Source organism: Neofelis nebulosa, chromosome 13 (genome assembly GCF_028018385.1).
Source record: "Neofelis nebulosa isolate mNeoNeb1 chromosome 13, mNeoNeb1.pri, whole genome shotgun sequence".
NCBI classification, from domain to species: Eukaryota; Metazoa; Chordata; class Mammalia; order Carnivora; family Felidae; genus Neofelis; species Neofelis nebulosa.
The window spans coordinates 72879586-73167943 of NC_080794.1; the positions used below are offsets into that span (position 1 = coordinate 72879586).

At 40.6% G+C, this 288358-nt stretch overlaps 4 protein-coding genes and 1 long non-coding RNA gene across 14 annotated transcripts; 4 read left to right on the top strand and 1 right to left on the bottom strand.

Moving 5' to 3' along the window:
- The first annotated feature begins 21762 nt into the window (after positions 1-21762).
- On the top strand, positions 21763-49837 carry PDCD4 (programmed cell death 4). 3 transcript variants are annotated; one of them, XM_058697755.1, is made up of 12 exons: positions 21763-21917; positions 27545-27651; positions 30940-31242; positions 33821-33915; positions 36311-36424; positions 39333-39554; positions 41492-41589; positions 42400-42514; positions 45590-45697; positions 45962-46072; positions 46654-46793; positions 49092-49837. In XM_058697755.1, the coding sequence occupies exons 2-12, from the start codon at positions 27609-27611 to the stop codon at positions 49150-49152; spliced, it is 1410 nt and encodes a 469-aa protein (XP_058553738.1). In that variant the 5' UTR covers positions 21763-21917; positions 27545-27608; the 3' UTR covers positions 49153-49837. The 3 variants fall into 3 exon arrangements, with proteins under 3 accessions (XP_058553738.1, XP_058553740.1, XP_058553739.1); XM_058697757.1 differs by lacking the exon at positions 30940-31242; XM_058697756.1 differs by lacking the exons at positions 41492-41589; positions 42400-42514.
- A 1147-nt stretch (positions 49838-50984) lies between these two features.
- On the bottom strand, positions 50985-62610 carry BBIP1 (BBSome interacting protein 1). 5 transcript variants are annotated; one of them, XM_058697760.1, is made up of 4 exons: positions 61357-61666; positions 59987-60029; positions 52368-52445; positions 50985-51677 (listed from the first exon to the last, which is right to left on the bottom strand). In XM_058697760.1, exons 3-4 carry the CDS (start codon positions 52411-52413, stop codon positions 51511-51513), a joined length of 213 nt encoding a protein of 70 aa, XP_058553743.1. In that variant the 5' UTR covers positions 52414-52445; positions 59987-60029; positions 61357-61666; the 3' UTR covers positions 50985-51510. The 5 variants fall into 5 exon arrangements, with proteins under 5 accessions (XP_058553743.1, XP_058553745.1, XP_058553742.1 ...); XM_058697762.1 differs by lacking the exons at positions 59987-60029; positions 61357-61666 and adding an exon at positions 62027-62268; XM_058697759.1 differs by lacking the exon at positions 59987-60029 and having other exon boundaries at positions 61357-61662.
- Positions 61120-169764, top strand: SHOC2 (SHOC2 leucine rich repeat scaffold protein). 3 transcript variants are annotated; one of them, XM_058697754.1, is made up of 10 exons: positions 61946-61962; positions 73585-73677; positions 110511-111455; positions 139786-139923; positions 152471-152601; positions 157381-157569; positions 161412-161534; positions 164814-164951; positions 165278-165395; positions 167670-169764. In XM_058697754.1, exons 3-10 carry the CDS (start codon positions 110753-110755, stop codon positions 167876-167878), a joined length of 1749 nt encoding a protein of 582 aa, XP_058553737.1. In that variant the 5' UTR covers positions 61946-61962; positions 73585-73677; positions 110511-110752; the 3' UTR covers positions 167879-169764. The 3 variants fall into 3 exon arrangements, with proteins under 3 accessions (XP_058553735.1, XP_058553736.1, XP_058553737.1); XM_058697752.1 differs by lacking the exons at positions 61946-61962; positions 73585-73677 and adding an exon at positions 61120-61254; XM_058697753.1 differs by lacking the exon at positions 73585-73677 and having other exon boundaries at positions 61861-61962.
- A 31878-nt stretch (positions 169765-201642) lies between these two features.
- ADRA2A (adrenoceptor alpha 2A) lies at positions 201643-205410 on the top strand. The gene has a single exon (XM_058697763.1). The coding sequence runs from the start codon at positions 202620-202622 to the stop codon at positions 204015-204017; it is 1398 nt and encodes a 465-aa protein (XP_058553746.1). The 5' UTR covers positions 201643-202619; the 3' UTR covers positions 204018-205410.
- Positions 205411-210243: 4833 nt separating this feature from the next.
- Positions 210244-234471, top strand: LOC131493370 (uncharacterized). 2 transcript variants are annotated; one of them, XR_009252599.1, is made up of 5 exons: positions 210244-210432; positions 213199-213311; positions 213700-213828; positions 228019-228108; positions 233265-234471. It is a non-coding gene; the product is annotated as an uncharacterized LOC131493370 (long non-coding RNA). The 2 variants fall into 2 exon arrangements; XR_009252598.1 differs by lacking the exon at positions 233265-234471 and adding an exon at positions 229169-229290.
- The last annotated feature ends 53887 nt before the right edge of the window (positions 234472-288358 follow it).

Consider the following 288358-nt stretch of genomic DNA (forward strand, 5'->3'; position numbering starts at 1 on the left):
TCATGTGGCAAGAGGCTGCCTGAAAAGGAAGGCAAGCAGAACTGAGAAACAGAGTCAGAGTCCAGATATATAAATATTTGGACCAAATTCCTGGGTGGCATGCCTGCAACACTGAAGAAGACGTTCCAATTATGAAAGGCAATGACTTGTTTGCTTTGCATTAGCTGCAATGAGTTGGAGTTATGTCACATGCAACCAAGGATACTGACCAATAGCCCCATTTGTCCGATGGGCTGGTCCAAGGCTCCCTGTCCTTGACTTCTGCCTATACTGGACGCCCCTGGACTCTGTACTTTTTGTTGTTTTTAATTGATAAATGTTTAATTTTTAAAAACCTGTCAACTAGTCTCCTGTAATTCAACTAATCTCATATGTAGGTATATACATTTTATTGTAATGTGGGATTCTTATAATGTGGATTGGGACCTCTAAAGCCCCAGAGACCCTTAAAATGTCCCTCCTCCCCATTACTTTCTTGATCTGTCACCACTGACTTTATAATGGGCCTATATACAATATCATCTGTAATGGGACCCTCCACCCTGTATACCTTGCCACCTGCCATCATCCCAGTACAAACATTCACGTGCACATGAATCACCTTAGGGATCTTACAAAATGCAATAGGCCTGAGATTGTTCATTTTTAACAGGTTCCCAGGTGCTCCCCTCTACTTCTGGTCCATGCTTAGAGTGCTGTGTGTCAGTAAACTCATTATTCTCAGGTTTGACGCCTTCAGTTTGTACTCTTCCTTGAGTCCCAAAGGCCCAGAACATGCAGTGAGTTGTGCTTTTATTAATCCAGGAGCTTTAATTGGGCAAGCTTTGAAACTGACAAGTGGCATGAGCCACTTGGCCAATGACAACCTGGTTAACAGCCTACCATCCCTATTTTTAAAGTCAAAATAATTGTATGCACCCAACATAAAAAGTCAAATAGTGCTAAAAGGTTTATTTTAAAAAGGGGCACTTCCGGGCTGCCTGGGTGGCTCAGTCAGTTAAGCGTCTAACTTTGGCTCAGGTCATGATCTCACAGTTTGTGTGTTCGAGCCCCGCATCGGGCTCTGCACTGATAGCTCAGACCTTGGACCCTGCTTCGGGTTCTGAGTCTTCCTCTCTCTGTCCCTTCCCCTCTCTCACTCTGTCTCTCTCTCTAAAATAAATAAACATCAAAAAAATAAATAAATAAAAATAAATAAAAAATACAAAACGGCACTTTCTTGTGCCTCCCCACCTCCCACCGGCTCCCAACCACTCTCCGTTGTTTCAGCTGTTCCTTCAGATATTTCACTCCATGTTTCTAAATAATATGCATACATTCATTCTTGATAAGTGAATTTTAAACACTATCTATTGACTTCCTTGGATGATTCAATAATTTTAGCTTGCTTACACTCTTCTGGACCTCCCTTCCTCCCATTCCAAATGGATATTTGTGTTTTTATTGTAGTTAAGTAGATATGAATCACTCGTGAGCCAAGTAGCAAACTGTGATCACATTCCCTTTCTTATATATATATTTTGTTAATCATTACCTCTTTCCGTTGTTGTTAGTTTCCTTCAAACTCATGGATAGGTCTTCTCATTCTATAACTAAGATTTTCCACAGGGTCAGATAATCTCTTGATTCCTTGGGTTTTTTTGTTTTTTGCTTTTTGTGTTTTGCTTTTTTGCCTGGAGCTTCCCCCCAAGACTCTTTATCCACTTCTGTCCCTTCATCCAGTTCAATTGGAACCACTTGCCCTCTGGACTTCCCTTACCTGTTGTCCCTGCCATCATCCTAGATGCCCTTTGGATCTCTCCTATCTTGTATCTCCTGTTTTCTGGAGCTCATACCTTTCTCTTTGTTTATTTGCTTTTGTTTTCAGCAGAACATACATTCAAATAGCTCCTAGAAAGCCTGAGAGGTAATAATTCTGGAATTTTGTGATTCTTGAAATACTTCTAACATTGGTTGGGAGTCTGGCCTAGTAGAAATTTCTGGGTTGAAAATCATTTTCTTTTTTTTTTTTAATTTTTTTTTAACATGTATTCATTTTTGAGAGTGAGAGAGACAGAGCACAAGTGGAGGAGGGGCAGAGAGAGAGGGAGACACAGAATCAGAAGCAGGCTCCAGGCTCCTAGGTGTCAGCTCAGAGCCCAACGCGGGGCTCAAACTCATGGACTGCAAGATCATGACCTGAGCGAAAGTCGGACGCTTAACCGACTGAGCCAGCCAGGCACCCCGAAAATCATTTTCATATGGAATATCGAAAGCACGACTGCATTGTCTTCTCACTTCCAATGCTGCTTTTGCAAACTCCATGCTATTCTTATAACAGATCCTTTGTGTGTGATCTGATTTTTTTTTTTTTTTTTTTACCCTCCCTGGAAGCTTTTAGTGTCTTCTTTCTATCCTTAGAGTTTTACATGTAACTGTGCTGTACCTTGGTGTGGGCCTTTAAAAAACTTTTTTTTTTTTTTTTTTTTTTAGATTTATTCTACTGGTTTCTTTCTTCCTGGAGACCTATGAATGTTGTACTTTGACCTCTCCGCCACCTACCCTAAGGCTATCTCTGCAACTGGGTCAGTTTTCCCAGCTGCTGAGCACTAGCCTCTCTGGTCTGTTCTGAGGGAGGGAGCTGAGCAGCAGGGAGTTGAATGACAGCCCTGTGAACCCTGTGCTGTCCATGCTGTGCCCTGTAGTTACAGAGATCAGGTCCATCAGTCAGAAAACTCCAGGGCACCTTCGATAAATAGTTTGTGTGAGTGGTCCTGCTAAAGCCATTCAGCGCACAACCTACACACCTCTACCGGGTGATCCTGAGAGCCATGCTCCCCAAACTGTGTTCCATGGGATTCTGGTGCCACAGGATGCTCCTCACAAAAAGGACGTCGTAGTTAAACCAGCCTGTGAAGGCTGCCTTCTCTACATGCCTCGCTTGGAGATTCTCAGTGGAAATCTGCATGCTAACGGTTCTAAAGTCTTAGAATAAAGTAACATGATTGACTTCATTTAATCTCTTCTTTCCCCAACTACTTTACCATTTGAATCATGTTAATTCAAGAAAAGTTAGTAATATGTCACAGAATACTGAACTTTAGCAAATGTCATTGCTAAACTCCATGAGAGCAGAAACTGTCAGTTTATTTTCTGCAGTGGGCCCGGGGCCTAATACAGTGCCCAGGACATAACAGGCCCCTGAAAATGATCTGTTGAGTAAACTAACGAGTCAGTGAATGATCGATGCTTTCACAAGTCCCTGATCTCCTTCGTTCTCTCTATATTTACAAAAAGTGAGGTCCCCTTAGTGCATTACTTATGCCATTTTGCTAACATTGAATTCTGTGCTGTGGTCAGTTGTCTTTTCCAAATGATAGGTTTTTCAGGATGCAGTGAGATTTTAGATATTGAAATTTGTTCCCTCTGTGCACAGGGCTGGACTAGCACAACTGTTTCCCATTAACACAGGCGCTCTGAGGCCTCCCTCCGCTCCGTGGTTTGGGCTGGAGAAGAAACACAGGCAAGCCCTTCCCAGCGGTTTTCATGTGGTTGGCAAAGAGCTAACACCACAGCCTTGGGAAAGGAAGGGCTTACAGCTCTTCTGACTCTACTCTCTGATCCTGGGCGTTTGGGCAATAACGAAGCTCGTGATCCCCTTCTCGGGAGCTGTCAGGCTCAGCCTGCATGTCCTCCTTTGGAAAAGAAAGGGCACCAAGAAAGGGAGTGAAAATGTCTGGGAAATGTCAAGATTTTGAAAGTGTAGGATTTAGGGAGCTGAGGTGAGAGAGTGAGGATATCCTAATTTCTTTAAAAAAAAATTTTTTTTTAATGTCTATTTATTGTTGAGAGAGAAAGAGAGAGAGAGACAGAATGTGAGTGGGGAGGGGCAGAGAGAGGGAGAGACAGAGACAGAGACAGAATCTGAAGCAGGCTCCAGGCTCCGAGTTGTCAGCACAGAGCCCAATGTGGGGTTCGAGCTCACAAACCACGAGATCATGATCCAGGTGCCCCAAGAGTATCCTACTTTCTATTATCTTCAAGTGCAGGAATTAGCAAACTACATCCTGAAACCAAACCCAGCCCACTCCCTGTTTTTATACTGTCCATGGGCTGAGCTTCATTGAAAAAAAAAAATTAAAAGAATAATATTTTATGCAAATTATATGAAATTCAACTTTCATTTTCAAAGAATATATACATATCTCATTACCTATCAGCATTAACAGATGAATGTTTGCAATAGATTTTGATGATAGAAGACATTGACTTTGGAAAAAGATTTTTTTTACGCTTTTTTATTTAAACAATCTCTGTACCAAACGTGGGGCTCAAACTCACGACCCCAAGATCAAGAGCCACACGCTCTACCAACTGAGCCATCCAGGTGCCCCAGAAAACACTGACTTTGAAACCCAATTAGGTGAAATGTTATTCCTCAAAAACAAAATTTATTCTTCTCATTAAGAGACCTGTATTATAAAAAATATATATACTCTATTATGATTATTGTGTTTAAATGTTATTACTAAAAATCTCATTAGAAATGTGTTATCTTTGGCTTTTTAAGTACCTATACAATAGCCTCAATTTTGTCTCTTGTCTGCAAAGCCTAAACTATTTACTGTCTGACCCTTTACAGAAAAAGTTTGCTGATCTTGCTCAAGTGGATTATCTACTGCGTTGGAATGACTTAAGCTGCCATATGTGGCTGGGGAGAAGGGAGTTTAAATGGATTCATCTAGTAGTCATTCAGTCAACAAGTTCTAATGTGAGCCTCCTATGTGCTGGGCCCTGAATATACGATTGGTGGACAAAGCTGCCATGGTCCCTGCCCTCAGGGAGCTTATAGTCCAGACTCAGAGCACTGGAAATTCACCAGCCTGCGTGTGCATGTCTGTAAGGATATGCTAAGTCAGTGACCCCTGACAGCTTTAACGTCTCAACTTGTCAGTAGGTCACCTTGGCCAGGGCACAGCTGCCCAGAAGTGCTCTGTTGAGAAGTTCTGGAAGGGTGTATAAGGAAGGCAGGATCAGGTGAACACCACGAGACTAGTGAGGGAGAAGCCAAGTCCGGGAAAGTCAACCAGGATAGGGTTGCCCTGTCATATTGGTTCAGGCAAGAGGCCAGAGAGCCAAAAGCAGAGATGGCTTCAGAGCTACTCATAGACTTAATCCTGCCTGCCTAGGTCCCAAAGAGCCTGAAGAACCCTGCAAGCTATTCTTGCAGAGAAGCCTGGCAAAGAACATGGAAAGAACATGGGCTTTGGGGCCACGTGAACCTCATCTGGAGTCCTGGTTCTGCCACTCAGTAGCAACTCTGTCATCTGAACTTGGCAAGTCACAACTTCTATGTACCAAAGTAACCTTACATGTAAAGTGAATGTAGTAATTGATCTATTTAAAAATATGTAAAGAGGAAAGTAAAAGTCCTCATCTTCACCAGTCAAATCCCCCTCCTCAGACATGCATTATTAATATTTTGGTTCAAACACTTCCAGACTTTTCCCTAGGTTTATACTGCACAGATATATATGTATACACATGCATCTATTTACAAGCCAAATATTCCTGTACATACTGGTCTATAACTTGATTTATTTCTGTTCAACAATCAATCATAGGGGTGCCTGGGTGGCTCAGTCGGTTAAGCAATTGATTCTTGATCCCAGCTCAGGTCATGATCTCATGGTTTGTGGGATTGAGCCCTGTGAGGGGCCCTGAGCTGACAGAGCAGAGCCTGCTTGGGATTCTCCCTCTCCCTCTCTCTACCCCTCCCCAGCTTGCACATGCACACGTGTGGGCTCTCTCTCAAAATAAAACATCTATTATATACATCACTTTAGGTCCATACATATAAAATATGACTCTTTATACCAACTCCATAGTGCTCCTTCATATAGCTAGGTGGCAATTAACACAACCTACTGATGGAAATTTGGTCAGTTCTACTGATGTTTTTCTGTTATCAAACGTGCTGCAACTGACGGGGATACTTATGAATCTATGTTATTGCTTCTGTAGGAGAGAGTCTTGAAAGTAGAATTGCTGGGTCAAAAAGTACACATGTGGAAAGTACACACATTAGATTCTAACAAATCACCTACTTCCCAGAGGTGTGCCCTTTGCACTTGGACTTGCAGTCGATAATATCACGTGCTTACACATATCCTTATAAGCACCGGGTTCCATTAATTTTTTAGTCTTTGTATTTCCTTGACAACAGTAAAGTTGAACATCTTCTTATGTTTATTGGCCATCTGCCTTTCTTCTGTGAATTCTTTGTTTATATTCCTTGCCTATTTTTCTATTTGGATGTTTGAGCTGTTCTTCCCGGTAGGCATTTTTTTGTACATTAAGTGTCTGTTGGCAGAAAGAAAGGACATTGTGTTTTGCAGCTCAGTTAAATGTCTTGAATATCTTACCCAGGTCTACTATTTGGCTTTAAACTTTATGCTGTTTTTCATCATGTAGGAGTTTTAAATGTTTCAGTATTCAAACGTGTATTTTTTTTTTTTTCTGGTTTCTGGGTTTCCTGTCTTGCTTAAGAAGTCATCCTACCCTGATGTTACATAATTGGTCTCCTTTGTTATCTTATCATCTTTTTAAGGCTTCATTTATTTATATTCATATTGTTAATATTTTAGGAATTTCTATTTGGAGTAGATGAGGAATGTATGTTGATGATGTGTCTCTGAGGTTTTTCTTCTCTCATCACTTTGAATGCATTCAGGGACCCATAATTTTTTTGAGCCAAAAAGGCCTGTGTGCTGTGTGTTCCTATAAATGTACTCATTCCGAAGAACAATTCCACAACTTGTTAATACAAATGTTAATACTGGTTATTTCTGTGTGATGGGATTAAAGATGCTTTTAATTGTTCTGTCTTGTCATATGTATTTTCTTGTTGTTTGTTTTTTTTTTTACAATTTTTTTTTTTTTTTTTTGGTAAGTAGGCTCCACACCCAATGTGGGGCTTGAACTTAAGACCCTGAGATGGAGAGTCACATGCTTTACCAACCGAGCCAGCCAGGTGCCCCTCATTTCCTCTATACCTAGCATAGAGCCGGATCAGAGGTAAAAGTGTGGGGCTTAATTGGTTAAATTTCTCCACCGGCCCCCAGTATTCATGTGGACCTAAAGACAACAGCTTGGCTCATTGAAAAGGACATTTTCCCTAGTCAGAAATTTTATTCCCTGCCCCCCCCCCTTTCTCCCACAGCGGGTATGCCACACATGTTGAGAACGTGAATAAAGGCAAAACAAATTTGCATTCCAGGCTAACTCACGAATAAACATGTTTGTTAGTACCGTTGCTAAATAGTCAGTGTTCGAGAATGATTTGAGACCAAGGGGTTTACTCCCCACTATCCCAATTGTTAATTTGGATAGGGTTTCATACCTTTTCGGGAGCTTCTCCATTCCTAAGCTACTGACACATGTAAATGTGTTTGCCATAGTACTAAATGGCTTGTGTGGTTTTTAAAGATCTAGTTTCTGCCCTATGGTATTTCTTTTCCCTTCCTTGCTCTCTTGGTTGCCTTCAGTGTTTTTGTCAGTCATCAGTATGTCTATCTCTAACAGACCAACCCCTGCTAATCAATTGTTTGTCATCTGTGGTATGCCAGGAAGCCAGAAAACCAAGCCATATTCTCATTATACGTAAACTAAAGAAACCCAGGCTCCAGGAGAAGATCTTCGAGGGCTTTTCTCCACGTAAAGAACATGAGATAGACTGACAGAGTAATTTCTTTTGATTACCCAGAACTGTTTGGGGATTTTTCTTCCTGGTTGGCACATTGCTAAAAGCATTGGTTGCACTTTACAGATTAGGAAACGGATGCCAATGAGACAAGGTGACTCAGTCAAGGTCACATGGTAGCTGAGTGGCAGAAGAAGTCCTAAAACCTGAGGGAGCTTCCTCACCTCCATGGCCCTGTCAGGTTCAGACTTGTACTTTTTTTTTTTTTTTTATAAAGCAAAAAAAATTTTTTAAGTTTGTTTTCAGAGAGTAGAGAGAGAGAGACAGAGCACATGAGTGGGGGAAGGGCAAAGAGAGCAAGGGAGAGAGAGAATCCCAAGCAGGCTCTGCACTGCTTGTGCAGAGCCCAGTGTGGGGCTTGAACCCACAAACCGTGAGATCATGACCTGAGCTGAGGTCAAGGGCCAGCCACATAATCAACTGAGCCACCCAGGGGTCCCTTGTACATGCTTTCTTCGATGAGCCAAGTGGCAGGAGCCTGGTTGGGGCAGACCTCACCATTGCCTCTTCTGTGTTTCTTGCCAGAAGTGTGGGCCCACTGCAGACCTCTGTTTCTCTGGGAGATTTAACCAAACCCACTACCCACCTGGACCCCTTTTGCTAATATGGAGCCTGGTAAATTGCTGTGTTTACATCCAGAGGGCTAGTTTATTGCTGCTCGGCACCGGAGAGGATTGTTCAATCTTATCTTCTCTGGATAGTGATGTACTGAGGGCTGCTCAGTTCTGACCTAGATTGCAAATTAGCCGCAAAACACCTAGTCCTGAGTACACATGCACACACGCACACCCATACACACACTTCTCAGGGAAATTAAGCCAACTGCAACTCACTGACACATCCTTTCCTCAACAGGCCGACTCCTTCCCAGAAGGCTGTGAGCTGGGCCAAGGCAAACTGGCAGAGCAGCAAGGTCCCGGGGCGCTGTGTTTATTGAGCCAGGACCATTTCCCGGAGCTGGATGCTTGCCTCCTGTCCCATATGCCTCAATCTCCTATCTTTCGTGCAAGGAGAAGGCTGGCTGAGAGGACCCAGAGGAGAGAGAGAGTGGGCATCGGGCTGAGGTACAAAGAATAAAGGTCAGCTTTCAAACCACTACATGTTTCAAACCCTGAGTTCAGAGAACAAAGACCCTGTAAAATGGTGGAACTGGAGTCTTTCTCTGTTAGAAATTCCACAGTGGTTGCTTTGGTTGGTGGAGGTCTAATGAACTGCTCCAGCCCCCATGGCTCTGAATCTGCCCACTGCCCTCGTCAGAAGCCTTTGATGGCTCCCAACAGTCTGGCCCCATAATGTCCAAACTATCATTCAAGACCTTTTATGGATTGGCCACGGTTTTACCGCCCTCTCAGCCCAGAATCACCCTCTTTCTGCTCTCAGCCTTTGCAGTCTTATCTGTACCCCTCCTAATACACTTATCACTTCCCACTGCACACTATACTTATTTTTATGGGTCTTATCATCCCTACTGGTCTAGTCTATGAGCTCCTTAAGGGCAGGGTCTATGCTTATCTTTGTACCCGGAGTCCTTAAAACAGTACAGGATGTCATGGGGTGTTCAATAAAATTTGTTGAATTAAACCAGGAACTCTCCTACAGGGCTGAGTTCACTCTGAGAGAAACAGGACATCCAGTGTCTCATCCACTGTCCCAGGAGCAGGAAGGACACCTCCAACCCGGCTTGCATAGAGAGCATTTGAGATAGAAACCTCAAGGGCCTGTGGCCCAGCCCTTGCATTTCAGAGATAGGGAGACTCAGACCCAAGCACTGGCTTAAGAACAGTGGATGTTTTCATTTCATTTACAGCTGAGAGAGCTGAAGGATCTCCCAGCGGAAGCTGCTTTCCTAAAGCCAGACAGGTAGAAGTCATCAGACATACTGATGACTGATTTCCTAAAGCCAGACAGGTAGAGCTGGGATTTAAACCTGGGAATGCCTGACTCCACAGCCATTTTCTGTTGTGAAGGCCCCTCTCCCCCCAGCCCCGGAAAATTCGGTTTTCCTGCTGTTTCCCAGAAAAGGGCTCTGGCTAGCCAAGGCCAGGGAGGGTTCGGACACTGAGGCAGGCAGCATTTGGCTCCAGTCCAGCCTGAGCTCCGTGGCTGGAGAAGCTATTTATGAATTCTGCCCGTCCCAGGTCTGGCAGCGCAGCTACCTCAGCTGGGTCTTTTCACAGAAGACCCGTCAGGCAGGTAGCAGAACATCACACAGAGCCTTTGTCTACAGGACACAGTGTTTTCCCCTGAGAAGTTTGCGTTGGCCCCGCTGGTGGGGGCAAGGGACGTAGAGGCCTCCAGCCTTCTGCCCGCAGGGCACTGCTCCAAGGGGGCAAAGCTTGTGGCTCCCGAAAGTGAAAAGGTCAGAGGGAAGGAAAGGGAACTTGAGAGGAACCCAAGTAGAAACTCAGGAGAGGAACAGTCCGGGTGGTACTCAGGACAGTGGATTAGGAACTGCACAAGAGTAAATCGGGTTTTACATTGCCAGGCCGCAGAGGGCAGGGGAAACAGTTCAGGCTAATAGGTCACTGGGGGCCAAATCCTGCCCCTTGCTGCTTGTGAGGTCTCAGGCAATTTTTTGATCTTTCCAAGCCTCAACTTCCTTATCTGTCGTGTGAGGGAATTATAAAAATATCTTGCTGGGTGTGGTGAGGACCAGACACCTGGGAGGGTGCCAGGCACAGTAGTCACTCAACAAATGGTGGGGTCTTTATGAAATTTTGTAAACATTCCCTCAGTTTCCAGATTTAGGAGCTAATAAAGGACGGGGCTGCAGAGAACACCCGGGTAATGGTGTCAGATGACTGTTGACTGAGAAAAGGAAACGAAATCACCATGAATAGACCCACATTTAGAGGAACTCTGTCCCAGAAACAGTTGGGGGGAAGACGATCTGCTTCTAATCAGGGAGCAGCCAAAGGAAGAACTGTGGAATTTAGAGTCGTTGACCCATAAATGTTTTAAAGTCGGCATGTGTATGTGTGCGTGGGGTGTATGTGTATGTGTGATATTTGTATGTATTGTGTGGTCTGTACATGTGTGTGGTACACTGTGTGCAGTGTGTGTGTGTGTGTGTGTGTGTGATATGTGTATATGTGTGTGATGTATATATATGTTGTATGGTGTGTGTGTGTGTGTGGTAAGTGGATGTGTTGTATGATAACGTGGATGTGCTGTGTGGTGTGTGTGTGGGGGGGTGTATGTGTGTGGTTTATTGTGGGCGGTGTGTGTATCATCTCTCACAGTAAGATTTCGTCCTCTTTCTGGAGGCCTTGTAGTTCACCTTCACGAATGCTGAATAGCAAAGGAAGGAAAGAAACTTATTACATAAACGCTTGGTCCCTTAGCCTACGCTTTTTGTTTAACTTTCCCAAAGGCTCCCAGGCCAGGAACATGAGGCTCAGAAGGGCCACTTGTCTAAGCTCAAACCATCTGGTTTGTGGCAGAGGCCAACCCTGGAGCCCATCTGCCTGAGAATAATGGTAGGTTCTGTTGACCTGACTCCTGAAAGAAGCACCCCTCAAATGCAAATGGAGCCAGGGTTTTGTTCTTGGGTCTGATCTTCAGGCAGCTTTCTTGTGGCATGTCACCTAAATACCTGAGCTCTGCTCTGGCTCCAAGGCCCGCCACTTCCTGCGCCGCACTTCACCACCTTGGGTTTATTTTTGTCGGCTCTTCCTCTGAGCCGATCCTCACCCCGGTGAAGCAGGCTCAGTGAGAACAGAAACAGCTTGGGGTGCTGGGTCTGGCCCCTGGGCTGGGGCAGAAACAGCAATCCTGCCTCAGCCCGTCAGGCCAGAGGGTTCCTGAGACAGCTGGAGTGTTATTCTGCACGTTCTGCCTGGAATCCAGCGTGGCTGGGTCCCTGGAGAGTTCCAGCTTTCTGCCATTCCCGGAGGCCCCTACAAACTGCCACGGTTTCCCTCCTCAGCATGGCCTCAGCAAAGTCAGGCTTCAGCTGCAGGCACTGACAAAGTCAGCCTTCAGCTGCAGGCACTGAAGGCTGCTTGTTGTAGTTTATTGTCCTGAGCAAGTCCCTGCAGACCCAGCGAATGACAGGCAGGCATCTGCTGGGCTAAACCAGGAAGTGAGACTCCCACTGATAGCTTCAGACATGCTCTTGTACAGAAAACCAAAATGGTACTAGTTTCTTTGTTCCTTCACCAAAGAATCTATTGTCAAGCACCTACTAAGTGTCTGATGCAGAGGTGGGTTTTTTGTCCTTCTGGAACCTACAGTCCAGTGGGGAGCCATTGTGAAAAGAAAGAGCTGAGCCTGGGAGAGGGCCATAAGACCAGAGGAGCGTATCCTGGGAGTGGTATCTTGTGGCCCCCCTTGGATACTAGGGCGCACACACTGTCCGGTGGTGTCTGGGGAAAGCCCTTCCATGGAACAAGTTCCAACTCATCTCTGGCTTTGTTGCCTGCAGCTCTGGGCCACTGCTTTTTATGACATCTTCCCTGTGTTATGCCTGCAAAATTTTTATAGAGCTTCCTGTACCTGGGATGCAGAAAGCACATGTAGCCTTAATACTTCCCCAGGGATTGTGCAAGAGCTCAAGACCTTCACAGGTAGTACTTAATGTGCTCCCTGGCCTCTAGTATTCCCTGGGAAAGCTTGCTGTCAGGGCGGTTACTGACTCCAACACCTTTGAAAGTGAGCTAGAGCCAGCACTTTTTTTCTCTGAGATAGGGGATTCTCCCAGAGGGTAATAATGCCTGTGGGAATGACTTTGGTCCTTTGAAAAGAGGCATTTGCTCTTAAGGTCACGTGGTCATGCTTAGTAAAATCTTACTGCCTTCAAAGAGGCTGTGTAATTTGCAAAAAAAAACCCAGCCCCATTGCCAGTATTGAGGCACGGGTGAAGACGTGAAGGTTATATTGGAAAATTCTCAAGGAGAGGGTGTTGCGCAAAGTATAGGCTTTAATACATACCTGAAGAGGAAGAGAAGGAAGAACTTTTCCACCAGCAGGAAGCCCCAAGAGCATCCAATAGAAGCTGTGCAATTATGTAAACTTCTTTTTTATTTTTTAATTTTTTTTTTTTACATTTATTTATTTTTGAGACAGAGAGAGACAGGGCATGGACAGGGGAGGGTCAGAGAGAGAGAGGGAGACACAGAATCTGAAACAGGCTCCAGGCTCTGAGCTGTCAGCACAGAGCCCAACGCGGGGCTTGAACTCACAAACCATGAGATCATGACCTGAGCCGAAGCCAGACGCTCAACTGACTGATCCACCCAGGCGCCCCCTTAATTTCCTTTTTTTGACACTGCAAATTCTGTAAAAGAAATCATATCCATATAATTTGTTGCAAAATGTGAATTATTGACACTGAACTAACTGTGTACTGTTTGGACAGGGTCCCTTAAATTTTCTGACATTTTTTTTGTATGGGTGTGTTTTTTTTAAGTTCTTATGAGAAAGGGAAGGGAGGGTAAATGAACCACTGGGTGTCTGGGTATAATTTGAAGGTTCCTCCATCTAGATTAGCAATCTCCTCTTGATTATTCTCTGTTATATATAGTGGTGCTGTGAGAAGGGGGAAAGTATTTTTCAATATATTGGAGTTCTGCATTGCTTTTTTGGTAATTAATAATCAAGGCTACAAAATTTTTTTCTAAATAGAAAAGAGAAATTTTATAAGAAGACGGTATTAACCTAATCATCATGTAAGCACTCTGGATGAAGGAGTCTATAAAATTTTGTTTTATGATAACTTCTTCTCTTAGATTCTTCATTCATGAAGGGGGGAAGGGAGTAGGGAGGTGAGGGCAGAAAGAAGGGTTTCTCTTAAAAGACATTAGTTGTGTTTTATAAATAGTGTAACTTGCTTAAATTCCTTATGTGACATTAACATTTGTTAGCTAGTGTTTGTATTGAATAGGGTCTATGACTGACACAACTTTGCAGTGTTGGTTCCATCCTGTTCTAGTGCCTAGACATTTACCTTATCTCTTCAAAGGAGTCTTTTCTTTAAAAAATTGAGGTACGGTTGATGCGTAATGTTACCTTAGTTTCAGGGGTACAACATAATGATCTAACAGTTCTATATGCTATGCTGTGCTCATCATAGTGTAGCTACTGTCTGTCACCATATACCGCTATTACGATACCATTGACTATATTCCCTGTGCTATACCTCTCATCCCTGTGACTTATTCATTCCATAACTGGAAGCTTGTATGTCCCACTTCCAAAGGATTCTCAAGAGACGATGGCTTACTGGCATAGCAGGTACTGTCTAGTCTCCTGGATAAAAATATGCAAAATCATAGAAAAGCACTATATGCAGGATCTTAGGCCATCAGCCAGCCCAGAGATCATAGTGGTTAGATCACAGCCCAGAAAGAATCTGGGAGGCCTTTTGTGTTCTACACTTTCAGAGCAGTCAGAAGACCTATGGTCACACAGCCACACAATCCAGTAATAGAACAAGGATTGAAATTCAGGCCTCTTGCCTTCTAGCTTAGGTCCCATTCTACTATATAAGTACTTTCTTATATTATGTAAAAAGAGTGCCATGGTCAAGTAAGTTCAGTAAACATTGGGCTAAAGAGAATTAAATAGACTAATTTATGATAGGATTTCTCAGAGCCTTTAAAACACCATTTTTTATGGGGCGCCTGGGTGGCGCAGTCGGTTAAGCGTCCGACTTCAGCCAGGTCACGATCTCGCGGTCCGTGAGTTCGAGCCCCGCGTCAGGCTCTGGGCTGATGGCTCGGAGCCTGGAGCCTGTTTCCGATTCTGTGTCTCCCTCTCTCTCTGCCCCTCCCCCGTTCATGCTCTGTCTCTCTCTGTCCCAAAAATAAATAAAAAACGTTGAAAAAAAAATTTAAAAAAAACAAACAAAAAAAACAAACACCATTTTTTATAGCGATCCTCCAAGAGGGGAGATGATAAGTAGTTTTCCCCAGTTAAGTTTATCCTAGAACCCTTCTGTGATAGAACATCTGCAGAGCATATTTTTTTTCAACGTTTTTTTTTTTTTTTTTTTTTTTTTTTAATTTATTTTTGGGACAGAGAGAGACAGAGCATGAACGGGGGAGGGGCAGAGAGACAGGGAGACACAGAGTCGGAAACAGGCTCCAGGCTCCGAGCCATCAGCCCAGAGCCTGACGCGGGGCTCGAACTCACGGACCGCGAGATCGTGACCTGGCCGAAGTCGGACGCTTAACCGACTGTGCCACCCAGGCGCCCCTGCAGAGCATATTTTGAGAGACACTATGTACTGCTTTGTCTCTTAGATAAGTTTGAGGTTTTTTAAAAGATACATTCATGGTTATTGGAGCTATGACTTTCGGAAATGTTAGGAGGTTCAGTTTATAACTCTGGCCCATAGAGGTCAACATAATGGAAGGTAGCTACCATGTCTGACTAGAATGACTACTGGGATGTCCCAAGATGACATTCCGTCTCTTTTTAGGACTATTGCTATCCTAAAAACCAATTTTGTTTCCTTTTGCTTCCCTGTTGTGGTTGCTTTGAAGGTGCTTTGATTCTGTACCTGGTTTGACATATAGAGGAAAGTTGGTACTTCTTGGTGGAATACCACTCTGTATATGGGCCCAAACATAATAATATACTGTATTCCAGAAGTTCTTGATCTTCTCTGGGACATGACTGTTTCAGGGGTCTCTTAAAAAAAGTTATAGACCCCCTGGGCTGAAAATGCATATTCATAATAAAATTTTAGGGTGGACTTCTTATACCCTTTGAAGCTCATCAGTAAATCACTGACCTAGATTCATTGCTCTCAAAAAGAACTTTATAAAACAAAATGCACACACACATACACAACACAAGAAATGGTAGTGGTAAGACTTTAGGTTGCCCCCTCAGGAGTAATTTTTTTTCTTTCTTTTGAATTCTTGGTTCTTGATGCCTTGATATCTACTATTTCCTGTTTCGATGCTGACTTTGTCAGTCGTGCCATAGGGCTGCCAATCATGTTGCTTTAAATGCAGGGTTTGGGGATTTCCTGGAACTGCTTTAAAATGTCAGTCCTTGTTTTTCTTTCTGGAAACTGCCCTTTTTGGAAAGAGACAGAGAGAGACAGAGAGAGGGAGGAAAGCGAAGACTGAGGGCAAGACATATGCAGAGAAGAACCATACAGAATAAAGGAAGGCAGCTGCGTATTGTAGGAAGAGGTACTACGACTGGCTATAACTTGCCTGGAGACAGACCTCTTCCCCTCTCTAGGCTTCAGTTTTTACATTACTATGCAAACAAGTGGACCCAGCGAGGCCATCTCCCGGGATTTTCTTCTGCTTCTGACCTTCCATGAAGCTAACTTCATTTTTAATATAAACATCTAATAATACAAAACAATATCTCCCTTGGCTTGCTCCTCACCTCTTCTTATTTTCCACTACTTTTATTTTGTTTTGCCCAAGATAGAGGTTTGATTGCTTCCTTTCCTTAACTTCCTTTTCTATGTGTGTCTCCATCTACCCAGTACTGACCTCTTGGGCCACCCTCCACTCCTTTCCCTGCAGATCAGGTTCTCTTAATCACAATCCATGATCATTCATTCCTTTTGTGTGTGTGTGGGTTTGTTTTTTTTTTTTTTTCCAGTACAAAGAATCTCTCATTTCCACACCAGGCCCCCTGGGCTCTACTGCCTCTTAGGAGTTGAGCAGAAACTATTGCAGCACAGATAGGATGGGGGCATATAGGCATCTTCTGTGAGCTCAGTGCTCACTGGAGAGAAGAGGATGAACTCTGAGAAGTGTGCAGCCTAGGATCCTGTGTTCCAGAAGAATGCAAATAAAGCCCCTGGCGACACAATTCAGAAGCGCTTCTCTTCTCTGACTCAACATAATTAATTCGATGGAGGGTGTGGCAGTTGTAGGAAGTACTGGAAAAGCATCTGCTTGCATGGTCTTGTGATTGCAAAATTCTGAGGAGCTGAAGTTTTTATAGGCTTAAAACTCAGGCCAGGTATGGGAGATGTGTTGAAAATATATGGGCTTTTTGGGAAAAGATGATCTATTGGAGTTCCTGAATCTGAATTTAGTTTGTTTCTACACCCTAAGATGGCAGGAGTGATTTGGTGGTGGAAACAAAGATAAATGTACCAAGAAAACCTCTCGAAACTTGAAATGGGGAAGTAAAACCATATCAGCTTTTCTTGGTACTATTTAAAAATATTGCATCTACTTCTTTGTGGCATGCTGCCCATTAGTCTATGTTTTTTAGTCTAGGAAAGATATTCTTAAAAAATGCCCCCATCAACAGCTTCTAAATATCATTCTAAGCCTCCCTACCACCACTCCCCCTCCTCCCTCACTTCCAGGACCTTAAATGAACTCCACAGATAGCAGGAGGCTCTGGGGACCAAAATTGGCTCAGATATTTAACTTTTATTCAAGAGACTCAAAGTTGAGTGGCAGAAAGAATCTAGTCAAGGCCTGGGTACCAGAAGGTCTGGACTCCCCTGTCAATGTTGCCCAGCCCATGCAAGGGACACTGAGACCTCATTGGTACTCTGGCTCTACTACTGACTAGCTGTGTGGCTTTGGGCAACTCACTAAACTTCTCTGGGTCTCTGTTTCTGTTTGCAAAATGAAAGGTTTGGACTAGGGATCCCCCACATTTCCTTTATCATGAAAGTCCTATGATTACCAGTTACCGGCTCAAGCCCCATTTTCCTCATATTTAAAGCCAGGAGAGTAATATCTGCTTGTCCACGTCACAGGGAGGGGGCAAAAATATATGTGAAAGTGCTCACAGAGCCCTAAAACACAACACAGATGTTGGTTATCATCATTATCAGAATTCTTTATGCAACTCTCCCCTCAGAGTGTGTTCCATGTCTTTTATCATTTCTGCTAAAGAGCAGTTCAGTGCCTTATAGGAATTCTTAAAATTCAGTCCTTGGTTTGACGAACTAGGAGGCAGAAGTCAGCTCAGGTAGATGTTGTGGCAAATGGCAGCGGTATCTGAAAATTCTTCTTCAGGAAGTGGGCTAAGGCTTCCCTCAGTCCCCAGAGAGAGACTGACTCTTTTTGATCTTATTCAAGGGCAGGAACAGTGCTTACTGACAAACTTGTGTCCTCAAATGGGGCTTTGCCCAAAGAATGAAAAGGCCTTGGAAGTTCCAAGGACAATAATAGTAATTTGAGGTGCTTATCTTTTGCCTAACATCTATGTATTTCCAAGTCATTTACTCACAATAACTCATTAGTGCTTCCAACAAGACTTGAGCCTTCAGTCTTGCCTTTGTGAAGGTAGGAGGTGAGGTTATCTGAGCTTTGCATTTAGAGAGAGCCCCTGGGGCGAGAGTGACAGTTCCTCTATCCACACCTGGCGATGAATTCTTCCCTGTCACCAGTGGCAAACCCTCACACCCCTGGTCCGCCACTACCAGCACTGCAATGGTGCCATCTCAGTGCCTTGCCCAGTGTCATGGTGTCAAAACTGGAATGACTCCTTAAAGACTCCCTGCAGGGGCCAACTCCTTTTACAGTGCAAGACTGAGGCGTTCAATCCACCCAGAGAGAGGAAGTGAAACACCCGAGGCAGCACAGCTAGCTAGAGATAGTCAATAACCCATCTTAAGAGGCAACACCTAGAAACTGTCCTCCACCCTAACCCCCATACACCTTAACAAATTAAACATTCTTTGTGTCCCTCCAGGTATCAATAGTGCTTAAACCTGGGGGTATGGGGAAGAAGAGAGACACGGTGTACCTCTCTGATCACACAGCACTGGTTCTGTTGCCACCTCTGAATGGCTTTCTCATTCCAGGCAACAGTGGTGGCCCCTCCTCGCCTAAACTGGAATGGGTCATTTTTTTTTTTTTAATTTTTAAAAAAATGTTTATTTTTGAAAGAGAGGGAGAGGCAGACAGAGGGAGACACAGAATCTGAAGCAGGCTCCAGGCTCTGAGCTGTCAGTACAGATCCCGATGTGGGGCTCAAACTCGTGAACTGTGAGATCATGATCTGAGCCGAAGTTGGACGCCCAACTGACTGAGCCCCCCAGGTGGCCCTGGAATGGGTCATTCTTAAAGGAAATAGAAGTTGAACTCCCGTGATTCTGGAGAGAATGAGTTAAGATGAAGGGTTTTCCCCTTTTCTCTCGTCCAACAGCTAAATTAACACAAGCCCACAAGCACAGGGCTTTAGGAAACAGAAAGTCAGGTTGTGAGCAATTATAATGTGAAATGAAAGTGTATACACTGTGGCCCAGAAGCCTGGGCAGCTCTATGCTTCAGACACTACTTACCCTACGGTAGAATGTAATGCCTTTTGCCAAGAACACAGCTGGGTCAGCTCTGTGCTTTTCACAGAACAGTCACACAATAAATATTTGTGGATTGATTTGATGGACAAAAATTCCTAGCACTTGGATACTTTTCCATTTTTCAGGTTATTCTTCTTTAACGTTTAGCAAAGGTGCACGTGGCCAGTGTTTAATACATCTGGAAGGAATGTTGATGATAGTGGCTGTCGTCTATATTTCCCAAACTGGTTTCTAAGTAACACTGATTAAATTAATTAGTGGGAGAAAAATTAAATAAGTTGGAGAAGTGCTACTTGGCTTCTTACTCTGGGCTCTCAAGATTCTCAAGGCTCATTAGCTCATTAAAAATACTGAGAAGAGTTGGGCTCCCCCCAAAACCAGCTTTAACTTCGTTAAAACAATTTCTTTCTGGGTTGATATGATTATAGAATAGTCCCTCCCACATATTTCTCATGATATCCATTAAAGTTCCACAAAATTCATGTTCTTTCGAAAATACCTTGCTAACCACTAACTGAACTCGATTTCTGAATTTTACTGGTGAAAAAAGAGGTCCTGAGAGGGGTTGAAGTTCTTATAGGTAGTTAGTAGGGGAACTAGGACTAGAATCCCATTTCTTATTGCTTGGTCCAAACTAGAATCCCATTTCTTATTGCTAGGGCCATTCTCTAGGGTGGGTGCTGGGATGCCAAACATCATATCTAGGGATGATGGGTAAAAAGGATGTGAACATTTTACTGCACAATGCATTCTTTTGGGGTAATTTGCTAAAAAGATATAGGTTGTTTCAGATGCTTTTAAAAGTGGGTGATCACATCCTACTCTTTTGTTATCTCATTGATCTTGGGGTGCTTGTTCACTGTGGCCTGGGTATGCGATAGGTGTTTAATAAATATATTAAATGAATCAGTAAATTAAAGAACCCAGCAGAAGCCCAAGGAGGTTGGTGGCAGGGAGGAAGAAGAGTCACGAGCTGAAAAGGAGTGAGAAAAGGAAAGATGTGGAGAAAGAGGGGGATGGGTGAAGCAAAGGAGCCAGCAGTTACTGCTCAGTGGAGGACGGATGAACCCTGGCAGAGAAGAGAAACGAGACAGCTGCAGGTGATGGAGAACATGAAACAAAACAAAACTGAGTGACCGGGAAGCTTTGTTTTTAAAAAGTAAAAGTGACTCATAAGGCTAATTCAGATGCTGGACAAGCCAAGACGCTCTTGTCCAGGAACGTGGGGATGAGCACAAAATGCTGAGAACCTTTGTGAACTCAGATCGAGGAATTTTTATTGCACCAGTACAGTAAACATGCAAGACATCTTCTTAAGACCTACAATGGTAACACATGAGCAAGATGTGAACTTGCCTTCAACAAAGTGACAGTTTAATGGGGGAGAAGAGCTAGGACAGGGACGCAGGTAGCACAATGCCAGGCCGAATGTTTCAATGTCCCCAGAGGTACAACAAGTCATTAGTGTGAGGAATCAGGAGACAGGAAACTCATATCAAGTCATGAGGCTGAAGAAGGCCTGTGTGGGAGAGCCAAGAGGGATGGATAGGATTGTACCAGGTAGAGGTGGGGGATAAGAGAGGTGCTTCGAGGTGATACCATAAAGAAGCCTCAGGAGGTGGGGAAGCATATGGAACCGCGAGAGGTCAAAGTACTTTCCAGCCAAAGGGGCGTGTGGCCTGTGAAGGTGTGGAGACATGGCCAGAATGTCTTAAAGCCACACTCTGGGGCCCTAAATGCCTGGTTGAGGTAGTGATGCTCCAGGTGGGCCACGGAAAGCTAAGGAAGGTTTTGTTGTTGTTGCCGTTGTTCAGAGAAGTTAATACTATTAGAGATGATTCCCAGGCAGGGTGACTGGCAGATAGAGGTAAGTCAGGTGAAGGAGCTTGCTGGGGGGGTGGGGGGTGGGGGGGTGGAGGGGGCAGTTTGTGCTGCTGAAAGGCCGCATAGACCATTCATTGAGGTGTTGCACATTAGACAATCGTAAAATCTGGCCAGAGATAATGGCTGAGTTCTTTCCTGAGAGCACAAAGACAGCAGAAGGTTCTGGTCATTACCTCCGGGGAGAGGGAAGGAGGAAGAATGAAAGCACGAGATAAGCCAAAGAGAATGCAGCCAAGGAGGAAAGACTCAGAGACCAGCTGCCTGGGGTGCAAGTTTCAAGAAAGAAGTTATAGCGAAGTTTGAGAACCCCAGCCTTGCAGCGGGAATGCGGGAGTTTGAATCCCAGAGGCCTGACTAGTCATGATTCGCACAGGGACTTCAAAGAGGTTTTGAGTCTGTTTGTTTCCTCATCTGTGACATGGGAATGATTTCTATCTTCAAGGGATGAGAGCTTTCACGGAGATAAAATTCTTACTGTGCACACTGGGAGCCAAGGAGTGTACAGGACCAGCGGGAGAAGCATCTGTAGAGATTAAGGGTATTCAACCGAGGAGCCTCTGCAAATGGAGGCAGGGCCCTCAGGAAGCCCAACATTCAGGCGAGATTGCTGACTACCCTGTAAGAGGAAAGGGTGAGCGGGTCAAGGCAGCCTCAGCCTAGTCCTCACCCCAGAGCACTGCCTTTTCGCCTACGCTTCCATCTGGCGGCGCCTCCCAACCTCCCGCCTCCAGCTTCCCGCCCGGCTCCCACTGTCCCAGGAGTCAGGTGCGCATGCGCCCTCCGGAGCCCCAGCCCGGCTTTCCACGTTTCACTTCCCTCCCTTTTCCTCTTCTGCTCCCGCTCCACCGCCGCGATTGGCCAGCGGACCTCCTCGCTTTGACCAATAAACGCCGCTCTCTCGCCCCCGTGTTACTGGGTAGAACAAAACAAAAACAAACAGAGCGAGAGGGGGCAGAGACGCTCCGAGGCGGCGGCAGAGGCTGAGCAGCGGGGTTTGGGCCGGCGGACAGAGGACCTGGGCAAGCGGCGGCAGCGGCCCGAGGGGTCAGTACCAGCGGGGCGGCTCGCACTCCCGGGACGACTGCGTCCTCTCCCTCAGCTCCGTGTCCTCTTGAGGCAGCCGCACGTTGGGAGGGGGAGGGGGCGTGAGGCCGCGGCCGAGTCCCGGCCGGGTGGGCGAGGGTCCGGCCTCCTCTTCGGAGCCCCGCAAGTAGGGCCGCGGCCGCCCCAACGCCCGGGCGGCGGAGGGCGGGCCCCTGTTCCCTCCTTCTGGGCCCGGGCCCGGAGCGCGGTGGCGCGGGCCCGCCCCCTCCTGCATCCCCTCCCGCGTAGCGGGGTGCGCGGGGCGCTCGCCAGCGAGGGACTACTCCTCATCCTCGAGAAGGCCGAGTTTTCATTTTTATTTTGAGGGGAGGGCGTTGGGAGACGTCTTTCTGGCTTGACTGAAATCCTGTGAGGAAGGTTCGCGCCTTCCCCAACCCCCCCCCCCCCCCGGCGTCCCTTGGGGGGCCCCCCTGAAGACGCGGTCCCCCGCTCGGCGATCACCGACCCTGGCCCTCGGCCCGCAACCCGGAGCCCAGGCCCGTCCCGCTGCGGTCCAGCAGCCCCTGGGGCCTGCCTGGACTAGGGCCCGCGGGGTCCCGGCCTGCACCCGCGGCGGAGAGGAGGGCCAGCCGCTGCGGGAGGGGCCGCTGGGAGGCGGACACGTGCCCGCCTCCCCGGCCCTGCGCGGACTTGGGGCAAAGGGGCGCTTTTTTAGTTCAAGTGAAAATCTCCCAGGGAAAACAAAGACAGGAAGGGAGCCCTCTTTCTGTGAAGCGCAGGCCGAGTCTGCTGCATTTGTCAGTTCGGTTCTGCAATGTACACGAGAAGGGGTCCCCCGCCCCCCCACTCCGCTGGAGCTTCAAAAACTAACTGCAGAAGTCAGTATCTCCTGTTCGTATGCCCTTGTGAGAACTGGTTATGGAACCAGCAACTGTGCAGGATCTACAATGAGTAAAATGATCAAAAATGCGGCTTCGTGTGGAAGACAAAAAAAAAAAAAAAAAAAAAAGAGTCACCGCCTGTTTTGTATTTTTTCTGCTAAGTTTTACGATTTGGGCATTCTTACTAATGTGAGGCTTTTTAGAAACCTTCATATACTCTTCTAAAAAGGGAGCACTGCAGATGTGTTCTGAGTTTAATTATTCGTATTTGTGCCATTAACCTTCCTTCATTATAGGTTTCTTAAATTCCTTACAATCTCAGCAGGGATCTTTGAATTATATTTTATTTTATTTTTATTTTTTTTTCTGTTGTAGTAATGAGAAAGGGAAAATAGTTTCTGGGAGTGCGAAAATACAGGACACTTTGATATTTTCTGCAGTGCTTGCTTTTGCATCATTGTGGTTGAATACTTTTAGCTGATTTTAAGTTGCTAATTAGCTGTGATTGTGGCCCTGGAATGAATACAAATAATTTTCTGGTTAGCATATGGCCTAAACTTGACTCCAGAAAATGTCAGAGTGGTTTGTGGGGTGTATTTCAGGGAACAGATTTTGGGCCAGGGGGGGAGGTGAGGCTCTGTCTTTTAGGGAATGTCTTGGCAATTGAATACTTCTGAGTATATTTTTCTGTAAAACTATTGAAGAAATGAAAATTGTTTAATGCTAGCCTTGGTTTTGCTCAACTTATATGTAGAGTTTTGTTTTTTTATTCAAAATTAGTTTTATTGTTTAGTATGAAGGATGTGGCTTTTGGAGTTTTTGCTTTATATTTTTGTTAACTTTGGGGCAAAAATCTTAAGGATTGTTAAGTAAACTGGAAAAAAGCTCCACGAATTGAAGAGAGGAAAAACATGCAATGTATTTTTATCCTTCTCTAAATTCTTAAAATGTCTGTGTTGCTATCAAGTGTGACTGAGTTCTTGATTGCGTTACCATTGCCTAAAGACACAGACAACATTTTTTTTTGGGTTAGGATTACTTAATAAAAACAAATATGGTAAGTTATAGATGATAGTCATTACCTAATAATTTTCTTTGACTAACTGAATGTCTTCTGTGTAATAGTTTAAATAAATATTATTTTTAGTGTTTGGAAAGTAGTGTTTAAAGTAGTATCTTTAAATACTGTGTTTTAATAAGCTTCTGTCTGTTAGCCCCAAAGACTTTAATAAGTCTGTGTTTTAATAAGCTTCTGTCTGTTAGCCCTAAAAAAGAATCTTCTTGTGATATATTAAAATCTTATATTGAACTTGTGCAAGCAGTACTGGATTGAAAAGGTCTGGTTTCTAATTCTGGTTCTTCCATTGAGCAGCTGTCTCTCTCTGGACAGATTAACTACCTTCTCTGAATTTGGTTGTGTGCAAAATGGAAACCTCAAAGTTCTGAGAAGTACATGAAATGATGCATGTGAAATTCTCTGTGAATTATAAAAGGCTTTATAAATATTAGTTATAATAATTTCCTTTAGTAGCAAGGTTCTGCAGAAAGTGTCCTGTCAATGATCATACTTGCATCAAGTATGAAAAAGACTTCCTAATGTAATCCTATTAAAAAGCTCGTACACACATCATAGGACATTTTCACTTTTCTGTGTCATGTAACCCATATACTGAAGTGAGATATGACAAATTTTAAGACACGTAGAACAGTATATGTTTAGGTTTACAAACTATTTTTGTTCATATATTTATATGTATCTCTATATACATATCTTTAAGGTTCATTTTCCCCCTTAAATCCAGAGTTGTTGGAAATTATGATATTAGAAAGATCATTATGTAGAATCTGTTTATTCTGAATAGAATTAGAGAGCGATCACCCCATTTTCTTCTGAAGCAATATAGCATCTTAGTAGCCTAAGGATTATGCCATATTCAGAAGTTTACCATTTTAGCATTAAGGTGTGTTTATTCTTGTTTTACAAAATAATACCCTTTTCTGGAGCAAAGGGGCTACAAACTTTTGAGATGTTAAAACGATATATTGAGGAATTTAAAAGTCAGTTGAGGGGTGCCTCACTGGCTCAGTTCAGTGCAGCATGCAACTCTTGATCTTGGAATCCTGAGTTTGAGCCCCATGTTGGGGGAAAAGTTCACTTAAAAAAAAGTTGAGTCCCAGGAGGCATCATATATTATTATCTTAAAATGAGATCTTATAGTAGGTTATTTGAGAAAGACTTTCCTTTAATTAGTTTATTAGTCTTTTTCATTAATTTGTGCATATCTTAAAGCACACTGCTCGTGAAATGATTATAAATGACTGGAAGGGCTTATATCTAACTTACATGATTTGAACAGATCAATGCTTAAGTACTATAAACCACTATTTGAAAAATAGTTACAGAGAGATTCTAAAATCATATTTGGTTATACCTTCTGGTAATAGTTTTCATGAAATATATTTTGCTAGTCTTTCATGTAACATTAGATTTATATCACTAAGTTAAAGGTAACTGGTTTCAACACCTTACAGCATTAATAATTTTTAAGTCATTTTGAAGCTAAGGTCTAAAATACTGAGTTGCTACTACCATTGTACTTACTCCTTTTTTAAATAGTCAAGTTTTTTAAAAAATTATTTTATTTATTCTTGAGAGATAGTGAGAGAATGTGTGTGAGCAGGGGAAGGGCAGAGAAAGGGAAAGAGAGAACCCCAAGCAGGCTCCACACCGTCAGTGTGGAACCCGACATGGGGCTTAGACTCACAAACTGTGGGATCATGACCTGAGCTGAAATCAAGAGCCTGATGCTTAAAAAAAAAAAAAAAAAGAGCCTGAGCTTAAGCTGCTTAACTGACTGAGCCACCCAGGCGCCCCTAGGCACATTTTTTTTTTTTTTTTTTTAAGGAGAATAGGAGGGGTGCACCTGGCTGGCTCAGTAGGGCATGTGACTCTCTCTTTTTTTTTTTTTTTAATTTTTTTTTAAATATTTTTATTTATTTTTGAGACAGAGCATGAGCAAGGGAGGGGCAGAGAGAGAGGGAGACACAGAATCTGAAGCAGGCTCCAGGCTCTGAGCTGTCAGCACAGAGCCCCACGCGGGGCTTGAACCCATGGACTGTGAGATCATGACTTGAGCCGAAGTCGGATGCCCAACCAACTGAGCCACAGGCACCCCTAGAGGATGTGACTCTTGATCTCAGGGTTGTAAGTTTGAGCCCCAGTGGGTCTGTAGAAATTTCTTTAAAATCTTTAAAAATTTTTAAAAATAAGAATGGGGTTTTCAGATTATGAAAATACTCTTTTTTCTTTAAAAAATTTTTTAAAGGTTTATTCATTTTTCAGAGACAGAGACAGTGGGGGGGGGGCAGAGAGAGAGGGAGACACAGAATCTGCAGCAGGCTCCAGGTTCAGAGCTGTCAGCACAGAGCCCAATGTAAGGCTCGAACTCATGGATGGTGAGATCATGACCGGAGCTGAAGTCAGACGCTTAACCAACTGAGCCACCTAGGTGCCCTGATTATGAAAATACTCTTATTATAATTATAGAAAACACCATTAAAAATTTCTCCCAAAGTCTTATAATGCTAATTATAGACACCTGGGTGATGAAATGTCAGCTGTATCTGCCTTCAGATGTGTTGTGGTGTGATAACAGAATCCTGTGATATGCTTGATTAACCAAAACTGTTGCTTGCGTTTTGTAGTAGTTCTCAATTCATTGGTAGTGAACTATACAATATTATGTACATCAGATTAATTATGAGGACTGGTAGTCCTGAAAAATTTGGAGTATGTATATGCTGCTTTAACTTGAAATAACCATGTATAGCAAATACATCTTCAAGTTAGAGGGGTGCTTTGGCACATTCAGAAGCATGGAGGGTTATTTTGGACACAGATACACTTGTCAGGAAGATTGAAACCAAATGTTAATTGTGGTAAACTGTTTTTCAAAGTAAAGAGAGCTCTTTTTTTAAAAATGAAATTAGCGGAGGGGCGCCTGGGTGGCTCGGTTGGTTAATAGTCCGACTTCGGCTCAGGTCATGATCTCACGGTCTGTGAGTTCAAGCCCCGCGTCGGGCTTTGTGCTGACAGCTCAGAGCCTGGAGCCTGTTTCAGATTCTGTGTCTCCCTCTCTCTCTGCCCCTCCCCTGTTCACGCTCTGTCTCTCTCTGTCTCAAAAATAAATAAACGTTAAAAAAAAATGAAATTAGGGGAGCCTGGGTGGCTTAGTTTGGCTCAGGTCATGATCTCATGGTTTGTGAGTTCGAGCCCCACATCAGGCTCTTTGCTGTCAATGTGACGTCTGCTTTGGATCCCCTGTTCCCCTGTCTCTCTTCCTCTCCCCTGCTCACTCACACACACATACACGCTCTCTCTCTCTCTCTCATAAATAAATGTTAAAAAAAAAATTATGTGCTGGGTCCCCTGGGTGGCTCAGTTGGTTAAGTGTCCAGTCTCGGCTCAGGTCATGATGTGGTGGTTCGTGAGTTCAAGCCCTGTGTTGGGCTCTGTGCTGACAGGTACAGCCTGAAGCCTGCTTCAGATTCTGTGTCTCCCTCTCTGCTCTTCCCTGACTAGTGCTATGTCTTTCTCTGTCTCTCAAAGATAAATTAAAACATCTAAAAAATTAAAAAAAAAATTATGTGCTGGTTTTATTTTTTTTTACAATGTGATTAAGTAAATTGAATTTACCTTAATTCTATCAGTTTGGAAGATGTTGAAGGTTTTTTTTTCTTTTTAAGGAAATAGATCCCAAGGGAAGACTTCCATTAGTAATTCAATCAGTGCAAGTGACATTAAGGAACAATGGATGTAGAAAATGAGCAGATACTGAATGTAAACCCCACAGGTAAGTAAGAATATTTTGAACCTTGACTATATTGTGAGCAAGTTTGAGGTCATACCAAATTTTTTGAAAACATAATACTAAAACCATCTTTACTTTAAAAGCCATCTTATTATGCTACAAGTAAGTTGTATTGTTTTAAAAAATCAAGTTTGTGATTCTTATTTTTGTAGAAATTCTTCACATGTTCTTTTCTGCCCATCTTTTCACATTCCATACATTCTAACTTTCCACTGTTTATAATAAACTATGTGCTACAGAATGGAGAAGAATAGTGAACTTCCTCATTAATATTTTCAAATGAACTAGTTAGTGGTTTCTGCAATATAAACTGTTATTGATTTCTTTCCTAGTAATTTTTTTATTATAAATTACCTATGGTATTTTCCTTATTTTCCATAAAAATGGTTTTGTAGAATATTTGTCCAAATGCTGAGTAACTTCAGACAACTTAAAATATACTTATAGCTTTCAGACTAATCTTTGTAGAGTTAAGTAGGATTTTGAAATATTCTGAATGGTGAGATTTTTCATCTTTTGAATTTTGGTTTTTTTAAAGTCAGATCAATAGTGGTTATGGAACCCTAAACCTAGGTAAGTATGAATAGTGAAATATAAATGAGTAATTGATAGAAACATGAATTAAAAATTATAAGGTCTAATATATAAAATATACCTAGATATGTTCTGCTGCAGTCATACAAACATATTTGAAAGGATATTAAAATAGTTGAAAAGAAATCCAGTTGTAGGAAATGATGTTTAAATTGAATACTTAGGACTCCAAGGGACAGTTTAAAGCAGTTTATTATAATTTGAGGTCCTTTATCTTCTGGATGAGTTTGGTGGTTTGCCTTAATTGTAGAATAATGAAAGCAATATGTTACAGGTAAATGTTTAATGTTTTCTTCAATTACCTACTCTTACTTGAAATTCCATTTAACTTGTCTGATCTCTGGTCTTTTTTTTCTCCTTCCTCTTCTGCTTTTCTCTCTTATAATCACTCCTTTGTCCTGTGTCTTTAGCTGTCACTACTCTGCTGTACTCTAGCTCTGTATTTTCTACAGTTATAATCATCTGATATTTAAGCGTGGATTTGAATACTGGCCATAATCCTTTTTAGATATGTGACTTTTCTATGAAACATCTTCCATCTGTAAATTGAGGATAAACAGCTTTGTTATAGAGCTTTGTGAAGATGATAGATCACGTATGTAGAGTGCCTACCATAGAACCTGGTATCTAGTGGTAACAACGGTGACGATAATGACAAAAGAAGTTGCACTACTGCTGTGACTATGACTGTTGCTAGTAGTTGTAGTATAGTAGTTCAGTTATGATGATGGTTATGATGATGTCTCACACTCACCCTCTAACACTGACTTCCCATCTGAAAACTTTTAAGACTTCATTTCATGCTTCTTTATTCTGTTTAAAAGTCCTTTATTTTTCTTTAAGTGTCACTTTATTTAACCCAAAGTTACTACCCTTGCTCTTTTCAGTTAGTGAATGAATTATTGCAACATTTTCTTAGCTGGTCTCTCACTTTATACTTTCTCTTTTTCCTTATATATTCTGTATTCCTCTGCTAAACCAATCTCTCCATCACTGCATATGATATCAGTCTAAGCTCTGACCATTTGAATGTGGTAGTGGTCAGCAGTTATTCTGGTGACATAAGCAGGGGCAAGATTATGTAGGATGTTAAGTTACAAGATAATGAGTTTAAACTTTATTTTGAACTAGTGGGAAAACCTTCAAAGGGTTTTCAGTGGGGGCATGTTTTGCAGAATCCATTTCCATGCAGTTTGGAGAATGGTTGGAAAGCACAGAGACTAATGATGGACTCTATTTAATGTTGTTGTTTGTTTTTTATTATCACAGTGTTCTTAACTTTCATACTTTTTTGTTAAGAATTATAAAGATTTTTTTTAATTAAAAAATTTGTTTTTAAGAATTATAAAGATTTTAACACATCTATGTTTTTTATAGGTTGACTTAAGAAATTTTCAGCTTCAACATATTAAGACATGTTAAAGTCTATACACATGGACTTGACACAGCCTGATACATTTAGGAATGTTTAAAACCACTTGAGAGATTCAGCTCTGACTTGACTTAGCCATAACAAACAAAACTCTGCCCCAAGGGTACCTAATTCAGTAGCTTTCTGAGTTTTTTAGAGCAAAGCCAGGTATCTCCATGGACATTTGAGTTGTTAGTATGAAGGATACTCAGGTGCTGAGGGTACAAAGAAGTACAGGTAAAGGCATGGTTCCTCTTTTGAGGCTTGTGACTTATTTGGAAAAGCAAGACTCCTGCATAAATAGAAATAACAAAGTGGTTTCTGTAATGTGGTGAATGAATAGAGTGTGGGCATTAGTGTTATTGTGGCTAGAATTGTAAGGAAAGTTATGTGAAGGAAATAAAACTTGAGTATATCCTAAAAGATTTTGATAAGTGAAAACAGCAATGAGGATGACATTCTAAGTAGGACCATTGGGAACTCCAGATATGTTGCTGTCTTTCAGGGGATAATGTACAAATCTTACATAGGCTGGAAGATTTTCAGAAGATGGTAAGTAATACAAGTCAGGTTTGGAGAGGTGAATTAAAGCTTTAAAAGCAAGCATTATCTTTCAGAGCAATGAAGCCTCAATGGTTTAGCTCAGTAGTATTATGTGATCATTTATTTGCCAAGTATCTTTCAGGTTCTTTGGATTAGAATATTTCCTAAGTATCTGTAATTAATCAGGAGGTGTTTGGCAAGGTATTTAAACACTCTCAGTCTTAGTTTCCTTATCTGTAGTAATGATCCAGTATGTAATAAATAGTTCTCAAACTTGTGGGTAAATGACAGAACGCCCAGCACAGTGCCTGATAAATAATAGGCATTCTCTAAATATTAGTTTATCTCTCCTCTCAAGATTCTTAGTCTTTTCTTACTATCTCCAATTGCTTAACTCCCTTAGCTCACAGAAGTCTAAAGGATTTATTTGTGGTTGTATATTAACATAAAATTTTATTTCTAAACACATGAGATAACATTAAACTTTGCTCATTAAAATTCACTGTCTTAGTTTATTTTCTATGATAATGTGAAAAGTAATCCTGTTTAGTTGTCATTTATTAGATTGAATCATGTGAAATTTCCAATATGTGACTTGTTACTGACCTAAAAAATGTAATTTCATGTGATTCAACTTAAGGTAACTTATGACTATAACTGGTATGACAGTGAATGGTTAAAGTACTTACTTAGAATTTTCTTTCTTCATTTTCCTCTTTAAGATCCTGATAATTTAAGTGACTCTCTCTTTTCTGGTGATGAAGAAAATGCTGGGAATGAGGAAATAAAAAATGAGATAAATGGAAATTGGATTTCGGCATCCTCCATTAATGAAGCTAGAATTAATGCCAAGGCAAAAAGGCGCCTGAGGAAAAACTCATCCCGGGACTCTGGCAGAGGCGATTCAGTCAGTGATAATGGAAGTGAAGCCCTTAGAAGTGGAGTAACTGTACCAACCAGTCCAAAGGGAAGGTTGCTAGATAGGCGATCCAGATCTGGGAAAGGAAGGGGACTGCCAAAGAAAGGTTGGTGTGTTCCATTTCCACAGAAGCAAACAAAACAATATTACCTGGTTCTTATACTATGGTTTCCTTGTTCTAGGAATATGAGAAATTTAAACAATGATGGTGTAAGAGGTTATGATTTGTGTATGTTTTTACAAAGTAATAATCTGAGGACCATCCCACTTGTTTTTAAGTTGAGCCTTTTTTCTTGAGATTCAGTTTCTTGAGCAGAACTTTCTTTTCAACAAAATATACATGGATGTTTTGTACAGTTATGAATTGTGCATGTATTCTCTAACTTTGCTTAAAAGTAGGGTCAGAAATTCATCATACCTGGGGTACCTGGCTGGCTCAGTCAGTGGAGTATGTGACACTTGATCTCAGGGTCATGAGTTTGAGCCCAATATTGGGGGCAGAGATTACCTAACTTTTAAAAGTTAAAAAAAAAAAAAAGATTCATTATACCAATTATCTAATGAATATAATTATGTCCTTTGTTAAGAATACATGATAGATATAAACTGGATTGCTAATATCTGGATCAGAATTTTAAAAAAATTTTTAAAATGTTTATTTTTGAGAGTGAGAGAGACTATATGAGTGGGGGAGCAGCAGAGAGAGAGGGAAACACAGAATCCAAAGCAGGCTCCAGGCTCTGAGCTGTCACCACAGAGCATGATGTGGGGCTTGAACTCCTGAACTGTGAGGCCATGACCTGAGCTGAAGTTGGAGGCTTAACTGAGCCACCCAGGTGCCCCCAGAATTTTTTTTTTTTTTTAAGTTTATTTTGAAAGCACTTGTGCAAGCAGGGGAGGGGGGGGGTGTGGAATCCCAATGCAGGGGCTCCAGCTCGTGAACCAAGAATGGTGAGATCATGATCTGAACCGAGACCAAGAGTCAGTCACCTAACTTTAACTGAGCTACCTAGGCGCCCCTCTGGATCAGAATTTGAATAATTTTATAGATCTGGTTCTGAGTTCTCTTTGACTGATTGGTTGGTTGGTTGATTAAAAGATTTTATTTTGTAAGTAGTCTCTCACCCAACATAGGGCTCGAACTTACAGCTTGAGATCAAGAGTTAAGATGTTCTACCCACTGAGCCAGCCAGGCACCACTCAAGTTGTGTTTTGCTCTCTTTTGGAAACTGAAGTGGATTGGTCTGTTTCACTGCTATTTCCAGGGCCTGGAGTAATTGCATATATTTAAATATTTGTTGATAAGGGGTCTGTTAGTTTTGGTCTATGGTAGGATTTTGATGTAATTTGGAGATTTCACTAGTTTCTGAATGGTGGGAACTTCAATTTGTAGCCTAGGAATCTTGTAAAATCTTTTTGTGATCTGTCAAAAACTGTTATTCTTGTTGAATGGCTCTACAGCCATTGGTTGGATAAAAATGAATCCTAGTAACCAGATTCTGTTTTGTTCTAGTGGCAGGGATTATACTCTTGGTATAAAAATACAACCTAAAAATAATTGGTGATACTGAAAAATTCTTTAAAAATAATGCAATATGTTGAGACTTACAAAAACATTTCAGTTTATGTAGAAAAACCACTTTGAAAGTTGGAATTGTTAAACTTCAACTGGTCAGTTTGCATATAGAAGTACAGAGAAATAAAGATAAGTGCAGTTAATGCTTAAATAGCTTAGTCATTTGTAACATATTGCCAGTTGTCAAGTATAGTTTAACGTGTACATTTATATTTAAAGAGTATTTGAGGGGTGCCTGAGTGGCTTAGTCTGTTAAGCCTCTGACTCTTGATTTCAGCTCAGGTCATGATCTCATTGTTTGTGGGATTGAGCACTTCAGGCTCTGCGCTGGCACCACTGAGCCTGCTTGGGATTCTTTCTCTCTGCTCCTCCCCTGTGCACGCAGTCTGTCTGTCTCTCTCTCTCAAGATAATTAATTAAAAGAAAATAAACGGGCACTTGGGTGGCTCAGTTGGTTTAGTGTCCGACTTCGGCGCAGTTCATGATCTCACAGTTCGTGGGGTTGAGCCCTGCTTTGGGCTTTGCGCTGACAGTGTGGAGCCTGCTTCAGATTCTCTGTCTCCCTCTCTGCCACTCCCCCCCTGCCCCCCAAATAAATAAACCTTAAAAAAAAGGTTGACTTTGAAACACTTAACAGTGGAAACTGCTTTTTGTTAAATAATTTTTCCCTTGTTAAGTTTCCTATGCCACATCTTACTGGCTCAACATATTGTTTTGGCCTTATGAAATGTCCAATAAAATTTAGAGCTCAGCTACATACAGTATCATGGCCCCTTGGGGTCCCTGATACAGCTATTTTTCTGTTCTTTTTTGGTTTCATTTTTGCTTTTAAAGCATCTGCCTTTTTAGTTTTAACTTTATAAGCTATTTCAACTTGATGTTTTGGAAATAGGTTATAAAATATATAATATCTAATCATTACTGAAAAAGTGATCTGAGTAAAAAATTTAAAGTATAACTCAACTGGAAAAAAATTAGCATAGAAATTAAAATTCAGTTTTTAACTGTTACTTAATATCTGAATATCTAGAATTATTTCAGATTTCAACTAAACTTTATGAACTATGAACTTTGTGTTCTTTTCTTTCTCAATTCTAAACTTTTTCAGGTGGAGCAGGAGGCAAAGGTGTCTGGGGTACACCTGGACAGGTATATGATGTGGAGGAGGTGGATGTGAAAGATCCTAACTATGATGATGACCAGGTATCAGTGTTTTACTTTCTTTTTAAAATCCATGTTTAAAATGCTTATAAATTTTTCACCTTCATGTTTGTAGTTTACTCATACATTTGTCAGGTCATACGTTCCATATCTATACTCTGTGCCTGTCAATCATATATATATGATTTGTAGCATGTGTGTATATATGTGTGTGTGTATATATAATGTGTGTGTATACATATGTGTAACACATACGTGTGTATACACACACATTAGTATCTATATGTAAATCATACATATACTCAGTACTCTCAGACTGTTAGGTAAATTTTGGATTAGGAAATCAAATTAATTGATAGTGATAAATTTTCCCTTCATTTCTAAAGTGAGTCAAAAGTAGGTCTTTACAGATTCACTTAGGATTATCAAGCTGGTTATTTTTCAGTAAATTCTGTTGAGTTAATATAATTTCTATAGTAATGAAAATCGAGAAAAATAGATACTATTTTGAATATCGTAAAAGAGTTAATAGGTATTAGGTTCCTTTTAAATATTACTGTTTAGGATGATAACCTTATGGTAAATTTTATTTTGGGAACATAAATGTCTTCAATATGAGAATGTAAGTTTTGTTTTTCTTCCTTATGCTGTGCCTTTTATTCCCATGACTTACTCATTCCATAACTGGAAGCATGTATTTCCCACTCCCCTTCATCAATCTTGCCCCTCCTCTCTAGCAACTGTCAGTTTGTGTTTGCAGGTCTGATTTATTTTGTTTGTTTATTTATTTACTTTTTTAGATTCCACATATGAGTGAAATCATATGATATTTGTCTTTCTCAGTCTTATTTCACTTAGGTCCATTGATGAGAATGTAAGTTTTTAATAGATCTTATAATGAACATATACATTTATTTTATTTTTATTTTTTTAAAAACTTAATTTCTAAGTAATCTCTACACCCACCATGGGGCTTAAACATACAGCCCCCAAAATCAAGAGTTGCACACTCCATCGACTGAGCCAGCCAAGAGCTCCTATATATTTATATTTTTAATGGAAAATGTGTAGCTTACAAAAGTAGAATAGTATAATGAAACTGCTTGTACTCCTCTCCCAGCTTTACTGACTTCAATAATTAATAATTCATAGGCAGTCTTATTTTATACTGTACCTCTGTTTACTCTTCCTCTTATATCCCTCCTGCATGCACCACTCCCACCCCCCCATGCTCTGGATTATTTTGAAACAAATCCCAGACGTTATGATATCTTTTCTAAAGAACTGTCTTTGCATGGTGATAAAAATTTTAGATAGGAAATTATCAGGGCATATGATAGATTGTTTTTATTGCATATTATTTGTATATACTTGTTTGTTTTAGCTAATTGTTGGACATGGAAATATTTTTTTTTTAAGTTTATTTATTTATTTTGAGAGAGAGAGGGAGAGTGACAGAGCTGTCAAGGCAGAGCCTGCAGTGGGGCTTGAACTCACGAACCGCGAGATAAATAACGACTGAGCTGAAATCAAGTCAGATGCTTAACCAACTGAGCCACCCAGGTGCCCCTATATATCCTAATCTTAACATACAGTCTTTCAAGTGAGACTAAAACTAGTCACAAGTTGCACATAAACATTTCTGGCCTTTTTCCAGAGGAGAAGGGAGATAGAAAATTAATAGACATGAATTTCCTTGTTTTTTGAAATTTCTGTTGAATAATGCTTTTTCTTAGAGATTTTTTAGTCACTACAGCATTGATTCTTGTTACAAAGACTTTTATTATAATATTAATCATGAAATCTTTGGTTCCTTCATTTTTTTTTTTTTAAGTGAAGTTTTAATGAAAACAGTAGGTATGATAGGAAGTCATCTTAAGCTTCTTGGTCACTGAAGGACTGGTATTATGAGAGGTAAAAAAAAAAATTAACAAGATATGAGGGGTTGGGAGCAAGTCATATTTGCTGTCGTTAGTAGTTCTAAACTGTTAGTTTTATTCATAGATTTGTAAAAAAAAAAAAAAAAATGACATGGATTCTATTTTAGTATCAGTGTTCAAAGCATGTAGCACATCTTTTTCTTGTCCTGAATGAGGATGGAATATAAAATTCGTTGGGATATACAGTTAGAACATAAAAGTATTTATTTATAGTGTATATGTGAACAGAGGAAGGGCAGAGGGAGAGGGGGAGGGAGAGAGAGAGAAAGAGAGAGAGGGAGAGAGAGGGAGAGTCATAGGCAGGCTCCGTGCCCAGCACAGAGCCCGTTTTGTGGCTTGATCTCACCACCATGAGGTCATGACCTGCGCCGAAATCAAGTTGGACACTTACCTGACTGAGCCACCCAGGGGCCCTGGAATATAAAATTATAAACCAAATTTCATTTTATTTAGCATTTTATTCATTAATTTGTAATTTTTTCTCCTTCCCTTCCTAGGAAAACTGTGTTTATGAAACTGTAGTTTTGCCTTTGGATGAAACAGCATTTGAGAAGACTTTAACACCAATCATACAGGAATATTTTGAGCATGGAGATACTAATGAAGTTGCGGTAGGTTTAAAATTGCATGTATAATTTACTTAACATAGAAAAAACATTATTAAAAGCAAAACATCATATCCGAAATTATCCTTGATCACTGAATAAGTTTTAATAAGCATTTTCTTTTACGTAAATGAATTTCTAAGAAATGAAGTAAAATATCCTTAACTTAGTTCTTTCCTACTTGTGATGAAGGCTATATGCCATTCCCTACCTGAAAAACGGCACAACAATATTTTAACAATTTTTGTAATTATATATTTTTGTAATTGATAGTGTATAAAATATGATATAATTTCAGGCATCTATGAACCTTCTCAAACCTCTTCAGGAATCTCAGTTAAAAATGCCTGATTTAGGGGTTCCTGGGTGGCTCAGTCGGTTGGGCATCCAACTTTGGCTCAGGTCATGATCTCGCGGTCCGTGAGTTCAAGCCCCGCATCGGGCTCTGGGCTGACAGCTCAGAGCCTGGAGCCTGTTTTGGATTCTGTGTCTCCCTCTCTCTCTGACCCTCCCCTGCTCATGCTCTGTCTCTGTCTCAAAAATAAATGTTAAAAAAAAAATTTTTTTTTTTTAATGCCTGATGTCGTTCTATTTTTTTTTGCCATTCATTTCAACGCTCAGGATTAAGATAAAATTTATCTTTGTACTCTGTCCAAAAGAAAGAGAACACAAAGATCTGAAAAAGAATGTATACAGAAACTAAGAGAACAAATGCTTTTTTGAAATGTAATTTGCGTGGGAACATTTCCTGTGTTATGAATTGTTCATAAAATAAATCTAAAAGGGTAAAATAAAATTACCTAACTAGGATTACTGACTTAAAGTACTAAAATTGCAGGTCTTTAGGGGATCCTGGGTGGCTCAGTTGGCTGAGCAACCAACTCTTGGTTTCAGCTCAGATCATGATCTTAAGGGTTTGTGGGTTCAAGCGCTGTGTCTGGCTTTGCGCTGCTGGTGCGGACCTGCTTGGGATTCTCTGTCTCCGCCTCTCCCCCATTCATCATGCGTGTTCTCTCTCTCTCTCTCTCTTTTTCTCTCAAAAATAAGTAAACTTTAAAATTGTAACTCCTTAAAAGGCTTTTTAATTTATACTCTTTTACTTCAGACTGAGCTTTCTTGGTTTGTCTAATACCATGAGGTCTGATATCCTTATATTTGTAGAATTTGAATATAAAACCAATATTTGTTCAGTGCATACCATGTGGAGGAATTTGTAATAGGTGATTCCTGCTCTTTTGAAGCGCAGTCAGGTGAGGAAAGAGATATATAAATAGATATTAAAATATCATGTGAAGCCTTGTATTGCAGAGAAAGAGTTTAAATCCTGTAAGGACAGGGACTATTGGAATCCTATGTACCTAGCCTGGGGACTAGTGGTCTACTCTGTATTTATTAACTGAGTAGTATTATGAACAGAATATTATGGAAGCATAAAATGAAGTGTGTTAGAGATGATTCTGAACTATGTAAGGATAATTAGAAGTTTGCCAGGGTAAGACGGTTGAAGAGACTTTTCCAGAAAGAAGTATCATGTTTAAAGGCAGTGAGTGAGTTGTTCAAGCATAGTCCAGGAAGTTGAAATCGAGTGGAAGAGACTGCTCACAAGGACACCAGTTAGGTGGCTGTGAAAATAGTTCTGGCACTCTTTTAGTAGTATAACATGACTTAAACACTCTGAGAAAACTGTAAAAGGAAGGCACTTTAAATAACTGAGTTAGAATTTAGCCTCTAGGGTCATACTGCCTATATCCCACTTTCAACTTGGCCACTCCAGCTATATGTCCTCAGCAGATACTTAATTTTTCATTGCTTTGGGTATGATGGATATGATGATGACATCTCCCTGAAAAGGTTGTTTTGAGTCTTAAATAAGATAATAGAAACTAAAATGCCTGTTACAATGCTTGACACATTATATACAGTAGTATTAGCAGCTGCTATTATTATTTTTAATAGGAAATTTTAACTGAATCCCAGCATTTGAAGCAATAATTCCACTTAAAAACGATGGTTTAAGAACTTTTATGGATACCTGACTGGCTCAGTCGGAAGAGCATGTGACTCTTAATCACCAGGTCATGAGTCTGAGCTCCACATTGGGTCTAGAGATTACGTAAATAAACAAACTTTAAAAAAAAAGAGGGGGGGCACCTGGATGGCTCAGTGGTTGAGTGTCTGAGTTTGGCTCAGGTCATGATCTCGTGGTTTATGAGTTGGAGCTCCATATCGGGCTCGCTGCTGTCAGCCCAGAGCCCGCTTCAGATCCTCTGTCCCCCTCTCTCTGCCCTCCCCTGCTTTCATGTGCCAAATGCTTTCTCTCAAAAATAAACATTAAAAAAAAAAAAGATCTCCTTTAAACTTAATGTGAACAGTATAAACTTTAGTGCAAAGAGAAAACTTTGAAAAGTAGAGTATAAACAGCTTATGATAATGTAAAATGAATCTCTCCACAAATATTCATAAAAGAATATTCCTAGAAATTAGGGGTGCCTGGCTTGCTCAGTTGGAAGGGTATGCGACTCTTGATCTTGGGTTCGCGAGTTTGAGTTCCACATTGGGTGTAGAGATTACTTAAATAAAAAGAAATTTAAAAAAATTATAAGGACAGGGTTAGTTAATTCCTAACACAAACTTAGCAATATATAGTTTCATACTGTTTTAGGTGTGATTCACATTCTTGAGTTTAGTGATGTTTAGATAGTTAAAGCTTGACAAAGTGGATCAATATCTAATTTATATGCACAGAAAGATGAATTTATCCTTTCCTACAAAATTGACTGCTTTTCTGATTATTTCCAAAGGGGAAGAGGTAAGGATCTATGGATAAAATCTTGATTTTTCAAAATTAAAATCATATTGAACTAAAGGTAGTGACATACTTTTTAATTTTTTTTTTTTTTTTTTTTTTGAATAGGAAATGCTAAGAGATTTAAATCTTGGTGAAATGAAAAGTGGAGTACCAGTGTTGGCAGTTTCCTTGGCATTGGAGGGAAAGGCTAGTCATAGAGAAATGACATCTAAGCTTCTTTCTGACCTGTGTGGGACAGTAATGAGCACAAATGATGTAGAAAAATCATTTGACAAATTATTGAAAGATCTACCTGAATTGGCATTGGATACTCCTAGAGCACCACAGGTTTGTATGATTCTTTTTATTCGTTCTCTCCTTCCCCCTTCCCCACTACACTTCCAATTATAGAAATAATACATGCTTCTAAGAAACTTTAGTAGATAAAATGGGACAAAATGACCCATATTTTTTACCATACAAAAATAGCCCTCTGACATTTTAGCATATTTTTGTCTAGCTGTTTCTTTTTCAAATATAGTTTTCATCATACTGTAATTTTATATCCTGCTTTTCCACCCATGCTCTGTATAGTTTGTAGGTCTTTTGTTTTTTGTTTTGTTTTTTTGCTGCTTGTATATTCTCTATTATATGTGGTTAAGCTGTTGTATGATCTAGGATTTAAAAAATATGTAGATTGTTATAATTGAAGATTGAATTGGCTTGACTGATGTTTATTATAAAAATAATCATAAATAAGTCTGTTCCCCTTTGTAGCTTTGTGGGAAAATTATTAGAAAATTTATGATTTATGTTTCTGTTTAGATTCTGATCTCAAAGCCTTATGTATTTATTAGATTCAATACATGCTGATAGTATAATGTGACTTTCTGATTTGAAATTAAAAATGTGTGAAATTGTTTCTGTTTACTTGACCAGAGTTTTAAGTCAAGGTAGGAGCACTTGGGGCACCTGGGTGGCTCAGTCCGTTAAGCATCTGAATCTTGATACTGGCTGAAGTCATGATCTCATGGTTTGTGGGATTGAGCCTGCATCAGGCTCTGCACTGACAGCTTGGAGACGGCTTGGGATTCTCTATCTCCTTCTTCTCTGTCCTCCCCACTCCCCTCCCCCCCCCAATAAATAAATAGACATTAAAAATTTTTAAAAAGGCAGGAGCACTTAAACATTAATTTAGGAATATATATATAAGCTAATTCCTAAATGCTGTTTCTTTTCTATGCCAGACAGTAGTCTGGTAAGGTATTGAGCTATGATTCAAACGTGGACTTTTTTTTTCTTTTTATACCAGGAAACTGGTATAAAACTACTCATATGTTAAAAAAATGATTACGTAAGTTCATATTATAGAATTTCTGAAAAATAAAGTCAAAATGAAGAAAAGCCAGCAGAAATAACCAGTGTTAACTGTTAAACATTTTGGTGTTAAATCTCTTTTACTTTCTGTGGATGTTTATCAGTGTATGGTTTTTGTATATCCTTGCATTTTTGTTTTAATAAGAAATGGAATTATACTGTATGTGCTGTTTTGTAAACTTGATTTTTCTTACACTATAAAAAGTAGTAAATGTATTTCCTAATGACCCCATAATGACCCCCATTGTATGTATCATGTAACCACACCTTTACTGTTGGACACTGAAGTTGTTTCCAGTTTTTATAAGAAATAATGTTATGCATAGGGTCGTCTGGCAAGCTTAGTCGGTGGAGCATGTGACACTTGGTCTGGGGGTCATGGGTTTGAGCCCCACACTGGGTATGGAGCCTACTTTAAAAACAAAACAAAACAAAATAACGCTATGAATATACTTTCAGACAGAAATTTCTACACAGTGTTTTCTCCATACAATAAATTCCTTTAATCAGACAGTTTTTGAGAAAACCTAGTCCCATTTTTTTTTTTTTTTTTTAATTTCCAGAAGAGAGTTTTCTCTTAAATTTAGGTCACTGGCTTAACAAGCGTTTTTGATTATGTACTGTGTTTCAGGCAGTGTGCAAGGTGTTGGGGGATTCAGTAGTGAGCAAAACTGATATGTGTCCTTCCCACCCCCCATGGGTAGTTACCTTGGAGGTTAAGATGTGGGAATGTATGTCAAACATAACTAGCAGGTGCTAGATAGATGTTTGAGTTTCCAACATGTCTTAGTTATTGATTCTGTGGTCCAGCCAGTCTTTATCATTTATGTATTAGAAATTGTGTCCTATAGAGTTTCATTTTAGATTTTTTTATACAGCTTTTTTTTTTTTTTTTTTTTTTTTTGTAGTTGGTTGGCCAGTTTATTGCTAGAGCTGTTGGAGATGGAATTTTATGTAATACCTATATTGATAGTTACAAAGGAACTGTAGACTGTGTACAGGCTAGGTAAGTAAATTAATTTTCCTACTTAGAATTTCAAAATTGGGGAAAATTCTACAGCATTTTATTGAAATGATATTTGAATTAATCAGACATTGTGGACATCTATTTGTGATTTATGTATATTCTCCACTGTTAAAAAAATTGAGAGATTGTTGACATGATGTAATAGGAAGAGGACAGTACTGTAATGTAGAAGTTTGGGATTTTAACGAAGCCATTAGCTACCTTTATGTCAAGCTGCTCTTCTCTGGGCCTCAGTTTCCTTACTTATAAAAATGAAGGGTTTGACTGAGAATGTTTCTTTAAGCTCCGTTCAGGTTTTCACATTCTGTAATTATTTAATATTCTAAGAAGATGGACAGTATTAACAAAGGAGCCCCATTTTCAATTTTATTTTATATTTATCTGCTACAGAAATATTAGGAAATAATGTTTTCACTCTTGTTCTTTGTTATAATTAATTTTAAGCTAAATGTGATATTTGGGAATCATGCCGTATGGTTTTTTGTAACTTCCTGGAAACTTAAATTTAGTCAGTGCCATGTCTTAGATTTGCTCAGGTGTAGATGTTAACTTAAATTTCTAAGACTACTTCAGGTCAGAATGGAATGGTTGCCCTGGTGGGAAGGTGCAGAACTATGTAAAAGTTAAGTTTTATGTGACATGTTTCCACTCAGTGTAGATCAATTATTTTGTAATAAGGTTAGATTTTGAATTTCAGATTGATTTTAGGTTACGTGAAAGCTTTTAGGTCAACCTGAAGCATTTCTAAGTTGTCAAAATTATTATTATTGTTGTTATTATTTCTGGTAGAGCTGCTCTGGACAAGGCTACTGTGCTTCTGAGTATGTCTAAAGGTGGAAAGCGCAAAGACAGTGTGTGGGGCTCTGGAGGTGGGCAGCAGTCTGTTAACCACCTTGTTAAAGAGGTAACTACTGGGTATTGTCTTTAACTTAATATACATGTATTCCTCAGGGGAAGTAAACTATGCCCTCTAGCTGGTATTTTTGTGGATAAAAATTAAGTTCTGTCTTAAAGCTATAAATGGAAAATTGGATAATCTTTGTGTATTTGGCTTTATTCCCTGGTGCTATAAATTATACAACAATTATATAATTATTATTAAATTTTTATGGCTTCCCTGACTAAAAAAAAAGACTGTGTTAAATTAAAAGGGCTCTCATAAGAATGCTGTATTTGAACCTGAGAGGAATGCCTGAAGTATTTTCTTGTAGTAGTAGTTAAAATTTTTCAAATACTGTCAACATAAGACTTTCTATTTTGTAGTTATTCAATAAATACATTTAAAAAAATTTTATAGAGAAAGAGTATGAGACAGGGAGGAGGGCAGTGGGGCAGGGGGAGAGAAAGAATCTGAAGCAGACTCTCTGCTCATCATAGAGCCCAATGCAGGGCTCGATCCATGACGCTAGGATCACAGTCTGAGCCGAAATCAAGAGTCAGATGCTCATCCTACTGAGCCACCCAGGCACCCTAGTAACTACGTTTTTATATGAGCAATTCGAAACTGGATACCCTTAGATCATAAGTTAGGAATTATGAACACTAGAGTAGATCAGAGTGGTCGATTTTTGTAAGGAAGTTCACTACTTGTGTGCATGCTTTAAAGTAATTGATTTATTTCATTAAAATGCCAGATTTATTCTCTATGGATTTTTTTTTTCTGGCAGTAATGTTCTATAACAAGAAACCAGAAAAAGTACTTAATATTACTTGCAGATTATTAAGAAAATTAGAAGTCTTACAGTCCATGTACTTCTGACTTTTGAGTATAATCTTTTCATGTGACTATAGTTTTGATACTTAACAAATCTTTTAATGATATGTGTACCTAGTTTGAGTGTTAAGGAGCTTAAACTATAGATTTTTGACCAGTTTGCTTTTATATATCTTAGGATAGATAATGTCATGATTATAGTATCTGTTTTCAAAACAAATTTCATGTGGTTAGGAAGATTGAGGTATAAAAACAGTCAAGATAATGGCATTTTGGCAAGAAAATGATATAAAATGCATCTAGATGGGAAAGGAAGAAGTAAAACTATCTCTATTCCCAGATGACATGATCTGTATACAGGAAATCTTAATGAATCCACAAAAAACAAAAAAACCCCAAACTGTCAACTAATAAATGAATCCAGCAAGATTATAGGATATAAGATTAATATACAGTATTCAATTCTACCTACTTCTGTACACTAGCAACGAATGATATGAAATTAGGAAAACAATTGCATTTACAATAGAATAAAAAATATCAAAATACTTAGACTAAATTTAGCAAAAGAAGTGCAACTCTTATACACCAAAACTGCAAAACATTGTTGAAATAAATTAATACTTAAAATAGATATCCAGATATCCTATGTTTATGGATTGGAAGACTTAATATTGTTAAGATGATAACACTTAGGGTGCTTGCCTGGCTCAGTTGGAGGAGCTGCAACTCTTGATCTCAGGGTCGTGAGTTTGAGCCCAAGTTAGGTGTAGAGATTAGTAAAAAAATAATAAACTTAAAAAAAATGATGGTAATATTCCCCCAAAATTATTATTTTGAGAAAGTGCCAAACTGTTTTATGTGAATTATCTCAACGAAAAAATAGTCAAGATAGAAATGGAAATAAAACTACCAATATGAGTTTGAGGTTGACATTATTTGGGTATTCATTTATTTTTACATGGAAGGATGAGTTGGACAAAGAGGACTTTTAGAAATGTATATGTATGTATTTATAATTTATTATTCTCAAAAAATGCATGGAGCCTGATGGGAAACATTGAAATACTTCAAGTTCTATAACAAAGTTAAAAAACTGTAAGTGATATAATTTAAATAATAAATTTATTAATTTACAATTATAAAGTAAAAACACTTTATTCAAATGCCATGCTTTAAATATGTACTTTTCTTTTTTAATGTTTATTTTATTTCTCAGAGACAGAGCACGAGGAGGGGGAGGGGTAGAGTGAGAGGGAGACAGAGAATCTGAAGCAGTCTCCGGGCTCTGAGCTGTCAGCACAGAGCCCGATGCAGGGTTTGAACCCACGAACTGTGAGATCATGACCTGAGCAGAAGTCAGTCGTTTAACTGACTGAGCCACCCAGGCGCCCCTAAGTATTTACTTTTCTAAAGCATGATAATAGATATTATTCAGTATGTATCAGTATCATCGGTATGTATTCTATTGATCAAATTTTACCCTTTATTAAATATATTGCAGAAGTTGGAAGTCAAAGATTCTTAAATGAGATTATTTAATTAAGTGAGCCAACATTCATTGAGTGTCCACTAGGTGCAAAGGTGATTTTAACAGGCCATGTATAGGGAAGAACATTCTTGTTTGAAGTTCTTGTGCTGGAAAACTTTCCTCCTTTTCTCTGGAGCCATAGATGTTACTGTATTTGAATAAGAAAGTCAAGACTTGCCTCTTTAGTTACAACTAGAAACTGAATTCCAGATGAACATCTTAGATAATAGGTTTCAAATCTATTTGAAGAGAAAAGAGAAGCTGTATGGATATTTTTGCCCTGTCTAGTAAAGCTCTATTATCATCATTTTTTGGCTTCCAGTGACTATTAAGGTCATCCTGATGGAAGTGAAAGTGTGTGACACTGTAAAAATATATTTTGAGACTTTCAGCCAGTGCCCTCTAGTGGTCTTTAAAATCCCTTGTTTTACAGTGAGCATTGAAGTATTATGGTCACAACTGAGATTAAGTCTAGTCATAGATCTCAGTGATTATTAAGGCACACTGAAGCGCTGCATTTTCTTTATAATTATCAGCCATGTAAAAATTGGGGATTTACTTTTTAATTATGAAAAAAATTTTGTTATGATAGTGTTGTGTCAAGTCTGTATGTTCTTACACAGCTGTTGGTGACCTGCTATTTGAGAGTAAGTAAATCCTATAGGCAGAAAGCACAGTTTAAAAAAAAAAAAAAATTAGGAATTCTAATACATCTAAATTTTTAAATTTAATAGATTGATATGCTGCTGAAAGAGTATTTACTCTCTGGAGATATATCTGAAGCTGAACATTGCCTTAAGGAACTGGAAGTACCTCATTTTCACCATGAGCTTGTATATGAAGTAAGATTACTTTGACATTCCAAAGAGAGTTATTATTAAGTATTCCTTTTTGCACCACAGTGACTTAATGGTTCTTTAATAGTGTACATCTATTTTTATTCTTTTAAAAAATTTCAATGTTAAGGGAGAAAGTTGTTTTTAAATTTTTATAATGATTATAATTACATATAACACAAAAGGGATCTGATACATTTTAGGAGCAGTTTCTTATATAAATTTAAATGACCAAAAATTCATTCATTTATTCATTCATTCAATTTTTAGGCTATTGTAATGGTTTTAGAGTCAACTGGAGAAAGTGCATTTAAGATGATTTTGAATTTATTAAAATCTCTTTGGAAATCTTCTACCATTACTCTAGACCAAATGAAAAGAGTAAGTATAACATTATTTTGAACAATTTTTAGGCTTCTACCTTAAATGTATAATAATTGAATACATATTATGAATTGTCAATGAAATATTCTTTTAGGTATGTTAAATAGTATTGTGCTTGTAAAGTAACACTTCATTGAGTTTTTTTCCCTGTCTTTTTTAAAGATGTGATTGTTCTTCCTCAAGAGTTCTATTTTTAAGATATGATAGTTTTTATTTTGTATCTAGAGACAAACATGAACATGATCTTCTAACAAATATTCTTTAAAGTATTTAATTTATTCCTATTTAAGATATTGGTGAGGTGCTTACTTGCCTTATATTTTAAAAAGTGTACTAAATGTATACAGATGAAGAAATGTGTCCAGTGTCTGATGTCCACCTGAACTCTTTTAAGAGAAAAATTTTAAAGAAAACATTCTATGACAAATATTGTCTATACTTTTCAAAGATCAGATCTGACTTCAGTCTAATTTTATGAATGTTTGGTCTTTAAATGTCGTTTGATGACAGTGATGGGTCATATGGCATTATGTACTTTATATGGGCTAACAATTCTGTATATAATTTCATTGTTTTAGGGTTATGAGAGAATTTACAATGAAATTCCAGACATTAATTTGGATGTCCCACATTCATACTCTGTGCTTGAACAATTTGTAGAAGAATGTTTTCAGGCTGGAATAATTTCCAAACAACTCAGAGATCTTTGTCCTTCAAGGTACTTTATTACTTTTTTCCACATAAAATATTGGCTGAGGTGCTTGGAAAGGCTAAGCTGATTTTCTGTCATTCCAGAAAAATTCTGGAATTCTGTTAGAAAAGTAATATCTCCCCTGAAGGCACTCAAGAGTGAAAATCATGAGTTTTGAGTTAATAGAAAAACTAGGGCAAAGCTTATTTTGCCCCCTTGTAAAATTTATACAGGGCTACTTCATGAAGCCCCTTTTCACTGGAAGGAAACTAATTTTGTGTAGTAGTTCTGTGTACCAGGCTCTGTTCTAAGTAGTTGAAATATTTCGGAGTAGATATTATCACCAATGAAATGAGAAAATTAAGGTTTAAGGAGATGTAATAGAAGTTTTCTAAGTTCACACACAGTAGAGGCTAAGGATGAATCCAGACCTTTTCTGGCTTCCAAGATATAGGCTATTCCTTACTCCATGTAGCTTCCTTTTATTCCTTCATAGAATGGAGAATTGAGGCTAATTGGATCTTATCTCATTAGAAAGTATATGTGTGTGATTCTTTGGAGATACTGTATTTGTGCTACTAGGATCTAACTCTTTAGGAGTTGATGAATTTTTTTGTGGTTAAAATAAAGCTTATAATATAAGTTTATAATAAATAGGTATAAATGTTAGTAATAGCTAAACTTGTGTATATCTGTTTTGTTTTTTTTTAATGTTTATTTCTGAGACAGAGAGCAGGGGAGGAGTAGAGAGGGAGACGGAGAATTCCAGGCAGGTTCTATGTAGTCAGCACACAGCCTGACACGGGGCATGACCTCACAAACCATGAGATCCTGACCTGAGGCTACCTGGGTGGCCTGTGTGTGTCTGTTTTATGTAAATTTTAACTTTTTGTAATTTTTAAACTGAAAAAATTGCAAGGCTTTGTCTATTTTAAGTGCATTGTGAGAATTAAATCTCAGAAAAATAGTTCTTGGTAGTGTCTGTTGCTCTAGAAAGTTTAGAAGCTTTTGAGAGAAGAGGAGGAAGATACTGTTTAATGGCTTTGATAAAAATGTTTGCAAATATGCATCTCCAAAATCTCTCTCTGTGCTTGGTGATGGCATCATTTATGTGCCAAGTTGTATACATCAGTAAATACTGCCAATGTTGGCAAGGGTTCTTGCTACTTACTGCTTTGTTCTGTATCTCAGTCTCCTTATATTTACAGTCTGAAGCCCTGGCCTTTTAAGTTTTTCATCCTCTGTTCAGAAGTCTAAATGGTCATTTTTATTGTGGCTTTACCCTCAAGGATCAGTTGAGGGAGATACCTAAATTTTCACTGTATGCTATAGAACCTTGACTTTTTATCCTCTATCCATTAGCCTATTTGGGTGAAGTGCACACTTGTGTGTGGTCTTGAATGCTTGTGCATGTTGGTCTAGGGTCAGAAAATGAGGACTAATCCTGGACAACTCTGTTTTCCACTTACTGCTTTAGGCTGCTGGTCAAATATTCCTCCTGGGCTGTACATAGCTGCTATGTTTGGCTACATACAGCATAAGTGTGCTTACATTATAAAGCAAGACCTCTTGATTTTGAAATAGCAGGAATCCCGGGGCACCTGGGTGGCTCAGTCAGTGAAGCGTCTAACTCTTGAGTTTTGCTCAGGTCATGATCACACCGTTTGTGAGATTGAGCCCCATGTTGGGCTGTGTGCTGATAGCATGAATCCCATGCTTGGGATTCTCTTTCTCTCTCAAAATAAATAAATAAACATTAAAAAAAAAAAAAAAGAAATAGCAGGAATCCTAAAATGGGGCATAGACAGGAATTAATTGGATTCTGATTTTTCCATGTTCAGGTTACGGCTTTTCTAGATTTGAGAAAAAGTTAAAACAAAATTTTTAACGTGGATATTTTCATAGGTTCTGTAGCTTTAATTTGCATAATTCCAAATCATGTTGGTATCTCTTTGTCTCATTGTTTAGCTTTCAAATAATACTCAGAGAAGTAAATATTGAAGTTCCAAATAGCATGTTTGCCTTATATTTTAACTTTTCTTTTACATGACTCCATTTGACAATGAACTTATTCAATAATTAAGCTCTTATTTAACTAAAAACTGCTTGGATTAACATTAACGGTTCATTTGATTTGCTACCTCCTAGGATACATAGCAAGAAAAGAGTCTTTTTTCAAAAGGATTAGAGGCATGCTCACTTTTTTTTTAAACAGAACCCTTCAAAACCTAATGACTAACCAAAAGAACCCAAGATTTTTGTTTGTTTGTTTGTTTATAGATAGAATTGATCTCCATTTTCATGTTTGTGTTCTTTTCATTACAGGGGCAGAAAACGTTTTGTAAGTGAAGGAGATGGAGGTCGCCTTAAACCAGAGAGCTACTGAATATAAGAACTCTTACAGTCTTAGATGTTCTAAAAAATATAAATATATCTGAATTGTAAGAGTTGTTAGCACAGGTTTTTTGTTTTGTTTTGTTTTTGAAGCACTTGTTTTGGGTACAAGGCATTTCTGAAATTTTATAAACTTACAATTTAAGGGGAATTTTTAAAGGAAGTGTTTTCTTTTTTCTTTCTTTCGTATTTTTGGTTTTTTGAGGGTGTAAAGGAGGGACAGAAGAGTAACCACTTCTTAAGTGGAATATTCTCATAAGCTACCTTTTGTAAGTGCCATGTTTATGACCTAATCATTCCAAGTTTTGCATTGATGTCTGACTGCCACTCCTTTCTTTCAAGGACAGTGTTTTTGTAGTAAAATCACTGGTTTATACAAAGCTTTATTTAGGGGGTGAAGTTAAGCTGCTAAAACCCCATGTTGGCTGCTGCTGTTGGAATACTGTGCTTTGGGAGTAAAAAAAAAAAAAAAAAAAGTTATTTCTTTGTCTTAAAGAATTTTAAGAAAATGAGTTAGTCATAAGACTTATTCATTTTTCCAGGGAACATACTGATTGGTCTCAAAGACTAGACAGTTAAATAAATGGTGGCTGGAACATCTATTTTTCTACAAAACTGGAAAAATGAACCTGGTTCTAAAAGAATGTATGACAAAATAAAACATGTGAAGCAGTGTTGATTCTTCATTGGGAGTACATTTATTTTAGGTCTTTTTAAAAACTTTTATTTTACACAGCAAATTTTAAATCCTCTAAGGGAGCATATTTGAACCTAGTGAATTTAAACTTTGTCCTTTGCAAACTTTTAAATGAATAGTACTTGGGGCACCTGGGTGGCTCAGTCTGTTAAGCATCCAACTTTGGCTCAGGTCATGATCTTATGGTTTGTGGGTTTGAGCCCCACATCAGGCTCTGTGCTGATAGTTCAGAGCCTGGAGCCTGCTTCAGATTCTGTGTCTCCCTCTCTCTCTGCTCCTCCCCTGCTCACGCTCTCTCTCAAAAAATAAACATTAAAAAAAATTTTAAATCAAAAGTACAATCGTAAATAAATTCTTTTAATATTATATGTGGGAAATGCACGCATACTTATTTTCTGATCTTCTCTAAAGCTCAATGAAATTTCTAAAATTTCATCATTCTTAAATTCTGTTACCAGCTAATGTTTGTGTTATAAAAAATTCTTCAGTGACTCAAAAAGTTTTACATTTATCCAGTGTTTGAGAAAATAATAGCTACCAATAAATAGCAGTTATCTAAAGAACGATTACATTTCTAACCTCTTGTAGAGCCTAATTACTCGGCAAGGCCTCATGGTCCATGGTAATTTAAATGGTCTATTATTGATTGTAGCAACCAGCCAAGAATTATATTCAGAATTTACAAAGGTATTAGGAATATGCCCATTGCAGGTTTAGAATTAAACCTTTTAGAATTAAAACTCCAAATTTAATGTTGATATTTATCCCATGGGTTCTTTCAAGTCTGTAGTTTTAATTGTGTGTTTGATACCTGGATGATAAAGGTAGCCAGGTAATTCTTAGTCCTTAAAGTCAGTATAATTAAAAACTCGGGACTGGGGCACCTAGGTGGCTCACTGTTAAGTGTCTGACTCGATTTCTGCTCAGGTCACTATTCACGTGGTTCATGAGTTTGAGCCCTGCCTCAGGCTGCATGCTGACAGTGCGGTGTAGTGCAGAGCCTGCTTGGGATTCTCTCTCTCTCTCTCTCTCTCTCTCTCTCTCTCTGCTCCTCCCCTTTCGCACATTCTCTCTTAAATAAACTTCAAAACGTTTTATGAAAACAAAAAGCTCAGGGGACTACTGGATAAGTGAGGGTTTCAAATTTATTTAGTTTTGTCATTACTGGTAGAATCAGTTGGTTAGGCAAAATAGCCTTAAACATGAAACACAAAATTTGTAAAAGAGTTTTAAAGTTAGGTAATGTAAAAGCCCCAAAACGCTTTGTACAAGATTAGAATGTATCGTCAAATTCAGTTTTTAATAAACGTGTAAAGATTTTGTGAACATAAGAGTTGCATTTAGTCACTTGTGCCTAAGAATTTTACCCGTAAGACTGATAGGAATGGTGAACAATAATTTACAGTTCTAAAAACTTGGGTAAAAAAAAAAAAAAACCCATAAAATTTGGGTTCAAAGTTTTTTTAATTGCTTATGTTCAATACAAACCAGTGTCTAAATTCACAATACAAGTTTTATTAGTCTTGGGTATTTTTATATTATTTATAAGCACTATCAGTTTTAACACACTGTTCTCAGCATACAGGTGCAAATTATTTTCTAGCTATTGTTAATACTAAGGTAGGGTATTCTGTAGAAGTGCTAAGTTATCATTCAGTGAGTTATTTGCTGTTGTTCCTTTTCTGCCATTTCTTGTTGGCGAATCGTATCCTGGGCTGCTTGCTGCATTTTCTCCAATTTTTCCAGAGTCAGAGATTTTAAGGGTAAAAGTTTGGGTTTACACAGCACCATTGTGGTTATATCTTCCACAGACAGCTGCCCTAAGTTTAAAAAGAAACAATTTGAGTGAGATGACCCAGTTGATTGGTAGTTTGGATTTGCAGCTAGAATGAAAGTCTAAAGACTTAATCCACTATCAATGAAAATCTTGTTTTCACAGTTACTTCAAATATATCAACATTTAATACTAGGGAGTTCACAAGGACGCCTTTTTGAACTTGGTACCTAAAATTCCAAGCTACCTATGAGACACACGACTCATTTTGTGTCAAATGTTTAATGTGCAAAAAGATTCAGGAGAAATACATAGTGCATAAAAATACTTAATATTCATGTTAATACCATTCTTTTACTATATTAACTACTGAATGTTAAACTGTCAGCTTTTCTTAATGATTGCTTGACTTAGGTTTCTTTTTCCCCATTTCCAGACCATATTTAACATTATGGTGAGTTACAGTACTAGTTTTTTCATTGAAAATTTCATATTGTAATTTGCAAATTTGAGTGTAACAGGATTCCTAGGTTGAACAATGCTTCATTTGTTATTCTTTTACTGGGGGTGGGGGGGGAAGCAGTGGATGAGTTCTTTATACTTGTAAAAGAGTGGATGGTGAATGTGGCATACAAGACACAAAATAGTTACAGATGTTTAGCTACTTAGCCTATGTGCCTACTACTTTTTAGGTACCTGTAATATTCTGTGACCTAAGTATTTGTAATTTAGATACCTTGTTTTGGAAGAACTTCCCGGAACATTGACTTCACTTCCGCCATATCTGATTGTGTGGATACAGCTAAGTTTTTTCCTTCAATGAGAAATCAATTGTTAACATTCAAGAATGAATTTCCAAAGCATATTGCTTGAGGTATTTCCATTATACTTTAAGAAGTAAAATCACAATTCCTACAGAAAATGAACTACCCTACCCTTGCATAATTTTCCTATTAATTTCCTAGGAGTCTTTTCATTGAAACAAGGTTGAGAGAGTTAATGTAAGGATCTGGAGTGTGTCGATGTTCTTTAATCAGTGGAGGTGTTAATTTGGAAGGCTACATGTTCTACGTTTTTTTCCCTTATAGTGAAAAATTGGTAGGGCTTCATTTATTTGGCATAATTACCTAATAGAGGCCAGCTGAGGAAAACCAAAAGCATTTTTGTGCAGCCATTTGGTTCACTGATAGCATCTCCCTGAAGGTGGATGGGGTAAAAAAATGTTACCATTTGGGAAGTGGGGTAAGGCAGGTAGTTAGGAAAAAGAGGAGGTAGTAGGTAAATATTTCCTAACGTTCCCACTTCTCAACAGCTAACAGCTGGCTTCTACTTTAATCCCTTTGCTATCATGACAAAAAGCATCCTAAGGAACAGTTATTGACTATACCGGTCCTGTTTGTAAGGAGGCAACACAAACGGGTGAAACTGGCTCTTGAAGAACAGAAGTGAGGTATGCTTTCAGTTTACTACTTTCCTTTAATACAGAGATACTACATGCTAAAGTGCCAGCAAATACCTTTATCTTGAGTATTTTGTTAAGAACATACCAGCATATATGCCATCTCTGGCTGATGGCATTTGCTTCCAGTGTTACATTCCAGATTACTGCTATGCTGTATATTCAAGGTGTTCTGGATTGTAATTTGTAGCATGATCCTTTTACAAACACAGATGCTTCTCTAGACAGACCCACCCATTTTGCGATATTTCACCATACTGATGCAACCTTACCATGTGCCTTTCACAACATCACCACAGAAGAAAGATTTATTATTTATAAAGTGGTGATGCTGGCGTGGTGCCTGCCTTTACCGCCCACTGCAAATTAGTTACAATCAAGTGAAGCTGCTTCTGGTCTGTTATTCCCACTCTACTACTAACTTTGACATTTGTAAAGAAAGCTTCCTCTTCCATCCAAGCCTCTCCTTTCTCATTCAAATCCCCATTCTGGAACATCTAAAGTTCCTAAGGAACCTCCAGACATTTTCCAGAACTTTGTCATCAAAGTTTAACCCCTACACTGCTCTGTTTGGGAGTGAAGATGAAATAGGGAATGGACCAGGAATGAAGCAGCAACTCCTCATTAAATGGAATCTGAGATAAATGTAATATGCAACTTCCTTAGAATGCACAACTTCTTCAGCCATATTCTTTTCTTGTTAGGCCTGCTGTGGTACCTAGTGATCATTTCCCTTTTTTCCCCTGGTTATGTTGAAAGCTAATAGCACTGCAGATCCCTGATTAGCCTGAATATGAACTATAAGCTATAATAAACAGCCTCTCCACTAAAATATCACCATGAACATGTTGAGTAAGCCCTTATTTGTTGCAAATCTGACATGATATGCTGCCAAAAGGGAGGATAAACATTATAGATGTTGATAAATGTGAAAAGAAATAACAGTAGCCAAGAGTTTTTGTATCACCAATTTTTTTTTTATCAGCAAAATATTGGATGAATACTTAAAATCTTCAATGTTTTATAGAGTAGCAACTTCAGCTACTCAGAACTCAATCACAATCCTTTGCTCTCTCTAATCTGTCCCTCTTTCACATCCAAAATCTGGCTGGAGGAAAACAATGAAACTTGGTGCTCTACTAAACCTTAATTCTGTTTCACTAAGCTGCCATTGTTACTGCAAAGGGTGTGGGGCCAAAAGCCTGGTAGGGAGTGGGTTGGGTCTGGTGTGGGGAATATCAGTGCTGGCAGTCACTTGCCTGGGTGGAGTGTTGGCTTTACTTGGGTTGGCTATTGTTCTAGGCGCCCACCCCCCCTTCCCAGGCACTGGCAGGAGAGAAACAGGAAGGGAAGGGCTAAAATAAGCAAGGTGGTGGTTGGATGACCCCCTCACTGGCAAGGCTACAGTGTCTTGATAATCAACTGCCCAGGGAGTCCACAGTAGGAAGGAACATTTCTCTCCTTCACCTGCTAATTGCCAAACATGGGTGTTTTGTCTGGTGTAATGTGCCCTAAGGAGTTGTGGTTGCTTCTAAAGGTACTTTCTTATTATGATGAGGTAAGATGTGTGTACCACTAGGGACAAATGGGTCAAAGAAGAAACATATCAGCTATGACAGAAATTCACATGTATCATACAAGTGCCATGTAATTCAATTCAATAAATATGTGTCTATAACGTGCAAAGCACTATTCTTTAGTGAACAAAACAGACAAAACCTCAAACCTTTTGGAGCTTACACTCTAGAGAAAGTAAATAATAGGATGCTATAAGGTAGTAAGTGCTATAGAAAATAAAGTTTAACGGGATGTAGGAGTGCTGAAGTGGGTACTGTAGTTGAAGTAGAAAAATGATCATGGATTCATGAAGCAAGTGAAAATCATGTGACATTTTGGCGTGTGTGTTAGATCTTTTGAAGTTGCAAAAATAATCTAAAGCTGACAGTATCCAGAGTTAGAGAAGGTAGAGAGAAATGGGCATTCTCTGTTGGTGGTGGGTGGGTTTCTTGGTACAGATTTTTTAGATATTTTGTAGTATCTATTAATATTTTGTGTTATCTACTGAAGCTAAATATGCACATTTTCTTTGACCCAAGCATTCTAGAATGGGCCCTAAAGAAATAATGCACCGGTGTATAAAGACATAAGAATAAGAATGTTCATTAAAGCACTGCATTGAAGAGCAAAATGTTCAGCAATAGGTGAATCTAAATATTCAGCAATGTATCAAAGGTTAAATAAATTCTGTAACAGCCATACAATGGACTACTATGCCAGATTTTAAAATGATACATTTGTCAAGGTATATTTTAAGAGAAAACACATTCAATTGCAGAAGTAAAATTCTTACACTAATATAACCCAAACTTTTAATGCTTGGAGAATAGAATGTCAATAATTTTTGAAGCTCTTGGTCTGGGTAATTGGAAAATAATCTACTTCCTTTCCCCCCGTAGTTTCTTTAGTTTGTAATTTGTCCCAGAGATAATGGTTTTGATGGATAGTACATTTCAAAGTCATAACAAAGTAAGCAAACCTGTCGTAGCCATTGAGCTGGATGCCTAAAATTAATGCAGAAGAACTTGGAGGGAAACCAAATCTGTCATGAAATATTTTACAAAGCTGTAGGTGTGGGAGTTGAAAGACACTTAAGTCTAGGAAGGATTACTACTTTATATCAATCATACACATGTTGATAATATAAGTTAATTTTACAACTTGGACAAGTTAAAAATTTCTGGGGTGACTTAATTTGATACTTGAACTAAACTGTGTATGGGACTGGACAAGAGCACTAAAGTGTCCTGAACCCAGAGAATATATGTCAGTGGTCCTCAAATTTTATGCTTGCATTAACACGCAGAGATTTTTATTCCATTTACTCATTCATTCATTTATAGTTTATTTATTTATAGTTTACATATTGAGAGAGAGAGAGAGAGAGAGAATCCCAGCAGGCACTCCGCCATCAGGGCAGAGCCCACCAAGGGGCTTGAACTCACCAACCATGAGATCATGACTGAGTGGAAATCAAGAGTTGGATGATTTGCTAACTAAGCCACCCAGGTGCCCTCAGATTTTTAAAAACTAGGTAGAAAAACTACCCCTTTACACATTTCTAAATTGACAAATAAATTTATTAAGTTCAAATAGTTCTAAAGACATAATTTCCAGCATATTTAAAAATAACTGTTATATCAGTCTTTTATTTTTTCGTTTTATTTTTTGAAGTTTATTTATTTTGAGAGAGAGAGAGAGAGAGTGAGTGCACGTGGGGAAGGGGCAGAGTGGGGGAGAGAGAATCCCAAGCAGGGCTCAAACTCACGAATCAAGACATCATGACCTGAGCTGAAACCAAGAGTTGGATGCTTAACCAACTGAGCAACCCAGGTGCTCCATATCAGTCTTTTAAAAATATATCCAACATAATCTCAATATCATAAAAACTTGACAGCTATTATCCTCCATTAGTAAAAAGAATGAAGAACTTACTTTTAAGTCAGAAAGTTTACATCTTTTTTCTCCCTAGACCTCTATTACCATTCCACTTAATTTTACTGTAATATATTTTCATGCTTAACCATATTTTAATGATTGATTATCCTACCATATTTCTCTACAAAAATGTTTACAAATGAAAAACTAAAATATTCTGGATTGAGTTATTACCATTATTAGTGAAAAATTGATCAAAATAAGTTATACATGGACAAAATAATTACTGAAGATAAAAAATAAAGTTAATGGCTGTATATCTATTAATAAGGACAGAGCTTTAAAAGTAAACACTGGACAGTGAAGACTGGAGTAGAAAGGATGCTCTCTTCGGGACAAGGGAATTTACTCTTTCGGAATGAAAAACAAATGTAACAAAAGAGGAATTTGGGATCATATGTTCCTATCCAAACACATTTTTCCTTTCAACAAACATACCAATGTCTATAATGCCAGTCACAGCTAAATGAAGGAGCTACAAGTGGATAAGAACCTTTTGGGGGTGCCTGGGTGGCTCAGTTGGTTAAGCGTCCGACCCTTGATTTTGGCTTGGGTCACAATCTCACAGTTGTGAGACTGAGACCCACGTCAGGCTCCATGCTGAGTGTGGAGCCTGCTTAAGATTCTCTCTCTCTCATTCTCTCTCTCTCTCTCCCCCCCCATCCCCCACTCGTTTTCTTGTCGAAATAAACATTAAAACATAATAAAAAAATATGATAAAGCAAATCTATTTCATAATATAATTCAAGGTTGAGCAAATGTGGGCAAGTTTTTAAGTTGGTGGCAAAGAGTAAAAACCTTTAAAATTATAGGGAATAGAAGCCCGGTGTACATAAGACTCTATCTTGAATTTTTGATGGAAGTGACAAATGGAAGTTGCCTAACCTAAGAAAATAAATGTACCTGAAATATGTTTAGAAAAACATTTCTAAAGTATTTTCAGATTCTGGCCTAACTGCCAATCCTGTTTTCATATAAGAAACAAAGGTCACAAACTGGTGGCCCTTGGTCCTACCTGGTTAAATGTTTTGCTGGCTTGCTAAATGTTTAAAAAGTATTTGAAACTATGTTTAAAAATCACAAGATCTTCACATAAAGTCCAAATTTCAGCTCCTCTTGGCAAATCTGGCAACACTTCCCATGTGGCAAAATTTGGCTAGGGCTGGAAAGTAACGTCCCAGATGAACGTGGAGACTTGTCTAGTCCCCCACTTCTGCCTGTTGTTCCCTTTCCCTTACCATCCTCATTGCTATAGGCACTTGATGTCACCACTTCAACAGAATACAGAAGAACCACTATAACACATTATATTCCAAATTGTCCTATTTTACCATTAATAGGTATTAAGAAACAAGATACAATCCTAGAGAACTGAGGGAGGTACCAGAAACAATTTGTTTATGTAAAGGACAATAGAGGGTATTTTTTGGTGAATATTTATTAGTTTAGATCTTTTTAAGTAAATTCAATCTGCCTAGTACAGGTTGTGGATGGAGTGGCAGGAATTGCAGGAAAAATATGAAAGATTTTATTTGTTTTATTCAAGACTTATGATCGACTAACAGATGAATTTTCAAATGCATATTAGATTTCTGAACGTAAACTAACATGAAGGTGAAAGAGGGAGCCCCAAAAGAAGTGTTTTCTTTTTAGCAGACACAAAGTAGTAATGCTCATTCTCACTTGAGGGCTGCCCACATACTCGCAGAGTGCTTAGTTTGGATTGATAATGTTCATCTGGAGATGCCAAATAACATCATATGTCACGTATTTGGAAAACTATAATAGTTCTACTGTGTTTGCTATCTGGCATCTGCTGGTAGGAAAATGTTGCAACATGTTCAATTTGGCTAATTAATTTAGACTCATGTGAATAAAATGTGCAGTGTTTAGCTTCTGAAATGTGCCTAGGCCTAAGAACAGGAACTGTTCTTCTTGGATGAACTTGGATGATGGTATACTTCACTAGCAGACACTACTATTAAGTTAATAGAAAATGACACATCCCACTCACACAAAATACCAGATGGCCAGCAGTTGCCTTGGTATCTGCTTTGATAACATCAAGATTCATCTGCATTTGAATTGCAGGGCCCACACATCTTTCATCAACAGTCCTCAGGGTGCCAGGAGTTGAAACTCATGAAACTATGCTGACATCAGTACACTGTTGCAGATTATGTTGCATCAGCTACAAGTGTAGGCAAAGTAGCAGCAATACTTTACTAAAGGTCGGCGGCCGAGGACACTAGCACTTCCTCTCTACAGACAGGAGGATTGAATGCTAATTTCTTCTTTGTAGGACAGCATAGGAGGGTGTGTGTGCAGAGAAGTGGGATGCATTTAACTAGCCACTCATGCCACTGGTAGATGTAGTCACATTTGAGAAGGCTTAATTATTAATCATGATTGGAGAAGTATGAATACTGTGAAGTATTCTTGGGAAAAAATGTTAAATGGAATCTAATCAAGCCTCTAGATCAGTTTCTGATTTACAAGAAATAAGAAAAAAGGAGACATTCAAGAAGACCTCTGCTCTGGACTCTTTAAAATGCCAACGTTGGGGCGCCTGGGTGGCTCAGTTGGTTAAGCGTCCGACTTTGGCTCAGGTCATGATCTCACAGTCCGTGAGTTCGAGCCCCGCGTTGGGCTCTGTGCTGACAGCTCAGAGCCTGAGCTTGTTTCACATTCTGTGTCTCCCTCTCTCTCTGCCCCTCCCCTATTCACGCTCTGTCTCTGTCTCAAAGGTGAATAAACGCTAAAAAAAAAAAATTAAAAAAAAAATAAATAAAATGCCAACATCACAGGAGAAAAAAAGATAGGGGAGTTGTTCTCAATTAAGGCTAAAGAGTTACAATACCCAAGCACAATACATAAACCTTGACTGGATTCTGAATTTTGTTGGAGGAGCAGGGGTAGAGATATACAAAATATTCTTAGGTCAAATGGGAGAATGTACATACAGACTAGATTTTAAATATTACAGAACAATTAATTTCCTTTGTTGTGATAATGATACTGTGTTTTGCAGAACTTTATAATCCTTAGGGAAATACATTTTGGAAATTTTAGAGGTGCCTGCTTAACAATAGGTCGGTAACCTATTTCCAAATAGTTCAACAACAATGAAAAAAGTGTGAGAAGGAATGAAATAAATATAGCAGAATTTAACAACTGTTGGATCTAGGTAAAGGGTATATGAATATTTATTGTATTTCCTTCAACTTTTTAATGTATGATTTCTGTTTTTCGAGGGAAGAAATCATGTTGGAAGGAATTCAGAGGGGAAGACTAGGAAAAGGTTGAGTAACAGGAACCACACTGAATTTGATAAACTAAAGCTGGCAGTGTCTTAGGTCCCCAGGACACCAAAAATATTCAATCTTTTAGGAAGTACTTACCAAAATAATATCATGTGCAGGATACTATGATAGGCAGATGAATCTGATAAAAACCATTTTAGACATAAACACAGCAGTAAAGCTAAGAACGTAAGCAGCTGTTATATAAAATAGAGACCGTCCTAAAAGTACAGAAAGTGCTAGGTAAGCGCAGAGAAAACTGCTTCCTGTTGGAGAGAATCTGGAAACACATCTCCAAGGGTAACTAGGACATTAATATACAGTCACAAAAGGTTAGTGCTTCAGTGATTAATCTTGGAAGAAACCAGAGTAGTTCATTTTGGTTAAAGCGTGAGTAGTAAGGTAGTAGAAAGAGATTAAATAATGAAGGTAGGTCTGCACCCTTGTTGAGAAAGTTCTCCTGGTCTTTTCCCCCCGCCCTCCCCCCCCCCCCCCCCACAACTTTAGGCATCCAACCCAGCATTACCAATCTGACTGACAGTTCTTGACTTAAGCCTACAGAAGGAACTACACGAGTTAAGGTGTGACAACTTTTGGAAAGAACCATGTAAAAGTATTACGGTATTTTTAAGAATATTCACAAGCAGTAAATTAAAATGCAGACATGGAGGATTAGGACGGTATACCTCTACCCAGAACTGCAGTTAATGCTTATAAACCCACAAAAGAGGAGAAACAAAGAAAAGGAAGAAAATTCAAAATGTGAAGACAAGAGGTGGGAAAATAAGACTTAAGAGGTGTGGCCACTGTGGTGGAGGACCACCTTTTTTCCTTTCTAGCCGGCAATGGAAAACGTTTTCCTCAAGCTCCACAATTCTCCGTCCTCCAAAGGTCGGGATGGAAGTACTCAATAGGAATTTAAGGGGGCGCGGTCAGGAGCTCCAGCGGCGGGAGTGAGGGGCTCCGCCCGTAGCACGAGCCTAAGCTCCCGCCGGGCCCAGCTGGCTGCAGCTGGGTTAGAGAGGATGGTGGAGCGGCCTCGCCCGACAGGGAACCTCAGAGGGGCGGAGGTAGGGCGGGCCGCCGTCAGGCCAGCCCGGAAAGAAAACCTTCCTCCAGCGGAAGCGGCTGTGAGCTCCCCTCACCTCCCCGGCTCTCCGTCTCCCGCGGGCCGTCTAGCTTGGGCCGTCCTCGCGGGACAGGGCAGATCGGATCCTCACCTCACTTGGCGGCTCCAGTGGAAATGGGCACTCCCTGGGGTGCCGGGGGCTATTCCCACCCTTCCGCCATGACCCCATTCAGAAGTGCCAAATGCAACTTCCGGGCGGGACAGGGATTTTCGGAACCCTAACCTTTTGTCCACCTAGGTAAGTGATTAGAGGTCCCAGCAAAATAAGGGCCAGGAAACCTGCTCCTTCCTCTCCCCCAACCCGGGCAGGCGGTTCCGAATATGAATTAAGTTGTCTAACCTGGGATGACTGGTCACCTTTGGTCCTTTTTCGGGCCTACTTACAGACTCCTCTCTTCCCAGACTGCCCGATTGTTGCCCAGAGCAACGGTGAGATTGGACGAAGGGAAAACTACGTCACACTGGAGACTGGAGGCCAGGAAACTCCCTTTGCCATTAGCAGTTATGGCTGCCTTAGCGTCAACAGTCACTTCCGTTTGCGAGTTGTCACTCTACCCAGCCGGAGGCTTACTCTGTGGCCCGGCTTGCCAGCGGCGCCCAGTGGGCGGGAGAGAGGGCCTAGAGCAGCTGAGGAAAGGAAAAGGGCGGAGCGAGGGAAGCTGGCGCCAATGCCTCACTCCGATTGGACAGCGTCGTTGGCGCCAGTGCCTCACTGTGATTGGGTAGTGTCGATTGCCCTGGCCCCGCCTGTTTTTCTCCCAGCGAGTGACGGGCCTGAGCCGGAGGGGTGGGGCGGGGCGGTAGGAGCGAGAGTGTGTGGAGGGGCGGGCGGGGCGGGGCGAGTGGGGGAGGGGCGGGCGGGGGGCGGCGGTTGGGCAGCGTCGCTTCTAAGGAGGAGGAGGAAGGAGGGCGAGCGAAGAGGATGGCGGAGTTGGGGCTCCTGACGGTAACCCGGGGCTGCTGAGGCGGGAGGGCGTTTGTCGGTCGGTTCTTCCTGCCTTCCTTCTTACCCGTCGGGCGGTCCGGTGGCTGTCGGTAGAGGGAGGCCCCGCGCGCCCTGAGGGGCTGGAGCCGGCGGGGCCGGGGCGAGGCCCGAGGGGCTGGGGCCCTGGGAGGCGCCGCGGCCGCCGCCGCTTTCCTGGGTGCTGTCGCAGGGAGGGCTGGGCCCTCGGAGCCGGCTCTTGTGCGGGGCCCCGCAGCTGGGCGCCGAGACCGAGCCGGTCGGCTCTGACAGCGGCCGGGGCTGGGCCTGCGGTGGTGGCGGGCGGCCGGGGTAGCGCCCGGGCGAGGGCGAGCCGGCGCGAGGGCGCGGGGCCGGGGGCGCCCGGTGGACGGCCCGGCTCCACTCTGCTCCTCGGGCACCTGGCCCAGGCTGCTTGGGCGCCCCGTGGGCGTCCGGGGGCTGTGTTAGTCGTTGGTGGGGGCCCTGGCGCAGCGCTGGTGGTGCGGGGTGGGGTATTTCCTCGCCCCCTACTCAAAGCCCACCACTCTCTCCCCGCCTTCTTTCGGTGAAGAGTGGTGAGTTGGCTTTGGGTATGTTGCCTGGTGAGGCGAGTTGTAGGCATCCAAGACCGCCCTGTTGGACTTGCCTGGTGGCAACCTCTTTCCGCCGTAGCTTTTAGGGATAGAGGAAAAGTACTCTTATCTCCTCCTCTCTTCCCCCCCCCCCCCCCCCCCCCCCAGCTCTTAACGCCGAAGGCTTCTGGGCCAAAAGGTTTTTCCCCAGCCCCTCAGTATCCATTGTTTTGTACCTTCCCCCTCCCCCGCCCCATGCCTAGGTAGAAGAATGACTTCAAACCATTAATTGCCCCCTCCCCCCTTTTTTAAATCTGTAGAGGTTTTGTGTTATTGTGTTTGTATGGATTTACAAACAGGTGGAGTGAATACCGATTCGGGAGTTGGAAAGATGCTTTTGTGTGAGTTTTTAAGCTTTCAGTGCTTACAGTTGGTGGGTGATTTGATTTTGTCTGTTGCTTTGTATCATAATGGGGGTGATGAGAATAAAAGAGGAAGCAATGTTTTGCAACCTACCCAAAGAAATGTTTTTTAAGTCTCTGGGGATGCTGAAGCAAAATTGGGTTGCAGACGTGTACTGTATAGTATTCGCTTCCATCATGATAACTACCAACAGTCTATCTCTAAGCTTTCACTTGTGCAATTTTGTACACTTCTTCATAAATGTCAGCTTCTAGTATCTACTCAGCGCGATTCCTGGATCTAAAATTTCTTGTTTGTCAGAATTCTAGGGCATACTTGTGTATCCAAGCATTTTTGTATTTGAATGCAGCATTAACACATTGTCTTATTTTAAAGACGTCAGTTTATTAGTGTACTAATTTCTACCCTCATCCTTCGATGCCATAGCCCTTATAACTGTTAACATCATTTGAAGAAACTTAGCTCTTGGGTACAATTTGTAACATTAAGTAAGTTTACATTTATAGTTTGAGTTTACCAAATGTTGATGTTTTTCTGTGTGACAGTGACAAGAATTTTTAGGAATAACATGTATATGACCCTTCCCTACCTATGGCATTTCTACTGAATAGGGTAAATCTTTTAAGTATTTATTTGGACATAAGGTACACTATGAAACTTGTTACTTAATTATGAATATACATTTGAAAAATAGCTCTTAGACAAGTAAATAAAGGCTTTAAGATTTGTAACTTTCAAATGGCTTAAATATATAAAGCTAACAAACTTTTTGAAATGCTAGTTTTGAGGGATGGATCTGGCCTATTTCTAAGATTACTACTGTAATCTTGTGTTTTAGTTTTTGAAGAAACAACTACATTTATCGTAGGTTGGCATTTGTTTAGTGATCTCTCATTGTTAATACAGTTTTCAAGTGTTTTTCTCTTGTTTTAAATTGTTACGGATTAAAGAGTGATATTAAGAGATACATTAATAGCTTGCAGCTGGGTTTTTTAAAAGTTTTAAAATGATATTCAGAAAGTTGATTAGAGCTGTGTTGTGATAATTGTAGCCAGACTCATACAATTTGTGAACTTTGTGTCAGAAATTTGAAACATTTCACTTTTCAAAAGGAACACCAAAATTATACATTCTTGTGTTATATTTGCTGGAATTATGCCTTTTAAGTTTTACTATTTCTTTAGTGACTTGGGACAGGGCTTGTCCCATGTTTAGAGAAATATAAATTGGAATTCTATGTGGAATACTCCCAAAGATGCCTCCTGAATAGCTTCTGATATATAGTGTGTGTATATATATATATATATGTACACATATATATGTGTATATATATATATATATATATGTGTACATATATATATATATACATATGTATTCTTTTAAGTTTATTTTTTTAATAATTGTTACACCCAGCGTGGGGCTTGAACTCACAAACCCAGGATCAGGAATCAGATGCTTTTGTGACTGAGCCAACCAGGCACCCCTCTGTTGGTGCATTTTTTGACTTGCCTTACCCATGTGGGGAAAGGTAAATAAAATTGAATTTCTTTGTTATACAGGCAATCATATTTGTTTTGAAAATATGCTGGATTATCAATATTTGTTGTGTAATTTAATATTTCTGTAAATTTGTGTTCTTTAAACAATTTATAGATTTTTTTCTAGTAAGATATTTAAATATAAAAATAAACTGTTATGGTTTTGATGTAAAATATACCTGAACCTGTATTTGCAGATAAAAGGATGAATATTTTTTGGAGGGTTGAAAGAATATATCTTTAGAATTCAGTTTACTATATTCATGTATCATTTATGTACTATTCATGTATGAAAACATAAAATCTATGCTTATAACCAAAAAAACCAAAACAAGACCAGCTATTCCTCCCTTCCCCCCCCCCCGACCCCGCCAAAAAAACAAAACAAAACAACACAACAAAAAACCACCAAACAGGTTGACCTACAAATCCTTCAGTGAGTTCTGAGGTTTATATTTTGGCCTAGGTGGAAGTGTTCTTGAATTAGTTTATAAAGTATCAGGAGAGGAAATTTAGATATAGAATAAACACTTTGACTTTTCCTAATAAGACTAATAGGGAATTGCTAAATATTTTGTTGTAGATAAATTAGATAGAAATTAGCTGTAATGTAGCAGAAGGATACATTAAGTATTTTCACACGGTACTTGAGAAATTAGTACTGCAAATATTAAATTAGTTTCTGTTTTTGCTTATTGTTTGACTCATGCATTATGTATTATGCATTGGCATATTATAATTTAAGGCTAAATCTTTCATAGACTAAATTATTAAAAATTGCTATCCCTGTTTTCTGAATTTTGTTTTATTTACTGGTTATACCACGTCAAAGTGATGCCATATAAATCTTTCTGAACATTTTTTCTCCGATAATGTAACAGTTAAAATTTTGTAATTTTGTAGCTCTCTTGTTTACATGGACTTTTAAAATCTGAAAAATTTCTAAGTCACAAGGTGACCTATGGAATGCTTGAACTTTATATAGAGTGTTCTGAAATGTAATTGCAGTCAGTGCAGGTTGAAAGGAACACACATAAGTGGGAAAAGCTGATTTATGTTCTAAAATATGTAATTGCATTATTTTTGAGGTAAACAAACTTTCATTCTTTGGTATTTTCCCCTGGTTCCCAACTTTTTTAGCACAGGATCTTTAATTCTGCAAATCAAAGTTCTAACACATGAAAAGAATATTCTAATTACAAAGAGCTCTTTAGCTTTTGAAATGTTGGTAACATGTGCTTTCTCCGAAAGTATGAAGTTTCCATTATCAAGATTTAAAAGAACTAATTAGATTTCACACGATAAATCTCATTCCTCTTCTTTAGATCAGAACTGATTGCAAAAAGTAGTGCATGCTGTAAAAGGTAAGGGTTCTTTTATCGGAAAGAATGAACATACTGCTTGAAGTTAAAACATTAAAGGAGACCTTAAAAGTGAGTATAATTGGTCCCTATGTGAAATGAACCTGAAAGACTTTTTATGAAGTATTTTGGCCTGTCTTCTAATGTTTATAGCATGGTGAGCGCTCACAGTTTAAGCACTTTATTTGCCCTCAAATACTATTTGTAAATCCTACAATTTTAATTAATTTCACAACTTACAAAGATAAATCTTTTTTTCTTTTGGTTTTTCAAATATTTTGGAGGTAAAGTGGAAATTACCTGTTTTGACACTGATGAAATTAACTCCAAATTCTAGATATTGTCAGTTAAATTTGCACTTTCTGAGTTTCAGGTTTTGTGTTGTATAACACTCCTTCCTGCTTTCAGGGACTTTCACAGTTTTGTAAATAGTCTTTAACTTTAAAATTTTGTTCTATAAATATTTCTTACTATGAGCTTAATATTCATAATGTCAGACTTTCTAATGAGTGCCATGTATGTCCCAGACTCTGAGGATACATAGTTAAATATACTATGTTTCCTGCTTTTAGTAAGTTCACAGTTTGTTGTGTGAACTGTACAAGTCAGTAGTTAATTGCTTTACAATGTGACAAGTGCTTTGATAGCGTATATGCTGGAGAACTGAGCTGAGTTAAGGCACAGAATGCATGTGTAACCAGCAATGCTTGCTGGAAGATAGGACTTGAACTTAACTCTTGAGGGCTAAGTAAGATAGGTAGTGGATAGAAAAGCGTAGATGTTAGACATGGTAAGGTCCATTTGGAGAATTGCAGGTGAATAGCAATTTGGATTCTATGTAAGACCTAGTATTTTAGGTGATCGAGTAGGCATTCATTAAAGCCTGTACTTTTAGAGATTGTTATTTCTTGTGTTCCTAATTTAGTTTGGGCCTTGGACTGTGGATCTGCATGAATGTTAGGGATCTGCTTCAAATTATTATTTAAAACTTTTAACTAAGTACTTTTCATTAATATTTTAATTAAATACAGGAAGAACATATCAGCCTGATGTGGAATAATCCCCCAGGTTTAGAACTTGAATAGTTGTGTTTCAGAATCACATTTAAGTATCTTTTCTCAGCACTTATGCATCATGTTAAGAGTAATATTTATGAGCCTTCTTAGAACTCATGGTAAGTTTCTATTGTGCATTTAAAGTTATTCTTCTGGGGCAGCCTGGCTGGCTCAGTTGGAAGAGCATATGAGTTTTGATCTCAGGGTTGTGAGTTCGAGCCCCACGTTGGGTACAGAGATGACAAAAATAAATAAACTTAAAAAAATAAAATTGACTCTTCTGAAAACATTAAAAGTCATTTTTTTCCATACTTATTTCAAAGTGCCACTTTTTCCTTTAGGTAAGTCAGACTGTATAATCAGCAGTTATGTTGTGGTAGGAGTCTTTGTATGGCTTATTTGAATTAAAAATTCTCTGAACTTGAATATTAATAATTTTTCCTATAGTATGATTTAATACTCCTTTGAGGCTTTTTTTTTTTTTTTTGGCCATTCCAAACTCTGTTCCCTCCAGAGTGCCATAGTTTCTCATTTTAAAACATTCTCATACTGCTTTTTGTTGTTGCTTTTGATCCTTCCACTTGTGTTTTTGGTTTTGTTTTGTTTTGTTTATTTTTAAGAGAGACAGAGAGCGTGAGTTTGTGGGAATGGGGAGCAGAGAGAGAGACAGAATCTGAAGCAGGCTCCATGCTGTCACTGCAGAGCCTGATTTGGAACTTGAACTCACGAACCTTGAGATCTTGACCTGAGCTGAAGTCAGATGCTTAACCAACTGAGCCACCCAGGAACCCCTCCAGTTATTTTCATTATTCAAACTTGAGAAATTCCTTTGTAAAATTTTCACATTTTAGTAATTACATTATAAATTTTATATCCCCACATTTATCTCAAGGTTATTTATTAGGAAACTAAAACTTTCTGGTATCATCTCCTTGGATACAACCCCAAACATTCTTTACCTGGTGAACCTAATCCCCCTTCTGGCCTCAATATCATGTCATTTGGGAGGTCTTCTTTGATCCTTAGGTTCTGCTGTTCTAGGGTCCCTTAACACCTGCACTGCCTCTTTTTTTTCTTTTAACATTTTTGTGATGATGTGTGTAATATCTGTCTTTTTTGCAGACTGTAAGTTTCATGATAGCATCAGGTATGTCTGGCTTCTTTACTACCATTTCTGTAGTATATGTACAGTATATAACTTTGTAGGCTCCTAATAAAAAAAAATTACTGAAACTAAGTATTGAGCCCCAAAACAGACCACTAAAAAGGACAAAGAGATGTCATAGTCTTCTGTTCTTTAACATATTTTCTGCTCTTAGATTTCCTCAGGCCTTAATTGAAGGCTTTTTTACTCAATGTACAATTAAGAAAGTTTAGTAGCCAAATGTAAATAGGACTGGGATATCTCCTAGAGGCCATAAGAGTTGAAAATAAGAGCAGAGGGGAAAACACTTAAAAATCAGATACAAGACATTTTTTTTTATATAACAGTTTAAGGCAACTTCATCTTGTGATAAACATATTTAGATCTTTCAAGACCCCATTTGTTTTATATGTGGAACAGTATAGCAGTAATGCTGATAGAAGAAGAAATTAATTGCTGTTAGTAAATTTTGTTAAAACACAGGACAGGGGCGCCTGGGTGGCTCAGTCAGTTAAGCATCTGAGTCTTGATTTTGGCTCAGGTCGTAATCTCGTGGTTTGTGGGTTCAAGCGCCAAGTTGGACTCTTCATTGACAGTGTGGAGCCATTCTCTCTCCCTCTTTCTCTGTCCCTCCCTTGCTTGTGCTCTCTCTCTCTCTCTCTCAAAATGAAAAAAAAAAAAAAATTACACAGGACCATGTGTTGTATTTGGGAAAAGTTTTATATCTAAAATGATGTAATTAAAAATTTCAGTGTGAAGCTTTTGTTGGAAATATTTGCTTAATGAGGGGAAAACATAGTAGGCACCATAAGTACTGAATAATAAGTTGAAACATAATTATCTGAAAATACTGAATCACTGCAGTATAGTATTATTGCCTTACAATTTGTAGATGTAGTTTTTATACTGACCATGTTTCTTTGTTAGCTTAGCTATGAAATATGTAAAATTGGGTAACATGTTTTTGTTAGTTTTGAATAAAAACCTACCTGTTGCAATGATGTGACAAAATGACATAAATATTTCTGCAACTTTTGTTAAAGAGAGTAAGCTCTATCTATCTATCTATCTATCTATCTATCTATCTATCTATCTATCTATTTATGTATTGTGTTTCTTGGTAACCTGGACTGGAAAAATTAGGTTGAGGGTTATAATTATTTCTTTGCTAGAAATATGTGGAATCTAACAGATTGGGTGACCTGAAATAGATTGTATTTAATTCAGTTTTATTTTATATATCTTCTGGGATAAAGTATTCAAAATTTCACCTAAGGGCTTTAGTTCTTGTTCAGATATACTGCACTTTATCTTAATATTGTAATCTGTTGCATTCTAGGACTTTATAAGGATAGGTAGAAAAGCTAGTTATTTCTTGTTACTAAAACAAATGTTGGTTTATCTACCATGTGTTAATTACCATTTTAAACTCATAGAAATAGGATACTTATATACAAGGCAGCTGAAAATAGTAAGGTTTATGATTTAATCTTGAAGACATTTATTTCTGTATCTGGAAGTAGTGATTTGAAATTCTTAATACTAGAAATATGGCCTAGTTTCAGAACACCCACTAAGCAACTGTGAGAACTCAGCATGCTAAATGGCTTGTAGTGCTGCAGTATTTTTTAATTTTCCCCACCCCCTGTTATATAATGGCTTATAGTAGTACACACAGAACATGAGTATTTGGGACAAGAACAAATTGTATTCAAGTCTCCAAAACATGTGAGGCTGTCAGGTTTTTTTGTTGAGTACTAAGGAGCTAACGATGATCAAATATAGTGCTAATTAGTGATTGAATGACATACATCAGGTGGTGATGTTTTACTCCGCAAAAAAGGCAGGAAAAGCAAGAATTGTTTTCAGGCTTGAGAAAAATGACTTTTTAAAAAATGGGGTCACTATTTTTAAAACAAAAAAGTTGAATTAAAATTTTTATTTAGGTTTGATAGCTCTGATTTAAACATTTCCATGATGCTTGTGTACAGGGCTTAAAAATTTCAGTGGAAATAATCCTAAACATTTCCCCCAGAATGTTGTGCAACGGAAACATTGCGGCATTATGTCAGCCTGTGAGAACCAGACACTGAAACTGATTAGCACCTGCCTGTAAAGAATGAAATCTAGTTCTTATTCACTGTCCAGGAAAGTATGGTCGTAAAAGCGTTTGGTAAAACATTTCTTTGCCATCTTATTTTGTTAAAGGGACTGAGTTGATCAGCAGGAATTGTAATATGCAGATGTATATTAGAGTTAAAATGTTTCAGTTTTAAAGGTTTTTATGATACAGAAAAGGAAAGAATAAGTTTCTTTTAAAGTCACCTATGTAATTCTTGCAGTTAGCTCTGTCAGTAATGCCTTAATGCATAACTAATTATATACAAAAATATAATGAACTTATTCTCGCTTCTCTCTACTGAAACTCCATTTTATCTGACATTCTCGCGCGTGTGTGTATTTGTGTGTGTGTGTGTGTGTGTGTGTGTGTAATAATTGATAATCATGATCCTGTGGCAAGATCTTGAAGATTTCTGTTTCATCAAAGAAAGTTGAAAATAATAAAATTGAAGTTTTGCTATACTTTATTATGTTCAGATTCTTTGAAAATTGATAATCCACAAATGGTAGGAAGATTCATGTGCAAAAAATAATTTGTTAATTAGCTTCTCTCTTTCCTGATTATACCATTGTCCAGTTTTTATAATTAACAATTTGATAATAATTGCATTGCTTTCAAGGGTAATTAAAATTAACTATTGCCAAATGTTTTTTCTTTCTGGCATGATTTAAATATCCTATCGCTACCTGCAAGTTACTAAATGATTTACATCTTTGTGGTGTAAGAATTTTCAGTGTCGAAACTTGTGTAAACTACGTGAGAATAATTTTGGGATTATAGTCACAGGATGGTAGATAGTACACACCAGCTGGGAATTCGTTGGGTTTAATGTGTTAACTTACAAAAATAATGTCCTTTTATGTATATTCAAAAATGTAAGCAAGGGCTGCCTTTGAATATTTTGGATGGTTCTGATGGGAGAAATTCTTTATTAACCTTAAGTTAAACTGGACTTGGCTGCTCAGTATATTTCTTTTGATCTTGTTTGACAAATCTTTTTGTTTTGGGATATTTTTGACAAATATAATACAGAGATAATGAGATTATATTTTTAAAGCCCAAAATGCATTCTGTAAATCCTATTTTAACTACCAGGACAGGTAGATAAATAAAATGGTTAGTTGAGCATCTGGTCTTCATCTAAATAGTCTCAAAAATGGACTGTATAAATGTGAGAAAGGATATTTGCTTTATAATGTTATTTATTTATTTTTTAAATGTTTGTTTAGTTTTTGAGAGAGCGCTCATGAAAGAGTGGGGTAGGGGAAGAGAGAGGGGGAGACAGAGTATCCGAAGCAGGCTCTGGTCTGACAGAGAGCTCGGTGTGGACCCATACTCACACACAAACTGTGAGATCATGAACTAAGCAGAAGTTGGATGCTTAAGTGACTGAGGCACCTAGGTGCCCCTATCATACATATTTTTTTAAGTAGGTTCCACACCCAGTGTGGGGCTTGACAAACTCATTGACCCTGAGATGGAGTCGAATGCCCTACCAACTAAGCCAGCCAGGCATCCCTAATAACGGCAACTTGACAAATACTGATTCTTAAATGTAAGATACCTACCTTGAGGCCACATAGCTTCTAATGTTGCTGTGTATAACATTATATTTGTTTACATGTTTTCTGACTGTTTCTGGTGAATAATTTATAGAATGAGTAATAGAAAGGATTTATAATCAGATAACACCTAGTGAAGGAATACGTGGGTTTATACATACAAAAATGAAGCATTTAGATATAGGTAACTTAATTTTAGCTTACAAGTGCTGAAAAGCATTTGTTTTTTAAGTTGAAAATACTTTATTGAATATAATATTCATCTTAGTGCATATAAACTAAGATAGCAATTACATTTTTTCTTTTTTGTTTTACACTGATAATTAGGTAATCATCTTTTTCTTTATTGTCTGTTGGTGCATAGTAAATGAAAAGTAACCTATATTTTGGGAATACTTAGGTTTTGTGTGACATGTTTTGAGTTTCTTGGTAGAAAAAGCAGTTTAAGCAAACATTGACAGGTCAGTCTTTTGGGGAGAGTTGTTTGGGTGGCATAAGAATTTTCAGAGAATGATCAAGATATTTGATGTTTACCATTATATCTTAGTTCCGTTGAGACATTTAAATCCCTCCTGCCCCACCCTTGCCTTTTATTTTGAGGCTTTGTTGGAGGATCCTGCAGTTTTTCTATATGGTGAGTCGAAGTGTTGTCCCAGAGAGCTGTAATTCCAATTATGGCTTATGTTGTGGGTTGGATAAATAGGAATTTTCAGTTCTTTGCTTAAAACTGCACAGAATCAGAATTTCATAATCTTAGGCTTTTCCAAAAGAAAAAAAAAATGCAGATTTTCCTAAAAACTCTCATGTATTTATCTAAATTGGCCCTATACTCTCCCTGCCAGTCCAAACAGTTTTCATCTTGCCTCCTCAGCAAAAGGAAAAAAAGTTGAATGAATGAATTTGAAGGTGCTAGAAGTTCTGTAGTCTTGACATAATTCTAATTAGCATGGGCTAGAGTGTTGTATTTTGTCACAGACTTATTAGCCTCCATGAAAACTACCTTTACCTCTGGTTCATTCATGCTACTTAATTTAATGTATTTTTTCCATTTCTGTCTGAACAATAACATTCCTTTGAGCATGTTAATTTTGGGTGCTTTTTCAGTTTTGGGTCTTCTAGTTTTCAAGATTCCTTTTTTACACTTTTGAACTACAAACAATATATAGGTTTATGTGATTCGGAGGGGGAAACGTTTTATTTTTGTCCTTTAAACTACTTAAAAGAATAAAGAACATTTCAGATCTTTATAAACAAGGGAAAATACAATTGAAATCTTGTCATTTTTAGGTATTCATATCAAAATCTGAGTGACTTAGAGTTAATTTTAAGTAAAGTATAGGGAAACTATTCATGGGACAAGGTTTTTGTCCTTATTGGTTGACTGTCTTTATTCAACAAGTGTTCACTGAGCACTTACTGTGTACTTAATAAAAAGTTCATGGTATCTTTGAGGTTATTGCTTTGTTGAGTAAAAATTGCTTCTTTGTGTAAGGTGCCTACTGTCTACTAGGGGAGATAAAGCTAAGTTAACAAATATTTATAATTATTTCAGTAAATATAACTGCTATGTATGGTAAGTATGGTTTCTAAGTACTATACTAGGATATGACTGTGAAAAAGGCAAAGGTATCCCTGTTTTCCCACTTTAAATGAGAGAGTCAAGACAACTAACCTGGCACTTATAAAGTGTGATAAATGTCCTGATGGGAAGTTTAAGTGGGAGCTTGGAGGGCGGTCTATTCAGAAAGGCTTTTGAGTGATCACAAAAGTCTTCCCTGACCTCTGAGCTGAAATCTGTAGACTACAGGAGACTTAGCTCAGTGAACTGTAAACCTGTGTTTCTGACAGGAGGAAAGAATCGCTTGCGTACAAGTCCTGGGGACAGGAGGTAGCAGGACCTGATATGGGATCTGAAAGAAGTTCATGTGACCTGAATGCAAGGTGGGAAATACTGGAGTTGTAGCAGGGGCCAGGTCTTGAAAGGCTTGGTAAGAGTTTTGGATTTTATCCTGAAGGTTAGGTTTGTGGGGGTCATCCACTATTCCCCAAGTGTTTTAAGTTGGACAGTAACCTGATTAGGTTTGAGTATTTGAAAGATCACTGTAATTACAGTGTAGTGATTTGGTTAGGAGCAGGATGGGGGTGGTGTGGATGTGGTGAGATCAGTTACAGAGATGTTAGAGGAGAGAATTTAGTATGCCCTGGAGCAGGGTAGTGGCAGTGAGAATGAAGAGAAGTTGAAGAGTCAGACATTTTACAATGGATAGATAGGAGTTGGTGATTGTTAGGATGTGAGAGTTGAGCTGAGAGGAGTCAGGGTGACTGCAAGATTCCTGGTCCCCTTCCACCCTTCTCAGTTGGTTTCTCCTTAGATGTTATCTGTTTAAGAAGCTTTTTCTTATGGGCGACTGGGTGGCTCAGTCGGACATGTACTAGGTTTCGACTCACGTCATGATATTACATTTGTGGGTTTGTGAGTTTGAGCCCCTCTCTTTGAGCTCTGCACTGACAGGATGGATCCTGCTTGGGATTGTCTTTCTCCCTTTCTCTCTGCCCCTACTCGTTTGTGCTCTCTCTCAAAAGAAATGAATTAAAAAAAAAAAAAAAAAAAAAAAGCCTTTCCTTATTTCTCTAAGCTCCAACACTGGTTTTTAAGTGCTTTCTCTTTGTGCTTCAGCACCTCTTACCACACTATGTTCTTGCCTTTTCCACTGGTTTGTAAGCTTACAGGCAAGTACCATGCCACCTTGTTGCATACTTAGCATCTTGCACAGTGCATGATACTTAGTATGTATTAAATGTCTGAATGAAAATAAAGTTTTTGTATTTATAGTTGGAGGAAAAAAAACTTTTTCTGAAGCACCAGGTATCCAAAAACTTTTTTTATAATTTCAGTGTGAATCAGATCAGTCCATGGTCTTTTAACTAGCTTTTGTAAAAACAAATTGTAATTATAATTCAAATCTGAAGTGCTGGATATATTAGTTCTTCATAGGTGGGTTATCTTGGATTAAGATTTATGAGCTTTGATTATTATGGTGAGCTCCTCTTGTATTATACATTGTCTTTTTTAATAAGTAATTTTTTAATTAGCTTTATCCTTTGTCAGTTTAAAGTCAACATAACCAAACTATCACTGTTAGAATTTTTCTGTTTCAAAATGAAAATAGCTTTTTGGGGGGGTGCCTGCGTGGCTCAGTCAGGTAAGCTTCTGACTTCAGCTCAAGTCATGATCTCATGGTTCATGGGTTCAAGCCCTGCATTGGGCTCTGTGCTGACAGTGCAGAACCTGCTTGGAATTCTCTGTCTCCTTATCTCACTGCCCCCTCCCCTGCATTCACTCTCTCTCAAAAATGAATAAACATTAAGAAAAAAAGGGAAAATAGTTTTTTTTCCTTCCCTGATTATAAGAGGAATCAATGCTTATTTTATGCATTTAAAAAATAATACAGAGATTGAAAACCATCCTAACCCCCAAGGATAAATATTGTTGTCATTTGATGGGTGTTGTAGACTTTTAGGATTTTATATATATTTATGAATGCTGTGATTAAGTTAAAGGCCGTCCACAGAGAGGAAATAGTTATGACATAAATATGTAAAAAAAGGTATTAATATCCTTCATACAAAGAATCCTGATAACTACTATATAACCAAATAACTGCATAGAGATCGGGTCCTAAACTTAAATTCCTGCAGGAAACCAGGCAGGTAACATAAATGAGGGAACACAGTAGGGAGAATATGTGAGGTGGTTGGGTTGGAGAGTACTTGGAGGGCATAGCTTCTACTCAACACTAGTTGATTTTTGACCCAGTGGTGGCAATTTTTTTTTATTTTTTAAATGAGAAGTAGAGGTCTGGATTGTAGTGGATCTCCCAATTATAAAATAGTGGCAAATAAAAAAAATTTAAAACTGTAATGTGTGTTAAACATAATGTAGCCATGGTCTATATTTTGTTAAACCACAAATAGTGGAAGAATGGAAAAGTTTGTTTGCCCTCACTAATCAAGGAACTATAGATTAAAATATATCGTTTTTCATATATCAGATTGATAGAAATGAAAGTGATTAATAATTGGTAAGATTGGGAGAGTATAAATTGATGTAGTCTCTTTGAAAGAGACCGATTGGAACTACCTATAAATATTTAAAATACGTATTAGGGACAAGAGGGGGGAAAATGACGGCGTAGGAGGACTCTGGGCTCACTGAGTCCTGCGGATCACTTAGATTCCACCCACACCTGCCTAAATAACCCAGAAAACCGCCAGAAGAGTAGCAGAATGGATTCTCCAGAGCCAAGCGTAGACGAGAGGCCCACGGAAGAGGGTAGGAAGGGCGAGGCGGTGTGCGCTGCACGGACTGGAGGGAGGGAGCCAGGGCAGAGGGGCAGCCCGCCGGCCAAGCAGAGGCCCCGAGTCTGGCTTGCAAGAGCGGAGGGGCCGGACGGAGTGTGTTGGGACAGCAAGCGGGACTTAACATCTGGAAGGTTATAAGTTAACAGCTCTGCTCAGAAAGCGGGAAGGCTGGAGGACAACGGGAGGGAGAGTTGTTGAGCCCCGGATAACAGAGCGCAGCTTGGCGGGGAACAGAGGCGCTCGCCAGCGCCATCTCCCTCGCCCATCCCCCAGCCAAAATCCCAAAGCGAACCAATTCCTGTCAGGGAACTTGCTTGCACCACGCAAACACCAAAATGCTGTGCTTCTTCGGATCCATCCCTCCGGCGGGTCTGACTCCATCCCCATGCTGCAGGGCCCCTCCTGAAGTGGATCTCCAAAGGAAAAGCGAGCTGAGCCTGCCCCTCCCGCCCCTGTGCACCTTGCCGATCCACCCCAGCTAATACGCCAGATCCCCAGCACCACAAGCCTGGCAGTGTGCAAGTAGCCCAGACGGGCCACGCCACCCCACAGTGAATCCCGCCCCTAGGAGAGGGGAAGAGAAGGCACACACCAGTCTGACTGGCCCCAGCGGTGGGCTGGGGGCAGACATCAGGTCTGACCAGCCCGCCCACCAGTGCAAGTTATTCAAGACAGCACAGGGGAAGTGCCCCGCAGTCCTGCACCACTCCAAGGACTATCCAAAATGACGAAACAGAAGAATTCCCCTCAGAAAAATGTCCAGGAAATAACAACAGCTAACGAACTGATCAAAAACGATTTAAACAATATAACAGAAAGTGAGTTTAGAATAATAGTCATAAAATTAATTGCTGGGCTTGAAAACAGTATAAAGGACAGCAGATAGATTCTATTGCTACAGAGATCAAGGGACTAAGGAACAGCCAGGAGGAGCTAAAAAATGCTATTAATGAGCTGCAAAATAAAATGGAGACGACCACAGCTCAGATTGAAGAGGCAGAGGAGAGAATAGGTGAGCTAGAAGATAAAATTATGGAAAAAGAAGAAGGTAAGAAAAAGAGATAAAAAAATCCAGGAGTATGAGGGGAAAATTAGAGAACTAAGTGATGCACTAAAGAGAAATAATCTAACCATAATTGGTATTCCAGAGGAGGAAGAGAGAGGGAAAGGTGCTGAAGGGGTACCTGAAGAAATAATAGCTGAGAACTTCCCTGATCTGGGGAAGGAAAAAGGCACTGAAATCCAAGAGACACAGAGAACTCCCTTCAGATGTAACTTGAATCGATCTTCTGCAGGACATATCATAGTGAAACTGGCAAAATACAAGGATAAAGAGAAAATTCTGAAAGCAGCTAGGGATAAACATGCTCTAACATATAAAGGGAGACCGATAAGACTAGTGACGGATCTCTCTACTGAAACTTGGCAGGCCAGAAAGGAATGGCAGGAAATCTTCAATGTGATGAACAGAAAAAAATATGTAGCTGAGAATCCTCTATCCAGCAAATCTGTCATTTAGAATAGAAGGAAAGATCAAGGTCTTCCCAAACAAAAACTGAAGGAATTCATCACCACTAAACCAGCACTACAAGAGATCCTAAGGGGGATTCTGTGAGACAAAGTACCAGAGACATCGCTACAAGCATGAAACCTACAGACATCACAATGACTCTAAACCCATATCTTTCTATAATAACACCGAATGTAAATGGACTAAATGCGCCAACCAAAAGACATAGGGTATCAGAATGGATAAAAAAAAAACAAGACCCATCTATTTGCTGTCTACAAGAGACTCATTTTAGATCTGAAGACACTTTCAGATTGAAAGTGAGGGGATGGAGAACTATTTATCATGCTACTGGAAGTCAAAAGAAAGCTGGAGTAGCCATACTTATATCAGACAAACTAGACTTTAAATTAAAGGCTGTAACAAGAGATGAAGAAGGGCATTGTATAATAATTACAAGGTCTATCCATCAAGAAGAACTAACAATTATAAATGTCTATGTGCCAAATACAGGAGCCCCCAAATATATAAAACAATTACAAACATAAGCAACCTTATTGACAAGAATGTGGTCATTGCAGGGGACTTTAATACCCCACTTACAACAATGGATAGATCATCTAGACACATGGTCAATCAAGAAACAAGGGCCCTGAATGATACATTGGATCAGATGGACTTGACAGATACATTTAGAACTCTGCATCCCAAAGCAACAGAATATACTTTCTTCTCGAGTGCACATGGAACATTCTCCAAGATAGATCACATACTGGGTCACAAAACAGCCCTTCATAAGTATACAAGAATTGAGATCATACCATGCATACTTTCAGACCACAATGCTATGAAGCTTGAAATCAACCACAGGAAAAAGTCTGGAAAACCTCCAAAAGCATGGAGGTGAAAGAACACCCTACTAAAGAATGAATGGGTCAACCAGGCAATTAGAGAAGAAATTAAAAAATATATGGAAACAAACAAAAATGAAAATACAACAATCCAAACGCTTTGGGATGCAGCGAAGGCAGTGCTGAGAGGAAAATACATCGCAATCCAGGCCTATCTCAAGAAACAAGAAAAATCCCAAATACAAAATCTAACAGCACACCTAAAGGAAATAGAAGCAGAGCAGCAAAGACACCCCAAACCCAGCAGAAGAAGAGAAATAATAAAGATCAGAGCAGAAATAATATAGAATCTAAAAAAACTGTAGAGCAGATCAACGAAACCAAGAGTTGGTTTTTTGAAAAAATAAAATTGATAAACCTCTAGCCAGGCTTCTCAAAAAGAAAAGGGAGATGACCCAAATAGATAAAATCATGAATGAAAATGGAATTATTACAACCAATCGCTCAGAAATACAAGCAATTATTAGGGAATACTATGAAAAATTATATGCCAACAAATTGGACAACCTGGAATAAATGGACAAATTCCTAAACACCCACACACTTCAAAATTCAAACTGGAGGAAATAGAAAGCTTGAACAGACCCATAACCAGCGAAGAAATTGAATCAGTCATCAAAAATCTCCAAACAAATAAGAGTCCAGGACCAGATGGCTTCCCTGGGGAATTCTGCCAGACATTTAAAGCAGAGATAATACCTATCCTTCTCAAGCTATTCCAAAAAATAGAAAGGGAAGGAAAACTTCCAGACTCTCATTCTATGAAGCCAGTATTACTTTGATTCCTAAACCAGACAGAGACCCAGTAAAAAAAGAGAACTACAGGTTAATATCCCTGATTCAAAAATTCTCAATAAGATACTAGCAAATCGAATTCAACAGCTTATAAAAAGAATTATTCACCATGATCAAGTGGGATTCATTCCTGGGCTGCAGGGCTGGTTCAACATTCGCAAATCAATCAACGTGATACATCACATTAATAAAAGAAAAGATAACCATATGATCCTGCCAATCGATGCAGAAAAAGCATTTGACAAAATTCAGCATCCTTTCTTAATAAAAACCCTCGAGAAAGTCGGGGTAGAAGGAACATACTTAAACATCATAAAAGCCATTTATGAAAAGCCCACAGCTAATATCATCTTCAATGGGGAAAAACTGAGAGCTTTCCCCCTGAGATCAGGAACACGACAGGGATGTCCACTCTCACCGCTGTTGTTTAACATAGTGTTGGAAGTGCTAGCATCAGCAATCAGACAACAAAAGGAAATCAAAGGCATCAAAATTGGCAGAGATGGAGTCAGGCTTTCACTTTTTGCGGATGACATGATATTATACATGGAAAATCTGATAGACTCCACCAAAAGTCTGCTAGAACTGATACATGAATTCAGCAAAGTTGCAGGATACAAAATCAATGTACAGAAATCAGTTGCATTCTTTTTTTGTTTTTTTTTAATCAGTTGCATTCTTATACACTAACAATGAAGCAACAGAAAGACAAATAAAGAAACTGATCCCATTCACAATTGCACCAAGAAGCATAAAATACCTAGGAATAAATCTAACCAAAGATGTAAGAGATCTGTATGCTGAAAATTATAGAAAGCTTATGAAGGAAATTGAAGAAGATACAAAGAAATGGAAAAACATTCCGTGCTCATGGGTTGGAAGAATAAATATTTTGAAATATCAATACTACCCAAAGCTATCTACACATTCAATGCAATCCCAATCAAAATTGCACCACCATTCTTCTCGAAGCTAGAACAAGCAATCCTAAAATTCATATGGAACCACAAAAAGCCCTGAATAGCCAAAGTAATTTTGAAGAAGACCAAAGCAGGAGGCATCACAGTCCCAGACTTTAGCCTCTACTACAAAGCTGTAATCATCAAGACAGCATGGTATTGGCACAAAAAACAGACACATAGACCAATGGAATAGAATAGAAACCCCAGAACTAGACCCACAAAAGTATGGCCAGCTAATCTTTGACAAAGCAGGAAAGAATATCCAGTGGAAAAAAGACAGTCTCTTTAACAAATGGTGCTGGGAGAACTGGACAGCAACATGCAGAAGAATGAAACAAGACCACTTTCTTACACCATTCACAAAAATAAACTCAAAATGGATAAAGGACCTGAATGTGAGACAGGAAACCATCAAAACCCTAGAGGAGAAAGCAGGAAAAGACCTCTCTGACCTCAGCCGCAGCAATTTCTTACTTGACACATCCCCAAAGGCAAGGGAATTAAAAGCAAAAATGAACTATTGGGACCTCATGAAGATAAAAAGCTTCTGCATTGCAAAGGAAACAATCAACAAAACTAAAAGGCAACCAACGGAATGGGAAAAGATATTTGCAGATGACATTGGACAAAGGGCTAGTATCCAAAATCTATAAAGAGCTTACCAAACTCCACACCCAAAAAACAAATAATCCAATGAAGAAATGGGCAGAAAACATGAATAGACACTTCTCTAAAGAAGACATCCAGATGGCCAACAGGCACATGAAAAGATTCTCAACATCATTCCTCATCAGGGAAATACAAACCAAAACCACACTCAGATATCACCTCATGCCAGTCAGAGTGGCCACAATGAACAAATCAGGAGACTATAGATTCTGGCGAGGATGTGGAGAAACGGGAACCCTCTTGCACTGTTGGTGGAAATGCAGACTGGTGCAGCCACTCTGGAAAACAGTGTGGAGGTTCCTCAAAAAATTAAAAATAGACCTACCCTATGACCCAGCAGTAGCACTGCTAGGAATTTACCCAAGGGATACAGGAGTACTGATGCATAGGGGCACTTGTACCCCAATGTTTATAGCAGCACTCTCAACAATAGCCAAATTGTGGAAAGAGCCTAAATGTCCATCAACTGATGAATGGATAAAGAAATTGTGGTTCATATACACAATGGAGTACTACGTGGCAATGAGAAAGAATGAAATATGGCCTTTTGTAGCAACGTGGATGGAACTGGAGAGTGTGATGCTAAGTGAAATAAGCCATACAGAGAAAGACAGATACCATATGTTTTCACTCTTATGTGGATCCTGAGAAACTTAACAGAATCCCATGGGGGAGGGGAAGGAAAAAAAAAAAAAGGTTAGAGTGGGAGAGAGCCAAAGCATAAGAGACACTTAAAAATTGAGAACAAACTGAGGGTTGATGGGGGGGTGGGAGGGAGGGGAGAGTAGGTGATGGGTATTGAAGAGGGCATCTTTTGAGATGAGCACTGGGTATTGTATGGAAACCAATTTGACAATAAATTTCATATGTAATAAAAATAAAAAATAAAATGCGTATTAGTTTTGACCAAACAGTTCTGCTTTCAGGAATCTGCCTTGCAGAAATAGTAGGTCCTGTTTGTGAATATTTATGCTCAAAAAGCACTATTTACTGCCCCCCCAAATATATATATTTATATATATTTTGATGTTTATTATATCTTTGAGATAGCGCGAGCAGGGGAGGGGCAGAGAGAGGGAGACGGGATTCAAAGCAGGCTATGCACTGACAGCAGAGAACCCAATGCTGGGTTCTAACTTACAAACCGTGAGATCATGACCTGAGCCAAAGTTGCACGCTTAATCAACCAAGCCATGCAGGGACTCCATATATATATATTTTTTTTCAACATTTTTTTTTTTTTTTTTTTTTTTTATTTTTGGGACAGAGAGAGACAGAGCATGAACGGGGGAGGGGCAGAGAGAGAGGGAGACACAGAATCGGAAACAGGCTCCAGGCTCCGAGCCATCAGCCCAGAGCCTGACGCGGGGCTCGAACTCACGGACCGCGAGATCGTGACCTGGCTGAAGTCGGACGCTTAACCGACTGCGCCACCCAGGCGCCCCTATATTTTTTTAATGAAAAAAAATGTAAATGAAAAAAGGCAAATAGAAACAACCTAAATGTCAGTCGATAGAATGATTATATTATAGTTATACCACAAGTCATAGCAATGAAAAGAAATGAAGTATATTTGTATTCTTGTGTGGAAAGAGTCCATAACTTACTGCCTAATGCAAAAAATTATAATTTCATACATAAATTTGTATTATGCATATGCTATCATTTCAGGTATCTATATTATATTCCATTGTGTGGCACTATAATTTATGGAGACTACTGATGCCTGTGTTTCCAATGCTTTGCTATATGCACATTGCTGTGAACATTTTTTTTTGCATATGTCTTTGAAGTGTTGTCTCCAAAGATAAGTTTCTTTTTATTTTTTAGTTATTTTAATCTTTTTTTAATGTGTATTTTTGAGAGAGAGTGATGTGAGGCTCAAACTCACAAACCATGAGATCCGAGCCGAAATCAAGAGTTGGACACTTAACTGACTGAGCCACCCAGGCATCCCTAATTTTAAATTTTTTTTTTTTTTTTTTTTTTTGAGAGCCCGAGCAGGAGAGGGGGTGGGGGTTACTGGAGAAAGCGAAATCTTAAGCAGGGTCTACGCTGTGTGGAGCCCGATGTAGGTAGGGCTCAATCCTATGAGCCTGGGATCATGACCTGAGAGTTCGAAGCTCAACCCACCGAGCCACCCAGGAGCCCTCTTTTGTATTTTAGGTGGTAACATTAAATATCTGAACTCCTGTAGATGCTTTGGTGGAGAAAATACATTTGTCTCTGAGAGTGTTTTTTGTGACCTGTGGTCTGAGTAAATATACCTTAGGCATGGAAGTCAGAGAACTAACCAGAAAAGTAGCACTGTGTTCAGTCAACTTAAATTCTTTAAGGTTTTTTTTTTTTTATGTTGATTTTTAAGAGAGAGAGAGAGAGAGAGAGAGCCAGCGCGAGCGTGCGCGCGCATGTGAGTGGGGGAGGGGCAGAGAGAGAGGGAGACACAGAATTCAAAGTGGGCTCCAGGCTCTGAGCTTTCAGCACAGAGCCTGACGCGGGGCCCGAACTCACAAACTGCAAGCGCGAGCGTGCGCGCGCATGTGAGTGGGGGAGGGGCAGAGAGAGAGGGAGACACAGAATTCAAAGTGGGCTCCAGGCTCTGAGCTTTCAGCACAGAGCCTGACGCGGGCCCGAACTCACAAACTGCAAGATCATGACCTGAGCCGAAGTCAGATGCTTAACCGAGTGAGCCACCCAGGCGCCCCAATTCTTTAAGGTTTTTAAATTTAAGTAGTAATTTTTAGCTAACCAATACATGCTTATGGTACAAAATCTAAAAGATACAGAAATGTAAAGCAAACCTTGCTCTCACTCTGCAGTCTCTTCTGTGTATTTTCCTTTCCTGGGAAACCACTACCAGTTTTGTGTGTTCTTCCACAGATATTTTATACATATATATGTATATATTTTTTCATAAATGGTAACATGATGTTGTTTTAAAGCTGAGTTTTCCTCACTTAACTATAATGAATCTAAAACTTCCACAGTGTTTTATATGTTGTAGGCCCTGTTCTATCAAGCGTTTGGATATTCATTGTTAATCTTCATCACAGCCTTGAGAGGCAGGTAGTATTATTATCCCCTTCATACAGAGAAGGAAACTGAGGCACAGAAACCTTAACATGCTAGTAAGTTGGGGAGTTGGAAGTTGTGGAACTCCCAAGAGTCTGGCTGCAGAGCCTTTAGCATTAGCTAGTATGCTTTACTGTCTGACTTGAAACAAGTGAGAAACATACATGGTTGGTACAGCATACTTTTTAGTAAATATATAGTATTTCATTGAGTAAACAATAGTTTATCTAACCATAACGGAGATAAACTCCCGTTGGACGTGTGTTGTTGGACATATAGATTGTTTGGGTATGTTGCTGTTACAAATAATGCTGTAGTGAATATCTTTGTGCCTATATCTTTAGAATGCCTGTTTCATTTTGAACATAGTCTGCTTGTATTTCATTTTTGTCCTTTCACATTGGGGCAGGGGGAGTGTGGATCATTTATTCATACAATTATGTTTTATGATCTATCTGAGACTTTCTTTTAATGAATCTATTTAGCTCATCTGTATTTATTACAGCATTATGCTTATTTCCTCATCTTTTAAGAAATAAATCGAGGTATAGCAATTGAAGTATACTCAAAGGTGTAAAGCAGTGCTGTATAAAGGTGTAAGCATATCTCAGTCCTATTTCCTCTCCATTCTTGAGGATTGTAACATTTACATTATATTCTATAGCTATAAATCTTTTTATCTTTTTTTTTTTCAGGCCAATAATTAAATGGACTTTATGCTCAAAACTTGCCCTTTTTTCATAATTTTTATTTTTATCCTTTGGATAGTTGAACTTTGTCAACTAGTGTTTTCTTCAAAAGCAGTTCATAAGAACAGTATTCCTTGAGTTCTTTCATATTCATTATTGTTTAACTGTTGCCATTTATACTAAACTGTATTCTTAGACTGGATATAAATTCTTGAGTCATACCTTTTTTAAACCCTTGGAGTTCTTAATAGGTATTGCTCTACTTTTTTTTTAGCATTGAGTCCCTCCTTCCCTCCATTTTTAGGTAGTAATGATTTTGCCTTGGTTCTCAAAGAATTCTGTTTATTTATTTGTGGTTTTATTTTTATTTTTAAGTAATCTCTATGCCCAATGTGAGGCTTGAACTCACAGACCTGGAATCAAGAGTCTCATGCTCTACCAACTGAGACAGTCAGGTACCTCTAGAAATTGAACTTTCATGCTTTAGCTACTACCACTAATCTAGTATTCTGAATGGCATCTTGTTTTTCTTTTCAAAAAATTTTTTTAGATTTAAAATTTTTAAATTTTGAAAGAGAGGGGGGTGGGAGAGGAGCAGAGTGGGGGGTGGAGAGAGAGAATGAGAATCCCAAGCAGCTCCACGTTGTGTGTGCAGAGCCCGATGTGGGGCTTGAACTCAGGAAATGTGAGATCACGACCTGAACTGAAATCAAGAGTCAAATGCTTAACTGACTGAGCTACCCAGGTGCCCTGGCATCTTGTTTTTCAAGAGAAATGTGAATTTATTTTCTTCACTTAATGACTCTATTAAAAGAAATGTGGTTGAAAAATCTTAATAGCTGGTGGGCAAGCTTTCTTCTAGTCTCTGATTTGAACATAATCTTGTATTCATTTGACCTTGTTCTGTTTTACCTATCCATTAGCAAGAGCAGGATGACTGCTTGGAGAAACTAGGTATTTTTTTTTTTCATTCCATTCCTTCTGTATGTTGGAATGTATTACTTTCTTAGCTTCAAACACAAATACATTCTAATAGCCTTATAGAAAATTTTAATGCCTGATTATTGGAGATTTCAGGGTTTAGTCTTTGTTATTCCAGTTACTCTGGTGTTTTTTAAATCTTAAATTTTTAATAATTTTGTAAAATTCTATCAGTGTTTTAATGCTGATCTAGGTTTACTAAATATTTGTAGTTTGAGCACTTGAAACACTATGAGATGTTATAGATATTCCTCAGAAATGGTTTTTTGATCCAAATGTATTGGGAAATCTTGTATATTCTCTATCACAGGGTACTTTTTTTTTTTTTTTTTAATTCATTTTTGAGTGAGAGACAGCATGAGCAGGGGAGGGGCAGAAAGAGAAGGGAGACACAATCTGAAGCAGGCTCCAGGCTCTGAGCTGTTAGCACGGAGCCCAACGTGGGGCTTGAACTCACAAATTGCGAGATCATGACCTGAGCTGAAGCCAGACCCCCAACCAACTGAGCCACCTAGGTGCCCCCACAGAGTACATTTTCATATCAAAAACAGATCATTTCTGCTGTAAGGACAACGGTATAATTATGTTTGAAACACATCTTATCCTAACTATAAGCCTGTTTGACCATGGAAGTAAATGTTGTAGAAATACATTTTGAGAAATACTAAGAATATAAATACGTTTGTTAGGGTATTCCAAAACATCTGTTTGCATGATGATTATTACCTGTAGTCATGGGGACCTAATGAACTTTTTAATAGGGATAAATTGTAAGTACTGTCTCACCTTGTAAATCTACTCAACACAATTACAGTAGTACCTTTACAGTAATCTTCAGGGTTTGTTTTTTGACCTGGACATTATGTTAGAATTGGTCTTCCAGTCTGAAATACTTCTTGAGTACTACTATGTGTCGAACACCCAGTATTGGTCCTTGGAACTACTTCCTGCTGACTTAGCAGTAGGAGTTTTAGAGCCTTAAGGTACCTGTGAGATCATGTAGCCCCCTAAACTCATTTTTCAGATGAAAAAAACTGAGGCCTTTAAACGTAGCCATGCTCAGGTCACACTGTAATTAATCAAGGGTTTTGGAGACCAAACCTTACAGCTCCAGATCTTTTGGTCTTTTTTTGACTACATTTTCTTTTCAATATATTACTTTTAATCACATTCCTTTTAAGATTGAGATTAGTAAAGAGATACATCCATTTAACATGAGAATTTGGGTTAGATTATAAGGTGGGTGAAATTTAATATAGATAGAACTTCCCAAGTAAGTCTCTGGACATCTAGGTCTCCCTTCACATATCTGAATTATTCTTTCTTTTAGTTAAGGGAAAAAAATAGTTTTAAAGTAAGCATTTACTGTTAGTATTATTACTAAGGACTAATTAGTGCTAGTTTTTAATAATTGGTGCCTAGGTCAAGGATGCATGAGTCAGGTTCTTTTCTAAATTGATCCGCATAATCACTTCCTAGTGGTCAGTTATGGAAACATTTATTCATATGTTCTATTAATGGAAAACTGGACCTAAATGACTGTAGAATTTAACATACTGAGTTTAAATTATAAAATATATTCTTTTTGTCATACTTTTCAGGAAGATACCACTCAGTAGAAAATGAACTCAAGGTAATGTGAATTATGCATTAAGACATATAATATATTATGGGGAGAAATTTCTCTTTTAAAAGTCCGTAAAGTACTAGTGTGGTCTATAGAATTAGGTGTTAGATGAGGGGAGAAATAATTTTTTTAAGATATTTAGATTTTCTGTATTTTGTTGGCTCTTTTTAGTCAACATTTTCTCAGACTATAGAAAGCAGTCCTATCTTTTCAAGTCTTGTTCTGTCAAAAATGTTCCTTGGTTCGTGTTTATTTACATCATTATTTATACCTATTTAATGTATCCTGAAATGGTATAGACATGGGTTAAGACATGGGTTTTGGAATCAGAACTTTGTTAGTCTTATGACTTTGCTTTATGATCTGTGTGATCTTTAATAAGTAATTTGATTGTTCTTGAGCCTCATTTCTTTTTCTGTAAGTGGGGATTAATCTGCCTCAGAATTGTTGCAAGGACTGAGTGAGAAAACAGCTAAAAGCACCTAGTACAGTGCCTGGTATGTAGTAAGTACTCAGTAAATATTATCTCTTGTTGCTCATGATGTTATTGTCAGATTCACACCAGAGTGTGGCAAATAATTTAACTTCCATAAATCTTGGTTGACTCCTCTGTTAATGGGAAGAATACTTTGGGTGCCTACTTCACAGTTATTTTGGAAATCGAATGTGATCACGTGATAGCAGTTATAAACTCTCAACCTATCTGAGCTGAGGTAACAAATCTTATACCATTAGGACCAAACAGGTAAAAACAGAGGGAATGGAAATCTGCCTTTTGGGAAAGTTTAGCTGAGGGCTTCAAGACATATCTTATTCCCTTCTACTCCCTTCTTCCCTACCCACCCCCCACCCCTACATCACTCCCAATTCCCATGTCTTTTCCAGATAGAGAGATAAGCACTTAAATGAACAGTGTGGGATATATATATATATATATATATTTTTTTTTAAATCTTCTTTGTTTTTAAACAGATGTGTAACTCTCACATAAATTACAAACTTTCTTCTAACAAAGACCCCCCCCAAACTTATGTTAAGAAGCCATACTTTCTGAAAAGCTTTACTTGAATCATATGCCCACCAGCCATCCATTAGGTGTTCATTTTTCTGTATCCTTACTGCAATGTTTTATATTTTCATCAATTTGATATATTATTTCTTATTGTATTTTTTTAAGATAAGTTTTTTATTTTATTTTTAATTTTTTTTAAGTTTATTTATTTTTGACAGAGACAGAGTGTGAGCATGAGCTGGGGAGGGGCAGAGAGAGAGAGAGGGAGACACAGAATCCGAAGCAGGCTCCAGGCTCCAGGCTCCAGGCTCCAAGCTGTCAGCACCAGAGCCTGACACGGGGCTCGAACTCACGAGCTGTGAGATCATGACCTGGGCCGAAGTTGGACTCTTAACCGACTGAGCCATCCAGGTGCCCCTCTTATTGTATTTTTAAATGCATGTTCTTCTGATGACTAATAAAGATAATTTTCTAGATCTTTCATATAGCCAAAGGCAGGACTCAGAATCCATTTACTTTTATTTTTTATACTTCTTTAATTTTTTACCTTCTTAAATTTATATCCAAGTTAGTTCCATATAGTGCAGTAATGATTCCAGGAGTAGAATCCATTGATTGATCCCCCACATATAATACCCAGTGCTCATCCCAACAAGTGTCCTCCTTAATGCCCCTTGCCCATTTAGCCCATCCCCCCACCCACAATCCCTCCAGCAAACCTCTGTTTGTTCTCTGTATTTAAGAGTCTCTTATGTTTTGTCCTGTTTTTATATTATTTTTGCTTCCCTTCTCTTATGTTCATCTGTTTTGTATCTTAAATTCCACATCTGAGTGAAGTCATATATTTGCCTTTCTCTGACTAATTTCGCTTAGCATAATACACTGTAGATCCATCCACATTGTTGCAAATGGCAAGATTTCATTCTTTTTGATTGCCAAGTAATATTACACTGTGTGTGCACGTGCGTGCGCGTACGTACATACACACAACACATCTTTATTCATCAGTAAATGGGACACTTGGGCTCTTTCCATACTTTACGTATTATTGATAGTGCTGCTATAAACATTGGGGTGCATGTGCCCCTTCGAAACAGCACATCTGTATCCTTTGGATAATACCTAGTAGTGTAATTGCTGGGTCATAGGGTAGTTCTATTTTTAATGTTTTGAGGAAGCTCCATACTGTTTTCCAAAGTGGCTGTACCAGTTTGCATTCCTACCAGCAATGCAAAAGGGGTTCCTCTTTCTCCGCATCCTCGCCAACATCTGTTGTTCCCGAGTTGTTAATGTTAGCCATTCTGACTGGTTTGAGGTGGTATCTCATTGTGGTTTTGATTTGTATTTCCCTGATGAGTGATGTTGGGCATCTTTTCATGTGTCTGTTAGCCATCTGGATGTCTTCTTGGGAAAAGTGTCTATTTATGTCTTTTGCCCATTTCTTCACTGGATTATTTGTTTTTTGGGTGTTGAGTTTGAGAAGTTCTTTATAGATTTTGGATACTAACCTTTTATCTGATATGTCATTTGCAAATATCTTCTCCCATTCCGTCGGTTGCCTTTTACTTTTGCTGATTGTTTCCTTCGCTGTACAGAAGCTTTTTTATTTTGATGGGGTCCCAGTAGTTCATTTCTGCTTTTGTTTCCCTTGCCTCCGGAGACGTGTTGACTAAGAAGTTGCTGTGGCCAAAATCAAAGAGGTTTTTGCCTGCTTTCTCCTCGAGGATTTCGATGGTTTCCTGTCTTACATTGAGGTCTTTCATCCATTTTGAGTTTATTTTTTGTGTATGGTGTAAGAAAGTGGTCCAGGTTCATTCTGCATGTCGCTGTCCAGTTTTCCCAGCACCATTTGCTGAAGAGACTGTCTTTTTTTGCATCGGATATTCTTTCCTGCTTTGTCAAAGATTACTTGGCCCTACATTTGTGGGTCCATTTCTGGGTTCTCTATTCTGTTGCATTGATCTGAGTGTCAGCTTTTGTGCCAGTCCTATACTGTCTTGTTGATTACAGCTTTGTAATACAGCTTGAAGTCTGGGATTGTGATGCCTCCTGCTTTGGTTTTCTTTTTCAAGATTGCTTTGGCTGTTTGGGGTCTTTTCTGGTTCCATGCAAATTTTAAGATAGTTTGTTCCAGCTCTGTGAACAATGCTGGTGTTATTTTGATAAGGATTGCATTGAATTCGTAGACTGCTTTGGGTAGTATTGACATTTTAACAATATTTGCTCTTCCAATCCATGAGCCTGGAATATTTTTCCACTTTTGTGTGTGTGTGACGTCTTCAATTTCTTTCATAAGCTTTCTCTAGTTTCCAGTGTATAGATTTTTCACCTCTTTCATTAGATAATTTCTAGGTATTTTATGGTTTTTGGTGCAATTGTAAATGGGATCGATTCCTTGATTTCTCTTTCTGTTGCTTCATTGTTGGTGTATAGGAACACAACCGATTTCTGTGCATTGATTTTATATCCTGCAACTTTGCTGATTCATGGATCAGTTCTAGCAGTGTTTTTGTGGAATCCTTTGGGTTTTCCATGTAGAGTATCCTGTCATCTGCGAAGAGTGCAAGTTTGACCTCCTCCTGGCCATTTTGGATGCCTTTTATTTCCTTGTGTTGTCTGATTGCTGAGGCTAAGACTTCCAATACTGTGTAGAATAACAGTGGCAAGAGTGGACATCCCTGTCTTGTTCCTGACCTTAGGGGGAAAGCTCTCAGTTTTTCCCCATCGAGGATGATATTAGTGTTGGGTCTTTCATATATGGCTTTTATGATCTCGAGGTATGATCCTTCTATCCCTACTTTCTTGAGGGTTTTTATCAAGAAAGGATGCTGTATTTTGTCAAATGCTTTTTCTGCATCTATGGAGAGGATCATGTGGTTCTTGTCCTTTCTTTTACTGATGTGATGAATCACATTGATTTAACCAGCCCTGCATCCCAGGTATAAATCCTACTTGGTCGTGGTGAATAATTCTTCTAATGTATTGTTGGATCCGGTTGGCTAATACCTTGTTGAGGATTTTTGCATCCATGTTCATCAGGGAAATTGGTCTATAGTTCTGCTTTTTAGTGGGGTCTTTGGTAATTTTAGTGGGGTCTTTGGAATCAAGGTAATGCTGGCTTCATAGAAAGAGTTTGGAAGTTTTCCTTCCATTTCTATTTTTTGGAACAGCTTTAAGAGAATAGGTGTTAACTCTTCCTTAAATGTTTGGTAGAATTCCCCTGGAAAGCCATCTGGCCCTGGACTCTTGTGTTTTGGGAGATTTTTGATTAGTAATTCGGTTTATTTACTGGTTATGGGTCTGTTCAAATTTTCTATTTCTTCCTGTTTCACTTTTGGTAGTTTATATGTTTCTAGGAATTTGTCCATTTCTTCCAGATTGCCCATTTTATTGACATGTAATTGTTCATAATAGTCTCTTATTATTTCTGCTGTGTTGGTTGTGATCTCTCCTCTTTCATTCTTGATTTTATTTGGGTCCTTTTTGTTTTTGATCAAACTGATTAGTGGTTCATCCATTTTTTTTTTTTAATATATGAAATTTATTGTCAAATTGGTTTCCATACAACACCCAGTGCTCATCCCAAAAGATGCCCTCTTTAATACCCATCACCCACCCTCCCCTCCCTCCCACCCCCCATCAATTTATCCATTTTGTTAATTCTTTCAAAGTACCAGCTTCCAGTTTCATTGATCTATTTTTTTTTTATTGGTTTTGATGGCATCGATTTCTGCTCTAATATTTATGATTTCCTGTCTTCTGCTGGTTTTGGGTTTTATTTGCTGTTTTTTCCCCCCCAGCTCTTTAAGGGGTAAGGTTAGGTTGTGTATCTGAGACCTTTCTTCCTTCTGTACATAGGCTTGGATTGCTATATACTTTCCCCTTATGACCGAAATGGCAGTAATTTCTTAAAGTTTAATGCAATGTAGATTTTAAAACTGTTATCATTGAAGTTTCCCCCCTTTTTATTTAGAAGTGGTAAACTCATAGGAAGTTGCAAAAATAGTACTTCACTCGGCTTCCCCCAGTGTTGGCATTTTATATAATTGTAGTGCATTGTCAAAATAGGAAGTTGACATTGATGTATTATTTTTTATTAGACGATAGACCTTATTCATTTTTTTGCCATTTTTTTAGGTATTCATTTGGGTGTGTCCATAATTCTGTGCTTTTAAATCCCATGTATAGAGTCCTACAAGCACAGTCAAGATATAGACTGGTTTCATTATCACAAAGGAACTCCCTCTCCACCTTGTCCTATCCTGACAATTACTGCTCTGTTCTCTATTTGTATAGTTTTTCATTTGAAAAATCTTGTATACATGGAATTACAAAGTTTGTAACCTTTTGAGATTGGCTTTTTCATTAAGCATAATACCCTTGAGATCCATTCAGGTTATTGAATGTATCAGTAGTTCATTCCTTTTTGTTGCTGAGCAGTGTTATTACATTGTGTTGAATATATCAGAGTTTGTTTAACCATTCACCCACTGAAGGAGATTTGGCTTGATTGTTTTTTTTTTTTTTTTTGCCATTACAAATAAATATGGGGCGCCTGAGTGATTCAGCTGGTTAAGCGTCCCACTCTTGATTTTGGCTCAGGTCATGATCTTGCAATTTGTGGGATTGAGCCTTGCTTTGGGCTCTTGCACTGACAGCGCGGAGCCTAATTGGGATTCTTTTCTCCCTCTCTCTCTGCCCCTCTCCTGCTCATGTTCTCTGTCTCTCTCTCTCAAAATAAATAAAAATAAACAAAAAAATTCAGATATTATTGACATTTGGTGTGCAGTTTTTTGCATGTATGTGTGAACATAAATATGTTTCTGGGGTAAATGCCAGAGTGAAATTTCTGGGTCATATATGGTAAGTGTACAGTTAATTTTATAAGTAACTACTAAACTATTTCTTCAGATACCTGGTTTCTCTGCATCCTTGTTAGCATTTGATATTACCACATTTTAAGGTACTCTGATAGGTGTGTAGTGATATTGGTTTTAATTTGCATTTGCCAAATGACCAATGATGTTGAACATTTTATTTTTGCCATTTTACCATCTGTATTTCCTCTTTGGCCAAAGGTTTGTTATGTATCTTTGCCCATTTTTTAATTGGGTTGTTTTTTTAATGTTGTTTTGAGAGTTCTTTATGTGTTTGGATTAAGTCAACAAATTCGACTGTGTGGTTTGCAAATATTTTCTCCCATAGTTTATCTTTACATCCTACTAACAGGGTCTTTTGCGGTGTGAAATGTTTAAATTTTAATGAAGTGGGATTTATGTGTTTTTTCTTTTATAAATTGTGCTTTTTATGACTTACACCTGTCAAATCTAGGCCCCAAAGAATTTCTCATTTGTTTACCTCTCAAAGTTGTTAGGTTTATATTTTACTATCCATGATTTTGAATTAACTTATTTAATTTACTTTCTAATTATTGAATTAAGTTTTTATCAGTGAGATTTAGTGTGAGGCTCTTTCTCCCTTTTTCACTTATCCTATGAATGTCTGAGTTCATCTAATGAACTTTTCCTTCTGTTAAAATAAAATTCATTGATCTGTCTTGTACTTTCAATAGATCTTTTATCCATGTGTGGTTTTTAAGTAATCATACATTAAGTAATCATAAATGATTTTAAATAATCATACATTAAGTAATCATGCATGATTTTAAGTAATTATACATTAAGTAATTAACTGGAAGATACTGGTTTATTGAGTTATACAGATTTTCTAAACGTTGACACCTTTTATTCTCTAGTATTTTAAAAAATCCACATTTGTTAATAAGGTCACTTTTTTTTTAAAGAAAAGTCTTTAAATTGAGAAATTGAGTAGCTTTGCAAATTCGTGGTAAAGGATACATATTTTCAGAGTTCTGATTTTTTTTTAAGGTGTAATTTTATCATTGGGTACAAATATACTCGGTTTTCTGTGCAGTGACAGACTTGATTTTTGAGAAAATCTTTATCAGATACTCAGTCTAAACCCCAGATACACATTCCCCTTGGCCTGCTCAGACTCTGACTTCCTTTGCCAGGGAATTAGATCCCCTCTCTTGTGATACTCTTCTCATCTGCTTGGGCTTCTAATTTCCCTTGTGTTTTTTTGTTCTGACCCATAGATAATTTAGGAGGGTGATTTTTAATTTCTACATATATGTAAATGTTTCAAATGTTTCTGTTGATTTTTTATTTTATTCAGTTGTACTTGGACAGTGTACCTTCCTTTTTATTTATTGAGACTTTAATAATGTGATTTGTCCTGGAAGATATTTCATGTTCACTTGAACAGTCTATATTTTGCTGTTGTTGGGTGGAATGTTGATAAATTTCTCTTAGGACTAGTTGGCTTATAGTGGTGTTCAAGGCTTCTGTTTTCTTGCTTAGATCCTGTCTAGTTCTATTATTGAAAGAGTATTGAAGTCATTATTATTGTTAAATCATCTATTTCTTCAGTTCTGTCAGTTGTTAATGTATTTTGGTGCTCTATTAGGTGCATATATGTTTATAATTGTTACATTTTTTTCATGGGTTTACCCTTTTTTTGGTTATAAAATGTTCTTTGTCTTTAGTAGTTTTTTAAAAATGTTTATTTTTGAGAGAGAGAGAGAGAGAGAGAGAGAGCAAGTGAGCATGGGTGAGGGGCAGACAGGGATATAGGGGACCTGAAGCGGTCTCCTCACTGACAACAGTGACCTCGACATGGGGCTTGAACGCACGAACTATGAGATCATGACCTGAGCTGAAGTTGAATGCTCAAGTAATTGAGCCACCCAGGCATCCCTCTAGTAGTAATTTTTGTCTTAAAGTCTATTTTGTCTGATAATAGTGTAGCCGCTTCAACTCTTTTTGGTTACTGTTGGCATGGTATACCATTTTTTGTCCTTTTACTGTTAATTTATGTTTTTTAGTCTATAGTGTCTTATAGACAGTATATAGTTAGATCACTTTTTTTCCCATCTATTCTACCAACTTCTGCCTTTTAATTTGAGAGTTTATTCCATTCACAATTAATGTAATTATTGGTAAGGTATAATTTACATTTGCCACTTCACTGTTTTTTGTGTCTCATCTTTTTTCTCTATTTCTTCATTACTGACTTCTTTTGTGTTAACTAGATATTTTCTAGAGTACTGTTTTAATTTCTTTGTGATTCTTAGTGGTCGTCCTACAAAATTAATGCCTTAAATCATAAGAATCTAGTTCTGATTAATATCAAGTTAATTTCAATAGTGTACGAAAACTTTGTGTCTATATACCTCCACTCCCTCCTCCTTTTTGTTGTTTATTATCATAAATGTTATATCTTTATACACACTGTGTGCCCATCAACACAGATGTGCAAGTATTGTGTATGAGGTTTTGTTTTTGTTTTTGTTTTTGTTTTTGTTTTTTGGTGGAGCCAGAAGTAGAGCCACATGTGTTTATTTAGTTTTTATTTAAATTCCAGTTAGTTAATGTAAAAGGTAGTATTCATTTCAGGTATATAATGAAGTGACTCAACGTTTCCATTCATCTTGTCTTAAATTTTGTCTTAAATTGGATAGGAGAAAAAAGCTACAAGCAAGAAATACATTTATGTGGTTCCTTATATTTATTTTTGTAGTTAATTTTACTGGTGACCTTTAGTTCTTCATTTGTATTTGAACTACTGTCTAGTGTTTTTTCATTTCAGCCTGAAGGAGTTACTTTAGTATTTCTTATAGGACAGGGCAGCAACTAATGCTCTCAGTTTTGATTATCTGGGAATGTTTTAAGTTCATCTTCATTAAAGAATAATGCTAGATAAAGAACTCTTGATTGATGGTTGTTTTTTATTTCTTTCAGAACTACCTTCTGACCTCCATATTTTTTGATGAGAAATCTGTTAATCTTACTATCTGTTACACATAATGAGTTCTTTCTCTTGCTGCTTTCAAGATTTTCTTTGTCATTTTGTCATTTAGCAGTTTGGTAATGGTGCCTACGTGTAGATTTCTTTGAATTTATCATACTTGGAGTTTTTAAGCTTCTTGGAGGTATGGATTACTGTGTTTCTTCAAAATTGGAAAGGAACTTTTAGCCATTATTTCTTCTGATATTTCTATGACTTTCTCTTGTCTCTTTCTCCATCTCTCAGTAAAAATGTGTTGGCTCACTTGATGGTGTTCGACAGATTTCTGATGCTCTGTTCATTTTTATTCATTTTTTTTTTCCTCTTTCTGTTTCTCAGGCTGGATAATTCAGTTGACCTATCTTGACGTTCACTGTTTCTTCTGCCTTCTTATACCCATTGTTGAACCTTTATAGTGACTTTTTCATTTCAGTTATTGTACTTTCAATATCAGATTATTTGATTTTTCCCCCCAAATAATTTTCATCTTTTTATTCATATTCTGTATTACGTGAGACATTTTGTTGAAAAATTACATTTGGACATTTTAAATAATAAATGAACATTTAAATTTTATGAACTGTTTAAATACAAAGGTTTAAATAACAAAACATGGCAACTATGGAGATTTTGTCTTTTCCCCAGGGTCTATTTTTGTTGCTGCTTGTCGTGGTGGTCGTTGGTTTAGTGACTTTTCTGAACTAAATCATTTGTGTGTGGCAACTGAAGTCTCTACTTGTTTAGCTTCGTGGTTAGCTAATGATTGAACAGATATGTCTTTAAATGCCTGGAACCAAAGAACTCTGTTGTTGGGGATGTACCTTCAGCACTCAACCAGGCATTTGACCTCTCTGCCTTAGCCTTTACTTCTGTTTGTGCAGGGCCCCTCAGTTAAAAGAGCTTGGGGCCCTCTCAGGTTTTTCCTGAGCTTATACACAACCTTGGACGTGCACACTAACTTAAGCATGTACTTCTAGATTCCCTGGAATGTGTTGGAAGTTTTCCAAGTCCCCATGGTATCTCAATCCTAGTTTTTAAGAACTTTTGGATTAGTCTGGTGTTTGCCCCACATGTTAGCCACCACCTCAACCTATAAATGTTTTCAACAACACTTCTCTTGGGGAAAATGTCTTTTGCACTGGGCAAGCTGAATTAAGTCAAATATAGATAGCATTGCAAGTGGTATCTTTCTGGGAGCTACCAGACAGGCCTAATAATAATAATTTGGGGAGAATGAAGCTTTCAGTGACCTCCAGCTTTGTTTTGCTCCCTCTGATGGCAGCTAGGCTGCACTGGGAATATGGGCTATAATTTTTCAAGGCTGCCATCTATTTAGAAAGCAGGGAATGGGACTAGGACAAGTTAAAATGTCACAAAACTTGTTCTTGCTGAGAGTCCGTCCTTCCTTCCTTCCTTCTTTCCTTCCTTCCTTCCTTTCTAAAAGCACCCTGGGGCAAACTTTTGGTTAATTTTGAGAGTTCTGATAAAGTTGATTCCAAATGTTTTTGCCAGTTTCCCCATTGATTTTGCGGGGGATTGAATTTTTGGAGGTACTCACTGTGCTATTTTATTTTCTCTGATGTTACCGCCACTTGGGCTCTGACATCTTACACTGACAGGCCTCCATATTTAGATGTGGCCCCAACCCTCCAGATAATTTAAAGGTTATTGTCCTAAAAATTCAGGGATATGACAGAGTTATAAATGGTGGAAACATGCTCATTAAATATATAGGCAGCACAATACTTAGTAAGGTACTAAACTGTGGGTTTTGTAGAGTCACCTGTAAGAGCTTCATTTGCTGTCCAGTCCGTATGTGCCTAATTGCCTAAAGTGACTTATCTGGATACAACAAATGTTTTACAATCCATTTCTTTAAGACCGCTCTGTCTTTTCAGATACAACTACTTGCAACTCTGCCTCTTGGCCTTGTGGCCTTTGACACTTTTGCTGGTTTTATATCTTTGTGTTTCACAAGGTACTCCTTGTCCTAAAGAATGTTGAAATTAAGGTATAAAAAATTACCTTTAAGATTCCTTACAGTTTGAAAAATTTTCTTACCTGTGTGAAAGATTATTTTTAATCTTATATAAAATGAAGTTTTTAAGACTTAAATTTCCCTTCTTTGGTTAGGTTTAGATTATTTGCTTTTATTGCCTTATATTACCATTATTGTGATGACTTTTATGTTTAGGAAAAATAGAAGAAAAGATTTGGCTCTAGGAAAATCTTTTAATAATAAAGTATTCTTTTTAATGAATACATATTATCAGTAGAATATAAGTAGCTTACTTTTGTGAGATGTCAGATGTAATTGTAGCCTGTTTGTTAATTGAAAGAAAAGGTTTTAGTTGACCTGCAAAATTAGACATCTGGGTTGCCTTTTTAGGTGAGCTTGGAACTTTGTTCAGAGATTAAGAAAACAAGATACTCATTGGGTCCTTCTTTTCTTCATCCACCTATTCTTAAATGTTTATCTTCCCCAGAGTACCAGTATTTTCTCATTTTTGAAAAAAAAATTTTTATGTTAAGGCAGAGTGTGAGCAGGTGAGAGCCAGAGAGAGAGGGAGACACAGAATCTGAAGCAGGCTCCAGTCTCTGAGCTGTCAGCACAGAGCCCGATGCGGGGCTCGAACTCATGAACTGTGAGATCATGACCTGAGCCGAAGTCAGATACTTAACCGACTGAGCCACCCAGGCGCCCCAGTATTTTCTCATTTTATATGCCCTCTGTGGATTTTCTATTCTCAAACCTTCAGGTGCCATTATGCTATTGATACCAAAGCCATAAGCTTATTTTTAGCCTAGACCTTTCTGTTTTATTCTAAATCCTGTTTTCAGGTGTAGAGTAGATGTTTTCACGGGATCCTCAGTAGAAGTTTGTTCACAATTTTACAGGTTTTCATTTCTGGTTCCCTAACTTGGATAATCATGCTACATGTATCTGGTTATTTAAGCCAGCAGTTTGACATTACTCTGGATCTCTTCCCATTCATGGGGAATGGGGAGGATTACTCCCATTCATCTCCAACTGGTTTCATTCATTCTGTCTCAAAAATGTCTCTTGAGTTACTCTCGTCATCTACTGTTACCTCTGGTTTTAGTTTAAATCAGTGGTTCTCAGGTGCCTCAGACCTAATGTCCCATTTATATAACAAATTATTTTGTAATACTTCCTTTACTATACTGAAACGGTGGTAACCTACATAATTAAAAAAAAAATCCGTGTAATTGATTAATTGAAGGGAGAAATAAAAGAAAATACACCTTTTGTTTGTCAATATGAAAATGCTCAGGCACAATACTAGAAAATAATGAACAAAAAAGCTTGTACATTTAACAGTTGGAAACTTATTTGGGAGGGTTGTGTTGGTGACTCAAATGCGAAGATCTGTATGGGTGTGTGAGGTCAGAAATAATAAAAAATGAAATTCTTGAAGTTCTAAGCTAAACACAGTAACTTTCCTTCTAGACTGTAGACATTGTTTTCATTCCTGAAAAGTGAAAAAATTTAGAGTTTATATGTAAAATGGTTAGGTTCTAGGGGTGCCTGGCTGGCTCAATTGGTAGAGCATGCAACTTTTGATCTTGGGGTCATGAATTCAAGTCCCACATTGGGCATAGAGATTACTTTAAAAAATGGAGTTAGGGGGGCGCCTGGGTGGCGCAGTCGGTTAAGCGTCCGACTTCAGCCAGGTCACGATCTCGCGGTCCGTGAGTTCGAGCCCCGCATCAGGCTCTGGGCTGACGGCTCGGAGCCTGGAGCCTGCTTCCGATTCTGTGTCTCCCTCTCTCTCTGCCCCTCCCCCGTTCATGCTCTGTCTCTCTCTGTCCCAAAAATAAATAAAAAACGTTGGAAAAAAAAAAATTAAAAAAAAAAAATGGAGTTAGGTTCTAAGCATTAAAAATTATAAATAGGTGTTTCACCTAGGTATGTATACCTGACGAGAATTTAAAGATTGTGCAGCGTGCAGAGATGGTTCTTCATACCTCCACACCCTGGCCCGTAATGCCAGCCACACTTCCCTAAACAGTGAGACAATGAACCTATAAATTTCAAAATACTCTTATTAAAAGTTGTTGAATTTATCATTATGTTTGGCATGGCTTCATTGCATGGTTTCCAGATTTGGTCCTGCATTGGAATCACCTTGAAAACTCTTTCAGCATACAGATAGCTATTTTCTACCTCAGATACTTATTTTGATAGCATTCTTGGATTAGGGCTTAGGATTTCTAAGCTCCCCAAATGATTCTCCTAAAACATATCTAGCACTGATTTGGGAGTATTTGAGATTCAATCATTAGATTCTGTAGTGGCCCTCTAACTAGTTTTTCTGTCTTCCTTCTGAACCCTTGACCTTTTAAAATCATTCAGAACAGTACCAGATAAATTTTTAAAAATAGGTCTGTGATCATGCCCTCTTCTTTTTCATGAGTCCTCTATTGGCTCTGCATATTTACTCTTGACAGCCCCTGAAAGTATTCTTCTAGAATATTAGGGTTTAGAGTGTAGAGTTTGAAAATTGTAGTGCTGCAGAATAAAGTCCAAATTACTAAGTTTGAATACTTAGCCTTTCAAGATTAGACAGTCTTGATTTCCAACCTTATTTTGGGGCCTAAACTCCAGTGTAGAAAAACTGCTTATGGTTCCCAGTCTGGATAATTTTCTCATGCCATTTCAAACTGCGCACACAATATCTGCCCATCCCCACAGAATGAATTTGTGAACCCCCTCTTCAACTTTGAGGACTCAACTGTAGCCTCATCACAGTACTCCCCCCCCCCACCCCTTCATCTTTGTGCTCTCATATTATCTTTCCTAAAGTTTTATAACTTGCTTGTTTCCCTCTCTTTGTGAGATCACTGAAGACAAAAATATTGGTTTTTGTTTGATTGGGTTTTTTTAGCCCCAGATAGAGTATAGTACCTGACTCATAGGTGCTTGGTGACTGAGTGGGGGTTGTTAGTTAGGATGATGGGGTTGTACTAGATGATCTCACAGGTTTTTCTAGTTTTGGTATTGATGGTATAAATATGACTGATAATTCCTTTCCCAAGAAAGTGTGTGCATTGTTTACCTTTAAATTTTTAGATTTATGTACTATGTACCTTTTAACGTAAAGACATGAGTATTTTTTATCGTGGTGGCTGTGCAGGTGAACTGTATCGCTGTAACACTGAGATAAATAACATTAGATATAATGGACCATGTGAATAATATTCACATGGCAGGTATTGAAGTGCATTGAGAGAATATAATCATAAGTATACTATGATAGTTTATTTCATAGGTCTCCTTTGACATTGGAAGAGTTTATTCATGTTCATAGAATACCAAACTGTTTTCCAAATTGGGAAAACTTTTGCAATCCCAGTAGCAGAGTTAGGGTTCCAGTTTTTCCATATCCTTGTTAATACTTGCTATAATCAGGATACCATATTGTTTTGATTTTGCTTCCTAGCACTCTAGCCCATCCTTTGTCTCCAGGAACCTTCTCTACCTTATCTGTAAATTTTGTAGTTGTCTAGGGTCAGGGTGTTTGTTACAGATGTCCTGAGTCTAGTCCTGAACTCCCCCTCCCCATCGCCCTGCTTTTGGCAGTGTTTATGGTCTTACAAACTAGCAATATGCTGATAACTCCCAAATTCGTTTTTGTCTCAAAACTCTTAGTTCCAGGATTCCCTTCTTCAGCCTCTCTGTCCATATAGAATATATTACTAAGTTTGTTAATTTTTTTTACTAAACATTTCTTGAATGTACCCACTTTCCATCTGTTGCATAATATTTTAATATAAGATCAAGTCCCACCTCGTTGCTGCAGTGGTCTTCTAATTGGTCTCCTGCTTCTACTCTTTGCCTCAAAATCCATTCTGTATACAGTACTGTGAGAGATTAAAAACAGATCATGTTACTCTCTTAAAATCATTGAGTGGTTTAGAAGAAAATCTGTGCTCATTATAGCTACAAAACCCTGCGTAATCTTGTGTTGTTAAGTACAGTCTGATCTCAGATAGTAAAACCTTAGCCTCCATTTAGTTCCTCTGCCTCATAATGTTCTTGCATATCTCAGCCATTACATCTTATTTTCTTTTTATGGAATGCTTTTTTGTTTCTTTTTTCTACTTGACTGTAAGCACTTTGAGGGCAGGAACCATGTCTGTTTTATTTATCACTTAGCATGATGCCTAGCACACAGAGGAGTGCAATAAATACTTTATTAAATGCTTACATGATGTAATTATATTTCTTTTGCTTGAAGTCTTCCTTGGACTGTCAGTTAGAAACTGTTTATGTATGTCTTAGTAGTATTCATCTTCTATACACATGTTATTTATAAAATGCCTGAGTAAATAAAATTTCTGTGCATTGCTTCTTTACCATATTGCCAGAATTGTGCTCCAGAATAGTCTCTAGTTCCCTTCCTCTTGGGTCCAATATAGTTGTAACTCATTTACCTTTTATTTTTCCAGGGTAATGTTCACCTTCAATTCTATGATACATGTCAGTTATGTTACTTGTGTTTAAATTTTAATCAGATGAATTACAAAATAATGAAATCGTTTATTTTCAAGGAAAGAAACTACTGGAACTGTCCTTTTAATCTGACCCTCAAATTCTAAGAGTACTGGTGTGACATTTGCACAACACTACTTAGCTGGATATCGGCAGGTTATACCTCAGGCTTATGGTAGCATCCACGATAGCACTGTAGATATTTTTCCTCATTCCATTCCCATTTAATTTTTTTTTTAACTAAAAGGTCAGTTTTTGTTAGATATGAAAATAACTAAGACTGGAGTTACTGAGTATTTTGATGTGTAATATTCTAGTTATCTTTTAATTTTATCTAGAAGACAAATGTATGCTTAGAATGTTCCTGATTTACCCACCATTATTTTATGAATGATAATTGTATTAACTAAAGTGTATTTAAATGTATTTGTACTTAAAAGAATCTTTTCTTTCCTGGTAATGTTGATGGAATATGTGCCTTCCCAAATTGAATGGTATCTGTAAATGGGTATATTTTTTATCTGATATTGAACAAGATTGAGAAAAATCTTTTCCCAGCCAATTTGAATTATTATTCATTTATTTAACTTTTTTTTTTTTTTTTTTTTTTTTTTAGTTTTCAGGGCACCTGGGTGGCTCAGTTGGTTGAGCATCAGTCTCTTGATTTTGGCTCAGGTCATGATCCCAGGGTCATGGGATTGAGTCCCACATTGGGCTCTGTGCTGAGTGTGGAGGCTGCTTAAGATTCTCTCTAACCCCCCACCTCTATCCTGGAAAAAAAAAAAAAATTATTTTCATCATCTTTTTTTCAAAAATGAGGTTTTTAAAAGTTCAATTAAAAAAAAAACCTCTATGCTTTTTTATAATTTATATATGGTAGATTTGTATTGACCACTGTATTTTGTTTACATTTTTCTTTTGAAATAATTTTAGATTGATAGAATTTATAAAAATGTACAGAGTTCCCCTTCTCTGAGAAATGAAGAGAAATAAATACTCTGCATTTATTTTCCACCAATAATGACATACAACTGTAGTACAATTATCAAAATCAGTAAATTGACACTAGTACAATATTATTAAGTAAACTGCAGTCTGAGATTTCACCAGTTTTTCCATGCAGTACTTTTTTTGGAGGGTGGACGTTGATTGTCCAGTGAAATTTTTTTTAAACTTATTTTGAGAGCAAGCGAGCACAAGCAGGGAAGGGGCAGAGAGGGGTGGGGAGAGAATCCCAAGCAGGCTCTGTACTTAAGATCATGACCTGAACCAACATCAAACAAGAGGTGGATACTTAACCCATTGAGCCACCCAGGCACTCTGATAGTCCTATGAAATTTGAAAACTTGTACAAATTCTTATAACTGCTACCATAACAGTCAAAGTACACAACTGTTTCATCACTTCAAAGAGTCTCCCTCTTGCTACCCCTTCATAGTTCTCCTTTCACCCAGCCCTAAGCCAGAGCAACCACTGGATTTGCTCTCCATCGTTACACTTTTGCCATTTAAAAATAGTCCATGAACAGAATCCTACAGAATCACACATGCTAACTTTTGATACTGTTTCACTCAGCATAATGCTCTTGAGATCCATTGCAGTTTTTGTGTGCATGGATAGTTTGATCCTTTTTATTGTTGAACAGTGTTCCATTGTATGGATGTACCACAGTTTATCATTTCACCAGATGAAAAACATTTGGGTTGTTTCCACTTTTGGAGCATTTATAAATAAAGGTGCTATGAACGTTTGTATACAGGTTTTTGTGTGAATGTAAGTTTTCATTTCTCTAGGGTAAATACCTACAGGTGCAGTTGCTGGGTTGTATAATGTATGTTTATGAGAAACTGCCACGTTGTTTTCCAGAGTGGCTGTCAGTTTACATTCTCATCAGCAATAAGTGATAGATCCAGTTTCTCCACATTTTCACCAGCACTTGGTATCATTCATATTTTTTATTTTTGCTCTTCTAATAGGCATGTAGTTATATTTGCATTTCCCTAATGACTAATGATGTAGAACATTTTTGCATGTGTTTTTTTGGGGAGTGTCTCTATAAGTCTTTCACCCCTTTTCTAATTGGATTGATTGCTTTTTTATTATTTAAAGGAGTTCTTTATGTATGCCAGATATATTTTCTCCCAGACTGTAGCTTGTTTTTTCATTCTCTTCATAGTCCTCTGACTAGAGAGAGAGGACTTTTCTTAGACTTTTTTTTTTTTTGTAGGTGCCTATTGGTGTTTTTTAATTTTGGCTTTTCTACTGCCAGGATATGTAGGAAACAAAAACAAAAACAAAAAAACGTAGAATGTATTACCAGGTTATCCGGATCCCTAGCCACTGTACCTTCATTTTTGTACCTTTCAGAATCTTCTGCTAGTTGCTTTATGTATTTTATCCAGAGTTTTACATTATAATTCAAGGGAGGAATGGAGTCAGAGGGGTTTATTTCATCTTGTTTGGAACCAGAAGTCCTATTCATTGTAATTCAATATTCAATATTGTAAAACTTTCACATCCACATTTATGGTAAGACAGACTAAGGAATATATTTAGTATATGTGGCCTTATTGATGTGTTTTTTAAAAATATTTATTACATTTGATGATTATCATTGTAGTCTTATACCAAGAATAGATCTTACTAGGCTGGTGCTTTCTCACTTCTGTCTCCCCTCCAGTCCTCCTTCCCCTAGATTTTAGGAAATTGTAGCTATTTTAGAAATTGCTAAAAGTAATGTGAATATAAGAACAAGGAAAAGTGTTTTTGTTTGTTTGTTTTTTACTTCTTGCATTCAGTTTGCATTCCTGAAAGGAATGATTTAAAATCAGAAATTGTGGGGGCACTTGGGTGGCTCAGTCAGTTAAGCACCTGACTTCTGCTCAGGTCATGATCTCACGGTTCCTGAGATTGAGCCCCTGTGCCGTGCTCTGTGCTGACAGCTCAGAGCCTGGAGGCTGTTTCAGATTCTGTGTTTCCCTTTCCCTCTGCCCCACCCCCACTTAAGGCTCTGTCTCTCAAAAATGAATAAATGTTAAAATTTTTTCTTTTTTTTTTTTTAATCAGAAAGTATGACTTGGAAAACTATCGCCTGAGGGCCAAATTCAGTATGAAGCCTCCTTTGGTAAACTTTTATTGAAATGTAGCCATACCTAGTCATTTACATACTGTCTACAGGTGTTTTCGTGCTATAGGTGTTTCATGATGGAATTGAGTATCTGTAACAGAACATCTGGCCCACAAAACCTAAAAAAATTAATATGTGGCCCATTACGGGAAAAATTTGCTGATCCCTGACTTAGAAGGTATTGGAGGCTTAAAGCATTGTAATCAGCATCCTCCTACAATGATGATCTGGACAGTTATCTTTGAAATACACCATGGTATAGTGGAAAGAACATACATGGGCTTAGAGTCAGGCAGACCTGGTTTTGAATTTTTCCTTACTTACCAGGTATCTGACTTCAGTGCCTCAATTTTCTTGTCTATAAATTGGAAATAGAGGAACTCTTCTACTCAGGGATTTGAAGTTAAGAATTTTCATAATTTGAGGGTGCCTGGGTGGTTCAGTTGGTTAAACGTCCGACTTCAGCTTGGGTCATAATCTCATGGTTCGTGGGTTCGAGTCCTACATGGGGCTCTGTGCTGACAGCTCAGAGCCTGGAGCCTGGTTCGGATTCTGTGTCTCCCTCTGTCTCTGCCCTTCCTCCACCCATGCTCTGTCTCTTTCTCTCGCTCTCTACAAAATAAATAAACATTAAAAAAATTAACCATTAAAAAAATAATTTTCATTATTTGGAACATAGCTATATACCAGAGAAAAATTGCATCAACTTAGACCTTTACTAACAGATGGCATTGGTAGTTTCTAATTTGGTGTCATTTTTGAACTAATGATAAAATGGACTCAAGGAATCTACCTTGGTTATAAGTAGAGACACTTTAAATATCTTCCTTGATGTGGTTGTGAGAATTTGAAGTAAGATAAAAAATTCATGTCAGGTGCTCTGTACGTGGTATTATGGGATGGGGAATGAAGGCATCTTTGGGAGTGGTAAAGATCCCAGTATAAAAACACCATTGCTAGCGTCAGCTTAGTAATTGGTGCAATTTTATGTTTTTTTGACTAGATTTTAAACATTTTTAGAATGGGTACTGTCACTTTCTGTTACATAAGTGGGTGCCAGAGTCAAATTCTGTACAAATGTAGTTGTCTCCCACTATGTTATAAAATGATTTTAAAAAACCTATTGAATAGTTAATTTCCAAGAACCATGAAAGAGTACTCACAATACTTTTTGCTTGTCAAAAAAATATTTAGCAGTGTCACCTGAGTGAGGTCTGGATTAGACTCATAACAACTTTGGGCTGTCAAGTCATTTGTTCTCTTAGACGACCTATATTTTTACTGGATGAAAATTTTTTAGTTAATAGTCAAGCCTGGTTAGTTAATTCCTTTCAGTATGGTGAAATGTCAAAGTCCAAATTCTATTCTCTGTAACTAGTTATATTTTTATGAACTGTGACTTAACTATTGTATGTACCAGTAAATCTCATTAGGTATAAGAATTATAGGATGAGCATGTGGGTCAGTTCAAATCCATCACTATTGCAGGAAAACTATTAAACAGCTCAAGTATCTCTAGTATTAATGTCAAATACAGTGGTGGTATTTATATATTTTGGGAAGTCTCTTTTCAGACTTAAGTAGAAACTTTAAATTATTAGTAACTTGTTTTGTCATTATACAGTTTTCTTTCCTGACCTCCCCCCATCCTCAATTTTCATTTTTAGTTTATTTTTTATGGGACCATTTTTAACATTTATAGCAGTATCATGTATGCACCATACAAATATGTATGTAGTTGTTTGTTTTTTTAATTTTTTAAAGTAAGCTCTATACCTGTAGTGGGGCTTGAACTCACAACCCCAAGATCAAGAGTCAGATGCTCTACTGACTGAGCCAGCAGGCACCCTCTCAGTTTTCATTTTTAAAATAATATTTAAGGAATACAGTATTTAATATACCAGTGGTCTGATGTTTGGTGTTTAGATTTGGTTATATCAGGTATTTCCAAAGTGGATAAGCATTTGCTGAGACCTTTCTTTTTAAAACATGTTTCTGAGATTCTTCTTCTTAAAGATTCCAATTAAGTGGTTTAGGATAGAACCTGGGAATTTTATTTTATTTTTTAATGTTTGTTTGTACCTGGGAATTTTATTTTTTTAATGTTTGTTTATTTATTTATTTATTTTCAGGGAGAGAGAGAGAGAATCTCACCAGGCTCTGTGTTGACAGTGCGAAACCCAGGGCAGGGCACAAACCCATGAACTGTGAGATCATGACCTGAGCCAAAACCAAGAATCAGATGCTCAACCAACTGAGCCACCCAGGCACCCTGGGAATTTTTTTTTTTTTTTTTTAACCAATATCCCAGGTTTATTTTATTTTATTTTTTGTTATTAGGGAAGTTTGGGAAACATCAGAATAGAAGAACAAGGATTCCATCTTAAAAAATGCCGAGTGTGTGTTTAAAAAGTGTCATTTTTAACTCACAAAAATGCTTTTAAATCTGATTATTAAGCAGAAACTTTACTTTTTGAGAGGCTAGATTTGTTCTTTAATATGTAACATCTTTTAATACCATCTGCAACTCACTTTAAATTCAGTACATACGTACCTTGCTAAATAGAAATTTGATTTCCAGAAACTTGGCATAATACGTTTCTTATACACAAATCAATAAGCAGTGTCTGTATTCCGTCATCTGTGTATATCTTCCATTATTCTTTGTTGTAACATTTTAATAAATGTGCTTTCATTTTGGCTCATCAGCATTGTTTCTCAATCTGTACCTCTAAGGTTTTTTTAGTCGAGTCTCCATTGTAGCTCAAAATATTTTCTCGTTTTGAAAGGAGGGTGAGTGGGGGGGAGATAATAGCTTTTCTGGTGTGCTAGCAACTAATAGCATGTTTATATAATTGTAGAATCTTGTAAGCTGATAAATTCAAACTCTCTAGTCTGGGAATTTACAGATCATCAGTCTTCTACCCAGTTCTGGTTATTACTGCACCTCTTACCCTTTGCTTCAGCAAAGTTCTACCTTTTCGCTTTCCTATGGCAAACTAAGGTCCTTCAGTATTCTTGGCCTAAATTACCTTTTCATTATATGTACCTGGACTGATTTGCTGAATGTTTTGGCTGTCTAATTAAACTGTAACCTTGTGTGGCATAGGGCTCACATCTTTTATATAGAAATTCTTAGCACGATCCTGTGCACATAGACTATTAAATACTATTGGTGTTTTCATAAAATTTTATTAACTTTTTTAACCTCTTAAGCTAATTGGATATTAGTCATTTTGTCTGTAATCTTTAAGCCCTACTACCACATAAAGATCCAGTTACTTATAAAATTAACAAGAGCCATGAAATACAAATTGTATTTATTTTTTTAATGTTTATTTATTTATTTTGAGAGAGAGAGAGCACGAGCAAGAGAGGCGGAGAGAGAATCTCAAGCAGGCTCCACAATGTCAATGCAGAGCCAGCACGGGGCTCAGTCTCACAAACAGTGAGATCATGACCTGAGCCAAAATCAAGATGCTTAACCATCTGAGCCACCCAGGCACCCCCAAATTATATTTTAAATTTGAAAATGCTTAGAGGGAGGACTGCCTCCTTCACAAAGATTTTACTCCTGTGTTTAGCCTTTGTAGCTCGTTTTGGTCATTTTACCAGTGAACTTTTTCGATTTTTAAGAACCCTTAAGAGTCCTTGTCACTATTCACATGTTTTAGTATATAGATATCATTGGAGATTGCTCTCTCTTACTGTTTCTCAAAGGTGGTCCCTGCATCTACCTGCATTAGAATCACCTGGAATGGTTATTGAACTACACATTCTTCATGCCCTTTTACCTGAACTGTTTGCTGTGCTCCATACATATTTTACTTAGCTCATTTTGTTCTCTTGTGAAACTGTTCCCAATTCTATCATCGTGGCCTTTGAAATCCTTCCTGTTACCTAACGCTGTCTGGCAGTTAATTGCAGATAGAACAATTTTAGTACAGTGATTAGGAACACAGGCTATAGATATATACATTGGAATCTCAGCTCTGTTGCTTTTCCAAGATCACAGAACTAGTTACTTAAACATATTTCTGTGCCTTTGTGTCCTATTTATAAAATAGGGGGGCGCCTGGGTGGCTCAGTTGGTTAAGCGTCCGACTTCGGCTCAGGTCACGATCTCGCGGTATGTGAGTTCAAGCCCCGCATCGGGCTCTGTGCTGACTGCTCAGAGCCTGGAGCCTGTTTCAGATTCTGTGTCTCCCTCTCTCTCTGACCCTCCCCCGTTCATGCTCTGTCTCTCTCTATCTCAAAAATAAATAAATGTTAAAAAAAAAAAAAAAATTTTTAAAATAGGGACAACAGTTGATCTCATAGGGCTGTTATATGTATTAATATTTGTAAATTTCTGAACAGTAGTGCTTGTACATAGAAAGCACTCAAACATTATTATGATTTCCCCCAATTTTCAGTTCTTACAAACTTACAGTAACTTGTACGCTTATCTTACCTCTTCCTGTTAGATTATAAAGTCCTTGAAGATAGAACCTGCCTTATTAATTTTTATAGCTTTTCAGTGGATTTTGCATAACAAAATGTTCAATAGAAAATTACTGCATCAAATCATAAAATGGCCAGATTTTCAGTAAGATTGTTTTTCAGAGCCCATTTACTTAATATAAATTATAATCTAAAGTAATTTAATATTCTTTCTGTATTATATTTCAGGAATTCTAATGAATCGTTGACCAGCAGCATTTTACCAGTTGGAATGAGTTATCAGAAATGGGCATAGTGCTTTTAGATCTAACATGTAACAGATGGCTGTTACTCCATGGTGATTACTTCTTCAAGCCAACACCTTTTTTGATTGTGTAGGATCTTTGTCTCTTCATCTTTGAATTCCAATGACTGTTGTTGGCAAATAAAACAAAGGAGTTCATGTAGTTTTTGCCGAAGCTTGAGTCACCATGAGTAGTAGTTTAGGAAAAGAAAAAGACTCTAAAGAGAAAGATCCCAAAGTGCCATCAGCCAAGGAAAGAGAAAAGGAGGCAAAAGCCTCTGGAGGTTTTGGGAAAGAGAGCAAAGAAAAAGAACCTAAGACCAAAGGGAAAGATGCCAAAGATGGAAAGAAGGACTCCAGTGCTGCCCAACCAGGGGTGGCTTTTTCAGTTGACAATACGATCAAACGGCCAAATCCAGCACCTGGGACTAGAAAAAAATCTAGCAATGCAGAGGTGATTAAAGAGCTCAACAAATGCCGGGAAGAGAATTCAATGCGTTTGGACTTATCCAAGAGGTCTATACACATATTGCCATCATCAATCAAAGAGTTGACTCAATTAACAGAACTTTATTTATATAGCAACAAATTGCAGTCCCTCCCGGCAGAGGTGGGCTGTCTAGTAAATCTCATGACACTGGCTCTAAATGAAAACTCACTTACCAGTTTGCCTGACTCTCTTGATAACTTGAAGAAGCTGCGGATGCTTGATTTACGGCATAATAAACTGAGAGAAATTCCTTCAGTGGTGTATAGGCTAGATTCTCTCACCACTCTTTACCTTCGCTTTAATCGTATAACTACTGTGGAAAAGGACATCAAAAATCTGTCAAAACTCAGCATGCTTAGCATTCGAGAGAACAAAATCAAACAACTACCTGCTGAAATTGGTAAGAGACCTTGGGTTACTATTATTTGTAGTATTTGTTATGCCAGATAATTTTGTCAAGTGCTTTTCCATATCAGAAAATATCTGATACTTGCCTAAAAACAGCTGATTTCTAAATGTCTTCTTTATGTTTTACTTTAATTATTCAGTTTTAGCAATATTATATGGTTTGAGATTATTTTATAAACTTAGAGTATAGATGTAGTTGGGCCTTTTTCATATGAACCTATCCTCTCATTTTCATTTGGAGAAAATGAATACGTAGCAGTAAAAAAATATTTCCTGAATTTTTAACTTGTTACCATCTATTTTTAAAATATTTAAAAAGTACAGTAGATTCATTAAGGGTTACATTTTCCAGTTCTTTCATTTGCCCTTCTTTATCTGAAAAATGTTTGTTTACTTTTACTTTTCTACCTAATTTGCTACAAAAGATTGGCATATCAGAGCCTTGTAAAAAAGCGAAAGAGTGGTAGTAGTATAAAAAATAGGAAATATGTATGTGTAAACAAGTCAGTAAAAGTAGTTATTTTCATTTTTAAGTTATGGAGTATAGTAAACCTTGACTTACCAATTTTGAGAAATTGATAAAGATATCTGGGCTTGATTTATAACATTTTTAAAAATTACATAAAAGTTGATTATGGAACTTTTTAAGGGAAGGTTTCTTTGTTACGAAAGGCACATTTATTCCGAATAAAATAGGTGAATTGAATATATTGTTGCTTGAGCATTGCTCTTATAGTGGGTAACAAAGGAAACTTTAGACACTGCAGCTTTGTAGAGATATGATATTCTGTAGGTGTGTTTAAAAATTTATTTAACTTTGAAAAAGGTATAAATTTTAGGTATTGTGCTCTTCTACATTTAACTCTAACCAGAAACTTAAAATCTTAATTTAATTGGTTTAATTAAATGCATTTAGAAAGTCCATGACAGATTTTCTCAAGCAATGAACTGTACTTTCAAAATATGACTCACTTATGAGATATTAAAATATTCTCCAGAATTTGAATGGAAATATTCATTTTCATGTCTTCAGATAGGAATTGGTTGTTGATTGACTTTTGATTTCATACCAGATTTAGTCACAATTTCACCATAGTATATATGTTTCATTCTTAAATAGAATTAGAGACTGTTAGCAAAAGAAATGCTAAATTTTTATATAGAGATATAAAATGTTATTTCTTGTTTGTGTTCTTAACTGTGTTGTGTATGTATTACACTCTATATGAAAATGTTGGCTTTAATTCACGTGAGAGTCTTACTAAGGATTTTTTTCCATAGAGATGTTATCAACTTACCTGGGAATTAAAAATGTACATTTCTTAAGAAATTACAGGATTTTAAATTTACTTCAGTTTGTTCTTAGCATATAGGTATAGCATTTTTACTAAAGTGAATGTATTTTTAAAAATTGGCAAATTTTATTTGGTTGTTATTTGTGTCTGCCTCATCTTTTGACCTTTAGGCCTAAGTTTGTAATTTTAAAAATAACCATGGAATTTGTTTAAGGAGCACCCTCCCACCATTAGTGGTGTTATTGAAGTTTGTGTTCTTGTAATGTTTGTATTTCTGTAAAAATAGTAACTTCATAAATGTTATTTTATTCCAGGCAGGGCATCAGATAGACAATAAACTGCTTTTAAAGATAAAAGTTAATATTTCTTTTTAAAAATTAAAAACAATTCTTTAATGTTTGTTTATTTCGGGGAGAGGGACAGAGAGGAGAGAGACAATCCTAAGCAGGCTCTGTGCTGCCAGTGTAGAGCCCGGCATGGGCCTAAATCCAAGACCTGAGCTGAAACCAAGAGTTGACTGCTTAACTGACTGAGCCACCCAGGTGCTCCAAAAGTTAATATTTCTTATTTATTTATTTAGAGAAAAAGTGCGAGTGGGTGAGGGGCAGAGGGAGAGAGAGAGAGAATCCCAAGCAGGCTCCCAAGGTTTTATTGCAGAGCCTGATGCGAGGCCTGATTTTACAAACTGAGATCATGACCTGAGCTGAAATGAAGAGTCTGACATGAACCGACTGAGCCACCCAGCCTCCCCGAAAAGTTATTATTTCTTGAAAAGAGTTAAGATTTATAAGGTTTAACTTAGATGCATGGATTTGGGGCAGATATTGGAGAAGTTCTATAAAGAACAGGAAAATAAAAGTCCAGTAAAAATAACAATCATAATAAAATATTGTTTGAGCACAATATGTCCTATAGTATACTTTGTATATATTATCTTATTAAGTTTTTATAGTAACCCAGTGAAATAGGCATTTCTTCCTGCATTGTACTGAAGTAGGACCTGAAAATGTAGAGAGATTAGATAATTTACTGAAAGTCATGTAGCTAGGAAGTTGACAGTCAGGTTTTGAACCGGTCTTATTGTACTGCTCCTCTAGTCTAGAAAAGTGCATCCCACTTCATAGTTGATGACTTAGTGGTCTGGCTGGTTCAGGGGATCTGTACTTTCAAAGAATATGCTAGGTTATTCTATGTATAGCTGCAGTTATTAGATTTTTTTTTCCCTTGGAGGGAGGAAGATGTTAGCTTACTGGAGGTATAATTCACATACTGTACAATTCACACATTTAAAGTGTACAGTTTAGTGGGTTTCAGTATATTCATAGAGATGTGCAACCATCATGGTTTTAGAACATTTTTATTACTCTAAAAAGAAACTCTGTGCACTTTAGCAGTTACCCCTCTTCTGTTTTCTTGAAACCCCTTAGCCCTAGGTAGACTAATTTATTTTGTTTCTATAGATTTGCCTGTTCTGGTTACTTCAGATAAATGGAGTTATACAATATGTGGTCTTTGGTAACTGACCCCTTTTACTTAGCATGTTTTCAGAATTCATCCAGGTTGTAGCATGTATCAGTACTTCTTTCCTTCTGATTGCTGAATAACGCTCCATTGTATTAATATACCACATTTCATTTACCCATTCATCAGTTGAACATTTGGGTTGTTTCCATTTTCTGACTGTTACAAATAAAATTACTGTGAACACTTGTGTCCGAGTTTTTGTGTGGACATTTGTTTTCAATTTTCTTGAGTTATATACCTGGCTGTGGAATTACTGAATCATATGGTAACTCTATGTTTAACCTTATGAGGAACTTCTAGACTGTTTACCTCAGTGGCTGCACCTTTTTACTTTTCCACCACAGTGTATGAGGGTTCCAGTTTCTCTGTATCCTCCACACCTTTGCTATCATCTTTTTATTATAGCCATTCCATGAGTATGAAGTGGTACGTTTGTGGTTTTGATTTGCAGAGTTTCGATGACTATGAATTTGTTTTTGGTTTTTGAAAGCTATCTTTTATTATAAAGAAAAAGACAAGTATTTTTTGTGATGCAGATCTTTACTGCTTTTTTAATTACAAAAAATAAAATCCTGAACCCCTTTGAAATTGTTTACAAATTAAGACCTATGCAGAAAGAACAAGTAAAATGGAAATTTGACATTTTTTAAAGTGTTACATACCTTTTATGTAGTTTGACTTACTGCTGAAACCCCTAACGAGAATTTACAATTCGAAATACATGGTCATTATCGTTTTATTAAATTTCTCTTTCTATGTATTAGATTTGCATTATTATAGATACTAGGTTCATATTATGCATATTGCATGCTTATTCTTTTCTTATATGAGTATACTATCAGTCTTGCCATCTAGCTTGTGTTCAGCAATATATTTGAGAAATATGAGAAATGAGAAGTTTTGAAATATACCCTACTGTTTAGTTTAAATAATATATTTGAAATTTGGTCATGATGATACAAGCTGCTCTGCTTTATAGAGTATTCTTTAAGCATTAATGGCATCTTTATTAATGCCGTGTGATTTCATACCAGTGATATATATTCACACGGGTGAACACTGGCAGAAAACAGTAAAAGGATACCAAACAGACAGTAAATGTAACCATGTGAAGAACCAGAGATAATACATCAGAGTAGCCTAGAAAACTTCATTTGGTAATATTCATTTACCTTTCTTTTTGTGTGATAAGGCATGGATGGACACAAAGTAAATGTCTTCTTGTGTTAAGTAGATAGGTGGAACACTTAGTCGTTCTTTTACTGATTAAAAAGTCATTGCTTTTTACTTTAGTGTTCCATCCTTCCTGCCCTAACCTTCTTTTACCATTTATAATCTTAAAAGAGACTCATCACTGTATACCAAGACAGTTAAATTGTTTTGAGAGGGAAAACAGGAAATAATCACTCCCTCTTCCCATAATTCATACTGGTTCCCTTGAGTTTCATTCTGGAGGTATGTTTTTGTTTTTATAGTTTATTTATTTATTTTGAGAGAGACACAGCGCCTGCGAGGGAGGGGCAGAGAGGGAGAGAGAGAATCCCAAGCAGGCTCTGCACTGCCAATGCAGAGCCTGATGTGGGGCTCAAACTCATGAAATTGTGAGATCAAGACCTGAGCTGAAACCAAGAGTCAGACGTTTAAAACCCACTGAGCCACCCAGGCTCCCCTGGAGATGTGCGTTTGTAAATTTTTCTTTTTTTTTTCTTTTTGGCCTGGATGGATTCGACTTAGGGCCATCAAATAGTCAATTTGAATAATTAGTTTAGGGATTTCTGGAAAATGAAGTTTTAAAGGATTTTATTCTTCTAGGAAAGAAACGGTTGCTCTTTGAAGCCAGGAAAAACTCCATCTTTGTCTTTCATGAATATTCCTACAGTTTGCCTCTGTTGAAGTATGGGCTAGTAGTTTTAGGATTTCTTTAAACTTTCCCCCTTATTCTTGTTAGAAGGAATATTTTTTAAAAAAATTATTCTTCCTACATCATATGTTCAATAAAATGCTACATCATTTCTGTATAATATACAATTCACATGAATTTGTCAAAATAACCTGTTTTGCTTATGAGAACGATATGTTAAAATGTATATGCTTTTTGGGAACTCAAATCATTTTTGCTCATTTGAAAGAAACCACTCACAACATTCAGATATACAGAATCAGCAACATTTTTTTTACTCATTTGATGCAGTCACAGTTATTGAAAAAATTCCTACCATACTGAAGTACTGCTGTGTTACCTTCTGTAAGTCAAGCTACATATATATATATATAATTTTTTATATATAAAATCAATTTGTTTTAAGTTGAAGGATTAGAGATTTGAATTCCTTATGTTTTCTGTGATTTTTTTTGTAGGTAATAAATGGTAAGTTTTCAGTAAATGAGGCTTGAAGTGAATTTAGTGAAGCCCAATACTATTATTACAAAAAAAAATATTTTTTTTCATTTTATTTATTTGAGAGAGGGAGAGGGAGCATGAGCCATGGGGGGGGGGGGGGGCAGGGGAGCCCAACATGGGGCTCGATCTCACGACCTAAGCTGAAATCAAGAGTCACATGCTCAAGTGACCCATTTTTCAATATTAAATTGTAACCTTTAATCCCTAAAATTCTTGAAATTCTCCCAGGACTGCCAGGAATGATAAAATTGCTTTCATGGTGTGGGTAATGATATTTAATCGATCCCATTTGAGTGTTTTGCACAAGTGCTAATTAGTAACTTAGTTTGGCAGGAAAAAGAAATCAGGAAAGGGAATTCATAGTTGTTAATAAGTAACTCCTTTTGGCTAGGAATCAGCAAGAAACCCAGAGACTTGGAAATGAACTATTAACTAACTTAGTTTATTGTTACCAGATTGTCAGATGTTTCACAGAACAATAAAAACCTGTACAAGTTGTTACTGCTAAAGGAGGCGGTAAGGGAACTGAGAGAATATCACTTGAGCCATCTTAGAAGGGGTTGATAGGATCAGAGAGAGGATAAAGTTGACTTTCCACCCTACTGAGGTGTAGGGAAGAGGGCAGTCATTGTATTCTAATGCCAGCATGCTACTCATCCAAAGGAATATAGTCACTGTTGTCCATGTTGCCTAGTTGCGGATGCCCCTGCTTAGAAGAGCTTCTGAATTTGTCTTTGAAATGAAAGGGAGAATTAAGCATATAATACAAATTTAAGTAATACAGTAGTATAAATTCTGATGTAAGTTCTAAATCTGCTCAAGCTTGTGTGATAGATATTTCCAGCTCTTGTTAATTATGTGATTTTACAAATTATTTTAGTAAGATTAATGTGATTTTTCATAGAGTTAATCTCTGAATATTTTGGAAATATCCCTGTAAGTTCAGGAATAAGTTATTTTTAAAATATCAGCATCTTTAATGTCACTTGAAAGGGAAGGTCATATGGCTTCATTGGGCAGGTCACAACTTGTGAAATCTAATTATTTACCAGGATATGCGTGCCTACTATGTACATTTTAATAGGGCCTTTTTCTATGTTGGTAGATTTAATTTATTTTTTAAATTACCTGTACTAAAATTTTGTTAAAGAATTTGTATCTATATTCATCATAGAATAGAATAGAATAGAATAGAATAGAATAGAATAGAATAGAATAGAATGGAATAGAATGCATCATCTGTAATTGTCTCTCTTTAATAATGGTTTGCTGTCAGAGTAATGCTGGCTTCATTTCACAGAATGATTTGAAAAGTATTTCTCTTTTATGTTCTTGAAGAGTTTGTGTATAATTAGTATTTCCTCAGATGTTTAGAAGAATTTATCAGATATGCAATCTGAAGCTGATGTTTTCTTTATAGGAAGGTTTTTAATTCCTGATCTATTTTAGTTAATAGATACAGAATTATTTGAGTTTTCTGCTTAGTTGAATTTTGGTAGTTTGAATTTGTCAAAGCATTTATCTAATTTGTTGAATTTCAGGCATGAAGTTCTAATAGTTCTATATTTTATTAATGTCAGCAGTATGATTTGTAATCCTGTCTTTATTTCATTCCTAATATTGGTAATTTGGTCTTCTTTGCTTGATCAGTCTGGCTAGAGATACATCAGTTCTATTGGTCATTTTTTTTTTTTTAACGTTTATTTTTGAGAGACACAGAGCTTGAGTGGGGGAGGGGCAGACAGAGAGGGAGACACAGAATGCAAAGCAGGCTCCAGGCTCTGAGCTGTCAGCACAGAGCCTGACGGTGGGCTCGAACTCATGAACCGTGAGATCATGACCTGAGCTGAAGTTGGACGCTTAATGGACTGAGCCACCCAGATGCCCCTATTGGTCTTTTCAAAAGATAAATAAGTAAACCTGTTTCAGGTTTTTTCTATTCTCTTTGATTTTTTTTTCTTTCTTTTTTTTTTTTTTTCCGTGCTTATTTAGTTTTTTTTTCTTTAGGTTTAATATGCTGTTTGTCTACTTTAAGTTATCAGATTAGATTGATTTTTTTCATTATATGAACATTTCTTTATAAATCTCCCAAGTACTATTTTAGCAGCAGCATACAAATTTTGATATGTTGTATATTCATAATTGTTTAGTTTTAAATATTCTTTAAATACCTCTTGTTAATTCTTCTGTAACCCAGGGATTCTTTAGAAGTGAATTGTTCAATTTTCAAGTGTTTGAGAGATGTTTTCCGATATTTTTGTTATTGATTTATAAAATATGGTCTGTCTTAGTAAATGTTCTGTATGCAGCTGAAAAGAATATACACTGCAATTTTTTTTTTTCAAGCAAGGTCAAGTTAGCTGATAATTCATTTATTTTGTACCCCTATCAATCTTCTGTCTGCTGTTTTTTCAATCTGTTATTGGTTATAGATATACCTAGCATTTTTTTTTTGATGAGGTTACTTATATCATTAATAAATGTCTGTATTTCTGATAACATTCCTGGTAATATTTCTTTTTATAAATCCTATTTTATCTGCTATTAATACAGCCACTCCAACATCCTTGTTAATTGGTACTTGCATTGTATATCTCTTGCCATTCTTTTACCTTTTTGTGTCTTTACATTTAAAATGGTTTCTTGTAGACAGCATATAGATAGTTCTTGTGGTTTTTAATCCTGACAGTTTTTGTCTTACTTGAAGGGTTTAGACTATTTATATTTAATACAGTTTCAAATATGATTGAATTAAATCAATCTATTTTCTGTTTGTGCCATATGTTATTCTCCACCCCCCCCCCCATTTCATGCCTTCTTTTAGATTGACTTTTTTTTTTCTTTTTTACAAATTCCATTTATTTCAACTGTTGGCATATTAGTTATATGCGTCTTTGTTACTTTGCTTAGTATCTGGTGTGGTATTTACAATACATATCATAACACAGTCTGGATTCAAATAATAGTATATCACTTCACATATATCCTAAGAACCTTACATAGAACACTTTTATTCCACTTTTTGCAGTTATTGTCATACCTTTATACTTCTTCATATATTATAAATCTCACAATAATACATTGATATTATTTTTACTTTAAACTTTATCATTTTTTTAATGTTTATTATTTTTGAGAGAGAGAGCACAAGTGGGGGAGGAGCAGAGAGAGAGGGAGACATAGAATGCGAAGGTGGCTCCAGGCTCTGAGCTGTCAGCACAGAGCCCAATGTGGGGCCCAATCTCATAAACCATGAGATCATGACCTCAGTCAAAGTTGGACTCGTAACCAACTGAGCCACCCAGGAGTCCATGAACTTTATCTTTTTTAAGCTTTCCAGTCTGAACAAATTTTGGACTTAGAAATTATAAAACCAATACACAGCGTTCTCATATACCCCTTAACCCAGCTTCTTCTCTTGTTAACATTCTACATAACCATTATATAGTGATAAAAACCAAGAAATTTACATTGGTACAATAATACTAAGCTACAAATTTTATTTTGATTTCCCAGTTTTTCCACTAATGTCCTTTTTCTATTCCAGAATCCTACATTACATTTAATAGTCAGATGTCTGTAGTCAACTCCAACTTGTGACAGTTGGAAAGATTGAAAGTCATTCCTTTTCTTTCATGACACTGATGCTTTTCAAGAGTACTGCTCTGGACGTCTGGGTGGCTCATCCATTTAAGCATCTGACTTCAGCTCAGGTCATGATCTTGTGGTTTATGGATTATAGCCCTGCATCAGGCTCTGTGCTAACAGCTCAGAGCCTGGACCCTGCTTCAGATTCTGTCTCCCTCTCTCTCCCTGCTCCTCCCCCATTCGAGCTCTGTCTCTATCTCTCAAAAATAAACATTTTTTAAAAATTAAAAAAAAAAAAGACTACTGATCAAGTATAACATACTAGATCACTCTTTTTTTTTGTTTGGATTATGTTTTTGCATGACTAGTTTGAGGTTATGTGTTTTGGCAAGAAAACCACTGAGGTGATTGTGGTACCTTCCCCAGTGAATCATATTAAGAGATAGGATGTTGATATGTCTAATTGCTGGTGGTTTTGACCTTGGTTATGGTGATTTCTGCTGTTCTTCTCCACTTCATTCATTCATTCACTCATTCATTCATTCATGTATTTATTAGTGTTTGTTTTGAGGGAGGGGAGGGGTAGAGTGAGAGAGGAGAGAATCTCAAGCAGCCAACATGAGGCTTGAACTCACCAACCAGATCATGACCTGAGCTGAAATCAAGAGTTGGACACTTAACCAACTGAGCCATCCAGGTGCCCCCAGGCACCCCTCCACTTTAAAGTTAATTATTTTTTCTTTTTAATTAATAATTACCCTGAGGAGTGCTGGTGTTAGTCTATGACAGTATCTTGTTTTTCCTTCATCCTTTGCTCCTTAATTTTAGTATTCATTGGTGGATCTTGATCTTCCCTGAAACAATTATATTACTGTATTCTAATGGTGATTTTTAAAAAATTTCCCTCATTTCCTTTGCATTAATTGAAATTCTATAATGAATAGCTGTCCCTTCTCTCCCTCACTTATTTATTTATTCCATTACTTAAATTATATCAGTCTGGATTCATTTATTCTCTTCTGTGGTTCCAGCCCAGTGTTGTTATTTTGTTGCTCAATTTGTTCTAGCTTTGGTTATTGTTGACTCTTTTAGGTTGGTTCCTGTACCTTTTGCCATACTATCATCCTTCTCAGTTATCTTGTAAAGAGATTAAAAGATGCAAAAAAAAAAAAAAAAAAAAAAAAACCCTTTCATGATTACACATGAATTTACCATTTCTAGTACTTTCATTCTTTGTGTAGATCTGAATTTCTTTTTCCCAAGAACTTCCTTTAACATATATTGTAGTGCAGTTATGCTCATAATGATTTCTCCAGGCTTTTGTTTGTCCTAAAGCCTTTGTTTTGCTTTTATTTTTGAAAGCTATTTTTCTTGGTATAGAAATCTAGATTGACAGCTTTTCTTTTTTGCTGTATTTTAAACATGTCTCTCATGTCTCTCTGGGTTTGTTTTTTGTTTGTTTTTCTGGCTTGCCTAGTTTCGAGCAAGAGTTTTGCTGTTATTGTTTCTGTGTAGTCTTTTTCTCTATATTTAAAATTTTTCTTCTTTGTCCCTGGCTTCCAGCAGTTTGTTAATAATATGCCTTTGTTTGGTGTTTTTCATGTTTCTTCTGCTTGGAGTTTATGAGCTTCTTGGATCTGTGGGTGTATGGTTTTCATCAAAGGTAGAAAGATACAGGCCATTATTTTTTGAAATTTTCTTGGTTTTGGTCCCCTCTTTGCTTTTCTATTCTGTGGATCTCTAACTATGTGTATATTGAAACTCATTATGTTACCTTTCAGGTTATTGATGTTCTATTCATTTTTTATGTGTGTTTTAGAATGTTCCTGTTGCTATTTTTTTTTATTGCTCTATATGGTACCTTTTTTAGTGTCTATTATTAATCCCATACAAAAAAATTTTAATTTTAGATATTATATTTTTCTTGGCATTTAGTCTTGATATAAGGTCTTTACTTCTATAGTATTTCCCTTTTGGGGTTTTGTTTTCTGACCCCTGTAACTTGGCAGAATGGAAATTCCAAAATCTTATCCCCACTGCAGATGGTAGCTGTCAAAATCTCTGCTTTGCTGTTATAGCTTTCTAGCTATTGTTTTTCCCCTAAGCTCCTTTCAGTCTTTTCTCCCATAGGTGTACTTTTGGAGTCAGTCAGGAATTTGAGGGGTATGAATATGCAAACTTTGGGACTCCACTCTTCAAGGTTTCCTCCTTTCCAGGATATCCAACCTTGAATTCCAGCCACTGTTACAATCCTAGACCTTGTCCTCTGGCTTCTCAGGCAGTAGGACTCTGGCTTTCTACTTGAGATTTATTTTCTGCTGGCAGATTTGTGAGTAACTTCATGGTAAAAGCCTTGCAAATGTGGATATTACCCAATGTAATTTCTTATGTAAGTTATCTACTGTTGCATAAGAAATTACTCTGAAGCATAGCTCTTAAAACAACACTCACTTCGAGTCCCGCGTCAGGCTCTGTGCTGACAGCTCAGAGCCTGGAGCCTGTTTCAGATTCTGTGTCTCCCTCTCTCTGACCCTCCCCTGTTCATGCTCTGTCTCTCCCTGTCTCAAAAATAAATTAAAAAAAAAATTAAAAAACCAAAACAACACTCACTTACTACTATCTTGCAGTTTCTCTGGTTCAGAATCAGGCATAGCTTAACTCTCGCCCAAGGGGTAGTCAGGACTGAGGTGTCATCTGAAGGCATGTCTGGAAAAGGGTCCACATCTGAGCTCATGTGGTTATTTTCAGTATTCACTTAGCTAGCAGGTTATTGGACTAAGGAATTTCAGCTTTTCCTGGCTGTTGGCTAGAGACTGCCCTCAGTTCTTAGCCACAAGGATGTCTCCAGCAGGGCAACTTGCTTTAATCAAAGGGTATAAGCTGAGAAGGCAATAGAGTGCTAGCAAGATGAGAGCACAATCTTTTATAACTTAATCAGAGATGTGACATCATTGTTTTCATAGTCTATTCATTAGAAGCAAGTCACTAAGTTCAGCCCACACTCAAGGAAGGGGTAATTATGCAATGTATACAGTTACGCATGAGACAGGGCCATTGAGGCCATCTTAAAACTCTGTCTACCACAGTTCCCATTTTGCAAGAGTTGAATTCCTTCTAGTTTCTGCGTTTAGTCTCTCTTCATGCTTTTATATAGTGTTTTTTTTTTAAATAAAATAATTTATCCAGGACTCCACCATTACTGTTATTCTGAAGACCAATATTTGACTCTTTGCAGATACTAACCCCAACTCTCTCTTTGGAAGAAAAATGTTCTATCATGAGAACATTTTCTTCAGATCTGTATATATATTTTTTTCCTAATTAACCAATAGATTGTTACCTAGATGTCTCACTGATAGATTCAGCATGGTCAAAATATAACTCCTCACCACACATCTCTTCCTTTTGGATTCTGTTTCTCTCTTAATTGCATCATTACTTTCTCTGTCAACTCAGGTTCAAGATCTTGGAATCTGAGGATTTTTCTTCCTGTTCTAGTTCTTGTCAAGGTGTGGTCTAATCACCAGACAGATTGCTGGCCAACCAATTTTTTTGTCACAGGTTAATAACAGAAATTGAGCTTACTAAACAGTAAGCATTTAGAATCTTGTATAACAATTTGACATTGCTAGACATCTAAGAACTCAATTTTGTAGTTTACAGAATATTAGTTCACAACCCTGGGAAAAAAACAAAAACCCAAACTAGTCATTCACTGCATATGATTTGAGAATCACTGTTCTTATCACATTCCTGTTGTTTTTTCCGTGTCTCTTAGTTGCTTGTATACTGGGCCTATTTATTCCACTGCTATTGATTATTCAGTGTAGTCCTCATATTATTTCATGTAGGCTAACAGCAGTAGCTTCCTGATAGACTGTGCTTCCTAATTGTGCTTGCTCCAGTACATCTTTCAAATCTATGAGAAAATAGACTTTTATTTATTTACTTATTTAGAAAATGTTAGTGGGGGAGGGGCAGAGGGGGGGTGGAGAGAGAGAATCTTAAGCAGACACCACACCCAGTGCAGAGCTGGATATGGGGCTCAGTCTCATGAGTGTGAGATCGTGACCTGAGCTGAAATCAAGAGTTAGTTGCTTAAATGACTGAGCCACCCAGGCACCCTGAGAAAATAGACTTTAGAACAACATCCTGCATATCATGCTTATTCAAAAACTTTAAATTGTACTTTATTACCTGAGCAAAAAGGTCTATATTCTTTAGTTTTATATTTAAGACTCCAGATCTCTTTTGTTCTATTCCTGTTTTCCTTATTTCTCCTCACCTGTCCTGTGTTTCTGTTCACATATGCACATGGTTCCTCCTTGCTGTCTGTTACACTCTCATTTCTAACTTTATTTCCTTGCTTTACTTTGGTTTACAACAGTTATCACTTCCAATTACTTTATTTCCTTATTTTCTGATTTTTTTTTTTTAATATAATTTATTGTCCAGTTGGCTAACATATAGTGTGTAAAGTGTGCTCTTGGTTTTTGGGGTAGATTCCCGTGCTTCATCACTTACGTACAACACCCAGTGCTCATCCCAACAAGTGCCCTCCTCAATGTCCATCACCCACTTTCCCCTCTCCCCCACTCCCCCATCAACCCTCAGTTTGTTCTCTGTATTTAAACATCTCTTATGGTTTACCTCCTTCCCTCTCTGTATCTATTTTTTCCCCTTCCCTCCCCACCATGGTCTTCTGTTAAGTTTCTCAAGATCTGCATATGAGTGAAAACATGGTTATCTGACCTCTTACTGACTTATTTCACTCAGCATAATACCTTCCAGTTCCATCCATGTTGCTGCAGATGGCATGATTTCATTCTTTCTCATTGCCAGGTAGTATTCCATTGTATGTATAAACCACATCTTCTTTGTTCATGCATCAGTTGATGGATGTTTATGCTCTTTCTATAATTTGGCTATTGTTGGAAGCACTGCTATATACATTGGGGTAAATGTGTCCCTATGAATCAGCACTCCTGTATCCCGTGGATAAATTCCTAGTAGTGCTATTTGCTGGGTCGTAGTGTAGTTCTATTTTTAATTTTTTGAGGAACCTCCACACTTTTCCAGAGTGGTTGCATCAGTTTGCCTTCTCACCAACAGTGCAAGAGGGTTCCCATTTCTCCACATCCTCACCAACATCTGTTGTTTCCTGAGTTGTTCATTTTAGCCACTCTGGTTGGTGTGAGGTGGTATCTCAGTGTGGTTTTAATATGTATTTCCCTGATTTTGAATGATGTGGAGCATCTTTTCATGTGTCTGTTGGCCATCTGGATGTCTTCTTTGGAAAAGTGTTTATTCATGTCTTCTGCCCATTTCTTTACTGGATTATTTGTTTTTCAGATGTTGAGTTTGGTAAGTTCTTTATAGATTTTGGATACTAACCCTTTATCTGATACGTCTGTCGGTTGCCTTTTAGTGCCTTTGCAGTGCAGAAGGTTTTTATCTTGATAAGGTCCCGATAGTTCATTTTTGCTTCTAATTCCCTTGCCTTTGGAGATGTGTCAAGCAAGAAGTTGGCTGCGGCTGAAGTCAAAGAGGTTGTTGCCTGCTTTCTCCTCTAGGGTTTTGATGGTTTTCTGTCTCACATTTAGGTCTTTCATCCATTTTGAGTTTATTTTTGTGTATGGTGTAAGAAAGTGGTCTAGTTTCATTCTTCTGCATATTGCTGTCCAGTTCTCCCAGCACCATTTGCTAAAGAGACTGTCATTTTTCCATTGGATGCTGTTTCCTGCTTTGTCAAAGATTAGTTGGCCATACATTTGTGGATCCAGTTCTGGGTTCTCTATTTTATTCCGTTTGTCTGTGTGTCTGTTTTTGTGCCAATACCATACTGTCTTGATGATTACAGGTTTGTAGTAGAGGCTAAAGACTGGGATTGTGATGCCTTCCTGCTTTGGTTTTCTTCTTCAGTATTACTTGGGCTATTCAGGGTCTTTTGTGGTTCTCTACAAATTTTAGGATTGTTCTAGCTTTGAGAAGAATGCTGATGCAATTTTGATTGGGATTGCATTGAATGTGTAGATTGCTTTTACATCTTTGGTTAGGTTTATTCCTAGGTATTTTATGGTTCTTGGTGCAATTGTAAATGGGATCAGTTTCTTCATTTCTCTTTCTGTTGCTTCATTATTGGTGTATAAAGATGCAACCGATTTCTGTACATTGATTTTATACCCTGTGACTGCTGAATTCACGTATCAGTTCTAGCAGTCTTTTGGTGGAGTCTTTCAGTTTTTCCATGTAGGGTGTCATGTCGTCTGCGAAAAGTGAAAGTTTGACTTTTTCTTTGCCAATTTTGATGCCTTTTATTTCATCTTGTTGTCTGACTGCTGATGGTAGGACTTCCAACACTATGTTAAACAACAGTGGTGATAGTGGACATCCCTGTTGTGTTCCTGATCTCAGAGGGAAAGCTCTCAGGTTTTCCGCATTGAGGATGGTATTAGCTGTGGGCTTTTCATAGATGGCTTTTATGATGTTTAAGTATGTTCCATCTATCCTGACTTTCTTGAGGGTTTTTATTTAAGAAAGGATGCTATATTTTGTCAAATGCATTTTCTGCACCTATTGACAGGATCATATGATTCTTATCCTCTCTTTTATTAATATGATGTATCACATTGATTGATTTGCAAATATTGAACCAGCCCAGCAGCTCAGGGAATGAATCCCACTTGGTCATGGTGAATAATTCTTTTTATATGCTGTTGAATTCGATTTGCTAGTATCTTGTTGAGAGCTTTTTTTTTTAATATTTTTTTAATGCTTGTTTATTTTTGAGACAGAGAGAGAGCATGAATGGGGGCTTGTCAGAGAGAGGAGACACAGCATCTGAAGCAGGCTCCAGGCTCTGAGCTGTCAGCACAGAGCCCGATGCGGGGCTCAAACTCACAGACCGTGAAATCATGACCTGAGCCAAAGTCGGAAGCTCAACCGACTGAGCCACCCAGGCGCCCCTCTTGTTGAGAGTTTATGCATCCATGTTCATCAGGGGTATTGGCCTATAATCCTCCTTTTTTGTAGGGTCTCTGTCTGGTTTGGGAATCCAGGTAATGTTGGATTCATAGAATGAGTCTGGAAGTTTTCCTTCCATTTCTGTTTTTTGGAGCAGCTTGAGAAGAATAGGTATTAACTCTCCTTTAAATGTCTGGTAGAATTCCCCAGGGAAGCCATCTGGCTCAGGGCTCTTATTTGTTGGACGAGTTTTGATAACTGATTCAATTTCTTCACTAGTTATGGGTCTGTTCAACTTTTCTATTTCTTCCCCTTTGAATTTTGGTAGTATGTGGATATCTAGGAATTTGTCCATTTCTTCCAGGTTGTCTGGTTTGTTGGCATATAATTTTTCATAATATTCCCTGATAATTGCTTGTATTTCTGAGGGATTGGTTGTAATAATTCCATTTTCATTCATGGTTTTATCTATTTGGGTCCTCTCGTTTTTGAGAAGTCTGGCTAGGGGTTTATTAATTTTTTTTATTTTTCCAAAAACCAACTCTTAGTTTCATTGATATACTGTTTTGGATTCTATATTGTTTATTTCTGCTCTGATCTTTATTATTTCTCTTCTTTTGCTAGCTTTGGGGTTTCTTTGTTATTCTGCTTCTAGTTCTTTAGGTGTGCTGTTAGATTTTGTATTTGGGAATTGTCTTATTTCTTGAGATAGGCCTGGATTGCAGTGTATTTTCCTCTTAGGACTGCCTTTGCTGCATCCCAAAGGGTTTGGATTGTTGTGTTTCCATTTTCATTTGTTTCCATATATTTTTTAATTTTTTCTTTAATTGCCTGGTTGACCCATTCATTCTTTAGTAGGATGTTCTTTAACCTCCATGCATTTGGAGGTTTTCCAAACTTTTTCCTGTGGTTGATTTCAAGTTTCATAGAATTATGATCTGAAAGTGTGCATGGTATGATTTCAATTCTTTTATATTTATTGAGGGCTCTTTTGTGACCCAGTATATGATCTGTCTTAGAGATTGTTCCATTTGTACTTGAGAAGAATGTGTATTCTGCCTGAGGATGAAAAGTTCTAAATATATCTGTCAAGTCCATCTGGTCCAGTGTATCATTCAGGGACATTGTTTATTGATTTTCTGTCTAGATCATTTGTCCTTTGCTGTAAGTGGGGTATTAAAGTCCCCCGCAATTACCACATTCTTACCAATAAGATTGCTTATGTTTGTGATTTATTTTATATATTTGGGTGCTCTTGAATTCGGTGTGTAAACATTTATAATTGTTAGCTCTTGATGGATAGACCCCGTAATTATGATATAATGTCCTTCTTCATCTCTTGTTACAGCCTTTAGTTTAAAATCTAGTTTGTCTGATATAAGTATGGCTACTCCAGCTTTCTTTTGACTTGTGGTAACATGATAGATGGTTCTCCATCCCCTCACTTTCAATCTGAAGGTGTCCTCAGGTTTAAAATGGGTCTCTTGTAGACAGCAAATAGATGGGTCTTGTTTGTTTGTTTGTTTTTAATTTCTGATACCCTGTCTCTTTTGATTGAAGCATTTAGTCCATTTACATTCAGTGTTATTATTGAAAGATGGATTTAGAGTCATTGTGATATCTGTAGGTTTCATGTTTCTAGTAATGTATCTGGTCCTTTGTGGTCCTTGTAACATTCCACTCACAGAGTCCCCCTTAGGATCTATTGTAGGGCTGGTTTAGTGGTGATGAATTCCTTCAGTTTTTGTTTGGGAAAACCTTGGTCTCTCCTTCTATTCTGAATGACAGGCTTGCTGGATAAAGGATTCTTGGTTGTATATTTTTCCTGTTGATCACATTGAAAATTTCCTGCCACTCCTTTCTGGTCTGCCAAGTTTCAGTAGATAGGTCTGTTACTACCCTTAGGTGTCTACCCTTGTAGGTTAAGGCCCATTTATCCTTAGCTGCTTTCAGAATTCTCTCTTTATCTTTGTATTTTGCCAGTTTCATATATGTCCTGCAGAAGATCGATTCCAGTTACGTCTGAAGGGAGTTCTCTGTGCCTCCTGGATTTCAGTGTCTGTTTCCTTCCCCAGATTGGGGAAGTTCTCAGCTATGATGTGTTCAAGCACACCTTCGACCCTCTGTCTCTCTCTCCTTTTTCTGGAACTCCTATGATATGGATATTGCTCAGTTTTCATTGAACCACTTAGTTCTCTAATTCTTCCCTTGTGGTCCAGAATTTTTTTATCTCTTTTTCTCAGCTTCATCTTTTCCATAATTTTATCTTCTGTTTCACTTAATCTCCCCTCTGCCTCTTAAATTCTCACTGTCACTGCCTCTAGTTTATTTTGCACCTCATTTATAGCATTTTTAAATTCATCATGACTTTTTTAGTTCCTTGATCTCTGCAGCAATAGATTCTCTGCTGTCTTCTATGCTTTTTTGAAGTTCAGTGATTAATCTTATGACTATTATTCTAAATTCTTGTTCAGTTATATTGTTTACATCTGTTTTGATCCATTCTTTAGCTGTCATTTCTTCCTTGAATTTCTCCTGAGAATTCTTCCGTTTTGTCATTTTGGCTAGTTTTTTTGTCTCTTACGTGTATTAAAAGCTTGTTATATGCCCTGCACCTGCGAGCACTACTATATTAAAGAGGAGTCATACACTGTCCAGAGCCTGGCCCTTTAGGAGGTGTGTTTTGGAGAGTGTCACTTGCCCTCTGTTGTTGTGACTTGGGTTACTTTATCTCCCTACTCGTAGTGACGTTTTGGATCCTCCACCAGGTGTGCTTTGATTTGTTTATTGAAGTAGCTCTTCGTCCTGTCAGGTTTTCCCAGTGGGTCCCTGGAAGCATCTCTGTCACTTTGCCGCCTGGGCTCTTGGAATTCAAAGTCCTTTGGCCTCAACACTGGTTTCTTTGTTTGAGAGATGAGGGAACTTTGGATCCCCCTACTTCTCTGCCATGTTGGTGCCTCCTTATTTTCTGATTTCTCTCCCTTCGTGCATAGTAGAATATAAGCTCCTTGAGAATAGACTTTGTTCACTGCTTAATTTCCAGTAGGTACACTATAAATTTTTCTTGAATGAATAAGTAAATGAGATGGTCATCCTAAAAGTAAAGAACTTTGATCATGAAAGGCCTTGAAGATCTACAAGAATGGTTTTTTAATGGTGAGATTTCACAAGCAGTGCCCTCACTGGCCTACATCAAATCACACATTGTCTCCTACTACTTTTAAGTTTCATGAGAACAAGTATTTAATGTCTTATAGTCTCTTTGTATATTTAGTGCTTAGTATTGTGCCTGGTAAAAAGAATACACATGCGCCTGGTAAAGAGTTTTTTTCTGACTGATTGAATTAATGCTCTTAGAGCAATAATTTATCTTCTGTTATGTTTTATGGACATAGTTTATTCAAATGTTTGTATGATAATGTTCTTTTGTTACTGGTTAAACCCAACACATTTATTTTATCACCTAATCACATAATTTGTTAAGCTTCTACTATGAACAAAGCCATGTATAAAATATTTTTAACAATAATTATTAAAGGTCAAAAATCTTTCTAAAATAAGAAACTTAGAAAAATTCCCAATAATCCTCAAGAAGTTGGTATTTAACTGCATTTTAATAACTTGGCAATCTCCAGAAGAGGGGAAAAAACTTTCCTCTTCCTAAAAATCACCTTTCTGTTGTTTGATGAACATTAGTTTTACATTCCAACTATCTAACTTCTGGTTTTCAGGTACCATGTGTCCTGCTGCTTTTTGCATGTGGAACCACTACCTTTCTGTATTACAAAATGAAAGCGGATTGAATATATTAGAGTAACCTGGGGGACAATATTGCTTACAGAAATAGTGGGAAGAATCTCCCAACAAGAGTCTAGACAGTGTCGTCACCTTTGAGAAAGAATAAGTCCAGCATGCTCCATTGTCTGGATATAGGATAATATACAATATCATGCTTAAAGAGTCTTAGATATAGTGTGCAACCTTTGCCTCCTCTAAAGATAAGATGAAAGGAAAATAATTTTTTCAGAATGGAATTAATTTAGACTTAAATTTTTAACTAAAAATTTTGAAGATTATTCATCTAAATACAAATTGAAGAAATGTTTTTTTCTGTTTCTCTGCCAGGTTTGGATTAAAGCATGTCCAAAGCAGGAGCTTGGGCCAGAGTTGGGGTTGTTTTGGTTTGTTTACTTTTTATTGATATATCATAAATGTACAACTGAAGATTGTTTGCCAACAAACAATTACGCTGTGTAATATCAGCGTCCAAGTTAAAAAATAGAGCATCAAGACCACTCAGGAGACTCCTTTCAGTCCCTATTCATTCCCATCAAGTAAACTTAGTATCCTGACTTCTACAGTCAAACATTAATTTTCCTTGTTTTTATATAAATGGAACCATAATCTCTGTATGTTTTTGTGTTTGAGTTCTTGGCATTATTCATCATAATTGATGTATGTAGTTAGAGGTAGTTTATTCTCGTTATTGCATATTATCCCGTAGTGTGAATATGCCACAATTTATCCATTCTGTTATTTGGTATTGTAATTTGGGGCTAATACAGATAGTGCTACTGTGTTATTGTGATAAAAGTCTACTGGTAAATATATGGATTCATTTCTATTGAATATATCCCTAGCAAAAGAATTGTTGAGCCTTTTTTTTTTTTTTTTTTTTTTTTTTGGCCTCCCTAGTTTCCTCATATTATTTCTTTTTGGGGGCATTATCTGTAGTTTCTGACCATCTTTTAAAATCTAGCTTTCCCCAATCCACCCAGCCAGAATCTTGTTTCTTGATTTACCCATCACTTTGTATTTATGTATTTACCTCCTATTTGATGCCTACAACATTCTACTTATTATTATATTTGTAGGTCTTAATTTTCCAGAATAAATTTTGTTCTTTTGGGGCAAACATTATCACATTATTACTGCTTTTCCATAGGGCTACTTTATGTCCTGTAAAGCTATACTTTCAAAAGACAACCACAATCGCTACGTACCTATTAGAATGATTAAAATCCAAAACACTGACTCCACCAAATACAGATGCAAAGTCTTTTTTCATACTGGTGAGAATGCACAATGGTATAGACCCTTAGCAGACAGTGGCATATTCTTTCAAAGCTATACATAGGCTTACCATCACAGTGTATCAGACATGCTCCTAGTTATTTACCCAAATGAGTTGAAAACTTCTGTCCATACAAAAAGTTGCACCCAAAATATTTTTAGTGGTTTTATTCATAATTGTTAAAAATAGGAAGCAACCAAGATATCCTTCAATAAATGAAGGATAAACTGTGATACAGCCATACAATGGAGTATTGTTCAGTGATAAATGAACTATCAAGCCACAGAAAGACATAAAGGGACCTTAAATGCATATTGCTAAATTAAAGAATCCAGTCTAAAAAATTTTACATCATTCATGATTCCAACTATACGTAACACTCTAGAAAAGGAAAAAGGAAAAGATCAGTGGTTGCCAGGGCCTCTGGGGGAGAGGGAAAGTGGAGTGAATAACTAGGTGAAGCAGGTGATTTTTAGGGCAGTTAAACTATTCTATACGATATTTGTAATGATGGATACATGATATTTTGTATTTATCAAGGCCCATAGAACTGGACAACCCAAAGAGTGAATGCTAATGTAAAATAAGAACTTTCAGTTAGAAATAATATATCAGTGTTGATCTATCAGCTGCAACATGTGTACCACCTAATAATGGAAGATGTTAATAGGGGAAATTGTGGGGAAGAGGCTATATGGGAACTCTCTGTACTTGCTGTGCAATTTTTCTGTAAACTGCTATAAAAACAGCAACAACAAAAAACACTCTTATTACCATTACCACTATCTCCTTAGTCAAAGCCGAAATCCTTACCTTAGCCTACAAGACCTTAAATGAATCTGACTGAGATCTACTTCATCTCCTACCACCTGATTTCCTTAATCATGATTCCAGCCACATTGGCCTTCTGTTGTGTTTTGAACTACTCTCTTGCCTCAGAGTCTTTGTGCTTGCTCTTCACTCAGCCTGGAAAATTATTCCACCAGATAGTCTCATTGTTTCTTCCCTCTCCCATTATTTTAGGTCTGTTTTCAAATGCTACTTCATCGAGGGGCGCCTGGGTGACTCAGTCGATTGAGCGTCTGACTTTGGCTCAGGTCATGATCTCACGGTTCATGAGTTCTAGCCCCACATCAGGCTCTGTGCTGACAGAGCCTGGAGCCTGCTTCCAATTCTGTCTCCCTCCCTCTATGCTCCTCCCCTGCTCACACCCTGTCTCTCTCTCAAGAATAAAGAAAGGAAAAATATTTTTTAAAAAGTGCTACTTCATCGGGGTTTCTTTTCCTTTTATTTATTGTCAGCATCTACAATCTCCTTCCCCCATCATACTCTTCTGCTTTTATCTGGCTTTATTTTCTTTTATAGCTCTTAATACTTCCTCACCTTGATCATATGTTTATTTTTTCCTAATTAAAATATAAGTTCTATGAAGGCAAGCATTTTATCTTTTTTTCTCTTACCGTATCCTAGCACATGGTAGATGCTTAATAAACATTTGTAGAATGGATGACTGAATGAAGTCTGTGTTCTCTCTGTAGGCATATGTGTGGGAAATCAAATTTAAAATCAAAAGATTGCTTAGTAAGTGTGGAATATGAGTCCTAAGATGCATAATATTAGTGGCTGGCGTTAGCAGTACAATAGGGTGATCCATTTGTTTTCACTGAAGGATGCATCTGCTCCACAGACAGGAAGCTTCTATTTGGGATCAGAAAGTGCTCTTCCATGAATAGTGGAGGAGAGACTGCTAGTGTTTCCCTCTTGAATCTCCCCCCTTTTTTTCTTCTTGGAATTAAAAAATACATAAAAACAAAAATTGCAAAATACAAATGTATGAAGTAGAAAATAAAAACCACTCTTAAACCCCATCAGAAGCAAGTCACTATTAACACCTTGGTTATTGTCCTTGAAAACCATCTAGAATGAACTTACATTTTGTTTTGTTTTTTATTATATTTCTTATGTGGTGAAACATGTTTACTGTGTAGCTGGACAGAGTGTAGAAATAGCAAATAGTGCTGTAGCAAATTATTTCATGAAGTGCTTAGATATTTAATATGTAAATATCTTACAAATTGTAACCTAGGCTCTTACCCTGGCACAGTGTTGCCAACTACAGAATTTATCATATATTCATAATTTTCAGAGGTTTCTAACTGTCTGAATATGAACAAGAGAAGCTTGGGAAGTTATGAGTATTACTCTAAAGAAGAGCAATCTTAAACTGTCCCACCACCACCACCACTAAGAAGGTTTTGTTAATTGCATTAAATAGGACATTTTGGATTAGTTTTAAAAATATTTCAGATTTTCATGGAAACTATATATAAATGATAAACTTCCCTGAAGTTTACTAGATCTTTTTCTTTGGACTGAAGAAAATTTTAAGTTCTTCATGGGTCTTAAAATTTATACATGGATTTTGGGGAAAGTCTAAAATAATTTTCACATTTAATCCACAATACTATATATAACTATACTTAACTATATAATATATATAATATACATTAATATAATGTATATAATGGAGTGTACAATACAATATTTCAGGGACTAACAGACCAGATTTTTAAATCATGTTATTTTTTTGTGTGTTGTTAAAATTAAATCACATTTCCTGAGTTTTAATCATCTTCAAAATATTTAGAGATTACTAGATTGTGAGAAAGAAGTATTAGTGTTACTAGGTGACACTCTTTCCTAATAATGTCAGTATTACCATGATTTGCTGACTTTGCAGAGTTTTGTAGTGCTGGAGGATAACTTTCTGGAGAGAATATGTGTTCAAAATAGTCCAGTTGCCATGTGGTGATTTACACAAATCAAAAGGGTTTAACTTAATTTGAGTCCAGGTGATTATATTCTGCTTTTTTTTTTTTTAATTTTTTTTTTTTTTTAACGTTTATTTATTTTTGAGACAGAGAGAGACAGAGCATGAACAGGGGAGGGGCAGAGAGAGAGGGAAACACAGAATCGGAAGCAGGCTCCAGGCTCTGAGCCATCAGCCCAGAGCCCGATGCGGGGCTCGAACTCACGGACCACGAGATCATGACCTGGCTGGAGTCAGACGCTTAACCGACTGAGCCACCCAGGCGCCCCGATATATTCTGCTTTTTAAAAACACTTTTTAGTTTTAATATTAGATAGTCGTATGCAAATTTCTGGCCTAAAATGTTAGTAACTAATCTATGTTCAGAGGTTATCAAACTGGCATTCTGAATACTGAAAAAGGCCCACAAATGTGTTTAGTAAGACAGTGTTTTGTTCTGTTTTAACCTAAGAATTAGTTAACATTTAAGCATTAAAAGATTTTACATGAAAATCTAGGTTTCCAGCTTCTTTTGAAAAGTGTGAAAATTGGATAGTATTGAATTTTATTCCATCGTATCTGTGATTCTCAACTGAGGGCAATTTTGTTAATGTTACGACAGAGGACATTTGTTAATGTCTAGAGACAATTTTGATTGTTACAGCTTGGTTGGTGGGTGCTATTTGCATTTAATGGGTAAAGGCTAGGGGTGCTGCTTATACATAAGACAGCCTCCTATAGCAATGAATTATCCAGTCCAAAATGTCATAGTACTTAAGTTGAGGAGTCCCGCAGTATATTGGTAACTGAGTTGAATCACCCCTGTTCCATATGGGTTAAAGTTAAAGAAAGTCTTCCATCTTGCTTTATTTACTTGCCTCAACTCACTTTTGGAGTATCTTCCTTTAGGGTAGTAGAAGTTATTTTAATGGAAACTAAATAAGTATCATTTATTAGAAAATATGATGGCAAATATAAAAAAAATGTTTTTGTTACTTCTGGCTTGAAGAGCATTAGAGCCCAAATTTTACCTTCCCCAGTTATCTTCATTCATTCTTTAAGTTAACGTGATGCTATAATACACACACACACACACACACACACACACACACACACACACACACAATACTAGATATAGAGGAGATAAGCAGGTATGTACACTTTAAGGATTATGTTTTGGAGAGTTGCTCCATTTGCCATTATGTAATGCTTTCTATATCCCTGATAATTTTCCTTACTTTGAAGTCAACTTTGTCTGAATTTATTGTAGCTACTCCAGCTTTCGTTTGATTAACATTAACTTTGTATTTCTCTATCCCATTACTTTTAATCTACCGGTGTCTGTATTTAAAGTGGCTTTTTTGAAGACAATATGCAGTTGGGGTTTTTTAAATGTTTTTTTTAATGTTTTTTTTTTTGAGAGAGAGAGAGAGAGAGAGAGAGAGAGAGAGAGAGAGAGAGAGCGAGCACGAGTGGGGGAGGGGCAGAGAGAAAGGGAAACCCAGAATCTGAAGCAGGCTCCAGGCTCTGAGCTGTCAGCACAGAGCCCGACGCAGGGCTTGAACTCGTGGACCCTGAGATCATGTCCTGAGCTGAAGTTGGACGAACACTTAACTGAGCTACCCAGGTGCCCCTGGGTTTTTTGTTTTTTTTTAATGTTTGTTTATTTTGAAGAAGAGAGTGCATGCGCACATGAGCAGCAGAGGAGCTGAGAGAATCCCAAGCAGGCTCCACACTGTCACCCCAGAGCCTGAAGAGGGACTCCATCTCAGAAACCCAAACTGTGAGATCGTGACAGGAGTCGAAATCAAGAGTCAGATGCTTAACCGACTGAGCCCCTCTGACAGTCTCTTTTATTTGGTATATTTATTACATATAAAATGTTTACTGGTTCTATTGGATTAATATAAACTATATTGGTAACTTTTCTATTAGCTGAACTTGTTCTTTCATCATCTTTTGCATTATTTGGTTTTAATTGAGGATTTTATATTACTCCATTTTCTCTCTTCTTAGTGTATTGTTTATACTTCTTTTAATTTTTAGATGTAAGAGTGAGTGTTTTGTCCTAGAGTCTGCAGTATGAATTTACAGCTAATATTAGTCAACTTTCAAATAACACTATACCACTTCATGGGTAGTGTGGTTACCTTAAAACAGAATATAGCCAATTCCTCCCTTCTGTCCCTTATAACACTGCTGTCATTCGTTTCATTTATCCTTAATCTGCAATCATCTAATATATTGTTGCTATTATTACTTTGAACAAACCTGTTATCTGTTAGGTCATGCTCTTCTTTCATATAGATCCAAATTACCATCCTATATAATTTTCTTCTTTTTGAAGAACTTCTTTTAGTATTTCTTGCAAGACAGGTCTACTGGCGACAAACTTGGTCAATTTTTGTTTGACAAAGTCTTTATTTCTCTTTTACTTTTTTTTTTTTTTTAACGTTTATTTATTTTTGAGACAGAGAGAGACAGAGCATGAACAGGGGAAGGTCAGAGAGAGGGAGACACAGAATCCGAAACAGGCTCCAGGCTCTGAGCTGTCAGCACAGAGCCTGATGCGGGGCTTGAACTCACTGACCGTGAGATCATGACCCTAGCCAAAGTCGGCCGCTTAACCGACTGAGCCACCCAGGCGCCCCAATTTCTCTTTTACTTTTGAAGGATACTTTCACTGGATACAGACTTTTAGGTTGATGGTTTTTTTCTTTCAAGACTAAGTATTTCATTTCTTTTTTTTTTTTTTTTTTTGCTTAAGTGGTATTCTGAAGAGAAGTCTAGTACAGTTCTTACCCTTGTTCCTCTAAAAGTAAGGTGCTTTTATCCTGTAGCTTCTTCCAAAATTTTCTTTGTGTCTTGGATTTTCTACAATTTGATTATACAGTGCTTGGGTAAGAACAGGAGGGGATTTTTCTTCTGTCTTTATCCTGAGAAACCTGAGTGGTAAAGCACAAGGGTCCAGTTTTTCCACCTCCTTGCCAACATTTGTTATTTTCTGTTTTTTGATTATAGCCATTCTATTTATTTATTTATTTATTTATTTATTTATTTATTATGTTTTTAATGTTTATTTTTGAGAGAGAGAGACAGAGTGTGAGCAGGGTAGGGGCAGAGAGAGAGGGAGACACAGAATCTGAAGCAAGCTCCAGGTTCCAAGCTGTCAGCACAGCCCGACGCGAGGCTTGAACTCACAAGCCATGAGATCGTGACCTGAGCCGAAGTCGGACACTTAACCGACTGAGCCACCCAGGTGCCCCTCAATTATAGCCATTCTAATGGATGTGAGGTGGTATCTCACTGTACCTTTGATTTGATTTTTTTTTTAGTGAGTAGTGATATTGAGCATATTCGTATATTTAGTGGCCATTTGTAGATTTTTTTGGACAAATGTCTATTAAAGTTCTTTGACCATTTATGAATCGGGGTTTTTGTTGTTGTTGAGTTGTAAGAGTTGTTTATATGTTCTAGATATTAATCCTTTAGCAGATAACATGATTTGCAGATATTTTCTCCCATTTTGTGGGTTGCCTTTTCACTCTCGATAGTATCCTTTAATGGAACATATGTTTTTAATTTTGATGAAATTCAGTTTATCCATTTTCTCTTTTGTTGCCTGTATTTATAACAATGTGGCTTAATAATCCCAGACCCAATTTTCAGAGTTCTATGCACTTTATTTGCTCATCTTTTTCAGTATTTCCAGCTTCTGCTTTTAGAACAAAAGGGAAATCATGAGGGAACCAATGTAGCTGTTCAAAAACTTTATGTTCAAATGTGCAACATTCTTTGTTGCAGAATAACACTAAGAATAATTTAAATTGCCAGTATAGCCCTTTCAACCAGAATGAGGAAAAATATACCTTATTTTCTAATCTTTTGCAGTACTCTTAAATCTAGAGTCAGTTTATAAATCTCATTTTGTTCATTTTTTTTTTTTTTTTTTTAATATTTGTTTATTTTCGGGAGAGAGACAGAGTGTGAACAGGGGAGGAGCAGAGAGAGAGGGAGACATAGAATCTGAAGCAGCCTCCGGGCTCTGAGCTGTCAGCACAGAGCTTGACACGGGGCTCGAATTCACAAACTGCAAGAGGTCACGACCTGAGCCGAAGTCCAACGTTTAACTGACTGAGCCACTCAGGTGCCCCTCACTTTGTACATTTCTGTGACATCAGAATGTATGCCTATTTGAAAGCATATATGTTTTGAGATAGAAGGTGACCTGACCGTCAAATTGAACTCAAGATGAATTTGATATTTTGTGTTGAATTTGGTTAAAAAATTGGTGAGCTCTATTTAAAGTATGGAATTTACAAACATAAATGTGGTTGAATTGATTACTTGAATCTATGTGTATAATATTGGTGGTTATTTATATTGATTGGTAGTCATTTATAATCAACATTTTAACTTTATTAGATGTCATTTTCTCTTTTTTATCATTATTGAGGTATAATTGACAGATAACATTACAGTAGTTCCAGGTATACATCATAATGATTTAATATTTGTAAGCTGTCATTTTCTAACAGTTTCAGATCTTGTGTTTGTTACCTTTTCAGAAAGTATAATTATGATAAAAAACATGAAGTTTTCTTTCAGTTTTATTTAATATATTCATTAATAATTCTTGTTAAATTTTTATGTTGGTCAATTTTACAGGTGAATTATGTAACCTCATTACGCTGGATGTAGCTCACAATCAACTTGAACACCTCCCAAAGGAGATTGGAAACTGCACACAGATAACCAACCTTGACTTGCAGCACAATGAACTGCTAGACCTCCCAGATACTATAGGTATGAATGGAGAGAGAAGATACTGATAGTCATTTGTAACTACTTGGACATTAAAAAGACTATTTTTGATCCATTTCTATAAGAAAAGTTAAAAGATTAAAATTACCATTAAAGTAGTAAAACTTCTAAAAGAGAGTATTTTAAAAGTGGTTTTTATTTCCATTTCTTGTTGAAGAAAATAATTAGGTTTTAGGAAAGGAGTTCAATTAGACTATAAAAAAGAATGTTGAATATTGGATATTGAATATATATTTTATAACTGCTTAAATTGCAGAATGAGTGCATTTTTTGTTTTTGCTTATTTCAGAATGTTGCATGCTATTATATAGGGTGTGGTCCCTTTGCTAAAGCAAACCACACTGAAAAATAAAACCACTACTGTTCAGTTTTTAAAATCTTGGCCAACATAGCTTAAAGTTTGTTCATCTCTGCTATTGAAGGGACTAAGATAAGAGATGTCTTGACGTACAAAATGTGTTTCAAAGACCTAGCCACAGTCTCCAAAAGTTGGAAGTGCTTGTTGTGATATGTTTTATATTTATAGAGTCATGTTTATCTTTCTAAATGCCCATATAGTTGTACAAACCAGTAAAAGAAATTTTAAAAAGTTTGGACACCTTTTTAGTTATTAGTTTGTTATAAAGATACTATAATGTTTATTTAGGAAACTTATACCTGTACTTAATTTTTATAATTTCTATAATGAATATTTATGTGGTTCTGTTACTAAATCATAAGAGGCCTATGATGGTGATATCTTTCTCCAGAAAGATTTTCGTTTGTTTCTGTCAGGTACCTAAGGGACCACTTGAATGCTTCTGTGTTCTAAGGTTTGAGATTTTTCTGGTCCCTCGTCATTCAAAAGTACCGTATAGACTAATTGGAGGGCTGTTTTACTTCGGTTTACTCTTAGTGCTAAGGTACAGCCCTTAGCTGTTGACATTGATTTCTGGACTCTCCACCCTTGGCTGGCTGTAGATTTTGACTCTTGGCAGAAACATGCCCAATTAGCTGAATCTTCTAGTTAGGGAAGCACTCTTAGGACAAAATTTTCTCCATTATTTTGCTTATTTCTTTGGGTTCCCACCTGATTTCTGCCCTGGTTATTAGTCATTATCTTGTTAGCTCTGTGACTTTTGTTTTGGAAGAGTTTTAAATTTTTTTCAGTGGAAGGGTTTGTCTGAATTATCTAGTCTACTGTTACTTGAAACAGAAGCAGTCATTAAAAAATTTTTAAATAAGTTATATTAAATTGTTCTAGGTTACAGGACTACTATTTCTTCACGGGAAAGCAGTCTGAGACTTTAGGATGTAACAGCTAGCCATTAGAACCTGTATCTTTGTGATTCTTGGTCCAGAGTTCTTTATATCACATTGTTATTTGTAAGACTAAGTGTTCTAGTTAGTCTTTGGATGTGTTTGGATGCAGTCTAGTCTTTGGATGCAGTCTAGTTAACTGCATTAGATTCATCTCTGAAAGGCAAGATGATGTACAGCATATAGTGAATTGCTCTACTAATATTCATAGTAATTTTACCAGATTTCCTGTGTAAATAAAAGAATCCCAATTTCTGGTTCAATAGAGACTGAATGCAATTCTTCCTTTTCTCTCTAAAATCTATTGAAATGGCCAAAATAAACAAAGAAAAATGGCCCTTGAGGAAAAAGAGAAAAGATCTGTATTACATCTATAGAACATGATCAGGCTGATATAAAAAAGAAACAAAGAATACTTTGCTTAGAAATATCCTTGCCATATAAAGTTTAACTTTAAAGGAAATACTGTATAATATAATGAACACATCCAAAGACCAAAAGAGCGATGGTGTAGGATCAGTGGAAGAAGTCCCTTAGAATCTGGAACAAAAAGAAGATACAAAATATTTGAAATAGATACAAAATAATTGAAAAAGAGTCTCAGGAGACAAGACTAGGAGTTCTAGAAAGAGAATATAAGTAATACAATGAAGAAACTAATAAAATACACTTTTATAATCTTGCCCTGAACTTGACAAAAACCCAGCTAATATGATTGACATTGCTTACCAAGAAGACATAGTGAAAAAAGATACATTCTGGTAGTTTTAAAAATTAGATTTACGTAATTGCTTTGAATATACCTTCTAGTCACATATAATGTTCTAAAACTTGTCTTTGTCTAGTTTCAGTTTTAGGGTAATGCTGGTTACGTATAGTAAGTATGGAAGTGTTTTCTACTCTTCAGTTTTGGGAACAGTTTGTATAAAATTATCATTATTTCTTCCTTTAAGCTGTGGTAAGATTCATCAATGAAGCCACCTGGGTCCAGATGTTTCTTTGTAGGAATGCTTTTAAAAACAATTTCAGTTTCCTTAAAAGAGAGCTGTTTAGGTTATCACTTTATTCTTGAGCAAATGTAATCATTTATGTCTTAAAAGGAATAGGTTCATTTCATTTAAGTTGTCACATTTAATAGGCATAAAATTGTTTATAATACTCCCTTATTAATAATAATATGGTAGTATTATAGAATCTATACTCTCATTCCTGATATCAGTAACTTAGTAGTAACTTAGATCTTCTCTTTTCCTGTTTGATTAGATTGTATCAATTATATTGATTATCTCTAAATTTTATTGATTTTCTCTGTTTCTTTGACTTTTATTTCATTGATTTCCACTTTGGCCTTTATTATCTGCTATGGGTTTTATTCTTTTTGGGTTTCTTATAGTGGAAGCTTGATGTCATTGATGTGAGGTAGAGTTTGTACTACATACTGGCATATTTAATTTGTGTTGTATGCTGTTACTTTGAAGATTTCTTCTCATACATGTATCTAGTGCTATAAATTTCTCCTTATGTACTGCTTTAGTACCATTCCCCAAATCCTGATATATTGTGTTTTTCTCTTTGGTTTTGTTCAAAATACCTTCTAATTTACTTTTTCGTTTCTTCTGTGATCTGTGGTTTATTTAGAAGTGCGTTATTTAGTTCCCAGTATCTGACAATTGTCCAGGGGGTTTTCTGTTCATGATTTCTAATGTAATTCTGTTGTGGTTGAAAACATAACTTGTGACCTGAATCATTTAAATTTATTGAGACTTCTTTTATGGCTCAGTATGTGATAAGTCTTCCATGTGCAGCTGAATATGTGTTCTGTGTTTACTGAGTGGAGTGACATAGATGAGGCAATCAGTAAATTTATTCTACTACCTGTCCTTTTTTGTCCTTATTTCCTCCTAATTTGTGTTACACTGTTGGGACATTCATGGTATATCTTGTGCTGACTGATCTCTGGTTCTTTTTCATCTTCATGTTCATTGACAGTCGTGTTGCCATAGTTGTCCCAGTCATCTCTTGGTTGGCTTAAGTCAGTCTTGTAGTGTTTTCTTAGAAACAGTTCATAAATAACCGTTCCCTAGTTATAGAATGTTTGTAGCCTTTATTTTTTTTTTAATTAATTAATTTATTTTGAGAGAGAAAGAGAGAATCCCAAGCAAGCTCTGTGCTGTCAACACAGAGCCTGATGCAGGGCTTGAACTCAACGAACCATGAGATCATGACCTAAACCAAAACTGAGAGTCAGACAGTTAACTGATTCAGCCACCCAGGCATCTCTGTTTGTAATCTTTATATTTGAACAGTTTGGATGGATATAAAAATCATTGGGTCCAGCTTTGTTTACTTTAAGAATCTTTGTAAAACTAAGAGAGAGTTCTACTGTCTTCTGGCATTGAATGTACAAAAGTATGAGGCCAGTTCAATTTTTTCCCCATTGCAAGTGACTTAATCTTTTTGCCTGGCCATGCAGAGTACTTTTCTTCATTTCTGAAATTCAAGAACTCTAGTATATTTAAGAACTCTATTATAATTTTTTAGTGTTGATCTTTCATGGTCCATTTACCTGGGATACTCTGAGCCAACTCAACACATAGGTTTAATTTTGATAGTTTTATGTAGTTTATATTATAGTTTTCTTGGGTTATGTAGACCTATTTACATAGATTGTATATTCCTACATTGAAAGATAGGTCTGTAAGTTTGCTTGTTCTAAACAGCCAACTAATGGCAACAGTAAAGGAAAAAAGAAAGAATAATGCATAATCTTAACATGATCAGTTTTCAGTGGAATGTTCTATAAAAGCACTTTAAAAAAGCAACTTCTTTTATAAAATTAAAGTCTTGCTCAGTTGTAGAAAGAAAAATAAAGGTTATTTATTGCAAATCAGCTAGGGAAACCAAAATTAAAGATGCTTGAACTGGTATTAATACTCATATCCCTCTCACTGATGCTTAGTCACTGTATATTTCTTAGGATATTATAGATGCTAACACTTTATTGGTCCTTAAGCGTTATCAGGCAAGTTCTAGTGTAGGGGCCTTTATACTTCTTGGTGTCTCTGCTTATGATCTTTCTCTTAAATACCCACATAATTTCCTCTACTCTTTCAGCTGATCAAATGGATATATATAGGGTTTGTTCCTCAATCAGCCCTGTTCTTACTCTTAAATAGTCCAACAATGTTTTGTTTAATATTTTATGCATGTGTCTATATCTCTGTTATGTTAAATAACAATCAAAGGGGGATGAAATTAAAGTACAAAAATGAACAGCCCTGGCAAAAAGAGGAAGTATAGGTGGTAGTGGATGATAAAATCTTCCATTTACTAGGACTAGGGTCAGGGTGTCTTGGATTTACTTCCTCTGACAAAGAGTGACTTCTCCATGTAGCCGCCTTTCTCCTGGATTTCTTAATTGTATGTATCTCTTCTTCTATCAGAATTACTATATTTTAAGTATGTTTATTAATATGAAAACATTTGACTTCATTATTAATCTGTTGTGGTTAAGATATCATCTCAGAATAACACAAATGCCTCGCTTCTAGCATATTCTATGTGATCAGGTTACAAGTATATATTGGAAATCAATGAGAACTGAAATATTAACAATAAGAAAAATTTTATTAAAAATTTTTTTAATGTGTATTTTTAAGAAAGAGAGAGACAGAGACAGAGAATGAGCAGGGGAGGGGCAGAGAGAAGGAGACACAGAGTCCAAAGCAGGCTCCAGGCTCTGAGCCGTCAGCACAGAGCCCAATATGGGGCTTAAACTCCTGAACCGCAAGGTCATGACCTGAGCTGAAGTTAGCCACTTAACCAACTGAGCCACCCAGGTGCCCCGACAATAAGAAAAAATTTAATATTTTATTTATTTTTATATGCTTTGATAGTTTTCAGCAAACGGAGTATTTATAACTGTTAATATTATAATTTTTTATAATATTGTCATTTTTTTAAGTTTATTATTTTGAGAGAGACAGAGACAGAGCGCCCAAGAATGGGAGGGAGGGAGGGAGGGAGAGAGGGAGAGGGAGAGAGGGAGAGGGAGAGAGGGAGAGAGGGAGAGAGGGAGAGAGAGAGAGAGAGAGAGAGAGAGAGAGAGAGAGAGAATGAGAATCCCAAGCAGGGTCCTATGCTCTCAGCACAGAGTCCTATGTGGGGCCCATACTCACAAACCATGAGATTATGACCTGAGCTGTAATCGAGGGTCAGACAATCAACTGAGCCACTCAGGTGCCCCTATAATACTGTCATTTATTATTATTAAAATAATTACTTTGCCTTTTCCATCCCTCTCATCCCCAGTATTTTGTATAGCAGAAGGTTGAGATTTGGTGAGAAATTTGAACATTTGGGTCTTGGTCTGTTATAAATCTCAACAGTCTTAATTGACCTTTGAGATTCTTCCTCTTGTTTATTGGAGAAGAGAAATTCACCCCAAAACATTTAGTAGCAAACTAACTGGAATATGGTTCTTCTGATACTTTTCCTTTTTTTTCCTAGTCTGCTTCTTGAAAAGTATAACTTAAAATGAAAAACAAACAAACAAAAATGAACACCTGTCCTGCACAGTTGATTTGAGTCCTGAGCAGCTGCTCTTCTCTCTTTTTTCTGGACCAGAGAAACTTGCCCTAATTCACAATTGAAATGAGATCTTTTAATTGTCACCTGACAGTCAGTTTTCTAAAAATCACTTTATTTGCTTGCCTTTTTTTTCTTACAAGTAGACCAAGATGTTTTTACCCCTTTCTTTAATTAACATGGACCCTCCTAGAGTAGTTATCACTGGTTGGCGGTAGTCACTGCCATTTACACCTTGTTCTGTGAAGAAGAGACAGAAGGAAGTGGGGAGGGGACAGCTGGTTGCAGTTAAGTGAGAGAGGACTTAAAAACATATTTACAGTCTCTCTGATTTAACCGTTAGTCTGCCCTGCTGAGTAAAAAGTATATTCTCTTTCATGTAAATATTTTCCCATTCAAGAGTCAGTTATGACTAAAAATAATTAAACTTCGTTACAGCAGCCATTTTGTTTTGTTAAAGCCTTCTGAGATAACTCTGGTAATTTTCTGAAACCAGCGGTGGATAGTGGTGAAAGGTCTGAAATTGGAAAAAATGTTTTATTTTCTATTTCTTCTCAAATGAGATAAAGAAAGAAATCTGCAACAAGACCTGGCCTTGGAGGCTGGAGCACAGAACAATTCAGAGATCTTTTGTTGCACTGGGCTCTGAAGAAATGTTACAGTAATTATGGTTATAGCAACAAGTAGAGTTTTAATAATTACGTTTTAGGTAATTGCAGTGCAACTTCATATTGCAGCTTTACTAGTTTTCTTTTTAATTGTGGCATTCTTTTAGGTTTTCATTTAAGAATTCTTTATATTGCTTGCTTTTCAGTTTGATTTTAGTTTCTTAGTTCACCATTTCTGGAAAAAAAAAACCTTTGACATTATTTAATCATTAAAACTGTGTGTCTTTTCTGATTTGGTTTTTTTTTTTTTTTGAGACTTTGTTAAAATAAGATTAAGATCATTTGAGTAAGAAATTTACTCAAAAGTTATACTGAATTAACCTAAAGGTGCTGATTATATTTGCTGAAGTTAAAAGCATCCAATTTTAATTCATAGCCATTTGATGTTGCTGTAATTTAAAAATCTGACAGCATAAGAAAGCAAGCTGTCAGAGCAGAGCACAGAACAACTTACATTTAAAGTTAAGCACTTAAAGCTAAATGCCAGTGATTGGCAGTGATCAGCCTACATTTATACACAGAAGCTCAGCAACATTGATTTTATTTCTTAGTCACAATGGCTCAACATTAAAGCAAGCTATGGCTTGATTTCTAGGCTGTGGTTTAGTTTGTGGTAAAACCTGCTTACTGAAAGAGGTTAGAGTTGAAACCACTGCAGCGGGTGAATCACAGTAAATATCAGATTTCTGATGTCCAGGTTTTTTTTCTGGCACAAGAGAGTTTTGATATTTCACCCTTCTTTTTTTTTGAGAGTAATGGATTTTGGCAAAATGTGGATGACTCTGAACATGCCATGCTCTCAGTAAAGTGGTAAGGGCTTCACAAATGTGAGCTGTTCATCAGAATAGCATATTCTTACAGATTACAGTTTTGGAAGTTCAACTTCTTCTACCCCACAAAAAAGGAAAAAGAAAAAGTTCAAGAAAGTTGGAGGTACTATTTTTGCTTAAATAACCACTAATTTCTGTATTAGATAATGTCATGTGGCATTTTGACTACATCATTTTCATTTTGTAAATTTTTTTAATGTTTATTTTTGAGAGAGCACAAGCACAAGAGGGGCAGAGAGAGAGGGAGATACAAGATCGTATTTATTTTTGAGAAAGACAGAGACAGAGTGCAAGCAGGGGAGGAGGGGCAGAGAGACACACACACACAGAATCTGAAGCAGGCTCCAGGCTCTGAGTTGTTATCAGTGAGCCGGATGGGAGAGCTCAAACTCCTGAACCGTGAGATCATGACCTGAGCTGAAGTCAGATGCTTAATCCACTGAGCCACGCAGGCTCCCCTCATTTTATAATTTTTAAAGAAACCTGTTCTAACTTTTTTTATTTTTATTTTTATTTTTATTTTTATTTTTATTTATTTATTTATTTGAGAGAGAAAGAGAAAGCACATGAGTGGGGAAGGGCAGAAACAGAGGGAGAGAGAATGCCAAGCAGGCTCCATGCTCAGCAGGAGCCCGAAGTGGGGCTTGATCTCTGGAATCCTGAGATAATGACGTGAGCTGAAATCAAGAGTCAGACACTTAACTGACTGAGCCACCCAGGCACCCCCATTCATACTTTTTAATACTGTAGAAACTAAAACATTTTATTATTTGTCCTCCTCTCTCTATTAGGGAGCAAAATGTAAAATCTTAAAATTATATGAGATGCTTTTCTTTGGTTCTCATTTTAAAATAGGGAGGGAAGGAAGGAAGAAATATTTTATTCTTTGCCTCTCCCATGCCCTCTGGCCACTATAGCTACAAGGCTGGTCAAGGTGGAAATTTTTCTACACACAGTGATAACATCTGATTTTAAAGAGCTTCAAAATGTTATAGTAAAAGTTTAATTTGCTATATGAAGTTAAAGGTAAAAAAGGCAGTCAACCTTAGGGAAAAAAATGGAAGTAAGACAGACCATCCCTTTCTGTCCTTCATACCACTGCTTTGCCTGTGGAAGAAACCTGTTTCATTTAATAAAAGGCTGAAGCATTTGCCAAGGAGTCTTTGAAATCTGCCTGAAGAGTAAAGTGCAGACTCCATAATTTTGTTCCATCAGTTGACATGCTTCATTCAATCACTGTTAAGAGTAGAATAGTACAGAAATACAATATTTTAAACATTTTTAATTCTGATCAAGACCTAGAAGCTTTCTCTAATAACAAAAGATTAGTTATGGTAACCAAATTCTAAATGCTTATCAACTTAAAAGCCCAATAAATAGAAGCAGATTCCTAAAATTTATCGTCCAAAAGCAAAATAACTTTTGAATTTCTCACTTTCAAAATCAGAATAGGGGCACTTGGGTGGCTTAGTCAGTTAAGCATCTGCCCGTTAAGCATCAGGCTTTTAATTTCGGTTCAGGTCATGATCTCATGGTTTTTTAGATCATCCCCTACTTCGGGTTCTGTGCGCGCTCGCTCACGCGCTCTCTCTCTCTCTCTCTCTCTCTCTCAAAATAAGTAAATAAACATTAAAGAAAAAAAGATAGTATGAGTGAAGGCCTGCTGTGTGCTTAGCACTGAAGCATACTCTGTGGGGAGATAGAAATATGTAAGGTCTGTTACTTAAAGGGGCTTGTCTATTGGGTGGAGGTAACTCATCTATGAAATGACAACATAAAAACAAGTATAATTAAATGCCATCTTATAGTGAAAACAGTATGCAGCCATAAGTCCAGTGTACAGGAAAATCAATGAGATCTTGATGGAATGGCCAGGGAAAGCTTCGTAAATGAATGAATCTGTTGGACTCCGTATGGAATAAAAATGTATTCCACGAGCACTACAGCATGGACCAACAGCATGGGAGTAAGAATGAACATATTTTGCTTCTGTGTCAAGAGGTGTAACAAGCAAACTGGAGCACAATCAGTAGAGATCTTGAAGAATGATTACTTGATATAAGGAGCCCTCTGAGTTTGATTCTTGCTTTGCCAGTAACTAGTTGGTGGCTTTGGTAAGTCTCTTCCCATATCTTATGCTAAAGTCCATGCTTATTACCCTCAGATGGTTCTTTCTGCTGTTTCTTAGGTATTTTATCATCTTTTGCCTTTTTTCTTTTTAATCAGGGTGTCTATCTAAGAATTCAAACCACCACACTCTGTTTTTGCAGTTTATCTCATATCTACCCTTTATGCAGAAGATGAGCCTCACAATGTAAAGTGTCCAAATGTCTTACCTCTACATTAGTATAAAACCTCTCCATAATGTAAAATATTCATTCAAAAAAAGAATGGTGAAAGATTTTGCAGATTTTAAAATTAAAATACTTTAGAATTACAGATTTTTCTTTATCAAAATGTTTTTAAATGACAAAGCTGTAGGGGCGCCTGGGTGACGTCCGACTTCGGCTCAGGCCATGATCTCACAGTCTGTGAGTTCGAGCCCCGTATCGGGCTCTGTGCTGATGGCTCGGAGCCTGGAGCCTGCTTCCGATTCTGTGTCTCCCTCTCTCTCTGCTCCTTCCCTGCTCATGCTCTGTCTCTCTGTCTCAAAAATAAATAAAAACATTTAAAAAAATTATAAATGACAAAGCTATAGAAAATTAGGAAAAGGCAAGTTCAAAGAAAAACATTTTAACCTTCGGTAATTCTACCACATAGAGATAACTTTAGTTTTGATATTTTCTTTCCACTCTTTTCCACTTGTTTTTTACATTGTTGAGATCATACAAAATGCATAATTTTTATTACCTTTTTTCACTTAACATCATAAAGTCACATCTTAAAATTTTTGTAACATGATTTTAATAGGTATAGGATATAGCAGAATATAGACATGTTCTATAGAATAAAATCATGTTTTGACCATCTGTTATGTATCACTCATTGTGCTACATATCTTATGCACATTGTTTAACCCTTAGAACCACACTGTGGAATATTTGGTGTTATCCCCACTTTATGGATGAGGAAATAGTCTCAGTTAAGTAACTTTCCCAGAGTCCTATAGATCATGTAAAATCCTTTGTTTTGTCTGACACTGTGGTGTCTCCAGTTTAAGTAATTCTTCATGTATTCTTGAGTAAATAGGTTGACCCCATTTTTGTCACTACAAATATGACTATAATTAACATTTCATCATAAAACGGCTTATTTTATTTTTGCCAACCCAACTTTTAAGAAACATTTGTATCATATTCAATGTCATAATACAGTAATAACAATAGTAAATATTATTCTTTCCCTTATTTCTATTCTCTAAATTCTCTGGGGCTTTGGAAAGTCCTCCAAGCCTCAGCTTGTTTTTTTCCCCCTCCAAAATTGACACGTCTTACCAGAATGTCATTAGAAAGATTCTAGTGAAGCATCCTTAGTTAATTTAGAAAACATTTTAAAGACAAAATTGATTTGTTGTTGTTAAGTGATAGTTTTTATTGTTGCTTTTGAATTCAGTTTTCTGCCTATTGGAATCTTGCTTAAACAGAACCAGCAAACTATTGGCCCAGTTTCCAGACACTATCATAAGAAAGTAATGTAAATGAAAATAACATACCTCTGGAATAGATCTAATTACAGTTCCTACAGGAATTGAAATGTTTGCTAAGTTTTTCTGCATTATATAATGCTGGCTAGATTTATGGTATTGTCAGAATACTTTATGAATGACTAATTATTGTCTTGGAGATGTAAAGAGTAAGAATTGGCTCTGTTTAATCATTTTTTACAACTTTAATCACTGATCTCTTCAGCAAGAGGGAACGATGCAGATGAGTGATGACTAGATAGGATTATGAGGCGTAGTGACCGCCCTCGTGGGGTTCCAGGGCTTAATTTGTGTTAAAAGCTAATTATGTGTTTTCTGTAAGTACTGTGGTAATGTTACATCTCAGAAAGAAAGTTACCCAATAACTTTCTGAGAAATGGTCAAAGCAAAGAGAAAGAAATGGGAAGACTTCAGAAAGTTGGTAGAAGTTGACAGACATCAAAATATTGGTCTCCAAAAAGTTAAGTGTGGCACAGGAGGTATCTACTGCTGTAATTTTTTTTAACACTAGTAATACTGTTCAATTTAAAACTAGAGGCTACATTTGACATTTAAACCTGGCCCATCTAAAAATGTGACAGCAGCAGTTGTAATGTGAAGTCAGAAAAGAAATTAACCAGCCATGACAAATAGTTACATTGAACTAAATTCTTGTAACTGTTACCTTTTTTTCCCCCCTTTCTGATATCAAAAATAAACTTGTTCTGTAGTGTATATTGTTTGGGAAATCAAGTTTGATTAAATTTTTTATGATGGCAGGTATCCTCATATTCATCTATGTAAGCTTACATGTAACTTGCCAATAAACTAGCCTATATTTCTACTCTGCTTTTTAATGTATTCAGTTATAGCTAATTTGTGCTTAAATTGGTTATGCTTAGATTATTAAGAGAGAATATAACTTTAGCTTTCTATAAAAATTTTAATGTAAAGGAATTTAAAAGAAAAATTCAGAAAATTTTTACCATCAGGTTGATCTTCAGAAATTTTGGAACGTTTGTATTTAAACTCATGAAAAATACTGAACCTTTCCAATCTCACAGAATAATTGTGCATTTGTATTTTAAATAATGCCATTTTAGAAATTTGGAAATTTATTTAAAATTACATGAACATTTTTATATATAACCATTGTTCTTTGTTGGATCAAGATCCCATATATACAAATGGGATGATTATTATAAATTTAAAACATACAGTACTTTGTCATTCAATTAGGCCATATCTAAATAGGTCAATTTGTTATTAAAGTATGCCAATAGTTTGTAATAATTCATTTTTAAAATTGACTTTGTGACTGTGTATTTCATTATTTCTCTAAGACAAGTGGACACAAAAGTGGTTTCAGTTTCATCCTAATTGAAAGGGTAGTGTGTAGTTCCTTGGTGCTAGGAATTAAGGATCCTGCTGAAATAGTACTTCACAGTAATTCATATTACTGCCAGGGAGAGTGACAAGTTCATCAGATTTAAAAAAAAAAAAATTCTTTTTTGTGTTCACAGGAAACCTGTCCAGTTTAAGTCGTCTTGGTCTGAGATACAACAGATTGTCAGCAATACCCAGATCCTTGGCAAAATGCAGTGCCCTTGAAGAGCTGAATTTAGAGAACAATAACATTTCTGCTCTACCAGAGGTGAGAGGTGGTAAATCTTTACAGCTGGGTGAATAATTTGATTATTGAGATTGTTTAAATAATGAGCATGCTACAGACATTTAGCCACCACTAAGATAAATATTCCAAAGAAGAAAGAATAGGTATGATTATAGGAACACACTAATTTTTTTCTTTTTTTATGTATAAAAGAGAGAAACTAAAGTGAGAGATCAATGGCTGCTTTCCCGTAGAAATCTTGCTTGTGTCATTTTGGAATTGACAGCAAATGCTATTAAGGAAAAGTTGTATGGTTAGTTGTTTTAAAACTCTACCCCACCCAGTTCAGTTATTTTAAGAAGTCCTATAGAAAGATCATACAAGAAAGGAATGAGCTACATAGAATAGAACATACTATTTATTAATCAGATTAATATTAGCCACAACACTTCCATGACCCATATTATTATCCTGCATATACAATAATATTAAAGCCTATTTAGCATATGCCAGTCACCAAAATTTGTTATTTTTTAACACATTATTTTTAATTTGGGTTTTGTTCTATGAAAAAATACTTTCACTTATTTTGCTTAGAGATTTATTGGGCAGAATGCAATATTCTTTTGTCTTTCCTTCTTTTGCTATATATTATTTTATCATACCCACAACTTGTATGTTTGCTTATGGTTTTTCAAGCATAATATCTTACTGTAGTATTCTAACAAATAAAAGAATGGAATTATGGGCTTAATTGATTGAGCTTTGCAAAAAAGTCTTTTTTTCCTAAGAATTAAAAATGTTTGATATAAGTGACCTTTTAGACTATTTCTAGTTTTCCCGTGTGTGTATGCGCGCGCGTGTGTGTGTGTGTGTGTGTGTGTGTGTGTGTGTATTTGAATTTAAAATAAAGGTATTTTGGGGGCGCCTGGGTGGCTCAGTCGGGTAAGTGTCCCAACTTTGCCTCAGGTCATGATCTCACGGTTTGTGACTTTGAGCCCAGCATTGGACCCTGTGCTGACAGCCTGGAGCCTGCTTTGGATTGTGTGTCCCCCCTCTCTCTCTGCCCCTCCCATGCTGGCGCTTGTGCGCTTGCTCTGTCTCTCTCTGTCTCTCTATTTCTCTCAAAAATAAATAAACGTTAAAAATAAAGTTGCTTTGGGTGGATATTTTCAGATACATACTATGATTTATAACAATTTGAGTACATGAAGCTATGAACTTGTAGTGATTAGTTTATAAAATGTATTTAATTGATTTCTTAGGGATACAGAAAAAAGTAGTACCTATTAATTTTGCTTCTGTTATTCTGGCTGTTTGGATTTTTAGAATACTGATCAGAGTACAAAAATGAGTTTTCCAGGATTGTAGTCTTCTAGGATGGACCAGTTTACTGCCACTGCTGTGTGACAGAATCTCACCCTGCGTTTTAAATAGGATAAGGAATAGAATCCACAGATTGTAGATACAGCCCTAACAGCTAGACTGTCTGGATTTTTGTCTTTCTTTGCTAGCGGTAATTTAGAATGGTAAAAATGGGTGGGGTTCTACTATTTAATATCATCCCCTTTGCTAACAGTAATTAGCACAGTATTTAGACCTTGTTGGGATTCTTTTAGGATGTGAGCTTAAATAAGATTGACTACTTTTACAATGTCTGTAAGACTAAATACAAAGACTGGGTACTTAGTAAATTTCAAAAAGTGAGAAAATTAAAAAAAATTTTTTATATCCACTTATATGTGGGGGGAAACTAATAATTGGGTATCTCTTAGGATACAGACATTGTGCTGAGTAGTTTCACATAAAATATTTTGCGACTGAAATTAGTCAAGATTTATTTTTCCTCAACTTTTTTTTTTTTTTTTTTTTTTTTATTTTTGGGACAGAGAGAGACAGAGCATGAACGGGGGAGGGGCAGAGAGAGAGGGAGACACAGAATCGGAAACAGGCTCCAGGCTCCGAGCCATCAGCCCAGAGCCCGACGCGGGGCTCGAACTCACGGACCGCGAGATCGTGACCTGGCTGAAATCGGACACTTAACCGACTGCGCCACCCAGGCGCCCCAGTCAAGATTTATTTTTGATAAGAGAATTATAAAGAGAACAGCTCTCTTCAGTCTTGCTGTGGAAGAAGTGGTGTGTGCGTGTGTGTGCACATGTATTTAAACTGGCCTGTTTGCAGATAGAGAAGCTCTGGGGAAAACCCTTGACTGGCCTTGTCCAAATCTGGGAAAGCATTAAGTCTCAAATAAGTACTTAAAAAAAGTGGTCTGTGTGCTTTGGAAGCAGCATATTCCTAATGCAAATATGTAATTATCTGCATTTATAATGAGCACAGTAAGGAAAACAATAAAATCCATTAGACAGCACTTACTAGACATTCAAGCTGGGTTAGGCATGTAAAATCAGGAAAGTGGTTTTCAGTTGGGGCTCATGGCTGAAATCAGAGCCAGCAAAATGACTATATACTTTTCCATTTGATGACTGTCTGAAAATAGACTAGTTTTAATGTGGACACAAACACATAAGAAAAAGGAATGTAATAAATTCAAGCACATGAGCTTAAGGTGTAAGGCTAGGAGCTCTACATGGATTATCCCATTTAATTCTTCACTATAATCATACTAATTATTGGGGTATTATCAGCTAGGAAGGGTAATAAGACTTAAGGAGAGTTATGTTTTTGGCCAAATTTGTTACCTTAAATATTTTTCTGGGAGTACTGTGAGATACATATTGATTGTCTAATTCACTAAAAGTTACAAAACTGGTAAGTGGAAGTCCTAAGTGGGGATCCACATGTGTCTGACTTTAAAACAATGGTGAGCGGGGCGCCTGGGTGGCGCAGTCGGTTAAGCGTCGACTTCAGCCAGGTCACGATCTCGCGGTCCGTGAGTTCGAGCCCCGCGTCAGGCTCTGGGTTGATGGCTCGGAGCCTGGAGCCTGTTTCCGATTCTGTGTCTCCCTCTCTCTCTGCCCCTCCCCCGTTCATGCTCTGTCTCTCTCTGTCCCAAAAATAAATTAAAAACGTTGAAAAAAAAATTAAAAAAAAAAAAAAAAAAAAAAAAATAAAACAATGGTGAGCAACTGCAAAGCTTCATCATATGACCTAGGAATGAAAGGTTGGAGACCTGCCTTCTTGTTGCCACTTTTTACATACCCTCAGTTGTTTGCAAAGAAGAATGTCCATAAAGTTAGCTGTAAGAATAATAAAAATAACATTTTTGCCATGAGACTCAAAACTTTGTGTAGACATTTTTCTTGAATTGACTGCCATGCGGTTTTCTCACCACTCTCACCTGAGCTCTTCCTTTTATCTGTGCACATCAGTAGACAAATGTTGAAAGCTGCTTAACGTTAAGAATAAAGAACAAGTTTCAGTTCACCATATAATTATACCTTCAATTACATAGTTATTTCATTCCTTCGGCTGGCCTTGCAAATCAGCTGACACTTCAGGTACTAAGTCTTCAGTTTTCTCATGGTATACAGCTGGTATTTGAGCACTATTTAAAATAACACACCTCACATGGTTTGTTTCTTCCCTGCTTTCACTGTTTCTTCTACTTCTGAATATTTAAATTGTTTCCATCCTTCAAGATGTCAGTCTCTTCCTGCTTTTCCAGTTATTCCAGTATTCCTTCTTTTCTTTAAATAGAGAAGGGACTTACAATTTAAGCACTTATTATATGCTAGAGATTGTAAAGCTATGTATTTTATCTCTTTAAAGTGTCTCCACTGCAACTTATAAAATAAGGCATCATCATTTTACAAAGGAATTAATTAAGGCTTGGAGAAATATTTTGCCCAAAGTCACAAGCTACTGAAAGGTAGAGCCAGAATTCCAAACTATTTTATAGCTTATACCAGTGTTTCTCAAATATTAATGGGGCTACAAATCACTTGGGAATCTCGTTAAGATTCATATCGATTCTGTAGGAGTGGGACCTAAGAGTCTAGATTTCTAACAAGCTAATGCTACTTTTCTTTCAAACATACTTTGAGTAACAAGAGTCAATTACATGTAATTTATTATTGATTATACAGTTATGTATTATTTTTTTACTATCCGTGTGCTTGATTTCTCTAAATAGGGTTTAGTCTTTTTAATGGCAGAGATTGTTTTGTAATACCTGAACACCTCGCACTGTGGTTACATGGTAGGAGGCTGAAGTAAGGGGATATGGGGCTATTCTGTGCAGTAAACACTGGATTGAAAGGTGGATATTTCCCTCTGAAATTTTCCCATATGGAAAAGCAATATTATGTAATATCAGGAAGTGTTATCTTCTGAATCGAATATTCCTTAGAAGAGCCATTAAATTACTGCATAACAGCTTACTCTGAGCCAGGTATTATGTTAATAATAATTTAGAGGATAATTAACTCAGACCTGAATAGGCTTGGTCACATAGCAAGTGGCAGGGCTGGGACTCAGACCCAGGACTGTCGGATGCCAAAGATTCTGCTCTGCAAAGTTCTTAAACTGGACGCTCAGGAGATAACCTCTTACAGACATATTTTCTTCATTGAGTGTTTTAAATAAGCCGAAGCCAATGAATAAAAATCAGAGTTTATATGAGTTTTCTGTTCTTTGTAAAATCTGAAAATCTGACTGTTGGCTTCACATTCCTAGAAGGCAACAATTAGCTAGAGCTGAGAAGTGACTGCTCTATATGAGGCATTACAGAGCCATCCCAATCAGTCTCTGTCATTTGTTACCTGTAAGGCCCTTTGAGGCATTTGTGACTGTCGCTCTGTACTCTGAAGTAAATCTTGTTACAGTTCTGATTCCTATGTTTATTTTATTTGTTTACAGAGTCTTCTATCAAGTCTTGTGAAACTGAACAGTTTGACCTTAGCTAGAAATTGCTTCCAGTTATATCCAGTAGGTGGTCCATCTCAGTTTTCCACCATCTATTCCCTCAACATGGAACACAATCGAATCAATAAAATCCCATTTGGAATTTTCTCCAGAGCAAAAGTATTAAGTAAGCTAAATATGAAGGTAAGCCTCTGTTTGTATTGAGGGGGGAAATTTTGCTCCTATTACTAGTACTTCTGTTAATATTGGCATTTTCTCTATCAGTGTGGAGAATAGGTACTTGTGTTTTGCTGATGGGGTCTAAACTGATAATGATAGTTCAGGGCAATTTGTATTAGATAACAAATATTTTAGCATTTTGTCCTAAAGAAATAATCATGAATGTCCATAAAAGCACAGTTGTAGGGATATTTATTGTAGAGCTTTCTATTTAACTGTTTAATTGGTACCAACTTAATAAAAATTTCATTTTTTAAAACTCCTATATCTTCAATGGAATTCTCTGAAGTCATTAAAAATAATACTCTAGTTAGGAGAATATTAAATGCCAGTTGAAACATTCTCAGTTTATTAACTAGAAAAAAGTTACAGCATGCAAGACTTTCCACGGTTTTTAAAAACTATTCTTAACGTTCATAATTAAATACTAGATATCTGTAGATTTATATGTATACATATAACCAACATTTATCAAAATGTTTATTTTTGGATATCAGAACTATGGATGGTCTTTTTTATTGAGGAATAATTGACATTGTATTTCAGTTGTACAACATAATGGTTCAATATTTGTATAGTGGGAAATGATCATCACAATAAGTCTACTTAGCACTGATTGCCATACATACTTACAGAATTTTTTTTTCTTGTGATGAGAACTTCTAAGATTTAGTCTCTTAACAACTTTCAGATATGTAATACAGTATTATTAACTGTAGCTGCCATGCTGTATCTGACAGCGTCATGACTTATTTTGACTCTGTTCACCTAGTTTTCCACCTAACCTTCACCTCTGACAACCATCAATATGTTCTTTTTATTTTTGAGTTTGGTGTTTTGTTTTGATTCTGCATAAGTGAGATCATATGGTATCTGTCTTTCTCCATCTGATTTACTTCACTGAACATGATGCTCTCAAGGTCCATTCATGTTGTCACAAATGACAAGATTTTTTATGGCTGAATACTGTTTGTGTGTGTGTGTGTGTGTGTGTACTGAAACTTCTTTATTCATTCATCTGTGAACACTTAGGTTGCTTCCGTATCTTGGCTATCGTAAATAATGCTGCAATGAACAGGGGGATGCATATGTCTTTTTGAGTTAATGTTGTCATTTCCTTCAGATAAATACCAAGAAGTGGGATTGGGGGATTATATGGTAATTCTACTTTTGATTTTTTGAGGAACCTCCATACCATTTTCCATAGTGGCTGCACCCATTTACATTCCCACCAACAGTGCACAAAGGTTCTCTTATTTTTCTTATCTTCACCAATACTTGTTGTTTCTTGTCTTTTTGCTAACAACCATTCTGATAGGTGTGAGATGGTATCTCATTGTGGTTTTGATTTGCATTTTCCTGATGATTAGTGATGTTGAACATCTTTTCATGTACCTGTTGGCCATCTGTATGTCTTTGGGAAAATGTCTATCCACATCCGCTGCCTATTTTTTAATCGGATTGTTCTTTTGCTATTGAGTTATAGGGATTCTTCATATATTTTGGATGTTAACCCCTTATGAGATACATTACTTGGAAGTATTTTCTTTTGATGGGTGATCTTTAGTTTCTTTTTGCTTATCTATATTCTCTACAGTGAATATGTTTCACATTAAAAAGGAGGAACGAAATGAAACCTGATTTTTCCAATGATTTAATTTATAGTGAATAAACTTTAGGCTGAGAGGTGATAAATAAATTGGCCATATAGCTAATTTATGGCTGAAGTGTAGGAATCCAGGAGACCTAGATTTCCTGCTTCCAGGTATAAGTGTTCTTTCTGTTGTATCTTACTACATTCTTTTATCTTTGGTGAACTATTTCAGCATAATTGTGGTTCTTTAAACTGTAGTCTAAATGTACAATTTATTGATTCTATCTATACTTGTTCATAAATACATATTTTATATTCTTTAGAAGTATATAAGTGAACTAGTGGAAATTCAAGATAATCTTATAATCTTAAGCAGGTATAAAATGTATTGTTCATCATTTCAGTTACATAAGATTTACCAGTGGTAATGGTATTAATTCTGAATGGTCAGTAGAGGCTTAGAACAGCAGCAGTCCAGGTGTTCATTGGCTTTTGCATTTGGTGATAACATTTTTATAGATATGACATTATTGTAATGTTAGCTTAGGAAGGCTTGTTGTTTTCAGTGAAATAAGAAAAGTTTGAGTAGATCTTTGCCTTAATTTTTCTTCAATATGACAAATGTTTAATAAAACTTTTTTGTAAGAAGTCAAAATGAAACCTGACATTTTCCTCCTCATATAAGCACCAGTAGTAAATTTTTTTAATGAAAATGCCTTATACAATTAATTACCAGTAGTTAATAAGTTTAATTGTTACAGTGGGGGCACCTGGATGGCTCTCAGTCGGTTTAGCATATGACTTCAGTTCAGGTTATGATCTCATGTTCGTGGCTTTGAGCCTTGCGTCATGCTCTGTGCTGACAGCTCAGAGCCTGGAGCCTGCTTCGGATTTTGTCTCTTTCTCTGCCCCTCTCCCACTTGCACTCCGTGTGTCTGTCTGTCTGTCTGTCTCTCTCTCTCTCTCTCTCTCTCTCTCTCTCTCAAAAATAAGCATTAAAAAATTTGTTTAATGTTATACTGAATAGGTAGTAAATATAAATATTATAATAAAATAAAAATTTGGTTTCAAATGGATGTTTGCTACTTTAGATTTCTCTTATGGATGGTTTTGTGTAAAATGAGACAAGTAATCCATGTATATTGCAGAAAAAATTTAAAATACAGATTAACAAAAAGGACATAAAATAATCCTACCACTGAGAGGTAGCATCACTGTTAACACATTAGTGAACATCAGGGTACTGATGGTCCTCTTTTGATACCAAAAGCCCCAACAAAAACAGTGTGGTAGGAGTTATTGATGAAGATGTGTTTAGACATAGACACAAAGAAGCAAGAAGAAAAATAGTGAATCACTGGCATATATTTCACTTTTTTCTGCATATAGCAATATCTACTTTTTTTTTTTAATGTCTATTTTTGAGAAAGCACCAGCAGGGGAGGGGCAGAGAGAGAGGGGGACAGAGTTCGAAGTGGGCTCTGCAATGACAGCAGTGAACCCAATGCAGGGCCCAAACTCACGAACCGTGAGATCATGACTTGAGCCAAAGTTAGACACTCAACTGACTGAACCACCCAGGCATCCCTATATATATCTCATTTTTAAACAAAATTAGTATCCTACTGTTTCATCATCTGTTTTTATTATTCACTGAAAAATGTATTTTTACCATCTCTTATATGGATTTTTAAAGTATAATTGTGGATACTTCCAATTAGTGTTTTAATGATTTAATTTGCTGTCTTCTTTAGACTTTTTTCTCTCCTATTTATTGCTCAGTATTTCTAGAATAGCTGAGCTTATTTGTTTTCCTCATGGGCTATAATTAGATGTTTCTTCTTCTATTGTGCTCATGACCATCCACATTTTATTCCATGATTGCTGTATATTATTGTGAAATGGGGAAAACCTGGTTTTCACTGCAACCTTTGACATCTCAGTGTTAGGTCTGTATAGTCTATTTTTCCATATCCAATACTGATAATCACATAAGGAACAAGCTTCCAGTTCAAAATAAAAACCTAATTACTGTCTGAAAAACTTTGGAGGCTTATATTTTTTGTTGCTTTTAAATTTCTTTATTTGGATATCAAAAAGGGGAATAAAGTTTTGTGTTTAATTAAGCATTCTCTTTCCATAGGGAGGTATATATATGGAGCTTAGTTTTTGTGGTTCTACCTTGGTTACTTTTTTTTTTTGTCTTTGCCAGGACAATCAGTTGACATCACTTCCCTTGGATTTTGGAACTTGGACCAGTATGGTAGAATTGAATTTAGCCACTAATCAGCTCACAAAGATTCCTGAGGATGTGTCTGGTCTTGTTTCTCTTGAGGTGAGTATAAAAGAGCCTTATTTAGAACTCCTTAAACCCTTCTGCAGTTACCTCACTTACAAACTTTCCAGTTCAAATAAGCAATTTCTTTGGGAGAAGATCATATGTAAAAATATTAGAGCTCTCTTAAACCTACAACTCCATTAGCTTGATGAAGTGTGAACATAATCTGGGCTCAATGCTTCTGAATTACTCTTGTCCACTAAAAGTTGGTAGGTTTGAATGCTATAATGTGTCTTTGAAAGAAAAGGTCTCTAAAATTTAGCATATTTTAGAACATATTTTTTCCCTTAACTGTGTTCAAGAATCCTGCACTCCTGGATAGGAAGAACAAATATTGTTAAAATGTCGATACTACCCAAAGCAATCTACGTATTCAGTGCAATCCCTATCAAAGTAACACCAGCATTCTTCACATAGCTAGAACAAATAATCCTAAAATTTGTGTGGAACCAGAAAAGACCCCGAATAGCCAAAGCAATCTTGGAAAAGAAAACCAAAGCAGGAGGCATCACAATCTCAGACTTCAAGCTATACTACAAAGCTTAATCATCAAGGCAGTATGGTATTGGCACAAGAACAGACACTCAGATCAATGGATCAGAAGAGAGAACCCAGAAATGGACCCACAAACGTATGGCCAACTAATCTTTGACAAAGCAGGAAAGAATATCCAATGGAATAAAGACAGTCTCTTCAGCAAGTGGTGCTGGGAAAACTGGACAGCGACATGCAGAAGAATGAACCTGGACCACTTTCTTACACCATACACAAAAATAAACTCAAAATGGATGAAAGACCTCAATGTAAGACAGGAAGCTATCAAAATCCTCGAGGAGAAAGCAGGCAAAAACCTCTTTGATCTTGCCCACAGCAACTTCTTACTCAACACATCTTTGGAGGCAAGGGAAACAAAAGCAAAAATGAACTACTGGGACCTCATCAAACTAAAAAGCTTCTGCACAGCAAAGGAAACAGTCAGCAAAACTAAAAGGCAGCCGACGGAATGGGAGAAGATGTTTGCAAATGACATATCAGATAAAGGGTTAGTATCCAAAATTTATACATACAGAACTTCTCAAACTTAACACCCAAAAAACAAATAATCCAGTGAAGAAATGGGCGAAAGACATGAATAGACACTTCTCCAAGGAAGACATCCAGATGGCCAACCAACACATGAAAAAACGCTCAACATCACTCATCATCAGGGAAATACAAATCAAAACCACAATGAGATACCACCTTACACCTGTCAGAATGGCTAACATTAACAACTCAGGCAGCAACAGCGGCACTATCGACAATAGCCAAAGTATGGAAAGAGCCCAAATGTCCATCAATGGATGAATGGATAAAGAAGATGTGGGGGGTGTGTGTGTGTATGTGTGTGTGTGTGTGTGTGTGTGTGTATGTATATATATATATATATACACACATACACACACACACATACACATATATATACATATATATGTATATATATATGTGATGGAGTATTACTTGGCAATCAAAAAGGATAAAATCTTGCCATTTGCAACTACATGGATGGAACTGGAGGGTATTATGCTAAGTGAAATTAGAGAAAGACAAAAATCGTATGACTTCACTCATGTGAGGACCTTAAGAAACAAAACAGATGAACATAAGGGAAGGGAAACAAAAATAATATAAAAGCAGGAAGGGGGACAAAACAGAAGAGACTCATAAATATAGAGAACAAACAGAGTTGCTGGAAGGGTTGTGGGAGGGGGGATGGGCTAAATGGGTAAGGGGCATTAAGAAATCTACTCCTGAAATCATTGTTTCACTATATCCTAACTAATTTGGATGTAAATTTTAAAAAATAAAATTATTAAAAAAAAAAAAACACACACACACAAAACCAAAAAAAAAAAAAAAAGAATCCTGTATTGTTGTCTACCAAAATAATTCTAGATTCCTCAGACTGGCATTGAGAACCTTTCATACGATTCTGGCCCACTTTTACATCCTATTTACCCATGTATTCTTTTATTTACTAATTAGACTGTTTTCTTTGTTGGAAATTTGTGCGTGTTTCTAACTCTGCACATTTAGTCTTACTGTTCCCAATATCTAGAATGCCCTCCCTTCATCCCTTTAATTTTTTCTTTTAAAAATTTTTTCCATAATTAAAGATTCATCTTAATGTTCTCTTTAGTCAAGGATGATTTCTCCTGCTTCTGAGTCCCTAGAATTTTCATCCTTTTGATGAAAAAGCTTACTAATAGTAAAATATTTTTTAAAAGTTTCCTCTGTATCCATGTTTTTAAAAAAAATCTAATTTCTTTTTTTTTAATCATTTTATTTAGTAAGCCAAAATAGTATGGCATAATGGTTAAAAAGCATGAGCTTTGAAGCAAGACAGATCTAGGTACAATTCCACTTTTATCTCTATGGATTTAACTTGCCCAAGCTTCTGTTTCCTCGGCTGTGAAATGAAGAAGATAGTATTTACCTCACAGGCTGTAGTTAGGATTAAATATGATAACACACATACTCAATGCATTTAGTGCCTTGCAAGTAGTAAACTCAATAAATAATAGCTATTATCATTATTATCATTATTTTTTGGTCTTATTACATATGTTCATTTTAGTATGTATGGTATAACTTTGGGGAAAACAAGTGGGCATAAAATATTAGCCCAAAACCTTATGTAGGTCTTTCCATTCAGTGCTCTTTTCACTGTCCCATACCTAGTATTGTCTCCCTACTTTCTCCACCACCACCACTGTAATTTCTCTAAGAAGAGGAACTATCTTTCTCAACCACTTTTTTCTCTCTTCGGTGTATTACAGGATGGCTTGCAATGTAATAAATATACCATAGCTAATAACTGTAGGGCTTTGAATTAGCAGTTTAGAAATCAGTTGTTAACCACCCTTAAATGATAGTTTGTAAGGGGTTTTGAACAAATAAGTGGCTTCCTATCAGATTCCCATTGGTAATCATTCAGTATCAAAACACCATTAACTATATGAATTTTAGTGCAAGTAGTTAATTTTACATTTTTTTGTAATATGGTTAAAGTTAAACTTTTGCTTTCATTAGCTTTGACTTAAAATCTTTTATTTCCAGTAACTATGGTGGTTTTTTTTAAGAATAGTAAATTAAATGTTTTATGTTATATAAATGAACATTACCCTTAATATTCACTGTTTAGAAAATTAGTAGTTTAATAAATTTTAAGCCACACATGGTAATATATAACTCCCATTTCTTGAGTTACTAAATACTGTCAATAATTTCTCTTAGGTTCTAATACTGTCAAACAATCTTCTAAAAAAGCTTCCCCATGGTCTTGGAAACCTTAGGAAGTTAAGAGAATTGGATCTAGAAGAGAACAAATTGGAGTCCTTGCCAAATGAAATTGCTTATCTTAAGGATTTACAGGTAAAACATTATCCTGGTGATTTTATAGTTCTATGACTAAAGTTTTTGGGGTGCATTCCAAATTGTGCATTTTTCTTAAGAATTTGATCTAATTCTTGAATTAGAGATTTTTCTGTTGTAGCAGTAAGGCTCAGTTTTACGCTTATGTAGCCTGCTTTTTGTTTCCTAACAAATGATATATTTTGAAAGTAAAATTTATTGAATGATTCTTACCCAATCTAATTTACTTATTAATTTCTTATTAGTTTAGTAGATGTATTGTTTTACATTTACATCAGTAGTAAGAAATATATATGTATTTCTCTTTTGTTTTGTTAATCTTTTAGAAATTAGTCTTGACAAACAACCAGTTGACTACCCTTCCTAGAGGCATTGGTCACCTTACCAATCTCACACATCTAGGCCTTGGAGAGAACCTACTTACTCATCTTCCTGAAGAAATTGGTATGAACCTTTTGGATGCTTGACTCTGTACTTACTAATTTGCTCTTGTATGTTCAAGCAGTGTTTCAGATAGGACAAATCTGTTTTTGTCATCTGATGTTACATCAGAGTCAAGATTTTTAATTTTGTATTTTTATAGAGCACCAGTTCTTAGTTCGTTGGTTGGTTTTGGTGAGATTTCCGCATGGGGTATTAGAGTTAATATTTTATTTGAGAATGTTTTAGCATACTTACATTTCCAGTATTTAACCTTATTTTAGAAAAGTTATCCTCTGTTTCCTCTACATTTAAAAATTATATAAACTTGAATTAAATTAGTAATATCCAGTGCCAAAAGAACATTTCCTTATGAGGTTTTAGGATATTTGATTAAATTAATATTTGACAGTACTTTCAAATTTTCTAAGTGTTCATATCCATTATTTCATATAATCAATGTGACTACCTTGAATTTTAGGCAATTCAAGTTGTAACCCCATTTTACAAAGAGAATCGATTGAGGTCACATTATAGTTCTTAAATTAGTAGTTTCATGCATTATTTTCTTGCATATATACCATGCTGTTTCAGACGCTTTTTAGAATAGTGATTAAGAATGAGTTTGGAATTGGGGTGCCTGGGTGGCTCAGCTGGTTAAGTGTCCAACTCTTGATTTCAGCTCAGGTCATGATCCTCATGGTTGTGAGATCGAGCTCCATGTTGGGCTCCACTCAGGGTGTGGAGCCTGCTTAAGATTCTCTTTCCCCCTCTTCCTCTGCTTGTTTGTGCACGTGCTCGCTCTCTCTCTCTCTCTCTCTCTCTCTCTCTCCCCCTCCCCCCCCTCCCCCCCCCCCGTCTCTCTCTCTCAAAAAGAATGATTTTGAAGTTATAATGTAAATTATACTTCAATTAAAAAAAAAGAAGTAAAATAGACAATTCAAAATCTGGCCGTGCTGCTCATTGGCTTTATGGCTTTGGATAAGCCATAAGCCTTTAGGTTTTCTACTTGTGCAAAGGAAGGATGATAATAGTAACTTCTCATAGGGTTGCTCTGAATATTAAGTAAAATCTTAAATGTGAATATCCATTACCCGGTAGCCATTATTTTCATTAGTCTTCTGCATACAGCTATCAAATATTACAGATTTTGAAGTTTAAAAATTAGAAAACACTGGAGGTGACTTCATTTTTAGTATGTTTATTCATCTAGCCTCGTGATTGCAGGAGACATTTGCCTACAAAGCGTGAATATCCTAAGAGAGTCTAAGATAAATTTTTCAAAGATTACATAAGTTGATTTTTGGCTTCCTGCCACATATGTGATAACCTCTCTTTGTGAAGGATTTATATACCCAGTAACAAAAATCTTTCCACATGATAAATTTATTAGTAAAAGAGATTATCACAGGGGCGCCTGGGTGGCGCAGTCGGTTAAGCGTCCGACTTCAGCCAGGTCACGATCTCGCGGTCCGTGAGTTCGAGCCCCGTGTCAGGCTCTGGGCTGATGGCTCCGAGCCTGGAGCCTGTTTCCGATTCTGTGTCTCCCTCTCTCTCTGCCCCTCCCCCATTCGTGCTCTGTCTCTCTCTGTCCCAAAAATAAAAATAAATTAAAAAAAAAAAAGATTATCACAGTATCTATAATAGGAAAGTGATGATAAGCACTGATTTACAATAAACTTACCTCTGGAGTTTTGAAAAAATGCATACCAATGCCAAGTTGTTCTGAATAGAATCCTTGGAGATACAGCATGTGTGTTAAAAAAAAAAAAAAAAAGTTTAAAAACCTACCATAAAGGAAGAAATTCTGGTTTAATTGGTATGGAGTGTGACCTGGATATAAGGGTTCTTTAAATTGGCCCCACTTGATTTGAATATGCAGCAAATTCTAAGACTGTGGTTGTAGAGCTTTAAAACTAAGAGACAAGAGGAAGAGGAAATATGTATTCAGTGTATATAATGCCCACATCATTCCCAATTGAATTTCTAAAATAGTAATGAATCAAAAAAATTTTTTTTAATGTTTTCTTATCTGAGAGACAGAGAGCAAGCAGGGAAGGGGCAGAGAGAGAGGGAGACACAGAGTCAGAAGCAGGCTCCAGGCTCTAGGCTCTGAGCTGTCAGCATAGAGCCCGACGTGGGGCTCGAACCCACGAACAGTGAGATCATGACCTGAGCCGAAGTCGGACACTTAACCAATTGAGCCACCCAGGTGCCCCTAAAATAGTAATGAATTTGTTAAAAAATAGTAATTGATTTTCTTTCTCTTTTTTTCTTTTCTTTTTTTTTTTTTTACAGGTACACTGGAGAACCTAGAAGAACTGTATTTGAATGACAACCCCAATCTACATAGCCTTCCCTTTGAGCTGGCTCTTTGCAGCAAGCTTTCAATCATGAGTATTGAGAACTGTCCACTCAGTCACCTTCCACCTCAGATTGTTGCTGGGGGTCCTTCTTTTATCATTCAGTTCCTAAAGATGCAGGGTCCATATCGTGCCATGGTCTGATACAAATCTGCTGGTCCCACACACTGTTCAAAAATAGACTGCCATTAATGTTTCATATCTATATCTGTATCTATTTATGTAGATATCGATATATTTGGCAGATTTATAAAGACTGCATTATGTGTTTCTGCTAATAGAGGAATCATAGCCATTTAGATTTTTTTTTTAATTCTGTACAAAAGGCTTATATAAGTTTTCTTTGCTGAACTTGATGGATGTTTTTCTGTTGTGTAATATGATAATGCCAGTTTGCTTAAAACATTTGCCAACAAATTATGAAGTTATTAAATTTAAGGGCCAGAGGTAGTATAGTTACATATACTTTCTCTTAGCAAAAATAATGGACAGTTTTGTTGCAACTTTTTGTATACATTTTCCCCTTACCAATTGTCAGATCATTATAGTATTATAGGCCCTAAAAGTAGACTTTTTCTTTAACTTATTTTGAAATTTGAGATTTAAATTTTATATATTGTTTACAGTCAGAGTAAATCACTGGATTTTTTTTTGTTGTTGTTTGATTTGCTCTGTTTTAATCAGTGAAATCTAGTTTATATCCTCTGCTAAAGAATTTGCATCAGCTGGTTTAAATATTAAAAGATATTTGCTTGTTGAAACAACTGGCAAGTGAAAAGATACAGTCAAAAATTCTAGAATTCCTTTAATTGTGTTTCTCTGATCAATTGTAAAGCAAAATATCTGAAGTGAGTCTTTAGGTTGGGGGGAGGGTATTGAGACCTTTTCTAGTATAAATAAATATCTTTTCTTAAGTTTGGGGGAACAGAAACTTGTAGTATGAAAGTTGTCACTCCTGAAAGTTGCAGAATGACAAAAACTAACAATAATTTGGCAAAACAAAAACAAACCCTACACACCCATACACAGACACATTCTATATATGTATATACAATGCTATATAGATATGTATTTATTATATCATAAACTACAATAGGTAACTTTAAGGATTTCTCCCTAGCCTTGTACAATGAAATGAATGTTTTTCTTTGAACACTGCAATATATGTATGTTTCAAGGTTATTTAACAGTGTACTATGGTTTTATATCTTGACTTGCCTTGTACATCTTTCAGTTCTGGAATATCTGCGTCTAAGCACAATATCTTCACACTGTGCTGTATTGCTGCTGAACTAAATGCACTTTTCCCCACATGTGGGGCACTGGCTTCAAACAATTCAGTTCAGTACCTTTGATTTTAATCTCATCTTTCCTTTCTTGGTAGTTGTTAATACAATTATGGAGAAGAGGCACATTGTATAGAAGCCATTGACAGTTCAGTGGAAGTTCTGTAAGATGTGCATGTGCTATTTGATACATTTTCTTTTGCTTTACTGCTTTTAAGGCTAGCAGTATTGTAAGTGTGTGCCCCTTATACAGTAATCTTACTTTTGGTAGTGTCAGCCTAAGTCGATTTAATTATTGAAGAGACAGAGCAAGTGCATTCTAGATATCATCCTAGAAAACACTTCCCATATAACGAATATTATGTATAATTAAGTATTGCTGCTTGGTTTTCTTTTTCTTTTTCTTTTTTCCCATTTAGATGGGCATTGTGTTTTAAATAAAACCATTTTTTAATTGAAGCTGTATTAAGGTAGAAATTTGGAATGTTTTGCTTTTTCTGGCACTCAAAATCAAGACTAAGTTTGTGGTTGAACCTGTATTCATAATTGGCAATTTTTTAAGGAACAAGTAAGAAATGGAAGGCAGGTGAAGATATAAAACCCTAGAATGCTTAAATGTGCTGTAAAACTATTGTAGATGTCACTGGATTTTACCAAGTAATATCCTTTCTTCTTTTTTTCCATCTACTGTGGCTTTTCAGTTAAAATTTTGTTTATAAAAGGAATTTGTTTATTACAGCTCTATATGCCTGTGTGTATGTGTGGTTTTTTAAAAAATATCATATCAAGGTGTGTTTATGTATAAAGATGATAGAACTTGAACTTTAAAGGCAGTAACCTAATGTCTTTTTTTTTTTTGAGAGAAAAGGTTATTGTTTCTTAAAAATGAAAATAGATTTGATTTTTAAAACATTTTGGTTCCCCTGCTGTCATTTATGTTAGTCTTCAACAGAAAGAAATGCAGAAGGATCACACTCTTAACGTGTATAAGTAATGTTCTAGGCAAACCATATATAGCTGAGGACTTCTATAAAAAAGTTGTAAGAAGTATAAAACATATGTCCTTTTTAAGGCTGCTACCTTGTAAGAGCCCATGAATTTTGTTACTTCTAACAAGAAACTAAGTGGACTCTAATTGGGATACCCTTATGAAATTGATATATAATATTTAAATAGTTTAGGGATACTGTTCAATGACTACATATAAGCAAATACTTTTCCTGAAACTGCAGTGGGACTCATTGGCATATCCAAACATTTTTCTTTCTTTTGAAGAAATCAGGTTTAAGTCTCTCCATAAGGCTCAGTAAGTCTAAAAAAGGTGGCGGGGGGGGGGGGGGGGTTTAGAATGTTACATTGTAAAAAGTTGCTCTAAACTTTGCTTTTTGTTAATATATAGTAGCAAAACTGCAATGACCATATCAACCAGTCCTTTTGTTGATAGTTCAGTACTTTTTAAATCCCATATGGTTATTTCATACAAAAAGGGGGAGATGCTAAATAATTTATGGACTTGATAGATGCACATGAAAACAGAAGATAGAAACTCTTGGAGGAGAAAATACACTAAACGTTTATTTGTACTTCTATTAAAAGGTGGGTGATAAATTGGAATGGCCTCTAAAAATGTAATTGCATATTTCTAACTTATCTCATTCTAAAGGCTGAATCATTTAAAATGTATAAATGGTTATACATTACAATTTAGTCTTTCTGTGATAACGTTTGTTACAACTTTTCATGTCAGTTACTGCTAAGCCATGCATCTTGAGTCCAAATTTCAGCTTGCAGAATTTATAATTATTTATCAGTAAGAATGGGTTGTGGTTGAAGTGTATAAAATGGAACGCTTAGAAATGGGGAGCACTATTAGTCATTATGTTGGGCCCAACAGCCATGTGTCAGAACTGTCTCTGGAAAACCAGGTTATATGGTTATTCTTGGGTGATTAACATGAGATCCAAACAAATGGCACAGTGTATATAAACAAGCGAATAAATTCCTGAAATGTCCAAATTTAACTAAAACAAACAACTTATAAAGAAAGGTTTCCTTCTGCCTATACCAGAGGATAAGGATGGTGTACTATATATCTTTGCTAAAACTTTCCTCTTGCTGTGTTCTTTGGTTTGTTTAGACTTTACAAGCCAATTTGGGCAACTGGAAGACACGTGACAGTGGTAGACTCCCACATCTCTGAGAATTCGAATATGAAAGAATTATGATGTTTATACATAAAAGGATATCTTGAGTGTTATGTTTAAGAAAGAATGAAGAGAATGTTTTATAAAATAGATATCTGTACTTTGTTACTGACTAGAATGCCTTCTTAACCTGATTAACACTAATTCCAAGGAAACATTTGTGTGTTTATTTTTAACTTTGAAATAGAAGTTAAAATGTAAGTTTTTGGAGATTTTTAACTTTTAAAACTGAAGTCGGATCATTATTACCTTTAAACAAACTTTACACAGTTGTTAACTATTCCTGCTGACATTCTGTATTGTAGATATAAACTGTTTTGAATGTAAACACTTGCTAACAATCAAGACTTCACACTGGATAGTAATTTGTGGTGTTTTAGATTGGGGACTTGTTAAGGTTTGATAGGAGGAAGTATTACTGTCCATACTATGAAGTGTCTGCACCATTCAGAGTAGTGTGGACAGGGCTGTCACATACAGGTTTTGCAGGTTGTGCATTGTGCAACAACACTACACGCTGGTGGATGTAGTCACATCATAGATTTGCAGTTTTTCAGCAGATGGCAGTAAAGTGCCTCATTCTAACAACATCAGTATATCATGTCAAATTTCTGACAGATGGAAGTAGAGAGTCTAGAGGAAGGAGCGTTTTTTTCACCCTCATTTGCCCAGTGGTACTAAGTGGGCTAGTGAGTCTTTGTGCAGATTATCAGAGCTCCAACCTAACAATTGTAACAATAATTGAATAATATTTAAGTTACATTATAAGCATTTTATATGTTATAGGTACTAGTAAAAATGCTGTTGATGCTCTTATTTGGAGGGGCACCTTGGTGGCTCAGTCTGTTAAGCGGCCGATTTTGGTTCAGGTCATGATCTCACGGCTCGTGAGTTTAAGCCCTGCATCAGGCTCTGCCTGCCTGGGATTCTCTCTCTCCCTCATTGCGCCCCCTCCTCGAAATAAACAAATAAAAAAATACTCTTAGAAAGTCTAAGAGGGACTTTATATAAATGACCATTATTAATCAGATTTCGTATGTTATTACTGGTATTATTTATATGGAGAATTTCAGTGGTCTGATCAGACTTAATATGCAAATAGCATTTGCTTTAGTTGTCTATACCATTTTCTTTATTTTTTTTTTTTTTTTTTTTTTTTTATTTATTTTTGGGACAGACAGAGACAGAGCATGAACGGGGGAGGGGCAGAGAGAGGGAGACACAGAACTGGAAACAGGCTCCAGGCTCCGAGCCATCAGCCCAGAGCCTGACGCGGGGCTCGAACTCACGGACCGCGAGATCGTGACCTGGCTGAAGTCGGACGCTTAACCGACTGCGCCACCCAGGCGCCCCTATACCATTTTCTTTAGATAATTTTGTAGAAATTATTCAGTAAGTCTGTCTAGCTAGCACTTAAAACTTGGTATCTACTACTGAAGGGAATATCATGTGTATGGCTCAAATGTTTTTTTATTTTAATATTTGTCTTTAATAGAAACATATACATAATTTTTCCTTGTTTAGTGTTTTTCTTCTTAGCTCAAAACTCACTTAAAAAAATTTTTTTAACCTTTATTTTCAAGAGACAGAGTGCGAGTGGGGGAGGGGCAGAGAGAGAGAGGGAGACTCAGAATCCAAAGCAGGCTCCAGGCTCTGAGCTGTCCCCTCAGAGCCCTACACAGGGCTCAAACCCACTAACCATGAGATCATCACCTGACCTGAAGTCAGACGCTTAACTGACTGAGCCAGCCAGGCGCCCCTCAAAACTCATTTTTAACAGTTGTCTTGTGATTGCTAAACAAGAATGTTAAAGTATTTTGTATGATGGTGTCCTTTGATTATATTTTAACTTGCATGTCAGAACTTGTTTTTAATTAGATACATGATAATTTGCACAGTACAGAGTTTATAAGATAGGCAGTTACAAGATAGAACGTTACAAAAATGATAGTATCTTAAAACCATATTTAACAGTTTTGACTTTTTTTCCTAGTAAAGCTCAGCCTTCCCTTGATGTTTAACAGGACGTATACCGTGGTGAATACTTAGCTCTTCTGAATTATGTTTCAAGATCGGGAGGTATAAAATAGCATATAGAAAATGCACTTTCCTTTTTTTGTTCTTAAGTTTATTTTTATTTTATTTTATTCATTCATTCATTCATTCAGAGAGACAGGGACAGTGTGAGTGTGGGAACAGCAGAGAGAGGGAGAGAGAGAATTCCAAGCAGGCTCTACGCTGCCAGCTGATGCAGGGCTTGAACTCCCGAACTGTGAGATGATGAAATCAGAGTTGGAAGCTCAAGCGACTGAGCCACCCAGGCGCCCCAGAAAATGTACTGTTAACCTGAATTATATTGTCCATTATTTTGACCATATAAAAGTTACCTTTTTAAATTATCCTATATGAAGGTATTCAGTATAAATTATGTCTTTGTAAATGTTGTGCCACTGAGTCTTAAAAATTTTTCAATGCTGCATGTAACTGAAGTTGGACATGAAATCAGCCTTTGCAGTGTCCTTGAACTACAAAAATGTGGAACTGAGAGAAGGGACGCTACTACCATTTAATCTGGAAAACTTTAAAACAGCAAATGGCAACCATGAAGTATAGAAAAATAGGTGTACAAAAAATGCACCAAAGTATTTTGTATGGTCAAGAGTGACATTCATTATACTTACTTATATTGTTTACTATTTATAAAACTACCAGCTATATGGGTTTTTGGTTTTTTTCCTGTTTTGGTTTTTCTATTAGGGTATATAATGACTGTATCGTGGAGATACTGAATTATTAGAGGTAATCCATTCTTTGAGCCTTCACAAGCAAATGCTTTTGTAAGTTTTCATAAGAAAGTCTGCTCTGCCATTTAGGATGTCTTAGTAACTAAAGGAATTGAGCACAGGATTCCTAGAAAAATGAAGTTGGGATATTGGCTAATAAAGAACATTATTTAAATTAATGTTTTTAAATGTTTCATGATAACAACACCCATAAGGTTTACCCAGTGGAAACTATCTAATTGGCTGAAGAAAAAAAGTTCTCAGGGGAGGCCACAAATACCAGTCCTATGCACAAGGTGATTAACTGTATCCTCTTTCCTCTTAACATTCTTTGGTACATGTTTTTTAAAAGGTCATTCTGACCACTTTGAGAAAGAGTGGATGAAGGGAATCAAAACTAGAGGCCAAGTGACCAAATGGGAAGCTGTTGGAGTAATCCGGGTGAGAGAGGACAGTGGCATCAGGATTGAAGTAGTGGGGATGGAAAAAAATAAACATTAAGGGAGACTTAGGAAGATATAGTGGTAAGACTTCATGATTGATCTGAAAAAGTGAGAGAATCAAATCTTAGTTCTAGGATTGTGGCTTAAGCATCTGAATGTATTTACTAAACTGGAACTTTGCAGGAGGACCAGGTTCTTCTAGTTTTTTGGGTATGGGGATAGGACGTGTTCTATCTGGTACCTGTGGGACCTCAAGTGGAGAGGTCAAGTAAGCATTTGGATGCTTATATCTGGTGCTTGATAGGTTAGACCTAGAAACCGACAATCCAGCATACAGGTGATAATTGAAACAATTTCCTAGGTAGCTCACGTTGAAAGGGAAGAGAATGGAATCCTCCAGGATGGAATCCTGATGAACTCCAAAATGTAGCTTTTGCGAGGTAGGGAGGGGCCTGGAAAGATTGCAGTAGCTGTAGTAGAATTGGGAAGGAAAGGAGGAATACGGTGTTCAGGAAATAGCCAGTTTCATTCAGAGTTCAATTTGTAAGTTATCAGTGTATTCTTCAATATCATTTTAATTTCTGTACCAGTTTTTCTGGAACTCTGCACTGTCCAAAATTGTTGCCACTGACAAGCTGCATGTAACTATTTAAAGTTAGATTAATTAAAACTAATTAAAATTTAACTTTAATTCCTCAGTCACACTAGTAACATGAATTTATCAATAACTGTGTATGGTTGCTGACTAATGTATTAATGGAAATACAGAACATTTGTGTCATCAAAGAAAATCTGTTGCACAGTAATTCTCATTTATAGCCACTGTCCATAATTAGTTTTCAACCCTAAAGCTTGGAGATTATACCAAGTGCTTGTTTTTAAGATTGGGTGGAGGGTGCCAGATAAGGAATGTTAAGGGCAACTCTTCATGGTCTTTCCAATAAATTTTATATGGTTGCTTAGTTAAATTTGATTCCCTTTAATCTTATCTCTAGAAAAGTCACCTAAAGATTTAACCTATTTTTCTTTATTTAAAAAATTATTACCTGTTCTTTTCCATATTCTGATTATTTAATCAACCTGTTTATGGTGTTTTTTCTTCCCTTTTGCTGTTTAACTCTTTGTAGTTAATTTTTGGGAATAGATTAGACTTGAAATAACTGGCAAGTTTTATACAATTTTTTTTTTTTTTTTTTTTTTTTTTTAATTTGAGAGAGAATTCCAAGCAGACTCCACATCCAGTGCGGAGCTTGATGCGGGGCTCGATCCCACGACTCCGGGATCATGACTTGAGCCAAAATCAGGAGTCAGGACTGAACGACCCAGGTGCCCCATACATTTTTTTTTTTTTTTAAACAAATCTTTGATTAAGGCTGGCTTACCTAGTCTAGTTAAAGAACTAGATTTTCACGATCTTAGCCCTGTTTATAAAAAGTAGACCCAGGAAGAGCATGTCTGTATTTGGGAAGGGTACAATTTTAAAATGCATACCAAAAAATTCTGACTTGCACACCATTATATAAAAACTTAGATTAAAGTTAACTGATTAGATGATTGGTTCTTTAATGACTTATGTAGATTAAAGCAACGAAACTGTCAACTCTTAAACTGTTTTCAACTGAGATTTTTAAAAACTGGGTAATAATTTATCCTTTAAATTATAAGTGCATCAATGCCTAGTGAGAGAGCTAGTATATATATTAAAAATTACTTTCAAGATTAGGCATTGTGAATGTCCAAGTCTTTTTAAATATTTCATTTGATTGAATAACTATCATTATTTAAATTTCCCTGTTGAGATTAGAGGTAAGAATATGAATGTTTGGATTTCTTTTTTAGTTTCTATTGCTAACTTTGAAAATTAGAAAACCTAACTTTAATGTAATTTATTCGAGAGGGAGTTTTAATGCTCACTGTTTAAGCATCTAAATGGTCATATTTTTTATGATAGAAGTAACAGAATGCTTGGAGTTAGCCTTTTAATATCTAGTGTAAAGATATATGCCATATATGTGAGTACATCTGTATTAATGTGAGAGTTAAAAGCATAATGATGAAAACATAAATGAAGCCTACTTTGTTTCAACTCAGGTGGGTGAACAATTTGTCAAGAAGTTCTCTGGTTTTTCTTGATTTGGAAGGTCACGTTTTGCTGAATTTTATTAAAGATTCCATGCATTTTGACTGGCACTGTTCTGGTGCAAAAGTGTTTATTGTATATCTTTCCTTGTCAAACACACACTACAGACAAATTTTCGCCATTGAGGAGGTCAGAATTTAATGGATTTCACACCTATTTTGAGTAATCTACTTAAAAATTAAGAATAGCTGATTTCATTCAATTTTTCTGACCTCCAAAGCACCTTCTGTTACTGCTTAATAAAGGCATCCTAAGGCATTTGAGAGCATTGATTGCCATTTAAGAGTACCAATAGACTGGTTTGTAGAGAAGAAAATATTAACGTGAGTTACGGATGAGCCTGGGTTTGGAATGATTACCATTTTCTTCTAAAATGTCTGGTGACTTACGTTTTCCTTCCGTGAACATCAGCATAGATGGAAGTAATCTACACTTTTTGGCTTTGATGTGAACTTCAAAAGAACACTGTACAATCAATTCTTCGAAGTAACCGCTAATTTATTCAGATTGCAGATGAAAACTAAAAGCAAAAGTTTTCTAGGTTTCTGCTTTTGTACGGTTATTGGGCTACTTTTCACAGGGCATAATTAGTCTTAACCACATTCATTAAGTTTTCCCATGGATGAGATATCTGAGTGTTAGGGTTAACTTTTTTTCATTTTATATACATACACCCATGTACATATATGCGCTCTTCATGGAGGTTACATTTCTCCAACTTTTTAAAAGCACGTTTGAATATCATGTAGTAAATACCAGCTTTTAAAAACATTCTAAAATATACCAACTTTTCTACCAAGGAAAGTCTTTAAGTTCTAGGTTCAACAAGAGTTTGCTTGTACCTAAGTGCTTTTGGCAGTTATTATATAAATTTTCTCCACAATGTACTATTGTTTGTCCAAGACTGAATTTTAAAATAACTTGGAGTACTGGAATTCAATGGGCTATGAATTTCACTAAGGATTGTTAAGGTATTTTGGACCTTTAAAAGCTTGACAACCTTGGTAATCATTTTTTCCACTTAATTGGTTTTGGTTAGGTTTTTTAAAGGATCATTTGTATATTATTTTGAGTAATTTCATTTTTCCCTTGCTGTTCCTTTGATTTTTATGTAAATCTGACTCCATTATCTTTATTTTCAAGATGATGGAATATCCAGGGTAATTGAATGAGTTATACACTAATACAGTATCAAATGTCAACATTGAAATTAGAGCCTGAGCCTTCTGACACCTTAGAATTCCTTCCTCCATTGTATGGCCACCCCATCTGGCTCACATCATCTACACTGCCCCGGGTGAAATCGGCTAACCAGGTGAAAGCCAACTCAAACAACACTTTATCTCCGCTGCGAATCTTCTAATTTGAAAAGCCGTATATTGTAACAGCCGTCAATTTGAACAATTTCTATTGAGTTCCACACTTCCTTCCTTTTCATCCTTTTAAACCACAAATGCAAGATATAAACTACAAGTAAAGTGTTTAACTTAAATCTACAATGTATAATTTATATACTTAACTGCTACGATTTTTGTGTGGGTGGGTAATCTTTCATACTGATTATATGTGAAATATTTGCTGATAAAATTTTTGGACAAAAGCAAGGATCAATGACTTTATAGTTGATGGTTCAAAGAAATCGCATGAACCATTTCTGTCTTTCAGGTAGAGTGAGACACTACTTATTTTAAAGATAATCAAATCCAAAGACTTGTTAAGCCAACTAGCTAACAAGTAGTACAGTGACATTGGAGACTACCGCTACTCGTTCAGTGTTCTTTTGACTTTATCATGTTGGCTTTGTAATATTGTATGCTTGGCTGTGAATGCATTTTCCTTTCTGAAGGTTTGGGAGAGATGTTTGGAGCTGTGTGAGTAGTAATTAAGAAAGGGGGCCTGCTACTTAGCCCTCCTGATCAGTTTATTTTTTTTTTTTTAATTTATAATGGTCTGTGCAGCATGTTTATTTTTTTTTTAAACATTTATTTTTGAGAGAGGAGAGAGAGAATGAGCAGGGGAGGGACAGAGAGAGGGAGACTGAGAATCTGAAGTGGGCTCTGTATTGACAGCACAGGGCCTGATATGGGGCTCAAACTGGCAAACTGTGAGCAATCATGAGCCAAAGTCAGACGCTCAACTGACTGAGCCACCCAGGCACCCCCTGGTCAGTTTAAATGAATTCAAGGGAACAATGGAGTGACAGGTGTTCTAGGTTGTATTTACTTATCTAAGACTGTAGAAGCCAGATGGCCTATAAAGTATAGATCCAAATTAAGATTCTCATAGTTGACTTTTGAGACATGGCTGATAAAGAATTCTGCATTCAAGTTCATTTGTTTTTATATCCTAGGCTTGGGTGTGAAGAAATGGTGTACTGTACATTCATTCAGCAAATATTTGAGCACTAAGATGCCAGGCACCTATCTAGGTGCAGAATATAATAGTCAACAAAACAGGTCATAGTAATGAAACTTATATTCTAGTGAGGCAAGGCCAGTGGTAAGCAGTAAGTAAATTTTTCAGTCTGTTCAAGGTTGCTAAATGTTTTTAAAAAGCAAAAACAAACTTACAGTTTCTGGTCCAGCATATAAGGAGCTTGGAAGTTGTCACTCTGTCCTAACAATAAAGACAAAGCTTAACAAACTGAAAATCTTAAGATTTGTAAGAGAATTGAGGCCACAGGGCAACTAGTGCCCCTCAAACGGGAGAAATAGGTGGATACAGAGAATCACAATTACCTGAGCAGATGGCCATGAGCATAAATCTTCATGGAAACCAGTGTGGGGTTAGGAAAACCCAAACTGTAATACCCAAATTCCTAATGGCTCAGTGCGGACAAGTCTGAGAGTTAAAAAAAAAAAAAAAATCCTAGCAGCCCAAACTAAAGGGACCAGGTCCCCACACTTTTAAAGTTTTTGCCCCCAGAAGCTCTAGCAGGTTCTTACAGTGAAGACTGAAGAATAATTTCCTCATGCTTCCATCGTGGGAAGGGGAAAGGTGGCCATTTTGAAATCTACTGAGAGGATTTCTGTTCTGTTTTTTGAGAGAGCACATGAGTGGGGGAGAGGGAGAGAGAGAATCCCAAGCAGACTCCACACCCAGCTCAGAGCTGGACACAGGGCTCCATCTCACGACCATGAGATCATGGCCTCAGCCAAAGTCAAGGTTTGGACACTTAACTGAGCCACCCAGGTGCCTCTCAGAGCATTTCCGTCCTTAACAAGCCCTGCCCTTAAGCGAAACCATTTTACCATAGTCTAACCTGCTGAAGATTTAGCCTATTTGACTTGGCTAAAAGTATTTCTTGAAGAGAAATACCCAACCACAGGCTCCTCTAGCTTTTCATGTGGGGGAATAGAAACATCCAACTGTAGCCTTCCTGTTTCACTGAAATGGTGGGGGTGGGAAAGGGGAAGACTAAGAAGTATTTATCTCTTTGCACAGCCCGGGAGCACAGGCTCACTAAAAGACCTGCTCAGGACTATAGAACACTTCCCCTCCCCCAACATCCTATCACCACATCACCGAAGACCTATTTACATCGGTTCATTTCACTTGATACATCACGTCTGGCTTTCAACAAAAGCTTGCAAAGCATATTAAGTGGGGAAAAAAATGCTTTGAAGGGACAGAGCCACCACATATTAAAAGGGAAAAACTTTTCTTGAAGGGACACAGGCACCATGAGAACCAAACTGATATCACAGGAGGTTTGGAACTGTGAGACCAGGAATTTAAGATAACTGGTTAATATGCAAAGGGCTCAAATGGAAAAAGTGCACAACATGCACAAATAGAGGAATGTAAGCAGAGATGGGAATTCTAAAAATGAATTTTTTTTTTTTTTAATTTTTTTTTCCAACGTTTTTTATTTATTTTTGGGACAGAGAGAGACAGAGCATGAACGGGGGAGGGGCAGAGAGAGAGAGAGGGAGACACAGAATCGGAAACAGGCTCCAGGCTCCAAGCCATCAGCCCAGAGCCTGACGCGGGGCTCGAACTCACGGACCGCGAGATCGTGACCTGGCTGAAGTCGGACGCCACCCAGGCGCCCCTAAAAATGAATTTTAAAATGCTAGAAGTAAAAACAATAACAAATGTCTTTGATGGACTCATTAGCAAGTGACACAGCTGAGGAAGAAATCAGTGAGCTTGAAGTTCAGTAGAAACTACCCAAATGAAAGCAAGGAGAAAAACTAATTAGTTAACGAACTAAATAAAAAGGCAAGAACTATGAGGCAATTACAAAAGATATATATGTAATGGGAAAACTAGAAGAAGAGAGGAACAATATTTCAGCAATAATGATTGAGAATTAGATTTAATGTCAGACACCAAAGTACGGATTCCAGGGAGCTCCAAGAACACCAAGCGGAATAAATGCCCTCAAATCTATACTTAGGCATATCCTATTCAAATGGCAGAAAAATCAAAGATAAAATCTTGAAAGAAACCAGAGGGAAATAACATCTTACTCGTGGAGAAGCAAGAAGAATTATCTCAGACTTGTTTTTGAAACCATGAAAGAAAAGAGTGAAGTAATTTAAGTGTGTGGGGTGGGGGGAGCACCAACCTAGGGCTTTGTACCTTGTGAAGTTATCCTTTCAAAGGAAAACTATTTTCTCACACACACTAAGATTTAGGGAATTTGTCACCAGTAGACTTGCTTTACCAGAATTGCCGAAAGAAGTTCTTAAGAGAGAAGAGAGATGATATGGGTCAGAAACTTAATCTACATAAAGAAAAATCATTAAAGAATTAATGATGGTAAAATAGAATCATTTTTCTTTTTTTTTTTTTAAATAATGTTTATTTGGAGAGAGAGCATGCAGGGGTGGAGGGGCAGAGAGGGAAAGCACGACTGTGAGATCATGACCTGAGCCAGAATCAAGAGTTGGACATTAATGTCCTTAGAATAATTTTTCTTACTAATTGATCTAAAGGTAACAGTTTGTTCCAAATAATAACAACAATGTATTTGGTGAATATAGATTATAGATAAGTGAAATGAATGACCGCAGCGTTGTAAGAGATGGGGGGATGAATTGAAAAATACTGTTATAAAGTGCTTACTCTACCAATAAGGTGATGTATGATTTGAAAGTGGACTTGGATTAGTTGTATATTGCAAACTCTAGGGAAACCACTAACAATGAAAAAATTACAGTTGATATGCTAAGAGAAGAGAGAAAATGGAATCCTATAAAATATTCAGTTCAAAGCACAGAAAGAAAAAATGTGGAAGGCAAAACAAGGTCAATGAATAAAAGATTAATCCAACTATATCAATAATCACCTTAAGCATCAATGATCCAAATGCACCAATTAAAACTGTCACAGTACATAAAACAAGACCAACTATATGTTGCCTACAAGAAGTCATTTATAAAGACATAGATTAAAAGGAAAAGGATGGAGGAAGATATACCATGCTAGCACTAATCAAAGTTGGAGTAGCTATATTAATTTCAGACAAAACAAACTTTAGAGGAAGGAAAATTATCAGTGATGAAAGGGCTTACAGAAGAGGTCAATTTTCTAAGAAGGCATAACAATATGTAGGTGCTTACCAACAGAGCATCAAGATATGTGAGGCAAAAACAGATTTAACTATAAGGAGAAACAGGTCAACCCACTATCTAGTTGGAAACTTCAGTACCCCTCTATCTCTAATGGACAGATTCAGCAGTCAGAAAATCAGTAAGAACATAGTTGAACTCAATTGCATCGACTGGACCTAACTGACATCTATAGACTACTTCATTCAAGAGCAGAATACACATTTTTCTCAAGATCACCTGGAACAATCATGGAAATGGACCACATTATGGGCCATAAAATACATCTAAACAAATTTAAAGGAAAGCATACAAATATGTTCTCAGATCACAATGGAATTAAGCTACAAATCAATAACAAAGATGGTTAGAAAATCTGAAAATACTGCACATTAAATACATTTCTGAATATTGAAAGAAATTTCAATAACAATTTTAAAATATTTTGAACAAAATAAAATGAAAATACAACTTCTCAAAATTTGTGGGATGTAGTAAAAGCAGTACCTAGAGAGAAATGTATAGCACTGAATGGATGTATTAGAGAAAAGATCTGAAATCAGTCTAGCTTTCAACTTAGGAAAATGGGGTGGGGGGAGGATGGTCAAATTAAATCCAAAGTAGGTAGAAGAAAAGAAATAATAAAAATTAGCATAAATCAGTGAAAATAAAAACAGGAAATTAATAGAAACCAAACCAAAAGCTGATTTGAAAAAATCAGTAAAATTGAGAGGACTCTACCAGGCTAACTAGAAAGAGAGACAAGCGGAGACACAAATACAAATAGCAGAAATAAAAAAGAGGCCATCACCACAGTGTCCATGGATATTAAAAGGATAAAAAAGGAATATGATGAATAATTCTATGCCCACAAATTTGGTAACCTAAATTAAATATACCAATTCCCTGAGAGACACAATCTGCCAAAACTCACACAAGAAATAGTCTGAACAGGCCTATTTCTATTAAAGAAATTGAACCAATAATCTTTCAAAACACCAGTGCCAAATGGTTTCAGTGGTGAATTCTACCAAACATTTAACTAAGATTAGATACCAATTCCCCACAGTCTCTTCCAAAAGATGGAATCAGAGAGAATACTTAAGACATTCTATGAGGCCATCATTCTCTTAATACCAAAGCCAGACAAAGGCATTACAAGAAAACTTCAGACCATTATCTCTCATAAACAATGCAAAAATTCTTGGCAAAATATTATCCATTTGAATGAAAAAAATGTATGAAAAGTATAAAAAGAACTGTACACCATGACCAAATGGGATTTATTCCAGATACGTGAGGCTATTTTAACATTCCAAAATAAATACAATCATCATATCAATAGACTAAAGAAGCATCCAATGATTATATGTTATGGAAAAAGCATTTGATAAAATATCCCTTTATGAAAAATCTCAGCAAACTAGAAATAGAGGGTAACTTCCTCAACCTGATAACATTTACAAAAAAAACAAAACAAAACAAAAACTGTACAGTTAACAACATACTAAAGAGTGAGAAACTGGAAACTTTTCTATTAAAAACAGGAGGCAAAATGTCTCATTCTTTTTTTAGAATTATTAGAATTTAGAATTATGTTATTTAGAAGTATGTTATTGCTAACACAATAACAGAAGATAAGGAAATAAAAGTCATACAAACTGGGAAGGAAGAAATAAAACTGTTTGCAGATGACATGATTGTCTATGTAAAAAATGCAAAAGAATTGACCAAAAAAACCCTCCTAGATAGTAAGTGATTATAGTAAGGTTACAGGATTCAAAGTTCATATACAAAAGTCAGTTGCTGGGGCGCCTGGGTGGCTTAGTTGGTTAAATGTCTGACTTCAGCTCAGGTCATGATCTCGAGGTTTGTCGCGCTCTGCGCTGACAGCTCAGAGCCTGGAACTTGCTTCAGATCCTGTGTCTCCCTCCCTCTCTGCCCCTCCCCCACCCATGCTCTGTCTCTCTGTCTCTCAAAAATGAATAAACGTTAAAAACAAAAGTCAATTGCTAAAAAAAAAAAAAAAAAAAAGCCAATTGCTTTCCTATGTACTAGCAACAAGCAAGCAATTGAAATTTGAAATTAAAAACAATACCTTTTAACATTAGCACCCAAATAATGAAATACTTTGGTATAAATCTAACAAAATATGTATAAGATCTACATGGTAAAAAATACAAATCTCTGATGAGAGAAACCGGTAACTGAAAATGGACAGAGATTCTAGCGGGGGGCACCTGGGTGGCTCACTTGGTTAAGCTACCCACTCTTGATTTTGGCTCAGGTCATGATTTTATGGTTTGTGAGATCGAGCCCCCGTGCTGTCAGTGCAGAGCCTGCTTGGGATTCTCTTTCCCCCTCTTTCTCTGGCCCTACCCTGCCTGTGCTCTCTCTTGCAAAATGAACAAACATTTTACAAAATGGGGAGAGATTCTATGTTCATCAGTCAAGATGTCAGTTCTTCCTCAACTTGATCTATAGCGTCAACACAATCCTGATCAAAATGTCATAAAATTATTTTGTGGATATTGACACACTGACTGTAAAACCTATGAGGAATGGCAAAAGACCCAAAATCTCTGGCACAATATTGAAGGAGAAAGACAAAGTTGAGGATATACTACCTGATTTCAAGACTTAAATAATGCTGCGGTAATCAAGATTGTGTGGTATTAGTGAAAAAACAGACAAGTGAATGGAACTGAATAGACACCTCAGAAATAGATGCACACAGATATAGTTAACTGATATTTGACAAAGGAGCAAAGACAATTCAATGGAGAAAGGGTAGTCTTTTCAACAAATTCTGTTGGAGCAACCAGATATCCACATGTAGAAGAAAAAAACAGACCTTACACCTTTCACAAAAATTGAACCATATGCCTAGATGTAAAATACAAAACTATAAAACACATAGATGATAACACAGGAGACAATTTAGATGACCTTGGATCTGGTGTTGTGTTTATAGATACAATACCAAAGTCATGATCTATGAAGTAAATTCAGATTTCACTAAAATTAAAAAAAATCTGTTCTGTGAAATACACTGGCAAAAGAATGAGGAGTCACTAACTGGAAGAAAATAGTTGCACAAGACTTATCCGATAAAGGACTTATCCAAAAAAAAAAAAAAAAATTACAAAGAACTCTTAAAATTCAACATTAAAAAACCCAACCTGGGGCACCTGGGTGGCTCAGTTGGTTAAGGCTGTGACTTCAGCTCAGGTCATGATCTCGTGATTTGTGGGTTTGAGCCCCACGTTGGGCTCCGTGCTGACAGTGCAGAGCCTGCTTGGGATTCTCTCCTCCTCTCTCTCTGCCCCTCCCCCCCCCCAAAGTAAACTTAAAAATAAAAACCTAACCTCAGTAAAATATGGTCAAGAGATTTAAATACAACTCACCCAGGAAGATAAACATGGTAAATAAATATATCAAAAAAATGTCCAACATCATGTGTCATTAGGGAATTGCAAATATAAAATAACGAGATACCACCGCACACCTATTAGAATAGCTAAAATCCAAAACCCTGGTAACAAATGTGAGAATGTAGAGCAACAAGAATGCAAAATGGTACAGACACCTTGGAAGACCATTTGGTAGTTTCTTATAAAACTAGACATACACTTGCAATCATGCTCCTAGGTGTTTACCCAAATGAGTTGAAATTATGGCCACACAAAAACCTGCACTCAGATGTTTGTGGGAGCTGTATTCATAATAGCCCAAACTTGGAAGGAAGTCAGATGTCCTCCGGGAGGTGAATGGATAAATTGTGGTACTTCCAGACAACGAAATATTCTGTGCCAAAAATAAATAAGCTATCAAGGCATGAAAAGACATGGAGGAACCCTAAATGCATATTGTTAAGTATGATTCCAGCTATATCACGTTCTGGAAAAGGCAAAACTATTGAGACAGTGAAAAGATCAGTGGTTGCCAAGGGCTTTGTGGGGATGACAAGAAGGAGCATGGAATTTTGAGGAGAGGGAAACTATTCTGTATGATACTATGATGGGGCGGGGGATACATGTTATTATACATTTGTATCTGTAAAACATACAACCAAGAGTGAACCCTAGTATGAAGTGGGGATTTTGGTGATAATGAGATGTCAGTGTTAGTTCATCATTGGTAACAAATGTATCAATGCAGTGCGTGTTCTGATGGTTAGAAAGGCTGGGGGGGAGGAGGAGGGGATGTACATACAATAGGACTCTACTTTCAGCTCAATTTCCTGAACCTGTAACTGCTCTAAAAAAATAAAGTCTAAAAAAAAAAGTGGAGGATCGGAAGAGGACAGAGAGTGCACAAATTACAAATGAGATTCACAGTGTTGCATTTAGTTGTAGTTTGGTGATTTGCATTGCTGTATAGCATTTCATCCTGGGGATAGACCACAATTTATTTAACCATTATACTGTTGATAGATATTTGAATCGTTTCCAGTTTTGAGTTTCTATGAATATTTTTAAATGTGTCTTTTACTAAACACATATATACATATCTGTTGAATATATGCCTAAGAATGGAATTATTATTTATAGACAATACACATGATCAGCTTTAGTAGATACTGCTGAACAATTTTTCAAAGTGGTTGAATTAATGTACACATAAACCAATATATGGATAAAAATTCCAGTAGCTCCACATTTTGCCTGACAGTATTATTTTTGTCATTTTAGCCATTCTGGTATGTTTATAGTTAGCCTCTCAAATTTTGAGACACCATTTTTTCCTCAGAAATTCGCTAGTTGTTATCTCTTCTGGGGATAAGCCAACTCCTTGCCTTTCCCAAGAAATTAGGACAGTACTCTGATGCCCCAAGTGGTAATAAGCAGCCTCAAGGTATCAATTCTTTATGATTTTGCACCATCTTGCTCGTGGCTGTGCAGGTGACTTATAAGCCCTAGCACATGGTTGTTGTGTAAGTCTCAGAGTTACCCTTGATAACGTGTTAACATTCCCAGATCCTGCATATTGAATTCTGCCATGCTAGCAGTGAGCATGGTTTAGCCCCTCTTTAGCACATTAAAAAAAAAAATCATTTTATATTGCAATCAATACTGTGAAAATCATGCCACTTTTAAAAGTTTCTTTTATTTGGATATTGTCTATTAAAAGCTAATTAATTGCCTTCACCAAAATTCAGTCTTCAGATGGCCTTTCTGCATTTCTCTAGTATGTCTTTCTTTTTTTTTTAATTTTTTTTAACGTTTTTTATTTATTTTTGAGACAGAGAGAGACAGAGCATGAACAGGGGAGGGGCAGAGAGAGAGGGAGACACAGAACTGGAAGCAGGCTCCAGGCCCTGAGCCATCAGCCCAGAGCCCGATGTGGGGCTCGAACTCACGGACCCTGAGATCGTGACCTGAGCCGAAGTTGGATGCTCAACCGACTGAGCCACCCAGGCGCCCCTGTCTTTCTTATTTTAAAACGTTCACTACTTTTCCTCACCAGTAATATTCTTCTGGCTCATTACATGCTAACGTTGAGAAAAACAAGAAATACATATGTTGGTGATTGAGGGAAGATGTAAAAAATAGAACACAATGTAGTGAAGTCTCACTGTCAACAAGAGAGGATATTGAGGTGTTGGTGGAAAAGACGTGAGAGTTTGTCTGAGTGGGTCTGGCAAACCTGGCGTTGCTTCTACTGTTTCCTTTTAGATCTCTGGGTTACCTGACACCTACGTTAGTGTGGTCTGAGATTGACTGGAAACTCATTTTCTAGCCAAGTCTCTATGGATAGCTGCTTAGACATTCCAATCTGGTTCTCCAGTGCTCATGCATAGCGCTCCCTAGCATAATGAACTTTGTGCTAAGATCCATGTGAGGGGATGTGAGGACTCTTTCTCGTGCTCTTCCAGAGTTGTAGAAAACAGTGTCCTTAAACATGCATCATTACCAAATCACCTTCCACAAAACATCTTTTTGAGGGGAGGTCTCTTTCTACTCGGTGGCCTCTCTCGTGCTACTGGCAGCCTTTACTTCCCATCCTGTTTACCTCCTGTATGCCACTTATGTATAGGAGACTAGGACATAATTGGCGATATTAGTGATGATACATGTCATTAACCAGCCACGACTATATGGTAGGCACTCTTTTAAACACTTAATATACATCATGTCATCTAATTCCCACCACAGGAAATAAACTCTATTATTCCCAGCTTACAGATGCTGAAACTGAGGTTCACAGAGGTTAAGTGACATCTGTGTGGGTGCAGAGGAAGAAAGTAGAGAAAGCTGATTCAAGTGCAGGTCTCTGTTTCAAAGGTGCCTAGAGTCTTAAATTTCCAGCTTAGGTTTAGAAATTTAAGAAATAGACTTATGAGGATCACAGGTAACTTGTCTGTCAGCCGTGTGTGTGTGTGTGTGTGTGTGTGTGTGTGTACGCGCGCGCACGTGTGTGTTAAAAGATGCATATGAATATTGTTGCACATAACCTTAGGGGTCAATGTAGATATGGTATGTGGGAATTGTTGAAATAAAGAAAACTCAATCACCTCAATCTGAGTTAATTCAATGACATTCTCTGTTGCTCTGCCCCGTCTCAACTTCATTTCTTCATCCCCGAATTAGAGATTTAAATACTCATAGCAGCACCTTCCCCTATATCTGGAAATGGAATTAGCTGGGATAGTGGGTAGGGCTCACAGTCTTTGTTTCTTGGAAGGTCTTTCTGCTATCATAAAGTATATTACAATATTGCAAAAAAAACAAGGCCCATTGGCAGCCAAAACTTTTAAATAAAAGGAGGTTTTAAATAGAGCAGAAAATACAGCTCAGGTGGTGTATGTTATCATATGGCATTTGGTGGGGTCTGATGTGCTTTTGTACTTTGGTCTGGGCTTACCTTTGGACTTTCTTTCAGTCTGGTCGAGAACTTCCAGGTGTGGAGAACGAGGTGGCTTCCTGATTTTGAATTTCCCCACCATCCCGGAGCCCTCGATACCCCTCCCGAGCCTTTCATAAAACTTGCAAGACCAAATGAAACCACACACGACCCACATCCTCAGCACGACTCAAAGACAGAAGACAAATTTGAAAGGCGTTTCCACTTCCAGCTGCTGCTGCAAGCCCGTGAGTGTGGGGAGTAGGGAGTGGGATGTTTAAGAAGCAGAGATAAATGTACCCCAGCAAGAGGAATTTCGACAGTAAATGCCCAAATACTGACTAGAAGTAAAGACTTGATAGGGCACCACATTTGCTACGGGGAAGATGACTTTCCAGAAACGAAGGAAGATCTGTCTGTGCACATTGAAAGGGCCCACTGGGTACCTGGGAAATCGACCAGAACAACTGACTCAGAAACTATCACAAAACTATCAGACTTAAAGATTTAAAAAACTTCTTGAAGCCTCTGGCCAAAGGATAATTTACAAAGACAAGAGGCTGAGAGACATCAGACTTCTCAAAAACAACATGCAAAGCACAGCAACAGTGAAGCATCATGACCATCACGAAATCTAGTGTCAGCCAAGATTATTACATGCAGGAAAACTGATTTTCAAGTATTAAGCCTACAAGTAGTGTTAGACGTGCAAGATCCTAATACCACCAATATGGGCCCCTTCTGAAGAATCTCCTAGATGGTGAGTACTATTTAGTCAAAAGATGACTGAAAAAAACAAACACCAACTGAGGATTTGGGATATTTAACTGTAGAGCTGAGATGGAAACAAGGATGGAGTGAGTGTAGAATAATATGGGAGCATCAAATGTTCTAGCCAAGTAGAAAGAACGCAGTCCCCCAAAGGGGAGGAGATGCATATCAACAGCACAGTGAGACGTTACTTCATACCCACGGGGATGGCTGTAGTAAAGACAGCTAATAGTACACATTGATGAGGATGTGAACAAACAGGAATGCTCAGATTGTTCCAAAATGTGAAACGTAGGCTTCCTAGATGACCCAACAGTTCCACTCCTAGATATATACCCAAGGGAAATGAAAACATTTGTCTTCACAAAAACTTGTACATTAAAGTTCATACAGCATTATTAATAATAGCTAAAAGTGGACATAATGAATCATCAACTAATGAATGAATAGAATGCGATGTACCCACAGAATGGAATGATGATTGTATTACAACATGGATAAGCACTGAAAACCTGCTAAATGAAATAAGCCAGCCACAAAAGACCACAAATTATATGATTCCATCTACATAAATGTCCAGTGTAGGCAAAACTCTAGAGACAGAAAGAACTAATGGTTGGTTGGGGCTGGGAGGAGCGGGGAAAATGGAAAGTGATTGCTAATGGGCGTAGGATTTCTTTTTGGAGTTATGAAAATTTCCTAAAATTGATTGCGGGGATGCTCATGCAGCTCTGTGGGTATACTAAAAATCATTGAATTGTGTACTTTAGGTGGAATAGTTGTGTTATGTGAATTATATCCCAGTAAAATTGTTAAAAAGAGGGAGAGAGAAGGAAAAGAGAATAAAATAATTGTGTAGATAAGGGTTGAAAGATACCACTTAAAAGCAACATATCATATGATCAAAAGTTAGTAAGAAAAAAAAACTAGGGCATTATAAAAAAGTATTAATACAAAGATAAACACTAGAAGAAAAAGACAAGCCTTCCTACACTTATTTTATTTTATTTTATTTTATTTTATTTTATTTTATTTTATATTTTATTGTATTGTTTATCTTATCTTATCTTCTTATCTTATCTTACCTTACCTTACCTTACCTTACCTTACCTTACCTTACCTTAAGTAAGCTCTACACCCAGCATGGGGCTTGAACTCATGACCCTGATATCAAGAGTTGTATGCTTGGGGCGCCTGGGTGGCTCGGTCGGTTGAGCGTCCGACTTTGGCTCAGGTCATGATCTCACAGTCCGTGGGTTCGAGCCCCGCGTCGGGCTCTGTGCTGACAGCTCAGAGCCTGGAGCCTGTTTCAGATTCTGTGTCTCCCTTTCTCTCTGCCCCTCCCCTGTTCATGCTCTGTCTCTCTCTGTCTCAAAAATAAATAAACGTTAAAAAAAAATTAAAAAAAAAAAAAAAAAAAAAAAGAGTTGTATGCTCTACTGACCTAGTCAGTCAGGGGCCCTGGCCTTCCCAAATATCTAAAATTTTTAAAAAGCAAGAAAAGATAAAGTAGAGAAAGAAACACAATAAATGTAGTACAGAGCTTACAAAATACTATGACAGAGTTGAGGCCAAACCTTAACACAATATGCTGTACTCTGTTTACTGTAACTCTTTGGAGATACACAAACTATTGTAATATCATGTTTTTCATTCCTAAAGCACTTTTTGTCTTTTGAGGGGCAATAATCCCTTATTGAAAATGTATGATATACATGAATAATAACCAGTTAGTAGATGCAACAGATGGAAAAAAATCCCATTTACCTTAGTAAGAATAAAAATAAAATAAGGGGTGCCTGGGTGGCTTAAGTTGGTTAAGTCCAACTCTTGATTTTGGCTCAGGTCACGATCTCATGATCTCATGGTCGTGGGATTAAGCCTTGCAATGGGTTCTGTGCTGGGTGTGGAGCCTGATTAAGATTCTCTCTATCCCTTTGCCCCTCTCCCCTGCCCTCTCCCTCTCTCTCCTTCTCAAAAAAAAAAAAAAAAAAGAGTTCAAAAATACAGATACAGATTTATCTATGTATGACAAAAGATACTGAAATTTAACATGTGATACCGATGCATTGTATAGACAGACCAGTGGATTGGTGTAGAAAATTCAGAAATGCCTCACTTGCATATAAAAAACTAGTATGTGCTAAAGGTAGTGTCTCAAATCACTGGGGAAAATATGGTCTTCTAAATAAATGGTGTTGGGACAACCGGGCAGCCATTTGAAAAAGTTAACATTAGATCAGCCCTTCCGCCAGAAGCAAGAATGCCCTCCAAATGGATCAGAGATCTAAATGTAAAAATTAAAGCTATACAAGTAAGTAGGAGAAAACATAGGGGTTTCCTTTTTAACTGGGGAGAGAAACCCTTTCCAACTATGACCACTTTGTCAACATTTGTTGCTGTTTTTTTGTTGAGCCATTATAGTGGCTGTGAAGTGGCAAATCATTGAGGGTTTGATTTGCATTTCACTAATGACTAATGTTGTTGAAGATCTTTTCTTGTGTTCGTTGGCTATTTGCGTATCTTTGGAGAAATGTCTATTCAAATTATAATCTATTTTAAAGTCTGGTTATTTGTTGTTAAGTTATAAATGTTCTTAAACACTCTAGATACTAGACTCTTATTTTCCTCTGCAAATATTTTCTTCTATTCCGTGAGTTGTATTTTTCTTTCTTGATACTGTCCTTTGGAACACAAAAGTTTTCAATTTTTAGAAAGTACAATTTATCTTTTTTTTTTTTTTTTTTTTGGTTGCTTATGCTTTAAGTATTGTATCTAAGATACCATTGTCTAATCTAAGGTCACAAAGATTAACACGTATGTTTTCTCCTAAGAGTGTTATAGTTTTAGCTCTTGCATTTAGGTCTTTGATCCATTTTGAGTTATTTTTTTATATAGCATGAGGTAGGTGTTCAAGTTCAATCTTTTGCTTGTGGAAATCCGGTTGTCCCAGCGCCATATTTTGAAAAGACTAATCTTTTCCCCCTTTGGTTGTCTCAGCACTGTTGTGGAAAATCAATGTATATAGATGTGTGGGTTTATTTATGGACTTTTGATTCTAGTCCACTGCTTCAGTTATTGTCGCTTATAACAAGTTTTGAAGTCAGGAAGTCTGAGTCCTCCAACCTTTTCTTACTTTCCAAGATTGTTTTGGCCATTCTGGGTCATTTTTATTTCCATGTGAATTTTAGGATCAGCTTATCACCTTCTGCTAAAAAGCCAGTTGTAGTTTTAATAAGGATTGCATTGGATCTGCAGATCATTTTGGTGAGTACTGTCACCTTAATATTTAGTCTCCCAGTATATGAACAACAGGTTATCTTTCTGATATGGTCTACCTTGATGAGTATTCCTTGTGTACTTAAAAAGAGTATGTCTTTTGTTCTATGAATGTCCATTTGATCCAATTGATTGATAGTTTTGTTTAGGACTTCTACATTTGATTATTAAGAGAGGAGTGTGGAGCTTTCAAATTGTAATTGTGGATTTTTCAATTTCTTCTTTCAACTTTATCAGTTTTTGCTTAACGTATTTGAAGTTCAATAAATGTGCATATACATTTAGGATTTTATTTTATTTTTTAAAGTTTATTTGTTTATTTTGAGAGAGAGAGAGAGAGGGAGAATCCCAAACAGGCTCCATGCTGTAAGCACAGAGCCTGACGGGGGCTTTATCTCATCATGAAATCATGATCTGAGCCAAGATCAAGAGTCAGATACTTAACTGACTGAGCCACCCAGGTGCCCCTACACATTTAGGATTTTAATGTTTTCTTTTGTTTAGGGTTTTAATTTTTTCTTTCTTTCATTTTTTTAAGGCTTTTAATGTTTTCTTGATGTATCTACTTTGTTATCATTACGTAGTATCCTTCTTTATTCTGACAATTTCCCTTGTTCTGAAGCTGACCTTAATATTAATTTAGCTTCTTTAGCTTCATTTTGATTAGTGTTTATATTTGATTAATATTCTTTCTGATGGCATGGTATCTCCTCCAATCTTTTTACTTTTAATTTATCTATGTCATTACATTTAAATTGGGTTTCTTGTAGACAGAATCTAGTTGGGTCTTGTTTTATTTATCCTATCTAATGATCTCTTTTTACTGGGGGGCTTAGACTTTCTCTTGAATGTAATTATTTTTATTGGATTTAGGTTTACATGTTATTATTTGTTTTCTGTTTGTCACCTCAGTTTTTTGGTTCTGTTCCCTTTACTGTCTCTTTTGATTATTCAAATGCTTTTGTTTGTTTTGTTTTAATTTTTCTGTTCTATTTTTTGGTTATAATCCTTGCATTATTTTTCTAGTGGCTGTTCTAGAGATGGCAATATATGTGCCTAATCATTCATAGTCTTCTTAGACTTAATGCTTTACCATTTCAAATAAAATGTAGAAGCCTTACAACTATGTAAATTCTTTTATGTTCCCTCTTTATGTTATAATTGTCATATATATTACAATTACTGGCATTGAAAGCCCTGTCAGATATTGTAATTTTCATTTTAATATCAATAATATTTTTAAAAAATTTTAATGTTTATTTTTGAGAGAGAGAGAGAGAGAGAGAGAGAGAGCACAAGTGGGGAAGGGGCAGAGAGAGAGAGAGAGACACAGAAACCGAAGCAGGCTCCAGGCTCTGAGCTGTCAGCACAGAGCCTGATGTGGGGCTTGAACCCATGAACTGTGAGATCATGACCTGAGCCAAAGTCAGATGCTTAACTGACTGAGCCATCAAGCACCCCAACATCAATAACATTTTTAAAGAATGTTTGAAGAAAACTAGTCTGTTATTTTTGCCCAAGTGTTGTGGGTTGAATTATGTCCTTCAAGAAAAGGGATGCTGGGGTCCTAACCCTCCAGTACCTCAGACTGTGCCCTTATTTGGAGATAGAGATAGGATCTTTAATAGGCCATCAAGTGAAAATGAGGTCATTTGAGTAGGCCCCAGTCCAGTATGACTAGTATCCTTATCAAAAGGGGAAATTTGGACACACGACACACACAAGGAGATTATCACGTTGAGGATGAAGGAAGAGATCAGGGTGATGCATCTATAAGCCAAGGAGCGCCAAAGATTGCCAGCAAACCACCAAAAGCTGGGCAAGGCTCTCTCTCACAGCCCTCAGAAGGAACCAACCTTGCTGACCCCTTGATCTTGGACTTCTAGCCTCCAGAACTGTGAGACAAAACTTTTCTTTTGTTTAAGCCACTCAGTGGGTAGTGCTTTGTTATGGCAGCCTTAGCAAATTAATACACCAAGTATTTCCTATTCCTGTTATTCTTCTTCCATTCCTTAAGTTCCAGATTGCCTTCTGGTATCATTGCTCTGCAGACCGAGCAACTTCCTCGAGTGTTTTTAGTGCTCTATCTTCAAGTTCACTGACTCTTTCTTCTGTTATCACTCCTCTGCTGTTGAGCCTGTAATGGGCCGAGTAGTGTATCCCCCAAAATTCATGTTCATCTAGAACTTCAGAATGTGACCTTATTTGGAAATAGGGTCTTTGGAGATGTAATTAGTTAAGGATCTCAAGATAAAATCTTCCTAGATTTAGGATGGGCTCTACTTCCAATGACTAGTGTTTTTAAAAGAGAAAGTGCAGGGATATTTGGACACAGAGAGGCACAGAGGGAAGAAGGCCACGTGAAGGGGGAGCCAGAGGATGGAGTGATGCTGTCATAAGCCAAGGGGCCACCAAGAGCTGGAAAAGGCAAAGAAGAATCTCCCTAAAGCTTTTGGAGATAATGTGGCCCCGCTGACATGTCATTTCAGACTTCTAGCCTCTAAGACTGTGACAGAATAACTGTTATTTTAAATCACCTCGTTTGTGGTCATTTGTTTTGGTAGTCCTAGAAAACAAATACAGAGGCCTTCCTGTGAGGCATTTTTTTTCTTTTTAATTCCAGATTGTGTATTCTTTAGCTTAAAATTTTACATTTGATCCCTTTTTGTAGTTCCTATTTTTCTGCTGATGACTTCTATCTTTTAATTTATTTCATGAGCATTTATCTTTACCTCTTGGCACATAGTTGTAACAGTAGCTTTAGATTATTTATTGGACAATTCTGACATCTCAGGTTAGGCATCTATTCATGATTTTATTTCCTGATATATACCTGGTCCTTTGTATGTTGAGTAATTTGGGGTTATATCCTGCCTATTATATTACTCTGGGTCCTGTTAAAATCTGTTTTGTTTCTTTTCATAGGAAATCAACCTACTTGGTTTCAGATCACAGGTTTTGTCCCTCCTCTGATGGCCACTGTTTCCAAAATGAAGTGTTTGAAGCCTTTGCCATGCTACCTTCTGTTGGTCACATGCACGACCAGCTCACAGGTGAGCCTGGGTTTATGTCAGCCATATACAGGCTTAGAGGATGCCTTCTCCCTTCTCTCTGGGTTTCCCTGCTACCGTCACTTGTGTGCTTCCAGGAAGCCCATTTCTGATTTTTCTGGTTAGAAAGATGGCTTTCTCTTGGAGTTTGTGAAATTATTTCCAGGGAACAGTGATAGCCTGGCCATCTCTTAAATAGGGTGTGTGTGCGTGTGTTATGTTTAGGCACGATGTCTCCATGGTTTCTTTGAGTAAATGTGAAGGGTGTTTCACCTTACCTACCTAGATTAATGAATGTTAGTTTAAGAGTTATTAACACTGGTGACAGATTATGGCCCTTATACCCAAGGCTGTAGCTCACCTCTTATCCCTGAGAATGCATTCTCATCACTTGCCATAACTCATTCAAGGTTTGCTTTTCCTCATGCTTCTGGACAGAACAGGCGAGATAATCACCTGGATGTGGTGGGAAGGGACACTTATCTGTGAGGACTAACCTGGAGGACTGCGAGAGGTGACGATAAGGTTCCAGTGTGTGCACAGCTCTCCACAGTCACATTTCAGTGGAAACACAAACACGTCCTGCAGGGTTAGGCAGCAGCAAGGATCCAGGCAGGAGCCCATCCTTTTTGTGTACCCTGAAGAAGAACTGATGGTGACATAATCCTCTCTGCCTGGTCTGGGCCAGGGGCCCTTGCAGGGGCAGAAAGCACCTGGCTTAATCTTCTAGGGATGATGGTGGCATAGGCCAGTACTTTAGAAAAAGAGCTGGGGGCAGTGGTAGCACTTCGCACTTGACTTTGTGGGTTCAGCGGGACCGGTCTGGCAGTTAGTGATGAGACTCATGGAAGGGGGTTAATGAGGTAGCACCCTGTAACAACACTCTTGTTGCTGATGCTTTTCTTTTGGCGTACGTTCACCTCCAATAACAGTGTGACTCCAAAAGGCTCCAGCACAGGTGCAAGAAAGCGGAGGAATTAAATAATGGCTCAGAGGGAGCAATAGAATTTTTTTCTAGTGACTGCCCTCCCTCCGCCTCCAACGTCAATAACGCAGTGACTTGACGGATGTTTGTAGCTCGCTGTAGCATTTGGTTCCAGCTGTGCACATGGCAAGGACAGCAGTGGGAACATGGTGTTTCCCACCTGCTCGTCACGTTCAGATGGGTGAGAACGTGTGTTTAAGTATGGTCTGTGTGCGTGGGTGTGTGGCCTATGTTTGTGTGTCTAAACTTCTATTTGTGAGGATTATATCACAGCCTAGGTGCCCAAGCTAACGAGGCATGTAGTTTTGTGTTTTTTTTTTTTAGTCAGGTCTGAAAGAAAGAAAGAAAGAAAGAAAGAAAGAAAGAACGAACAAGTAAGCTATTAATACTACCTCCTACCCAGTTTCCTCACTCCCTTAGATGAAGTCAAGGTATATTTTTGGTGTTGCCCGACACTTTAATTACAGATGTAAATTCAGGACAAACAGATCATTTAGCTTAAGCAGCTTTCATTTATTGGTAAATTGCCTAGCTGACAGTTATAAATAGAACATCTCTCACTGTTTCCATTTTTTTTTTTTTTTGTTTTTAGGAGAAAAAAATCTATAGAGAGGTAATAAGAGAGAGAGAGACAGAATATGAGAGAATCCTATACTGAACCACCCCTATACTGAATCCTATCCCTGAACTAGTTAGGATACCTCAACTAAATCCTGATTTTGGGAAGAAATGCTAGCCACCTTAGGCACCTTCTTCTGGGCCTTTTATGTCTTGCATAGTATAATTGAAAGTAATACCCATTCATTCACTAATTCTTTCATTCAGTCATCACACAAACATTCATCAAATATCTATGCCCGTGTGTCTTACATTTTGGTATTACTGGATTCCTCAGGTATTCATTAAAAACATAAGTCCTACTGTAGTCCTGTTGAATCTCCAAGGGGTAGGTCCCAGAAATCTGAGTTTTGGAAAGGCTGTTTTATGTTCTAGGAATGCAAAGGTGAACAGAACAGTCCTTTCCCCTTACTATGCCATCATTCAAGTGAACAGGTGAGCTAGTGCAATAAAAGTTCACCCAAGCCATGGAAGAAATACGCACAGGCGCCCATGAGACAGAGTGGTGACCTCCACCAAGGAGAGGACACAACTCCAGGCTGGCACCATCAGGTAGTGCCGCGTTGGCCCTCCATCAGTCATGGGGAAATGTTCAGTATTGTGTAGAGTGTGCCTAACGCTTTCTCCAATGCAGTAGCATCAGGTGTGGAATGAAGGGATGCGTCTGGCCCTCTACTGTCCTGCCCTTGCAGCGACAAGAGGACTAGGAGGACAGGGATATAGGGAGGATCTGACAGCTCGCCAACGCTTTCATTTCTGATGAGCCTCTTGGAGGTTTCTCTTTGTCAGTGTGGTAGAGGACGGACACCCTCAGAAAGATAGTTAGAAAGCTTACTGGGCTTATAGTCAGGAAACTCCAAGTCCAGATCTGACCCTTACCCTGGGCAATCTACTTAACCTCTCTCAGCCTTGTTTTCTCCATCTGTAAAGTCGGGTAATGTCCACACTGCAGAGTTGTTTTTGGAATTATATAAAAAATATGTAGTACATAAACTGCTCAGCATTGTGCCAGGCAGGGGGTTAGTGCTAATGAAAAGTATTTATTTTTATTAATAGTAGCAATCGCAATGGACCTCCACAGGTGACCCCTTGGCCACGAAAAGTCAACCTCCATATTACAGTGGCTCTCAACCATTCTGCCTCAGATCCCTGAGGACTGTGTCACCCTCCTGGCTGTCCCACCAGGGCAGTGATTTTTAATCTGGGGCACTTCTTTGTAGCTTAGGTTGGCCTCATCAAAATCCTCAGGTCATTTGGACACTCTCTTCCTGCCCCCCACTGGGATTTACTGCTTAGAGCAGTGAGTCTTGAGTGTGTGTGTGTGTGTTAGCATCTGCCGAGGAACTTTGTTAAAATACACATGCTGCATCCCACCACAGCCCTGATGAATCATAACTTCCCTGGTGGAGCATTGATAAATGTATTTTACGTTCCCGGGCAATGCTGATATACAGGCCTGGTTAAGAACGATTATCTTTGTGGATGTCTCTCTGCTTAATGCTGTCTCATTCAGCTAGCACAGCACTAAAAATTCTAGCAAAAAATAATGGTGTCCACGTGGCTTTTCAAAGCTCAGATAGACAGACACCGTGTGTCCAACTAAGGAAGTGATAAGTTGCATATATAAGAGGAAGAACTTGGCACATGAGGGCCCTGTACACAGCCCCGCCTATGATCATACTAGGTACTTAACAAAAGACAGCCCTTGTTGTTTATTGGTCTCAGAGACCTTAGTTCCTTGAAACACCTGTTTTCATTCTAGTAGAAGACTCCAAACCTAGGAATTGCGGAACTCACTGGCTATTTGGGAAGCATTTAGAAAATGGGACAAGAGGTGTCATACACAGGCTGGCAGCAGAGATCCAGAAAAGAAAGTACCATGGCCTCTGTTTTCCTTTTCCTTTTTGCTTCCGAAATGAGACAGGGAGAGCATCATATTAGCAGCTGGTGCGGCCATGGACAGTGATGGCTGTCTGATACTCACTCCCCGAGTGTGAACAACACCGTGATCCCCAGACTGCCTCAGGCTTTGCTTTTGTCTTTCTTATCATTCATACTTGAAGTCAGGGGCTCCTGGTCGCTGTGCAAAAACGAGTATAATCACATTTCCAACCGAGCCTACTGCAATGTTTCTGCCTCGCCATGAGACTCAGAGCCGAGATTTGAGTAGATGGGAAGTGAGGGACTCAACAGAGGGAGGAAATTCTGTCTTTTCAGCCCACAGAAGAGGGCATTTTTGGCTCCTGAGAATTAAGACTGGTGGAGGAGTTCACCCAGCTGGATCAGAGATTGGGAAATAAAGGTACTGAAGTCAGATGAGACATCTGTGGAGTACTTTCAAAAAATAAAGACTTCATGACAATGTATGGCAAGAGCTTGAATAACTATCACTGGTGCAGGCTCTCAATGACGGTTGGGGCTGAACTCCACGCTCAAGGTCCTTAATTTGTCCTTAGCCCCCAGCCAGACCTGCACCCTGCCAGGCAGAGAGGTGATCTGTTCGATCTGGAACCTCCAACTTTGGTGACTACATATTCTGCTTTATCGGGTCCTTAAATAAAGGCACCTTTTCTGTTAATCTCTCCTGTTAACAGTTCCTATCGCCCTGGGCTTACCCTTAAACTGCCTGCCTGTTAGAAAAGTGCAGACAGCACAATACAAGCTGGTACTCCGGCAATTGTTAAGATCTATTGTATGACATCCAGCATGCTGAGAAAAACTAGCCATTCACCTCACTCCATGCTATTCCTATCAGGAACAATGTGAAAAATATTCTCTCTTCTTTTGGCCAGCACCCCCCTCCTTAACTGAAAGATGATGTGTCTGCATCTGAAATGGGGGCGAGATGGGGTGGAGTATAGCTTTCCTGCCTCTAGAAAGACAAACTCGTTCACAGCAGGCCAGAACTGGTCAATCATTAGGGCAGGGTCCAGGCCTCTCATATTTGCGGGAACAGTGGGCTGTGTCAGTCCAGCATGGAATGCCAGTCCTGGCCTCTGAGCCTGCTAAGCCCTTCCCGGCGTGACTTTACCAGGCGAACTCCCACTCCCGACACACAAGTACATGCTTTAGGAAGATTTCTTCAACGTGACAAAGTGCACTTTAAAATCTGGGTTCTCCTTTCCCGAGCTCGGACCCAAACTTATCCTGAAATAGGAGAAGGCGCTGTAGGCAAAGACTGCAGAGGCGGAAGAAAGCGCCCGGCATGGCAGCGGTGACGACGAGTTGCCAGCAGGTGTCAGTGCGCCCTCGCTCAGTCGTGGCGCGCGGCCTCCGCCGCCAAGACCCCTCCTCACCGCGTTCTAAGGAGGTGCGGTCCAGACCCGCGACGGCCGGGTGTCCCGCAGACTACTCTGCGGCTAGAACCACAGGTGGCCTCCTCTTCCCCAAGCGGAGCTCCGGACTCGGGCGGGTCCCGCTTCCCGGGGGTGCTTCCCATTCCGCAGCTAGGGTTCGATCCGAACCTGTGCCTTCCTTTCTCACCAGAACCCCACTCGCCTCGCCGCCAGGAGCACTTGCGGTCGAGGGTGGCCTGGCCCAGGACCAGCGTGCTACGGATGCTACTTGTACCCGTGGCGGCTTCTCCCGATTCGGGCCCGGGTCCCCAACTCTCTTTCCTCCCAGGACCCAGCTGGATGGGGAGCACTCCCGGGTTCCCGCTGCTTTCTGTTCCGCGGGCCCGGAGCTGCGCGGCCAATTCCCAGCAGGGGCCGCTTCCACTCCCGGGGCACGCTCTTTAAACCCCTCGCTCACAGTACCCGCCTCTCCAAAGCGCCCGTCCCGGCCGGGGGGCAAGCCCTCCTCAAGGTACCGCGCGGGGCGCGGGAGCTAGACCCGCGGAGGGGAGGCGCAAGGGGCGGGGGAGGGTCGGTTTCCCACGTGGGGGCTGACGCCGGCTGCTCGGCAACGCTGGCTTGATCCTGGGGCTATAAAACCAGTCCACGGTGAGCGCGGCGGAGCAGCAGAGGCTCTGGCTTCGGTGCAGACGCCCAGCAGCCGGAGCGCTGCCGCCCGGCCACCCCCAGCAGCTTCTCCCCCTAGCCCCGCGTTCCTGCCCCAACTCACGGTGCCCTCGGACCCCGGCCCGTCCGGCTGGGCTGCGGCCAGCGCCCGCAGCTCGCCGGGCCAACGCCCAGAAGACCCTCTGCCTCGGCCGCGGCTCCCGGCGGGCCGGTCGCCCACCTGCCCCGGCCCACCTGAGGACGGGGGCGTCTTCATGCGGCCCGCACAGCGCTCACCCCGCCGTCGTCGCCGCCCCAGAGCTCCGCGCGCTGCGACCCAGCCCCAGCTGGGCACGCAACTTTGGAAGTCCGGCGGCGCTCCGAGAGGCGGTAGAGTCCGCACGCTGGCCCCAGCCCGGGCCCGGCCGGCACCGCCGCGTCTGGGGGAAGCGGGAGAGTCGGTATTCGCTTCGGGGATGTAAGAAGACAGGCGCGAGACCCCAGGCCCGCGTCAGCGCCCTTCGGCTGCCTCCCGGGGTGGGGGCGGGCCCCGCACACGGTAAGACCTCTTGCTTTCGCTCGGGCTCAAGAGTCAAGATATAGATATATTTTTAAAAATTTTCCGTCATCCTTCCAAGTCCTCAGGCCACCGATGGTGTTTGTTCTCCCTTCTTGAAGGATCTGTCTCCCTTTCCCCATCGGCTCGACCTACTCTCTCCCGCCGCTTAGAAATAAAACTTGTGCTGAGCTGGGAAAGAGAAGGCGCCCACCACGAGCGCCGCAAGCGCAGGCCGGGCGCCGTTCGCGGGAGCCGGGCCCATGGGCTGCTAGCGGCTCTCCAGCTCCGGCCGGCGTCCCTGCGGTCCCCTCCCCATGTGAGGCGCGTAAGGGCGAGCGGGGCGCGGGAGGAAGAGGAGGACCCACGGGCGCTGGGCCGGAAGGCAACTGGCAGCAGGCCCAGGCAAGCGGGCATCCGCGTTCATGTTCCGCCAGGAGCAGCCGCTGGCCGAGGGCAGCTTCGCGCCCATGGGCTCCCTGCAGCTGGACGCGGGCAACGCGAGCTGGAATGGGACCGACACGCCGGGGGGCGGCGCCCGGGCCACCCCTTACTCCCTGCAGGTGACGCTGACTCTGGTGTGCCTGGCGGGCCTGCTCATGCTGCTCACGGTGTTCGGCAACGTGCTGGTCATCATCGCGGTGTTCACGAGCCGCGCACTTAAGGCGCCCCAGAACCTCTTTCTGGTGTCTCTGGCCTCGGCCGACATCCTGGTGGCCACGCTAGTCATCCCTTTCTCGCTGGCCAACGAGGTCATGGGCTACTGGTATTTCGGCAAGGCGTGGTGTGAGATCTACCTGGCGCTCGACGTGCTCTTCTGCACCTCGTCCATCGTGCACCTGTGCGCCATCAGCCTGGATCGCTACTGGTCCATCACGCAAGCCATCGAGTATAACCTGAAGCGCACGCCGCGCCGCATCAAGGCCATCATCGTCACCGTGTGGGTCATCTCGGCCGTCATCTCCTTCCCGCCGCTCATCTCCATCGAGAAGAAGGGCGGCGGCGGCGGCCAGCAGCCGACCGAGCCGCGCTGCGAGATCAACGACCAGAAGTGGTACGTAATCTCGTCGTGCATCGGCTCCTTTTTCGCGCCCTGCCTCATCATGATCCTGGTCTACGTGCGCATCTACCAGATTGCCAAGCGCCGCACCCGCGTGCCGCCCAGCCGCCGGGGTCCGGACGCCGCCGCCGCGCCGCCGGGGGGAGCCGAGCGCAGGCCCAACGGCCTGGGCCCGGAGCGCGGCGTGGGCCCCGTGGGCGCCGAGGCCGAGCCCCTGCCCGCCCAGCTCAACGGTGCCCCCGGGGAGCCCGCGCCCGCAGGGCCACGCGACGCTGATGCTCTGGACTTGGAGGAGAGCTCGTCCTCCGAGCACGCCGAGCGGCCCCCGGGGCCCCGCAGGTCCGAGCGCGGCCCCCGGGCCAAGGGCAAGCCCCGGGCGAGCCAGGTAAAGCCCGGGGACAGCCTGCCCCGGCGTGGGCCGGGGGCAACGGGGCCCGGGGCGTCGGCGGCGGGGCCCGGGGAGGAGCGCGGCGGGGGCGCCAAGGCGTCGCGCTGGCGCGGGCGGCAGAACCGCGAAAAGCGCTTCACGTTCGTGCTGGCCGTGGTCATCGGCGTGTTCGTGGTGTGCTGGTTCCCCTTCTTTTTCACTTACACGCTCACGGCCGTGGGCTGCTCCGTGCCGCGCACGCTTTTCAAGTTCTTCTTCTGGTTCGGCTACTGCAACAGCTCCCTGAACCCAGTCATCTACACCATCTTCAACCACGACTTCCGCCGCGCCTTCAAGAAGATCCTCTGCCGAGGGGACAAGAAACGGATCGTGTGAGCGCCGGGTCCGCGACCCGCCAACAGACTGGCGCCCACTGCAGTCAGCGGGGATCGAGGGGAGCGTCTATATAGCCCAGCACTCTGAAACCCGGGTCCTGCCTGCTCCGTGTTTCCTGGCCCGACCTTGCTCCGTGGCCTTTGTTCTTCCCTCTCAGGGAAAGGCTGAGAGGGTCACCGGCCCCCCAGTTGTTGTTAGGGCCGCTTGTGACTTGGAACGATCTTCCTGGGTTCTTGGGCCCTCCCTAATCAGTATTGTTCCCTAAAGGTATTTTCACCTCCCCTGAGTCCAGTTCTCAATGCCGATCAGAGCAAGCAAACACTGGGCCCCAGAGGGTACTGCTCACAAAGGATTAATGGATGGGGTTACCCAGCCCTGGCTAATTGCTCTCCCCCTTATTCTAACTCTGTTTTTAAACAAATGCTCAGGGCAGCCCTGCCCATCCCCCCATCCCCCACTGTAAATACACACTATTTTTGATAGTACACGCTAGGATCCCCAATGTCTGGGCTTTTGATGCTGTTGGATATGCCCTTGAGGCTGATACATTGTCTTTGGTTCGGGCCAACCCCCTTTGTAATGCAAGTCGTTTTCCGGTGTCATTACCTCCTGTGTCCTTTTCACCAGCAACTGGTGACTGTCCCTTGGGCCTGGACCTGCTTTGAGATATCCTGAGGGGGAAAAGATTTCTGTCCATTTTTTTCCTGTGCCTAACAGCATAATTGCCTTTTCCTATGTAAATACTACAACGAAGGACCAAGACAGAAGTAAAGGAACCTTTCTGCCATGCAGCAGCCCTGTGTATAAAGCCATTATCCTCTGATGCACCCTTCACCCCAGCAACTCACTTTAAAAGTATCTCTTTTCTGTGTCCCTCCCTCCCTCTTTCCTTCCTTCCCTCCTCTCTCCAGGGCCACTGCTTGAAGAATATGTATGTTTCTATCTTGTATGTTTCTGCACCTGCCCCTCCCTCCCCAAAAGTGCTGACTGCAAGAAATCTTTTGGCTGCTGTTTTTAGACGGAGGAGTGGAAATTATGTGGAAGAAGCAAACCTGATACAATTTGCCCAAGGTAAACAGTTTGAAAAGACAAATGAGCCTGCCAAACTGTACAGTTCCTGCCCCAAGAGCTCTTAGGTATCAAAGTGTTGTCCTTTCGCCCCTGCTTTTCTGGTTGAGATCATGTCATTGATGAACTCCCCAAATCAAGGGAGAAGGGCAGAGACCTCGTGTTTACATCTGAGTTTCTACGTGTTTTAGACAGAGACTCTCTAAGGCCTGCGCTCTTATTTCACTAAAGACAAACTAATGTCAGCACATGTTGCTAATGATGGTGAATTTTTTTTAATAAAAAGTTTACAGATCAAATGTGAAATAAATATGAATTAAATGGTTCTGTTTGTTATCTGAGTTTCGAAAGCTTTGAGACTCTGGGAACATCTGATTATATATATATATATGTATGTATATATATATATATGTATATATATAAATTAAATAGTACATTACATTATAAAACACTTTTGAAAGTGCAAGCAATAACAAGGATACCATTTACTAAGTGTTTCTTATGTCCTGGGCACTATGATGAGCCCATCATGGGCTCTGCTTCATTTACTCTCCCTGCAAAACCTATGAGGTAGATACTATTTTTATCTCCATTTTACAGGTGAAGAAACTGAGTCTCAGAGGGCAAGTGCTTTGCTCAAGGTTAACAAGTGGTGGAGATGCATCATACCCGGCTTTATCAGGTTCCAGGGTCTGTACTCTTAACCTCAGAGCCTTGCCAAAATTACATTGACACTATAGAATGCTCCCAGCTGTGAAGTCTCTATCTAAAGTGTGCTATATACACAAAGTATGGGATGTAGCCCAAGTGTGTGGATACACACAAAATGTTACATACTGCAAAGTGTCTGTATGCCCTAAAGTGTGTATATACCTCAAAGCGTGGGTATACCTTAAAGTGTGGAATATACTTCAAAATGTGTATCGCACCTCACAGTGTGATAATATGCAACATGTGTCCCAACATGTGGGCCCTCTGTGTATGGCCCAGAGTGTGGCATATGCACAAAGTGTAGTATAAACACCGAAAAAAACCCCATATATTGGTTGGTGGCTTGAACTGTCTCTGGCCAAAGGCACGGATCCTTCCTATTGTGTTTCTGTAGTATTGAGTTCCACTCTGCTGTCTAGGAGGGCTTAAGATCCTCACCCTACCGTTCTGGTTATGTGACTTTGAAGCTGGAAGGGCTTTTAGAGATTCAGGAACCCAATCCCTTGTCTTCAAAGAGGAAGTGACTTGCTCAGCGTCTCACAGTTCTGGGTGACAGGTCTCTGCACCCAGGCTGCCTCATTCAGATAGGAACAGCCGAGCAGTGTGGAGTGGTTCTGTGCATATGTATAATCAGATGAGGCGCTGATGGAGAGCCACTCATGGACGAGCTGGTCTGAGGCAGTCAAGGGACAGGTCACGGTTTAGGAGGGTGGAGTTGTAAGGCCAGCCACCTCTCACACGTGCACACAAGGGCAAGGGTGTGTGTGCAGGGGTGGGAGAGCAGAGAGCTCTGGGAAGTGATCTGGGCCCTGAGGGGCCTGGGAGAGGGAAACAGTGGTTCTGAGGGGTCTTTGTTAAAGGTGGGAAGTTCCTGCCATCACCAGGCCTTCTGAGCTGCAGAGAGAAGAGTGGGCAGACCCTTGGCTCCTTGCCCAGGGGCTTCATAAGCCATGGCCTTTGGCACCAAGGCTGGCTGCCTGGTCTGGAGCTGGATCCTGCTCCCCACCCCCACTCAGCCTGTCTCTTCCCTACCACCGCCCCCCACCCCTCCCAACTCCAGGGCACCTATCGCCCCAAAGGCAAACAATGCCAGACAATAGGCCACCCTGGCAGGCCCTCAGGAACTGGGCTGTGTGTCCCAGACAAAAGGACAGATATAAACACTGCTGCTGTTGACTGTCTATTCTGCTGTTTGCCCTGCCCTCACCCCCAGGTGCCCTGCTCCCTGGTAAAGGGGGAAGTGTGAGCAATAGTGCCACGCAGTGCAGGCCTCTGGTGTCACCCCACATCCTCATTCCAGTGGCGGAGAAGCCTCCAAGATGGATAGGGCTGGGGAAAATAGGGGAAACAGGGCTTGGGTGCTGGGGTTTTGAGTTCCTGATGGACATCCCTGCTTGCTCACCGCAGAGGGCTCAAGCAACAGTCTGCAGAGGTCTGGGGTGGGGAGGGGATCTGAGGAGGTGAAAGGGCTCCGCACAGAGATCTTAGTGGAAAGATCAGGAGATGACTCACCCCACAGCTTTCTGTCTGCATCTGATCCTGACTATCCGGGCCCAGAGAATCTGTCTTTGCGGCCGCATCTCCTATTTTATGTAACTTTGGTTGAGGTATCAAAACCCACTGGCTTTTGGGTCTGAAGTCTGTCTGGCCAGATTTACTCCTGTGAGATGCCTTGAGTTGGGGAAGGGTAGTGCCCTGTGTGAGCCTGGACACAAGCACAGCCTTCTCCCCCCAAGGCTTTGTTCATGGTCAGTTTCTGCTACACTAACGGGCTGGAGAGAATGGGAAGCGCTTGGGCTCTCCCTCTCTGTGAGTCTATAATCGAATCAGAGTTTGAGAGCCAGAAATGTCCTCCTGCATTTTCAGCCCCCACGTTGTGCTGTTCAGGGACCTGAGACCCTGACAAGCTGATCGACAGTGTGACATCACAGTCCCTCCAGCAGATCCTCCCGGCTCTCTGTCCGATCACAGATATTCAGCATGAATTCTTTTCCGTGGTTCGATAAGGGAGTCGCTGATAAACCCCAGACACCCCTCTGTGCCTGCTGTGTGCTGAGCAGCACGCCAGGCACCGCAAGGCGGTTCTCTTCTTTCCATGCATGGGTCCTGCAGAGCCTGGCACTTGTCTCTGTGGGAGGCAGTGGAAATTAGGGTCTTCCCTGCACTCTAGAAGCCTTAAGGCCGTGTGGGGAGACGGGAAGTGCCTGCGGGAAGCATCAAGTAGCCATTCAGCAGTGACAGTGTGGTGGGGGGCAGTGGATGTGTGCGCCCACCAAGGGCATTGGGCATCTATCTGTGCCAGGTGTGTGCAGCGAGGGAGAGGACACTGTGCCTGGGAGCTCAGGGGGTAGGATGTGGGAGGCAGGGTGTCAGGACTTTGGCTGAGTGAGGAGGGGCATGAGCTCCTGTCCTCATTTGAGTATACCTGTCAGGAAGCCTGCCTCCCCACCTCAAGGAGAGTAGCCGGATCCCGGTCTCCAGGCCCCTGCCCTTGCCGGAGTCAGCAGCCCATATCAGGCGTGGCGGTCAGGCCTCTGCCCTGGGCCCCGCCACCCCTCACAGTGGACCTGGGAGTCTGGGATGAAGGAAGGGGAGTCTTCCGCAGCACGGGGCGTGCCTGGGAGGGAAGCCATGTGAAGGCACCAAGCACAATCACAAACACCAGGGTTTGTTTTGAAAATAACATTGATCTCTTTGATTTCCAGAAATCCTGGGGTTTAGAGTTAAGTACAAAAATGGAACAGAGTCTGTTGGAAGGAACCTGGACCTGAGCATTAGGAGGCCTGGGTTCTAGTCCCACCTTTGCCTTTTACTAGTGGTGTGACCTGTGACCTTGGGCAGAGCCCTTTCTGAGCCCCCGTTTCTTCACTTTTTTTTTTTCATTTATAAAATGAAGAAGGTTGGTCTAGGTCAGTGTTACTTAAACGTGTGTTCCATGGAGTTTATGTAACTACAAAATCAATCTCAATCTCTCTCCCTCTTTTTTCCTTCCTCTCTCACATATTTACCATCTGTCTCTCTGTCCATCTTTCTGTCTATCAACTATCAGTGAAATACTGGGTTACATGACCTTTAGCAGGAAGCTTTTCTTCAGGTCCTGTCAGAGCCTTGGGATTCTCTGAGAGGAGATCATATGGTGGGTTGTGTTTCGCAAACTCCCTGGACTGCAGAATTCTATTTTTCAAAGAGCAGCTCAGTGAATCATGTTCACTGGAACACTTGTTGGGTACTGTTAGCCTAAGAAATCACACTGGGCTTTTCTGTTGATCTCTTTTAAGATTCTAGAAAATGCTGGCTTTACTTTTTCTGTCCTGCTTTTAGGTGAGGCACACGGGGCCGGGGGCAAGCCGTAGGTTTTCCTTGGGGACGCTGGGGACTCTAAGAGCCGTGAGCCTCACTGAGGCTTGGGGTGGAAGTGAGAGTTTGGTGTGAATCTCAAATGTGGGCTCTACCTCTGTGTATGTGTGCCCATGTGAGTAGTGTGTGTGTGTGTATGCAGTGTGAATGGCTATGTGTCTATGTGCGAGAGTGTACATGAATGTAGTTGTGTGTGCACGTGTCTCTGTGTGCAAACAGGTTAAAAACCTCTTTCACAGGGATATTTTGCTCACCAGGACCTGGGGTGGAAGCATCGGGGGAGTTGAGGACAAACGTGTATGTAGTGGAAGAAGAGGTCACACAGAGAATTAAAGGGGAGTGTAGTGTGTCATTGATTCTCATAACAATTAGCCCCTCTCCAACTTGTGGTTTGTCTCCTCCTCCTCACCGCCCCCCCCCCCCCCCATGCTGGAATGTGGATTCCCTACCAGGGTAATGGAGCTGAGCTAGAAGGAGGACGGGATGATGGAATGTGGACGTTAAAAAAAAATTTTTTTTAATGTTTATTTATTTTTGAGAGAGAGAGAGAGTGTGAGTGTGCAAGTAGGGCAGGGGCAGAGAGGGGTGGAGGGTGGGGACAGAGGATCCAAAGCAGGCTTTGTCCTGACAACAGTGAGCCTGATATGGGGCTCGAATTCGGGAACTGGGAGGTCATGACCCGAACCTGGAGTCGGACGCTCAACCGACTGAGCCACCCAGATGTCCCGGACTGTGGACATTTGGGAGAGGCCAACACTGGTTCTCTAGCAGGTGTTCTTTAATTTTTTTAATTAATTTTTAAAAGTTTTTACATTTGAGAGAGAGAGCGTGCACGCATGTGCGCAGGCACCTGAGTGGGGTAGGGGAAAGAGAGAGAGAGAGAGAGAGAGAATCCTAAGCAGGTTCCTTTCTGTCATTGCACAGCCCCAGGTGGCGGGGGGGCGGGGCTTGATCTCCCGAAGAAGCGCGAGATCATGATCCGGAGCTGAAATCGAAAGTCCCACGCTTAACTGCCTGAGTCACCCGGGGGCCCCTCTACCAGCTGTTTTTTTGTTTGTTTTTTTGTTTTTTTTTTTTTTGTTTTTTGTTTTTTGTTTTTAGCAGCCTGGCTCTCCTGTTCTCCGTGGAAGGGGGAATTTATTTCATTACAGGGAGTTCTGGAGGGTGTGGGAGGCCAAGCTGGAGTGGGCTTTAAGGCTCTTTCCAGCTGTTCAAAGGCAGGAACTTGGGGCCTCTTTGGAATCTGTATCTGAGCTAAACAAGATGGCGCACACAGAAGGTGAGTAAAGAGAGATTGAAAGGGGACTATTTACAAGGTGCAGGCAAGGGGAACCCACAAGCGGTGCTGAAGGACCTTGGGAGTGCACAGTGGGAGCTGTTAGCACCCTCTACCCAAAGGGGTGAGGGGAGGGAGATGTAACCAAAACCATTAGAACCGCAGTTCTGGGGCCCCCCGTCCCCCGCAGCCACGGTCAAAGCTTGTCTGGACGGGGTGGGGGAACCCCGAGAATCGGTACCTTCCCCGCTCTCACTCCCACACCCGAATGGCTGCCCTTAGCCGCAACACAGAGAGCACGGAAGAAAGTAAGGGTAAGGGAGCGGCTCCTGGGGACAGCCTTCCAGGGCTTGGAAGAGGGTGGACGAGGGCAGGGGCTGTAGCCAGAGGGGAAAATCAGGAATAGCTAGTGTAGGACCCGACACCTGAGAACGGCCAAGTGCCACCACTTCGGGGAACAGACTGGAGGGAGGCCAGCTGCTCGGTTCCTTCAATGTGGCCGTGGGCTAGCAGCTTGGGTCACTGGGCGGCTCTAGAAGAATAACACAGGTCCTCTTTCCGTCCACTCTGTGTTGGGGTTGTTACGAATATGACAGAGTGTGTATGCATATAGACACCCAGACGTATGTGCGCGCGCACACACACACACATACACGCACCCATCCTCCCCGCCTGCTGGTGAGTCAGGTGAGAGACGGCCCTAGGGAACCCGAGGAGCTGGCTGTTGACCAGATTTCTCTAGGCTCTCCTCATGTCTGTGACTTGGTCCCCACATAGGAGGCCAAGAAGCAGACTGAGCTGCCCAGCAGTGGTGAGCCATGAGGCAGGGCCTGGTGAGGAGGGGTCGGTGGTCACACCTGTCCGTGGGGTACACTAGGGATTGTGTGGGTCCTTACTCAGCACCTGTGAGTACCCCATAGCTTTCCTTCTTGGAAGATACTCACTGAACGATTCTTTTTTATGCCCTGGCCTCAGAGAAGGCACGGAGTTTTAGTGAATGATAGATTCCTTTCTTCATTCATTCACGTATTTATTTAACAACCCTGTTTGGGAGCTGTCCCCAGACTAGTCTCACTGATCTTGCTCTGTTTGTGCTCAGTGCTGTGGTGAACAGGATGAGGGGCTTTGCTCTGCCAGATTTCTTTAGGGAGGAGACAGATATAAGCGGGCAGCCGGGAGTGGTTAAGGAGGGTGATGGGGTTGGGGGGTGCAGTGGGCGGTGGGACCTCACTGCCAGGGGGCCTGGCCTGGGCTAAGGCATCAGAGGAGGGTCCCTGGAGAGGTGACAGCAGGATGAGAACGGAGGAATGGGCGAGAATGGGTCTGGCAAAGATGGTGGGGGTGAGAGGGGAAGCCTCGTATGTTCCAGCTACTAGACAAAGTCCACTTCGGTGGGACTGGGTGTGAGAGGCCGAAAGGCGAGTGGAGAAGCGGGAGAGGGCAGGGCCCCTCATAGAGCCACCTGGAAAGATTTGTCCTGAGGTCAGTGGGGGGCCACTGGAGGGATTTTAGGGAGAAGAGGAGCACAATCAGATTTTGTTTTAAAATGTTGATTTATTTCTGAGAGTGTGAGTGGGGGAGGGGCAGAGAGAGAGTGGAGACAGGATCCAAAGTGGACTCTGAGCTGTCAGCACAGAGCCTGATGCAGGGCTCGAACTCACAAACCGTGAGATCATGACCTGAGCCAAAGTTGGACACTTAACTGACTGAGCCACCCAGGAGCCTCCAGATTTTTTGTTTGTTTGTTTGGAACGATCATTCTGACTGCACCTGGAGGCTAGTGGGGGGGAGCCGGGCAGTAACCCAGAAGTGACAGTGTCCTGACCAGGGTGCTGACAGGACACTCGGGAAGCCAGGGCTCCTGCCTCCCCCACGGTTGCCCAAGGGCAGTGCCAGCCTCTGTGCAGACCGAGATACTGGGATTTCAGAGGGACCCTTGCTTGTGAAGTGCACCTCCAATCCCCCCACTCCCATCGTGGATTTCTCTGTCTTTAGAGAGTGGTTCCTGGGCTCAGAGCTTCCTGCTCACGGTTCCGTGAAATCACCCCTCGGAGGGTGAACTCAGTTGCCTCGGTGCTGCGTAAAGGCCTCGTCTCTGGCTGGCTGGCTGTGAGGCCTCATCTGCACCCTCCTGTTTCTGAACCTTGGCTGCCTGGTGTGTACCACAGGCCAGGGAGGAAAGCACGCAGGCCGTGTGCACTGCCCAGCTGCTGAAGCCTAGGTTGTAATGTGAGCTCAGATGAGGGCCGGCAGGCATCCGGCACCCCAGGGATTCTGCTTGGAGTCCAGCTAAAGCCCCAACACTGGGGCTGGCCCTGCTGGCTGCTGGGCCTGGCTTGTGCAGGCGTCTCCGGGAGAAAAGCCTTCTGTTTGCAAGGAGTTTGGGGAACTTGTGATTCGACCCCCCTGTCTGCTCTGCCTGCCTCAAGAACTCTCAGCTACAAACTCACTGCTCCTGGGGGGGTCTTTTCCTAGATCTTCCACTTTGTTTGCTTGAAACCCAGGGCTTATGCTTTCAACATTTCCTTGCTTGGGAGGGATCTGTCTCTCTCAGGAGTTCCCAGAGAGGGTGCCAGGTCTTGGTGGGAATGGGCTGGTGTCCCTGAGAAGGGCATTTTATTTTTATTTTATTTTATTTTATTTTATTTTATTTTTTTTAAGTTTATGTATTTATTTTGAGAGAGAGGGAGAGAGCACGCGTGTGCACCAGTGGGGGAGGGGCAGAGAGAGAGTACGAGAGAGCATCCTGAGCAGGCTCTGTGTGGACAGATCGACGCAAGGCTCCATCCCATAAACCGCGAGATCATGACCTAAGCCGAAATCAAGAGTTGGAAGCTTAACCGACTGAGCCACCCAGGTGCCCCGGGAAGGGCATTTTAAAGGTAAGACTCTGGGGTTGGAAAGATGTGATTCTGATCCTGGTTCCATCACGTAGCTTTGATTGGAACCCTGCAAAGACGATCGAGCCTCTTTTTTTTTTTTTATTGTAACCTGGAGATCATGGTTGCTGGTGTTTGGGTGGGTTACCCAGGTCAGTGCCTGGCAGAGGCTGGAGGCTCGTGTGTGCCAGCCTTTCCCACTTCAGTGGGAGCTGGAGGCTTGTTCTTGGCTCGTGAAGCCGCTCTGGGCTGGGCCGCGCAGCGCTGGCCAGTTTGGAGGCGGCGGGGCGGGGGGGGGGGGGTCGGCGAGCAGCCTGCACTTAGAGCCAGTGTTTTAGGGTGACTTGTGACAAAGATTTGACCTCTCAGGCTCTTAACTCTCTCTTTCCAGCCTTCAGTAGAGCGAGAAAGTGGGACCGGATGAACTCTGAGGACCACGCGAGACCCAGGATGACCACAAAGGTCTGTAATGAGGCGGCCCCGAAAGCAAGGTCTCCCGGCTCCCCTTGTTGTACCGCAGGTGAGTTTTACTGTCTCCTGATTCTAACACTCTTGTTTCTGCCTCCGTAACTGCTCAGGCGATTCTCCACGTAGAACGGTCTGCATACTCTCCCCCCGGCTGCCTCGCGAAATCACACCCAAACTTGAAAGCCAAGCTACGCCACAACTTTCTAATTTTAATAGAGGAAAGAGCCTGAGGTTTGGCATCAATTTTTCCAGGGCTTATACCTTGGGTCTGAGTCCCTGCCAACTTCCCTCCTTGTCCCCGAAGGTGGCAGATGCCCACATGGGGCTGCATGGTGAGGGGCTCCGTGTGCTGCAGAGAGGGGCTTCCCACCTCCTCCTCCTCCAGGCACTGTGGGAGGAGCTTTTCACCTTTCTACTCGTTCAAACGGGTTTGGAGCCAAGGGTTCGTGTCTTCACAACTCTACTGTGCCCGCTTCGTAGGGAACTCTTGGTCAGAAGAGCTTCAGGTGTAAAGCAAGAGGGGAACGTGAGAGACATAGACATTTTGCTTTTGGAAAGAAGACATCTCCCCTTCCAGCACTCCCCACCCGCCTCCCCCCTTGCCTGCATGGTCTCCCAAGGTCTCCGGCAGCCGGGAAAGAGGAGCTTGGTTGTTGGTGTTAGATGGACATGGCTAGCACCGTAGCTCCATTCCTGGCTGTCTCTGTGACCTTGGACAGGGTGTTTCATTTTCCAGGGTTTCAGTGTCCTTTTCTGAAAAAGGGGTAAGACATTACCTGTTTCCACAGTGTCATGGCTGCAGGGCTGTCATGTCGTATCCACATGTTTGTCATGTTTTATCCCTGAGAGTGTGAGTTCCACCAGGCGAAGGGCTCGGTTTCCTGCTGAGTCCCAAGCTCTTCCAGCCCATAGTTGGTGTCCAATAGACCTTTGTCAGATGGATGAGTGAATGACACTTAATGTGATGGGGTGCGTCAAGACAGTAGGTGGGACCATCGGGCACCATGCTAACACACAGAATCGTGGGTGCAGAGGTGAATACATAGTGTCAGGAATGAAATAGGCACACCCTCTGTGTGACCCTCCCCTCACAGGCATGCCTGCTGGGTAGGATGGAGCGGATTATGTTCTTGGAGAACAGGGGCAACAGTCTTTTGGGGAAGAGCCTGTCTCCAGCTTGATGAAGTTCTCTCTCCTAAAGGTTGTTAAGCAGAGGTGGATCTGGTAAAAGGGTTCCTTCTCTGGGCTAAGGCTGAATCAACTGAGATCTTTGGGTTTTCTGACCTCCCAAGAGCTGTAGTTCTGCTTGGTGCCTGAAATGACTAGAGAATGAAGGCAGGTATGCCAGGGTGTGTGGACAGACCTGAAGGGTGTAGACTCTGGGGCCTGAGGGTCATGGAGGGACCTCCAGAGAGAACACCTTTGTGCAGAGCCTTGTGGGATGGAGGTGTGTGTGTATATATATGGTGTATGCTGTATAGATATAACTATATATGGTATATGGTATATATGATATGTATACATTTCGTATCCAGTGGGATAAGTGATTGGGGATGTGGAAAGGGTTTCAGCTTTTAAACCCAGAGAGATGATATATTTAGTCAGGGTTCTCCAGAGAAACAGAACCAACAGGATGTGTGCATGTATACGTTTTTCTCTCTATATCATCTCTCTCTCTTCTTTCTCTCTCTCTCTGTTTTATCTCTCTCTCTTTCTACATATGTATGTATGTATGAATGTATTTATGCATGTATGTATCATCATTTATCATATGGATTTATTTTAGAGAATTGGCTGACAGATTTGTGGAGGCTGGCAATTCCAAAATTTGCAGGGTAGGCTGGCAGGCTGGAAGCCCCAGGAAGAGATGTAGTTTGAGTCCAAAGGTAGTCTGCTGGCAGAATTCCCTCTTGCTTGGGGGAGGTCAGTCTTTCTCTATTGAGGCCCTCAACTGACTGGATGAGGCCCACCACATTATGGCAGGCTAACTGCTTTACTCAAAGTCTACTGATCTAAATGTTAATCTCATCTAAAAATGCCTTCACAGAAACATCTTGAGCAATGTTTGACCAACTATCTGGGGCTAGCCAGATAGCCAAGTTGACCGTCATAAAATTAACCATCACAGATGGGTTTAAAACAAAACTCTGGTCTAGAAGTTTGTACTCAGAGCAATGAAGTTGGGGGAGGGGCAGGTGTTCCTGTGCCAGCTGTTAGTTAGCCCATGTACGAAAGGTGGTTTCAGCTCAGTAAGACTGGCCCTGACTCAATGGGGAAGGACAAGAAAGGGGTCAGAAGTAATCAGTTTATGTGATTCAGTGTTTCACAGTCACATTCATGGCGATCCCCTGTGTGTACAAGAGCACACCCCAGCCTTTATTTTGCTCTCTGGATGACTCAACTCCATGCTACTCCCTGTGGAGACTGTGAGGGGAGAGCCTCAAAGTCAGGGGCACTTTGTGCATGCGTGAGTAGCCACTTCTGGGTTACTATTACGTGGCTTGGACCTGGCAGGGTTTGGGCCTCCTGATCACTCTCACTGATCTTCACGCAGCCCTGGGATGAACTCACTGTTCACAGTATTGGTCCTGAACCACTCACTGCAGTTCACCTGCCCAACACTGTCACGTCTTACTCTTGGCTGTCCAGGTGTCCAATGTGGTCACTCGTTTTGTCATTTTTAAATTTGTTTTGTTTTGGATTTGGCACATGCTGTTGTCTTCTGAGCCTTGGATGTTCTTGATAATGTTGATGATGATGATACTTGCTCAGTAATGGTGATGACTGCTCTCTGTCCCAGCAACGCATAAGAGAACGTCTTGGACGTGCCTCTCTGACCCGGTCCCTAGGAGGGTGACAAGCATGACTCATACTCTGCTGATCACAGCTTTACAGATGAGGCCTGCACGGCCCTCATGGGGGAGGACCATGGTAACAGTGGAGGGGGGGAGTAGATACAGGGTAATCTTTGCTAGGTATCACCTCCAAGTTCTTTATGGGGTTGGACACTTTGTTTGACCTTCTTCGTATCCCCAGCTTTCCCAGTGCACTCCCAGGAATCTCTCTACACTGAAGCAGAGAGAACAAAGGTGATGGTTTCTATTTGTAGCTCACCAAGGTCATGTGTATGATGATGTCAACATGTGAAAATTGATCTATTTATTATAAATCCTGTGGTGAACATTTGTGGTTTGCCTCCCCAGACCCCATTTCCTCCTCTGCCTCCCCCCACCCCAGTCTGTGTTTAGACACTTCCCTCTTACCACTCTTAGTCTGCAGGGTTGGTGTGGGGCTCCAAGGTAGTCATAGGAAATAAGCCCAGACCTGTAGGCTACAGTGTATGTCCTACCCTAACTGCAGTGACCAGGTCATTGTCTTAGTCCATTCAGTCCCCTGCAGACTGTGATACTATACACAGGGTGGCTTATAAACAACAGAGATTTATTTCATTCAGTCCCCATAGACTATGATACTATACACAGGGTGGCTTATAAACAACAGAGATTTATTTCTCACAGTTCTTGGGGCTGGCAAGTTCAAGATCAGGGTGCCAGCATGGTTGAGTGAGGACCGTCTTCCATGTTGAAGACTTTGTTTTATCCTCGTATGGCAGATGGGGCAAGGAACTCTCCGAGGTCTCTTTTATAAGAAGATTGTCTTCTTACAATTTGATTTATAATGGGATTTTCTAATCCCATTCATGAGGGCTCTACCCTCATGACCTAAGCACCTCCCATTGGCCCTACCTCCTGTGAAGGCCCCACCTCCCCTACCATCACAATGGGGGGTTAGGATTTCAACATACAAATTTTGAGGGGGACATGAACATTCAGATGATGGCAGTTATGGTCCCATCCTTGAATTAGTCAGAACCAGTGAGATGCCAGAAGATGTTTGCTGGAATTGTTAGGAGAGAGGTAGGTGTACTTTTTGACTGGACCTGTTGAGTCCATCTGTCACCTGGGAGGGACCATGGTAGTTAGAAGAGCTCTGAAAGAGATGGAGCCTTGATGATACCAATTTAACCCTTAATTGAGATGTGTGTGAAATAAGACTTACCTCTAGATTAAAAAAAAAAAATTTCATTTGGCTTAAAGTGACAGATTTTTCTGTCACTTGCAACCAACAAAAACCTAATGGATATAGCCCTGTCCTTTGGGTCAAAATCACCTCATCCATATTCTCAAAGGTTGCATGACTTTAAAGTGAGCTTACTTGTTTTGTTTTACTTCTTTTGTAGGTGCCACTTGGTTCTTATGTTCTGATCAATTCTGCAGTTCCAACTGTGTTGACACTGCTCTTGGTTTTCAACAGCCTTACGTAGTTCTTTGAACTTGTGTGGAGGCCATCACTCCAAATTCAGAGATTCATAGCCCACATGCTATGGGAGCCTACAGACCACGTATATGGGGCTAGGGGTACAACTCCTCAGATGAGTTGGGAGGAGCTGTCAGTCATTCATTGATTCCTGGAATTCTTTTATGCTGTGAGTAGGAGGCAGAAGACTCCTGGTCACCTGGACTTCCAGTTCTGGGGTCGAGTTTACCCTTCATGTGTTTCTGATGAGAACAGTTGTTCTCACAGCAGTTTCCTGCCTGAGCAAATTGTCTGACACAGTCATCATTACCAAAAGCAATCAAGTTCATGGCCCAAATCCCAACTGTCCCTAAACAGGAGCTGTTGTCACTCTGATTTATTTCATGGCTAAACCTTCCAGGAACTGGGTTTAGAGATTGTTGAAATGTGGATGCATTTTTTTGTTGTTGTTGTTGAGTTTTGGGGACATTCTTCTTTGATCTCGTTGGCAAAATGAAACCATATGAGCTAAGAGCATGGGTGGTTTGGGCTACTAGCTTTCTGTACTTACGTTCTGCCTCTTTACACACTTGTATAGATGTGAGCCTTTGAAACTGTGCATTGGTGATTGGGCATGAATCTTACAAGTGTCATTTTATGTCTGTAAATCGGTTGTGTGTAATGTGAGTCCAGTGAGAAATTAGAGTGTTGTGGTCAAGAGTACGTACTCTGTGCTCCTTATAAGTGACGCCATACCAGAAAGAGAAAAGTCTGAAGTCTACATTCATTCATCTTGTCTTTCCGAGACAAGCTGGGATGTCACCAGCTCCACCCATTCCTCTATGTTTCTGTCCCCCCACTTATGATCTTTCCAGACTGCTTAATTCTACCACCTAGTGGGATGAATCCTAGATCTTTATCTTGCCATGTTATTTGAGGTGGTGGTGGTGGTGGGGTCTATGTATGCCTTTCCTTTCTCTCCAACTAACCTGAAATGGCTGGGTGGGTCAAGGCTGTGCCTTATTTCTCTACAAAGCAACCTCTCCTGCCCCCACCTGGCATCTATCACAGTGCCCTGCATAAAGAGGGTATTTGGTATGGCTTTGTTGACCCTAGGATCTTTTCTGCCATGGGGATAGGTGAGGGTCAATGAGTGTGAAGAAAGAGCCTGAGGAGAGCAGTTAGACGTGGGAGGGGAGGTGTAGGTCGGGTGGCCGAAAGAGAAGGGAAGTGGTCAGTGACAGAAGGAAGTTAACTCCTCCGCCATTGTCTAGTCTGTGTTAATGTGCCCCATTGGCTGCACTGAGCCCCCAGTAAAGTGAGCCTGGGCTTGTAACTTGAAGTGAAGCTGGGGACATGGATGCAAAAGTGACCACAGCCTCGTAAACAAGGTGAATTGACCTGCCGATGTGGTACACTTCCCCTAGGCCAGTCCTATTAGTGGTCTGTGTCCTAAACCATGAGGTGTGAGTAACATGGCAGGGCTACGGGCCACAGAGCAGTGGACAAAGGGCTTGCCCTTGCCCTTCTTGGGCAGAGAGTGTGGAAGGCATCTGGAATTGGTCCCTGACCCTCCGTCATCTGCAGCCTTATCATAAAGATCTCATGAGCACAGAGATCTTGTAGATCCCAGCCCTGTTTCCAAAGCAGCTGCGTTGAAATGGGACTTCATCCCTCTACTACCTCTGCCCCAGTGTGACCAATCGTCCCCCTCTGGGAGCCACCCTTCACCCTTAGGCCCTGTGCTCGGTTGTTGACCAGGGAAGAACAAGAGGAATAGCCCTGCCCTCCTCCTCCAATCTGAGATGGCCTGGAGGGTTCTCTTAGATGCTGGATCCCAGACTCGCCTACGTGCACGTGTGTGTGTCGTGTGAGAGACACAGAGCAAGAGAGGGTGACTTAAAGTTGAACAGGAATAGGGGCCAGTCACAGGCAGAAAGTCACAGGGAGCACTTCCTCTGTCTCTGCTGTCCTAGGCCCAGCCCTGGGGATGGTGACTCTCCTGGCACAAGATGTCCTGAGCAGGAGAGAAGCACAGAGGGCCCAGGCACTTGGAGGGCTCCTCCCTTCCAGCAGTGAGCAGTGTGCTTCAGGGAGAGAAGCCCATGAATGACAGCTTTTCCTTGCTTACCAAGTGTGTGGCCTTAAACAGGCAGCCGGGCCTTGGCTTCTGAGCCGAGCCCCAGGCTCTGTGAGAGGCCCCGGTGCCCCCACTTACTATCCCCATGACTTGGGCACATCATCTCCCTTTGCTTTGTCTCAGCTTCCTCATCTGTAAACTCGGTATCCTACCATCACCCCTGCAGGTAAGTCAGATGCGACCGTGAATGGGGCAGCACTTTGCAAACTGTAATGTTCCTGCCACAAAGCAGGTGATAGACCACAGGGACCCCATGCTGCGGTGCTGGGGCTCTGCAGAGGACATGGGGACAGGGAAGGCTGCTCTGAGGAAGGCAATCTGGTCCACATAGGAGTCTTGAATCTTTGTCCCTTTGCAGTGGGCCATGAGAAATCAGGAGCTCAGCTGGGCTTTGGGGCAGTGAGTGTAGGTGGCTGCAGTGGATGGAAAGACAGGCAGAGGGACCTTGTCTCTTGTTGCTTCCAATTTATCTAGTCACTTGCTCCTCTTCTCAGAGCTGAGTCCTTCCTAAACTGCAGCAGGAACCATGGGGGCCCTAGGACCTTCAAGTGTGAAATTTTTATGGAGGTGGTGCTTGGGGACTCGGGAAGAAAAGCAGCCCTCTGGCATTGTCTCAGTCTTGGCCGCCCCTAAAAATACGATGTGATACAGCTAATGAGAAAGCACGACAGGCCTGGCTCAGCATGACCTAATATAGCCTGGCATTCAAGCCCGAACCAGGACGTAAATGGGGACTTGAAATTGAAAACACAAGATGTCTCCAATGGGATGGCAGGGAGCCCGCTGTGATCTTGATGGCAGGGCACACAAAGGGGGTCTGAGTAGAGGTCCCTGGAGGCTCTGCTGGGTTTACTGGTGTGAATGGGGTTGGGACTCAGTGGAGAGCACCCGCCTGCAGCCTCTTGCCTACTTTTTGGCGAGTGGGTCAGCATCAGGTTGATCAGCCCAGTTAACTCTTGTGGGGAGTAGTGATGGGCTCTGTGCCACCAGGTTATAAACTCCATCACGCCAACCCTTTAGAGAGCAGCACAGACCAGCCCCCCGCTGCTCTCTGGCCCTGTAGACACCCCAGCTAGCCTGGTTTTTGCCCTACATTAAATCTCTGAGAGACTCTGGCACAGCCCTCGGACAGTGGGCCACCTTGGACAGTGGATCGAAGCTAGCCTTCAGTGTAGAAACATCATGGCTGCAACACCAAAGTCTTGTTCTTCCTCTTCCTCCCTCCTTCTGCATTGACATGGTCCCACCGCTCAGCCTTGAAGCCAGAGGGCTCAGTGTGGCTCTGCGCTGACTTGTGATTCGGGCCTGGGGAAGGGGAGTGGGGTAAAACATGGCAGGGAAGAAGCAAGGCTTTGAGTGACCGACTCACCCTGTTTGCCCAAGACTCCTGGTTTTGATGCTGAAATTTTTCCTAAATTTCAGGAAACCTCTCAGGCCCATGGAAGCCAGGATGGTTGGTTATCCTACTGCATCACCTCTCCCCCTCCCCAAACCTGCTCATCATAGGAGCCCAGCGTACCCTCGGCACTGGTGTCCTATGTGACTCACCTAAGGTCATGGGGCTGCCAGCTGGCAGAGCAAGGACTTGAATCCAGGGCCCCTGACTACAAGTTCAGGGCTCTTTGCACCGCCCCCTCCCCTGCCCCCTGCTTTTCTCACGTCACTTGTGAGCTCTCTCCAAAGATCTTGGCCAAGTCCTTTCCCTAGGATGGAAGTGATGGTGAAACAGCAGAAGGAGGGAACAGAGAAGAACTGGTCACCCTGAGGGAAGGGGTCAAAGGCTCAGGGCTAGAGGACCCCAAGAGGGGAAGGACTCAATCTCTGCCCTTAGGAATTTGACACTCTGGTTGGAAAGGTGCAGCGGGCTTGCCTGTGGGTGCCTGGCCCACATGCCACTCGAGGACACCTCTGCACACCTACCAGGAAACAATAGATAAAGGGTGTGGCTTCCCAAGATTGCATTACTCTGCCTTAAAGATTATTCGTTCAACAAATATTGATTGAATATCTGTTCTTAAACATGTTGTTCAGTCTGTCTGGAACACACTCTTCCCCTCCTTCCTCCTTTATCTCTGCCTCATCCCCACACCCAATTCCATCCATTCCTCAGCCCTTAGTTTAATAGATAATATTTATTGAACACTTAGTCTGAAGCATGTTGTACTATATAACTCATATAATCCCCATGAAAACTGTATGAAGCTGTTGCACCCATTTCATAGATGAGGAAACTGAGTGGTTAACTGGCTTGCCCAGGGATACACAGACCTTAACTGTTAGGCTGGAGTACAGTCTGGCTTATGCTGTCCATGGAAGGAATGCTTTCCTGATCCCTGCCTTCCTGCTTCCAGAGCCTTCATGGTTATTCCCTGTTGGAACACTCATCGAGGAGCTATGCAATGCCTCCTGTCCTTGTCTGTTTCCCCCCTGGGACAGTTCCTGAAGGGCTGGAATCCTTCTTGCTTTATCCCAAGGTCTAGGCATTTAAAAGGAGCCTAGGGGTGCCTGGGTGGCTCAGTCGGTTGAGCATCCAACTCTTGATTTCAGCTCAGGTCATGATCCCAGGGTCATGGGATCAAGCTCTATGTTGGCTACTGTGCTTAGTGTGGAGCATGCTTAAGATTCTCTCTCTCTCTCTCTCTCTCTCTGTCTGTCTCTTTCTCTGCCCCTTCCCCACTCTCAAATTAAAAAAAAAACCGATCCTAGTAAATACCTGTTGAATGAATAAATGCATGAGTTGATGGATGAATGAATGATTTCCTTCAGTGGCTGAAGGAGCTCTGAGGCTGAGGTTCTCAGCGAAGGCTTTTGTTCTGTCACTGTGGGGCACCACACACTGGCGGTGCTGAGCCAGGGGATGCTTGATGTCCCAGGATAAACATGACCCTCCTTTCTGGAGTAAGAGTGGGGAGCAAACTGATTTTTAAATGCTAACACAAAGTTGGCTTTTTTTTTTTTTTTTTTTTTTTGTAGGGGATATTTTCATGAATTTTTGGGATAAGACAGATTTGGAGGAAATTTTGTGCTGTGGTAGCCTCTATAGGCAAGTCTCAGATCTGACCCTCCCACCCCATTGTAATTTCTCCTCTGCTGTTGGGGGTGCTTTGGCAAAAAAACTTCGGAAAATTCTGCTTAGGGGAGTAGCTAGAACCCAGGGCACGGGGGCCCCTTGACTCCATGTGGGGGGAATGGCGGTGTTATGGGGAGGGGCTTGGCCAGGAGCAGAGGCCCGAGATTGAAATAGGCTCCAACTCTCTGCTCCCAGGGCCTGGTGAGCAGACAGACTGTGAATGGCTTTGGCTTTGAGTGCGCCAATATCTGTTGAAATAAATGCTTCATAGCCACATCCTGAAGTGCCACTACAGCCTCTTGGAAAACCTCACACTATTTTTAGTCCCTGTAGCTCAAGAAAATGCCTTCTCTTTTCCTCCCCACAAGCCAATTCATTGTTGATTTTGCCCGGGTCTTAAAACCCCGTTCTCCTTTTTAGCTATAAGTGAAACCAATCAGCAGTTGGGTCGAATTTCCTGTCCCTTTCTATTTTCATATCTTGTGTTACTTGTTCACGTGGGAAAAATCCAGCCATCTCCCCATGTTGGGCCCTGTGCAACCTGGCTTCGCATGTAGCCGTGTGATTGCACTGAGTCACGGGGTGGGGGGGGGGCACACGTGAACGATGGAGCATCAGGACTTAGGGTTCAAGGAGCCTGAAGGTGGCATGACTGGGGCTTGACACAGGGCTTGTTTATCTCATAAAGCGTTTCCAAGGAGAAGAGGAGGAACCAGGGCCTTCCAGGCTGCGAGGAGTGAAAGGGGTGCCTTTCTCCCTTGGAAGAATTCGCTCTGATTCAACAAGAACACTAGGAGACGCTGGGCAGTCATGGTCCTTTGCAGTTTATGAAGGCTTTTTTTGCACTGTTTATATGTCCATTACTATGAGAGGGAAACGAACAGAACACTGTGGGAAAACAGACGATGGAGGGGCAGATTCCTTGTGGGGGTCAGGGAAGACTTCACAGGGGAAGGGACATACAGGGCTGGGTCTAAAAAAAAAGAAGAAAGGGAGAGATGTTCCAGGGAACATCACCGGCAGTCGCAAGGAGCTATAAAAGAATATGTGTTGATAAGACTGGGGAGAAGAGTTGACCCTGAATTTGAAGGGCCACATGTGTTGTTCCCGGCGGTGGGGAGCTGGTGTCTATTTTGTAGGAAGTTCACAGTGGAAGCTGAGCAGAGGCCAGAGCATTCTGGAACGTGTAGGGCTCTGTGCTGGGCACAGCATATTGGACTCCTGTATAAGACCATTAACCTGTTATTTTATTTTATTTTATTTATTTATTTTTTTAAAATTTTTTAACGTTTATTTATTTTTGAGACAGAGAGAGACAGAGCATGAACGGGGGAGGGTCAGAGAGAGAGGGAGACACAGAATCTGAAACAGGCTCCAGGCTCTGAGCTGTCAGCACAGAGCCCGACGCGGGGCTCGAACTCACGGACCGTGAGATCGTGACCTGAGCCGAAGTCGGACGCTCAACCGACTGAGCCACCCAGGCGCCCCTGACCTGTTATTTTAAAGGTCTTACGACTACAGAGTGGCCAGGTAGGGGTAAGGAAATTTAATTTAATCCCCAAATAGGGGACAGAACAGGTGCCACCCCTCCTTCATCCCATGCCCGTAGCAGGTACTGCTAACCAATCACAGGATCATCCTCATCCCACAATTGAGGAAACAGAGGTGGAAAGGTGGGCCCAGGGCTCCACCAGATAGGAAACAACAGAACCAGGACTGCTGTCCACAAAGAGAGGGGTAGTGACTGACAGGCCCTGGGTTCAGACGAACCTATGTGTGCAAACAGGTTTTTCCATTTACTGGTTGAGTGTCTACATGGTCACTTATCTTCTCTGTGCCACAGTCTCCCCAGCTGTAAAATGGGGATAATAAACTCCCTTTATAGGCTGGCTGGAATGGGATATGTTAAGTGTGAGTTCAGAGCCAGACATGTATTACGTGCTCAATAAATGGCAGCTATTAGTAATATTAATGATACTATTGTTTCTCACTGCTGACATACCGTCTTTCTATATATCTTGCCCAACATTCCACCCTGTCCTCATTGCAGGGGCCCCGTCTTCTCTATCTTTCAACACGCTAATAAGTAGGCTGGGTGGGAAGTTCTTTAAATAGTCATGGTACAGACAAATAGATGCATGCCTGCTTTGATGTCTCTGTTTGATTCTGGGTGGACCAAGAGACCGCTTTGTCCTTTCAGCAGTAAAGGACGAAGAGGAAGCACAGCTGCAAGGGGCTGGGATCTGACCTGGGGTTTCTGTACAATCACTTGGGTTTCTAAGAAGGGAATTATCTCAGGACCTTACCAATATTAACACGTGGCCAGCCAGGCAGCTGCCCAGAGCCCCATCTGTAAGAGGGGTCACAGAAACCCCACTGAAAATGTCATATGATGAGGCATATTTAACAGAGTTGCTTTCAGGGAAAGTCCTATGAATATTGGAAGATTTTTCTGGATAAGCTCTTTGGGATAGGGAGTGTTCTCAAAGGTGCACGCTGAATATGTAAGATGGTCCCTACACCGGATGGAGACAACTCTCTGGTGAGCTTTCAATTTCCTGGGTACATTTGGGGCCAGAGCTGAATGGTTTAGGGCAGGGGAGGAGAGGCTGAGGACCACCACCTGGGTCCTCCCTGATCTCTTCTGCATTATGGAGGAGTTAGGCTTTTTTTTTTTTTTTTATGTTTATTTTTGAGAGAGAAAGAGTACAACAGGGAAGGGGCAGAGAGAGGGGGACAGAGGATCCAAAGTGGGCTCTGCACTGACAGCAGGGAGCCCAGTGCGGGGTTTGAACTCACGAACTGTGAGGTCATGATCTGAGCTAAAGTTGGTCGCTTAACCGACTGAGCCACCCAGGTGCCCCGGAGAAGTTAGTGTTTAAAGGGCACCTAAATATTTGCCAGCCTGGGGCAGCCAGCTCTGCTTGGTACCTTCCAGGGCAGCACAGGCCTCAGGGCCCAAGGGACTGCTGTGGGCTCTCGACGGAGGGCCCTCCATGGGAAGCGGGAACCTCCTTCCACCAGGGTTGCAGGGGTCTCTGTCTGGAGCCTGGTCAGAAACAGGAAAACTGGGGAAGGGGAGGAAAGAGGGGTGCCGGGCACACATTCTCCTGCTTTGATGTCATTCACCGAGCGTGTGCAGCCCCAGCCCGTGCCAGGCAGATGTTGCAGGAAGTGCTGGAGCTCACCTGGTCACGTGAGAAGAAAACAGGCCCCATCAGGAATTCAGGTGGCCCAGGGAAGTGGGCCAGTGAGTGTGTGCCCTGAAGGCCACTAACCCCGAGGCAGAGGCTGAGCCAGTTTCTTGCCAGGATCTGCTTGTAATTTAACAGGCCCGAGGGCTGACCGTGGGCAGGAGGGGTGGCCTGGCCTGGCTCCCCCGCGTGCAAACGCTTCACACTTTACTTCTTGCTGGAACAGCAACCTCCCTGCCACTGTTAAGAACGAGTGATGACTCGGGCGCCTGGGTGGCGCAGTCGGTTAAGCGTCCGACTTCAGCCAGGTCACGATCTCGCGGTCCGTGAGTTCGAGCCCCGCGTCAGGCTCTGGGCTGATGGCTCGGAGCCTGGAGCCTGTTTCCGATTCTGTGTCTCCCTCTCTCTCTGCCCCTCCCCCATTCATGCTCTGTCTCTCTCTGTCCCAAAAATAAATAAAAAACGTTGAAAAAAAAAAATTAAAAAAAAAAAAAAAAAAAAGAACGAGTGATGACTCTAAGCGTCTGGGCCTCCCCATGGGCTACGAGGGCCGTCCAGCTAGCGCTCCTGTTACCTGGACACTCCTAGAGCGAGTGAACCGAGGCCCAGACAACACAGCCAGCACATGCGAAGCCCCTGCTGTGTGTGCCCGGTACCCTATTATTGGCTTGTACTGCACACCATCTTTAATCCTCGGGACAAGCCTGCAGCGTCGGTTGTTAGAGCCCGCATTTCTCCAGAGGAGGAGACTGAGGTTCAGGTTAAGGACTTAGCCCCAGGTTGGCCAGGGACCCTGCCCTGGTCTGGAAAGAGCCTCCCGTGGGGGACGTACAGCTATATCGGTGATGATGGATGAGCCTTCTATTGCATGGAGTGGCCCTGCCTGAGGGGTCCTGGTAGGGTTTGCAGAATCCACCCCTCCTTAGGTCAGAGAACTAGCATGCGTAGTAAGCCCAGCCAGGCGATGGGGTTGTCAGCCTGTTAGGGACCCAATGGGGTTTTGTACACCAAAGTGAGAGGGAAGCAAATACTGGTTATTCACAGTGCCCAGCAAGGAAAGGGGGCGGGGCCCCTTCACACAGCGCCTTGCAGGCTGTTCTCTTCTGGGGATATGGGGGTCTGAAACACCAGGACCATATCTTTCCTTCTGCTTCTTGGGGTGGGGCAGAGGAAGCGGGAGAAGAAAAGGCAGGCCCTGGGCAAGGGTCAAGCACAGAGAAGGGAGGATCAAAAGGCCAACGTGGTATTTGCTTGTCCCATTTGCTTGCCAAAGGCCACGGGGAAGCTGACTGGCAGCTGGGGCACAAAGCCCAAATCGTCCTCAGAACTTAAGTCCTACTGGCATTCTGGAATTCTCCAGGGGGAAAGGGCAGGGGGGAAGGGCTTGGATGGATCCTCACTTCTTTCCTAGCCAAGGGAAGAGTGGCCTTCTTGGGCCAGATAAGGCAGATGGCTACCCTGCCCCCTGCACCCTCCAGGAACCCCAACTAGATGATTTCTTGTTTACATCAGACTTTTTGCAACTCTCTTCTCGTTCTGCAGGCAAAAGCGGAAATTGGAAGGCAAGCCCTGTGATGGCGAGGACTTGAAAATTGCTTCTAATTTCCAAGTGTGTGGCAGAGAGAGAGACAGGTGCGTGGTGATTACTGTGTGATTCTGCCGCTTTGTAGGAAAATTAATCCCGAGGTACTTCTTTTAAAAGTACTTTCTCAAGGTTGTGAACTTGATTCTTCTCCACCAACACCTTGTATTTATTTTGAATACTTCTTGGGGACTTTTACATTAAGCTCTTCTAGCTGGTGCTGCTTGCTTTAGCCTAATGTCAATGTTCGGTTTTATTTTCCTGGGACAAGAATGGCAAATATACCTGATTTTTCATGTGCCACCTCAGCTAAATGGGGGGTGGTGACCCGGAGCTCTGCCTTGGGAAGAAATCTGTGGCTGAGACCAGACTCAGAAGGAAATAGTGCTGTGATCGATTAGTAATACCTACCATGGGCATGGAACAGAGGAACGGTAGCACCTGTTCTCTCCCCTATTTGGGGGTTAAATTTCCTCACCCCTACTTGGCCAGTCTATAGCCATAAAACTTTTAAAATAAAAGGTTAAGAGGTCCATGGTCTCATACAGGAGTCCGGTGTGCTGTGTCTGTCACAGAGCCCTACACACTCCAGAATGCTCTGGCCTCCGTTCGGCTTCCACTGTGAGCTTCCTACAAAATAGACACCAGCTCCCCACCGCCGGCAACAACACATGTGGCCCTTCAAATTCAGGGTCAGCTCTTCTCCCCAGTCTTATCAACACATGTTCTTTTAGAGCTCCTTGTCTGGAACATCTCTCCCTTTCTTCTTAACTTTTTAGACCCAGCCCTACAAGTCCCTTCCTCTGCGAAGTCTTCCCTGACCCCCACATGGAATCTGCCCCTCCATCGTCTGTTTTCCCACAGTCTTCTGTTCACCTTCCTGTTATAGAAGTGGCTATAGAAGCAGACAAGTCAAGACACAGCAGGCTTCCCCGTGTTAGCCCATGGGCCGCCACAGGGCGGGGACCGCAGTGTGGCTCTGCAGTGTGGCCCCGCCCCCTTCTCCCAGAAGAGGCTGGGGGAAGGTTTATGGAGGGCGCCAACGTGAGGGTGCAGGAACTCTGGGATGTGTTGGGAAGTGACTTGAATTTTTATCCCCATTTGTTCCAGCCTGCCAAGGACACGGCCTAAGTCACCCTCCTTGTAATGAGAGAAGAGGAGGAAGAGCGGTGATTAAATGTGCTTGATAAAACTTCTCTATTTCGTGTTTGGAATAAAAAAGGGAAGGTTGAGATAAAGCAGTGCTTGTTTGGTGTCGTTCATGACACGGCTGAGCCAGGCAGGGCCAGTGTCTCTAATCCTCCCCTGGTGAGCACAGGGGTGGGGCAGCTGGCACCCAGCTGGGCCGTGGGACAGAGATTGGAAGGGCCTTTGCCACCAGTGGGAGGGTGGCAGTGGTGTCACAGAGGAGAAGCCAGAGCCAAGATGTGAGGGCAGAGCGGGAGGTTTATCAGGTGGGGAGGCTGTTACAGGCAATGAACGGCATGTGCAGGGTGTGGGGCCCCCTGGCTGGAGCTCCATGCTGAGTCGGGGGGAACGTTCTGCCTCAGTTCTCCTCGGCCGGATCTTGCCTCCAGAAGGCCGAGTCCCACCCTGTGCTCAGCACAGCGCTGGCCACTGTGGGGGAACCAGCAGACTGTTTGTTGTCCTGCTGGCGTGTCTTCCCCTGGGGTACTGTTGACGCCCTGTGTGTGTCTGTCCGGGTGGCACGTGACATCTTCTGGAGGTGAGTGGGCTGTGGCCCCGTCTCGTTCTCACACTCTGCTTGTCCGATGAACTGGAAGGGCGGGGAGGGAGGGCAACCCCTCACAAGGCCACTGTCCTAGCCCATCACCTTTTCTATCTCAGAACAGGGCAGGCAGACGCAGAGGAGCAGGTCCAGGGAGGTGAGGGCAAGGATTGGGCCCCAAGAGCGGAGTCCAGAGTGTCCCTGGGTCCCGTCCCCAGCTGAGCTGGCTGAGGCCTCCCATGGCCTCTTTGGCCTCCCAGCTTCTCCGCCTGAGGAGGCCTGGTGAGGACTTCACTTGTGTCATTACCACGATCATCCTCTGCTGACCCTGGCGGAGGCCGTGCCAGGCCCCTGGTGCCCCGCCCTGGCACTTACCCCAAGGGCCTGCCCTCCCAGTGCTCAGGGCCCAGGAGAGAGAAGGGACCCACAGGGAGAGTCAACTAACGCACGTTTGGATACAACCCGAAGCTGGCTGCGAAACACATACACCCTCAGAAAGTGTATGTGAAACAAGGGTCAGTCATACACAGGGTCTGGCCTGACTCAAATGTGTGCCATGGCTGGTTCCCCTTAACTTAGGTCCCAAAGCAGTGCTGCTCAATAGAAATATAATGTGAGATATATATGTAATTTAAAAATGTCTAGTAGTCACATTAAAAAAGTAAAAAAAAAAAAAAAGTTGGAATTAAATCTAATAATCTATTTTACTTAATCCAACATATCTAAAATATTATCAATTCAGCATGTAATCAATATAAAAATTGTCAATGAGGTAGTTTGCATTCTTTTCCTCATACTTTGCTTGAACTGCAGTGCATTCTCTACTTACGAGGCATTCCAGGTCAAACTGGCCACATAAGAGGGCTCATTAGCGCATTAGCTACACGTTGTTAGCGGTTATTGTATCGGATGGCAGGTTGAGGAGTTAAGGGGGGGGGCAGACACCAAAGTGTCTCAGTTTCTTCCTCTGTCAAATGGGGCTGATACATACAAAGGGCTTAGCACCGCCCCTGGCTCAGAAAGCTTTCAGTAGTGTTCCTTCATGGAATGGTTGGTTGTTAGTATGCTTGAGGTGCTGGGTTTGAAAGGGACTCTGACCCTGGATAGGAATGAAGAGGGTGACATGGGAGAAACCACCCATGGGGTCCGCTCCAGGCCTCCCGGACTCCCCATGGGCCCCATACTCTGAGCACCTCACCTGTGGTTCCTTAGCTCTTCCACATGCCTGTGTGGACCATTGCCTTATGCCCTTAAGGGAAGCAACTTTCCTTTGAACTGGCTCCTGTGTCCATCTTGGTGGTGGACGCTTTGTCTCCTGGTCCCCACCCTCTGGCTCTCTAGGACTTTCAATGCCTCCATGGGTAATAAGCTACCTGAGCAAAAATGCTAGAGGTGTGGGGCTACTTACTAAAAGAAAGCTCCCCCCCCCCCCCCCCCCCCCACATCCCAGGCACCACCTTGCTAGCTGTTTTGAGTCATAGGATCCGGTTTATTTGTCCCAGATGACTTCTGTTGAGTGAGCACCTACAGGTTGTGCCACAATAAGCCCAAGTCAGGTATTATTCCACAGTTGACAGGTGAGCAGAGTGAGACCCAGAGCGTCTGGGTGACCTGTGCAGTCGCACAGTGACGGGCTGAGCCCAGAAGTCAGTTCTGATTCCTTTTTTGTCCTGCCAAGGAGAAAGGCTGAGAGGGTGGGGCAGGACCTCCTGCATACGGCCTCTCACCACTTGATTGCTTTTTCTCCTGTGCACGTATGGGGCTCCTTAGGGGCTGTGGAAGTCATGGTGTCCAGGGCAGGGTGATCCAGCCTCACTCCTTGCTGTGGGCTGCACTTAGGATTGTCTGCCAATCAGACAGTCTTCAGCGACTGGTCAGAGTTGAGCATCAATATTAACCTGGTTATTGGTGGGACTGATCAGCTTCCTAGAGAAAGCGATTTCCCTGTCACAGCTCACCGCGGGCTGCTGGGCCTAGAGGTGCCCCAACGAGGGGTCCTGGAAGGGACCTCTTTCTGGCCTAGCTATTGCCTTATCTCCTTGCCCCCCGGCTCTGCTTCTTTCTCCCGGTCCCAGGATTCATTCATTCATCCATCTGATACTTATTGAGCGCCAACTATTTGCTAGGCACGTGGGACACACTGTGAGCAAAGAAAACATTGATCCTACACCCATGACCTTACAGTCCAAGAGCACGAAACACTAATCAGACAATCACATGCACAAATGGGCAGTTACAACTGCATCCAGTGTCTGGGGTGAAAGCAGGTATCACAGGGGGAGGTCTGGCCTGGTCTGAGCAGTTTAGTGGTGGGTCACGGCATTGGTATAAGTTTTTAAAAAAAATTTTTTTTAACGTTTGTTTATTTTTTAAGAGAGAGATAGAGTCGAGCAGGGGAGGGGCAGGGAGAGAGGGAGACACAGAATCCAAAGCAGGTTCATTCTGAGCTGTCAGCACAGAGCCCAATGATGGGCTCAAACCCAAGAACCGTGAGATCATGACCTGAGCTGAAGTCAGAGGCTTAACCGACTGAGCCACCCAGATGCCCTAAGCATTGGTGTAAGTTTTAAAGCCCCAGGTGAGGTGAAGGTGCAACACCTTCAACCAGGCCTCAGAAGCACCAGGGGGTGAGGCAGAGTATGGGGCGGGGATGTGCTTTGGATTCTGAACTTGGGGGTGCTCTCTGCGGTTTTCTGCCTGTATGACTGGATGTGGGACATTTTGATATGACCTCATCAAGATGCAAAAATTGCTGTTTTAATTTCCAAGTAACACACCCAGCAGTTATTGTTAACCCTTATTTATTTATATTTATTTATTTTTACTTTTTTTAATGTTTAGTTTTTGAGAGAGAGAGAGAGCAGGGAAGGGCAGAGAGAGAGGGGGACAGAAGATCTGAAGCAGGCTCTGGGCTGATAGCAGAGACCCCGATATGGGGTTTGAACTCATGAACTGTGAGATCATGCCCTGAGCCAAAGTCAGATGCTTCAGAGCCACCCAGGTGCCCTGACCCTCGTTTTTTTTTTTTTTTTTACTTAAATGGTCCCTGAGCTTCACTTGAGGGTCTGGGATGGGAGGCAGCTGAGGGAGTAGGGGAAGATGTCTGTTTTCACATAGCACTTGGTAAATGGTGAATAAGTTGAAAACATAACATCAAAATGTTTAAAAATATTAATTTTTGAAATAGTAATATATTCAGATGGTTAAAGAAAAGATTGAGAGTGAAAATTCTCCCTCCTACCTCTGTCGCCCTCTGTGCAGTTCCTGTCTCCCACCTTTAATAGGCAATCAGTTTTCTTTTGTTAATTTTAGCTTCTCTTGAAAACACAAGTAAATTAAAAAAATACCCCCCCCCCTTTTATATGAAAAGTAGCATATTATAAACACTGTTCTACACTTTCCTCACTATATATTTTGAAGTTCTTTCTGTATCAGGGCATAAAGAGCTTCTTCTTTCTTATTTTTTTTTCCAAACAGCTGTGCAACGCCTCATTGAGTGGATGTATGATAACGTCATAATTTACTTAGCCAGGCCCTATTGATGAACATTTGGCCGTTTCCCATCTTTTTCTGCTGTAACAAATTATGCTGCGGTGAATAACCATGTCAGTACAATGTTTGCAAGTCCGTGTGTAGGGTAAGTTCCCAGAAGTGAGATTACTGGTGAGGGGGTACATGCATTTGTAACTCTGATCGATGTTGCCACATTGCCCTTCAAGGGGGCTTTTCCATAAGCGATGTGTGAGGGACCTTATTTCTCCACGGGCTCCCAATAGAGCGGAGAGTTAAACTCTTGGCTTTTGGCCAACTTGCTAGATAAACGGTATTATCTCAAAGAAGTTTTCCCTCACATTTTTCTTACTATGAATCAGGTTGAGCATCTTTTCATATATTGAAGGGCCATTTCTGTTTCCTTTTCTATGCACTGTCTGCTCATTCCCATTTGTGTTCTTGTCTTTCCTTGGCAGTATGTAAGATTTTGCACATTTTAGAGAGATTAGCCCTCTCTCTGTGATATGGGTTATAAATATTTTCTCCCAGATTTTTTTTGCTTATTGCTTTTTCCATGCAGAAGTTTTAATTTGTGTTAGTCAAACTGATCTGTCTTTTCTTTTATGACTTCTGGAATTTTGAGTCTTGGTTAGAGATGTCTACCCCTGGCTTAGACATTTCTTTTTTCTTTGAGTTTAGGATTTCATATTTTTTCACTTTAAAATCTTTGATCAGTTTGGAGTTTGTCAGTTGTATATGGTATGGAGCATGGGACCGACTTTATTTTTTTCCAGATGGCCACCCAATTGGCCCATACCGTTTATTGATTCATCCCTATTTCCCTCCCTGATCTGAGATATCACATTTATCAAATACTCAATTCCACATGTAGCTGGGTCTCTTTCTCACATTTTTCTTCTGTTTGATTGGGAGAATTGTCTGGGCATGTGCTGTGACACACTGATTTAGTTACTGGGGATATAGAGCATATTCTTCTTCATTAGATATTTTTCAGAGTTTCCATGGATATTTTAGTTTGTTTATGTCTCTTTTTGAACTTTAGAATCTGATTTTCTACTTCTGTATCTTCCACCCCAAATTCTGTTGGTATTTTATAAACCGATGGTTAGGAGTATGGGTTCTGGGATGAGATCACTTGAGTTCAAATCCCAGTTACCATTTACTCCATGAGTTTGGGCACATTTCTTAATTAATTAAGTTTTTTATTATTATTATTGGTTTTTTATTTTATTTATTTATTTTTTTAGAGAGAGAGTGAGTAGGGAAGAGGGGCAGAGGGAGAGAGAGAGAATTTCAAGAAGGCTCCACGCTCAGCATGGAGCCCAATGCAGGGCTCGATCCTGTGACCCTAGGATTGTGACCTGAGCCCAAACCAAGAGTTGGACACTCAACTGATTGAGCCACCCAGGTACCCCTATTTCTTAATTTTTTAAAGGTTCATATTCCCCATTGTAGATTTCATAAGGTATTGTGGTACAAGAATATTCACGTGAAGAGCTCAGCTAGCATTTATTTTGCTATGTTCTAGGTACACTACAACGATTATTTCTGATGTTATTATTCTTACAATCATCAAAATATCTCCATGACAAAATTTGGCCACATCAAAAACATCCATATCTCAATGTCATTTGTCACTGGTGGGTGGGGAAGGGCAGAGGTCTCCAGCAGCTCATGTGTGACCACAAGATTAGAGTGATGGGAATTCAGGACCTTGGTCACAGAGGGCCCTGGGTGTGTTCTTGCCACCAGTGAGAGAGCCTTTTTGAGCCCGTGTGCCCTGAGATTTAATACATTGCAGCCTCCGGGGACTGGGGGTGTTGCTGGCTGGACATGCTGTGTTCTTCTAAATCTCAGCAAATGACACCCCTCTTCCTTCCTCCCTCCTCTTCCCGGCTCCTCTCCCCAGCTTGGAGAGGTTCTTTGACTAAAGGAGAGGGAGGCCCAAATAATAAAAAGAATGATGAATAAATACAACAACATTTGTCAGTATTTCATGTCTCTTTCTTATCATGAATCCTCCCAATAACCCAGAAGGAGAAGTTGGGAAGGAGTCTAAGTCAACTTGGCCATTCAACAACTGTCAGGGTTTTTGTTGTTGTTGTTGTTAATATAGAGCTTCCAGTGATCACAGTTGGGCTGGAGTTCCGCATCTTCTTCTTGCTACTTGGATATGCACGGCAATGAGTGTGAGTCTCAGGCTAGTCTTAGTCTCTGCCACATGAAGACCTGTAGGTCAGTGACTGCTGAAGTGGCATACCTGTTCCTACAAGCTCAGGGTGCTCCCTGCCCTGACCTTGGCACTTGGGCAAGCTCTGTGCATAAGAACACACCAGGTGGAGGAAATGTTGCTTTGATGGCAGGACCTGCCACCCTTTGAGGCAGATCAGATGACAGACACCCCCCCCCCCCAATTAAGTAAAAGGTGGGCACACAGAACCAAAGGAACTCGAATGCCAGCACTCTGCTAGGTGGCTGGGTTTTTGGATTCTTGAACTCCTTTTATGCTAAGGCTAGAATGCCGGACAGTTTTTCCAGCCAGCCCCATTTCCGGAGCCTCTGTCATTTCACCCATGACAAGCATGTCTGCCCTTCATTAGGTTAGTCTACAGACCCTACGGTGCACATTTACATAGGATATTGGAAGCCCTTGGTAGCACCTACTAGGATGTGGATTCCTGATAAGGAACTGCAATTATCAATAATTGCCTTAGGGTGAAGTTGAAAATTAATTCATATGCACATATACATTTGTTTCACATTGTTTATCCTTATTTTATTAAAAATGTTTTAAAAATATTTATTTTGAGAGAGAGAGAGAGTGTGTGTGTGCATGTGAGTGGGAGGAGGGACAGAGGCAGAGGAAAGAAAGAATCCTAAGCAAGCTCTATTCTGTCAGAGCAGAGCCCCACGTGGGGCTCGATGTCATGAATCATGAGCCAAAATCAAGAGTCGGATACTTCACCGACTGAGCCACGCAGATGCCCCTATACTTAAGTATTTTAAAGTAAGTAATATATCAAAAATAGGGACATATTTCAATCCTGACCTCACACACAGGGAAATGAAGCCTCAGGAAGGGAAAGCAGCTTGCCCAAAGTCACATAAGCCACTAAGTGGGGTGTCAGGATTGGAACCCAGGTCTCTGCAAGCCCAAAGCCTAGACCTCTGCCTGAGTTTCCATTGTTCTTGGTCATGGAGTTAGTTGGGGGAATGGCAGCCCCCTCCCGTGCCCACAGTAGGCCTGGGAGGGTCCAGGGATGCCTGAGACTGGGTGGGTGTTCTGTCTAGTTTGAGGTTCAACATCAGGAGCCCAGATGCTTGCAGCGCTCAGTCAGATCCCCCCCATCCGCTTTCTCAGCCATGAAGGTGATTATTTTGGTCTTCCTCATTCTCGTTCCTCTTTCACCATTTGTTGAGACCTGGCAGAGAAGAGGGGGATGCAGAGTGGTAACTTGGTACACTTGGTGAGGGGGTGTATTGGTGCTAGCTATCCCAGAAGCCCCTCAGGGCGTTGAAGCCTTTTTGGAGGATAGTTCACTACTAAGCGAGAGAAAACGAGAGATTTGGAGTAGAGTTGCCAGATCAAATATAGGATGCCCAGTTAAGTTTGGGGCTCAGATAAGCAATAATTTTTTTAGTAGAAGTATGTCTTAAATATAGCATAGGATACACTTATACCAGAAAAACGATTTATTGTTTACCTGGAGTTTAAATTTAACTGGTGTCCTATATTTTTATTTGCTAACCTTAGTTTTGTTTGGCAACCCGAGGCTCTGGATATTTTTCAAGCATGATGCGGGGAGGAGAGAGAAGATGGGGTCTCTAAATCTCTCCGAAGGCCCACAGCTAACAAAACCCCTGGTGGCTGGGCTTGGGCACTCAGGGGACTTACTATTAGTCATGAGTCCAGAGGCAGGGACTGGACTCCAGCTGCCTCCTGGGACTGGACCCCTGAGCTCCAGCTCTACCTGCTCTGAGGTTCCCTCAGCTTTGCCTCCAGGATGGCGCCCCTCAGGGTCACTAGATGGATGCAGTATCTCCAGATGCCACATCCATATGGTTGCCATCAGATGGCTGTTGCTTCCCTGCAAGGAACCTTTGACCAGCGGCCCTCCAGCAGGCTTGCATGTTATTGGCCAGAATCACAGATCCGAGCCCAAAGCACCACCACGATTCGCCGAAAGCAATCAGACCCACCCCTTGGGCTTGGCCTCTTCAGAAGCCTGTTAACAGAGAGGAGACTGTGTACCTGAGCTACCCGGGGTTCTCCAGAGTCTGAGATCACCGCGTGCTCCATGGATGGGGAGCGGTGTGGCCTGAGAGCAGCTTCTGACCGCTGACCTCTGCAGGCAGGTGTTCTCCAAGTCGGTGTTTCTCCCAGCATCCCTGGGGGTGCTCATTTCAGATCCCAGATGCAAGGCCTTCAACACTCCCCGGGCTTCAGGTATTCATCCCTGCTTTTCCTGTGGCCCTGCCCTGCCTCACTGGAAATGACCCACATTCTGTGGATTTCTCTGTCCTCTGCCCTGGGCACCTCTCTACTGGTCTGTGAGCACTTCTGTGATGGACATGCTGCTAGTCCTGCGTCCCCACTGAAGCATCTTTGAGAGATCCCTGTGGCCCTTTGCCACAGCCTTAGAAAACTGGCATGGGCACAGTGATCTCCCGTCCCCCCACGTCCCCACCTCCTTCCGCAGATGGAGTGCCTCATTTTCCCCTGTAAGGGGTGCAGAGCCCGGCACACAACAGATGCCTGACTGTTGACTGAGTTGTCGGAATAGGCTTGGCTCCAGGAACCTGGGCTGGCTGGGGGTTGGCGTCTAAGACCACGGCCGCCTGTAGTCCTGTCTTTGGTTGGTTAAGCAGTCAGTGGAGGCTGCTAGGGCCAGATGTGACAGGCGTGGGTCTAACTCCCTTCTGGGTTCAGAGCAAGAAGTCCCTTTAGAGGAGGCCCTTCATAAAGGGCAGGGTAGGTAGGTGTCAGAGAGAAACTAGGGTGTTCAGGCTAAAGCTGTTAGGCCTGGTAGAGATGGGAGCAAGGCTCATAGGGAGGTCCCCCCTCTCTCCTTCATTTCTGCATACCCCCTGCCCCGGGGCTGAAGGAGCATGAGCCTTAGGCTCTCCGAATTCTTCAGAGCTCTTGTCTCCCCTGGTAGATCTTAGATGGGGAGGCCCCCATCTCCTTGACCTTGGCTCCTGCTGACACAGGTGAGGTGAGGGGGTGCTGGGAGACAGCTGCCTTCACCCCAGAATCCTCTTTCAGACAGACCTAGGAGCTGGTGAGTATTCCTGACAGACTCCAGCTTGATTCAGTTTGATGAGTGTTTAGTCAGAGGTTAATCTGCCAGGTTTTGGGGCAGGGGTTTGTCTAGTGAGATCTAACTCCCACATTTACTCAGCACTGAATGCCAAGGATCAGACTACGTGTTTTATGTGCTTTAATCTCTTTCAACCTTATGGTAGCCCTGTGAGACAGGTACAATTCTTATTCTCATTCCTGTTTTACAGATAAAGAAACTGAGGTTCTGGGGCACCTGGGTGGCTCAGTCGGCTAGGTGTCTGACTTCAGCTCAGGTCATGATCTCGTGGTCTGTGGGTTTGAGCCCTGCGTCGGGCCCTCTGCTGAGAGCTCAGAACCTGGAGCCTTCTTCTCCCTGTGTCTCCCTCTCTCTCTGCCCCTCCCCCTCTCATGCTCTGTCTCTCTCAAAAATAAATGAACATTACAAAAACAAAAAACAAAAAAAACACTGAGTTTCTGAGAGGTTCTGTTACCTCACAGATGTACAGGTAGTGAGCAACAGGGCCAGGATTTGAGTCAGGCCTATCTGCTTGACCTGCGAATCTGTCCTTAGCCTTGAGGCGCTCACTATCCCTACAGGGAGAACAAATAAACTCCCCATTCCCAAGGGGAAGGAGGATAAAAAAGGCTCGCCCTTCCTTCCTCCCTTCCTCCCTTCCTTCCTCCCTCCTCTCTCTGTCTCTCTTTCTTTTAAAGTTTATCTATTTTGAGAGAGAAAGAGTGTGAGTGGGGGAGAGACAGAGTAAGAGGGAGAGAATCCTAATGAACTTTGAGATCATGACCTAAGCCAAAGTCAGACGCTTAACCAGTTGAGCTACCCAGGCACCCCAAGGCTGTTTCTTTCCATGTGGAGCCAAAGAGTCCTGTCTAGAGGGTGCACCCACCCAGCCCAGCTGCTGGTCCCAGGTACTCTCACCCCAAACCTGGTCCTTCCCTCTTTATTCTGTTTCTCTTCTAGGCTCTCTTCTCTTATAAAGGGAAGGTGGTCGGGGCAGGAGATGAGGATATAAGGCCATACAAAGCCAGATGTGCTTGGGAAAGAGATGGTTTCCCTTGTCTTCCCAGCTCCTGAGGAGGCTGTGCTCAGTGTGGAAAGAACTCTCAGACATGTGCAAGAAGCAAGGAGCACCTGATGGGCGGGTCCTGGGGGATTGTCCACAATGTATAGGGCGATGTCAGAATATTCCACAACTGGTGACTGGCTGTTGGGCCAGGCTCCTGTTGAGCCAGGCATTAACCCCTGGATCGCTAGACTGTAGAGCAGTCCAGGGGGTCATGGGGATGGGGCTGGCGCAGAGGGTTCTCGGCGGGGGGGGGGGGTTCTGTCTCAGTGGGTATACAGAGTGTTCAACATATGACCAAGCAGTGTGGTTGTCTGAATGTTCTGGCAACATGGCAGCTCTGGCCTGGGAGACTGCAGGACAACAGGTCAGTATTTTCATGGGGGCCATGCTATTTGGACACAGCTGCTTCTCTAGCCAGCACACGAACTGATTCTTCTTCCCATTTGGCTCCCAAAGGGCCTGATAATGGAATTGAAGAAATCTGAATGAATTGTTTGATGCATCATGACTAAGCTTGCAGTGTGCCAAGTGTCCCCCAGGAGAGGCGCTTGGACAGCAGGGCCAGAGTGCTAGCACTGCATGGCTCTTCCTAGGGACAGCCACCCATGTAAGCTGCTCTGAGTTCTAGAAGTGCTTGGAGGGGTTGGGGAATTGTCACATGCATTTGTGGCACCAGCCTCTGGCCTCTGACGGTTTCGTTGGCCTGGCTGTTCCTGGTGGCAGACGGATGACTCAGGCCTCACAGCATGCTTCACTTTTGGGTAGCTTCAGAGGCTCCCAAGTTCTGTTACTGATCCCATTTTGACTTCCCAGGAACCTCCATATATTGGTCTTTGTTTAACCTTATGGAGGGGCCTTGTAGGATAATTCTCATTTCATTTTCATGGATACTCTAGTTCAAGTATGTTCAGGGAGCCCTTAATCGTTTCTTTTCCTGCTTCCACTTTCCCCTGCCTCCTGCCTACATCCATTCTCCAGGGAGAACATTCTCAATTTTATTAACTGTTCTTCCTGTGGTTTTTATGTCTAGGTTCTTTCACCAAGCTAATCAATGGATGTAAGATTTATTTATCTTACCTGACATGGATTCTTTGAAAATCTTGTGTGCATATTAATGTAGCAGCCAGGAGCTTTCACTGAGGTTGAACTGTATGCCACAACACTTCCTGTTCATTTTCTCTTTAATTTCACAAAGACCTTTTGAAACTGATAATGTTAGTGCCCCCCACTTTACAGATGAGGACGCTGAGATTCAGGTGAGGCAAGTACCTCCCTTGTTCAAAGTCTCGCAGCAAGTGAAGGGGCAGAGCTGGGACTCTAACTCCAGGCCTGTGCTCTTGACCCCTCCACCTGCCGCTCGTAGTGTGGCCCGTGGCCCAGCAGGTGGTCACTTGGACCTTGTGGGAAATGCTGAATCTCGGACCTCCGCCCAGGATCCCAGGTGATTCACATGCACATTCAAATTGGAGAAGCTCTGGTCTAGACCCCCTGAAAGGACATGAGTCCTGTGACCTCTACTGCTGTCTAGAATAGCACCCAAGTTCGGTAGTCCCAGCCCCCTTCCATCCTGGTCGACGCTGTCCTCAGGCCGGTCTTTGTCCTGCACAGGTCACTCCCTCCGTAGGGAGGAGTGATGGGGCGAAGGTTAATTTTTTGTCAGCTTGGCCACTGGACCCAGATATTTGGTCAAACATTGATCGTAATTGTTTCTATGGAGGTTTTTCGACGAGATTAGCACTTAAATCAATGGACATTGAGCAAAGCAGGTTACTGCCCCCATAATGGGATTCAGCTGCATCCTATCAGCTGAAGGCCTTAATAAAAACCACTGACCTCCTAAATAGAAAAAGACCTCCTAAATAGAAAAAGACCTCCTAAATAGGAAAAGACAAAGAAGAGGAATTTCTGCAGAAGACTGCTTTCGGACTCAGACTGCAATGTTAGCTCTTCCCTGGGCCTCCACCCTGCCAGCCCATGCTGCAGAGTTGGGAACCGCCAGCCTCCACGACTGTGGCGGCCAAGTCCGTGAAATCAATCTCTCTGTCTCTCCACATACAGTTACGTTTTATTGGTTCTGTTTCTTTAGAGAACTCTGACCGATACAGATAGCCAAGGACCAGTCAGGTAATTTTATTATTTGGCTGTCTAGTCCCTAAGCTGAACCAATAACCAGGGCCTGTTTTTATAGTGGCTACGACAGGCAGTGTGAGTTGGAGAGTGAAAGAAAATTCCCTGTCATTCCATATTCTCTGTTACTGATGCCTGAAACTCCACCAGTAGCAACTAATTGCGGGGGGGGTCCTGTCTATTTTCTAACACTGTCTGGATAGAAGGCCCCTATACTTCTTCCCCTTACGGCTGCGATCTCTGGATTCAATGCCAAGAGGGTGAGTGGCATTAGATTGCCATATATTAGTCCCCATCAACCTCCCACCTTTGATGTGGACAAGTGCCATATTCCCAGTGGCAGGTAGAGTACTGCCCAGAAGCCTGAGGACTTCTCTCTGGCACCTCACTCTGATTGCTGCTCCTGAGTCCCTCCTATTCAGAAATTCCAAAGCAGCTCCTGGCCAGCTGCTTGGGTTAACCTGATTTCTGGTTTTACATGAACTTTGCATTCACACTCAGCCCCAATCCCTCCACCTTCTCCCATGATTTGGGCGCCACAGGCAGCAGCAGGAGGTGATGGAGGTATGAAATCCCCTTCTCTGGAAGCTTTGGCCCTGCTGAGCCTCTGGGCTGTTTGGACACAGGGCCTGAACTAGACGGTTATACTTGACTTTGATGCTAAACTTGATACTTTTCTCTCCCTGCTCTGAGAATTGGGTGTTAGCAGGACTGTATTTCCTAACACCCTTGAGAAATACCTCTCTGGAGGAGGGATTCTGGGCCCTGAGTGCTCTCTCTCTGGTGCTAGATCTCAGAGAGCTTCAAGCCATAAGTGCTGAGAGGTCCTGCTTTTAAAGCCATGAGCAGCCCTGGGTAGAAATAGCATATTCTCTTTCTCTTCTCTGGAATCAGGATTCGCAGTTTGGGGAAGACGTGGCTCTAGATTTCAGTGGAGATGGATAAATGCAGAGAGGGAGGCCGACTGTTTCTCCAGGAAATGGGTATTATTTCTGTGGAAAATAATGAGGTGTTCCTCACCAGACAGCCCACAGCGTGCTCTGCTTTGCAGAGTGTAGACGGTGGCATAAATCTGGACCCATACCTTGCCTAGGTAGTCACACCTCGCCACCTACCCGCATGCCTGCTGGTCCCATGGTTCTAGATCCTCCTGAGCACCTCTCTCTTTGGTGGCAAAACTCAAGGATGCTTCCCCCTTGACTCTACCTTCTTAATCAGGGAAGATCTGAAGTCAGAGCCACATTCATACCAGACCAGGTAAGAGGGAGAAGGGCTGGGACAAGGGAGAGGCAAGTGAGGCATTCAGCGGTTTGACTGCCATGCGCCAGGTTGTACTTTTTCATTTAAAAAAGTTTTGGTTTTGTTTATTTTTGCTTCCTGGTTCTGTAAGTTGATTTTTTTTTTAAATCAAATTTGCAATTTTAAAAATTACTTCTTAAAGTTTTTTTTTTTCCCCTCAATCTCATTCTCTTCACTTTTAGCACTCAAATTACAGGTAGGTGAAGCCATATTATATTGCCCTATTGGTCTTTGGGGCTCTATTTTTTCTTTGATCTCTGTTCTCTTTGTTCTTCAGATTAATAATTTCTATAGGTCTGTCTTTTAGTTTACTGACTCTTCTTCCATCTTCTGTTTGAAGTTAAGCCTATGTAGTGAAACTTTCATTTCAGCAATGATAATTTTCAGGTGTGTAATTTGTATTTGCTTCTTTTTTTTTTTTTATATAGCTTCTATTTTTCTTCCTTATGAGATTCCCCATCTATGCGCTTATTAAGGCAACATTTTCCTTTAATTCCTTGAATTCTGGTTTCTCATCTGGATGCATAGCATGTTAATGATGTATTAGATCTCAGCATGATGGCTGAGTCAGAGGATTAAGGAGGATTCAGTGAGGGGATTGTTTACAAAAGAGTGGGCTGGGTTAAAGGACACTGACAAGTATGATGAAGGACCCCAGGGTTAGTAACAGCAGAATGCCCTTTCCACACCTGCGTGTTAAAGATTCAAGGGAGGGAGCAGTTATGGAACCTGGGGAGAGCTATAGCAAAGGAGAGGGCCACGTGGCAGGAGTTGTGGACTTGTGCAGAGGATTACAACCATGACCCATCAGGGAGGTTGTTGGGGAAAAACCCTGACCTGTCTCCCTTTTATCTCCCGATCTCCTGGTAGCACCGGCCCATTGACTGAAACCATCTGGAAGCCAGCTACCAAGGAAAACTGGTTGATGCAGTTCATGGAGTTCAGCCTCCCAGGACACAGAATGGAGCAGAGAAGGGTGGAGGGAGGACTTGGAGGGGCAGATGGAGAGTAGCCAGCATATCATAATAATGCTTATGCCCCCTCTGCTCCAGAAGACAGAGTGTCTTCACTCTTCAGAAGTTCATATGTCTAGATAGAGGGGCAGATGTCAACAGGTAACCAAAGCCCGAGACTGAAATGCCAGTATGGAGCAGAGAAGTTTGGTCATCAGGCTGCATCTGCCCCAGGAATGCGGGTGAAATTCTCAGGAAGCTTCCCCCTTAGGTAGGGCTTACTGCTCTCTGCACCTGTGGGGAGAGAGAAAGGATTCTCTCAGCTCAATTGACTTAAACAAGTATTTATTGAGTGCATACTGTTTGTCAAGGGTTGGGCCCCTAAAGATGGATAGACCAGTCACTACCTTTGAGAGATTCCGAGTCCGATGAGCAAGACAGATAGGTGACCAGCACAACATCACTTTCCTGCACTAGGGATGGGGAGGCAAACTTACTTCCTGATTCACTCGCTGACAAGGTGAGACTTCCCTGGCGGTCCTGAGTGTGTGCCTGGGCTTGGCTCAGCTTTGATACAGGAATGTTTTAGAGCTTTGCCTTCCGCCACCTCTCTGACTTCCTAATCAAAAGGAGAGTTTTGATCTGTGGCCGTTCTGTGAATGATCATGGTCTTGGCACTTGACAGTGTAGACACTTTCCAGTTTGTTCTGCATATGTTGTATAACAGAAGCTCACAGGGCTCAGAACAGCTTTGTCTTTGAGAGTGTGAGGAGTGTGCATGAGTGACAGAGAAGATCCCCAAGTGTGTTAGGAGCATGCACTGTAGGTTTGGGGCTCTTTTCCTTTTGGAAGGTGTGTGAGAGGATGCTTTTCAAAACCCAAACCTGTGCCTTGATGGTGTAATAATGATAATAGCCAAAATTGGTTGAGCTCTTCCATGTGCCGGGTGCTTTGTTAATGCTCTACAAGCATTATCTGGATGCATTCTTACCAAAGCCTTAGGAAGTAGGTACTAGGAGGAAAGTGAATCTGAAAGGATTAGGAGACTTGCCCAAGGTCACCCAGCTTATACATGGCAGAGCCAGAATCCCACTCAACTCTGTCTGCCTGTGAAATGTTACCTCGGTGTGCAGGTGCTGAAAGTGGTGTTGGTCTCCAGTTCCGCATCATTCCGTGCTCGATAGGATCTAAATCTCTTGTCTTCACATATGATGGATTTACGACCTTTCCTCCTGCTACCCAGGCTCTCTCTTGATGCATAGAATGTGTGGGAAGCCAGAGCAGACCTCTGGAGGGCTGTGCAACTCAAACAAACCCCCTGAAAAACAAATCAGGTGGAAGGAGCCTGGAGACCAAGGACATTATGAAAGCTGGCTGCCTAATCTCCTCTCCTCTCTCCCCATGAGGCCAAGAGAAAGAGTCAGAGGGCCAGCAGAGTTGATACCAGACATGATGGGTGAGAAGATCCTTATCTTTCAAAGCACAGATGCTCTTCCTTGAAACACAACCCTGTTATTCTTTGCTTTTGGTCTGACCTGCTTTGGTAGGAAGCAGGACGGATCAGTCAACCCTCTGGTTCACATCCTTCTCTATTGGGTGTGGTGTCCCCTGGGGAATGACAAAGTCTGTTGACCAGGGGTCCATTCAGTCATTCATAATATGTGAGGACTCCACAGTTCACATAACCCTTTTATGTTTCCTCTGGTCTTCACAACAACCTGATGTGGAAGGAACTCCTCATCCCTGGCTTAGAGATAAGGAAACTGAGGCCCAGAGATGTCAAGCCACCTATCCAAAATCACCAACCTAAGATGAGTCCCGTGGTTTATTTCACAAGCATCCATTGAGTGCCGGCCAGCTCTAGGTCCTGTGTTAGGGGACTTGAGGATGCAGTCATGAGCAAGCCATGGGACCAATCCTGTCCTCCAGGGGGCCTGGGTTCAGAGGACAATGTTGCCACATTTCCCAATCTACTACCTCTGTCTTAAGTCAAACCATTTCCTGAGTACTGTCTTTCTGTGAGACAAGGGGCAGCTACTCAACTACATCATTCCTGTTTTCAGGAGCTCATAGTTTCCTGAGACAGGAGAATTATGTATGAAATAGTAACCAATGCTATTAGGCCAATTCAATGCTGCTTTAAAAATTGAAGAAGACATCAGCCAGCTCTAGCCTGTGGGTGGTCCCTAGACATGTCAGAAAGAAGGTGGGATTAAAGCTATTTTTCTGCAGGATGAATGGTCCATGTGCAGGTAGAGAGGAAATTACACAGCATTTTAAGGAGGAATATCATAACAGCTTAGAGGTAGGAAAGCAGGAAACTTGTGCTGGAGATAGGGAGGCCAGCCTGGTGCAGCTGAGGACAGGAGAGGAAGGTGGTCTTTGTACAAGAGAAAAGGGACATGTGTTGAGTTATAGAAGGAAGTTCTCAACCCGGGTCCTGGGGCAGGGAGAGAGAAGACTGGACTAACTGCTCTTTAGTCTTCTAGTGTCTTCTCTAGCCTTCCAGGCTTAGCGCTAGTGTCACCTGTTCTCAAGGCCCTGGACTCAGCTTCAGGCTGTGTTGTTCTGAGGTTCCGGTGGACTCTTGCTCACAGGACATCGACAACTCCCCTTGCAGTGGGGGAAGGATAGACAGCATGAACACATACCCAAGACCCACGTGATCTGGCCCCTGCTGACCTCTCTGACTCTTTGTCCCACTTCAACTTCTACCACTGCCGACTTCACTCACTAAGACCCCACCACACTGGCCTTCTGTCTACCCATCCAGCACACTGGTCTCTTCCTGCCATGTGGCCTTTGCACTTGCTGTTTCCTCTGCCTGGAAAGCTTTTATGCTAGCCAGGCACATGTCTTTCTCCTTCTGATCCTTCTGTTTTGATTTCAGGTGTCACCTCTCAGAGCGGCCTTCCCTGACCTCTCCATCTAAAGTAGGTCTCTCCCAACATCCCAGTTACTCTGTTACATCACACTCTTGTTCATTACCTTGATAGTATTTACTACCTGCTGTAATTTCCCCACTTATTTTCTGTTAATCCCTTCTAGAATGTAAAACCCGTGAGAACATGGACCTGTTCTGTCTTGTTTCCCTTCCAGAATGTGCCTGACATAGTAGATGCTCCGTTAACACGTATTGAATTGATGGATGAATGAGTCCTACTTCTCCCCAGTTTCCTTTGAACATGTTCAGAAAGTATAAAGGGTGGACTGGGCTTGGAATGTCTGTGGACCTGCTAGAATTATGAGCGAGCTTCTACATTGCATTCTTTCCCCCTGGGAAGTAGGTTAGTGGTAATCATTAGTGTTCTTCACCAAATACCTCTGGCTCTTCATCTTCTGGACACTCCCTTGGCCTTTTTGAAATGAGGCAGTGAAGGGGGACTCGTTTGGTCTCTGAAATATGTGTAGAAGTGACATATGTCACTTCTGACCAGATGCTGTCCTGGGCCTGTCCACCAACATGATGAACATGCACTTATACATTGAGATGGAGGTTCTATCATCAGAGTCTGAATGACTACAATGAGCAGAGCCCTCCTGACCCATGCTGGACACGTAGCAGAAGCACGGAGTAAACTTTGGTTGTGTTAAAAGCCATGGAGATTTTGGACTTTTTGTTACCACTGCACAGTCTAGCCCATGACTGGTAAAGAACCTTTAGTTCTTGTTAGGTTCTCAGAGGGTCTGTTGGCCAAACAAGGTCAAGAACCACTGGCTCAGGGGTCAGCTAGAAAGATAGAGAAGTGCAGGGAAGGTAAAACTCATATTTGTTACACGCCCCATTGTGTGCCTGACACTTTGCTGGGAACTTCACAGATATGATGGTGTTTAGTCTCTGACAGCTTTATGGGGTAGCTAATGTGAGCCCCATTTTACAGATGAAACTGAGGATCCAGGAGTTTAGGGCATTACTACTCAAAGTGTGGTCTGCAGACCAGTAGCATGAATATCCCTGAGAGCTTGCTAAAAAGGGAGAATTTCAGGCCCTTGCCCAATCCTGCTACATTAAAACCCATGTCCCCAGGTGATTCATATGCACATTAAAGTTTGAGATACATGGATTTGGGGGACTTGGTTGATATTATCTAGCTAGCTTATGGCAGATGTGAATAAGGGACCCAGGCAGTCATTGTTCGAGAGATGGGGATGATTCTTCCCCCAAACCCCCACACTAGGAGAGTGGGGACAAGGATGTGAAGCACTCGGGTCAGGCACCTGAATCTCCCTCCCAGCCTGTGTTCATTGGCTTCACATCTTCAACCACTTTGAATGGTTGATGGTAACTAAAGCTATTTATTGATTTGGAAAACCACCCAGACTGTGTGTCCGGGGTATGTGTGTGTATGTGTGTGTGTGTTCCTTCCAGCTCAGTGGATCACTGAATGAACATTGGTGATGGGCTGGGGTGGGGTCAGATGCAGTGTCCATGGTGGGGAAATCTCCCTTTCAGTATGTGAAATGGGACTAGGAAGCTGGGACAATTCTTTGATAATGGGAGCCACATGTCTTGGTGCCTTTGTGAATGGCAGTGTTGGGCTCCCTTGGCTTTCAGCTTGGTGCCTGACTGGACCATGAAGTGTCCTGACTCCCTAGTGCTGAACCCTCCAGATGGTGCTGGGGTCTGCCAGTGGCCTGAACACAATCTTGGGAGCCTGTAGTTCCTGGCTCTGTCTTCAGGGGCTGGGCAAAGCTGCTCTGTTATCGTGTTCTAGATGAGGAAGTGACCAGGAAACTGTGCCAGGAGAAAGATTGCAGCTCCCTGGGTACTTGGCCAGGGCGGGGCATCCGGGAGAGGCAGATTCCCGTAGCCCATGGCCTCTGGCACCGTTATCAGTTGGAGGCATTCATCTTCACAGAGGCACAGGGGAGTTGCTGGGGAAATCGGAGCTCCTGGGCAGAGGAGCAAAATTTGGCTTCTCCCCACTGGAATGACTAGACTGCCCTCAGCTCTTCTCTCGCCAGATATCTAGATTTCCTGTGAAAAAGGTGCGATTTCCTCTCCCCTGGTTAAGATCTGGTTACCCATTCAGCTAAGTGAGAAATGTCATATCACAGGGTGATCAATTAATTCAACAAATATATATTGGGTAGCTGCTGAGTGCCAAGCACTGGGAATACAAAGAATAATAAAGCACTTCGGGTTTGGTTAGGCACTGGAGTCATTTAGATATAAAGAAGAGAACAATAGTGCCTTGTCTTCAGTTGCTCACAGTCCCCGGAGGTAGGGTTTCGCGTTGCTGTGATGTGGGCGATCGAGGTGCGCGAACAGTGTCCCCTGCACCACATGGAACGAGATGACGTTGCAGGGTACTGGCTCAGAGCACCGGCTGAGCTGAGGCTCAGGCCCGGATTCTGGTTCTGGCGCCACCATTTGCTAGCTCAGAGCCACATCTGTTAGATACAAGTAGGAATAGTACCTGGGAGTGAGGAGGAAGGAGAGCTCTGCCCTTGACTGAGCTCTTAGTAGAACCCGAATGTCGTGCTAAGGCACAAGGATTCCTGGAAGTTTGCATCAGCCGGTGCTTGGGGATATTCCTGGGGAAAGGCGCATCACCTTTGGAGAATCTCATTTATGAGCTGGGGACGGAGTTGCTCAAGGCCCTAGAGCCAGTGGGTGGCAGAGTTGGCTCTGGCTCCTGCGCTTCTGGTCTCTTCCTGTGTTGACTGGGCACTTGCCCCATTTTCCCAAGCTGGGCTCGTTTTTTTGTTCCGATATGGAAATGTGGCTGCAGAGGGGCTGAATGTAGCAGAGAGTCTCATGCAGGAGCCCGGCCAACTCCCTTCCCATAGATAAATGGAGCCTGGACCTCCATTTGGCAATCGGCAGAAAAACAAATTAAAACAGAGAAGCTCTCATCTCCTTTCCCCCTCACCCCACTCTGACGGATTTATTTTGGAAAGCGACAGGAGGCTAATGGAATCACTTCATTTCCCTGATAATAAATTACCCCCAAGTGCAATAATTAAACGTCTCACAACAAACAGTTTCCTTCTGCGCAGTCTTCATCCTAGGCTTCTCCGGCTCCGACAGCCCTCCTCCTTCCCCTTCTCCCTCCTGGCCCCTGATCCGCCCGAGTTGGCCTGGCCTCTCTGGTGAATCATTTTTCATTTCCGGGCCTCGGGATCCTGACCAGGTAACAGAGACTGCAGGAGGGCGCGACAGGATTGTGGGAAAGGAAAGAAAGTGTGATGAGGGAATCAACCATCACACAGGGTTTGAATCCTGCCTCTGCCACTTCCCAGCTGTGTGACTTGGGGAAGTCCCTTAATTGCCTTTGGCTGCCTTTGCTTCCTTCCCAGATGGAGATAATAGGGCTCAGCCTGCAGGGTGTTTGTGAGGCTTAGGGCCGTGCCTGGCGCACAGTAGGTTTTCAGCGAAATGTAACTGCTGTGTTGTTTTTAAATGAATATCGTGAGTCTAATTTAAAAAAAAAATTTTTTTAATGTTTATTTTTTGAGAGAGAGCGACGGAGCGTGAGCAGTGGAGGGGCAGAGAGAGAGAATCAGAATCAGAAGCTGGCTCCAGGCCCCGAGCTGTCAGCACGGAGCCTGACGCGGGGCTTGAACTCACAAACTGTGAGATCATGACCTGAGCTGAAGTCAGACGCTTAACCGACTGAACTACCCAGGCACCCCCAGTGAGTCTAATAGTTTTTAACATGCACTGCCCTGAACTGTTGAGAGAGAGAGAGAGAGAGAGAGAGAGAGAATAGACTAGAACACAGAGGGAGAAGGAAGAGGCGTGAGCTCAGGCAGGTGCCCTCAGACCATCGTAGGGCCGGAGGGAGTGAACATAGCTTTGCAAATGGTGCTCAAACCCTTATGTAATCATGTGCTCCACAGCCAAGGGACTGCGCATTTGCCAGTCTTTCTAGCCAGATGTCTGAGGCTTTATAGCAGTCAGAGAGCGGCCAGCTGGGATTTAGAGCCGTGTCTCTATTCCCCAGCAGCTCAGAAGCTGGGTGCCCGGTGCCCGTCTGTGTGTTCGCAAAAGACTTGGAAGCAGCCATGGCACGTCCCCTATGATGCATGATTAATGTACAATCAACTGTGGAATGCACAGCTGTTGGGTATTTTTAAGGCAAATGACTCCGTAAGATCAAGAAAACGCTGCAAGGTCTGGCGTTGCTGTTACTTATAGACAGTGGGCAAGAGTCAGCCCCGGTGTCCTTCGGACCTGGGGGGTGGGAACAGGGTGTCTAGTGGTGTTTTCAGTGTCAGCACCTCTGGAAAGGAAGGCCTGGTAAAGCAGCCGGGTTCTTATGGTTTCCTCTTGGGTCATCTCACCTGGTGTCACGGTGTCTAGTCAGCTCAGTTGGGATCCAAGATGGACAAGGCATGAGCCTGACACCCAGTGCACCCAGCAGGGGGTGTTCGCATCTGTTCCTAAGAGGGACAGAGCCTGGGGAAAGTGCTATCCTAGGTTGGGGGCTGCGAAGAGGCATCTGCCTCTACCTGAGAAAGTGAGGAATGCTTCATGGAGAGTGGGCAAAAGGCATCCCATGAACTGAGCCCTTAAAAATGTTATTTTTTATAGGTGAGGGGAGCTACAAATTTGCTTTCTTATAGGGTCAGCCTATAAGACACAGCCTATGTTGTGTCTCAGTCGCATCATTTAGAGAAGAGGTAATAGTTTGTGTCATTTGAAAATTAAATGAGACGATGCCCATCCAGCATACTGTCCCCACTTGACCCCTCTTGAGCAGGCAGCTGAGTGGGGGGGGGGGGGGGCGGGAAATGGAGTCGTGCCCTGAGCCCACCATCCCCTTCGGTTCTTCCCCCCCCCCCCCCCCCCCCCCCCTGCTTCTGACCAGTAATCCTGACCCCTTCCTGCTAGACTTGCTCTCCGGGTTGGCTTGGCCTGAGCTACCTGGAGGGCGGGGGAGAGGGGAGGACTATTGCCTGGCTCCTCCTTCTCAGGGAACCCCTGTTCCTGCCTGCCTCCTGTAAAGATGCTATGAACCCCTTAACCCCTTGGACCAAGAGTATTTTGGAGTGCTCATCCAGCCTGCTTTCCTCTGGTGAAAACAAGGTACCTCTGGGGCCTTGCCCCTGCTCATTTGGGAATGAATGTCCATTTGTTTCAAAAGTAAAGCTTTGAGGGGCACCGGGATGGCTCAGTCGGTTAAGCCTCTGACATCGGCTGAGGTCATCATCTCCCGGTTTGGTTCCTGAGTTCCAACCCTGCATTGGGCTCTCTGCTGTCAGCACAAAGACTGCTTCAGATCCTCTGTCTCCCTCTCTTTCTGCCCCTCCTCTGCTTGCATTCTCTCTCTCTTTCTCCAAGATAAATAAAAACATTAAAAAAAAGAAATAACTGCCTGTATGGTACAAAAGCAAAGCTTTGAGCTAAGGGAATTTAGCTGGGAACGTGGGGATAATCCAATGACCACAAGCGCTGAGGTTGAAAGCTGCATTGGCCACGCCCTTGTTTAGGCAACCTGTGGGATTAGCTGGGTGGGAAGGCAGTGTTACTGATTTACCAAACCCTGGGTTTGGAATGTGGCTCAGGTGAGTAACCTGAGAGGCTGGTGTGGCAGGAGCAGAGCATAATCAGTGCAGTTTAGAAATGAAGCGGCCCAAGAGTCTCCTTTATAAGTGAGAGGATCCACACTTAGAGTGTAGGGTGAGCTCCGCAGTTTTTCCTTTTGTAATGCAAGTGCCTGATTTAAGCTTTGATTGCTGAGGCATCCACTTCAATGTCAGCTATCTGAATAAAAACTGTGCCAGCCTCCAGGAAAGAGCTGCCCTTTTCCCCACCCCCAAGCTCCTTTGTTTTAAAAGCCTTTGGTTGATTTAGATAACTGACCTGTTGGCCACTTTTCCCCCCCTTTTCTTCTTGTGATATTAAAAAAATTTTTTTTAAGTTTATTTATTTTGAGAGAGGGAAAGAAAGAGCCCTTAGGCGTGCGTGAGCAGGGGAGGGGCAGAGAGAGAGGATCCCAAGCAGCAAAAAGCCCAGTGCCAGGTTCCATCTCACAAACCATGAGATCATGACCTGAGCCGAAATCGAGTCGATGCTTAACTGAGCCACCCAGGAGCCCCTCTTCTTGTGTTTAAATTCTCACTTTTATGTTTTAAATTCACCGATAAAGAGTGAATCTGCAAAACCCAGGTCCTCATCCTTGATAAAAGCAGAACCCCAGTCCTGTGCAACCCCACCCCCACCCCCCTCTCTCTTTCTCTACCCATGACCTCGCTGTGTGGCCCCAGGTGTACTGTGTGTCCTCCCAGGACCTGTGAGTGATAAATGTTGTTTTCCAAAGTTTCCTCCTGGGTATTTTTGAGGGCATTGTATAATCATAAAAAGAACCACAAGGGCTGGTCGAGCCACAACATTGGTTTTGAAAGTGGAACCAGGACCCAGGTATGTGCTTCTAGGCATTTCTAGCCAACAGCATCACAATCCATAGGCTGAGACCAGTGCAACATAGAGAGGTGCCCACGGTTCTCTGCAGGCGCTCAGAGTTCTGTTCTTTCTACTGGGGCAGGCTGACTCTTGCCCTCACTGATGCTGCCTGCAACATGTACCGTGCGTATCCTGGAAAGGAAAAGTATCATGCAGCTGTGTGTCCCAGAATCAGCAAGTATTTGTTGAGAGAATGGACTTGTGTTTGCTCCTTTGATTTAAACTATGGTCTCTAGATAACCTGGTGAAAATACAGATATGTTTTCTGGGAGATGCTGCCGGTTAAGCTGTTGAGTCTATAACACCAGTTTCTTGAATTAGTTCTGGTTCCTTAAGTGGATCCTGAGAACCCCAGCAGGTCATTTTGGTGGCTGGATACAGAAGCACAGGACAGGACTATAGGGTGGGGTTGTTTCCAGTTAAGGACCTGCCAGGGAGTCCCAGGCTCCGGAAGGAGAATGGCCTAGTTTGGCCTAGTTTAGCGTTTTGCCAATCCTGTTGGCAGAGTTTTGGACACTCAAGAGGAGGAATTGAAAATTGTGTCCTTTCAGGATCCTTCCAAATGCAGGTCTCCAGAAAGGAACTGAAGCTGGCCAGCTTGGGACAGTTCCTCCATTGCCATTTTGCCAGCTATTATACTGAAACAATTAAGGAGAAATTGAGAACCAACCCAAACAGCACACCACAAAAAAGTATTTTATTTACTTATATATATATATATATATATATATATATATATATATATATACATACATATATATATAATAAAATGTATATGTATATAAATAAAATGTTTATATATACACATATATATATAATGTGTGTGTGTGTATGTGTGTGTGTGGCCACACAGCGAGGTCATGGGTAGAGAAAGAGAGAGGGGGGTGGGGGTGGGGTTGCACAGGACTGGGGTTCTGCTTTTATCAAGGATGAGGACCTGGGTTTTGCAGATTCACTGCAAATATATATATGTATACATATATATATTTGTTTATTTATGGTGTGAGGTGGCTATGCTGTAGAATAAAAGTATTCTATATATGTATATATTTTTTTTATTGTGCTAAAATATGCACGGCATAAAATTCATCATTTTAACCACTGTTAAAACCACTGTTAAGTGTAGATTTCAGCAGTATTAAGTACAATTACAATGTTGCACAACCATCATTTCTATACCCTTCAAACAACAACTCCCTATTACCCCCTCTCCTGGCTCCTGGTGACCACCCTTCTCTTCCTGTCTGTGTGAATTTGCCTATTCTAGGTACCTCATATAAGTAGAATCATACAATATTTGTCCTTTTATGTCTGGCTTATTTCACTTAGTATAATGTCTTCAAGGGTCATCCATGTGTAGCATTATATCAGAATTTCCTTTCTTTTTAAGGCTGGGTAATATTCCTTTGTATGTGTGTACCACATCTTGGTTATTCGTTCGTGTTTTGGTAGACATTTAGGTTGTTTCCACCTTTTGCCTATTGTAAATAATGCTGCTATGAACACTGTTGTATAAGTATCTGTTCCGGTCTCTGCTTTTGATTCTTTCGAGTAAAAATCCAGAAGTGGAACTGTTGGATTACATGGCATTTCTATTTTTAATTTTTTGAGGGACTGCCTACTCTTTCCCCCTGTGGCTGCACCATTTTTAAATCCCACTGGCAATGCACAAGGATTCCAATTCCTCCACCTCCTTACCAACATGACAATTGTCACTTCCCATTTTGTTGATAATTGCCACTCTAATGGGTGCATCCGTGTATTTTTTTAAGTTGCTTTTTTCTTGGTCACAAATATCAGCAAGAACGAGAGGCAACACATTCTTAAATTTTTAAAAGTGGTAGCTGTCTGACTTCAACAAATAAGCAACACATTAATGAAGATGCCGCGTGCATACTAACATATAGTCCAGTGAAGCCAAATATATTTAATCATGTGCATGAGTATACAATTAGGCACAAATAGCAAGTGGTTCCTGTAAAGGAGCGTGTCATATTTTATACAGCCAAAATAAGCTGAGTTTTTCCACATTATCATACCCAGCATCTGGGGTGTGTGTGTGTGTGTGTGTGTGTGTGTGTGTGTGTGTGTGGTGTGTCTGATGGTTTTTCCTGCTGCTTTCTCTCAGCCCCACCCCTAGTCCAATTGGATAAGGCACCTTTTTTTCCCCCCAAGGAGTCAATGCTTTACTTCTGTTTTCTATTCTTCCTTCCTCTTCTTATTTTGGATGCTGATAGGATGGATACAAATAAAATTCTAGGTCCTGAGGTTGAGGTACAGGAAAGAAGTCTAGCAAAGCCACAGAACCAAGTTCATACCCTACCGATGTCCGTTGACTACCACGTCAGGCCTGTGTTAGAAACTTTCTCATGTATTGATTTTTTGGGATTCCCACAGCCAGGCAAGGCAAATTATGCCTATTTTTACAGATGAGGAAACTGTTTCCCAGATTGGCGAGTGATTTGCCCAAGGTCACCCAGCTGTTAGGCAGCAGAGCTAGGACCTAAACCTGGGTTTTCTGACTGAGTGCTTTTTTTCCCTTGTAACACCACCTGTTCCTTCCTAACTAGGTGGTTTAAATAGAAGAATGTGGACAGTTGGATTCCAAGCTGGCACCACGGTATAGCCATCTCACACCACAAATACTCATCATGCTGCAAATATTTACCAGGGTGCCTACTGTGTGCTGTCTCAGTGGACATAGGCTTATGTGTTCCTACAAGAGCAGTAAATCAACTTTTGAATGGTCTTCGTGCTTTTGCTATTGCATAGTTATCACATTGACTGCATAAGGAAGGTAGTTATATCTGAGACCTGAGAAAGTCTTTTGATTGATGTGGGTTGTTTAGGAGACTAGTGCAAGAAAATCCTCCACAGAGGGTCTTGAGTTTTCTCAGTTACACCACCTGTATTGCTGCGATCTTAATGATCCTGATGATGAAGATGATGCTGATGCTGGTGGTGATTTAGGAGTTACTATTTATCAAGCTCAAACAAAATTCTGGTTTCAGTTGTAGTGACTTTTTGACTAGCATTAAAAGTTATTTATTTATGTGTGCACTCAGAAATACATACTTGGTACTTGATAGGTGCCAGGTACTTGGGATGCAAAGGTGAAAGATGACAAGGTTGTTACTGTAGCCCTTGGCCACCTCACTGTCTGTGACAAAGAGTGGAGGCAGACACATAAACCTTCAGTGCACAATGTAAGGAGGGCTTCAGTAGAGAGGGGTACAAAAGGACTATAGCAACAGGGATGGAGTAACAATGACCTCTCCCCACAGAAATCCGTTAAGGTTCTACCAAGCAAGGGGCACTAGAGCTGGGCATTGAAGGTTGAGTACAAGCTTGCACCATGCGGAATTGGAAGGTTAGTGTGTGAGGTAACAAGACTGGCAATTTGGCCTGAGGCTAACTTAGTAAGATTTATATAGGGCAGGCTCAGGCATTTGGACTTTTCCCTATTGGAGTTAAAGGCTTGTTGAAAGAAGGGCTTTAAATGGACTACTGAAAGCACAGAACTCCTTTCTGATCCTCACACTCTCACACTTTTCCAGATTGCCAGGACAACTGGTAAACCTCACATCTCTAAAAATGTGCTCATCATAAGCATCCTCTGAACTATAAAATGACTTCCAAATTACTAACAAGATACTTTTGGATTTTGTTCTTAATTTTTGAGGAATCTTCCAAGTTGTGGTGGTTTCAAAACTCTTTCCAGCCCTTTACTTCATAAGCTTCCCTGCTGGGTTGATTATGCTTTTCTTGTAGAGCTGCTCTCAGGAATTCATGAGCTCTTTGCCAGGACATGGTTGGCATACGGGATTTCAATAGCTAAGATTTCATTGAGCCAATTTGCCATTTCACAGATGAGTAAACTCCACCATGAAGAAGGTGAGTGCCTTGAACAAGGTCTCCCAGCTAGTAAACAGTGGAGCCAGGATTTAAACCCAGGATGCCTGGCAACTGAACCCTATTCTTTTTTTTGTTTTTTTAATTTTTTTAAAATTTTATTTTTGAGAGAGAGAGAGGTGGGGGGCAGGGGCAGAGGGAGAGAGAGTGAGAGAAAGAGAGACAGAATCCAAAGCAGGCTCCAGGTTCTGAGCTGTCAGCCCAGAGCCCGACTCAGGGCTTGAACCCATGAACTATGAAATCATGACTTGAGCCGAAGTTGGATGCTTAACCGACTGAGCCACCCAGGTGCCCCTGAACCCTATTCTTTTTTTTTTTTTAATTTTTTTTTTTTAACGTTTATTTATTTTTGAGACAGAGAGGGACAGAGCATGAACGGGGGTGGATCAGAGAGAGGGAGACACAGAATCTGAAACAGGCTCCAGGCTCTGAGCTGTCAGCACAGAGCCCGACGCGGGGCTCGAACTCACGGACCGCGAGATCATGATCTGAGCCGAAGTCGGACGCTTAACCGACTGAGCCACCCAGGTGCCCCCCTGAACCCTATTCTTAACCATGACATTACTCTTCGCCCAACAAAACCACCAAAGTACAGCTCAATAATTCACGATCTGCAGGAAGAGTCTTAGAGTTTACCAGAGAACACTGAACGGTGGAGAGAGTAGGAATATGGAGTTAGATCTCAGGTTTAAATCCTGACTTCATGAATTTTGAGTAGTCAGACCGTGGGCAAATCACTGTACCTCTCTGTGCCTTAATATCTCCCATTTCTAATGTGGAATCAGGACTTACCTTGTGCTAGTATTGCAATGATTGGAAACACTATGCCCAGATCACATAGAGCAGGACCTGGTTCATAACAGCTGCATAGTAAATGAAGGTGATTAACAGCAGCAGCAACAACAATGATGTAATTACGATGAGTTATAATGAGTTTCTTTTGTAGGGGTTTTTTCCTAACTTCAGACTTCTGAATGTTAGGGAGGTAAGTGTTTACATAATAATGGTTGTTAGGAATGATTGTAAATCCTTCTTTTTCATAGGAAATCAGATATAGATATAGTACAGTGCAGTATAGTATAATGTAGTATATATAGTACATGGGTAGTATAATATAGTATGAGTATAGTACATATAGTATGAGAAACTCCAAGCCAGGTACACCAAGCCCATGAACTTGGGTTTATACTGTATGCAAAGCATAAAAGAACAGGAGGTGGTAGTCTTTCCTCCCTGTAGGAGCTGACACTCCCCACCCCACCTCCCCCCACCCCTCTACTGTCCTTAGATGCTTGCTTCAGAAGTGCTGGAGAGAAATAAAAGTTCCCTGTGAGCACTGGAGAGCACTCCTAATTCTGGCTAATGAGAGCTGAGAAGACTTCAGGAGAAGGTGGCCTTTGCCAGGCCCTGAAGGACAGGAAGGACGGGCAGAGATGCTGGGGAGCAGGGAAGAGCTGGAGGTATTAGGGGGCATGGGAGGAGGAGGGTAAGGACAGCAAGTGGGATCCTTTTTGCAGCTTAGCTGGGGACTGTGGCTCCCAGGAAAGAGGGAGGCAAGGGACCCAGAAGAGACCTGGAAGGAAATGAAGAGAGAAAAGGGGCCGTGATGGGGCCACCTGGCTGAGTCATGGAGACTGGCTGAGGTTCTGGAGATGAGTAATGAGGGCATCAGTGTGGAGCCAGCTCAGGGGTTTTCAGGATAAACACACAGAGGTGCTTCACAGAGGCTGACAGAACCCGCCCCTAATGCATCCAGGGGACACTAAACACTTTAGTATATTCTCTGATGAAGAATTTCTCCAGCTCTAACCACATTAGGGACACACGGGGCCATGGCTCGATGCTCTGTCTGTCAGATGTCGTTGCCATTTAAGTGAGTGATGCAGAATGGGTCAACCACAGTGCCTGGGTCTGCGGATGAGGCAGGCAGCCAGGAGAGCTGGCCCCGGAGGTCTTATTTCTTTGGCTCTGTAATCAGATTGGAGGCAGAATGTTTTTCTCTGGCTCCTCCATATAATCTCTCTGTTTTGATACTATTTCCCTCTTTGCCATTCTGTTCCCGTGTCCTGGGGGTCGACATGGTTAACTGCACTGTCTCTTCTTCTTCCCGATCCACTGCCCATGCAGGATTAGACGGGGTGGGGAGGGGGGCGGTTGGGGATGACCCCACAGCAGCCCATCCTCCATTCTGTACCCAGGGGGAGCGGGGGAAGGAGGAGAAGGAGTTGATTAAATTTCCCAAAGGTACTGAGCCAGGAAGCTAAGGTATCCATGACAGAGACGGGAGTCAAAAGGACCCCAGCAGGCTGGAAGTCAGTATCCCAGCCAAAATGATGACATTCTGCAGGCATAAATGCAAAAATTGGCATTTAGGTTAAAAACTCAACTAGGTAACACCAGGAAACAAAATTTCCTGGGCTTTATTTTTTATGAAAGATTAAACATGAACAGATTGTGTGGTAGAGCTTCTTAAAACACTGAATGTAATCTTAGCTCACAATACAGAATTTTACTAGTAGAAAAGAAACCGATAATCATTGCCAAAAAAACTGGAAAATTACAAAGAAATGAGAGAGAGAGGAAGAGAGTGAGTGAATCCCATTTCTCACGATCATCTGTTAACCCTTCAGGTTATAACCTATTAATTTCTCTAGACAAATAGACATGGTGTATACGTTATAGTACGATTTTTTAAAGAACACGTTTTAAAACTGGCTTTTTTTTTTTACAGCTAAATCTCATAATCAACTTTTAAAGTCATTAAGTATTTTTCCACAACACTATTCTCAAGGGTTACAAAGTATTCTATTTCAGGGATTTATCATGGTTTGTTTTAAAAAAAATTCTATTTTGTACATCTTTTCCTCAATTTTTATCTACTGTAGTGAATTCTGGGATGAATAGCACCGGAAATACATTTTTGTGCACACTTTTGAGTATTTCCTTAATATAAAGTCCTAGAATTGGAAGTTCTAAGATTGAAAGGATTGTGAACATTTTAAGGTGTTTCTTTTTCTTTCTGTTTTTGCTTTTTTTTTTTTTAATTTTTTTTTTTTTAACGTTTATTTATTTTTGAGACAGAGAGAGACAGAGCAAGAACAGGGGAGGGGCAGAGAGAGAGGGAGACACAGAATCCGAAATGGGCTCCAGGCTCTGAGCGGTCAGCACAGAGCCCGACGCGGGGCTCGAACCCACGGACCGTGAGATCATGACCTGAGCCGAAGTCGGCTGCTTAACCGACTGAGCCACCCAGGCGCCCCTGTTTTTGCTTTTGATGTGTGTGGCCAAACTGTTGTGTAGGCTGTCCTACTGATATGTGAGTACCTACTTCCCTACATTTCCCCTAGCCCTGGGTATTATGATTTTAGAATAACTTGCCAGATTGATCAGCAAAATGTAGTATCTTGCCTTAATTTGTATGTTTTGGATTATTAGTGAGGTTAAGTGTTTTTTCTTTCAGATTTGGCCTTTTTTATATCTTCTTATGAATTGCCTATTTGTGTCTTTTCCCTATTTTTTTCTGCCTGTCTTATCTTTTTCTTGTTGATGTTAAAAGTTTTTAATATGAAGACTCTTAGCCCTTACTTGCCATCTAGGTTGCAAGTGTTTCTTTTCAGTTTCTTTCTTGCCTTTGATTTAGTGTATACATATTTCAGATACTTATACTGCCAACTTCATCAAAAATTTTACTTAATTTTTAATCCATCAAAAATTTAATTAATTCTCTTCTGGTGGCATATCTAGAAAAATCTCTCCTGATCTAAGATGATATGTTTCCCTATATTTTTTCCCAATACCCTTTGGGTTTTATTTTTCTATTTAAATCCTCATAGTTTAATTACAATGCAGTTTTTAATTTAATTTAATTTTTCCTTTTTTAATTTAAATTTTAGTTAATATACAGTGCAATGTTGGTTTCAGGAGTAGAATTCAGTGACTTATTATTTACATATAGCACCCAGTGCTCATCATAGGTGCCCTCCTTAGGACCCGTCGCCCATCTCCCAACAATGCAGTTTAATATCTAAATCAAAGGAGGTAAGTTATGGGAAGGAAGATTTTGGTTCAAACTGTGAACGGACTTTCTAATGATTTGGAGATGTACAACGGAAGAAAAGGATAGCTGAGGAAATAAGCTGATCTCACTGCTCCTTTTACCAGGGTTTAGGGGTTGGTTGTCATTCTGTAAATGCTCAGTTAACATTTGCTGGATGAATGGTGGAACGAGAAACCTCCGCGGTGCCTTTCAGCACTGCTTCCCTGACTTGGCTCAGTCTTCAACCCTCTCTGTGTCCCAGGTCATTCCAGAATTGGAGACTGTGGTTCTCAGGGGTGGAGCAGGCAGGAGGACAGGATGGCACAGGGGAGAGTGGATACCAGGGGCGCTGCTTCTCAAATCTCAACTTCCACATGTTGAGGGGAGAGTTGCAGGGGCCATTGCTGTTTGCTGGGCACCGGGATGGGAGGGAGAGAAGTGGGCAGTCAGTTCTTGGCCAAAGGGATTTAAAGCAGGTTGGGGAGGTGAGGCAGGTGCCCCTGAGAACTGAAGGAACAGTGTGTGTGGTGTGGAGGGAGAGGGCTGTAGGAATGAGGGTCATTGCTGCTGTAGGATCTTAAAAATAGGCAAGTGCATTTTATGAGTTGAGTCCCAGAGGTTTGCTCCAAGTGGGTCTCTTCTGAAGGATATTTTGAAGAAGTTCTTCATTCAGGTAAACTGAAGAAATCACCACAAGGGTTAAGAATTGCTTCTCTGAGCTTTCAAATGACTCAGTGACTCAGGGGAGAAGAAAATATACATACTTGGTAAAATTGCAAATGAAGGAAGTGTGAGTACACAAATGTCTGTACATATACTCACATACAAAACCCATGTGTGTGTACGTGTACATATATATCCATCCGATGTTTGATTTATTGTGTTGTTTGTTTTTAGTGGATAAAGATCATTGTACTTTCCAGATTATACCAGCCCAGGGTAAAAGTAGGCTCTGGATGATAGAGACAAATAAGAATTTCTCTGTGGAAATGCCAGCCCCGCTCAGAGTACTCGTGATCATGTCTGCTCTCTTCTTGGTAACCCCAGGCGTTTGTCAGCAATGCTGCTCTGGTTTTCCTGTCTTGGGGGTGCCCACAGTGGCAGTTCTGCATGCCCTTCTGTGGCCGTCCCTGCTGTCTGCCGTCTGCTGTGTGCCCTGCTGACCAGCCCCAATGAGGAGGAGGATGAGGTCTGCATCTGGGGGCTGCCTCCATAGCAACTGAATCCATTCAGGGTTCCAGCAATTTTAATGTTAATGCCTCTGTTATTTTACCTTCCATTGCCAAGGTCGCATGAGCCTTTGGGGACTGGGTTGGGAGAGGGTTTTATGGGCAGCTGTTTGTGAAACTCCTTCCCCATCCTGACACTGGCTTACTATGTTTGGAGAGGCCTTGGACAACCCCATGCCTGTTCTTCTTTCCTGGACTCCTTGTTTCTTCAGGCAGAGCCCTCTCGTCCAGGTATGCCTGAAGTCTAGGATGAACATAGTTTGTGGGGCATGCTTACCCACTGAGGACAGATATGATAGATTCCTGCACAGGCTCCAGAGTCAGCTGCTTTGCTTTGTACCATTTATCACCTGGTCACATGGCTTCACCCCTTTGGGCCTTAGTACTCATCTGTGAAAGTGAAGAGGCTAATAGAACCTCACAGCATTGCTATGGAGATTCTCCTAGTTAATGTAAATGAAATGATTAAACGTGTGCCAGGCAGATAGAAAGGACACAGGTAAAAAAATGTTAGCAATTATTACTGTAACCTCAAGCTCATCCTCCTGTTTCTTAGATTTTGCCTGACTGGACAGTTCTAATGGGCATTGACTCCTCACGGATCCCAAAGGGCTGAAAGAACAAAATAGAGGAAAGCCACTCAAATAGTGGTTGCCATAACATCTATCCAGGCTTTGAGCTTCCTTGAGGATCAAGAGGTGCCTGGCTAGACCAGGTTTCCTTCCCTCTTTCCTGTGTCCTTCCTCAAATATTTTTTTTGAACAGATTATACCAGCCTGGGGTAAAAGTGGGTCTCGGGCTGCTGGATGAATGAACTGGTGCTCAAGGTGGCTACGTGGAGAAGTAACAACTATCATGTAGTGAATTAATACAACAGGATAGACCTGGTCCATATTCTCACTGAGCTCCAGTTCTTACAGAGAGGGAATAAAGAGACAGATACAATAAAAAAATTGGGAGAGGAAGTGAGAAAACAAAGATTTATAGGGTGGGCATTGGTTTTAGGCATAAGTTTTGGGGTGTGCAGACCTGTGCTTTGTCATTTCTAGTGTGACTTTAAGTATACTGCTTAATCATTTTGAACTCAAGATCTGTACAGTGGGGTTATTAATTACCTAGCTCATGCAATGGGGGTGAGGATTAAAGGAGAGAACTCATATGGTAGCTACTCAATAAGTTTTAGATGTTTATTTATTTATTTTTGAGACAGAGAGACAGAGTGAGCAGGGGAGGGGCAGAGAGAGGGAGACAGAGAATCCCAAGCAGGCTCTGTGCCGAGCCCAGTGCAGGGCTTGAACTCACGAACTGTGAGATCATGACCTGAGCCGAAACCAAGAGTTGGACGCTTAACCGACTGAGCCACCCAGGCACCCTAGTTTTAATTTCTTACCTCCCGCCTGCCCTTACCCTAACAAATGAAACCCATGTCATAAGTTGCCTGCCCATGACGTTGACTTTGGAGGAATTCAGAAGCCATTAAAAGATTGTTTTTAAGAGTCTATCCAACCACATCCCTTCTATAATGTTTTCTTTTACCAGATTTTTTTTTCCTTTTTCTTTTCTTTTTGTCTTTTAGAGGATGGGGCTTATCTGTAGCAAGTACAAATGAAATCTGCCACGGTAGCTGGGTAACTTGCTGACTGACTTCTCCTCCTGACTGCTGCTGTTGTGAAATGATGTGGGCAATTGATGCATTTTGTCACTTTCCATCTGTTCCCCCCCTTCTCCATTGGTATTTTTGGAAGAACGGTTAAGTGTGTCAACTTTTAAAAAAAGTAATTATTAAATCTTTCTTGTCATCAAGATGTAGTGGGGTTGTGTCACGCATAACTCTTGGCAGCATCTAAATCTGGATTTTAGAAACAAGATGAATTTTTCTCTTGCCCCTACTTTTTTTTCCTTTTGAAAAAGTCCAGCTTCTGTAGCTGCGTGATGCTTACTTCTCAGAGCTTGTCCTGGCTTAACCAGTGGCAAAATGATTTTCCCACTTCAGTAGCTTTGCTGAGGTCCACCAAGCCACACAGCACAGAGTGGTGGCTAGCATGAGCTTTGTAAGAATGTTCTTACTTACAAAAAATGGTTTTCTTAACTTCTCATTCCTGAAGCCTACGAGGTGGGGCGTCAGCAACGTGCTCATCGGAGCTTGCTGGCTGTCTGGGCTGCTGGCTACCATGGAGAAGTCCTGACTGCCACGTGTGGGATGAGTGCTCGCCCCGTGCGAGCAAATGGAGAGGTGCTTTAGGTGGCGTTGTTTCAGCGAGCTCCCCCCATCCCATGACAGCTTGTGTTTATTGAGCACCTACTATCTATGGCATTCTCATTTAATCCCCGTATCATCTTATGAGTGTAGCTGTTTAGTGCGGATGCAAGCAGTGGTTAGCTTGACTCAGCTTTTGTTGGTGTCCAAGCTAGTTTTACCTGATGCTGACTTTAGGACAAATCGTGATAACTTTAGGCCTTGCAGGATCTAGGTGTTCAAATGACATGATTGGGCTCTCGCTACCTCTCTTCTCATACTGCCTTGCCTTCCTTTATACTGACTTTCTTCCCAGCAGAACTCTTTGTGATGTGGCAAAGATGGCCACCAGCAGCTCTGGCTTATATCCCAGCAGCCTCAACACCCAAGTAGAAAGAATGTGCCTTGCCTCAGCGGACTGCCTTGGCTTGCATTCTCATTCCTGAACTGGAAAGGGAGACTAGCCTCATTGGCAACAGCCAGGTCACGTATGTACCACAGGTTCTTTGCTGGAGGGAGTAAGGTCTTACTCCATTCATAGCATACGGACAGAGATTGGGAGGGGATGGCACTCCCAAAGAAAATCAGGGTTCTTTATCCCAAAGAAGGCAGTGATAAGGCATCTACTACAGTTCTATTCTTGGGCCCATTTCATAGATGAAGAGACTGAGGGTTAGAGAATTATTTGCTTCAAGGTCTTAGCACTGAGGAGTGTCAGAGCTAGAATTTGAACTCTGATCCCATCTTCGTGTTATTTTGCCTAATCTGGGGGTCCAAGCATATTACAGTCTCTGTTTCAAGGAGTGCCTGTTGTGTCTTTCCATTGGCTTGGATTCCTACAGGTTACTTGTGAACACCTGAAACCTCTTGTCAAACAAGAAGTGAGCCAGTGACACAGGTGGGGGTTTAGAAAAGAGCTCTGCTGTGTGCCGTGTACGTGGATCCGGTTACTTATGTGGTCAGTGGGGCCCAAAGAACTGTAGCACTGTGGCTAGGCACAGAATGAGCTCCTTAATCTCACCAAAGCTCACCAAAAATCTCTTCCTTCTGAACATTGCTTCCTGGGGCCCAGGATCCTTTCCCTTTGGTACAGGGAGCCCCCGCAGTGACACCTGAGAATTTGGGCTGATGCCTCCTCTAGCTGCTGGGGAAAGGGCAGTATTACAGTGGCTTCTGTAGTTCTGTCGCCAAGAAGGGGTATGACCTTGACGCCCGAATATGTCACTAGGGAGCTTTCTACTGGGCCCCATTCTCAGGGTACAAAGGAAAGACGAAGCAAGTGGGTCGATTCTAGTGTCCTCACGGCTGGATTTGGCAATTCCCTGCAGTTAAACTAAGACCAGTTGTTCTGGACACCGAGTAACCATCGGGAAGGAAAATCCTCCCGCACGCTCCCAGCTACTTTTCGACAACCCTGCCGTGTTGTGTCTGCACAACCTCTGGTTGCACAGGAGAGGATTCCAGATGGGACGTGCTTGGGCACGTGGTACAGGTGGTGAGAAATGCATTCCCTTCTCAGCTCTCTATCAGTCTTTCCGGTCAGCATCTCCCTGAGACTTTGTCCTTGATGTAGACACACCCTGGCACCAAATCAACTCTCTCATGTTCTTGTTAACACCAGCAGGATGGACCTCGTGCTCTGAGCCTTGGCAGGCAGTAGCATCCAGCTGGGATTCCACGGCATCGCCTTTGTTTTTATTGTATTTGTCTTTATGGCTTCCTTCTGTGCTGGCAGGTGGTACTAGTTTTCTACTTATGGTAGGGATATAAATTTTGTGTGCAAGATAAATTTATTTTTTGGAAAAGAAGGTGAGTGGATTGAAGGAAAACATTCTAAATTGTATGTATCTTAGCTATATGAATCAGGGTTCAGCCAGGTACCCCGTGGCAGTAGGAGATATGTAGGAAAAGATTTATTGAAAAGAAGCAGCTCACACAACACAGGTGACCAAGGTTGTGCAAGAGATAAGCACATCGTGGGCGGTTGGCCAAGCTGAGGCACAGAAGTGGGCAAATGGTTGGGATGCTGGGCCCTGAGTGGGAGGGCTGGGGGTTCAAGGTCCGGGCGTGAGGCTTTCTGTGTTCGGTGAGGACATTTTAGCAATCTAGGGGTTGGCATTAGGGGTTGGGGGGGTGGGGTGGCAGCCCGCCTTCTGCTGTCTCCTCTTAGGGACCTTTTCTAAGGGACCAGCTTCTGTTTGTTTTTATCTTCCTAATTGCATCTGTTTGACTTAACAGAGGTAAGTTCGTTTTGAGAAAAAGTCTTGCTAAAAGGGCCAGACTCCAGTCATTTAACGACATGGTGACTGTAACACTCGCAAAGCCTCGCCGCCATCACCAATGACCCCACTTTGACGAAGACTTCGCTGTCAGAGTTATTGACAGACTTCATCTTGATCTTCATCCGGTGACAATGGTCACTGAATTGGAAATGTAATTACATGATTATTAATCAAATGTATTTTCTCCAGATTGAAGAAACAACTGTTTCACAGTCCGTGGGGAACTTTTCCTCGCTCAGGCAATTAGAAAAGGATATGAGACTTGTGCTCGGATTAGAAGATTGACTTCGTGCAAGTCTCCTGGGGATGTAAGGGGAGGAGAGGGGGATTGGTTTTACTTTTTAAAAGACCAGAATTTTCTGTGGCCTTTAGGGGCTTTAATTAATCTTCTGGATCCTGAGCTGTGCCTTTGTGGAGCACAGAGGGCTGATCAGATGTCCAATGCCGGCCCCGTGGAGCAGCGGTGGTAAACCCGCATCTCTGCTGACTTTCTGAGATTGACATGCTGACAGGTGACTTGTGGTGGGAGGTCTCTCTTGCATCGCTGGAACTGTACAGTTTGTCAGGGCCATTGCTCTGGGCCGACCTCCCCCCAGAGCTGGGAAGCGAGAGTCCCCGCTGCCAGATCCGTTGCACTGGATGGCTCACTTTCTCATGTTGGCTCGATTGAGATGGGTGGGTCAGAAGGCTTATTTCTTGTTCACTGGTATCTAGGAGGCAAATCATTTTCTGGGGATCCCTAGGCAAAAATTATTTCATTTAAGCCTGTTGAGAGAAAAAGTATATTTCCACTCTCTTTTTTTGTGGCCTAAAATCTATAAGTTTGCAGATGACCACATCACGGCAGGTAAATTTCACTTCAGCAGCTGACCTTAACTGAGTGGTAGGGGCTGCCTGTGGGCATGGAGGGTTCCAGGCCTTCCCTGGGCCTAATGGGAAGGAATGAAGTGACTGTTACGTATGTCTGTCATGGGTGGGGTGGTGGGCGTGGAGATGAAGCGCCAGCTACTAGTGATTGGTTAAGGCATATTTTCTCTGCTTTGTTTCCCCAGTGAGATTTCAGACTACCTGAGGGTAGGATTTAGGACTCGTTCATTCATAATACAGGTGATTGGGTTCTTTCAGACGGAGGCCTCATGTTCTGCCGTGTTTTAAACACAGGGCCACTGTCGCCCTCACTTCCCTCAGGGTGCCCCTCCCCCACCCTGCAAGGCTGGGATGCAGCACTGGTGAGTTGATCTCATCATGCATCTTAGGGCAGGCATCCCCTTGTTCACTTCAGAGTAGCCCTCCGTCCAGATCGCCTCTGGATTATTTGGGGCTTGGGCTTGACAGCGTGGAGCGCTAGTTTGATTTTCATGGCGTCATCCCACGGGGGCTTATTTTTCTCACGTACCAAGAATTCTGGAGGTGGGCCTCCCACACACGGCAGCTCGGCCATGTCGTCAATTTTCCAGGCCTTCTCTCTTCTTTGTGCCCCACCAGCTCCGGCCTGTGGTTTCCATCCTCAGGCTTATCAATTATCTCATGGTAGCAAGGTGACTGCTTCCCCTGCAGGCCTCCGGCCCACGTTCCAGGTGGCAAGGACGGGAAGAGAGGAGGGCATCAGCCACAGGCCAGTTAAGCCAATCCCTTTTTATCAGGAATATCCAGCAGATTTCGCCTTCCATGTTTCCATCTCACCAGCCAGAATGGGGTCACATGGCCACTTCTAGCTGCCAGGGAGTCTAGGCTGTTTCTGTGCTTGAGCAGGAAGAGCAGAGCAGAGACCAGGTAGGCGATCAGCAGCAGTAAGCACAGCTCCCGGCTGCTTCCTCATCTTGCCCCTGTGCCTGAAGACATTCCCCACACCTCCCACCACATTGGTTTCAGACTCCACCCTCCTGGGGATCTTCCTCTCCTCCCTGACACCCCCTCCACATACCCCCACCCTGAGTGGCCATGGAGGTGCCCGACTCAGATCTCCTTGCCTGGACAGCCTCAGCTCCCCCACCCCCACACCCCCCTCTTTGAATTTCCCATCATATTAATGTCAAGACTACACTTCTCCTGGGCCCTGCCCGGACTGTGACTGAGTGCAGTGGGGACACTAGAATTGGCTACTTCTGCTCAGTGTGGGACTCTTCTAGTGGACAGCCTTTGCTCAGTGGCTGTCTGTCCACCTGCTGAGACTTTTCCAGAGCTGCCCTGGAGACTCAAAGCTCTTCTTACCCAATCTTTTTCCCTTCCTCCTTTGATGAGTGTTAGACCTACAGTGTGGTCCAAAGGCTCTCCCCTCCTGCTTCTGCTTCCTTCCCCTTTTACTCTTTATAGGCATTTTCCCCAAATAAATCTCTTCCATGTCTAATCTATTTTGGCATCTGCTTCTTGGAGGACTGACACTAACATGCCTCCCTTGTCGCATGTTCAGGCCCCTTTCCTCATCAAGAGCCATTTCACTTCTGTGTGATCTCCAGTTTGCAGTGAGAGGAACGTAGTTTTCCTTATAATCTCCTCATTACCCCTTAAATTTTAAAGAGGGTAAGAGCCCAAGATGAATTCTTTATTTGAATTCTTTTGTGTCCCCCCCCCCCACCGGCCCCCCGTACCACCAAATGAATCAGTCACCTCTATTGAGACTTAATTATGCACCTGGTGCTGGGGAACACGGGGGTTTATCAGAGCGGGTCCCTGCCCTGCTGGAGCTCACAGGCTGGTGGATTTAGGAAAGAGCCCTAGCTTTTCAGTGATGAGGGGTGTGCTGTTCCTACCTGCAGTTCCTCTAGACTCCGGGGTCCTATCTAGCATTTCTACCTCTCTGCCGCTTTCCCAGCAAATCACAGGAGAAGCAAAGCAGCTGTTACCCTTGCGTCCAGCACATCAAAAGTCCAGGTAACCCCGGGGCCTGGCGTAACCATGGCAACCTTAATGGAACACAATGACCTGGCATAAATTCAGGCCTGAGCTAGTTATGAAATGTAAGGGAGCTCTGTTTTGCTCCAGACCACTTGGAGGGAAAGGTGCCTTGCTCCCCAGGGGTGACTGCTAGGGTTCCTGATAGCGCAGGGGAGGGCCCGTGAAGCTGCATTCGGAGCGAAGAACAGGAAGCGCTGCTGTCAGTGCAGAAGGGCTTTCCATGGCCTGTGAACTGGGTGGACATGTCGATGTGGCCATTTATTTCCGTGTGCCGGCTATGCCTTGGGCTTGCCAAATAAAGCCAGATGGGCACTCCGGCAGTGGAAGGGGCACGGGGCGTCTTGTCTGCAATACGCATGTACGTGTGCGTACGTCGTCGGGCGCGTGGGTGAGGCTGAACGGCCTTGTGTATAATTCCTTTACATGTGTCTCTTCTCGCTCTTCACCTTGCACAGCCGGAACGGCTTCATTGCAGTGCGTGCTGGTGCCAGTGGTACATTTTCTGCTCCCTTTGCTGAAAGCTGCCTTCTTCGTGGCCTCCAGGTTTTGACCCAGTGTCCTGTCCTCGGACTGACCCTCCCTGACCATTGTAGCAAGCACCCCACCTCACTGACCCTCTCTTACGTCACCCGGCTTGTCTTCCTCGTGGCCCTTAACCTTCTCTCCATTTATCTTGTTCATTTGAGTGCTTGTGTTCTCTCCTCCCACTTGCACATGACTTCGGTGTCTGCCGTGTTTTGTCTTTAGCGTGCTGGCCAAGGTCCTGGCACAAAGTAGGTGCTCAATAAATAACCGTTGAATGGCTAAATGCTTTGTTTCCAGGCCCTTGGTGTCCAATAGTGGAAGCAGTATTGGGTATCCATAATCAGGGCAGTATGGGGAAGGGCTTTTTCTTTTTTCTAGAAGCTGCCTGTCTAGCTGCCATGACCTATTATAGATGAAGTTTGGCTATAGGCAGGCTGCCAGTTCTCACCTGTTGGAGTGATTCGTGCCTCTACCATTAGGTGGCAGGGAATCAGTGACTTAGGGGAGGCGCAGGAGGGCTATGGAAAGGAGCTGGCTGCCCTCTGCATTTTTGTATGTTCACATTTATATATCTTTATCCAGTTGCTTTATTCAAAAGCACTCTGGGGCATGTACAGCAAGCTGGGAGGTCTCAGGTAGAACCAGACCGATGTCTCTATTTAACTCCTAAGCTGATTATATCCTGCTGTGTCTCAAAAACTAAAGTGAAAAATAAACGAAAAACTCCTTAACTCCTGCCTCTTTTATTAAAAAAAATTTTTTTTATTAAAACACTTCTTTAATGCTTATTTATTTTTGAGAGAGAGAGAGAGAGAGACAGAGACGGAGAGTGAGTGAGTGACGGAGGGGCAGACAGAGAGGGCGACACAGAATCCGAAGCAGGCTCCAGGCTCCCGGCTCCCAGCTGTCAGCACAAAACCCGAGGCGGGGCTTGAACCCGAGAGCAGTGAGATCATGACCTGAGCTGAGGTCGGACACTTAATCCACTGTGCCACCAACTCCTGCCCCTTTTAAACTTCGTTGGAGAAGATGTGATTGCCGCTCATTTGGTGTTAGCTGTGCAGTGGGAAGGCTTCTTTCCTCTGTTCCTCTCTCCTGTGTGCTCATCTCCCTCCTCAGATGTGCCTCTGCCAGGGGATAATCAAGGTTATCAAATGTTTGAATAGCTCGTGGCTGGAAGGTAATTTCTAAATGGGATTGACATGCTTCTGTCTAGCCTGATACAAGGGATGCAGTGCTGTGGGGCAGGGCCTGGATTAAATACCCTGTGGGGAGAGTCCCTTTGACGGGTGACTGCTCTGTGAGACGGACGTTTGTACCAGTCCCAGTAACACTGGAGGTGTTTTGAGCCTGACAATTGGCTTCTCCCTGATCAGAGAGGCCAGCATATAGGCAGTCTGCCTGGTGAGCTGGGGAGTCTGGTGCCATCAGGATGGGTGGTGGGGGCGGGGGGTGTGTGTGGCTGGCATCCCCTTCATCACCATCTTCCCACCCACCCTGGCCCTTCGCCACCTCCCTAGCTGCATCCGGTTGTTACGGCTGGATTGTAATGGTGTGATCCCTTGGTCAGGACTGGCCTCTCCTTCAGGCTGAGCTCTACTCCTCCTGAGATCGCCACTGGCGTTTGGTGTGACCTTCACTCCCCTCCCCCTCCCTGTTTGTGGGCCTGGAGCAGACGGGCTTGATCGTTCCTTGTGGAGGCTGGTATGATGAGCTCCCAGTCTCTGTCCCCAGTCACTGGAGTCATTGAATGGTGTTCCTTTTCTGGCCTTACGTGGCCCTTCAGCCTTACTTGTTACCTTCCTGCTCTCTGGGCAGCAAAAGGCTTCTGATGTCAAGCCTCACTTCCCGAACCTGATGGATGGCTGCAGGGGCTGAGCTGTCATGTGTCGGGGAACAGTTTCCTCAAAGTGATGTGTTGCTTGCTCCCAACTACTCTTTGGATTCCTCCTGCAAACAGTTTTGGAATCACTTAATTCCTTAGAGTCCATCAGAATGTTCCTAATGCCAACAGGCCAGTGCTCTTGATCACATTAAGGCATTCAAATGTACTTGAGGGATTTGATTTCCCGGCCATCCCACACTGCCTCTCATCACCAGGGAGCCTCTTTTGGCTTACTGATTTTAAGGCAAGATTGATTTTCTTTGCACCTTCTTTGAGTCTCAGGGGTGGTGAAATTGGGGTGGTTGGGTCTGTACTGGGAAACCTGGCAGAGAGTCATGGGCTTGAGGGGAACAGAGGTGAGACCAAAGAGAGGGGAATAAACACTGGTGTGTGAGACTGGAAATTTACAAATTGCCCCACACACGAGTCCTCAGGAGACTAATCCTTATGGTTTTGGATGTTTCCTGTCAGTAAAGTGGAGTAAAGTGGATCAAGTGTGCAATGCCAAGATACTGGCACTGGAGTTGGAGGTAGAGAAAATCTCTGTGCAAGATCACTGAGGTTGGGCTTGTGTAGTGGGCATTATTCAGTCCAGCTTCAATTAATGGTGTTTTTAGGAAGAGAAAAAGAAGAAATACTGACTTAAATGTGTCTAGTGTGCCAACAAATATTCTTATGTTTAATAATAATAATGATATAGATACATTCACTGAGTCCTTACTATGTTTCTTGAGGTTCTTTGCACATATTATCTCAAATCATTACCAAACCTATGGATGCTGGTAGAATTATCTCTGCTTTATAGATAAGACACCCACACCGAGCATGTCCAAAGGGACCTCTTGACTTCCCGTTTCCCCCTAGCCTTGCCCATCCAAGCAGATGGTACCACTCTTCACCCTATAGAAGCTGCAAACCTGGCTGTCACCCTAGATTCTCTCTCCCCCTACCCTGGCCTTCTTTCAGCCCATGAGCCCACTTCCACCTTGTGCCTCAGACTTGCATGCCTTGCTGTCTCCACTTTTACTAACCTAGCCCAAGTCCAAACGGTCTTCGGATTTCTTTCCTTGCGCTGCCAACTGTCTTCTCCGCACCGCGTCAGACCAGTCTTTACAGAACACAAATCAGCCAGGATACTGGACTGTGTAAGATTCTTCAGTGACTTCCCATTCCCAGCCTGCCCTTCCAGCCCGTCTTGTGGGGTCCCCACCTCAGCCTCTGGGCTTCTGCCACACAGGCCTCCTTTATGGTCCCTGAAGCATGGTCCTCTGTCAGAGTCGCCCTGTGTTCGGATTCTTGCCTCCTGCTTCTCCCGTTCTGGCTGCTCTTCCATTGTAGGTCTTGTCAGAGACCTTGCCGGTCTCCCTCACTATTCTCCACCAGCGGGTTCGTTTTAATTTCCTCATAGGTTCAGGATGGGGCTCTGAGCTGCATTTTAACAAGCTCCCTGGACTCTGCAATTCTAATGCAGGCGATCCATATTTCCACGGAAGACATAAAGTGCGGTTTCCTTACGTGCTGTTCAGCTCAGAATGATTCTTTGGGAAGTGCCTATAGAAAAGTCAAGTGAGATATGAAACTTTCTATGTCCTGGATAACATGTAACCGGTGTTAATGAAAAGCGAAAAAACAAACAAAAAGGTGTTATTCAGCTCCGTCTTCCAATTATGCACCAGGCTTGGCCCCAAGTGTCTTTTAGACACTTGCTAACTCCACAGGTCAAAGTAGAGTAACCACCACCGCAGATAAGTAAAAGTAGTTGCAAAACTATGGGGGCGCCTGGGTGGTTCAGTCAGTTAAGCATCCGACTTCGGCTCAGGCCATGATCTCGCGATTTGTGAGTTTGAGCCCCGCATCAGGCTCTGTGCTGACAGTTCAGAGCCTGGAGCCTGCTTCAGATTCTGTCTCTCTCTCTGCCCCTCCCCCAATCGAACTTTGTCTCTCCCTCTCTTAAAAATAAGTAAATGTTAAAAAAAATTTAAAAAAAGTAGTTGCAAAACTAGTTTGGGGAGTGGCTTTGCATTAGGAGTAAAGGTTTGAGCTCCCAGGATGACAGCTATGGCAGGGATGCTGTTGGTGGGGTGGACCTGTTTGTCAGGCAGCCTCCTTGCCCACACCAGCCCTACATCCAGGGAGCTTGGGACTGGTGTGAGGGGTGCCTGTGCTGAACCCCGCTGAACAAACTTGGCAGTCTGGCGGCTGGGTTTGGACATTTCTCACTTAAAGTTGACAGATCTGATGGTATTCCAGAGCAGTGAATTCTAGAACTACACTGATTCTGCCAAAGAGTTTGGGAAAAAAAAAAAAATCTTTGCTATCCCCAAGGGACTTGTGTAATTTTTGGAAAGAGGAAAAAAATATTATTAAAAGAAGATTATCGCACATGCCAGTTATTTGGAATCCAGGAAAAATGGTGGTTTGGCATATTGAGTTGAGTTTTCTGTACACAGTCAGATACTTTTTCTTCAGACGGTTTATAACTGATACTTTTTCTTCAGACGGCTCCACTATTGTCAAGTTTTATGTGTAAGCCTGAGCTTGTTTCTTTATTAAAGTAATGAGGAAAGAAGAAAATACATTTATACACACATGCATATACTTTTTCTAAAACAACTTTCCTTGAAGTCTTCTACGAAAGTATTATTCTCTCTATTCCAGACATAGGGAGAAATCAGTTCAAAAAGGAACCAATTAACTGTCCTTTCATCCTATTTCCCCCTTTCATTTCAACTTGTTTTTCCACAAACCTTTCCTGAGCGTTTCACAGTTACATACTTAGAATGCAGGGTGGCACCTGGCAGATCGTGTCTGCCCTCACTGAGCTTACAGTTTGAAGATTGGAGCGAGGGAGGAAGAGACAAGCATTTAATAAATAATTATAAAAATAATTACCAGTATCATAAATACTGTGAATAAAACACAGAATGCTATGAGAGCTCACTCTAGGGGGTCAGGAAGGCTTCCTTGAGAAGGTTGCCATTTAAGCTGAGACCCAAGGGATAATGAGTTGGCTGAGTGAAGGTGAGCAGGGGCCCAGGATTCTGTGCAGATATTGACAAGCATCATGTGCAAAAGCTATGGGACAGGGAGGGACATGGTGCCTTTGGGCGACCAAAAGAAGGCCAACATGGTGTAGAATGATGAGAGAGGAGGTTGGAGAGATTGGCATGAGTCGGGTCTCCATAAGCCAAAGCTAAATCTATGTTCTTAACTCTAAAAGCAGTAGGAAGCCTTTGGAATGTTTATCCAATGGTTTGTGTCCTTAAAACTTACCCTAATGTTGGAACTGACTGAACAGAGTTAAGAGTGAGGAGTTGGAAGGTCAGCCAGGAGGCTGTAGGAATAGCCTAGTGATAAAATCACGATGATCTGAAAGGGGTGATGGTAGTGAAGTTGTCGAGTAGTAAATACATGGGAGAAATACCCAGGAGGTAAGCCTGTTGACGATTGAGGAGGTGGAAGTGTCAGGATGACCCAGGATTTCTTCTTTGAACATACAGAACTTCCATCTTCTGCGATGGGGGACCTGGAAAGGACTGGGGATGGTGAATATGGCTGGGGCAGTTTTGCCCTTGTGAAGCTGATGCTGCCTGGGTCATGTTGAGTGGAGGCATCAAGAAGGCAGGATGTGTGGCACTGGTATTCAGAACACAGATCTGTCCCAGAGAGATGCATTTCTGAAACGTCACTGTTTGGTAGTGCAGATTTTTCCTGACTCCGCGTGTCCCTTGCTTGAAGAACATTACCACTTCAGCTGCTATGCAGGATTGACAAGATGCCACGCACTTGTTCTACCTGCTTGGACTTTGAGTAGCAGGTGTCTGGAACCGCTTCAAAGCGGAGGCCTTTTAGCATTTGTTGTTCTTTCTCCACACCCTTTGCTGGTTTGTCAGTGTATTAGGGTTCTATCAGGAATCAGGGCCAATAGGATACAAAAAAGAGGTAAATAATGATATCGTTGATGATATAGATGATATAGATACAGATATATATTTATTTTGGGAATTGGCCCACACAGTTATGGAGGCTAAGAAATTCCACCATGTGCCACCCACAAGCTGGAGAGCCAGGAAAGCTAGTGGTGTCGTTCATTCTGAGTCCAAAGGCCTGAATCAGGAGGCCAAGGTGTGAGTCCTGGTCTCAGTCTGGAAGCCCCAAAGTAAGAAGTGCCAACGTCTGAGGCTAAGGGAAGATGGATATCTCAGTTCAAGTAGAGAGAGCATGAATTTGTCCTTCCTCTGCCTCTTTGTTCTATTCAGGGCTCAGCGGATTGGATGTTGCCCACCCTGTTCGTGAGGGAGGATCTTCTTTACTCTCTCTGCTGATTCAAATGCTAATCTCTTCTGGACACACCATCACGGGCATACTCGGAAATAAAAATTTTCCAGCCTTCCAAGCATGCCTTAGCCTAGTCAAGCTGACATATAAAATTAACCATCACCGTCAAATACTAGTGTCCGTAGAGCTGGGGCATCAAGCAGTGGCCACAAGGCACTGTGGTTACCAGGGCTTGTCATCCGCTGGAGAACGGGTGCGAACAACACACTTGAAGGTCTCAGCTAGAGAAAGATCCGTGGCTTCCCAGTGACACCAGGGATGGGCTGGGGAAAGCCCTGAGTCAGGTATTTGGAAAGGCTGGTGTGGCAAATCTTATACAAACTAACCTGTGGAGTGCCCAGGATATGGGTCATAAATATGTGGTGTTGGGAAGGGTGGCAGGTCCCTGCCTCTCAAGCTCTCTCCAGAGGAATAAAACTAGCTGTTGGAACTCTAATACAACTTCAAAATGACATGCAGTCGTTACATAAATTGTGAAATGTAGCTCATAGTTCTGCATGTTTTGCAATAGCATAAAAAGCATAGTCCTCCCTATGAAAATAGACAAGCAGAGCAAAGCTAGGAAGGAAAGGAAAGGCTTTCGTTCGGACACTGTAAAGGATCTTTCGTTGGCTTAATCTAACAGTTAACGTGTTTTCCCCTCCCTCCCTCTGCCTGTCTCTCTTGTCTCTCTCCTTGTCACTTCCCTCTCTCCCCTCTCTCCTTTTTCTACACATATTCCCCTCTCCCATCCTCCCTTTTTCCTCATTCCTCTGCCATGTAATTGAGCATTTCTGGAAGATTCTGGAGGAATGACGCATAAGAGACATGCGAGAAATAGTTATATCTTGGTGTAAAGTGAGAAATTAAGGTTGAAGACAGTGACTATATGGTGCTGGTGGTTGGGTGGCAGTGTTAATCTTGTTACGCACCCATTACCCAAGCAAAAACGTTCCCCTCCCTCTCCCCCAAGAACTTACTCGTTTACTTCAAGAATGTGGATGTCTGGGTAACAGAGTAAAGGGGAAGGAAGAAGATAGGTGTTCATATGATTCGGTGCTTAAGTTCATTTTAATTTTCATTAATTGTTTCCATTATAAAATCCTGAGACCCCACTTAGATTCTCAAATCTATGTTTGCCTGGGCTGTGTTGTCTTGAGTGAATCACTTAATCTTTCTGATCCTCAGTTTACCAAAAACTTAAGATGACGGTGATTATCCTTGCCCTGCCTTCCTTACAACTTTTAAAGAATAAGGATTAAATAAAATAACACATATAAATTCCTTATAAAGAAATTAGTTGTTGTAATTACTCTTAGCATCACTTTGAGGTAGTTTGCAATAAAATGCGTATAGCAATGGAACTGTAGAAATATGGGTAAAAAACAAAAAAGTAACAAAGCAATGGAATGGAATACTGAGAAGGGTGACAGCAAACAACAGAAATGAAAGCAGAAGAGAGTTCTTATCAGCACTGAGTGTTGAACTTTCTGGCTGAAAAAGCATAAAGGGAAGTTAACTAATAAAGGATGTTCCCTATTTCATCAGCAGCCATCAACTTTTTCTCAGAAGTTACTGCTGATAATTTCATCTCCTGCTTCTAGCTTAGGGTAGGCTCAGAAAATATTTGGTGAACTGAACGGATACAAATTAGACATGAACCTTGCCTTCAGCCTAGTGGGCTTTGTTATAAGAATCCTTATGTTAGGGACTCAGTACAATGTAAGGGGCCAGTTTGCTAGAGTTACTTTGCCAAAGAAATAACACTTGTCTTTTTAGGACCAATTCTTTTATTGACTCTCATTGTTTGGTCAGGTCAACCATCATTTCTCTTTTCTTTTTTTTATTTATTTATTTTTAATGTTTATTTACTTTTGAGAGAAAGAGAGAGACAGAAACAGAGCATGAGCAGGGGAGGGGCAGAGAGAGAGGGAGACACAGAATCCGAAGCAGGCTCCAGGCTCTGAGCTGTCAGCACAGAGTCCGATGTGGGACTCGAACTCACGAACTGTGAGATCATGACCTGAGCTGAAGTTGGTTGCTCAACGAACTGAGCCACCCAGGCGTCCCAGTCAACCATAATTTCTGAGGCATTTTTGGTTATGGACACCACACCGGTTGTCCGCAGAGGGAAACAAAGCTGTAAGGATATAATGTTTCAGCTTTTAGAATCTGTCCCAGAAAAATACTACTTTGTGGACACAAAGAGATATGCATAAAAAAAGTTCATGGTGGTATTATTTGTATAGCAAAGCAAATGAGTATAATGCAGAAGTCCTTCCATGGGGGAGTGGGTAAATAATTGATGGCACCTCTCTACAGTGGACATTAGGCAGCTGTTAAGATGAACGTGTTAGAAGCCATGTGCTTCATCAGGGAAGCGTACTTCTCTGTCTTATGCTGCTTAGTGGTAAAAGCAAGTTGCAAAACAGCATGTAGGCAGTGATTTCATTCTTTAGGAAGAATTATAGCATTAGTAATTTATATATATTTTACACACAAATTGATGACAGAGCATCCACCAAACTGGCAGTGGTTATCTTACAGCAGAAGATTCTGGGGAAGTTTCACTATTTACACTTTGTATTTCTGTGAGATTTGAATTTTATATTCCCTTGTATTGCATACATTATCAGAAAAAGCAAGTTACTGTCCCCACCCTTGCAAAGGTCAAGGTATAGTAGGGGAGAGAGCCCCTAAAGGAATTATTACCACCATGTGGGCCCTGCAATGGCAGAACTGTGTACATGGACACAGGGGCTGTGGGAAGAGAGTTACAACTCTTGAGTCAGGGCAGGGTGGGGGAAGGGGTGATAGAGAAGGTCTTGCTCCTGGCTGTGATCTGGAAGGATATATAGAATGGCCATGACCAGGCAGCCATGTCAACAAGGGCCAAGTGAAGATTTGAAACGGTCACCAGCACGTTGGTAATTTGGGAAGTAGCTCAGTCCTTTGGACATTCTGACTCATGAAATGCCATAGGAGGCCAGACGGTGCAGGGGACATTTTAAAGACAGATGGTCTAAGGGAGGCACAGAGGGTCAACTCAAGTTTTCTACAAACCAGTCACATGGCTCTGAGTGTCCCCTCCCACTTGAAAGAACTTGGCATTAAATCAAAATTTAGTTGGTGATCTAAGGACAGATTCTAGACAATCCTAATTAATCCTCAAGCTTCCTGCATCACATTGTTCTTACATCTTGACTTTATGGCCCAGAGATGAGACACAAATGTCATCAGAGTGAATATTTATCTAGAGATGAAATCACCAAGATGCTTTGATTGATAGCAAGGTGAAGGACAGAGCTTCAAATATCTTTATGATGAAAAGAACTTTCTGTTTTCCCAATGTTCTCACATTCATTTATCCCAGGAAGGCCTTGAGTGGACACATCAGTAGCCTGCCTCCATTTTCGCCAGCCTTCAGAGTTGGCCTTCCTGGTGCTGCATTTCTCCACCAAGCTTCTTGTTAGACCTTGGTATCTAACTTGGTGGGATGCTTAGGAGACACAGTTCAGGATGGAGTGAGTCCCATGTGAATAGTCTCTCCCCAATTTTGTTCTTGTGCTATAGAGCCAGGGAGGGAAATGGGGTGAGAGAAATGGGCATGTTGATGGGAACCGAGCCAAGGACTTCTTGCCTACAAGAAGCTACATCCATCCAGAGCTCTTCATCTGGCTGATTGGGAATTTCTATTTTCTACCAGTTTGTTGCCACTGGCTGGTTCCATACACAGCCTCTGCGCTGTCTTTAGATCAGTAAAGTGTATCTGGAGGCTGCGCACATTATTAACCTGTTTCTTCCCCCACCATCCCCCTTAAGGGTCTTTCAGAGGCATGTATATAGCTCCTTCCCCTCCCTGTAAACTTACTGTTACATATACATTTAGAAAAGTACACAAATATAAATGTGTCACTTGATGAATATTCACAAACAACACACCTGTCTAATCAGCCCTCACATCAAAACTCAGAATATTATTGGCACCAGAAGCTGCCCTCATGCCCTCTTCCAGTCCACATCTGCCCCCTCCTCATCCTCCTCTCCTCAACCACAGGATGCCTACTGTCCTCACGTCTAATGCCAGAGATCAGTTTTGCCCATTTTTAACTTTATATAAATGGAATTATGCTTTTATGCGTTTCTGATTTATTTGGTTCAATAGCATGTTTATCACATCCATCGGTGTTATTGCATTTATTTTTTATTTTTATTTTATTTTAACTTTATTTTTTAAATTTACATCCAAGTTAGTTAGCATATAGGGCAACAATGATTTTAGGAGTCGATTCCTTAATGTCCCTTACCCACTTAGCCCTTCCCGCCTCCCACAACCCCTCCAGTAACACTCTGTTTGTTCTACATATTTAAGAGTCTCTTATATTTTGTCCCCCTCCCTGTTTTTATATCAGTTTTGCTTACCTTCCCTTATGTTCATCCGTTCTGTGTCTTAAAGTCCTCATATGAGTGAAGTCATATGATATTTGTCTTTCTCTGACTAATTTAGCTTAACATAATACCCTCTAGCTCCATCCATGTGGTTGCACATGGCAAGATTTCATTCTTTTTGATTGCCGAGTAATTCTCCATTGGATATATATGTACCACATCTTCTTTATTCATTCACCCATCAATGGACATTTGGGCTCTTTCCATACTTTGGCTATTGTTGATAGTGCTGCTATAAACATGGGGGTGCATGTGTCCCTTTGAAACAGCACACCTGTGTCCCGTGGAGAAATGCCTAGTGGTGCAATTGCTGGGTCGTAGGGTAGTTCTAGTTTTAGTTTTTTTGAGGAACCTCCATACTGTTTTCCAGAGTGGCTGTACCAGCTTGCATTCCCACCAGCAGTGCAGAGGAGATCCTCCTTCTCCACATGCTCGCCAACATCTGTTGTTGCCTGAGGTGTTAATGTTAGCCATTCTGACAGGGGTGAGGTGTTATCTCATTGTGGTTTTGATTTGTATTTCCCTGATGATGAGTGATGTTGAGCGTTTTTTCATGTGTCGGTTGGCCATCTAGATGTCTTCTTTGGGGAAGTGTCTATTCGTGTCTTTTGCCCATTTCTTCACTGGATTATTTGTTTTTTGGGTGTTGAGTTTGAGAAGTTCTTTATAGATTTTGGATACTAACCCTTTATCTGATATGTCATTTACAAATATCTTCTCCCATTCCGTCAATTACCTTTTACTTTTGCTGATTGTTTCCTTCGCTGTGCAGAAGCTTTTTATTTTGATGGGGTCCCAGTAGTTCATTTCTGCTTTTGTTTCCCTTGCCTCCGGAGACGTGTTGACTAAAAAGTTGCTGTGGCCAAGATCAAAGAGGTTTTTGCCTGCTTTCTCCTCGAGGATTTTGATGGTTTCCTGTCTTACATTTAGGTCTTTCATCCATTTTGAGTTTATTTTTTGTGTATGGTGTAAGAAAGTGGTCCAGGTTCATTCTGCATGTCGCTGTCCAGTTTTCCCAGCACCATTTGCTGAAGAGACTGTCTTTTTTTGCATCGGATATTCTTTCCTGCTTTGTCAAAGATTACTTGGCCCTACATTTGTGGGTCCATTTCTGGGTTCTCTATTCTGTTGCATTGATCTGAGTGTCTGCTTTTGTGCCAGTCCTATACTGTCTTGTTGATTACAGCTTTGTAATACAGCTTGAAGTCTGGGATTGTGATGCCTCCTGCTTTGGTTTTCTTTTTCAAGATTGCTTTGGCTGTTTGGGGTCTTTTCTGGTTCCATGCAAATTTTAGGATAGTTTGTTCCAGCTCTGTGAACAATGCTGGTGTTATTTTGATAGGGATTGCATTGAATTCGTAGACTGCTTTGGGTAGTATTGACATTTTAACAATGTTTGCTCTTCCAATCCATGAGCCTGGAATATTTTTCCACTTTTGTGTGTGTGTGACGTCTTCAATTTCTTTCATAAGCTTTCTCTCGTTTTCAGTGTATAGATTTTTCACCTCTTTCATTAGATTTATTTCTAGGTATTTTATGGTTTTTGGTGCAATTGTAAATGGGATCGATTCCTTCATTTCTCTTTCTGTTGCTTCATTGTTGGTGAATAGGAATGCAACCGATTTCTGTGCATTGATTTTATATCCTGCAACTTTGCTGAATTCATGAATAAGTTCTAGCAGTTTTTTTGTGGAATCTTTTGGTTTTCCATAAAGAGTATCATGACATCTGAAAAGAGTGAAAGATTGACCTCCTCCTGGCTGATATGGGTGCCTTTTATTTCTTTGTGTTGTCTGATTGTAGAGGCTAAGACTTCCAATACTATGTTGAATAACAGTGGCGAGAGTGGACATCCCTGTCGTGTTCCTGACCTTTGGGGGAAAGCCTCAGTTTTTCCCCATCGAGGATGATATTAATGTTGGGTTGTCATATATGGCTTTTATGACCTCGGAAGTATGATCCTTCTATCCATACTTTCTTGAGGGTTTTTTATCAAGAAAGGATGCTGAATTTTGTCAAATGCTTTCTCTGCATCTATTGAAAGGATCATATGGTTCTTGTCCTTTCTTTTATTGATGTGATGAATCACGTTAATTGTTTTGCGGATATTGAACCAGCCCTGCATCCCAGGTATAAATCCCACTTGGTTGTGGTGATAATTCTTTTAATGTATTGTTGGATCCGGTTGGCTAATATCTTGTTGAGGGTTTTTGCATCCATGTTCATCAGGGAAATTGGTCTATAGTTCTGCTTTTTAGCGGGGTCTTTGTCTGGTTTTGGAATCAAGGTAATGCTGGCTTCATAGAAAGAGTTTGGAAATTTTCCTTCCATTTCTATTTTTTGGGACAGCTTCAAGAGAATAGGTGTTAACTCTTCCTTAAATGTTTGGTAGAATTCCCCTGGAAAGCCATCTGGCCCTGGACTCTTGTGTTTTGGAAGATTTTTGATTAGTAATTCGGTTTATTTACTGGTTATGGGTCTGTTCAAATTTTCTATTTCTTCCTGTTTCACTTTTGGTAGTTTATATGTTTCTAGGAATTTGCCCATTTCTTCCAGATTGTCCATTTTATTGACATATAATTGCTCATAATATTCTCTTATTAGTGTTTTTATTTCTGCTGTGTTGGTTGTGATCGCTCCTCTTTCATTCTTGATTTTATTTATTTGGGTCCTTTCCTTTTTCTTTTTGATAAAACTGGTTAGTGGTTTATCCATTTTGTTAATTATTTCAAAGTACCAGCTTCCAGTTTCATTGATCTATTTTTTTTTTTTTTGTTTTGATGGCATTCATTTCTGCTCTAATATTTATGATCCTGTCTTCTGCTGGTTTTGGGTTTTATTTGCTGTTCTTTTTCCAGCTCTTTAAGGTATAATGTTAGGTTGCGTATCTGAGACCTTTATTCCTTCTTTAGGAAGGCCTGGATTGCTATATACTTTCGTCTTATGATGACCTTTGCTGTGTCCCAAAGGTTTTGGACTGTGGTGTTAGCATTTTCATTAGCTTCCATGTACTTTTTAATTCCTCTTTAACTTCTTGGTTATGCCATTCATTCTTTAGTAGGATGTTCTTTAGTCTCCAAGTATTTGTTACCTTTCCAAATTTTTTCTTGTGGTTGATTTCAAGTTTCATAGTGTTGTGGTCCGAAAATATGCATGGTATGATCTCGATCTTTTTGTACTTGTTGAGGGCTGATTTGTGTGATAGTATGATCTATTCTGGAGAACATTCCATGTGCACTGGAGAAGAACATATATTCTGCTGCTTTAGGATGAAATGTTCTGAATATATCTGTTAAGTTCATCTAGTCCAGTGTGTCATTCAGAGACATTGTTTCCTTGTTGATTTTCTGTGTAGATGATCTGTCCTTTGTTGTAAATGGAGTGTTGAAGTCCCCTACTATTATGTTATTATTGTCAATGAGTTTCTTTATGTTTGTGATTAATTGATTTATATATTTGGGTGCTTTCACATTTGGAGCATAAATGTTTACAATTGGTAGGTCTTCTTGGTGGATGGACCCCTTAATTATGATATAATGCCCTTCTTCATCTCTTGTTACAGTCTTTATTTTAAAGTCTAGATTGTTTGATATAAGTATGGCTACTCCGGCTTTCTTTTGTCGACCATTAGTATGATAGATTGTTTTCCATCCCCTTCCTTTCAATCTGAAGGTGTCTTTAGGTCTAAAGTGGATCTCTTATAAACAGCATATAGATGGATCTTGTTTTCTTATCCATTTTGTTACCCTGTGTCTTTTGATTGGAGCATTTAGTCCATTGACATTTAGAGTGAGTACTGAAAGATATGAATTTTTTGCCATTATGTTTCTTGTAGAGTTTCTGGTGGTGTTCTCTAGTTCTTTCTAGTCTTTGCTGCTTTTGGTCTCTTTTTTTTTTTTCCATCTTTGCTCTCCTCAGAGAGTCCCCCTTAAAATTTCTTGCAAGGGCTGGTTTAGTGGTCACGAACTCCTTTAATTTTGGTTTATCTGGGAAACTTAATCTCTCTTTTTATTTTGAATGACAGCCTTGCTGGATAAAGAATTCTTGGCTGCATGTTTTTCTGATTCAGCACATTGAATATATGCTGCCACTCCTTTCTGGCTTGCCAAGTTCCTGTGGATAGGTCTGCTGAAAACCTGATCTGTCTTCCTTCCTTGTAGGTTAGGAACTTTTTTTCCCTTGCTGCTTTCATGATTCTTTCCTTGCCTGAGTATTTTGTGAATTTCACTATGATATGCCTTGTTGATGGTTGGTTTTTGTTGAATCTAATGGGAGTCCTCTGTGCTTCCTGGATTTTTGATGTCTGTGTCTTTCCCCAGGTTAGGAAAGTTTTCTGCTATGATTTGCTCACATGACCCTTCTACCCCCTTTTCTCTCTCTTCATCTTCTGGGACTCCTATGATTCTGATGTTGTTCCTTTTTAATGAGTCACTGATTTCTCTAATTCTTAAATCGTGCTCTTTTGCCTTAGTTTCCCTCTTTTTTTCTGCTTCATTATTCTCCATAAGTTTGTCCTCTATATCGCTGATTCACTTCTCTGCCTCATTCATCCTTGTCACCGTGGCATCTATTTGAGATTGCAGTTCAGTTATAGGATTTTTAAAAATTTCATTCTGTCTAGGTTTTACTTGTTTTATCTCTGCAGAAAGGGATTTTAATCTATTTTCAACCCCAGCTAGTATTCTTATTATCATGATTCTAAATTCTGGTTCAGACATCTTGCTTGTATCTATGTTAAGTCCCTGGCTGTCGTTTCTTCCTGCTCTTTCTTTTGGGGTGAGTTCCTTCTTTTCATCATTTTGAAGGAAGAAAAGGAATTAATAAGGTAAAAAAAATTAAAAAAATTTAACAACAACACACACATACACAAATCAGATAAGTGATGCTAGATCCTAAGTGTGTTTTGGTCTGGGTGTTGAAAGGAACTTGATAGATTAGTGAAAAAAGAGAAAAAAAAATGAAAACGAAAAAGGAAAAAAAGGAAAACGTTCGAAATTTTGAAAAAATGAATACAATGAAATAGAATAAAATGAAATAATGGAAGTAAAATAGAATTTGAAAATTTTATGAAAATAAAAAATATAGTAGAAAAAGATTAAAGAAAAATATTATAATAAAAGTTGAAAATAAAAATATGTGCGCATATGTTCAATAAATTCTGTATTCAAGAAAAAGAAAGAAGCAAAAAATTCAATAAATTCTGTATTCAAGAAAAAGAAAAGCAAAAAAGAAAAAAAAGAAAATTGAATAGATGGATCAGTGAACAGACTGAAATACGATTGAAATTATACTGTTTACCCCTAGAATTCAAACTATGAAGCACTTTATAGTCTGTAAACTAAGCAGGAGGAGAGACTTGTGTTCCTGAAGAGCAAGGTTGGCCCAGTTGGGCGGGGCTTAGTGTAACAGCTCCATTCTCCACTAGATGGCACTGCTTAGTTTACTGGGGTGGATTGTTGTGGTGCTTGTAGGTGCCTATGCGCCTGCGGGGGAGGGGTGAAAATGATGTCACGCAGCTACCCAGTCTCTAGTATCGGAACTCTGTTGTCCCCAATCGTGCACCTGTCCTTTGTCTCCGGCTGCCACCTACTCCCCACTTTTACACTGTCTGTGACCAAGCCCCAGGCAGCACCTCCCTCCTGAGCTTTATCTCAGGATAAAGCTGAGATGTCTGTGTTTCTCGATCCCTCACTTCTGAGGGACTGCGGCTTTGACCCGTTCTGTCCCTCTGTGGGAGGGTCTCACTGAGCAATGGCCGGGTGCCTGCCGGCCACACCCAGGAACGTTTGTAGGCCTGTTGCCGATGCAGAGACTGCGGCTGAGTGCCAGCCCACCCCAGAAAAAGTTCATGCGATCCTGTAGTAGCAGCGTTTCAGGGATTATGGCAAATCACAACACACAGCTGGCACCAGGCTTCACTCTTAACGTTCTTGCTCCAACACCAGTGGATGTGGCCTTTCTCCGGGGTCTTCTGAGACCTTTGCCCATGGAGAGGTCACACCGTCTCTACCAGATGTCCTTCCAGCAGGGGAACCGTCTGTCCCGTGTGGCCCGAAGACCCCTGGACTTCACTCTGCTCCTGGGGATTTGCCCTTCCCACCAGAGCACTGCCAGGTATCGAGCTGCGGAGTTTCAAACTCTGCGCTCCTGCTGTTTATAGAGCCTTAATGGAATTTAAACCCTCTCCTTTTTCCTTTCTCCCTTTTAGTTCAGTCCCTGAGGCTGTTTCCACTTTTCCACTTTCTCTCCAGCTGCTTTTGTGTGTGGGGGGGTGCTTTTCCCATACTCTCCCCCCATCTCCATCCTCTCTCCGCAAGCAAAAACAGCTCCCTGCCCTCTGCGGCTTCTCTCTCCCCTCCGTTCACCTCTCTGCGCTGCCATACCTGCTGAGTTCTGTGGTTCAGGTTGTGTAGCTTGTTGCCTTAATCCTTACGTCAGATTTCTAGGTGTGCAGGATCAGTGTTATTGCATTTATTTGTCATTTGAACATGCTTATTGTATATTTTTATGAATAACCATCTGACTATTGATGGAAATTCTGCAGAGTTGAAGTTTGGGTTATTAAGAGCAGTACTGCTCTGAGCATTTTTGTACGTGTGTTTAGGTGAACATATGTGCACGTATCTGCTGGGTACATTCCTAGGAGTAAAACTGCTGCATTTAGGGAATGCATATGCCCAATTTTAGTAGCTACTTCCAAGTAGTCTTTTGATGTGGTTGTCCTAATTTACACCCCTAGCAGCAGCAGTGTGGGCTTCTCAGTTGCTCCACGTTATCTCCAACACTTGGCATGGTCTGCTGTTTTCTTTTCAGCCATTCTGGTGGGGTCGTAGTGGTGTCTGATTGTGGTGTTTTAACTTTGCATTTTCCTGATGACCAATGAAGCCAAGCACCTTTTCATCTCCTTCAGCGAATTTGCATATACTCTTTTGTGAAGCACCTGTTTGTGTCTTTGGCCTCCTGTTTTATGGGATCATATTTTACTTGATGATTTTGGAAATCGTGTATATATTTCTGATGAGTCTTTTGTTAGATATATGTGTTGCAAATACACATATAGATGGCCCTGACCTGGGATGCTTTGACTTAACGATTTTTTGATTAGACGATGGTGTGAAAGCAATATGCGTTCTGT

Excerpts from the sequence above, each read along its gene's own strand:
- PDCD4 (XM_058697755.1), top strand. The coding sequence starts at position 27,609 with ATGGATGTAGAAAATGAGCAGATACTGAATGTAAACCCCACAG. Across the intron at positions 33,916-36,310 it reads CTAACTATGATGATGACCAG|GAAAACTGTGTTTATGAAAC; the intron begins GTATCAGTGTTT and ends TTCCCTTCCTAG. Across the intron at positions 41,590-42,399 it reads GTAGACTGTGTACAGGCTAG|AGCTGCTCTGGACAAGGCTA; the intron begins GTAAGTAAATTA and ends TATTTCTGGTAG.
- BBIP1 (XM_058697758.1), bottom strand. The coding sequence starts at position 62,581 with ATGCCTACAACTCGCCTCACCAGGCAACATACCCAAAGCCAACTCACC.
- SHOC2 (XM_058697752.1), top strand. The coding sequence starts at position 110,753 with ATGAGTAGTAGTTTAGGAAAAGAAAAAGACTCTAAAGAGAAAGATCCC. Across the intron at positions 152,602-157,380 it reads ACATTTCTGCTCTACCAGAG|AGTCTTCTATCAAGTCTTGT; the intron begins GTGAGAGGTGGT and ends ATTTGTTTACAG. Across the intron at positions 157,570-161,411 it reads TAAGTAAGCTAAATATGAAG|GACAATCAGTTGACATCACT; the intron begins GTAAGCCTCTGT and ends TGTCTTTGCCAG.
- ADRA2A (XM_058697763.1), top strand. The coding sequence starts at position 202,620 with ATGTTCCGCCAGGAGCAGCCGCTGGCCGAGGGCAGCTTCGCGCCCATG.